Source organism: Camelus ferus, chromosome 13 (genome assembly GCF_009834535.1).
Source record: "Camelus ferus isolate YT-003-E chromosome 13, BCGSAC_Cfer_1.0, whole genome shotgun sequence".
Taxonomy (NCBI): domain Eukaryota; kingdom Metazoa; phylum Chordata; class Mammalia; order Artiodactyla; family Camelidae; genus Camelus; species Camelus ferus.
The window spans coordinates 12,916,365-13,195,811 of record NC_045708.1 but is presented as its reverse complement, the minus strand read 5'-3'; the positions used below and the strand labels follow the sequence as shown (position 1 = coordinate 13,195,811).

Below are 279,447 nucleotides of genomic sequence, written 5' to 3'. Positions count from 1 at the left end.
TCGGAGCCTCACCAGCTTACGGCGGGGAAGCCGTCCCCTCCTTATCCCAGCATCCTTACAAGGGCTCGTCTCCGATCTTTTTCTGGATAGGTTTTGACTACACTGTAAGTTCCTGGAGACAGGGACTTTGTTATTTTCACCGTTCAGCATCAGAAACAGTGCTTGTCACCTAGGAGACGCTCAAATAATTATTGAATGACTAATTGAATGGGCACAGAATTCTGGAGAGTGAAGTGACGTGGTCATTCGTTTGCTGTTTACCTTGTGAGCTGGACCCCCACCAGCGGAAGGTGGAACTGGGGAAGCGCGTTTTATGAGGAAAGTGTCAGGATCAGTTAGGAGTTTGAAGGAACTGTCACGTGGAGAGCCCTTTGTCATGGGATGATAGTACACAAGATAAGTAGGAAGCCAATTAGCAGTGACCAGGGCAGGAAATCCTAGGGAAATAACAGATACATGAAGAAGTGCAAATCAGGGTGTTGTGAGCTGTGCCTCGTTTGCACCCTTCTGCGTCCCGTTGTTGTGGACATCACACTCGCATTGTGATAATTTCCTCTCTTGTGGATGGTTGCTTGAGCATCAGGACTAGGTTTCATTCACTGAGCCTGGTCCAGGGCCTGGCCAGTGGTTGGCACTCAAGGCATGGTTATTGAGTTGAAACCGAGTTGTAGGCCTGCAGGGGGCTACTGAAGGGTGGGGCAGGTGGGACCCAGTGGGTACATCTGCACTTACACTAGGAGACAGTGCACAGGCCACCTAGGAGAAATCTTAGAGGCCATCTGGCCCAAATCCCAGGCCATGAGGTTAAGTGAGCAGACTAAATCACAGACATCCAGTGACAGTGCAGACTTCGGACTCTGAGCACCCGAATCCCAGTTCCTGTCCTTGCTTGCTCTTGTTTGTATTTTTTTCTACTACCTTTAAAAAATATTTAGTGAAGTGAAATGATGACAATGAAGCGGAATAGAGAACTCAGAAATAAACCCATGCATATATGGTCAGTTTATTTACGAGAGAGGAGCCAAGAATATACAATGGGGAAAGGATAGTCTCTTCAAGAAATGGTGTTGGGAAAATTGGACAGTCACATGCAAGAGAATGAAACTGGACCACTGTCTTACACAGTACACAAAAATCAATTCAAAAAAATTTAGGTAATGGGGGAGGGTCTAGCTCAGTGGTGGAGCCCATGCTTAGCATGCATGAGGTCCTGGGTTCAATCCCCAGTGCCTCCATTAAAATAAATAAGTAAATAAACCACCTCCCCCTGTGATATCACAGATAAAAAGTGAAAAATATGAAAATAAAATAATCCATAAAAAATTTAGGTATCTGGTAACTATAAAGGAACACATGTGTAAGCTTAAGCATCATGATACCATGACTATCCTTGAACCCACTGTTCTGTGCACAACCTAGACGAATATCGACTTTGATCTTCTGCTGATGGCTTCTTCCCTTATAACTACTCTTCTCACTTCTCTGAATTTTGTATTTATCATTCTCTTGTCTTGGCTAATAAGAAAGCCTTGCCATATTAGTTTGAAATACACACACACACACACACACACACACACACAAAATAATAAAGTTCAGTATTGCTTTTTTTTCCTCAAAGCTTTTCTTTAATTGACTTTTAAAAAATTGCAGTATAGTTAATTTACAGTGTTAGTTTCAGGTGTCCAGCAGCATTGCTTGTTTTTGCACTTCCCAGAAGGGGCAGCATCCTGGGAGGTCCCCTGGGACTTGCTTCCCCACCCGAGCCCCGCCATCGTTCTGTTTCTGCGGTCACTCATGTTGTTGCATGTAGCTGTAGATCATCCATGTTTTCTTCATTCTCTTGTGCTATTTCCTGTCTGGACCCTTCAGGACTTGGGATGACTCCCAAGTGAAGGGCTCCAGCTAACTCTAATTTTAACTTTTTATGAGCCATCATTAAGCTTTCCCATGTTGCTTGGCTTATAGGAAACTTTAAATCCTTTAAATTTAATGATAGTTAGACATCTTTAGCTCTAGAAATCTGTAATGAATATTTCCTATTAAGATTATTGGGATTAATACAAAACATGAGTGAGACCATTTTTGTAGTAGTATTTTAGTGCTTTCCACTAAATACAGTCAGAGGACGGTCCAGAAGGAAGCCTTATGTTACCAGCACACCCGGGGGGTGGGTGGTGGTAAGGCTGTGATCAGCATATTGGGGTTGAGGGTATGTGAATAGGCGCCACAGAACAGTTAAACAATGCCTTTTCATGTTGACTCTCCGGTCAAGTTACGACTTTACTTTTCCTGGCTAATACAGTACTCAATTTCTGCTTAATCTCTTCTGAACATCCCGCTATGTTCTGGATTAAAGATTCAGTGTAGCTAGGCTTCAATCTAAAATTTTTTTTCAAGTTCTCAGGAATATTGTTACTATCCAGTTGAAACTGTTTCCAAAGACCAGAAGTTTTTAATGTTATGGGTAGTCTGTGATTTAGAATTGTATATAAAATGTTTCTGTGCACATGCAGTTTTCTGGGACCTTACATTTATCTGTCTGGGAGTATGCAGTCCCTAAAACAGTTCTTTTAAACAAGGGTTTCTCAAACTTGACTCTACTGACATTTTGGGCCACGTTATTGGGGTCTGTCCTGTGCATTGTAGGGTTTTTAGAAGCATCCCTGCCCCCTCCCCAGTAGATACCAGTAGCTCCCCGCCCGCACAGTGATGACAACCAAAAATATCTCCATACGTTCCACATGTCTCCTGGGGGTTTGTGGGGAGGGCACAGTCAATCCCAGTTGAGAAATGCTAATACACACCATTTTTTTTTAATAGACTTGATTTTTTGAGAACAGTTTTAGATTCATAGCAAAATTGAGCAGAAGCTATGGAGATTTCCCATCTCCTCCCTGCCTGCCTCCGTGAACACGCGTAGCCTCTCCCACTGTCAGCTTCCGCCAGGAGAGCTGTAGTTGGTGAACCTACACTGCCACGTCATAACCACTCAAAATTCATAGCCTCCATTAGGGCTCATGTTCTGTGGGTTTGGACAAACTGAAAATGACACGTACCCACCACGATAGTATTATCCGGGATAGGTCTCTGCCTGTGCTCATCTGCTCCCCTCTAGCCCCCAGCAACCGCTGAGTTTTTTTTTTTTAACATTATCTCTGTAGTCTTGTCTCTTCCGGAACGTCATGCAGCTGGAGTCATATAGTTGGTAGCCTTTCTAGATGGGCTTCTTTCATCAGGTCTTTTCATGATTTGGTAACATTCCATTGTCTGGATGTACCACAGTTTCTTTATCCACTCGCCTACTGAAGGACATCTGCCTGCTTCCAAGTTTTGTCAAAAATTAAAGCTGACATAAACATCTGTGGGCAGGTTTTTGTGTAGACACTAGTTTTCAGCTTCTTTGGGGAAATACCAAGGAGCATGACTGCCCGATTGTGTGTTAAGAACACGTTTAGTTTTGTAAGAAACCGCCAAACTGTTTTTGAAAGTGATGGTACCATTTTGCCTGTCCACCATCAAGGAATCAGTTACTGTTGCTTCATATGCTTTTCAGCTTTTTGTGTTAACAAAATTCTGGATTTCAGCCAATTCTAGTAGATGTGTAATGATATCTCATTTGCATTTGCATTTCTCGGTGACGTGATGTTGAGCATCTTTTCATATGCTTATTTGCCACTGTATCTCTTCATTGGTGAGATGTCTGTTAAGGTCTTTGGCCCATTAATTTACACCTTTTAACTAATTTAACTTGAATCATTTAGGGTTTTCTATTCCTGCACGGCCAAGGGCGTACATAGCTATTTTATGGAGTTTGAACACCTAGCTCCAGTTGAGGGCAACAGGAAAAGACTTTAAGGTTGGGTTGAGTCAGGCAAGTGTTATAAAATATTTATATTTTTAAATTTTTTAAATTAAATCACATTTTTGCACACATACACAAAAAATACTCCCATTCAAACCCATACCACTATTTTTAAACATTTCACAGCTATTAGCTAAATCATCCCAACAACCCCGTGAAGTAGGTATTAATCCCTATTTTATGGACTGTCAACCTTAAAAATAAAACAGCCAGTTATTTTACTGGCAAAATGGGTTTATTCAGGAATAGCAGAGAATTGCAGTTCAGGAAAAGAATAGCAAAAACTATACACAAGTCCAGCAAACAAAGGAGAGGAACATTATAGAAAAAAGCGGGCACAGAGAGGGGTGCTTTGAAGGAACGTCCGTTGGAGGAAACTGAGAGTTCAGGGTGATGGTGGCTTCCCACTAGCTGGGGTTGTTCCTGAGCAAGGAGAACTCTTATTTCCTCCTCTGGGGTGTAGAGACCCCTTCCTGCTGGGAATGCAAGGTACCTCTTTCCCTATTGGAGTGTGTTGACTGGTAGTGCAAGAGAGCTCCCCCTTCTGCCTCTGTTTCTATTTTCAATGGGGTTTCCTTTATTCCGTTTCATGGGATAAATAAGCAGAGATTCCTTGAAGTTAAGAAATTTGCCCAGGGTCATAAGTTACTGAATGCCAGAAGAGGCTGTTGGCTATAAGTCCCTCTAGTGTCAAATCAGTTTATTTGTGTTCCTGACCCTAGAAGTGGTGTCAAAATGTCTTACCCTGGCAGCTGGCTAGACCCACATCACCGTGGCCTTGGCTGGCATAGAAGACATGGCCCAAGCAGGGAATACCTGGTTGCTGGAGTGTTTCACTAAGCAAAGCAAGTGCTGTAAGTTCCCTGGAGAGAGAGAGAGAGAGAGAGAGAGAGAGAGAGAGAGAGGGGGGGGGGGGGGGGAGAGGGGGGGGGGGGGGGAGGGGGAGGGGGAGAGAGAGAGAGAGTGTGTGTGTGTGTGTGTGTTTCTCTGCAGGTTATAGCCAGTTTGTTGTATGTCTCAGAATAAATTGTCACTGATAACCATATTGAGCAGGGGATAAGGTTTTTTTGTTTTTGTTTTTTTCTTTTTTGAAAACAACCTGCCGTGCATGCCATATCAATTACCTGGAAGTGAAATTGCCTCCAGTTAATTTAATGTGTTATGTCTTTGGTGTGGATAAAGTGGGTCCTTGTCCCGCAGCCTGTCTGTGGTTCATTTGCCTGGAAGTGCTAATGGGGCCATAATCAAAGGTTTTATACATATATAAATATAATTTTTTCCCCCAAAGGTTATATTTAATTACCACCAAATGTTGTGTTGCCAGGAAGACCTTGTGTAGTCTATGAAGATTCTTTAGATTGTTGGTTTAGGGGTTTTAAAAATCCCGAGATAGGCCTGAGCAGAGCGGATTCAGGATACAAATCAGAGAGTGCGTCGGGTTGGTTGTGTCGGGGACTCCGTCTGCCTTACTTGCCCATCTTGGGGTCGCGTGTGATGTCCTCACCATTTCACCGGGCCTCCTTTCTCACCTTGTTTCTGGTCATTCCTCCTGTGGCCTCTCCTGTGCTGTAGCCCACTGTGCACGATTAATACTTTGTTCTCTACCAGTCTTGCCCCCAGTCAGATCCTCCCTCCCTCCCTTCATTATTTATTACGTATTTGTGGTGACTGGCACATGGTGGCTCTCTGCAAATATTTGCAGCATGAATATGAAATGGAGGGCTTATTGTGAAGCACTCGTGCACAGCTCAGGGAGGGTGCTCAGGGAACACCGGCTGTCTGGATCCTCCCAGACCTACCCCCAGTTTATGCACGTGTAGTTCACGTGGCCAGCGAGAGCGGGCGCTTGGCTGTAGGTGGTACAGGTCTTGGTCTGTTTTGCAAGGGCCTGGCACCCAGGAAGGTGTACCCAGCCTCAGCTGAACGATTGAAGAAGTGTAAACATCTGCGCGCATCTTGCCACTTGTTTTTCCCCTGGCGTGGAGCTCATCCAGCATATTTCCTGATGTTCACGTCCAGGTTCCAGCAAAGGACAGTGCCTAACCTGTGACGCGAGCCAGCTCACTGCAGAACCAGTTGGGAGTTAATACGTCTGATGGTCTGTCTCATTGGGGAGGGAAAGTTGATGGGGCTTTGAGATGTGGGTAAAGCAAGGCAGCTTTCCCAGCTCTCCAGCCCACCTCCCACTTGCTTAACTAACTTTTGGATGTTTCCACTTGAGACAGACACTGCTACCAGAGAGGGACTGGTGCATCTCCCTCCAGGAGATGTGGGGGAGGGGCCCCCGCAGGCCTGTCTGGTCTCAAGATGCCCCAGCAAGCTGCAACTGCGAGGATGTTTTTGAAAAGGGTTTTTGTTTTGTTTTGTTTTTCGTGTTTCTGGTGCACAGTGACTCAGACGCTCCTGTCTCTCCCTTGACAGAGTGACCAGCAGCTGGACTGTGCCTTGGACTTGATGAGGCGCCTGCCTCCACAGCAAATCGAGAAAAACCTCAGCGACCTGATCGACCTGGTAAGTGCCTGTTTGTGTGGTTTCTTGTGGGGCTGGGGCTTGGTTGCCTTTGTGTCCCCTCTTCCCTGCAGAATTCAGAGCACGCAAGAAACCTTCTCTCTCTCCAGCCAGGCACCCTCCTGGGTTACGAGATTCCTCCAGACAGAGGTGAGGTTCCCATGGTTGCCGTTCTTTCAGTGCCATCTGTGTTGTTAATAAAACCCAACACAGGCACTCTGATTACAACCTGTCCTCTTGCCCCCGATGCCTTGCTTTCACTTGCTTGGAGCTTACCTTTAGGAACAGGGAAGAAGAGGCCACACACATCCAGCAGGCTTCTAGCAGGGCCCGGTACCAGGTTCTGCTAGTCTCTGCCACGGTGGATGTTTCTCCAGCTGAAGCAGTACAAATGCTTTATGGCTTCACTTCTAGCTTGAAATGGAATAAAACCCAAAAATTGGCTTAAAAAAAAAGAGCTCATCACATGTAATTTTTAAATCTTTACTTGTGTATTCATATATGTGGAATGATTGGTCTCAAAATGATGCCAAAGATTAACTTGCCCCATAATGTTATTTGAAAATGTTCACAGTATTCGAAAACACCTATAAAGCTATGGGAAATAATGAAAAGAAGTAAAATAAAATCAGTCCTCAAGAGCCAACTGAGTTACTAGGTCATTTGGCCAGTGGGTTCCAACTCCGGGTCAGAACCTGAGCCCTCCGAGATTGTCCCCTATTCTTTTCATTGTGTCCCCTGCCTTCTTGGGTGTAACCATTAGTTGCCAACCATTGCTATCAGTTAGATTTCATTTAAAATGGTGACTTGAGAACTTGTTCTTATGCCGTAGTGATATATTTAGTTCCATCGTGTGAATTCAGAACAGTTTTACTAGGGAAAAAACGTTACTGCAGGAGACTTGCATCATTCACAGATAAAACTCTTCACAGAGGTCTGGAAGGTCCATTGTGCAACTATTTGTATTTACAGGGACACAAACTCCCAGCGAGAGGCAGCTGTGTGAACAGTCAAACCTGTGGGCGGAGTTGGGGCTTGCTATCTTTTCTGTGTAATAATTTAGAAGCGAGGAGGAGATTTCTCGAGGTAAATAGTGCTGATGAGAAAGCCAGCTGCAGGTGCTTGTGATGGAAGTGAGGAAGTGGTGGATGGAAACTGACAGGTCCTGGCTAGACAGATCTCCATTTTAGACGAGTGTTAAAGAACAGAAGGTTGAATTGTGATGCAAGTGAACCCACTATATGCTCAGAATTGGGGTCACACACCCAGAGCCCGGGGTTGGGGGTGGGAGGTGGAATAGATCCCTAAAACGGCCTTGGTGTAAAGAAGGGGTCTGGCGGGTGGACCCTTTGTTGCAGGCGCTTCTTGTCCTGTGGGAGTATGAGCATCTGTGGCTTATTTTCAGGTTTTTCTGGGGGTGCCATACACTTGGAGTTTTATGTGGAAGAGCCTAAGTGTTAAACATTGGCTCAGACATTGGATGAGCGTATGAAATGTGAGTCAAAGAAATGATCTTTACTGGGAAATGATGAAATGTTAAGTTGGATAGGTAGGAGGTGTCCTTGAAAGTTAGCAGGGAGGGCATGCACGTGATGTGAAATTGTCACCATCTGCCCACTTAGGAACTTTTGTGTGCAGTGCCGCGTGCTGAGCAGTTTACCTGCATGGCCTTATTTACTGCCCATCAGTCCTTCGGGGTAGCACTGCAGGGTGCAGCCTGGGAGGTGCTGTGTGCCTTCTTTTTCTGGGTCGGAGAGTTTTGATTGATCGTGTGCGGGTTGGGTGGGGTGCATGGGAGGAGGGGGCTGAAGCCGAGGGTGGGGTCCGGCCCCGCACTGGGTCAGCTGCAGAGACTGCTGCTTTCCCGCTTGGCCCAACGGCGTGCTCGGCTGCGTTTCTGCTTAGTTCACCGATGTAGTTATTACTGTGATTTAGAAATAGACCAAACATAGAAGTAAGAAGCGATGAGCACATTTTTCTCAGCGGAGTCTTCTTGGTGTTCAACAGGCTGTCTTGTTCTTATGGCAGTGGAAGTGTTTTTCCGCAGCTGGGCAGTTTCTCTGTGGCTCCCTCGTCACTCTGTATGTCAGATGCGCAGGCAGCTGCACTGGTGGGAGCCTGGACAGCCAGTTCCCTCGCTGCACGAGCTGGTTTTACTTGGGCTCAGCAGGGAAACCACAGCGTTGATGGTGATGGGAGGCGCATCAGGAGCCTTCTTTCGCCCCAGGTGAGAGAGGCAGCCTGGGGGCTTAGTGTGCTGGTGGGAACTTAGGCCCAGGTTGGACACACCACACTCTGTCCCTGATAGGCGACGTGTGGTGTGCGGCAGCCCAGAGATTACTGCCAGAACGCGCTACTCTCCCACTTTTAACTCTGTCTTCTGTGGAATGTGGCTGGAGGAGGGGAGGGAGGCAGACGTAGGTTGTGGGGTCGGCAGCTAACACTCGCTGAACACCTGCTATATTCCCGGGGCTGAGCTGGATGCTGCCGTTTGTGTTATCATTTCATCTAATTTTCACAATACCCCTCAAATGTCCGTATCACCACTTCACCTTTTTTTAGGTGATGTAGACTCTGAGGAAGAAGCAGGGCAGTGCTGTGGCGAACTAGGTGGCACAGGAATCCTGACTGCTCCTCCTGGGATAGCTGCTGGGAGCCTTCGGGTCGAATCACTCACACTCAGAGCAGCAGATTAAATATGGTGCATCTTCCTCATGTGTCTGTCTTACCTGTCTGGGGAAGAAGTGTTAAATAATTTGATTCATTATTAATCTAAAATATTAAGGCATAGATGTATTATGGAAAATTATTTAAAGTTCACATAATTAAAAAAAAGTAAAGTAGAGACATGAAAGACATTCCCTTCTTAGAGCTGGGCCACTTAGGATGTGCAATTTGCTTTTGTCCGCTGCTTCATGGGGAGGCTGGACCCCTGCCGGGTGGTATGGGGACCAACCTTGGGCCCCTGTCTCCCTGCTGAGCCTGAGCAAGATGCCATGGTGGATTCCCATCAACCGGGAATGGACTGGGGATTTGGTATTCTCATTAATTTTTTAATTTGAACTATGATGAGTGTCAAAATGGAAATGGAGCATAACTTTTCAACGAATTAGGATCTGGTAAGGCATGCCTCATTAAAACTATATTGACATGCTTCAAAAGCCACCTTCTGATTAATGGTCTTGCTTGCTTCAAGGTCCTTGCTATGCACTGCAGTGTGTGTGGGGCATTTGGGCTGGTTTGTGCTGGATCCAGTGACCAGTCCTGAAAATTACTTCTCTGAATGTTTTTCTTTCATCACTACTATTTTTCTTCTGTTTTCCTTGGAAATGACAGGGTGTTTTTTTGTTCTTTTTGTTGTTGTTTTTTAACTGGATTTGCTGCAAAATTCTTCTGTTCTTTTAAGAGTTGGTCCCTGTTGAGTGTATCGCTGTGACTCTGAAGTTCACTTGTTGTTTTGTTTTCTTCCCAAAGTGGTAATTGTAGAAAACCTGCCCTGTTGTGGGCCCATTGAGAAGCAGTGCGTCTGGGCCTTTGTTTCGTGGAATCTGGGATCAGTCAGATGTTTTCAGAGCAGCTCATGCTCTGGCCCGGTGTGCATTGCAGGCATTCCTCCTGGGCTCACCTGCCTCAAATAATGACGGGGAGGCAGTTGTTTTCAAGAAAAGTCTCCAAGTGTAAGACTGACAAGAATGTTAGGATTTGCCAGCGTTCCCTGTGAAGGGAATGGCCTCGCTTAGATGTCGGAGCCAGAGAGCTGTGGGGGGATTGATCCAGTCCACCAGTGGTCCAATTTCAGAGTAGAATTAAAGAGAAATGTGGCGTATGTTTGGCAGCTTGGCCAGGGCAGCCCGATTTATCATGCCAGATTGGTTTTCTTTTCTTTTCTTTTTTTTTTTTTTTTTCCTTTCCACCAGCAGAGCTTTTGCTGCCTTGGGATTATGATGTGTACTCTGATTGGTGGGAACTGACCTTCCTTTGCAGATGACCAAAACATCGTTTTATCACATATTAATCCCATTGTACCAGAATGAAGCCAGCCGAAGTCCGTTGTTAAGCTGTTTCAGAAATACCCACAAGTCCATGTGGGCAGGAATCATATGATGCTAAGATGCTCCCTTGGCTTCCTAAACTTTGACCTTCTATGGCTTTACTCTGCACACTGGCAGCGCTAGCCGAAACTTCTCGGCTGGGGTGTATTTTGAGCCCTGAGCTGAGGAAGGAGTTTGTTTCTGCAAATTGGCACCCAGCAGGCCATCGTCCTTTGCCTTTTTAAGAGCAAACCAAAAATAGCCCTAAGTCTGTTTAACCGGGCAGAAAAGTCTTTGCTTGCAAACGTTGGTTGCTTCAGGTTTTAATTCCTTTTCCCGCCTTTGCTTGTAGTCACCCGAAGGCCCAGCCCTTGGGTCTTCCCAGACTTTGCTCAGGCAAGGGGGAAGACTTCAGAGCTGGGAAAGCACCTTGGCCATTCTGCCAGGCCTGTGGGTTAGCGGTGGAAGAGCCGTCCTGATGCTTGGACCAGGGAGTGGAGAACTTGATCGGTTTTCATCTCAGCACATTTCTTTTTAGCAGCCAGAATTGCCCTCCAGAAATAGAAAGGGCCAGCCTCAGCAGTACCTATACTTTGAGCAGTTCACAGAAGTTGTCCACCTGTAGGTAGTGTGAAGTCTGCAGGGAGATTCCTGCTTGGCAGCTGGAGGGCACGGGGTGAACCAGCGAGCAGAGACCTTCAGCTTGTGTTGCCAACACCCCGCTCCATGAAGCAGCCAGGAAGTCAAGCTCGCACACCTTTGTGATTGAAATTAAGGCTAATGTTACTATTTAACAGTCATTAATGTTACTGATTATCTGATTTCTGCAAAGCATTGCCATTTTTCAGTCCCTGATAGTTGAATCTGTGAGATCTGGAAGTGCTTTTCCCGGGGAGAGCTGTGTGGAAGAGAGCATAGAGCTCAGTTCTGTCCGCAGGGGATGAGGATGTGCTGGGCGGGGGGCCCGGGAGGCCACACATGATCAGGTTCATCTGTGTTGGAGAGTAACCAGATTTAAAACAGTCTCATACCAGCATATTTCCTCCTTTATTTCAAAGACAGCATTTAAAATGTCTTCATGCTAAAGAGGTCTTAGCCTAGGCGAAAAGCCGGTGCACTCAGCCAGCATTTACTGAGCGCCTCCTGTGAACCAGACCCTGCGCTCAGCCCTGGGAAGAAACACAACCTTTACTCCTTGGCTTTTCTTCCACAGGGGAAAAAAAAATACAGGGAGCCTAGAGCTGGATCCGTGATAAGAATGACCTTGGCTGGATTGTCTCGGCCCTTTGGTCTTGACCAGCTAATCAGCTCTGCCAACGGCTATCTAGAATCGCGGGACTGAGCTATTCTTTCTCCAAGTATTTAACGTCTCTGAGCACCACACCCCATCCTGGGCGCTGGGGCTGCTCGATGAAAGGCCTCGCTCCACAGAGCTGACGTCACTGGGGAGCTCAGGCGCGGTTTTCTGGAAGGGGGAGGGCTCAGCCATGCCCGCTCTGCACGCGGCATACCTGTCACGGGTCACAGCAGGCCCGGCTCTTTTCCTTCGCTTTGCCTGAAGGTGGTACAGGCTCTTCAGCAAGCTGCACCCTCTCTTCTGACTGGTTGCTGGCCACCTTGCACCTGGCCTCGTAACTGCTTCTCAGATCCTTTCCCGAAGTATTTCTGACAAAGTATTCCTGCAGAGAGCACATACATATCTTTGGAGTTTTGAGGGCAAAGCCGAAAGTGGCTGCCTCTAGCAGAGAATTTTGTGTGTTGTCTTTTTTAAAAAGTGCATTCCAAACCATAACATGCCCACATGCAAGACATTGTAACATAAAAAGAATGCTTTCTCCACCAAGGCCTTGAGTCAAGTTGCTGCTCCAGGAAGTGGCACCCCTCCCCACATCCAGGGACATGGCTTTGCTGTGTGCGTGTGCTGGTGCTCTGGAACCTTGGTTGGAGATGCTCAGCTGGGCTTTGTGACTGGGTCTCCCCTCAGCACTTAGTCTCCCTGCTGTCGGGCCCCCAGGAGCCCAGGGGAAGGGGGTGCCCCCCCGTGGCGCACGGGGCTGGGGCCAGGGTTCTGTAGCCCTGCCAGGCGAGGAGGGGCCTGTGCTGGCCCCTATTCGTTCCCTGGTACCTGGGCAGGTTCTCTGTGGGTTTCTGTTGGGCGTAGGGGCGCTTGGCTTCCACTCGCGTGTTTGCGGTGGGGTCTCCAGGAAGTTTTCTCTCCAGGGCCGGATGTTGTCTCTGGAGCGGGGGTAGAGGAATGGCCCGGATGATTGGTAATTGTGCAGGGACCCTGCACAGCCTCTGTCGTGCTGATGTTTCTGAGCTTATTCTGAGCTTTCCTGCAGGCGATTCTGTGCTGCAGTTCCCCCTTTACAAGGGGAGAAGGCATTCCCGCCAGGGGCCTGCAGCAGTATGTTAATGAACTCCATTCCTTGAAAAGTTGTGGTGAGCCTTTTCATGCATGCATTTTGCTCTTTGAATGGACTTCAGCTGTCTGACTAAAGCAGGGCAGAGTGAGAAAGCGGACTCTGGACCCGAGGTGCCGGACTGGCCCTCTGTTCCCCACCCAGGGGGCCTCTTCAGAGGGAGGTGCCCTCTCAGGACCCCAGCCTGTGGCTGAGGCAAGGACCTTGCCACCCAATGGTGATTTATGTCAAGGTGGCAGCTAGGCAGCCCTTCTAAACTAGGATGAAATGGCATCATTTGCTTAGAAAGAGAATGTGGGGCTTCCCTGGGGCCCCTCACCTAACCTGCCCCCACCCCATAGCTATGGCCAGAAGTTATTTGAAATTCTGATGAGTTCTGTTATATGCAGATTAATAGACCCTCATTTGATCTCATTAAGAATGAGACTGCACATGCAGTCCAGACAGTTAAACCTGAAACCAAACGAGCAAAGGAGAAAAGTACAGGGTTATTTGCTTCCTTTTGTGTGCTTGTTCCTTGGGGAGTGAAGCAGACTTTGCTCCAGGAGACTGTAACGATATGTCCGCTGGTCCTGACCATTCCAGAACAGTCAGGGTAAATTACCCACTATGGCTTCAGGCTTGATATTCTCCAAAGCTAAGTGGTTTGAAAGCTGTCTCCCATCCCCTTTAATGTCAGCCACCCTGTAGTATGCTTTTGTTATTTTCCATAGGAGATTATGAAGTTCAAAACAGAAATTATTTTTTGTTTGGTCTCAGATTTAGAATTTGACTCCGCCTCTTTTCATTCTCCATAAAGTCTTTTTCAGTGAATGACATAGGAAAAGAAATAGCTTTAATGAACAGCCATCAAATGTCAGAAGCACTAGTATGTATGTGCCTCATCATTAATACATCTCATCCATTACTTCGTTTACCTTCATAGCCGCTCTGTAAAGTAAGTGGGAGGACCCCCTTTTATAGATGGACCTGAGGATGTCCCAGAGCCATGTGAGGCCCCTACCTGATACGTGACCAAGGGAAGAGTCAGACCCAGCTTTGGGTCCAGCATATTGTCCATGGAATTACTACTGTCTTTAAAAATGAAAACATTACAGTATGTCACTTCCCATATGTCCTGCTAAGGTCAAACCATCTTCAAAGGTGAAGCTGCAAAGGAAATTTGTGATGAGGGCAGGGTGGTCACCATGGAACTTTGAAGTACCTCAGGAAAAAAGGCTTTTAAAATTTCTCTTCCTGCCTCACCTTGTATGAAGCTCCTTCAGAGTTTAATGAGCAAAGAAACTGCTGCCTGATTCTGCCTGGCCTGGCTGATGGGAGCAGTGGGCTCATTGGAGCAGCTGTGCAGGGGTGAAAGCTTCTTCAGCAGACTCCCCTCGCCCCCCAATCCCCCAAACCCCCAGCGTGCGTGCTCACACACACACACACACACACACACACACACACACACACGACATTGTGTGTTGGGGGTGGGGTGCTCCTTAAAAAAAAAGTCCTGCCCAATCACAAGTAGTATTAGTATTTTACTATTTCTTCTTTCAGTTAATAAAGCAAACCTAAAAATTTTAGGAAAAGCAGGTTCTTACACTGCAGGAAATAAAAGGACAGGTCAGTAAATTGACTGCTTTTAAATCAAATGTACTCAAGTCGGCACGGCATAAACCAGTTACACATGTAAGATGCCAGGGGATGGGAGGGCAAGATCCCGTTTGTAACAGTAGAACAATGTGCCACCTGGGAATACGCTTCCCACGAGGCGGGAGGAGCGCTGCGGGGCCCGCGGGGGCAGGTGCCGACGGAGCCGGACAGCTCAGAAACAGGCCCAGTGACGTGGGAGCTACGAGTGACAGTCATTGTTCCCTGTGACGGAGGAATTGATTCCTCAGTAAAATTGCTGAAACAGCTAATCATTTAGAAGCAAAACAAGCTAAATGTCCATTGCAGGGCGCGTACTCATACTCCCGTGGGCTCGTATTAATAGAACGTGAAGGACCCAGAGGGAGAACATCAGAACATCAGTAAGGTGCAGATTAACATGATTAAAAGGCTGAGAACAAACTGAAAAATATTTGTAGCTTCTGGCAAAGAGTGTATGTCTTTAAATCTCCAGAAAACACCTTCTGAGGTTGTCGCCATCGTTGTCCTCACTGGGCCAAAGCAGCGGCAGGGCCTTCGGCAGCTTGTCCAGGGTCACCAGGTAGCAGTGGGGGAGCCAACCTGTGAACCCGGGCAGTGTGATTCCAGGGCCCTCCACCACCATGTGCTGGAGCAGAGCTAGGTGCACAGACAAGTGATGCACGGACGAGGCAGTGCAGATGCCCAGCACACAAACCTTTCCGTCCTTCCTAGTCCGAGCTGTGCAAAATGAAACAAGATGACTGGCTGGGAAAGCCTCCTTCACTGATGACCCCTCCTTCTGCTCAATGAATGGGTGATATTTCTGGATGCAACCTATACTTCTCCTGACTTTCACGAAATTGGTCACCTCACCTTGGTTTTGAGTCTCGTCAGGAACAAAGACAGCAGCAGTTGGGGAAACATGGCGCACTCTATTTACCCTCCAGGAGTTTCCTCATGCCGATTGTCATAATAAAGGTTCTGAGAAGTCCTGCAGTTAAAAAAAAAAGAGAGAGAGGAAACAACCCCATTTTCCTTTAACCCAGCGTTTCTCTAACTCACTTTTATGCAATCTACTGTGGAAAACATTGGTTTCCAGAAAAGGTTCATAACCTATGCATCAGATGGCCTGGATTTTTAGATTCTTTTGGGCAGTGGCACTGAGTGTGATGTTTTGAATTTTCATTAACTGTTTGATAAAAATGGCATAGAAAGAAACATAGCTTTTCTTGCTGTCTTTTTCAAATAGAGAACTAGCTCCTTCAATGGGGGGGGGAAAGCATCACATTCATTGAGCAAGTCTTACCGGAAGTCAGGAAGCCTGGGTTGTGACTTCTTCTAGTGCCGCCAGCCCGCTCTGTGAGCAGCAGGTCCCTCTGGGTCTTCGGCTCCTCCTCTTTGAGGTGAGGGCCAGATGGGCTCAGTCTCAGAATCCGAGTTCTGTTGCTGGAACCAAAGGAGCATCTCCATGGATACCCTTATGTTGATGTCACTACTTTCAGGGTCCCCTTTTGCTGGCAGAAGAGGCATCGTTTTCCCTCAGGTCTGTGATCACATAACCTGCCCCGAATGGTGACTAGGGGGAGAGAGGCGAGCAGGTGGACCTCTGGCGGATTTCCCCTGGTCAGGCCCCGTCACCTTGGCTGCTCACTTGAGTGGGCAGAGTGAGGCTGACTGGCCTTGAGTCCCACCTTGGTCACTGTCCAGCGTTGAGACCTCAGGCAGGTTACCTCACTTCCCCGAGTTTCCTCCCATAGACCAGATTCGGATAAGAAACGTGCATTCCCGGGGTGGCTGTGGGTATTTGGGAAGGCATATAAAGTGCTAACGTGCGCACATAAGACACGTGCTTTAAAATGCTGACTGATGCTTTTATTAGCATCCCTGGCTTCTGCCTGCCTGGAGGCTGTGCCCTGACATCCCCAGCAGCCTCCCTGACTCTGTTTCCCCAGGCGGACACAGCCCCAGCCTTGACTTCCGGGGTTTGGAAGGGGACAGTGTAACCCAGCACAGAGTTGTAAGGTCTTGGTTTATTTAACCTGAAAGGGAGGAGATTTTAGATTGTCATGAAAACCATCCCCCCACCTTCCCGAACTCTCAAGTTGGAATCCCTGAACAGAAAGCCGGAAACAGAAAGCCACTGCCCTCAACCCCATAGTGAGTGGAGGAGGCCAGAGCCAGACTGTGGCTGTCTGGTTCCATGGCTAGGGACAACATTTGTCACTCCACAGAGCTAAGGGTGATCTAACAGCACGCTCCTCCCTCTGCTCTGGTCGGGGGTGGGCTCCCTGGATGGTGGGTCTTTTTCACTCCCCTTGCTGATTGCTTTGGCAGTCACCCTTCCCCTTGCTTCAGTCCCCTGGGTGCATAACTGCTCCCAGTTGTCAGATTATCATTCAGAGTTCTTTGGAAGCCCTGGGACAGGAACGCTAAACAAAGTAGTTGGATGGTCTGATAAGACTTTAAGGTTGATTTCAGTGTCCAAGGACGAGCCAGCTGACGTTGTAGCCTCCCAGGTCATTTGACCTCATGGCCTTCCCTCAGCCATCCAGGGGTGTGCCACATGGGTACTTACCTCTATATCATCCAGGACGGGCCACCTGTGAGCTTGGAGCCCTTGGGATCCTTTCTGTTCTCCAGGGTCCTGCTTTCTTGTGCCTTCCCTTGCATTCAGTTTCCACTTGCACCTTCTCAGGACAGCTCATCTCCTGTCCCCATCTTGAACCCACATCCCTAATCTTTCTTCTCCTCCCCCACACTGCCAGTGTCACCCCCAGGCACCCCTTTCTCCAGCTTGAGAACCCCGGGTCCACGCCTGAGAGTCTTTCACAGTCAGCCAGCAGTGGTCCTCTAGTCCCTGGCTTTTCCCCTCTTGGGCCTCTCCTGAATCTGTTTCTTGTGGTGGGGAGGCTGTTTTAGCATCTCACCTGCTGCTACCTGTTCCTACCACTGATGCACATGCCACCAGCCAAGGAGGGAAAGTTCGCGGTGGGCTTGAAGTAGAGTGCCTGGTTATTTTGCACATTGCTTGGAAACAGATTGGTTATTTAATGGTTCCCTTCTCGTGACTGCCTCCTCCCCCCTTATTTGTGAGGTTAAGGCAGTGTATTTTAGTATACTTGGAGGCCAGAGTTCTGTAAAATTCTTAGTTATGTATTTTTGGGGCTAACTCTTAGTGTGAGATTGGATGGCCGAAATGTGTGCTTAGGAGCAGTGGGGTATAATACAGCTGAGCCCCTGCAGTCTGAAGGCCCAGCCACACTTCACTTTCATCTTCCACACATCTTAGCTGTGTATCCTCTGAGCCTCGACTTCCCCATCGAGGAGACGGGCACTGACCTTGAGAACCAGAGATCGTGTTTGTAAAGCTTCCGCATGGTACCTGGCTTAGAGTGGCTGTACCGGGTTCTGAGATCACATGGAACTTGCACCAGTGTGATGTGGTCATTGTGCAAACGAATAGAAACCCTGCTGGTCTCCTGGCTTTAAGTGATAACTGTCAGATACAAGAGACTATTCTAGACGCTTTACATGTTTAGTACAAGGTTAGTCTTCTATGTCCACCATTTTACAGATGAAGAAACTGAGAGATGAGTTGGTCAGAGCCTCTCAGCGGATTAGTAGCAGCGTCAGGGTCAGGGTTCCCCCAGGCCCATGTGACTCAGATGCCTGTTCCTCTCCCGCCATGCTATCTGTGCCCCCAGCTTCTCCAGGAACAGCTTTCTCCTTGTCACTGCAGGTCACCAGCGGGCGGCTGACTCTGAATGCAGACATGGTCACAGTAATTAGCACCAGGGAGAAGCTATTCAGTCTTCATAGAGTGTAGCTTTCTCCTTCCCACATTGGAAGGGCATCTTTTTGGCCTTCCATGGCCTAAGCCGAAATGCTGATGGAGTCAGAAGTGGCTGTAGTATGATCACGTGGTCCCCGCGTCCAGGCTGCCACCACTGAGCGCATTGTGTCTGTTCTTCTTTGTGGGGAGATGGGAGGTCGGGGAGGGGAACCTGGCAGCACACCCAGAGGCTTCCCATTGCTTGCATAAAGGAGTCAGAGCTTTAGAAAGGTGCAGGGGTGAGGAATGATTCCGCCCTCCCCCTTCTTTGGGTCAGGGGCCCTCATCAGGCCGGACACTTTTTATTCATTAGTTGGGCAGTTTGCGGTTGCCCCTTTGCCACATCTGTTGCTGCCTTCCTGGGCCTGTCGCGCTCACAATTAAGGTTCATTAGAGACCCTGTCAATCACAAGATGCACAGAACTTGCCTGCGAGAGGCCTTCCAAAGGGGCTGTCCAGCCCTGTGGCTCTCTTCACATGTGATTACCGACCAGATTCTAGATATTTGGCGCGCAAGAGAAGTGGTATGAACAGCGCTTGTGAAACTCCAGACTTTCAGGTCCTAGTGGGCCTGTTACCTTTTATGTAATTGAAACCTTCAAGCTAAGACCAGAATTGACGTTACAGATGGTGGTGGTAGGAGTTATGTCAGATGGAGGCTTTGGAATAAGTATCTGACAGCTGGCTACTCAGGAGAGATTTCGAAGCCAAATACAGAAGAGATTTAATTATCGTTAATCTCCCTTGCCCCTCTTTCTGGAATGTACAGGCATGCTTAATTACTATTGACTGGAAGCTAAAATAACACTCTTGGTTCAGAACAAAACCCTTTAGGAGATCTGCCCCGGGCTGGAAATGATTACCCTTTACCGGCGTGGATTTCTCTGTTTCTGACTGTTTGCTGAATAAAGTTGGGAGCAGAGATGTGCGTTGGGCACTTTAAACAAAGCTGCTTGCTTACCACTTCTTCCCCAGCCTTTTCCTCCCTGTTTCACTGAGCTTCCTGCTTCCAAACACTGCATGTTCCGGGGAGCCGCATCTCCAAGGAGTGTCCCCCAGCAGGAGTTGGCCCAGAGCCCTTCCTGTTCATCGTGTGCTGTCATTGTGTGCACCCCAAGGGCCCTCAGGCCTCGAAGCACCTGTAGGGTCCGTGTGGACAGATCCTGCGTGGTGCCTGACCACATCGTTGATGCTAAATAAACATTGGTTAATGGTCCAGTCAACCCACCCCTCCCCAAACTCTGAGAGGGAAGGCGGCATATTATACATTCTAAGCCGTGTAATCTGAGGCAGAGGGATGAACGGAGATGCCTCGTGAAGCTGAGATGTAGCTCAGGAGACCTCAGCCCCTCGTCCTAGGGCTGGTGGCCCTGGCAGGTGGCCGTCTGCGGGAAAGCAGTAAAGCATTGCCGGTCTCTAAGGCCACTGGAGTCTGAGTTAGCGGCACCTGGGTGTGCCCTGAATGTCCAGATGACCTTAAGTAGGCTGCTGAAATTCTCTGTGCCTCAGTTTCCTCATTTGCATGAGGAGGAGAATGATGAGTTTACCTCATTCACAAAGAGGCCAGTTGTAAGGACCACGTAATGTGGGTCAGGGGCTTGAGGGGCAGCATTGGGTGCAGGTAGGCCCAGTGTCAGAGCTAAGTGCTGTGATGACAGAAAAGAAGGTGCTGGCCAGCTCTCCTCAGGGGCCTTATGACAGCACGTGGTCTGTGCAGGACAAGTTCAGCGACAGAGCAGCTTGAACTCTTGGCCTTCCCCGTTACACCTCAGCTGTCCTTTTGAGGAGGCGTGTGCTCCCTGTCAGAAGTGGCCGGGTTACCCATTTGGCGGGTGTGGTGGGGGGGTGCTTGATTAGACTCTGGGAGATGGTGCTATCTCTCCGCCAGGTGGGGCAGCGAGGCCGCTCAGAGCTTCTCACACTAGCAGGAGGGCCGTGGCCTCTGGCACTTTACCTTTCAGGCTTGACGGTGAAGGCGTTAATAAGTGGGACATGGGACAGCTGGGAGTGCGGGAGAGAGGCAGGCCCCCCGTGGCACTGGGTGCAGCTCAGGCTGTTGGAGGCCAGTGGAGACGTGGTTCCATATGCCCGAAGTGGTCTCTTTTAAAGAGTGCTGCCCACCCCCATCCAGCCTGTCGGGTGAAGGTGTGTTTATCCTCATTCTAGAGCAGTTCACTGAACGTTTTGCTGCTTCCCCACCCTGGGTCACTGGATGGCTCCACCAGCCTCTGGCCCCCCCGTCTGTGGTCCCCCACCCGCCGCATCTCCCTCCCTGCAGCCGGAGTAACCTTTCCACATGCAGTGCTGATCGCGACCCTCCACTGCCCCTTGTGATTCCACGCTGTCATCAGAATGGGGCCCAGACAACAGCCTGGGTTTGGGAGCTTTTGATCTGGCCCTGTCCACCCTGCCTGCCTCCCCTAGAACCCCTCTCTCCGAGTCATACTGACCTGCTGTGGGGTCTCCCTGAGGCCCCGAGCCCTGTCCTGTTGTGCATGCCATGCCGTCCGCTTTAGGGGGCCTACATGTCTGCACCATCCCCACTTTGCTTCTCCATCAGACCTCTGCTCGGGCCTCTCTCCCCAGCCCTCTCCCACTGCATCACCCCAGCCATGGCACTTCCCTTCACTCTCGGGTGAAATTGCTTGATGATATGACTCTCACTGCCCACCAAGCCCTCTGAGGGCAGGAGTGTTTTCTGTTTTGTATCCCCAGTGCGTGGCAGGTCATGGACATCCAGGGAAGGCTTGCTCAGGCCCCTGCTGAGTGAAAGATTTGTGTCTTTAATGAGCTCATAGTCGTTGGGGAGACAGACGCCCAGGTGGATATACTACAAGGATTCCGATGGAGAGGACCACAGAGTTCTGTGGGAGCACCACCAAAGGGGCACCAGACCCACCCTTCGTGGGTGGTCTCAGGGGAACCTTGGAGTAGCTGAAGCCTGACACATGCCTCACAGAGTGAGAGGAAGGGAGCCAGCCAGGCAGAGAGGGAGCAGGGGCAGTGTGTCCCCATCCCGATTACAGCTTGGGGACCGATGCTTGGTGAGCTTTGAGCACTGGCTCAGGCCTCGTGGGTCCCTTGCACAAAAGCAGGTGATGGCACACACTCCAGTTTCGCTGAGGATCAGCTGCTGACTGCTACTCTGATTTCTAGGTGGATAAGGGCGGGGACAGAGATCAGTTGACTATCTGCAAGTTTAAGATTAGAGCTGCAAAATGTGCCTTTTTACTATATTATTCCACCTGCCCATCAGTCTCTAGGAAAGCCCACATCAGCCCTTTCCTGGGAAGCAGTGACCTTGCCAGCTCTGCCGAGACCACATGCTTGATGGAACTGCCAGTGCCACCTACCTTCATCTTGTCCGATCTCATGGACACCCTGAATCCTATCAGTCAGGTGCTCCGCCAAGTCAGGGCGCCTCCTTCTCTGTTTTGCTTGGTAACAGCTGCTGCCCCTGAGGGAACCTGAAGTAAACTCTTGACTTTCCATTTTTCCTGAACTCTTAGATTTTGGTGGAGGTAAGGGTTGCAGGGTCTGTGCCTTTGTTCCTGATCCTTGCTACCCTTGTAACTTAAGATTTGGTAACTCTTCTCATAACTGCTGGGGGCACAGGGTATTCTCCAGAGTAGAGTTAAATACCTATGCTCCAGTGTTGACTGTCACCATGTCCCAAAAAGAAGAGGAACAGCATGGCTGTTTGGGGGAAAACCATTGCTTATGCTCCCACCCCGGGGAGTCCAAGCATTCCCGGTGGATGGAGCAGAGGTAACCATTTTTCTGTTTTATTATAGATCATCTGCCCATGTGCAGGGTCTTTTAGTCCATTGGAAATACTTGTGAGAGTGCTGTATAATACATGCAAGTGGAAAGTGTGGTCCCTCGGTCTGAGGGGGTGTTTAGTTTTTCCCTTGAATTGTATTTCTGTCTTAAAACCCCCTGACAGAGAGCTTTCCTGCATGGTGTTGGTGGGAAGCACCGTTAGGAATGAGAAAATCTACCCTGTCTTCTCCCAGGCCCAGTGGTCCTCTTCTCTAGCTTTGAGGGATCACCAGGACCACTGAAAGGTGGCCAGGGATGGGACCACGCCCCTCCATGAGAGTGTCAAGCAAATTCGAACTTGCTGATTACCCCATTGCTTTCCACATTCTTTCCATTCCTGAGACCACGGGGAGATTTGCCGATGCTCCACAGGCTTTGCAAATCTTTCCCCAATTAAAGGGCCTCCCAGCTGCGTGCATAGCTCTTCTGCCTCAAATCTCTGCCCTTTTGTGTTTGTGTTTAAAATTCCATCTTTCCAAAATGTTTGCCACTCAGCAAGTCTCCTTGAAAGCTCCTACTTTTGGTGGGAGGGGGGAGGTTTCTTCTTTTTGGCTTTTATTCTGCCTTTGTACAGGAAATTTAAGTCTCTGTGGAATTACATGCGCAAATGTTCTTTGGGTTTTGTTGTTGTTAACCGTGTGTGTGTGTGTGTGTGTGTGTGTGTCTGTCTGTCTGTCTGTCTGTCTGTCTCTCACTGTGGCCTTGGAGATGGCTATGCATGCTCCTTGTGTCTGTGCTGTTGGAGCTTCCAAGTGGATGACAGACTAGAGTGTCATGTTGATTTCACTCTGGGCAGAATGAACAAATGAGCTTGGTCCTCCAGCGCATCTGTATGAGGGGAGCAGTACTGCGATGTCAGGGAAGTACTCTGGAAGGAATCAGGGAGGATCAGGGTATGTCAGCAGGAGGCACAGCTCTCCCTTGATGAAGAAAGTGCCTGGTTCTTGTCAGCCGGAGCAGGAAGCATAATTCATTGGAAATGCACAAAGACCCGTTCCTTGGCCTTGCCTTAATATAATCCTCTAGGAGGAGGTCTGTCTAGGTCCTGCTTTTCAGAAACTGTATGGCATTCTGTCGCTGGGGGGCTCGGAAGTGTTTTATGAAATGTTTCGAGAGTTTCCGTGAAGAGGTCTGAGGAGTATCTCTCTAAGTTAGGTCCTGCCCTCTGGCTGGTGAGAGATGTGAGACATGCAGGTGAGTTGGAGAGAGAGTCCACCTCCCCAGGACCAGAAGAGGCAGGAAGCATTTCCTTTCCGAGGGCTGTCAGGAAGCCCAGTGCGGGCCGGCGGGCACTGGCCCTGGAGGACGAGTGCCCAGGTCATCCCCCTGACCAAGTCTGCTTTGGGAGATAGATTTAAAACCCTTGAGAAGAGTGTGGCACACTCAGCCTGCTTCCCCCGACCTTTGAAGTCATCCAGGAACTGGGCAGGTGTGGAGCAGCTGCGTGGCCTGTGGGGTCAGGGTTGAGGCCGCCCGGCAGGAGCCTGTGTTTTCTGATGAGTATCCATTACCAACCCCTTTAAGAGCGGGTGCTGCGCTAACTCCAGCGACTCAAGTCTCTGATCAGCAAAGCGAACGGTAACATTGATAAAGATCTCTGCCATGGGGAGGAGGAGAAACTGGGCTTCCCTTTAGTGAACAGAACAGGGGCAGGGGCTCCTGGGGGAAGGACCTCACTCCTGGAAGAGAGAAGAGGGGGTTATTTGGGTTCTACAAATAGAGAAATTTCCTAAGAATTTTACACTGGGACTCGATCAGGGGAGAAGCCCACGCAGTCACAAGCCTTTCCCGTCTTCCCTGCATCATTTGTGCGTGCGCACCTCAGAGGCAGACCCGGGGATCTCACAGCTCCTTGCTCAGGTGTTTTAGGAGGAACGTCACACACTTTTGCTGAGCTTGTGAAGCCGTATCGTGGGTGGTTGTAGAGATAGTAAGTAGATAGACTAAGTCTTGCACTGTGAAACTTTGTAGGATCTTTAAACTGCAATGAACCATATTGGTCATCCAGTCTAGTGGTTTTCAGACATTTTTAAGATCAGTGGAGCCCTCTTTTCAAACTAAATCTTACATAAAACTTGAATGAAACAAGACAGAGGTGGGCCAGACTTGCTCTCTTACTCTCACCATCCTGAGCCCCCACGTCTACACCAACACTCCAACAAGTACCTCTTCTCTGCCTTGGAGGACCGTAAAACCCATCTTGTTCGGGTGGAGATGAGGAGACTGAGGACCAGGGCAGCTGCCGCTCGTCCGGTGATCTAGCCCTACTTCACTGTGGACCCATGTCTGGCTTCCAGCCTGGTGACGCACCCCTCCCGTGTGCTGCATCAGTTTATTCTGATGTGGGAAAGCTCTGGGTTGTAAGGATCAGTAGCCAGATAGACGTAACTGCGTGAGGAGAAAGATAACACTGCCCCTGGTTCCTGATGCCCGGGGTCATGTTTTACTAACCAAAACTTAGGTCACGTAATGTAGTCTTATTTGCTGGAAACCCCAGTTAATTTTTTTGTATTTGCATTGAACTTATAGTTCCCTGGATCTGCCTGTGCTCTCTGCCTGCAGTAGCCTCTCAATTCACTTTTTTTTTTAAACAACAGCTTTCTGGAGATGTAATTCATATACCGTAAAATTCACCCTTTTAAGATGTACAGTGTTTTTTTTTTTTTTTTAGCATCTTCGCAGGGTGATGTGGCCATCAGTGTTCAGAGTTCCACAGTGCACTCCCACACCTCAGTCCTGCTGGCTTCTTTGTGACCGATTCTGCCACACTTGCTTCAATTTTTATAACTGAGCTCGGGTGTTAGCTCCTCAAGACAACTTCCCTGGCCTCCCCTGCCCCTTCTCACCTCCGGAGATGCTCTGGGTGACCCTCCTCATTTCCATAGCACCCAGTACTTCCATGTCCATAGCACAGAGCATGCTGGGACTCCACTTGTGCCCCTCCCTCTCCTCTTAGACTTCGAGCTCCTTGAGGGTACGGACACTGTATTTAACCCCTCATACGCTTAGGTGGATTTTAACTGGAGGATTTGAATTTTACTTCCTAATGAGCCACAGTGGAGAAACAGAGGAGCTCTTGATCCTGGAAGACACAGCAAACGAAGGGGACACATTCGTTGCTCCTAAATAGGGCTGACTGCTTCTCCAGAATGAAGAATTACAGATTTTTCTTAGTCTGTGCATGGTCATTTTCTCTGGGTGACTCAGTGAAATTAAAACAAAACCTTGATGAGACACTCATCCAATGGAAGGAATCCAGTGTGAAACATTGAGGCCAGCCAAGATGATTTTTGTACTAAGGGAGGAAAAAAAGCCACCGACTTGTTCTGGGTATGCCTCACGTAACGTGGCACATCCGTGTTGGCCCCTCCACCCTTAAAGACAGACAGACACAGCACAAACAATTCCACTCGAACCAGCAGTATCACTGGAATCTTGGTAGACCGTTGGACTGTCGGAATTTAGAAGTTTGTGGTCTTGAGAGTTTGGAGCGAGTATGTGGTGGAAAGAGCCAGGGCTCTGGCATGTGACTCAGTGGTTGTGTAGCTCTGAGCCTCTGCTTCTGTTTCATGGGGTCGTTGGCCTCCTGGGTGGCTCGCAGGAGCCCTGGGTGAGGTGGACCCAGCGTGGCATCAGCCCGCTTATCGTTAAGGCCTCAGCAGGCCGTGCTCCACCTACTCGTCCTGACCCTGCACATCTTCCTCACCTTGGAACCTGGGGAAACCTTTTTGTGCTTCAGGGTGTTTGGTGGGGTTTCAAATTAGAAATACTTCCTGAGCTGTCCCCTGGCTTTTATTCCTTGTTCCGCCACAGCTTGTCCCTTTACCGCTCAGCCAAACACCCATAATTTCCCTGGAGTGTCCCCTCCAGTGTGACACGGAAGAACACCAGTCCCAAGGACCCTCCCAGGCCAGCGGCACTGGCATTACCCTGGCTGGTGGCCGCTTCTTGTTCAGGTGGCACGTGCCCTCGTCAGAGAGTCCCTGCCAGAATCTTCCTTCACATGCTCCATGGTGTAGCCCATCCATGACTCTAAGGGAGGTTTAAACGTGGCGGTTTTATACACACGTTTTATAGATCCTGAGGCCAGGCCTGTGCTCCCAGTGATGAGGAAACGGACTGAGTTTTCTGTTCCCTTGGGATTAGACCTTCCTGCTTCCCTGGTCTGTAGGAGAGAAGCTCACACGGACCTCATCATGCGAAGCCTGCTTTTGCTTCCCTCTGCCGCCGTTCAGTTGAGGATTCTTACGGCTGAAGTATTTTTGTTCCTGGGTTACCTGCCAAGCAACATGCTAGAGGTGGCACCGGCTGGCTGGTTGAGGGCTCTGACTCTGGGGTGGGATTAATGGGTTTCCTTGAATTCTGGCTCTGCCACCTTCTAACTTTGTGACCTTAGCTAAGTTACTTAACCTACCTGTGCCTCAGTGTCCTCATCTGTAAATAATCATACCTTGGCATAAGTTAGGATAACAGTAGTACTACTGCTTGGTACCGGGTTGCCGTGATGATAAAGTGAGGATGTGTGTTCCATGCTTAGGAGAGAGTCTGCTGGCAAAACGGGCATGTCACATTGTGAAAATTCAGGAAGTTGTCCAATTGTGATACATACATTATACTTCAATGAAATGTTTAGACAAAACAAATTAAAAAAAAAAAGAAGAGTGTCTCGTGCATAGCAAGCACTTACAAACATGTTTGCTGTCATTAGAACCATCACTTTTATAATACTAAAATAGAGAGTGAAGACCCTCTGTTCTGCCCATGAAATTACACTGTCTTTACAAAAAGACCGCTTTATATACAATTTGTTCTTATATATTTATACCTGGTCCTTTTCCCAAAAAAATTTGAGGTGGTTTATGAGACTGCAGTATTGCTTTAACCACATAGACTGAGAAAGCAGGACCGCAGGCCATCTAGGAAGAGATCTCAGCTCTCTGTCCACGGTTGCCTTCCTCGCACGGGGAAGGCTGTAGGACCAGCTTCAGGGAGGTGCCTGCGTGGAGCGTGAGGAGCAAGGCCAGCCCAACTGGCCCTAGCAGGATGGTGGTCCACAGCCCAAAGAGGGTGCAGGAGCTTGAATCTCCACCCGACCTGGGAAGCCCTGGGTCACCGGGACGCAGAGCCCCTGGTCATCGCACTCCCGCCCAGCTGGCCCCCAGTCGGTCTCTGGGGCACTGAAGAACGTCAGGGGAGCTTCCACTGAGGGAGATGTGGGCTTCAGAAGATTAGAACTCAGCCTGAGTGGCCCTCCTTTTCCACAATCCACCATGACCTCACCGACATTTAGGAAGCCCTGCCAGCATTAGGCTAGGTCCGAGGCAGTCCAGACATCTCATCCCTGCCCTAAGGAAGGACACCCGTCCTGAGTCTGTGAGGCCCGGGACTGAGTCTTGTACAGTGTGCAGGAGCATAGCCTGGGGGCTCATGAATGAGGGTTATTGCCTCTGCTAAGGAAGCCTTGGGAATACGTAGAAGAGGGCCTTGAAGGATAACTGGGGGTCTCTGGGTAGCCCTGGGAGAAGGACAGACAATCCTGGTGGGGAGCCTGTCCAGGGTGTTGGGTGGAGAGGCAGATGAGGGCCTCGTGGGAGCCGTGGGAGTGCGGTGGGAGGCTGGGACTGAGGCTGGGTTGGTGAGCCTTCCTGTCTGCTGCTCTCCAGGCCGAGGAAATTATCTGCCCAATGTGCGGCAACTCCTGATTTTGCAGCTAGGTGGCCATGTGCAGCTCTCGGGACCCAGTGCAGGTAACTTAGACCCAGTGAGTTCTCTGCCTCCGGCTTCTTGAAGGTGCTTGTGTGTTGTGCCCTGTCCCTCGGGGACCAGTCCTGAATGAAGAGGAGCGGGTAACTTAGAAAGACCCTGGCTTCTCTCTGCAGACATTCGTGATGAGTTCGCTCCTGGCCAGGGAATGGTTAATTTAATTAGACTCCAAGTGCCTGGTTTGTCCCCTTCTGGGAAGCGTAAGGTTACACGTGGACAACAGGGGCCTTGTGTGTGCCCCTGGATGACTCACATACAGTGATTTTAATTTCTCCTTTCAATTTGTCTTCTCTTTGTTCTGCCCCTTCCTGACCCTTCCTTTAGAAAACCTTTCTGGCCTCTTATTCCAGGCCGTGAGCTTCCAGAGGGCAAAGCTTTGGAGTGTGAATGGCCAAAACCCAGCCCAGGACGTGTGCTTTGTTTCTTACTTATCTCTGGGGTGGTTTGGGGCTCCTGCCCGAGAAAAGGAAGGGAGAAGGAGGGCTTATTGTTTCTTGAGAAAGCTTTTTGTTGTCAGTGGTACCTGAAAAATTGATTTCTAAGAAAAATAAAATGTGTCGATTAGAAACGATTTCCTAACCTTGGCCCTGCTGGCAGCTTCATGTGTGTTAGCCCCTCAGTGCCGTGACCCCAGCCGACAGCATGTGCCTTTCATGAGCGAGTCCTCGTCTGCTGGCTCTGGTGCCCAGACCCGCGTCCTGGATCTGAAGGGCACGGTTCGCTCATGTTTTGATGTTCCTAAAGTGGAGAGATTGCTTCTTATACTTGACATGTACATTTAATGATGAGCTCCTTAAAAGCAAATCTTAAAATTTACAGTCCTCAAGTACAGTCTGTACTTGTACTTAAGGAATATTGTTCTTAGAGTGGAATGATAGCTTAATTAGAAGAGAGGCAGATCTGAAACGGGAGGAGGGCTGGCACCCCTGGGTTCAGGCTGTGCTGGGTGGTGGCGTGGGGTCCTTGCTTGCAGTGCAGGAGTAGGGGAGTACAGACCTAGAGTCCCTCCAGTTCTCTTCCCTTCTTAACCCCCTCTCCTCAGAGCCCAGCTGGAGGAGGGGGGTGGGAGCGAGAGCCCCTCCCCTTGTCGGCCTGGTGGGGCCTGTGCTTTGGAATTGCTGGGTCAGAGCCTGGAACTTAGATTCCAGTTCTGCTCCACGCCTCGTGGACTGAATGAGCAGCTTCCCTGCACTTGGGTTTCCTTGTCCACACGGTAGGGAGGGAGGGTCATCGCCAAGGAGCCCTGCCTCCAGGGAGGCGCTCGATAACATTTGGATCCTGAAGTGACATGCCTTGAGGCCTCCCAGGAGTGAGCAGGTGTTCCTGGAGGTGAGTGGGGCCCTGCGCTCCCCCTCCGCTCACTCAGGTCAACCATCCGAGTCAAATTTACTGGCTTGGAGGTTCCCCAGTGCGAGCACTCAGAGAGGCGTTAGATCAGTTCACATGGAGACTGTGCTTCCAGAGCCCAAAGCATTTCTGGTGGCAACAAACTGAGGTCCTTGTGACAAAGCTGCCACCAGGCTGTTGTGGGGAGGACTTGTATTTCCTCTGCCCTGAGCAGCGGGGTGGGGCTGGGGTCTCTCATCTCCTGTAGGCTCTGGAGGCTGCCCGGGCCCACTTCCATGGATTGGTCCTTGAGTCCTGGACACCTGGGAGGCTGGGGATGAGGCGGGAGGGATGCTTTAAAAGTTTTTATGAGAAGCAATGTGCCAGGGCTTGCCATCACATTCAGAGTGACCCACTGTGCCACCTAGCTAAGGTCCCACTCCAACCTCCACTGGCCCCTGTCCACCTCTCCAGGCCCACCTGGTCCCACTCTAGCCCACAGATGCTTCTCTCCCTTACACTCACCTGGGGGCCTCCTGCTGCAGAGCCTTCGTGTGGGCTCTTCCCTCACAGTCCAGTGTCTCTCCTCCTTCCCCACATGTCATCTCTGCCCGCCCACCCCAGACCACTGAATCCCTTCAGTCCCCCATTCCATCTCCGTCAGGGTTGCTTCACAGCCCTGGCCACTCTCGGGGTGGCTCCCTGCGCCCTGTCTGTTTCCAGTGGCTGGAACATACTATCTTGTCTGCCACTGAATCCGTGGCGCCTAGCACGTGTCTGGCGTGGGCATTCGGTATCTATTGAGGCAGGTGGTGTAGCCCCCAGTTCTGAGATTTAGGAAGGTTACACTCAGCCAGGAAGTGGCAGACCAAGGATTTGAACTTGTGTTTGACTTTGAGGTTGGTGTTTTCCAAAACACACTGTAGGTTATGTTTTTGACACTAGCGTGTGTGTCAGTAAAATACTCTCCCTGTTTTCTTTTTTATTCTTATTAGGGAAAAAGGGGGAAAGTCTGGGGCCTTGGGAAAAAGAAAAGGAATGGATTGTAAGCAGAGACCTCTGCTGGCCACCGGGAGGGAGCTCTGGTATCCTGATGCTTGCTGTCTGCGGGGAGGGGTGCCGGCCAGGACTCTGCCCAGCCACGATTTCAGCAACATTACTCATCTGTGTGTGCAACCCAGTGAACGGGGTCTGTTTTCGATTCTTCTCTCTCAGCCAGCGGGCAGATCAAAAGGCGGAATGTGTTCACTTGGCCATTTTTTTAAGAACCGAGATACAAGGGCGCACTTCTTAAAGACGAGGGCACCGTGGATGAGATTATCCATGGAGTTGAACTGGTCTGGCTTTTGTGCTTTTTTTTAAGGGTTCATCTCAAGTTTCTTTTTCTGGTTGAACAATTTTTTTCAACATTAATAACTAATGGAGAAGGGGAAGAGGCAAAGTAGAACCATATGGCAGCCCAAACACAAACCTCACTTGTGGCCGGAAACTTCTGATTTGTATCTCTTTTCATGTGATCAGCTGTTGGGTCAGATAGTAGAAAAGTATTCAGTTTTGGGCAATAGCGAGAGTGGATGTATTTTTTTTTTAACCCAGATTTACTATATCTCACATGTCTTTTCTTAGACATTGCCTAGTAGCTGAGTGACTTGGGGCCAGTTACTTCTCTAAGGCCCTGTTTCCCCTTCTTTAAAATAGGGATGGTCTCCGTGTCTGTATGCCTGGAGGCCGGAAGGAGACGGTGGAGGTGGAGTTTACAGGACAGCACCTGGTGCGCCGGCTGCTGCTCGTCATCCTCCTCCTCTTTAGGCACTTAGTGAGCTGCCACCTGAGGCTCATGGCGTGGTAGCTTCCCTCCTGCCTTCTACCTTCTGGGTTTTTTCCCTCCCCCGGCCCTAGTTCATTTTATTCCCCTTTTGTCCCATCTTTCCTGTGGCCCTGTGGGCACCCGTGAGCCAGATGGGGGTACCGTGGCGAAGAGCATGGTGGTTTAAGGGATGTGGCCACAGAGGAGGTCGTGGCAGTGAGAGACGATGGAGCCCTGAACTTCACCACCAGAACGACGGTGGGAACACTGTGTTGGCCAGTGCGGCGTTGTTTATTATTCCAAGTCACTTAGAATTAGGTTTAAATCCCCCCAACAGCTTGGATCGGTCTGACACCTTTTGGTGTTATCTGAACTTTCCTTACGAAGGCTGTTAAGCAGTTCAGATGGGCAGTTTGGACAGAAACCACCCGGCCCTTGGGCGGGCGGCACCAACCGCGTGTTCTCGCCGGCGTTGGCCGAGCCAGTGACGCTCGCACCCTGAAGTGAACTCCCGGCCTTGTTTGGACCTGTCCTTTCATTTAAATTGCTGTGCAGACTCATGATCCATGAGAGTTAATGTGATTCCTTCCACTGTTCTGAGCACTTGACACGGCTGGGAGGTGGGGGTAGGGTTGGAATGAGTGTAGGGAGAGAGTCATTAACTAATTGACTAGATTGCAGAGATAAACTGCCTTTATTCTGGGTCTATACTGTGACCTCAGATCACAGGATTAATACCCACTTCCACGAAAGCCAGCAAACATGCTGGAGCACCACCACAGTGCGTGTGCTGCTGGGCTGAGGCCAGAGGACCTGCCTCTGTCGGCAGAGTCAGCGCTCGATAAAGAATGTTAAGTATCGAGGAAGAAGTAAAATGAGGGCCAATGGCAGTGTTAGGACAGCCATCCCCAAAGCATTTGGGGTTCAGGTGACATGAGTGTTCCTGCAGGAATTCCAGAGAAGTTGGAGTTTGGGCTGGACCCTGAAGGATGGTAGGATTTAAAGAGTATGAGGGTAGGTTGCCAGATTTAGCAAAAAAATATATGTCCTGTGTAACATTGGAGACACACTTCTAGCAAAGTCATATTCATTATGTATCTGAAATAAAAATTTAACTGGCCGATGCATTATTTTACTCAGCAACCCTAAGTGGGGAGGATTGTTGAGTGGAAGAATGCATGTGCAAACCCACACGTCCCAGAAGCAGCGTGTGGGGCAGTGTGGCGGTTTGAGAGGGTTTAGGCAGAAGTGGTGGGCGGGGTGGGGTGGGGGTACGACGAAACGGGTGGCGCCAGATCATGAGCACCGCACCCTCAGGTGGCTGCTCTGGCGCAGGTCTGCGGGCACACCATGTAGTCCTCACTTCTCCTTCCCCATGACGACAGCACGATCATTCCCACAGAGCATGTTATCGTTGATCAAAGACACAGGACTGATGGAGGTAAGTGGAATACGAAGATGTGGCCCCACTTGAGAGTTTATCCAAAAAGTGAAAATGGCACGTGCTTGGGTGAAGAATCATCCGCCACGTCACGTGCCAGGTGCTTTTCATGGTAGGCGGGGCACTCCTCGTTCAGGAGCTCTCTGTGTTTTTCTGTGCGTGGCCATAGTTTGGGGAGTTACAGTTTAGAATTGTGTTTGCCTGAGGTTGGTTAGTACCTGGCCGTAGATTTAGAGAAGTCCAGGCACAGATCTTCAAGGGCAGCTGCTTCTGGGCGCTCAGGTGCTATCACCGTGGCACTGCTGTGCTCAGAGGCTCAGTGCCTGCTGCAGCCCAGGACCCTCCCCCCAACCCAGCTTCCCTGGCAGAAAGAAGGTGGGCCACATATCCCCCCAGTTCACCCAGAGAGAACTTTTCCCTGCATAGGCCCTCTCATCGGTAATGGTGATGGTGATGGCAGAGTGGAGCTCAGCCTGGCTCAAGCTTTATGGAATGAGGGGCCTGTGACCAGAACAGTAGGAGAGGAGGTTGGGCGGGCAGGCAGGCGACAGGGGTGGCTGTTGATGACAGCTTGTACCACCCATCGACCCTTTGCACTGTTGCCCTCATCTGCTTTGTCTGCTTTGAAAGACATGAGTTACAAAGTGGGAGGAGTAGAGTCCCTCCTGGTCCTTTATGCTGACCTTGAAAATAACCCTGATCCACTTGGACAGGCAGGGAGGGCTGGATCCCAGTTTCTAGAAAAGTGGCTGCCACATTTTTTGATTTCACAGGCCAGAAATATTTAAGACAGAAGAGGAGTAAGTCATTGGGTTATGAACCTTTTAAACAAAAGCAAAACTTACCATTTCATAAAATTACAGGCATCTTAACACTGGAGGAAAAAAAAGGCATTCTCAAAGGACGAATACGTTCAAACATATGAAGGACTTAATGTCATTTCAATTACAGTCTTTCTTTACCTGGCTTATTTTCCCTGAAGCAGTAAGACTCTTACCACAGCCCAGCAGCAGTCTGTCTCTGATGGAGCTCACCGACTGTTTGACAGACGAACCACCTCAGGCCAAGCCCATGCCCATGTGGCTAGTGAACAGTCGAGCAGGGACCCGAGCCCAGGTCTCAGTCCCCAGTCCAGCTTTAGGGTTGTGCCCCTGGAGGTCACGTAGTAACACAGCTGCCAGGACTTTCACTAAAACTCCAGCTCTCTGGTGCTCTTCCACCACATCACGGTTCATATTTGGGGTTGCCTGGTTGGAACCACGGTGAAATGGTCATTAGTGTCCATCAAAGTTTAGTTCTTGACTACAAACTTTCGATGAAGATTCTTGCTGCACACCAGTTTGTTAATTTAAAGATAAAGCTGATTGGCATTTGGGAGGCTCCCTATTGTGAAACCGCTCCCTCCCTAATGTGCCAACCACCTGCTGTATCAGGCACTGCCCTGGGTACAGAGTACAGCCACCAAGAGGACTGAAGTCCTTGCCCTGGTCCAATCTGTGTTCCAGTGAGAGAGACAGAAAAGAAACCAATACAAAAATTTCAGTTAGGATAACTGCTGGGAAGAAATTACTGAAATGCTTTTGATCCATGGATTAACCTCTTGGTTAGGAGTGAAGTCAAGCCCGTTTTTTACCAAATCCCATTATCCTGTAAGCCTTCCTATGCGGGGGCTTAGTTCCAGCAACACACTAGTGGGAAAGGGGCCACATGGCCGGCTCCGGACAGAACTGGGATTAAGAAGAACTGGACTCTCAGTGGTCCATTTGCAGCCAGTGCCTGAGGCTGTACAGTGGATTCGGGTGCCATCTAGGCTGGAGCTGCTGCCTGAGAATGACAAGGCGCAGACGGTGTACCGGGAATAGGAGCATCGGCGTGTCGGTTGCTATCATGCACACGTCCTGAGTGCACCAGCTCATGGACTCCCCACCTGGCTTGGTTTCATTATCCCCACTTTACAGGTGTGGATGTGAGTCTTGACAGAGAAGTAAAGGGACTTGCCCTTCCAGAAGGCCAGTAAGTAGTGGAATGAGGAAGTCTAACTTCAGAGCCTGTTGGCTTGGTCTTTTCTATAATCCAGGATAAATTAGGCCAATAGTGTCAGGGCCTCTACAAGTTTGAATGAGGTTCTAGGCAAAAGTCAGGGCCCAACAGGTAAGCCAAGGTAGCAGTCCAACAGAATGGAGATGCCAAGGAAGGGCTGTAACGTGACAGGCAGGCATATCACCCAGGGCCATTCACTTGGCCAATGACAGGAGAGCAAGACTACTTCAAATCCCAGCTGCCTTCGGTGGAAGCTGTTAAAATCTTCCCTGCGCTGGTCTGGACTTTTTTCCAGGTGAAGGGGTCTGTGGCTGTCCATAGCTGAGCAGGGGTGGGGGTGGGAGGGTGGGGTCTGTGCCACCAGTGTGTGCCTTTGGCGTGCACAGTCTTCTTAGCTGTCTACCAAACTGGAGTTCCGGCGGTTCGAGGGGCAGATTTCTGTCTCTACTGCTTGCCTCTTGTGAGGACCGTGGGTAACTTAGTGGCTCTGGGTTTCAGTTCTGTAATCTGTAAAGTGGGGACAATACGTAACTACTTCATGAGATGCGTGTGAGCTTTAAGTAGACAATGTGCCCATACAAAGGGCCTAGCATAGTGCATGAGCCACAGCAGCCCCTTGGAAATGGGAGGGGGTGATACTCTCATCACCAAAACTAATTGTAAATAGCCCCATTTTTATTTGTATGGTTTTTTTTTTGTTTGTCTGAGGAGGTGGGTACACAGGTGATTGTTGCATCAAGAAGGAGGAATTCTGAAATAAGCACCTTGTGGGGTTAATGGTGTGTGCATTTCTGGGGGGCTGGTGCTGCTCCCTGTATGAGAAACTGATCGTGTCCATGAGGCCAGCATTTATGTGAGCCACAAGGCAGGGGAACCATCTTACAGTTGTGTCAGACAGTGCCTTCCAGGCTGAGTTCTGAAGCCTCATGGTCGGCAGAGATGACTCGAGAAAGCCCACGGAGGCTGGGTAGTGTCTGAGGTGGCGGTGCTCCCCAGCCATGTCCTCCTGCTGGCGGTGTGGGCCTTCTGGAGGCACAGACACTGCTGTAGCTGTCAGCCCCTCTGCGGAGCTGCCCTTCTGGGTGTCTCTGCCACATGACTTAACTTTTCCATTTGGAAGGGTTATTGGTGCAGTTGGCAGCCACTTGTCTGGTAAACGATATGGTGGGGCCTTCGTAAACCCAGGCCCATGAAACGAATAAGTCAGCACATTGAAAATATAGCATGGAAGTGACTCAAGCCTGAAAGAATCCATTCCTGAGAGCACTGCCATCCCTTCCTGGAATATTTTGGTGGAAATTGATGTTTGAGTTGGGAGCAGGAGGCCAGGGGCCTAGTTACTAGCAGGGCTGTGTGTCAGATTCAGCAGCGTTTGCCCGGGGATTCAGCCCTGCCTGCCGCACCCCCCGGGCCGCCGCCTCAGCCAGGGGCTCAGGGTCAACCTGAGAACTGGAGCTCGGCGCTGGGGGTGCTGGGAGCGCTGGGGGCGCTACCTTTGCAGCAGGTAGGGCAGACTCCACAAGGCGACCTGGTAGTGCTCGGCCGGGGGCCTGGAAAGCGCTGGAAACCACCCAGCACAGGAGCCTGTGCGAGTCCTCCCGCTCGGGTGGGTTATTCTTCCCCGGTTCTTTGGGTTCCTGTGTATTTCAGATGTTTACCTTCTCAGGACTTCAGCTTGTACTTTGCCCACCAGAGACCAACACCAAGCACATATGTACTTAAATGTGCTAGACCACCCCGGCAGCCAGGTAATTAAAGCTGCGCGCAGTTTGGAAGGAAGGCTGTATTGGAAATCACGCTCCCCTGTAATTTAAGAACAAGTTTCTTTACAGAGGGACACAGTTGGTGTCAGAAACATGTGGAAAAGAAAGGAACAAGCCCATAATCCTGGCAGGGTACCAAGGGCCAGATGTTCAATACGCTGACCATGGTGTGGCTCCAGTTGCCGTTGGCCGACCTGGGTTTGATGTGTTATTTTAACCCCTGTTCTGCCTTTTCCTCTCTTTCTGCCAGGTCCCCAGTCTATGTGAGGATCTCCTGTCTTCTGTTGACCAGCCACTGAAAATCGCCAGAGACAAGGTGGTGGGAAAGGATTATCTTTTGTGTGACTACAACAGAGATGGGGACTCCTATAGGTGAGCTCCTGCCCCAGGCACACCGTACCTCAGGCCACTCAGTACCTCTGCCAGCAGCCCAAGGACCACTGAGCTTTGACAGCCTATAAGCCCTTTTTCTGTTTGTCCTTCTGCTCGTCCTTCCTCCCTCCCTCATACCCCTTCCATCCTGTCGACCAGCAGATGTTTATGGAGTGCCTCCAGTGAACCAAAGTCCTTGCCCTGGTGGAGCTTACAGTCTAATGGGAGGAGGATGTTGTTCAAAACCAGTGAGCTGCTTCGTTACAATTGCATCAAGTCCTGCAAAGGGGAGGGTACAGGGTGCACACCTGGTGGGATCCGAGCACAGGGAGGGCCTGCGTGGTTGAGGGCATGCGGATGGAGCTGTCAGACACACCGCCCCTCCCTTTCTCTTTCCATCAACACCAGGGCTGTGAATACCTGAGCTGACATTTGTCCCTGCCCTGGGGCATCACTGGTCTAGAGCAGACATGACTCATGCAGCCGGGGCTAGGCTTATTCAGCTAGGAAAGGCTGAGGTTAACTCCAGGAAGACCTCCCGAAGGAGAGGATGTCAGAGTTAGGTCTCTGAGGGTGTCTAGGAGTTCTTCCTATTAAAAAAGATTGGGAATCCCTTAACCAGTCTAGTATTCCTGTGGTCGTTGGCTGTAGTTGGTGCCTTGGAGATGGAGGAAGAGCACAGTCTACTTCAGGTTTATGTAGAGGCCACAGAACCTGGGCAGAGTCTTACAGCTTCAGCCTCATTCTCTTTGTGGGGAGGGGGTGGGCCTGAGAAAGGAAAGCAGGAAAACATAGCTGGAGTCAGCACTGCCCCCTGTAGCAGACGGGAACTTTGACAAATTGCTTATTGTCTCTGATCTTTAGTTTCCTCATGTATGAAATGGAAATGATAGTATTCGTTCTTTCAACAGAATGCTAATTACACATCTCTGTGAGCAGGTGCTCGGTGTGGCAGGCACTGTTCTAAGTCACTCTGCGGTGCCGCTTGTATCCAAGTCAAGGACCCTGGCAGTTAGCAAGTGCATAAACAGTGTGGATGGTAAAGAATGGATGAAGAAATAACAAAGGACCAGGGGAGGGAGCGGTGGGATGCAGAGACAGGGAAGGCTCTGACGCTGGTGGCCAAGTTTGAAATGAAATTTGAGGATAAAGAAGTTCAGTCCCCACACTCATCCAGGAGGACAGTGTTCCGGCGTTAACGGCCCTGGGTGAGGATGAGCTGGTCAGAGTCAGCCCGGCAGGGAGGCCTTCCAGGCCAGGATGAGGGTAATAGGACTTAGTACAGGGCACTTGGGTTAAAAGAAATAGCATGTGTGAAGTGCTGAACAGTGTAGAACTTGGAGTGAGTTACAAAGATTCAATTAATAGTGACTTTTTAAAAGAGACAAGACAACTGTTTTATAATCACGTCCCTTTCCTAGCTTCAGATGGTTATTAGGGAAAGAATAGATTTTGGCCTGATCCAGACTGGAGACTAGAGTGGAATTGGGGAGAAGTAGTCAAATGTGAGGTAAGTTTTAAAAGTGAAGCATTCAAGTTTTAAAAGTGCAGCACTGTCTGCAGGTGGACAGGGTGTGGAAGGATGAGCTGCTGAAGGTGGGGTCGGTGTGTATTGAGGTGAGGCAGACTCTGGGAGGGGCTGGTGTGGGGACAGCTGAAACTGCCCATTGGATGGAAGTGGAGATGTCGGGTAAGGAGGCTGTGGGTGGTCTGAGTTCAGGGGCTCCGGGTGGAGCTGCAGCTGCAGGTGTGCGTGTCCCAGCACAGCGGCACTGAGAGTGCCCTGCGGTAGATGAGGCTTGGCCTTGGAGGGCTGGCCGCTGTCCCGCTTGTGCGCGTAGGGCCAGGCCTAGCCCTCACTGGGAGAGGGTGCTAAGGGGGCCGACAGGCCAGGGAGCCCATGGCCAAAGGACAAGCAGCCTCACCAGGCACCAGGTTCATAGGAGGCTTCCTGGAAGAGGTGGTCCTGGAGCTGAGTCTTGTTTGGTGTCGTCATGTTTCCTTTTTCCACCTGGAAACCAGGGCTTGCTGTGTGAGGCAGCTGCTCCTCAGCAGCTAGTGGAAGGGCTGGGATCATTTCCAGTCAGCGCCAAGGCCAGGCCTTCCCAGAGGTGTGGTGCCTGCAGCCCCTCCAGGGCGCCCCGCTGGCTCCCACTGCGTTCCTGGGGCTCCTAGAGGGGCCTGGGGGACTTCAGCCGGAGAGGAGCCCAGAGTGTCAGGCACAGGGCTTTCCTTTTTTCTCTTCTTGGTATAAAACTTCAAGGTCTTCTGATTTTCTCCACACATTTCTGTCCTAACTGTGTTTGATCGTTTGCTTAAATAAGATCCTTATGGTGTGATTGTTTGCCAGCAGCACTGTTTGAAACCTGTTAGCTGAAACAAAAAGCATTCTCTGAGGGAAATGAAAGGCCTGACTTTTGAAATCTAAGCGTTCCTGTCCATCTGTCTTTTTTCAAATGGCCTCCATTTAAGCTCTTAAATGTGTTCTGAGTGCCCCTTCCACTCAGAATATTCTGGGTAATGTTATGATTTTTCCCCCAGCTACAATTACCCTGGCTCCAGGGCTAACGGCTTGAAATGCTGTCGTCTGTGAGCCAGGAGCAATGTGAGTTACAGGCTTCTCGAAAATTCCAGGCCCCCAGTTGTCGAGAGAGATGGGCTCTTCGTGTCGAATCAGGTCGCCTTTAAATGGAAGCCAGTTGGGGTGGGTCACCCGGGCCCCCAGGACAGCACTGGCCGTGCAGCTGTGGAAACGCAGGTCTGACCTCTGAGTGTCTGAGGGGAGTCTAGGGGCCGCAGGGGAGGTGGGGAGTTGAGATCCTCATGCTTGGATTCCTTTCCACTCCCCTTGTGAGTGGAGGTAGCAGGCCTAGTTTACAAATAAATGGTGCTGGTGGTGACAGCATTCTGCAGCTCCATCCCTGTCTCTGGGTCTGCTGAGAGGTCTTTGCTAATTTGTTTGTTTGTTATGCTTAGGTGTCCCTCTGCAGAAAGTTGCTCCGTCTCTGTCGGTTTGGGGGGCCCCAGCAGAGTTGCTCTGCACCCTTTCTTCCCCACCCCACGCCATGAGGCTTCACTCAGTGCCCACAAGCTCGGTGCCGGGCGCTGCAGCGCGAGGGCCGGGGCGGGGGGCGGGGATGTGACAGCTGCAAGAATCAACATCTGTGTGGGGGTGAGGGGGTGGCGGGGGTGGTTACTTCTGCTTTGTGTTGGGGGTTGCAGGCGGGTGTGCAGTAATCCATCCATTTTTCTATTTTTTTAAAATTCTAATGAGCATGTGGTTGAGTGCCGGGCACTATTCCAGGTGCTGAGCAAACAGCGGAGAGCAAGACAGACAAGACTCTTGCCCTCTTGGAACTTAGGTTCTAAAGTTGGTTGTCTAAATCAGTTCAAATTAAATAAAATTAAAAATCCAGATCCTCAGTCACACAAGTCCTCAGGAGCCGCATGAAGCTGGTGGACAGCGCAGAGACAGAACATTTGTTTTGAAAAGTTCTGTCAGGCAGCCCAGTTTTGAGAGATGAGAACAATGAGAACACACAGGTCAGCCCTGCTCAAGGAAGGAGAGGCCTCTGGAGTGAGGGCTAGCCCGGTGTTGGCTTCACACCTGCCCTGCAAGCCAGGTGGGGTCCTGCTTGTCCCACGACTCTCCTGTGGCCTGTGTATGGTCTGATGTGACCACAGGAGCTGGCTGCTGGCCACGGGGCAGCAGGGAGCGTTTCCCCTCATGGTTGCAAAGTCTCTACCAACACTGTGGTGAGTGGGGTCGGGGAACAGTTGGCTTGAAGAGAAGGGTTTCCAGGCACCTTCTGCTTTGAGGTGGCCAGGGCAGCTGCTGCCTGGAGACCCTTTAGGGACACCAAGCACAGTGACTCTTCCCCTACTTACCTTTGTGGACCAGTAGCCGAGAGAGCCAGGACCCCTGCCTGAGGGCGACTCAGAGAAGACGCCCAGCCTCCTTGACTTGATTTGCTGATGTAGGTGCCAAGCATCCAAGAAGGATGTTTGTGCACAAAATTGGTTAAAACTGGGGTCCAGGAGATGGTGATACCTTTTTCTTCCTTACCATCAATCCCAAATCAGAAGGTTCTTTCAAGTCCTCAGTGAAGTGAAGTGCTGTTGTCAGGAAGGGAACCCAGGAAAGGTAGTGGGGTTTCCTACGGTGGACACTTCGAGGTGTTTGTGCCTGAAAGTCTGAACTCCCACATTGCCCTCTCCTGTTCTTTCCTCTCTCGCCTTTTTAATTCTTTCTCTGAACTCCACCTGTAGGAATTAATGAGTAGGTATTTCCCTTATAGCCCCCTTTCCAGTACTCTGTGATTAAATGCTTTCCTGATGTGCCAGAATACATTTTTAAAAAATGCAGCAAGTTCTTGGGCTGGAAAAAGTGAGGCTGGTTCTCATTACTTAGCAGCTTGTGTGTGTGCACCGTCCCCGGAGGCTGGAGAGCTGTCCTCTGTTCACGGGAGAACTCAGGCTTTCTTACGTGTGATCAGCCTTTCCCCGTGGGGCTAGCTCTCTCACCTGCTTCCATAACTGACAGCTCTCTTCTTAATCCTTAATTGTGTGTGAAGGTGTTTGAGGAGTAAAAGTTTCTCCAGAGCTGCCAGCAGGTCAGGGAGGAGAGAGGGCGTCTGTTGATCAATACAACGGTAAAACAAAAGGAAATTGGGAAAAGGGTGAGAAGTCACATTTGTTGAACACTTACTGTGTGCCAGTCTCTGGTCTAGACACTTGATGTACTTTTCTTCTTTGCTCCTCAGAACAGCCCTTTGGGTAGCAAATAGTAGCCTCAGTTTGCACATGAAGAAAGGGAGGTGCAGAGAAGTCAAGACACCTGTCAGAAATCCGCAGCTGGTGGGAGGTGGAACCCGGGGCTCATACCCAGGTCTGGTGGAGTCTGAGTGAGCCCTTGCTCTGCAGACCTCAAGAAAGCTGTGTTTGTGGCCGGGGCCTGGAAGGATCTTTGCTGTGGATGGTGGCTTTTCCTCTGCAGTTTCAGAAGCTGGGGCTTGGACCTGCAGCTCACCAGCCATACCTCCCTGGAACGATTCACGTGGTCTCCTTTTTCTCCCCTCCAGGTCACCATGGAGTAACAAGTATGACCCTCCTTTGGAAGATGGGGCCATGCCTTCTGCTCGACTGAGAAAGCTGGAGGTGGAAGCCAACAATGCCTTTGACCAGTATCGAGACCTGTGAGTCACACGCGCCCTCTGCCCTGCTGCTCTCACCTTGTCCATACGTAAATCACAGATGGGACCACGACCAGGCCAGGCAGTCTCCCGCGGACCTGCCCCCTGGCTTGCCTAACTTGTAAAAGTTCTGAGCACCCACAGCAGGGTACTGGGCGCTAGCATGGTCATCAGGTCTTTCGCAGGTGGCTGGGTGCTAAGGTGTTGCCCTTCCCGGGCGACACTCTGGATCCTGCTGCTTCATCGTCACAGCAGTGCTGCTGGGGCTGAACGCCTTGCGCAGAACTCAGTGCCGGGCATTTCATGTACGTTGTCTCCACTCCTCACAAACTTGGTCGTCACTTTAGTCCCCATTTTTCAGACAAAGAAATGAAAGCTCATGAAGGTTAAGGTATTTCTGTCCAAGGCAGGCGGCCGAGCGAGGAATCAAACCCAGCTGTGTCCGTCCCCCAAGGCCCCTCTGGTTTTCTGCTGTAGGGCACGTCCTAACTCTTCTCACCTGGGGCTCAAGACCCTGCTTCCGGACCCGTCGCTGGGCAGGAGGAGTCGAGGTCCTTAAACAGTGGGGCTTGGGCTGCCCCTCTCCAAGCTCACATTTTGCTGACTGCTGAGTTTGTTGGGGGGCCTCAGCCCCGGCTTTGGAAAGTGCTTTCGCTGGTCTCCTTAGATTCCTCCCCTTTCTGCTGCACCATCACAAAGGGTGGCCACCTCATCAGCCTTGCAGGGAAAGGCTCCAGAGAAGCCTCATCCTCTGAAGCACTGTTCTCTTAGTGGAATCACATTGTTAAGTTCTACACTGAAAACTCAGCACAACTGTAACGTATGCGATGCTACCTTAGTACAAGTTCAATCATTCGGGGGAGGGCTTGGCAGACACTTCTGTAAAGGACCAGAGAGTAAACATTTTAGGCTTTGCAGGCCACGTAAGTCTCTCTCACGTTCTCTTTGTTCTTTCATGTGTATATATATCATCCTTTAAAAATATAAAACCAGTTCTTGAGCTGTTGTCCCAAAGCAGGTGTTGTTCCACTTCGAACAGGAACTGCAGGTCTCCGTCGTGCCGACGGTTGGAGTGGTCGTTGAGTTCTCAGTAGATTTGATATAGCACATTCAATAAAGAATTTCCTTTCGAAGCTGGTTCTGGAGGAAAAGGGACACCTCTCAGTCTGACACACAAACAAACAACCCCATGACACTTAAGCAAAAACACAGCTCTGAGGAAGCCCCAAACATTTGAGTCTCCCCTGAATGCATCAGCTGTGTGAATCCGCTTTATCTTCAGTATCTATCACGTGCCAGTATTTTACAGACATTATCTTTAATCCTTTCAAGAACCTCTGGGCCAGTATTTTACAGACATTATCTTTAATCCTTTCAAGAACCTCTGGGGGAGATGATTTTCCCTTCTTTACAGATGAGGAAACAGGTTCTGAGAGGCTAAATGACTCACCACAGGACATAAGGGTGAAGATCTAGGATTTGAGCCCATATTTTCCTGAAGTTTCCACAAATTCTTGATGTTCACAGTTGGAATAAATTTTAGTGTTTAAAGAGTTCTTCCATCTAGAACTTCACCCTGCTGCAGAATAGCTCCTCTTCCAGGGATGCTGAGAAGCTGTCTCGTTGCTGTTGTCTCTGATCTGTTACTCAGCCATTTGGCAAGAAGCCAATCCCGCTACTAAATAAGAATTCCTAAATGGAATCAGTTTCATGTGATAGTGATAATATTGATGCTAAAATAGCAGTGAGGATGACAGCCGTTAACAGCCAGTGCCTGCGAGCACAGCATTAACTGCCTCGTGCTCTTACCCCATTTCATCCTCACGTCAGCCTGTGCCAGAGGATTATCCCCTTGTTATAAGTGAGTCAACAGATTCAGAGATGTGAGGTCACTTGCCCAGGGTCACACAGCCAGAAATGTATTTTACATAAAATCATCCTTTTCACTCCAGCGTCCAAAATTTATTCACTTACTGGACCAGCATTTTGAGTGTTTGCCACGAGCCAGGTGCTCACCAAGTGCTAGGGCTCCAGCCTTGAATCCAGCCGACCAGGTCCCTGCTGTGTCTGCTGTGGGAAGACAAATGAGTGCAAACAGGTCGGTGTTTTGGAGGGTGACGGGACAGGGAGTGACTGGGGACTTTAAGTGCAGGGGTGGGGGATGCCTCTCGGGGAGCTGACACCGGAGCTGGTCTGATGCTGGGTGGGGAAGGAGCAGTCTGGGCAGAAGGCGGCTTGTGCCAGTGGCTCTAGGCCAGGGCAGCTCTTGGATTCTCCAGGGATCAGGACGAGACTAGTTCTAATTTCCTATAGGTTTAAACCTTTGGGTTGTGATTTCCTGAATGAAGTGATGGAGACATGTTGCCTTGTGCTGCCATTTGGGACCAGACCTGGGGATGAGTCCAGTGTCGCCTTTGCTCCTTCCTTCCTTCCTTCCTTCCTTCTCCTGTCTCGCTGGTTCTCACGTATAATGACACGTGGTCCGTCTTAGGTGTGTGCCCCGATCCTTACAGTGACTGTGGGTAAGTGGGAGTTTCCTCATTAAACACATGTTGAAAGCGGTGCTCGGAGAAGTTCTCAAGCAGGTTAACCTGCTAGAAAACAGCGGGAGCTGGGGCTGGTACCCTGGGTCGAACTCTGCACTGCCTCCTGAGAAGGCTCCCTGGCCTGGGCAGATGTCCACTTTGAAGGTGGCTTTGAAGCCTTAATGACCTGTGTTTCTTTGTGCCTGGGCCTGGGCCTACACAGGTGAGCTGACCTGCGGGGAGGTTGGGAGGTGGTGACAGGACAGCTTCCTGCTCCCAGTGGGGTTCTAACTGGACAAGCCAGACCCTAAGGCTCTGGGACAGTCTGTAGAGTGGAGTCCCAGCCAGGGGTTGCCGTTCCGTCCCCAGCAGCATCAGTGTGCTCTTCACAGGGGGAGGAGAGGGTGCAAGGCCTCTGGTGGCACCCACAGAGACGGGCAGGAGGCCCTTCATTCCCCCGTATGTGAGGGACGCAGGGGGGGCTCAGTTCTCCCCGTGTGACAGCAGCCACAGGCCACCAAGGGATGGCAGTTGGAGCTGTCACTGGGCAGCCAATCTTCAGTTTCAAAGCACCCAGTGTTATCAGAGTTCTGAGGACACTCCACTGAGGCCGTAAGTGAGGAGCATTTTCCCAGCTGGACCACACACGATGAGGCAGCTCGTTTCTGGCCTACTGATTATGAATCAAGTCTCCTTTTTCTTCCTCCCTCCCTCCCCTGTCTTGGTCCCTCGCTCACCTCTGGAAGTTCCCGTTGTCACAGTGCCCCGAGAGTTGTTGGCGGCCATGTCAGTGACGTTGGTAGGGCCCAGAGCCTGAACTCGTCTCCCCGTGATTCCGGAGCAGAGGGAGGTCAGCCAGGGGCTCAGAGGCCCTGTCTCTGCCTTGAGCAGCACCGGCCAGTGGTTACTCCAGGTTTTCTAGGGACCAGATTGTTCCACGGGATGAAGGGGCAGTTACCCTTCATCCCGCCCCTTCCCAGTAGAGACCTGTTCCCGTAGGCAGAAAGGCTCTTTGGCTGTCACCCCAGTGAAGGAAGCCACAGGGCTCCTCTGTGGATTCTGCCACCTGCCTTCTTTTCACATCAACAGATGGGCTCAGGCAAAGATCACTCTGAGGGGAGGCTTCACCCCTGATGTGGCCTCATGTCTGCTGGCTCTTGTCTGAGCTGCTGCCCAAAGGGCCGGGAAGATGGCCTGCATCCTGGGCCTGCCGAGAGGTGCTCGGAGCCTCGGCCAGACCACTATGCCAGAGAAGGGGAGTGACTGCTTCCCCGGGGAGGACAGACTCTCTGGGGCGCCCTGCTTCAAAGTGGGGCTTGGCCTGCGCCCCCAGGGATTGAGGACCGTGATGAGCAGGCCCATCCCCAGTGCTATCCCTGACTTTAATCCCTGATGCCCAGGTGTGTCTGAATTCCGGATTCTGATGGAGTGCAGAGTTAGATCTGGGTGTAGCTTGTGTTCTGGCCTTAAGACCAGTGACTCCCTCAAATGTCTGAAAGCTGCCTGACTCCAGCCATCGGGCTTAGAATCCCCTTGTGTTGTAGTGAGCACTGTGCTGTAAGGAGCCTTCGGGGACTTCATGTTCCAAGACTGTGAGCAGGAAGGACTCTCGCTCTGTACCAGAAAGACCGCACCAAACTCAGCTCACACACAGATTTGTCTTCATCTTCTGAATGGTTGGAGATTTGACAAAAGAAAAATAGAAAACAGAGACAGGAGGTGCCCCTTCCTGCCACTGCCCTCTCCAGCACCCTCATTGGCTCATATCTTAAGGCTAAACCTGGGGGTGTTTTTTGTTGTATGCCTGTGTGCACAGGAGTGAATACAGCTTCCTGGTTCCCCTTCCTCCTGGGCTGGTCATGGGCCCATCGGCTGTGTTCTTACTCCTGGTGTTCTTAAAAAGATGAGTGGAGACTTCAGTGAGCACGTGGAGACTGATCCAGGCCAGGCGGCCTAGAGCCACCCTACGCCCTGCAGAGAGGCTGTGCTTGCTGCCCCCAGAGGCCTCTCTCTGCCACGAGAGATAAAAGCTGCTTCCCCAGCATCCTGAGGGAAAGCCTTGGCTTCTGTCCTCTGGCTCTGGGCTTTGATCCCTGGGTCTGTGAAGGTTTTGACTTTGTAGGAAATTAGAATAAATTATCAGCACATGGAGTTAGTATGGTCAGAGTGAGGGAGCTGGGCCGGGAATGGATTGACTAGCAGGCCCTCCAGCTTGCGACTCCGATGGGGATGTACCGTCCCCCGCCCCTCCTGTGCATGGCATTTCTCCATCATGGCTTCAAAGTGCCAGCAGTTGGGGGCATGACTCCTTCCCCAAGGTGGGCAAGAGGTGAGTAGGGGCCCAGGGAGGTGAGTTGCATGTCTTCCTTTGAAGCCCACCGGTTCCTTGTTTCCCCCGCTCCTCCCAGCTCCCTGCCACGTTCTCACCCTCCCACCCTCCAGGCCCTCCCACATTTATGGATTTCCTTCTTTGCCATCCCCAGAGCAGTGGAAAGGGATCATGGCGGCGAGTTTTCCCCAAGAGAATAACTATTAAGCAACTGTTGATAGCACAACTCAGACAACCCCGATTTTAGAATAAGATAGTCTGCTGAAAAGGCTTCGGAGATGACAGGCACGTCTTGCTGGCGTGCTGGGGCTGCGGGGGGTCATGATCTACTTGTCTTGAACACCATCACTTCCCTTCCTCAAGCTCTCCCACCCTGGTCGTCAACATCTCTCCCAAACCCCAGGGTGGTTTTCTAACTAATTCATGGGCCTGGCTCAGTTAGCCCCTGGGGAGTAGGGAGAAGTAACAGAAGGGGCCAGCTCTTGGGTGGCTGGCTCACAGGATCACCTCTTTCTCGGCAGAGTTGTCTTGACCTTTCAGGCCTAAGCCTAGGGTAGCTCATCAGTCACAAAACTTCATCACTTGTCGTAAGCATGCATCTTTCTTGGGAGAGACTTAGCAGCGGGGCCTTCGACATAGGGTAGGCACTTACAGCTGCCAGAGAAACATCTTATTTGCAGTGTGAGCCGCCAGTTGGCTGCCATGAGCTCCACGATCGGTGCTTTTGAGTTTTCAGGTTCCCAAAGAAGATGGGAAACCCTCCCCACTCTGGCTTTCACCCCGGCTCTCGCCATTGCCTCTGTCCGCCCGGGTTCTGCTGAGACCAGATGTTCTAACCGAAGGGGCTGGCACTGCTCTCTTTCAGAGATGATTACTCCCATCTGTGCTAGACATCTTGCCCCATGCTCTGCGATCCTTGGCTTTTGGCTTGCAGCAGATAATAACCTTCAAACATGCGGTTGCAATTTATTGGCTTTATAAGTTAATTTTAGTGGGTGTGCAATTGATTGAAATCAAAGCTTAATGAAGGCCAGAGTCTGGGGGGTGGAGGAGTGGGGTGGGAAGGCATTTTGTGTTCTTCCTTGCTTTGGGTCTGAGATAATCTTCAAAAGCTTTAATTAGGTTTTCTAATCAGTCCTCCTTGTCTGGAAGAAGTTTACAGAGAGAAACAAGGCTAGTGTCCCTGTGGCAGTCCCAGAGCCCATGCGCCTCTCCAGCAGCGGCCAGGGTGCTTGGCAGATGGCCTTCCTCCGGCTCCCTGCCTCCTCTCCCCGCTCTGGGGCCACCTTGCAGTTGGGGGTGTTTCCGCTCCTTCCTTCCGTTCTCTGTGCCTGTCAGATGAAATTTGAGCAACTGTGGCCCAGCCAGAGCAGGACATCCATATTCCTGTGTGGAAAAAGTTTGTTGCCTTGGTTTCCTTGATTTTTGAAACTCCGTGTTCCCAGCTGCCTTCTCAGACCTTGGATCCTGGGCTCCTAGGGACTACCCCTTCCTCAGATGTGAGCATCGGGCCTGGGGAGTTTTAGTGTTCTGGTGCTGGTGGGAATAGCAGATGGCAACGGGAGTTTTTCTGCTGAAGTAGAAGTAGCAGAAGTCTGGGAAGCAGGTACCTGATGGTGGGTGGAGCCACTAAGATGGGAGGCACAGACACCTCCCAGCGGGAGTCTCTGACCCCAGCAGAGTGGGGAGGAGCGGGGCTTTCGGAGAGACTTGGTTTTGATTCTCTGTTCTGTCATTACTCACAGACTATGAGCAAGTCGGTTGACTTTTCTGAGCCTCTGTCTCCTTGTTTATTGGCAGGGCACCACTTGCCCATCCAAGGGGCTGAGGGGGCAGTTGGTGAGGTCTGTTCCTGAGGCTCACCTTGCACCATGCTGTTCATTCGACCTTCATGCATAACCGAATTCTGCTTTTGCAGCAGTCACCTGTGTGGATGTCTTATGTTCGGAGCATTTATGCTCGCAGCCATGGGGTGGCTCTGGTGCGTAAGTGGGGAGACAGCAGGCTGTGTGACGTCACCAGCCACGATAGGAGGCATCGGGTTCTGGTCGGGGCTCTGCCACCAGACTACAGGGAGACCTTGAGTAAGTCTGTTCCAGAAGTGGAGTGAAGCTGTTCCCACCTGTGGTGATGGGAGAGAGGACTTACTTATGATCCACCCACCAATACTTCCTGAGACCCGGCTGTGCTCTGAGCACTGGGGGCGTTGTGGGGGTGGGTCAGGCGGGGCCCCTGCCCTCATGGGGCTTAATGGGGTGATGAGGTGCAAACATATGAGCAAAAGACTTCCACAACGTGACAAGTGCTATGAAGGACCAAAAGCCAGGCACTAGGGTAGGGAAGAGTGTCGGCAGTGGTGGCTGGGGGAGGGACCGTGGGTTGTCTGTGGTGGGCTTGCCCCTGCTTGGAAGAGCATTATCTGAGCGGACCTGGGACCGCTGTCCTTGCAGGGTTGTTCCTTGGGCATCTGGGAACTGAGATTTTGGCCATTTCCTTCCATTCCCTGATTAGGAATGGTCACAATGTGTAAGCTGTTCATGCAAACGCTATGGTTTATGCTGAACTCCACCCTCCCTTCTGGAGTCTGGAACCCTGCTGTGTGCAAGGTAGAGGGTGCTCACCAGTGCGGTCCCTGGGCACCAGGCCTCCAAGGAGCTTCTGTGGAGACAGCACCTTACATGCACTCACGGCGCATTGGTGGTGGAATTAGGCCTCGTGTGACTCCACTGGGAGGGCTCTTGGAAGTTCACGCCTGGTTCCCTGGGCTGCTTCTGCCTTGTCTCCTTTCACTGAAATTGTGAAACTGCGGGTGGTCTTGGGGAGCCGGGCTGGGCCGTGTACCCTGGCGGGGAGGGGCAGTGGAGGTGGCCCTCTGAGCTGTGTGGCTGTTGAGTGAAGGCTGAGCAGGACGTGGGCGGTGGGGAGCGGCGCACAGGCCCTTGTCAGGCATGGACTTGGTGCGTCGGGAGGGGTCTGAAGGGTCCCAGGGGACACAGGAACCTCTGACACACATCCTAAGGAGCTCCTCCGTGAGCCATTTGGAGGCTAGATCGGAGGGGCCGGGAGTGAAAGACCCTGACTGGACTTCTCTTAGTCTGGCTTGTTCCTAAGTACTTCCCTCTGCTGTGGCTGAGCGGGACTTGTTTGAGGTTACCCAGTGTGTCCACCACCACAAACAGCCAGACCAAGTTACCTCTGGTTTCTGGAGTCGGAACCCCACTGGGAAGTGGGTGGAAGCGCTGAGCGGGGCGCGTGGGAGGTAACAGAATTGTTTAGGAGAGTTCGGGAGCAGGCGAAACCTGGACCGTCGGGTCCGGCTCATCTGCCCCCACTGCCTGCCCCTTCAGGTGGGTCTGGGTGGCTCGCGGTGCCCTTGCCCAGAGGTGGAGGGCCTCTTCCACATCCAAGGGTCTCCTGCAGGATCCTGCCCCAGGCACCACTTGCTACACATCCTGTGCTCTGGGGACAGCAGGGCAAAGGCCGGGAAGTCGTGTCTGGCGTCCAGCTTGTCGGCAGTGTAATTAGTGTTTGGGTTTCCACATGTATTACTTGTATCTTCAGCCATGCGTACAGAGGGCCTCTGAGACCCTTCCCTGTCTGCCGTGGGCCTCCAGCTGCCACAGTCTTGGGCTGGCGTGAGAGTGCTGGGAGCAGTTGATGGAGAGACCCCGGGTCACCTCAGCTGCGCTGTTTTGATTAAGTGGGAGGCGCGTCGAGAGAAGCCCGGTCCATTGTCCGGGAAGTTGGATTGAGTTTCTTCCTCCTCAACCCGAGCTGTAAGTTTCAGCTCTTCCACGAGCCCTGCTCTGAAGCAGGGGTGTCTGCTGCAGTTTCTAGAGCCCGTAAAGAGGGGGTCCAGACAAGCTGCCTGTTGCCCCCCAGCCTGGAGGGCAGTGATGGGAGCATCCATGTGGGTCTCCTCTGCCTGGCATCCTAAGCTTGCACCCAGGGTTCGGTTGTTCTGGCGTGCACTGTCTGTGTCTCATCTGCTGGAAGAAAGTTAAATGGAAAATATGAGTGTGCGGAAAACAAGTTCATTTACAAACAGGATCTCCTGAGTCAGCATCAGGGACTCTGGTTCCTCCAGAATTCTTGGGTTTCTGTCCCCACATGGCACACAGTCACACTTGGGGTTGTGTGATTCCACGTGTCGGGGTGAAGGGAGGACCAGCTCCCTCCGGTAGTGGAGCTCCCTCGTCCTGCCAGGCACCCTGTGCTCCTGGGATGCTGCTGGGTGGAAGTATCAAGGATGGGTGGTCTTAAAAAGGTCCAGCCAGCAGGCCCCTGCTGCTTCCTTGAGGTGGAGGACCCTCCTTTCCAGAATTCCCGATATAAGGTGCCTGGTGTTTGCCTCAGACTCCTGGCCACTCAGTGCACCCCTTCCTTCCTTCCCAGACATTCTCCTCCACCTAGAGGCGGCATTGTGTACAGTGGTGTGGTGGTGGTGGTGGTGGGGTGTGTGCGTGTGTGTGTGTGTGTGTGTGTGTGTGTGAGAGAGAACTTACCTAAATTTAACCCCACAGGCTGAACCAGGGCCCCCTGAGGCCTAGCCTACCCACCTGCATTCCCTGTGGTACCCCCAACCACAGCTGGGGGTCTCAAGATGGCAGGCAGCCTGGAATGGGAACAGGACATGGCTCTGGGGCAGCCAGCACCCCATTTCTCACCTTTGTAACTTGGGTGCATTCCTTTCTCTCTCTGGGTTTGCACCTTCTTAACTGTAAAATAACATAGCAAATCCTCGATACAAACTGGGTTCTCAAAAATGGCAGCTCTTGGACGATGGTGATGACTTTGAAACTCCAGAAGACCTTGACCATCCACGTTGTCCTGAGGTGGTCTAAGCAGGGTTGCAGCATTTCCGTGGGTAGTCAGAGAGGCAGAGGATGCTTCAGAGGTGCGAGGTGAGGACGGTTAGGTCTAATCCCAAGCTAGCTTGGCAGCCCCTGCAGCAGCACCATTGTTTCCAGAGAGGCCTTCATTATTTCTCTTGAAGTAAAAAAACAAAAACCTTGTAAAGAGAAGCTGTAAAGTGCAGCCGCCGTCCAGATGTGCACTTCTAAGTGCAACTGGCATTAAAGTCACACATGCCTAAGCCGATTGGTGTGTTTGCTCTGGAATTGTTGCACCTGTGTGTGCTGGATGGCATTTCTGCAGAATACCTGTCCCATGGCTGTGGGCAGACTCTGGGACGTATTCCGAAAACCATGGTGGAAACAGCTGTTCCCAACACACAGATGGGGGTGATGTGGGCATCAGTGTCAGATCTGGGCATGGCCAGCCCACAGCGAGGCCTTGCTCTCATTCTCCGTTTTGCCCAGAGCCCACTCTCACCCCCAGGGCTGAGGGTATGGGACCGCGCTCACAGAGCACGCAGGACCTTGTTCTGTGGGCAACTGAGAACACGGCAAAGTCAGGAGAAGGGAGATCTCCCCTTCTCAGCCCAGAGACGGCCTTATGATGCCACCTCGCAGCCACTGGTGGCTGTGCGCTTGCTCCGTGCCGGGCTCCGCCATTTCCTCTACTCTTCCTGGAGCCTCCCCGCAGTGGTTTTACAGATGCGGCTTGAAGGGGAGGCTGGTACACCAGTGTGGGGAGGAGAACCCACATTTTCCAAGCCCTCGTGATTTGGGCTGTCAGCCTGCCTTCTGTAGCTCCCATGGGCTTCCCAGAAGCTGTCCCCAAGGGGCAGCACCCACGTCCTGTCGGACGGGATACACTTAGCTTCTTGATGGCCAGCCTGGAGCCTACAAAAAGAGAATGTTGGTCTGCACCGCAAACAGGGAGGCCAGGTTTTAGATGCTCCTCCAAGCCAATTGGAGAGTTTTCCTTTTTCCTGGGGTGGAGTTGAATTGTTCCCACTTGTGGGTGCCAGGTGCCTTTTAATGTTTGAAGGATGTTAAGGATGATCAGAAAAACAAACTACTGGTAGCTGGGGATTTTATTTTCTTTTTCAGGCTGGGAGGAAACAAAAAGAGATTGGGGACAGAACCTCAGCTGAAAGTAGAATGGCTCTGCGTCTGGGTTTTATCCTCCCGTCTTTGCCTTAAAATCAGCCGTAAGCACGGGAGCTTCTGTTTGAACGAGCACCCACGTGATCTCCTCCTTACTGTTGTGACCGAGCGCCAGCCGGTCACAGTGAAGAGTGTCCCTCGTGACCGTTTATTCCAGGTCTTGCTTCTCTTTAATGAGACCACGTATGTCACAGAGGGACACAGAGTAGGGGAGTGAGATCTCACAGACTCCTACGGCTCTCATCCTCTCCCAGGTCCAGTGTTCCTAGCTTGGCAGTGGATAGTGGAGGGATCATTTGTTTTAATTGCACTGACATTTAAAGATTTTTCAGTCTGAACCCTGCATTTGGCATTTCAGCGAAGCCCACTTCCTGTGTTCCCTTGTCTCTCCCGCCTCCCCAACCGGCTCCTTCTCTTTGGGCAGAATCAAGACTGGGCGTTCCCACTTTCGCACTGTCCCGCGGTTTGACAGGAGTGTCCAGACCATAGCTGTCCTTCCAAGCTGACCATCAGTCTCCCCAGAGTCTTTCCTGCAGCCGACACTGATCTTTCTGGAAAGTCTTGGAATTGGCTCAGAGAACTGGTGCACACAGCTTGGAGCTTGGCTGGATCCTTATTTGGATTGCACCGACTTTGATGTATATTCCCATATACACCGTATATTCCCTTGGAGGTAAAGACCTCCAAGGAAGGGTGGTTTGGCTAGGGCACGGATGGCAATAGATTCAGAATCCCAAAAGATAGGTTGAAATGGTACAGCCATGTCTGTGAGACTTAAACATAACAGATTTGAGTGGAAAGTAGTATTCTCAGGTCCAGTATACCAAGTTCCCAAAAGTATAGGATGTGGGAGACAATTTCATGACAACACATAAGAAGAAATATTTTGTCTGAGATGACTGCGAGCTCGGTGCGTGTCAGTATGAGTGAGGTGTGGTTTGCACCCCTGGATGGAGAAGTGGCCTCGGCTCCCAGGGACATGCTCGGCTGCGCTGCTCAGGGGTTGACGTGCAGTCGGTGCATTGACTTCTGCTCTCATTCGCTTGAGGAGGAGCATAACCAAGGTACGGGACCTTAAAATCATGTCTTAGGTAGATTAATTGTAAGGACAGAAATGCCGGACAAGAGTTCGTAAACCATCTTTACATATTTAAAAAGACTATGTAAAATAGATAAGCAACGAGGATTTACTGTGTAACATATAACACAGGGAACTATATCAGTATGGTGTGATAATCTATAAAGGAAAATAATCTGAAAAATATATATGTAACTGAATCATTTTGCTGTACACCTGAAACTAACACAATATTGTAACTCAACCATACTTCAATTTAAAAAAAAAAAAGACCACATGAGGAAGGGGCATTATGTTCTAGTTTTAGGTGATTCCAGAAGGCAGTAGGTAGAAGTTTTCTCTCGGGCCCAAAGAGAACTATTTGAATTGGTCAAAGTGGAGATGTTTACCTTGGGAATGTAGTGAGTTCCCTGTCACTGGAGGTCTGTAAGCAGAACTTTGATCAGCATGATTAAAAGGTTAGGAATCTGCACTGTGGTGCTCAGAGTCTACCCCATACCAGCCCTCGTGCAGGCACCAAATCCAGGAGTGTCAGGGCTGGGAGGGAGCCTGCTGAACCTCGGGTACAGCTCTTACATCTCACAAATGAGAAAACCACTCTGGTGCCAAAGAAATATTCCTTGTCTTTCTCTTTGCTTTATTTAACGACACTGACTGCTGAAGCTCTCACGCTTGCAGCATCTAGGGCCCTTGCTTTGTGATATCTCCCCCACTGCCCTGACTTGTCTGCATCTGGGGCCCCTCGTCTGTACCCCAGTATTGCAGGTGTCATTGCACTGCCAGAGATCGCGTCTGCTCCAGTCTCCTGGCCAGTCCTGGGAAGGCAGCTCAGCCCACTTAATGGCTATAGGACCACGTCTAAGTGACCGTCACTGAGCCTGCTCCCAGCAGATCTGTGCTGGCTGTGGTTCTTGGGGGTCATGGCGTGTGACTCATTTTAACCTGTCAGGGCCTCTGTCTTAGAACCACAAGTCTAGCTACTCTCCCAGGAGGCGACTTGACAGGAAGGAGTGAGGGCCAACCTCAAGCCACATCCAGTCCCACCTTCCCTGTTAACATTTGCAGCCCAGCATCGGCCACGCCTGGTTACAGCCCCGATCTCTGAAACAAAGTTTCCATCCTGGTCCACACAAGCCTCAACCTCAGACACTCCATAAAGCTTTGGGAGCAGAAACAGGTTTTTTTCTTTCTTTTGTGAAGTCAGTCATTTTGAATGTGAAGTTCTGTGTTCCCCTATTTTCTCCTCCTCCCCAGAAGTCCTTCGGGGGGAGAGTGACAGACGTAGAGTCTGTATGTGTGACTCTGACGTTGGTCAGGTGAGGGGTGCTTTTCAGGGGGAGACGATGGAGGTCTCTGAGGAGAGGGGAGTCCTTGACACCACGGGCTTTTTGTCGATCCCAGCTCAGCGATCTGCCTGAGGTAGGGCCGCTCCCCCAGACCCTTGATCGTCATTGGCTATGCAGGTGCATAGCCAGCCCCACCCGAGGGGCTTGCTGAGGCTCTGGGCTCGTCCAGTGCAGGCATGGCCCCTGGCGAGCCCGTCTTTTGAAATTTACGAAACCTGGGCCTGCCAGGTGTCGTTGACATACTGTTTTCCAAATGGTGGGACTTACAGAGCCAGCCTGAGTGGCCCCTCCTCCTTGGTCCCAGCTCTGTTTGTCTTAGAAAATGTCCATCTCTGCTGGGAAGGTCTCGAAAGCCACCAGGACTGTGGAGCCGATGGCGCTTGTCTGAAGGGGCTCACTCTTGGGCAGACCCCAGCTCAGCGTTTTCCTCCAGTTGTTCCCAGGTTGGTCTGTTGTTTCCCCTACTCCTGGCATTCCTGGCGTTCTCAAAGGCCCCACTCCTTCCCAGTTCAAGACTTTCCAAGGTGGCTTCTCTGCAGTGTCCCCTGGTTTTCCCTGTGGCTCACAGGTTACTCACTCTTCACCACATATATGAATTTCAGCCCTGCACTTCTTGAAGTACCGAGGCCTAAGAAAAAGCCTAGGGGTTTCATCTTTGGGTGTCCATGTTTTAAAGCTGTCCCCTGAGCTGCCCACTTGACCAGAGACCCCTGGGCCTTCCCTCCTGAGCCCTGCCCAGCTGGGCTGTGGCAGTGGTCCTGGGACCATCTTCCCTCCCTCCCTGATGAAGCTGGGGCAGAGTGTGGATGGGGCTGGTTAGACCCTTGGGCAGCCTGCTCCCAGCTCTGGGCCACTCTTGAGCCTTCGTTCACGTCCCAGGAGCGAGTCGCCGGCAATGGCATGGCCACCTTATTGAAATACCATGTTAGCATTTAAACAATATTAATACTATTTGACTCATTAAATATACAAAGGCCAGTTAAAGTGCTTCCATGTGTGTGCTGTTAGTTCTGGCGGGCAACTCCTCAGATGGCTTTATGTGGTTTCAGACAACATTTTAGCACATTCTTAAAATACCCACAAAAGCCTTTATGTAAAAGCTCATAAATGTGAACCACATAAAAATTATTTTTTTTCCTGTTTCATGTCATTATGATCAAAGTACAGTAGGTAAGAATAAATTTTCAAAAACTTGTTGAGGTCCCTCTTTAATTAATGCTTCACGCGCAGAACCGAGCCATAAACCAGGGGACGGTGCTGTCCGTGTGCCCTGCAGCCCCCTCGCCACCGGCCAGGCACGTGGCCGAGGCTGGAGATTCTGGGCAATCTGGGTCGGCCCTTTCTGTTCACTCCCTCCTCTGCTCCCTTTGTCTTGGGACATCAGGTTGAGACTTGCAGCCGCTCAAGTCCCCGGAGATCCCTTTAGGGAAATGGAATGCGAGGCCACTCTTGAATTGTGGCGTCAGGGCCGTTTCGGCACGTCTGCCTCGCCTCGCCTCGCCTCGCCTCGCCTCGCCGCCCCACTGCAAGTGGGCGCGCAGTGTGCAGATGGGCCGCGTCACCTCTGGTGCTGCTGCTCTCATTTTTTTATTGAGTCAAATCGCCTGTAAATGAGGATGCTACCCGGTGGAGTACAATCCCCACTATTGAAAACAATTATGGAGATCACGTGTCCCCGTGGAAAGGTGCTCGCCGTTTCATACCAAGTGCAGAAAAGCCGAACCCAGCGCAGTCCCGCTGCTGTGCTTAACAGTTACATAAAAAGTGAGCATCTGGACAGAGACTGGAAGGGAATTTGGAAAAATCAGATTTATGGGATGAGTTGATTTATGGAGTTATGGGCTAAATTTTAAGTTTCCTTTTTTTAAAAAAAATAATGTTCTTGTAATAAAAATTTTAATATGGGGGGGGAAAGAGTAGTAACCCACACGGAGGCCAGAATCGAACTTGCATTTTTACCTTCTCTGTCTCCAACATTTTGTAACTTTGGACCCTGGTCAGTGTGGCGCACGGGGGAAGCTGAGGATGCTGGGGAGAAGCTGCCCAGAGTGGGAGCCAGGCCACAGGGTGGGACGTTGGAGGAGAAACAGCCAGTTTGCCTTATAAAACGATAATGCTGTTGTTTTACTTTTCTGCAATAAAAGAGAAATCCAAAGGAACGGACTGAGGGGGCTCAAGCACAGGCCACCTGGTGCTTTTGAACTGGTCACCGGGTGGTGTCGACAAGGGCTGTTGAGCCACCAAGCTCTCTGCTGGTTCCCTTCCAGGGCAGCCTGACCTGCTAACCCCTGAGTCCCGTATCACAGGGTGGTGAGCCTTTGACAAGAACCACACTCTGGTTTGGGAGGCGCTTGAGGACTGCAGGCTGTGAGGGGCGGAAGGATGGACATGCCTGCGGGGCTCCACGCCTTCACTCCAGGATCACCAGCGGAAGAGAGGAATGATCGGCCCATCCTCTTGGCCAACACAAGAAAAGCCACATTTTAAAAAGTTGTTGTTTTTTCCCTTTTGATGTGGGGTTGCTCTCCCTGCAAGCAGACTAGAAAGGAAAACTGTGTGTTGGAAACCAGCCCTCTGTCAGCAACAGGACGGGGATGGGCAGGTCTGCCTGGGCTGCTCTTTCGCGGCAGCGCCACTGTGTATGCCTCCTGCTGAGTCGTGAGCTGAGGGGTCGCCAAGGGCCAGGAGAGCAAGCAGAAGGGTTCCCAGAGCCCATGCTGCCCTCTCCCCTGAGTCTCCGGGTGACCGATGCGTCTCCACATGTCTCAGGAGTGCGCCAGGACCGCCCATGTGTGTCCGGCTCCCTACAGGGCTGGGCTGGATCAGGATGGCCCTCTGGGAGGAGATGGGGCCTCAGGCTCTGAACCAAGACACTTACCTGCTTGGGGTTTGGAGAGAGATTTAGGGCAAGAGAAAGAGTCTCCCTGAGCGGGGGTCCTTGAGTGCCCTGCGTTGGCAGTCTCTGGAGGTCACCTGGGGTGGCACCGGGCTCTGGGCCCCCACAGGTGTGTCTCTTCATCCTCTCGGGCTTTCTCTCTCACAGTTCTGCCCCGTGCTGTGCCGGAGCCAGGGTCCTCCCCACCCTCAACCTTTTCACAGACATTCAGCCCCCGGGCTGGCACCTCATCCATCCTCCAGGCCTCAGCTGCCTTCCAGGCCCACTTGCCAGGGGAGGCAGAGCTGTGAATTGCATTTGCCGGCTTTGTCACAGTGGCTAGTGTGGGAGGGAGGAGTGGGCACAGTCTCCCTGAGGAGTCCTGATGGGGAGGGGGCAAGGGTAGCCAGGGTGTGGACCGTCGGGCACCCAGGGGTCCCCGCAATGCATTCGAGCAGGAGGATGAGCAGTCACGGTGCCCTGTGGCTCACAAAGCAGGCACTACTTCCTCGATCTGATCACCTCTTCTTACCCCTTGGTGTATCCATGTACTGACCTTTGTACAGAAACTTACTAGTTTGAAAGAGTTTCAGATTTACAGCAAAATTATCCAAAAAAGATTACAAAGAATTCCTCTATACCCTTCACATACATTCTGTAAATATTAACATTTGCCATGTGTATTTTTTTTATTATATAACAGCTTGATTGAGATGTAATTCACATATGTTTATTTTTAGTTCTTCTTTTGTTATTAAAATTAAGAATAATCTTTGATCAGGTATCTACTGCCCTGCTTTGCTTTTGTCTCTCAAGAGTCCTATAAAGTAGATAGTATCCTTGTTTTATGAAGAAGCCAAGGCCCAGTTCACACAGCTGGTACCTGTGATACGCAGCTGTTGGGCAGATAAACGTGTCCGCAGAGCTAGTAACTGGGGGTTCGGGGATGGGGCCCGTGCCGGCCTGAGTCCCAAGGCCGCCAGCTCCCACCCTCCTTGAGGGTCCCGGAGGTGCCTGCCGCACCAGGGATGTGGGGTTTATTGGGGTCAGAGAAGCCACCGACTTTCTGGTAAAGAATGTGCTAGCCACCAGAGATGAGGTCTTTCCGAGTTTTGGTTGGTCATCGGCAGAATGTGAGATGTGCAGGTCAGCTTGGTGGTCTGTCCGCCTTTGCTTTCTGAGCTCCTCGGGCCTGTGCCCACGGCCGCTCGCTGCCTTGGTGCTCTTGAATTTGGGGTCCTCACCTGATTTCCTTTGCTCCTCTGCCCTTTTCTTGCACTTGATCTGAATGAGGAATTTTTCCGTGTGGCTTCAGACCTGAGGAGGAGGCTCCATCCCAAGCTTAGCCCTTCATCTCTGGCCACAGTGTTGCTCCAAGTTGCTCTGATAGGCCATCAGGAGCCGTGGAGTGTTCTGGGTCAGAGCGCATGGATGTCTGCTCTCCGTGGGAGCAGTCTGGAGCGCTGGGGCTCTGTTTATCCCTCTTTATCTCTTCTGTAAAGTAGCCATCCCAAAAGATAGGCATATCGAACAGTAATGCCTGTGGGGTGTCTCTGTCACACACTTAGCTGGATCCTTTGTTCGGAAGGAATACGAAGCCCAGAGAGGTTTAGTTCTCTTGCCAGAGACCACCATGCTAGAGTAAGTGGCAGCTCAAACTCGTATTATCTTTAGGACTCCTAAGCCTGTGTTCTTTCTGTGCCCCACCCCACCCACCCCACAAAAGGATGCTGTATGCCCTCCCCTGACCAACAGATGATCAGGACAAATGCAAGGATCAACCCTGGAACCACTGTAGGGAGGGTCCTTAATCCCAGACAGACATTTGGATGAATCTTTGTCAAGTGACAACCCCTGGGACCTGGGCTGATGGCCTGTAATTTGACGGGCTTAACATCTAATGGGCACATGGGCCTGTTTCCTGCAGGTATTTTGAAGGCGGCGTCTCATCTGTCTACCTCTGGGATCTGGATCATGGTTTTGCTGGAGTCATCCTCATAAAGAAGGCTGGAGATGGATCAAAGAAGATCAAAGGCTGCTGGGATTCCATCCACGTGGTGGAAGTGCAGGTACCGCTCCCCAGCGGCTGGCGGCCCCGGACCTCCAAGTGCAGATCCCCCCCCCCACCAGTGGTGCAGCCCTGTTCTCTAGCCGGTGCTTCTTGATGGGGGATACTGTGATGTATAAACCCCTGCTTATTCCTTAAAGTGCCTCCAGCCGTTTGGATAAAGATAAGTCAGGATTGCAGTAGTCATTGATCCTAAAGAACTTGGATACACATGACTGCAGATTCACTCCCTTTAAAACCCAGTGAGATTTTTAAGAAGGGTCGTGTGATGGAAATGTCTAGGAAGGGACATGTTAGAGCCACCTGAATTCAGGGGCCACTTGGGGCTCTCCTCAGCTCCAGGTTGTGCCCCAGGTTCTGATCTCTGTCTCGTCCTCCAGGAGAAATCCAGCGGTCGCACCGCCCATTACAAGCTGACCTCCACGGTGATGCTGTGGCTGCAAACCAACAAGTCTGGCTCTGGCACAATGAACCTCGGAGGCAGCCTTACCAGACAGGTAGAGTGGTCGGGGCCCACGGGAGCCGGCCTCAGAGCTGGCTGTGTGCTGGGATGAGTGAGCAGCTGCCCCCACAGAGAGGCCCTGGGACAGCCGCTGGGCCTGACATGGTCTCCCCACAGGCCTGTCGGTGATTCCCAGATTCAGTCACAGGAAGTTTCATCTCAGGTCAGGGTATTTACATTAAAACGCTACTGTGGTGGCGAGGACATACTGCTGGTAACACTTTAGAATGAATGAATTTCTCAGTTGTGACTTAGTTCATGTATTAGGGCTCTTGGTTGCAAGTGACAGGTAAAACTCTGACTTAAGCAAAAATGGAAACGAGTCAGCCCACAGAATTGTGATGTTCAGACTTTCATTCAGCACGGCTGGGACAGAGACACAGTGATGCCAGCAGGACTGTGAATCTCCCTGTGGGGGCTCCTGGGAGAAGAGCTTCTCTCTCAGCAGGTCTGCCCTAACCCCAGAAACGTCTCACTGCCAGATCGGGTTACCTGTCCGTCACAGGATCATCTCCTGAGGCTAGGAGGGTGAAATAGTGGCTAGACCTGGGTCATGTGACCGCCGAGGTGGAGTAGCTGGAACAAGGGTATTGATTTCCTAGAGTAAAACCAGGCAGCTTTTCACAGTAGAGGGCGGGGTGGATGTGGGCCAGTGGCAGGCACTGGACACTGGTGGAGAGGTGCTTTCTGCAGAGAGGACTGACGGACATGATCTTGTAGGTGGAGGTGGGCAGTATGAGAAGTGACCACAGAGCCAGAGGGTCAGCCTAGATGCTTGGCAACAGGCTGCTGGGAAGTAGTAGCCAGGGTCCCAGAAAGGAGAGAAAAGGCTGGAATAAAAGCTGAAGGGATTCAGAAGAGGGAGTGCCTACTTCAAGCACCTGAGCAAGTTTACCGGCCTCCCCACACACGTACCCGGTGGTGACTGGTAACCGACATGCACCTGCTCTCTGCTCAGTTCCGGCCCCCACGCAGCAGCACCCCAAGGATGCAGCCAAATGATGCTCACCAGCATCCTTCAGTTTGCGCCCTAGCCGGGCACTTCTCAAAACTCAGAATATTTTTTCACCTCATAAAGAAAAAAATGAGTACATGTGGTCAGAGCAGTCCAAAGGCTGATTGAGTCAAAGGGTCTTTACATTGGAAGAGTTCAGAGGTCACTTCCCATCCTGACAGGACACCTATGCCTCCCTAATAGGATAGGACCAGGGAGCTCGCTGCCTTGGGAGACAGCCCATTCCTTTCACATCAGCCTCCATGAAAAATTGCATCCGTCCGAGAACCTGTCCTCCAGAGGGGGCCCCAGGCTGCTCGGCTGGCGCCTCACCAGCGTGCATTCGACTACTTGGCTGCCCAGTCCCTACCCAGCCTTCCCCTTTGGGAACCATAAGTTTGTTTTCTGTATCTGTGAGTCTTTTTCTATTTTGTAAATAAGTTCATTTGTGTCGTTTTTTTAGATTCCGCATATAAGTGATACATGATATTTGTCTTTTCTCTGTCTGACTTAATATGATAATCTCTGGGTCTATCCGTGTTGTTGCAAATGGCATTATTTCAGTCGTTTTTTATGGCTGAGTAGTATTCCATTATGAGTTGATCATTTTTAAAGTGAGGTTTTACATGTGTCCTCACACCCTGGTTTTTGTCCATTCTGCTTGTGACAGTTGAATCTCAGTTTTGGTCATCAAGGTATTAGTTGTCCCTTCTGGCTTTGTTCCTTGCACATTGACTAAGATGACTCTATGTCTTCATATTAGGTCAAGGCCAAGTTCAGAGCCCTCCAACCTGGCTTTACTAAAGACTGCCTTAGAGGGAGGCGCCAGCCTGATAACCATCTTTCTGGGGTACTCGTGATTACGGTGGGCTTGTTTAGCTCTAACCAGGGCTTCAAGTTTCCAGACAGATGCCGTTTGAACTGAACCGCTCCCTGCCGTTAAGTAGGAGCAGGTGACTGCAGACCTGGCCGTGGTTTCTTTCTCACCCTTAGGCCCCAGTGCGTCTCCGTACCTCAGGCTCCTTTTATGTGGTAAGGAGCAGTGCTTTGCTGTTTCTCATCTCTGTAGTTGTGAGCAGCCCGGCCAGGCGGATGGGCTCTGAGACCCTCCTGTACAGCTGGAGGGCACCGTCCTGCTCACAGCCTAGTCCGTGAGGGACCAGCGTAGCGCCACCAAGGAGCTTGTCAGAAATGCAGGAATCTTGGGCCTTACCTACCCGGGGCTACCAAACCAGAACCTAAATTTCACAAAATTCTCCAGGTAGTTTACATGCACATTAAAATTTGATGAGCGCTATTCTTTCGGGTTCTACCCCCAGTTCCACCTTGCCACCAACAGGTGGTTCTGGAGACACAGCAGAGTGTCATACAATTCAGTTACAGTTCTGACACTCTCTGCCTGGAGATCCCACAGGTTAAGGGCTCAGTCCCACAACACTGCCTGCCCTCCCCCCTCACACACACCTTCAGATGCTGCAAATCCAGGTTGTCACCCGGGCTTCTGACCTACTGGCTACAAATCAGAGGTTCCCACAACCCCCTCCCTGGGTTCCATTAATTTGCTAGAGCTGCTCACAGAACTCAGGAAACCTGTTTACTCACTAAGTTGCAGGTTTATTATAAGATATTAAAGAGTATGAATCAATAGCCAGTTGAAGACATACACAGGACAAGGTCTCCAACAAGGGGGACTGTCCTCATGGAGCTTGAGGGCCGGCGTGGTGGCACCTGGGAGCGTTTTGTTTCCCTGACCTGGAAGCTCTCTGAACCCCATCCTTTGTGGGATTTTATGGAGACTTCATTACATAGGCACGACTGATTAACTCACTGGCCATTGGTGATTGATTCCACCTCTAGCCCTTCTCTCCTGCATGGAAACCAGGGGTGGAACTAAAAGTTCCATCCCTCTTTTCATGGTTGGTTCCCTGGCAAGCAGCCCCATTGTTAGGTGCTTTCCAAAAGTCATCTCATTAACATAAACCCAGTTGTGGTGGAAAGGGGCTTGTTACGAGTGACAAGCCACCATTTCACCTTTGTGACGTGACTGATTCAGGAGACCGAACGTAACAAGAGATGCTCCCGCTACTCTTATCTCTCAGGAAACTCCAAGGGTTTGGGAGCCGTGAGCCAGGAATCGCAGATGAAGACCAGAAATACATAAGAAACATACTTTGGTTGTCTGAGTAACCAGATGCACCTTATAGATCAGCTGTCACAGCTACTGTGTACCTTCCTCTTGCCTGTCTTCTGCTTAGGTATCCTGAGCACCCATCTCCCAGGTGTCCCTTCAGGTGTGGCAGAGGTGAGCTGGGAGCTTGGGCTGGAAGGTGCTGCCTCCCCTGGAGCAGGCTTGTCCTGACTTCCGCTTCACACATCTAAGCAGGTTTAAGACCTTGTTTAAGGGTCCACGTTTAGGACTCTTCACAGACCAGTCCCAAGGGAAGGCCTTAACTGTGCCAGGATGGGGCGGGCCTGGTGTAACAGGAAGAAGTCCAGACAAGTTAACACTTGGCCTCAGAGAAGGCGGTGTTGGCGGCAGCACAGCGTCCTTGAGAGCGTCCTCGGGGTGGGGGGCTCCTTCTGCAGAGTTGGCCATTCCTTTCTCCTTCTCCGGCTGCCTGACTTTATGAGGATTCCTTTTAACATAAAATGTTTTTTTCAGTCAGATAATAATTATACTTTTAAAAAACATTGTTGTTGTTTTTTTTAAATAAGGCAGAAAGGATACATTTAGTTACTCTTTTAAGTACATTTGTATCCCAGTCACAGAAGCATGTTCATGTGCTTGATCAGTTGTCGTGCCAGGCAGGTGCCTGGGCCGTGTGTCGGGGCCTCCACCACCTCTGCCGTGTCGCAGGGGCCTGCGGCCGCAAGGGATCGCAGGACTCCTTCTCTGGCCTCTGGACAGGGCTGTCCCTATGCCATCCCAGATCCAAGGCTGATGCTCACTGGGCAGAGCCTGTCCTTCTGCATGGAAATGGGCCCTTGTCTTCCAGGAACCGCTGACTGGGGAGGGGCAGCCAGCTCTCCCACAGCCTCCCCCCTGCCCGCCACCTGAGGAATGGTGGAAAATCCTAAATCTGTATCCGGAGACTGTTTCCTCCATCACTTACCGCTCTGAACTGTTTATAATTCTTCCTGGTTTACAGTGACCTGGACAAATATTTAATCCTCAGCCTTCCTAATAGTTTAAATCAGAGCTGTCAGCCCACGGCCAGGCTCTGGTTCCGGCTTGCCATGAGCGGTGCCTGCTGCCAAGCCAAACGCGGGCCTGATGAGTGGCTGTCCTCAGCGCACCGGGCCGGGCCTTGGGCCTGTTTGGATTGCCTGTGCTCTTGGGCTTTAATGAGGAAATTCATGCTCTGTCATCATCCTAACGGCCGGTCACATAACTCATCTGAGGTACATTAAAGCTGGGGCTGGTTTCCAATGTAAGTAACTGTAAAAGGAGGGGCTGGGAAGCAATGAGGGTGACAAATCTAAGTTAATGATGCGTAGCTTCTGCGCAAACAGGGGAAATGAGAGTTGCGGGTTGAGCTCTGTGTCCCAGATGAGCCTTGGGAAAATGTCTGTGGTTGTCTTGGATGGGAGGCGAAGGGGTTCCAGGAAAGTTGAGCAAATCAGTGATAAAGAGCAAACACATGTGGTTGTGAGGACCGCCTCCTTTGATTGGGTTGTGAACAAGATGGAGCTGTCACTCGCGTTTAACAGGTCAGTAAGCTGTTCAGTAGCTTGCCCATGGCGACTTATCTAACTAACAGGCAGAGCCAGGATTTGAACCCACATTTGTCTGCCTAGAGAAAAAGAAAGCTACGTTCTACCACACTGCAGTCTTTGGTCTTAATCTGTCGCCTGTGCCTGGCGTTCAGCAGATGCTCATAAACATTTACACAGAATTGCACTGAGCAGTCAGCGGGGTGTAGACAGGGACAGGTGCCCAGGGACATTCCTTGGGCAGCCCCTCCTCCTCCAGCAGCCAGTGTGGGTGGCTGCAGTGGACCAGTGGCCCCAGAAACAGGCACGACGAGTCGGGCCAGAGCCGTGGAATCCTGTGGAGAGGGACTTCCTGGCGCATGCTCAGCAGTACCACCCTTTGGTACCCACTTGCAGGAAACAAGTCAACCACATGAGACGTGTTACCACCGGAGGTAGTGAGAAGGGTTTTAAGACTTTTGGGCAGTCACGTGATCTGATCAGATCTAGTCTTCAGAAGATGGTTCTGCCGACTGGCCTGGAGGACAGGTTGGCAGGAGGCTGTTAGAGTCATCCAGGAGAGGGGTGACCAGGGGTGGATGAGGCAACCCCGGGAGGTCTGGAGGGTCAAGCCTATGGCCAGGTGTCAGTGTTGGAGCTGGTGCCAGCCTCAAGGTAGGAAATAACAAAGAAGGGCAGAGGCCAGAGGAGTAGAGGAGGGACAGGTCGGAGATATCTTGGGGTGGAGTGGCCACAGCTTGAGGTGACCACCAGCATGTGAGGCTGCGGGTCAGAGGTGTCTTCCTCACTCCATTAAGCAGTACTTGCAGTGACCCAGGCCCCCTTGCAGTCCCATGCTCACTCTCGCACATGCACTCCCACTGCACGTATGCTGGGATGGAAGGAACCATCTCACTGGGTCCACAGGGCCAGCTGCCGACCCTGCAGATGTTCCAGGCAGCAGGCTGATGGCTCCCAGCCCTCCAGAGCCTGTCCAGCTCACACAGGCCACCATGCAGCAGCACCAGTCTGGGTCGCCCTTCCCTGGCGTGGCCCCCAGGGTTACCCCAGTTACGTGTTTCCCATGCCCGTCTTAAAAGGGCTGGGGCTCGGGGGCAGTTCCCTGCAGGGGTCCCTTCCCCGGGCTCTGCCCCATCCCCTACTTTCGTGGTGCAGACAGTTGCAGGGCATGCGAGTGCCTGGGTGGGGAGCTGCCCCCACAGACTTTCTTCACACTGTTGGTAAATTTACTTGAGCCATTTTGTGGACCCCAGCTGTGGAGACACCCCAGCGGACTCAGACCAAGGCGCCCTCACCTCATCTCCTCACTCTGGTCTTTTGTTCTCTGCCACCACCAAAAGATGTCCTTTAGGAAAATGAAGCAGATAAGCATTTGGCAAATCCCCGCAGCTGTGGGGCTGGGGGAGGAAAGGTGAGAGGACGCTCATCCTGGCCCCTCGTAGCATTTTTGAGGGGAGGAGGGCGGAAGGTACCCTTTGGCAGATAGCCACCTGGGCCCTGGTGAGAAGGCTGTGGAACAAGTGAAAAATGTTGCAAGCCAAGTACCAACATGTTGAGAAGGAAGTTGCACTGAGAGGTCACTTCTGTGTGACAGCTGGAGGTGTGGGAAAGAGGCAAGACCGCAGATCTCTGGAAAGAGATCCAAGGTTTCCGATCTGGGGCCGGGCCCTGCAGATGTTCATTGGATATTTTTTTTCAGACCCTAAATATTTAGAAACGAAGGTGGAATGTTTTGTGGAGTGGGGAGTTGAGGCCGCTCACTCGCAAGCCGCAAGCCGAGCTCTCTCCCTGCTGAGCAGCGGGCGCCGGCTCGGAGCTTCAAGTGGTGGAACTCCAGCAGGGGCACCTGCTCGCGGTCCTGGCAGGGAAGTCCTCTGACTCGCGCTTGGCAGTTAGGCGAGGCGGTATGATTTAGCAGGGGAAAGAGGCCTGGGGCCTTCCTTCCAGATGTGGGGAACAGAGGGGCCCGGGCCAGACTCGGTGTGGTTTGGGGAGTGCTTTCTCGCTGGGGGCGGGGGGACGCAGCCGCAGCCGCAGCCTGCTCCCCTGTGCCCTGAGGTTGCCTGGGTTCAGAAGTCGAGATGCTTCAGCAGCGTGGCTTCTGTAGGGATGGTTTGGTTTGCAAGTCCGGTGACCTTATGTGGAGTGACCCAGTGTCTGATTGAGAAGGAAAGCTGGCGAGACTGCCTCCCTGTGACCATCCCCCACTAGGAAGGTTGGGCAGGAGAGGAACGGAGCAGGGATCTGAGGGAGGGAGGCGGGTGAGACAGGGGTGAACACTGCTCGGAATTTCCAAGCCTGGATTGTGGTTTGTCCTTGATTTTTCCGGTAAAGAACGGGGATAAAGTTGAGCAAGGGGAGAAGTCTCATGGAAGAAAACAGGTTTTGGAATTGTCCAGACCTTGTTTCAGATCCTAGCCTAGTCTCTTTCCAGCACTGTGACCTGGACAGACCACTTCCGTTCTCTGAAATTCAGCATTTTCACCATAGAGTTAATAATGCCTATTTGGAAGGATTGTTGTGGAGTAGAAATAAAAAACCATTTTGACGCATGATGTATGCTCAGTAAATGATAGCTGTCCCTGCTCCGACCACATATCATGCAGGCAGAGACTTTTCCATCTTCTAGAATTTATACAGTTTTAGGCTCGATTAAAATTTTCCTAAGCTGGGCAAACTGAACCTTCCTTGAGAGGCTGTCTGACCACTGTCTTCTGGCTTGACAGCATGTCAAGTCCTGGCCTACAGCCCAGCTCTTACCCAGAGTGACCACGAGGCTGCTGCTGGCTTCTGCGCGAGAGCCAGGACCGGAAGAGTACTGGGAATGGGGCTGCTGTTCAGCCAGGCGCCGTTCTGGGCATTGTGAGTGTATTAGCTCATTGAGTGCGAGGTGCAGGCAAGGAAATGGGGGCCCAGGCAGCCCAGGGTCTCACCCCTGGGCTCCAGAGCAGGAGCCGTGAGCAGGGGCTGGCTTCCTGCAGGGCCCCGCCCTCCAGGCTGTGCTCACTGGAAAATGCTGCACGGCCGGAAGATACTCTGCTTCCCTTTTGAGGGAAAAGGCCTGCTTTCTAAACACTTACCTGTGTCCTTGGCATCTCCAGGCTACAGAGAGGAGCAGAGGTGCTTGATGGGGACACGTGGGCTGGGCTCTGACTTCAGACTCGGTTGGAACCACCTCGTGGAACATCTGTGCGACCACAGCACATAAAAATGTTTTCCTCTGGCAGCCACTTTTATAAGGATGTAATAATATCTGCATTGCAAAAATAGTTCTATTTTTGGCAGGTCAGCATTGCCAGCAAGCTGCCCCTGACCAGGTGTGGAGGGAGTTGACTGGGGTGCAGGAAAGGGGGCCGCGGAAACATGTCGGTGTGCCAGGCCTCTGCCCCCACCCCAGCACCTCTTCTTCCTTCCTTTCCTCCTCCCCCCCACCCCCTGGGCCCTGGTGGGCCTTGGCCTTGGCCTTGGGCTCAGAACCCCTGCCACCAGCTCTGCAGTCCCTTGTGTCCTCCCGGGGGTTCGGCCTTCTCACCCACCCCAGCCCCGCTGCCCAGAACTGTTTTACCTTTGAGCACGCAGCACATCCAGCTCTTCCCTTTGTTGGAAGGCAGCTCTTGATTCTGAAGCGGAGACGATACCCCAGAGGTCAGATTGCTGATGTGACTTGACTTACCCTGGTGGCCCTGAGCCCTTTGCCATCAGTCTTGGCCTCACTTTGGGAGGTTGCTGCTCTTTTAAAAATGGAGCCCTCATTGAGCTCAAAGCCTCATTACTTCCCTGGGGTTGCCAGGCCTCTGCGGTCTGCATGGAGCTGGGGATGGGGAGAGACCCATTTGTGGGAGGACATACAGTTCATTTGGGCTAGACACCCAGGTCTCTCCCAGAAGAGCAGCTCTGAGACACCCTCAGGCCAGGCACAGGAGCCTCTTCCCCGTGGTTTGGGGGAAGAATACGTAGTCCAAAGACGCCTTTGAAAAATGGGTAGATAGGTCAGGCACTGTCCCTCCCAGGGAGCGCCCCTAGCCCCGGTTCAGCACGCCTGGGTCTCGTGGCAGCAGGGATTTGCTCAGGGCCCAGGGCAGTCCCACAGACACCGTGGCTCTGCCCAGGCTGGGGCACCAGTCAGACCTGAAATGGTGAGGAGTGGTTTCACTTTGAAGTTTGCTGCACTCTCGCCTCTGCTGTTTTGTGGGGACCCTTGGAATCTCTGAGGATTGAGACCCCCAGGATCCCTGGACCTGGGATGGCTCAGGGCCTGGTGTTAGGGGCAGAGCAGCTGAATGCTAGCATCTCTCTCCCTGTCTTCCTTTTGGCCAGTCCTCAGAAAAACAGACTTGCCAGAACCAGGCGTCTTCATTCTCAGAGATAGTCCCTTGACTTTGCAAGGGCCTCGTGAGGCCTTAGGTTCCAGGCTGTCACTCTACTTCAGGTCCCCCTTGTGGCTTCTTGACAAATGGCCACCACATTTCTCCTCAGACACCTCCAGGGCCCTGGGGCTCATTGCTCTCTGAACAGACGGCTGTCACAGACAGCTCTGTCCCCCTCAGCAGTGACGTGGGTCTGCTCCCCCTGCCAGACAGCAGTCCTACAGAGCACAGCCGGGATCTCCTGAGTCTTTCCCTTCCAGCCTGAAACACCTGCCTTCTTTGCTATTTCTTGGGGCCAGGGTGTTCAGATGTTTAAGCAGAAGAACCCCAACTTGTCCCTGGCTCTCTGAAGCCACACTGAACCCAGCCCTGCAGTCCTGTGGCTGGGCTGGGACGGAACAGCGAAGCCTCACCCGGCAGCTTCGTCAAGTGCTGGGGGAGGGAACGTGCCCCTGATCTGGGCACCAGTAATAGCTTCATTGTGGTCCCTAAAGCTGTGAGAACACTGCCCTAGCAGCCACATCACATTCTTACCGAGCTTAAAATCGTCTAAAACCACGAGCCTCTTCTTGGGACTTGTTCCCCATTTTCCCCCTAGAGAGGTTAACGTTTGAGCCGAGGTACCCGGTGTGCGTGTGCCCAGGTGAGCGCACTCAGAACGTGGAGGCAGGAGGAACAGAGGCATCAGAGTCTGATGGTGCTGTCATCTGGGCAGAGCGGTTGACATCTTTAAGCTTCAGTTTCTTTAGATTTAAAGTAGTTATGAAGACTAAACGGAGTGGGGGACTGCCACCTGGGAAGCACTGTGCCCTTAGCTGACTCGTGTCTCCGGGTCCCGCAGTGACCCTCCTGACTGTCTCAACCCTTGATGCTGTTGATAGGGTCCTGTGAACCCTCTCAGCTGTGTCCAGGGCAGGTGGGCCCAGGGCCAGGTAGAGAATCCTGCAGGACGCCCTGGAGGCCACCCTGGGAACACGAGCGGGCATCGTCCAGCTGCGATCCTCAGCCATGGCCACGGGGTCTTAGGTGGGAACCTGCTGGTCATGTGATCTTATGAGAGGCCCCCTGATCCCCCAGGCCAGCATCCCCATCACAAAAGGAAATAAGAGATTCTCGTAGCAGAACGTGTTGGTAGCGAGCCCATGTTGGCTCTTGGAGATAATCTGATTTGAAAATGTGCCAACTGGTGGTTTCTTAACAGTCCCATCAAAAATTGTTGTCTGGATCAATGTCAAACGTGTTTAATTTCCAACCCTGATCTTCCTTCTGTTATGAAAGTAGAGTCAGCCTCTGCCCTCCTCCAGCGTTCCAGCACCTCCAAAGTGCGCTGTAACTTTTCAAGGCTGTCTGTGTCACACAATAGGGTTTGTCTGACTCTGGAAGCTTAATCACTTGAGTGACCTGGTGCTGTCCTGCCATCTGCTTGTGCCTCTGTCTCCCCATTAACCGGGTCTGATCTACCTTTCCTGGCCGGAAGATTGTTCTCGCTGATGGATCAGGGAAGTGAAAATAGGTGAGGAGCAGCAGAGGCCTGCATCCTCGGAGCCCACCACGCACCTGCCCTGTTCTTCCGGCTCTGACGGCAGTTAACCTCCCACCTTTGCTCTGCTTTCTTCACTAGTCTGAATTCACTTTGAGCTCTCGCCTTCCTGATCCAGGTCTGATCTTTTCATCCTGTTCCTTGATTACCTATTTCAGCTTCCGTGTTTTGTTTCAATAACTGGTGGTGGGAGCGACGGCGCCACTCAGTTTAGTTACAGCATTTGTTCACGTAGCTCCTCCGTTAGGGGTTTATAAACTCGTGAGGGAAGTAAGCCATAAACATGGGGGGAGTGGGAGAGATCTCGACATCATGACTGGCTGCTCATGTCTGGAGTCAGCGCTGTCTCCCCTCCCTGCCTCCTCCTCTTTCGGTTCTCAGAGTACTGATCACTGGGCCAGAACTGACTCTGCCTCAGACTCGAATCGCTGGGTCTCACCTCCTCTGTCCTAACCAGTGGCCTGGATTGAGATTCTGTTGTTCAAGTTCCCCACTGTCACTCAGCCAGCCTCGCAGTCTCACAGTAGCAAGAATGCAGCCTCTGAAGTAAGGACGGCTTTGACCCGGGTTCTGCCATTGCTACCTGCGTGACCTTGGGTGGGTCGCCCCATCTCTCTGAGCCTCCTGTCTGACAGCAGGGTTGTTGGTCCCTGCCTCTGTAGCTGCCGGTACAGGAGCACTGGAGGCACGTTGGAGGCTCACCTGTGACATCAAGCCCCAAACCTGGGGTGGGACAGCCTAAGCCTGGCAAGGGTGGGTGGTCACCTGTCCCCTCCCTGCTGTGGGCTTGTGGGGGTGGGGAGGGGGGTTGTGCGCCACCAAGGACAGAGGTAAGAGACTCTCCCCTGGAAATGGGGATTCCACGTGGCCACAGGCTGGACTGTTTGTGACCTAAAACACGAGTCATTTGGTTCCCCCACTGGAAAAGAGGCCACGTGCCCCCACTGCTGGCCCTAGGCCTGCCAGCACGAGTCACAGGCCTGTGCCATTGCCCGGCTCTCTCTGACTCAGAGGAACGTTTCTGTCTCTTGCAGATGGAGAAAGATGAAACCGTGAGCGACTGCTCCCCGCACATAGCCAACATCGGGCGCCTGGTAGAGGTGAGCAGGCCTCCCGGGCTCTCTGGGCTCCGAGTCACTCCCACAGTGTGGGACCTTTCTCCCTGAAGCCTGTTTGCGGGCTGGCTGGCTTCCCTGCTTTCTTCCACCCTGCAGCAGCCAGCAGCACGTTTCTCATTTTTGACCCCAGCCTCGTGTTTTCTGAGGCTTCTGACCTGGGTGCAAGCAGGGCTCAGCTCCAAAGGCACCCCCTTTGCCGCCCCCCCAACACATGCTCTCAGAAGACTCAGCTCCCGGAGCGGGAGGGGTTTGGCACAGCAGTGGAGCGCATGCTTAGCAGGCATGAGGTCCTGGGTTCAATCCCCAGTGCCTCTATTAAATAAATAAATCAATACCCCTAATTAGCCTCCTCCCCAAAACAAACAAAAAAATAACTAAAAAAAAAAAAAAAAAAAAAAAAGACTCCTCTTGGAAAGTCCTGAGCCCCATTCCGCTGGGTGCAGGTGGAGACCTGAGCTCAAAAAAGCTTGAAAAGCAGATGTGGGGATGCCAGTAGGCTCTGCCGTAGCCTTCCCCTCACCCCACCTGAAGGAGGGGCTGCCCTCCAGCTTCACAGAATTGTCCACAGTCAGTGAGGGGCTGAGGGGTGGTGGTTTGGGTTAGCCCGGCTCCCAGCCACGGTCAGCGTTGGCCACCAGCACCTGGGTTGGCTTCCTCGGTGCCCAGGGCTGGAGAACAGGTGTCAGAGCTCAAGTTAGAGGCCCCCTCGCCGGCTTTGGCGCAGGCTTGTGTCCCCCCCTCTGTGGTCACAGCGGGCACTGCAGGGTGCGGGGAGGGAGGCGGGAGGGTGTGGGCCTCGGGACTCCTAACTGTTGCCAGCAGTCTGACTGACCTCCCTTCCCAGGACATGGAAAATAAAATCAGAAGTACGCTGAATGAGATCTACTTTGGAAAAACAAAGGACATCGTCAATGGGCTGAGGTAATGCACCCCAAAGCACAGGTTTTGGAACCAGAAAGATGTGGAATGGGTCACTGCTTAATAGCGCTATGGCCTTGGGTCTCAGTTTCCTTGTCTGTAAAACAGAGCTAAAGTGCCCACCCTATAGGGCCGTTACTGCAGACTTTGAAAGGTAAGGCCCTACGCACACAGTTTGCACTCAGCATAGAGGCTGGTTCCTACCACCTTTTTTATTTCCCGGGGCATGTTCACCCAACAGTATTGGTGCCCTCATCCCAGCAGTTGCCTCCTCTCAGTCCCCCAGCCTTTTGAGTCCCACCTACAGAATCTGCCCAGCCCTTTTGGCTCTGAGGCCCGAAGTTGCCGCTAGACCAGACCCTCCAGGTGCCTGGGGGAGGCATGCCAGCAGCCTCCTGGTTGGCTGCGTTTTGCGGCAGCAGGGTGTATCCCACAGAGAGAGTTCCCCAGGCCGCTGTTTTCTGGAGAGGCGCTGGCCGCTGCTGCCCCTCCCCACCTGTCTTGTGCCCTCAGTTCTGGCCCAGGTGAAGGCTGAGGGTGTCAGGGGCTCACTGGGTCCTCAGGGTTGTGGTGGGCAGAGCCGGTGGCCAGAGCCCCTCCAGGGACGTCAGAGGCTGCTGTGGAGTGAACCCCAGGCCTGGAGTCAGGAGGCTGGCATCTCCTGCAGGCTCTGTCCCCCTGAGCTGTGTGGCTCCTCCCCATGTCCCTCTGCCCGTCAGGGAGTGGGGCTCCTGAGGGGAGTGGGTGAGATGGAATCTGTCTGCAGCCCCACATCCTGCGTGAGTCCAGGGGTTCACGCTCTGCCCTTGGCTTCCAGCCCTCTAGCCCCACTCTGTGGGCAGCTCTCTCCTTTTGGGCCAAAAAGAGAGGCAGAAAGCAGCTCCAGGGGCTGCCCTGGCTTGTGAATTTGGTCAGGAGACAGATTTTTAGCCTCCCACTCATACAATTGGAAGAGTGGGGTCCCTCATCAGCTTCCTGATTTCCACCCTGCCTGTGGGGCACTTGGTCTGGCCCCTGGTGGGTGTGAGCCCCTCCCCTCCCCTCCCTGCAACGTTACTCTCCTCTGCCTGTTGAGCCTGGGGCCTCATAAGTCATCTCTGTCCGGAGCTTCTTAGCCTGGGACCCCTGCACCATCGACGCCAGACGCACCCACCCACCTGCACGGTCCTTGAGGCTCTAAGACTAGAGGGAGCTGCACAGAGCCCGCGGTGGGTGGTTTGAGCCCTTGAAAACCGTGACCACCGCTCAGGAGAGCTCCAGGGCCACGACCTCCACACTGCCACCCCCAAGCGGCTGTGGCCTTGGTGACACGCCCCTCTTCTGCCTGTGTATCCCCTGTACTTCCTCCCAACTGCTGCCCCACCCTGTGCTCCTGGGCCCGCGTCCTCCCCTCCTGCTGCACTCACTCTGCACACTCTCTGTAGATCTGTTGACGTTATCCCCGACAACCCCAAGTTTCAGCAGCTGCAGAGGGAGCTTTCCCAAGTGCTGACGCAGCGCCAGATCCACATCCAGCCTGATAATTAAGCCGCTCCAGGTACCCTGCCTGCGAGGCGTGCGCGCCCGCCCACTAAACAGGACTCACCAACCCGCCGACACCGCCCGACCACTTACACCCCACTAACCCTGTGTCTCCCGGCTGCCAGCAGCCACGTTAACGTGTAGATTCGCCCCACGTAACATGGACCCGTATCACGCGTGTGTGTGTGTGCGCGCTTTGCACTCTGGGCTGGGGCGGTGTGAGGCAGGTGGGCGGTTTGGGCTTCTGCTCCTGAAGAAGCCCAGTCCAGGGGATGCCTTTGCCTCCCCATCAAAGCCGCTCGTCTGCCTGCTCTGATGGCCCTGCCTTCTGCTCCGCCCGCGGCTTTGGGGCAGCCTCTGAATCTGCTGTAGACGGGGCCTTGCCAGCTCTTCCACCAAGGACCCCAGAAGCCAAATAAGCCCCCTTCTCAGTGGGAGAGGGTCTGTTAGGGGCCAAGGACCCCGCAGACCCGTTGCCTCTGGAGCTGCTGGGACCAGCATAACCCTCCGCCCCAATGAGCTGCAGCTGTCCTCTTAGATGCCTGACGCTGCCGGAAAGGAGAGCAGTCTTGCTTGTTGACAGTGGCTGAGAACCGTGACTTGAGCTTGTGACAAATGCAGATGTGTGAAAGCAGCCAGCATCCCGGAGCGGAGGAGGCAAACTGGTTTTTACAGAAGGGGTTTGGGAACCGGGCCGGGCAATGCTGCGGAGCCCAGGGTTGGGGGCTTTCCCCAGGCCCCAGGGGCTGGACTCAGAGGCCCCGACCTGGAAGAGGCTCCGTGGAGTTTTGGGGGCCGTGGGTAGAGGGGCACTTATGTAACCAGGCGGGGTGCTCTTCTGCGTCCTGGGATTTCAGCACAGTCTGGTCAGCATGTGCCAACCTCAGGCCCCAGGCATCTGTCAGCCTCTGGCCTCGTTCTGGGACAGTCACACTCCCATCACAGCACTGAGAAACCCCTTCTGTAAGGTGTTCCACGTGGTGCAGTTTTCTCCCCAGCCCCTCAGCTTTTAGGGTGGGTCTAGAATCTTTTGGATCCCTTGCCTGGGCCAGTCCCATGTCCACCCACTGGAGGCTTTCTGACAGAGACCCTGCCCCCGCCCCTCCCCCCCAGCAGTGGGCAGCCCGGCACCTGCTGTCCAGAACGGGTCCTCCCTCCCGCTGCCTGGCAGTGACTTCCCCGAGCTCTGTCCCCTCAACAAGTGTCCTGCTCCTCATACCTCCAGCTGTTCCAAGCCTAACGTCCGTCCCTTACCTGGTTCTAACTCTGGACATTTCTCCTTTGGGAAGAAAGGGGGCCCCGCTAGCCTGGTGTGCTCCTTCCCAGAAGAGCGACACCCCTACGGGCCAGAGCTGTGTGGGCTGCCTCTCTGCCCACTGCGTCCTCCCGCTGGGCATGGTAACCTCCCATGGGGAGCTTTCCAGTGGTGGTCTTCTGGTGGTTGGAGCCTGAGGGCCACCGGGGCTGGGGTCTGACCCTTCCTTCGGCCTCCACAGAGCAGGGCAGATCCTCAGAAATGTGGATTTCAGCAGTCTCAGCCAAAAACGTCTGCATTTCTCCTGGGAGTTTTTCACTTGCACACAGGCTCTTTCTTGTCTCTGCCACCTCTTTGCCGTTTCCAGGGTCCTTCCCATGATGTTTCTAGGACTCAGCAGCCAGAATTCCCCTTGGGATTCTTCCGTTTCTCCCAGGTCCTGCTTCATTGTACTTCACTCACAGTCGGCAAAGGGGGCTGCTTTTTGGTCCTTCCTTCCTGCTCTTTTTCTCGGTCAGTGCGTATCAAGCGTGATTTCGAAGGAGCAGACTGTCCACTGCATTCCTGAGAGGCAGCCTCCCAATCTTTCTTTCCACTGCTTTGAAACTCTTGGAAAATTTATGAATAGGTTAATATGTTCTTGGTTAACCCACACATTGGGTACTTCAACCAAGTTATCATTCAGATAATTGCCGAGGCATCTCTCTGAGCCTCAGTTTCCTCATCTGTAGATTGGGAATGATGCTCAGACCCCTCCAGGATGCTTGTGAGAGTTAAATGTGTGTGTGAAGCACTTTGTAAATTGTACAGCCTTTACAAAGCTTAGTTGTGCACTTTGTCGAACCCGACGTAAGTGAACATTTCCCCTCAGATCCAGGATTGGATGGCAGCGACCCCGGGCCCTAACCCCAGCCCTGTGCTGCCTCTTGAAGTTGCGGCTGAGGGATTTCCTTGGCCAAGATGGTGCCTCACAGCAGAAGCATGAACGTGCTTGCCATCCAGGTGCCATTCAGGCCATGAACACAGTGGGCTCAGATGTCCAAGGGGCTGAGGACCAGCATTGCACCCGCCTGCACTTGGGGGAGCAGCGAGTCCCCTGCTGGGCAGGGGAGAGGTCAAGGGGAAGGTTTGTGGTGGGGTCCTTGTGGCCCAGAGTCCTTACCTCTCGGCCCCCGGCCTGAGTCCACCGCTGGTCTGAAGCCCAGAAGGTCTTTGCTGCGTCCTGCTTGGAAGCCACTTCTGGTCCAGGCTGATGTTAGGACCTGTGCCCAGAGGAGTGGGCTAGGGTTCTGGTGGCCAGGTCACCCCAGCCTGGTGCAGAGGTGGCCTCCCCTGTGGTGCCCGGTGAGGTGCTGAGGGCCCGGCCTCGGGCTCCAGGCCCCTCCATGTCCTGTCGGCCGAGCTCCTGGAGCAGGTGGGGGCTGCATGGTGGCCCTCAGCCCCTCGCTGCCGCCCTCTTCTGTTGTACCTGCTGATGACAATTCTTCTCCTCCCTGGCAGGTCTGTGCAGACTTTTGCAGACAAATCAAAACAAGAAGCTCTTAAGAACGACCTGGTGGAGGCTTTGAAGAGAAAGCAGCAGTGTTAAGCCTCTGCCTCCCACTAACCGGACACGCCGTGCGCTCGTTAGATTCCTTTCTTAGAAACTCGTTTTCTGCTCCCTGCCCTCGTCCCCTCCCTCCCGACAGGCCACGTAACAACTTGCATCACCACCGCACAGCGCCATCTCTCCCTGAGAATAAACCCGATAAACACCCTTCTTGTCTCTGAGGCCTACTTCCCACCACATTTTGCTATCAAAACTCTCGATATTTCCATAGAGACCGTGTTTTTTTGTTTGCCCCGGCCCCCTGTCTCCCCACCACCCCTTGTTTATAGGCATAAAATACACTGTCTGTCTGCCTTCCTTCCCTCCCACCTTTTTGTTACATTGGTGTAAAAAATGTAAAACAAAAAAATTTTATGAAATAACTGTGGTGTGTGAAAGATAGAAGAAAAACTGGAAATCTGATTCCACGTGTGTTTGGGAGTTGCTTGGGGTTGGGGTTGGGAGGGACAGGGGACAGCTCTGGGAGGAAGGAGAGGTGGCCCTCAACGTCGTCCCGCCAGCCTGGCCCCTGTCCTGCGGAGACCACACGGTGGGGGCGCGGGGCGCGGGGACCTGCGGACCGTCCTGCTCTTCTGGCCAGGTGCTTTTCTGTCAATTTTTATGGAATGCAAAAGGATTTTTTGTTTTATTTTGTTTTTTGTAAAGCTTAAAAAAATCTACATCTTATACTTGAGCTTCCATACTTAAAAAAAAAAAAAAAGGAAAAAAAAGAACAAAAAAAATAAATAAAAAGAAACTGGGACGCAGTTAGCCCTGGCCTCGTGTTCTTTATCACTGCCTCACTTCCCAAGCTTGTGTGGGCTCGGCAGGGTGTTGAGCAGAGGAAGTGGGGGCCTGCATGGTGACTGAGGAGGACGGAAGGGGCCCTTGCAGGATGCCCCTACTCTGAAGAGCTGGGGCCACTTGAATTCGCTTCAGGGTTGATGAGGTGGGGGCTGCTCCCGGGCCCCTTGTGTCTTCTCGGCAAACACCTGCTGTGCGCAGGCAGGTCCCCGTGTGTCCAGAGACTTTTGCACGGCCCTCGGGGATGGAAGGAAACGCCTGGGACCCCACAGATCTGCCGTCCTGGTTTCTGGGCTGATACCAGGGTGTCTGGCCGGGCATCTGGGCCCACACCTTGGCTAAGCCCCTCTGGGTTGAGGTCCCTGGATCCCTGTCTCCTTGGTCCCAGCTTCTGTCTGCTTGATCTGATGAGAAAGTTTGCAGATGGGGCATGTCTCTGTTGAGTGTGAAGTACCCCAGATGTAGACAGGGAAACAGAGAGGTCCCTGTGCTCAGTGCCTTCCAGCACCAGGTGAAGGAGATGCGGCTGCTGGGCAGGGGAAGGCTGGAGCCCATCCTCACCCCCACCCGGGGATCCTGGGCAGGGGGCCCAGAGCCCGTGTCCACATGTGTGCAATGGAAGTGACATCCTCATGGGATTGCAGTGGGACAGGGCCTGGCATGAACACGAGGCCCTTTTTATGATGTAGTCAATCATGTGACCAGAAGTAACGCCCGAAAGCCGAAGTGACTGACACTTGCGAGCCTGGTCTTACTCTTCCTTCTAGAATCTTGCACGGGAGCCATCGCTGCTCATTTTCTGGTGCGAAGTCAGGCGGTGAGACGCGGGATAGTGGGCTCTGAGACCAGGTTTCCTCTGAGGGGCAGCCGGAAGCAAGTGGCAGAAGTGTGTGTAGCCTGGCACCCCCTGCTGGTCCTTCTTCTGCTCCCACTAAGGCGAGCATCTTGGGGACCAGCAGGCCCGAACGCCCCTAAGACAGGATAGCAGGCTGAGGAAATCGCACGAAGGAGCCCTGGAGGGTTGACTGGCCCTAGATTGAGGGCTCCTTGAGGGACAGTATTTCAAGCTTTCACTTCACTCATTCGTTTGCCAAACATTTATTGAGCACCTACTGTGTACTGGGGACACAGTGGTGAACAAGATGTCTACTGCCTGGAGGGGGTGGGGAAGTATTTACTAACCACAGTCTTTACTGAGCCCTTGCCTGTGCTGGGTGCAGAGCTACAGGTGGGTGGCTGTCGCCTCAGGGTTGTCACAGGCTGGGGGACTGATACACAGTTATCAGTTGAGTCGAGTTGGTCCACAGCGAAAGGCAATGCTAACACTAACCCATCAGTTAGCGCTTGGTCATATGGCACCTGCTGTTTCCCAGGGCCCCACCCTTCTGCTCTTGAGGAAAAAGCCAAGTGTCTCCAGAGGTGGGTGAAGACGGGCAAGTGGGGCTTTGCCCCTTCCTCAGCTGCCGGGACTGAAGGCCATGTCCAAACCATGGTTTCGAAAGATCCCAAGTTCCGTAAGTAACCAAGGGGACCCTCGGTGGGAGGGCCGGAGCCCAGGCGCTAAGGATGGGGCTGTGGGCCATTCCTTCTTTGTAGGAGATGCCACCTGCCTGCCCCTTGACCCTGCCCCAGGATCTGGGGAGCCCCAGGCATTTCCACAGATGGCATCTCAATAATAGCTAAAATGTAAGCCACCAAGGCAGAGATCTTTGGAAGTGACTGGGCCAGTCTCCTGCTCCGCGTCAGTGTCCTGCAGGAGAAACGCTCCTGGACCAGTTACCAGGGCAACTGGTAAGTGCAGGGCCACTTTGGGGCCAAGTCTGGGCCTGAAACCAAAGTGCAGAACTTGGCTGGGCCCACGCTACAGTGTCTTGTCCCTTCAGGCCATGCCTAGAGGCGAGGCCCCAACCACCCCTTCCCTGCAGCCAGCAGGAGAAAGGCACCCACCCACCTGGGACCCTTCACCTCAGGGACCCACCAGCTGGCGAGCGTGGCCCAGTCAGGCCAGTGGAACCTGCTGATCCGTCAGGCACCTCTGCTCTTTGGGAGGAACCAGGGGAGGATCTCGGTACCGAGGGACACACTGATGAGCCTTTACCCAGCACAGCGAGCCCACAAGGCTACTTTGTTCAGCCACAGAGACGGCCTCCATCAGACAGGGCCTCCGTGGGGCATAGGCCATGCTTCCCCCATCAGACTGGGTGCTTCCCAAGGAGGAAGGATCCACAGCTCTCAGCAGACTGGGTGGTGCCCGTGAACAAGAGCGATCACCCCACAGACTGGGCATTCCCCAGAAGGATTATGTCTCCCCCACCAGATGAGGGATCCCCCGGGCCGGGGCTGTGATACCTCATTCTTCCCCACCCAGCTCCAGCTCAGGCCCGCACTTGGATTCATGCTGCCAGGCCGAGCCCCCAGGTCTTCAGGCTGGGCGGGCACTGAGCCAGGTCATAGCCCCGGGTGGAGCCAGAATCTGGTTCTGAACCAGGCCCGGGCCGGAGCCAGCACGAACCTGGGCCCCCAGGGTACCATCCACTGGGACAAGGCCAGAGGCTCGTGGGAGGGGCTGCTCAGGACAGCGGGAAGGGAGCCTGGGCTGTCCCCAAAGGCAAGGGTGAGGCTAGATGGCACCCGGCCTGAAGTCCAGGACTGCAGCCAAGGGTGGAGGCAGGGAGGAGACTTGGAGGGCCCCTGAGCCCTGCCAGCCCTGCCACGGCCCTGTAGTTGAGGGACCCGATGTGCATCCAACATCTGCCACTCCTAGCTGGGGGGCTTTGGGCAAGTGGCCTAATTCCTCAGAGTCTGATTTCCCACCTGTATAATGGCCACAATGACTGTGCCTACCGCAGAGGGGATAGTGAGGACCGAATGAGGGCACAGCCCAGCCCTGCACACAGCAAGTGCTCAATAAATGTCAGCTGCATGCCAGGTGACACACAGGGCTCTGCAGGCCTGGGTCTCCCCACACCCCAATTCCTTCCTCCTCCTCCTCCAACTAAACCCTGTCACCTGCTGTGAGCGCTGGCCCCGCCCCCACCACCTTGTCCTCACATCAGCCCCACCTTGGAAGCAGCCCTGACTCCCATCTCCGGGCCTTGGCACACCCTTCCCTTTCCCAGATGCCCTTCCCTCTCCCTCAAGATTGGGCTCCAGGAGCCCTCCTCCATGAAGCCTTCCCTGGTTGAGTGCTCATTCCTACAGCACTTTGTACCTTCTGGTCAGAGTCCTTCCCATGAGAGCCCTGAAACCGTCTCCCCATCCCAGATGCCCAGCATATTGTGGTCCAGGGTGGGTGGACAGACGGGCTGAGTTTGGTAAATATTTGTGACATCAAACTGGGCCATGGCGCCCCCTTGTGGCAGAGGCTGCAGCCCTGTGGCCAGGCTCCCTTCTCTGGGGCTGGTAGAGAAGATTCTAAAGGAGGTTCACGCTGAGGCTCAGCCTTCACCCGCACCCGGCACCACCCACCCTGATGGCTCGTGGGACCCGTTGGGCCTGGGGCGGGGTGTGTGGGGGCAGGAGCAGGTCAGCACGGAGGGGAGCTGGCCCTCCTGTCCTGGCCACCCACGGGGTTGTGGCCAAGAAGAAAATGAACTCCAGAGAGGGTCTAGGAGACAAACTGAGGTCAGGGCACAGGAGCTAGAGCTTGGGGCTAAGCCCAACCCTCCTCTCCAGCCTTCCCACCTGCAACACTCTCATTGGTTACCCTCTGCTCCTTCTACCATGTTACCTCCTCCAGGAAGGCCTCCCTGGTCTCTAGGGAGAGCTGGTTGTCCCTCTCCTCCAACTAAAAACTATCAAAGCTAACCTTCATTGAGCTCTTACTGCATGCCAGACTTTGGGGCTATCCTCCGTAATGACACCATTTTATTTAATCCTCAGAAGAACGTATGAAGCAGCAACACTGTTAACCCATTGCACAGATGAGTAACAGAGGCACAGAAAAGCTAAGATGCAGAACCAAGATCGGAACCTTAACTGTTCTGCTTCATGCTGAGCACCGTGGTGCAGGGACCCTGTTGGAGTGTCATTCTCGCTGCTGTGTCTCCACTACCAGGTGTGGAGCCTGTCACAGAGAAGAAGGTTGAAGAAACCAGAGGCCCGAGAGGCCAGGCAGAGGCAGCCAGCCAACCCAGCCCCTTCCTGCTTGGCTCCCCCACACCCTGGACCTGTAGGTAGGACCCCTTCCCCATCCAACACTGTTCCCAGAGCAGCCCGGACCCCGCCGGCACCTCAGGGAAGGAACGAGAACAGGCTGCGCTGGGAGTACCGTTTACTAGGACAGTCCTGGCCGCACCAGGAGGAGCGGGACCCTCCCCGGGGCTGAGCGGGCAGAGTGAGGTAGGTGAGCCAAGGGGCAGCCGTTCTGTCCCCCTAGAGGCGAGGTTTTGGCGGCAGCCCCTGCGTTAGGCTCCCAGGGACAGATGCTCAGACCCTGAGAGGTGAGTCCCCAGAGAGGGTCGTCCTGCTCCAGGAAGAGGCAATCAGTCAGGGCTTCTCGAAGAGGCAGCTCCAAGCTTTCGGAGGTGTTGCAGGGAGGGGTTGGGCTGGACTTCTAGGCCCCCCGGCTTCCTCCACAGCTCAGTCCAAGGGCACCATCACTGCCCAGACTTCTCCCTTCCTGAGTGTGGCATCTGGAGGTCCCTGTCATCCTGGGCTGGGCCTGGGTCCTGGTCAGCTGGGGAGGAGTGACTGGCGCTCTGAGGAGGTGGCCGCGTCCCGGTACAGCAGGAACTGTATGGAGATCTGGACAGGTTGATGTCAAGGCCGAACAGAGCAGACTGGGTCAGACCTGCCCCTGCGTGGCCTGTGGCTCCATCCGAAGCTACTTCCCCCCTCCCTTCCTCTGTCCCCAACTCTGCCAGGTTGGGAGGGTCAGCCACGGCCTCCCAGCTGCTGCTCTTGCTGCCTCCCGACCCCTCGACCCCAGACGAACCCCATTCATCCACCAAGTCCAGCACTGGGGTCTTCCTCCCTCGGGCATCCTCCCCTGACCCCGGCCCCAGGATCTTGCCTTCCTTCCACCCTACAGTGTCCCAGTGGTTTCACTAAGTGGCGCTAGAACTCGACTTTTCTTTATCTCTCCTTGCACCCAACAGGGAGTCAGCAAATGTCGAACTATAGCCATGTTTACTTTCTCCTGAAGGAGATCCAAATATTGCCCTGCTCAGCCACCCAGCCAACATTTACTGAGCACTCACTGTGTGCTGGGTTGGGCGCTGAGTGTTTCCTGAGACTTTATCTTATGTAGTTGCCCCATTATCTTGGTGAGACAGTGGGACAAAGATATGGAAGCACAGAGAGGCTAACGGTTGGCCCTGTGTCACACAGCTAGGACGCAGGAGAGCCAGGATCTGAGCTCAAGTTTTTCTGTCTCTAACTCGTGTGTCTTCACGTTCCAGCTTTCCTTCCTCTGGCCTCCATGGGCTGATTTATGCCCTGTTCTCTAGGGCCTTTGCACAAGCTGTGTCTGGAACATCCCTCCCTTGCTTTGCCTGACTAACTTCTTTTCCTTCAGGGTACAATTTAAATGGCATGTGTAGGGGGAAGGGTATAGCTCAGTGGTAGAGTGCACGCTTAGCATGCATGAGGTACTGGGTTCAATTTCTGGTAACCCCATTAAAAATAAATTAAAAAAATAAAAAACCCTAATTACCACGCTCCCCAAAAAAGAGTAAATAAATAAATGGCATCCGCAGTGGCCTCTGCTGAGCCTCTAAACCAGGACAGCCCCCGGCTCACATACACTTGCAGTTTTTCTCTGCGGCAGTTGGTGGATCCCAGTGAAGTAATTATGATTATGTGTGTCCGCTCAGCCTCCCCACTGAGCTGTGAGCTTCCAAAGGCAAGGGTCATTCTGTTGTTGCTCACTACTTGCTCTGGTGCCTAGCGGGGTGCCCTGCACACGGGAGGTTTGACTCTTGATGGGTGGATGGAAGGATGGCCGGATGCTGAAGCTGTGTGCAGGCAGAGGCTGCCGCAACCATGCTGGCCCCGCCAGCCCTCACGCCATGAAGGATACGATGGTGTCGAGCAGCAGGACGCCCAGGCTGCCCACGAGCCAGGGCAGGTGGTGCAGCAGGTAGCTGCCCTCGCTCTGGCCCACCTCGGGGTTCTTTAGCAGCACGCTCAGCCCGTACAGCGTGTTCCCCAGCATCACCAGGGCGAACAGCGAGTAGGAGATCCCCTGGGTCGACTTCCGAAGGAACTAGAGAGGGTGGGGGTTAGAGACCTCACACGGGGCTCTCGGCTCTCTGGACTGTAACTGTCCACATGTCCATCTGCCCTGTCACACTGCACATGCTCTGAGCCAATTTCACAGTGTGACCGGTGTCTACCATGGGCCAGGCGCCCAGACCAGCCCCTTCCAGGGCCTGACTCCTCATCCCCACTCCAACACCCTCTCCAGGGCCCCCTGCCCTATCCCGCCCAGGTAGGTAGGAGACCATGGCTGCACCACCCTGCCGGCCCCGAGGTGCTCTCTCCCTGCCCCACGCCCATCCCTGACCCCCCACCTTCACCTCTACTCTCAGCCCCTCGCTCTCACCTGACCTCCTACCTCCTTGGGACACATATGTCACATGTATCCCTGGATGGCAGGCATCCCATTTCCAGAGGCAGAAACTGAGGCTTGGAGAACCGGATTAAGCTGCGCAAGCCAACAGTGGTGTGGACAAGACCTTCCGCGCCCACGTGCTACTCCTTAACCCAGGGGCCCGAGCGGCCAGCCCACCGCCCCTGCCCACGGCTCACGTTGGTGCGGATCTGAGGCAGCCGGGAGAACAGGTACAGCACGCTGGAGATGGAGCCGATGACAAAGCCGATGACCTCTTGCTTCGTGAAGGGCTGAGAGGGCAGAACAGGATGCTCAGTGCCCAGGAGGGGCCGGGGTGCAGGGTGAGAGCCCCGAGCTCCCTCCTAGAGGGCAGTTCCCTCGCTCCCGTGGCTGTATGGGGGAGGGCCTTCAGGACAAGCCGGACCCGCAACCCCACTCTACCACCGCGTACCCACACCTCACCTTATTGCCCGGTTCCACGGACAGGAGCGTCCGTCCCCGGAAGACCTCCCTCGGGGCAGCCACAGAGTTGGTGCTGCTCAGCAGTGGGGTGGCACAAGCCACCCCCAAGATGAACAAGAGCACAGAATTGATGGGGGCAGACCCTGTACACATGGCAGGAGGGAAGCTGAGGTTAGGCACCCAAGTGGCAGCAGACAGACTGGGCTTTGAGTCCTCAGTGGCTGTGTGACTTTGGGCAAGTGACCTAATGTCTCTGAGCTTTTATTCCTCATCTGTAAAATGGGTATAACTACAGTACCCATCTTCCAGAGTTGTAAAGGTGAACTGATGAGGGCAGTGGGAGCAGGAGGGTGGTTATCAGGCATGGAAATGCTAATGAAGACAGCCCCAACCCCATGTGCTGGGGTTTACTGTGCAGCCCTGGCTCTGACCCCTTCTGAAATCTGAAGGGCAGAGATGGCCTGTGTGCCTTGTCCTTGTTTCCCCAGCACAGAGGAGCAGCTGCAGCGTGTTCGGTGACTGAGAACCTCAGTGAAGGGCACCCTGTGGTCCCGCCCGGATCTGCTCATCGCCCTCTATCTCGGCTGATCAGCCGATCAGGGCTCAGGCTTTCAGATAAGGCCTTTCTGAGGTTTGGGTTATCACCAGCAATGGGAAACCTGCTTCCTCTCAAGCTCCCAGGCCTCCTGGCTGCCCCAAAGTGCCTGAACACAGAAGGACCAATGTACTCACACGGAGAGGGGCGTTTCTTGAACTTGTAATGGAAGTACAGGGACAGCATCAGCAGGTCGGCCAGGACGTAATACAAGGCTGTGTAGGTCTGCAAGAGACGCGGGGGCGCAGGGCGCTGGCGGCAGGCCCAGGCTGCTGGGACCGCGGCCCAGCACCGGGGCCCCCACCCCAGCCCAGTGACCCTGAGCAAGCGGCTTCACCTCTGGAAGCTTCTGTTTCCATGTCTGGAAAGGAGGGGGTCATAATTCCTCCCTGGCAGAACCAGACATTGGAGGCCAGGGCCTGGAGGGGCACCAGCCCAAGCAGATGGAGGAAACAGTGGTGGGCATTATGGGTGGGTCAAAATAGGGCTCAGAGGGTAAGGGGTGGCTCATGTCTCGCTGGATACAGGGGCAATTAAGGCTCTGCACTCCCGCCTGGGGACACAACAGGTTCCTGACTCTGCCTCCCAGCCCCACCCGGCTGCAGAGCGACCGCACCCGGGCCTCCCACAGGAGAACGTTCCTCCTCCAGGACCCCACATCCCAAAAGCTGAGTCAAGACCTTAGCACCTCCAAGGTCCAAGACCCCAGTGACCCTTTGGATTGACATGCTCATTCTGCAGGTGGGGAAACTGAGGCCCACAGAAGGGCAGTGGGCAGCCCAATGTCACACAGAGGCAGAGGGCTCTCTCCACAGTGTGGGGCCCTTGCAGGATGGAAGGACACCCCTGCCATGGCAGTTCTTGGCCGCCCACCCCACCCGGGGATCGGCCCACCTGCAGGGGCAGCTGGTCAGCCAGGAAGGAGCCAATGAGATTGCAGGAGTCTCCACCGATCCAGCCCAGGAGGAACCACAGGGACAGGGCCTGGTCCATGTTGCCCGTCTTGCAGGCCTTGATATACTGGCTGTGGCAGAGGAGGGAGGTGCATGCTCAGAGGCCGAGGGCTGTGACACCGCGTGGAGGGTAAATGTGGGAATAGCCCTGGACGAGAGGACTGCGGGGCAGGGGCTGCACAGAGGTCACCTGGAACCAACCCTTCCTGCACGCAGGATTCTCATGAGCCTTTCTTTGCCCTTAGGGGGTTTTTACTGGGGAATCCCTTCCAACCCGGCACCTTGATGGGACGTGCATCTTTCCAGAGAGATCCATAGAGTGACACAGATTCTCACCCAGAGCACCCAGGGGCTCTCGGTGGGGCCCTGAGGTTTTTATAGGGTCCCAACGTCTTGTCTCAGGCCCTGAGAACCATTTCACAGGGACCCTGGATTCTCTCTTCTGTGGAGGGGCTGATGGGTTTGACAGAAGGATGGTGACAGTGATATGGCCTGGGCTCTGCCTTATCTCCAGGGATGGCTGATGATCAGATGGGCCAGACTACAGCCTGTTATAGGCAAGGGGCACCAGAGAAGGGCGGGGCTGTGCCTCCTGGAGCTCACGTTACAGAAGCCATGCGGTCAAGTCCCTTTCCTTCCAATCCCCTCTTTGGGGACTGAAAAGTCATGGAATCAGGATTCACATCCAGACTCTGAGGCTCCAGTCCTGCTCTGAGCTGCTCCACAACTTCCGTTTGCTGCTGATAATTCTTTTTAATCATTTGCATGTATTTAAATCAGTAAAAGGTAACTAAATAGCACCGCAGCCCACCCATCACCCAAGACAGAAACTAGGAAAGCTGGACAGGTCTCTGGTCTTCCCACAGCCATCATTTCTCCTCTGTCGCCTACCGAGCCCCACCCCTACCCACCTCCAGGCCTCTCCAGTTCCTACCCAAGCCTGTTCCCTTCGTTTCTGTCTACGTTCTCAAGGATCTAAAACCCCAATCTTGCCCAAATCTGTCAGAGCCCTCCACTGCTCTTCAATAAGGACCGACATCCTCCCGAGCACGTCCTGATAAGGCCCCCCGTCCCTCTGCACGTCCCTCCACCAGGATTGCTTTCCCTTCCTCCAAACTCTTCATGGGCAGATGGCCTGCCCACTCTCTCCTCTACATCCTTCAGGAAATGTCAGTTCCTCCTCAGGGCCTTCCCTGATGGGCACTCTTCCAGCATCTGCCAGTTCCTCCTGGACTCAAGCTTCCTGAGCCCTGCACAGGCCTGGCATGGAGAAGGCCCTTCAGGTTGAACTTGTGGCCCTTAGGAAAGCCTCCTCTAATAAACTGTGACTTGATGTGTCTCCATAAATCACAGGGAAGTGATTCTGTCACACTCAGGGAAGGCCAAGTCCTAATGAGAAGCACAAAGGTGGGTGGGGCTCTCTCCCAGGCAGCTGACCCACCTCCCCAGTTAATCAGCCAGGCCCAGGCAGGGCCAAGATTACACCAGGTGGAAAGGGGAAGCCTCAGCCAGCTCTTCATAGTTCTGGGGAAGCTCTCACCTGAGGACAGGGAGTTGCCCTGCCTCGGCCTCCACCAGTCACCTAGGCCAGTCCAGTTTGCCTCCTAAGGGCCACCTATGCCAACCCCATCATTGCTTGCTGGATACCTTACACAGCCTCCAAGGCAGCCTCCCTGCCTCCAGCCTCTGTCCTTGTGCCTCCAGTCCTCCTACCCTATGGCTCCCAGGTTATCTTTAGTGGGTGGCAGAATGGAAGCTCTGCAGAGGCAAGGATGGCGTCGGTTCTGCTTACTTCCGTCACATCTTGTATGGCAACTGGGACAAGCTGAGGTGGTAAAAATGTCCAGCCCTCAACACATGCTAGGACAAGTCAATGGGATAAGGACAGGCTTTTAACATATGGTACTGGGACAACTGGGAACTGCATGCTAAAGAATGAGGTTGGATCCCTACTTCACACTGTATACAAAATATAACCCAAGCTAGATCAAAGCTCTAAATGTAAGAGGTAATTTGTGATACTGTGATTATACAGTAAGACATGTATATGTTTGGTCTTCCCCATTCCCTGCAGAGAGCGCCTAAAGCCGGTGGAATGTCCTAAGGGTGGAAGGAAAGGAAGGTGTCTTCTGTAATGCTGATGAGGTGACTTCTGGAAAGCCCTCTTAGGTCTCCTGAGAATCGGGAGTGGTTGCCATGGGAACCAACCACGTGATCAGAGGTATCATACCTGTGTATGAAGCCTCCAGAAAAATCGTTTCTCAGAATTCTGTGAGCCGTTCTAGCAAACTAATTGAAGCTAAGGAGGGGTCGTGGGAACCTCTAAATCTATAGCCAGAGGCCAGAAGCACAGGTGACAACCTGGACTTGTGACTGACGTCTGAAGTGGGGAAGGAGGGAGCGGTCTTGTAGGATGGGGCCCTAAACCTGTGGGATCTGATGCTGTCTTCAGTCGGATCGTGTAAGAATTGAGCTGATTGCTTGGTATTGTGGGAAAAAACACACATCACAATTGGTGTCAGAATTGGATAAGTCTACACAAAACTCTTAGAAGAAAAGATAAAGGTGATTCTTTGTTAGCCAGATTAAGCTATTACTTCTTAATACAACATACATACAACATCGAAAGCACAAACAACAACAACAACAAAAAAGATAAACTGGACACCATTAAATTTTTGAATTTTTGTGCTTCAAATGACACCTTCAAGAAACTGAAAAGACAACCCACAAGATGGGAGAAAATACTTGCAAATCATGTATCAGATGAGGGTGTTGTATCTAGTACAGGGGAAGGGCATAGCTCAGAGGCAGAGTGCGTGTTTAGCATGCATGAGGTCCTGGGTTCAATCCCCAGTACCTCCGTTAAAAAAAATTCTACTTTTATGTGGAATCTAAAAAAAAATGAGACAAATGAACTTATTTACAAAACAGAAACAATCTCACAGACATAGAAAACAGACTTGTAGTTCCCAGGAGGGAAAGGCGGGGGTGGAGGGATAAACTGGGAGTTCAGGATTTGCAGATACTAACTACTCTATGTAAAATAGATAAACTGCAAGACCCTATTGTAGAGCATAGAGAACTGTATTCAATACCTTGCGATAGCCTATAATGAAAAAAAATATCTATGGTGTATGAAAAGAAATATATATATTTGTATAACTGAATCACTATGCTGTACACCAGAAATTAACACAACATTGTAAACCGACTATACTTCAATTTAAAAAAAAAAGAAAAGAAAAATGGGTGAAGAATCTGAATAGACCTTTTTCCAAAGAAAATATAAGTTGGCCAACAAGCACACGAAGAACCACTTAATACCACCAGCCATCGGGGAAACACTAACCAGAACTACAATGAGAGAGCACTTCATACCCTGTGGGACGACTAGAATGAAAAAGACAGGAAATAGCAGGTGTTGATGGCGATTCAGAGAAACTGGAACCGCCATACACTGCTGAGAGGAATATACAATGGTGAAAATGTTTTGGAAAACAGTCTGGCAGTTCCTCAGAAGATTAAACATACAGTTACCATGTGACCTGGAAATTCTACTCCTTAGATCTACATCCAAGAGGAGTAAACACATGTTCCCACAAATACTTGTACAGAGCAGCCTTAATCATAAGGGCCAAAAGGTTGAAACCACCCCGATGTCCAGCAGTGGATGAATGAATAAACAAAATGTGGTACACACATACCATGGACTAGTATCAAACATAAAAAGGAATGAAGTACAGACACACACGCGCTACACACAACGTGGGTGAACCGGGGAGATGTTATGTTCAGGGCAAGAAGCCAGTCACAGAAGGCCACGTGCTGTCTGATCCAGTTATATGAAATGCCCAGAATAGGCAAATCTACAGACAGAAAGTAGATTGGTGGCAGGGGTTGGGAGATTTAGAGGGAAATGAGGAATGACTCATTTCTCTCTGGGTTTCTTTTTTGGGTGAAGAAAATGCTCTAAAACTGATTGTGGCGATGGCTTCACAACTCTGGATATACTAAAACCGTGGACTTGGACGCTGAAATGGCTGATTCTATTGTGTATGAACTCTCTCTCAATTAAACCATTATCTTTCTCCCTCAGGATAGAGAGCACAAAATCTAACAGTGGAGCGTGTCCTTATGTTACAAGGCCCCTGATGACCTCTTTGACCTCACCTCTCCCTGGCCCCTAACTCTCACACCCTCTGCCCAGCCATGGGACTGAGCATACAGTGTGTTAACGGCCGTCCTTATAGCACCAACCTTGTGAGGTAGCGAACAATATTCCCATTTTACAGATGAGGACACTGAGGTGCAGAGCAGTCAAGGGACTCATGGTGTGTCCTCAGTCCCTAATCACAGCAGTGGCCACGCTGTTTTGTAATCACTGCCTGTCCGCCACTAGACTATCACAGGACAGAGGCCTTGTTTGCTGCATCCCAGCCCACCCCTTCCTCTGCCTTTTCTCTTACTAGCTGTGCAATCCAGAGCAAGTCACTTAATCTCTTTGGGTTTCCATTTTCTTGTAAAGTAGGGATGGAGACTGTATCTATTTCACAGGGTGGTTATGAGGATTAAACAGGGTACAAACATGTCAAGTGCTTAGAAATGAGCTAGGACACAGCGGGCACTCAGTGAACAGTAGCAGGTGTTAGTACTATTATCTCTGTGTCCCCAAGGCCCAGCACAAGGCAGGGCCTAGAGTGGGGCCCTAGTGTAGGGCCCTTCGGAGGGGCTGAAAGTCAGTGAGTGGGGGTGGAGGGGGGAGCACACTTGGCCTTGAGTCTGGAGAGGCCCGAGGGCAGCCAGGCAACACCAACTCTGCTCAGCCCCTCACTGCCCCAGCCGTGCAACCCAGCCTGGTCCCACCACCCTGATGTTACTCACGGGAAGGTGGATGCAGCGAAGCAGAGAATGGAGATCAAGCCCAGGCCCACACTGGCCTCGTCCCAGCCGTCCTGGGCACACTCGCCAAACACGTCCCATATCCACTGGCGGGAGCCGTTGGGGCAGTTGGAGAAGTTGCCGGAGCCCAGTTTCTTCCAGACCATAGTTGCAGAGGAAGGGAGGGAGGGAGAGAGGGTACCGGTGTGCCGAGGCAGGCGAGGGCTCTACAGGGAAAAAGAGGGGGCCTTCAGTTTGGGGAGATCCAGGTCCCAGTCCTGGTCCGGCCAACCTAAGCCCATCTCAGCCTTACCACCTGGCACCGGCCGAGCCCCTGAGCCAGACAGAGGACACAATCAACCTCAAGCACTAAGGTCAAAGCAACCACGCGTGTGGGGAGCGCTGGCTCTGTGGTCAGGGACAAGAGCATTCAAATCCCAGCTCGACGTGCTAACAGTGTGACTTCGGGCAAGAGACTCAGCCTCACTGTGCCTCAGTTTCCTCATCTGCAAGATGGGGACGACAACAGTGCCTCCTCCACATAGTTGTGAGGATTAAATGAGTTCATAAATATGGTGTAGAGAACTGAGCCCTCAGACAATGTCACCTCTGTTATAACTCTTGAATGTCTATAACTCTGAATTCTTCTTGTAAATTACACTGTGAGGGTCTGCTGAGACCAGGCCCATTAATTACATTATCTCATTTAAAGTACAGTTGTCCCAGATGAATGAGTAAAGAAGATGTAGTGTACACACACACACACACACACACACACACACACAATGGAATACTACTCAGCCATAAAAGGATGAAGTTTTGCCATTTGCAGCAACATGAATGGACTCAGAGGGCATTACAGTAAGTGAAATAAGTCAGACAGAGAAAGAAACACTGTATGCTATCACTTACATGTGGAATCCAAAAAATTACAACAAACTAGCAATTATAACAAAAAAGAAGCAGACTCACAGACAATGAGAACAAACTAGAGGTTACCAGTAGGGCGAGAGAAGGGAGGAGGGGCAAAATGGGGGGGGGGGACTAAGAGGCACAAACTATTAGGTATAAAATAAGCTACAGGGATATATTGTACAACACGGGAATATAGCAAAGTATTTTATAATAACTGTAAACGGAGTATAACCTTAAAATATAAAGTACAGTTGTCCCCCAACATTGGTCAGATGAGGCAAATAGAGAAGGACCAGGGAGCCCCCGGGTTGCACAGGTGGTGGGACTGAAGTTTGGCGTGTTTGAGCTGTATTCTCTCAGCATCTCTTGTGTGTGGGATGCCTGCCAGCAAGGCATCCAGAGCCACCTCCCCATTCTCACCACTGACAGAGCTAGGAACTGGCTGCTTGCAGGGGCAGGCAGGGAAGTCCCCTCCTGGTGTCTGGGCACCCTGAACAGTGACTAGAGCAGTCACTGCCCACGTGACACTCCCAGAGGAGGAAGAGAAAGTGGGGCTGTGGAGAATCATCACAGCCCTGAGCTCTTGAGCAGCTCTGTGCTAAGCACCTCACAGGCCCTTCTGCATTTTTGCCACACATCAACTCTATGAAGTGGGGGCTGCTGATACAGCCATGGGGACCCAGGAAAGTGACTTGCCAGGACCATCCAGGCAGGAAGTGGTAGGGCCAAGAGTCAAAGCCAGGACTGGGATCCAAACCCCTGCTCATAGCCACCATGCCATGCTGCCCCCAGCACTTCTGTCCCTGGGCGCGGTGGAACCCTCCCGTGGTCTGGCGCAGCAGCCCAGCGACTCGTGCAGCCAGAAGGCAGGCTTCCCCTTTTCACTGAGCTCAGAAGGGCTTTCCTTATCCAGGGTGAGGCTCTCTCCAGCCACCTCCAGTTCCTGAGTGTGTCAAAAGACCCAGGATTCTCATAAAGCAACGTCCTATTACTGAAAGCTAGAGACTGAATGTTATGTCCCACCCCCACCGCCCGCCTCCAAATTCCTATGTTGAAATAACGTGCAATGTGATGGGATTTTGAGCTGGGGCCTTTGGGGAGTAGTTAGGTCACGAGGGCAAAGCCCTCATGAATGGGATTAGCGCCCTTATAAACAGACCTCAGAGAGACCCCTCGCCCCTTCTGCCAGGTGAGGACACAGAGAGAAGACAGCCACCTATGATCTTGGAAGTGGATCCTCACTAACAGCAAATCTCCCAGCACCCTGATCTTGGACTTCCCAGCCTCCAGAACTGGGAGAAATTAATGTTTGTTTCTAAGCCACTCAGACTACGGTACAGTGATCTGAATGGGCAAAGACATCTCGGCCAGACCTTTGGAACTGCTGAGGTCACAGCAATCTGGGGGTATCGGAAGGGAAAGGAAGCGAGTCAGCTTCTTTTCTCAGGAAGCTCGAGGCTCTCAGCCCTAGTGTGACTCGCCAGGGAGCCCAGAGCTGGACGCAAGGGTATCCGAGGTCACCACCTGCCCAGTTCACGGCAGTACCTCCAGGGCCCCACAAGTGTGGCTGAAAGCCTCTTCCTGTCCCTTGGTGACCCACCTTGACCTTCGGCACAGCTGATGCCTGAGCCGTTTACCTGATGTCCTGCCACCAGCACCTGCAAGGCCACCCAAGGTTAGCATCCAGTCCAGGTAGGCGCTGTGCCTCTGCAGTGCCAAAAGGCATGGCAAATCAAGTCCTTTGCCACCCTCGTAACTTCTCTGTGAGGGGAACACTGTCCTCATTTTACAGATAAGGTTGAGTGGCCTTGCGCAAGTAACCGTCTGAGTCTGTCTATAAAATGAGGATAATGACACTTACTCCTCGGGGTTGCTGTACAGATGAAATGCACATAAATCTCTTAGCCGGGTGTCTGATGTAACGGTAGTGACTGTTTTGAGAAGGAGAGTCCAGTACCTCAACTACCCTGAGGCCATTCTCACTCCCTCTTTTCACCCCGATTAGGGAAGAAATAAGGTGGACACATGCCCAATGAGGGGGAAGGGGGTTGAGGGATGTACCTTGGCTCACAGGGCCCAGGGCACTGGGTAGGTGGTCCCCTGTCCATGCCCAGAGCCCCTTGTACAGCTCCGGGCTCAGGACACTCTGAGACACACCTGCACCCCGAACAGAAGGGGCTTTCCTCTGAGGGCCACTGTGCATGGAGCCTGTCACCTGTAGATTCTGGCTTCTGAGAATGGGCCCACCTCCTGGTCCAATAGCATCGAGTAAATGGATGTCCGGGGTTGCAACAAAGGTTGATCAGCTCTGTACGTCTGACAAGGACCACAGCAGGGGGGCCTTGGACTCAGTGAGGGCACATGTTTGAAATTCAGGATCAGTGAGTCTGGGCTGGGGCTCAGGGACCTCGGGTTGAAGAAGCTCCCCCAGGGGATGCTGGTGCATGTGGCCAGACTTTAAGAAAGGCAGCGCTGGGAAAGGCATCTCCTGCCACAGGCAAGCTCCTCTTCCAGATCCCAAGCTGAGTCAGGGAGAGGCTTCCCACTGAAGCTGCTCAAGTGGCCACCCTTATCTATCAGATAAGTCCAAATTCCTTGAGACAGGGCCCCAGGGTACTCCAAGAACTGACCTCCCTACCTCCTCTCCAGTTCCTCCCTCTGAATCTTCAGACAGTCATCCTCAGGCCTGCAGACTTCTGTATATGCCATCTCTTCCCCTAGGCGTGTTCTCTCCCCGCCGGAGGGCGTGGTAAAGATACTAAGACCCTGTTTTCCACTGCCTTCTCAAAGAGGGGGTCTTGCAGGAGCTGACTGGACAACACTTGTCATCTCTTCCCCCACCCTGGTCCGTATGCCCGAAGAACGCTCATCACTCTCTTCAGCGACCTTCACATCTAAGCCCACTCCACTCCCTTCAGCCTAGTTGTAAACTTTTTCTTGGGGCCTAGACACACCAGCTGCACAGTAAAGGTTAAGAAAATTAGTGAAAGACAGACAGAGAGATGGGGCAGGGAGGGGAGGGAAAAAGGAAGGAAAGAAGGAAGAAAAGAAAGAAAGGAGAGAGAGAAAGTCCGAAAGGAAAGAAGGAAGACCTAATTGGGAGCTTGGACGGCCTAGGGATGAGGAGAAAGTACCCTGGAACTGACCTGTCTGATGCCTACTAGTATAGAACTCTTGGGCAAGTGATTGAGCCTCAGAGTTCCAATCTGTAAAATGGAGGGGGGGGCGTAATGCAAGTATCCACCCCCTAGGATAATGGCAGAGTTAAATGAGATAATCCAGGCCAAGTGATTAGAATGGTGCCTGGCACAGGTGAAACACTCAGCAGTAATAGTCAGGGATGGCTATTATTCTGTTCTGGCTGTAGCTCTCCCCCCTCCCCTACAGGGACCCTGGCAAACAGCAGGCTTCAGTACGCGTTGAATAGACAAGACTGCGCCAGTCCTCACACTTCCAAGCGCAGACTCCCCACTTACACACTTGGAAGCCTGTCCTAGGCGTGTGGTGGGAGGGGACAATCTAGGCTCCCTGCAGACCTGGGGAGTACCTGAGGGGAGGAGCGTCCCGGCTTGGGGCGGCGGTCCTCCAGCTCCTTGGTCTCAACGCCCTCTGAGTGACTCAGCCCAGCACGGGCCGCCTGTTTGGTGGGGATAATGACAGGGCAGCCGCTGGGATTAGTGCTCATTTGCCGCGAGGCCCCCCTCCCCTGGCCTGCCCTGGGGAAAACAAAGCCGTCAGAAGTGAAGGGGCCTGTCGGCCAAGACCAGGAGCTGAAAAGGAAATCCAGACCCCAACCTTTGGCCAGGCCGATCCAAGAGGCCATGCTGGTCACCCCTGAGGAGGGGGACGTGGGCCCCCAAGGCCTCCCCAATCCCAGCCCACAGCCTCGCTCCAGGATCTCATGCCCCAAAGTGGGGACAGGAGCCCCAGGATGGTCCAGGGGCTGGGGGAGAGGGTAGGAAAGATGTAGTAGGGAAGGTCTAGGGTCCCGACTCGCAGCCCCCAGCCTCATATTCGGCTCACCACCTCAAGATCCGCCGCACCGCCCGGCTTCTGAGTTCTGTCCCTCGGGTCTGAGTCAGCTGACCCGAAGCCCCGCTCCGCCCCGCCCCGGAGCCACGCGGCTCCGCCTCTTGCGCCGCTCACTTGACGGACGGCCCCTGGAGGCGTGGCGAACGAGCGTGCGTGGAGGGGCGCCGCATTACTTTGTCCTCATTCCCTCACCGCCTCCGGGGCTCCACCCCCGTGGCGGGTGGGCGGGGCCCGAGGCTCCCCACTACGCAGGCGCCGACTTCATGCTCCGGACCTTGTCTCGCGCAGTGGTCCGCGCAGCCATTCGCTGCGCGCGTATCCCCCAGCCTCCCGAGGCTCGCGCCGCCGCCGCTATGTCCCGACCGCCGCGGGCCTCCTCGGGTTCTCCGGCCCGGCCCGCCACCGTGCTGGGCACCATGGAGATGGGGCGCCGCATGGACGCGCCCACCAGCGCCGCAGCCGTGCGATCCTTCCTGGAACGCGGCCATACTGAGCTGGACACGGCCTTCATGTACAGCGACGGCCAGTCCGAGAGCATCCTGGGTGGCCTGGGGCTCGGTCTCGGCGGCGGCGACTGCAGAGGTAACTCCTGGCGCCCGCGTCCTGGCCCCCAGGCCTACCCCTGCACGGTGCAGCCAGACAGTCCCACGGGACGCTGACCTGACCCCAGCCGTGCACCAGCCTCGGTCAGGACAGACAGCTTAGTCCTTTTCCCGGGGCTTTGACCTCCCCTTGGTCACCCCGCAACTCTGATTCCCTCTGCTCCTCAAGCCCCAAGCACATCTTACCCTGGTCAGCTCAACAGTGCTTTGTCCTGACCACTTTCCCCTCCACTTCCTCCCCTGGGGTTTACAACTCGGTAACCCCCAAATGTTACCCTGAGCCAGATCTAGTACTTCGTTTCTACTCCCATTGCTTTTTTAGTGCACCGCTGCCGCCCTGGCCTCCAGAGCTATGCCGTACCCTGTTCCAACCCTGCCAGGTGCCCATAACCGGTTCCCAGGCGTTCTTCCTACGCCCTTCTGCCTATTGTCCTCACTGCTCTTGAGCTCCCCCAGCGCCTTTTTCTCATCCTTGTCTTTCGTCAGTCCCTAGACTTTACTCTGTTCAGTTGGCAGTATCCCTGACTTTCTTAGGGAAAGCTGTAGCCTTATCATTGTCTGGTCTGAGGGAACAGGGGTGGTAGAGTGAGGAGGAAGGTGTAAGGGCTAGGTAATGCCTTTCTGTCCATTCCTGTAGTGCTAGGCTTTTCATTGGCTGTAGAAGGGAAAGCGATGCTATCCTGTCCCCAGGGAGCTCAGAGTCTAGTGGGGAAGATGGAAGCAAGTGATTGCAGGGGAGCCCAGAAGAGGAAGCACTTTTAGGGGGAAGAGGGCATGACCGGAACAGGGAGAGGCACTAGGGAAGGCTCAGAGAACACTGGAGCTGGGCCTTAAGGGACCAATAGTGGTTTGCTGTGCAGAGAATGAGAGGAAGGGGCATGAGAGGCTGAGGGCATAGCTGCGCCAAGATGGGGCTTGGAAATGCAAAGTGCCCAGTGTGTGGAAGGATGGCCAGGAGGCAGGTGTGGCTTCAGTAGAGGATGTGTGTGGGTGTAGGGATGGTCCCTCATCAGCCTGATGCCACTGGAAGTGCCTGGCACAGAATGGGACCCAACAAGTGTCAGCTGTTACTATTACTACCACACTCTGATTCCTTTTTTCCATCCTGAGGCTCTTCCTTCCCAGGTGTGGGCCGCTTGTGTGCGGTCCCCTCTAGGTCCTCGTTAGATTCAGAGCCTGGTGGATCTGGAGGAACAGACTGGAAATGTGCATCTCAGACCCACACTTTCTAGTTCACCTGGCTGCCTCTCGTTGCTAGTGAAGATTTTGTTTCTGAGTTTTTTCCCCTCCAGCCCTTCCCTGCTTCCTTCTTTGAGGCCTGGCACTCACTGGGTCAAAGTCCTCAGGCCGGACCCGAGGGAAAGTTCACACCAAGAATGCAGGGGGAATTGAGAAGTGTAAGGAATGGAGAAAATCTGGACTTGTTCTCTAATATCCAAGTGGTCTGATGACTCCCTCCCTTGTGAACTACTGAGTTGCCTTTGCCAAGTATGGAAAGTACAGAATCCAGAGAGCCAGAGTTCTTCATAGCACTTCCAAGCTGCTTGCAGCACAGAACACTGTCTCGTTCTCATGGGGAGTGTCTCTACAGTGGATGTGAAGACGTGCATGCTCCCGGGAGTCTGGAAGGGGAGGGGGAAACCGTAATTGCCCTCTGCTCATTTTACCTTCTACCTCTCTCTCAAATTGATCTGCCAAGGGCTAGGCTTGGCAGCTGGCTCTCTCTCCTGAGTTCTTGCACCAGCCTCTTTACTTGTCCCCCTGTCTGCAGGCCTGTCCCCTTGACTTCTCTCTCTGTACCACAGCCAGAGTGAGACAGTTGACCAGTTCAGTCATAAAATCTTTGAATGATGGTATTTGAGAAAACCCTTTGGGATTTAGGTCTGTGCCCCGTTCTCTTGTCTCGTGTCCCGTTGCTCCCTGCCTGGAGTTTGTACTTTTAGAACTCAGAATTGCAGATGACCCTTCACATACTGTGCTTTCTTGTCTCTGTGACTCTGCCCGAGTTCCCACCCTTCCTTGTTGGCTGTAACTCTTTTTGGAGACTCAGCTCCGGGGTCAGGAAGCCCTCCCTGGAATTCCCAGGTTGACCACACACCTGTCCTCTGGGTTCTACCCCACTTACATATTGTACCGTCACTGTCTAGGCTTTGAGCTCCTTGAAGGCAGAGATCGAGGGTTTTTAGTTCATCTCTGTGTACTTGGCCCCTAGTACAAGACTTTGCACAGCCAGCAGTTGCGACTAATAATACAACAGCAGTGAACACTGAGAACTCACACGTGAGAACTTGTTTGATCCTCACGATCTCCCTATGAGGACAGTTCCATTGTTACCATCCCCATTTTACAGATTAGAGAATTGAACCTCAGAGAACTGAAGTAACTAAGCCTGGGTCACTTGGCTAGTAAGTGGTTGTAATAAGTTTCTTAACCTTTATGTTCTTCCTGCAAAGTGAAAATCGCTACCAAGGCCAATCCCTGGGAAGGGAGGTCCCTGAAGCCTGACAGTCTCCGGTCCCAGCTGGAGACATCACTGAAGCGGCTGCAGTGCCCCCAGGTCGACCTCTTCTATCTACATGCACCTGACCATGACACCCCTGTGGAAGAGACACTGCGGGCCTGCCACCAGCTGCACCAGGAGGTGAGGGTGGACCCCTGCTCCTCTCTTTGACCTATCATTACCCAGGAGAGTAGAGGCTCCAGGGCTGTCCCAGAGCAGAGCTGGGGAGAGACCCGACTCCCAGCATCCCCAGCCCAGTCTCCCCTTCCTAGCGTCCCAGGCTGTGATGGGTTCTGACCTTGGCCTCTCCCCTGCAGGGCAAGTTTGTGGAGCTTGGCCTCTCCAACTATGCCGCCTGGGAGGTGGCTGAGATCTGTACCCTGTGCAGGAGCAACGGCTGGATCCTGCCCACCGTGTACCAGGTGAGGCCAGGGCTGCAGAGGCCTCTGTCCCCAGGGTGCCTGTTGATCTTGGGTCCTCCCAGCCCCTCCGACTGTCCCCGTGCCCTCTCCATAGCAGCCGCTCCCTTGCTTACAGCTGCGGATGGCTCCCGGGTGCCCTTAGCCCTGCCACCAGGCACCTGCTCTCTGCTCTGGCTCCCCTTCCTGCCTGCTGTGTGCTTCCATCCCTTCCTGTTTCTCCCTGTGCACGTCAGCCTGGAACACTCTCCCACCTTCTCCCTGCAGACTGCCCAGGTCTCACTTAGAGGCCTCTGCCTCTGAAAGCCTTTCCTGACAGCCCAGTGGGGCCTCCAGTCTCCAGAGCTTGTCTTCATATATTGAGCGAGTATTTGTGAACATCCTTAATGATTTCAGAGCCCACCTCTCTGTGATCACCTGTCTTCTGTCTGTTTTTAACGCAACTCTAACATCTCTTGGAAGCAGAGACCTTACTAGATCCACTTGTGTTTGGGAACTCAGTGTCCAGCCCACAGTTGGTGCCTACAGGTATTTACGGAAGGACATACCCCGTTCAGTGTCCCTTCGTAGGGGCCAGCACCATCTCCTCATCCCCTTCCACCACTAGTGATTTTGGAAATTATTGCTGAAGTCATGGACAGGTTTTGACTGAAGGTTTTTAAAGAAAGCTGAGGTCCCCTGACCTGTGCACCCTCTCCAGCTGGCCCCTTCTGCCTGCAGGGCATGTACAACGCCACCACCCGGCAGGTGGAAACGGAGCTCTTCCCCTGCCTCAGGCATTTTGGACTGAGGTTCTACGCCTACAACCCTTTGGCTGGTACGGGACAGACTTGGGACCTGGGAAGCAGGGAGGGGTTTGACAAGAAGCTGGGCTGGGTCCTCCATCCCTCCTGGGTACCCCGCTGGCCCCACTTCGGTCCAGAGCAGCCTCCAGGAGCAGTGCGGGCAGGGGATCTGATGACAGCCTTCCCGCAGGGGGCCTGCTGACCGGCAAGTACAAGTACGAGGACAAGGACAGGAAACAGCCTGTGGGCCGCTTCTTTGGGAACAGCTGGGCTGAGGTCTACAGGAATCGGTGAGCTGCGGATGGGCCACGTCAAGGTGGGGGGTGGGGAGGGGGGTCCCCTCTATCTGAAATGGAGAAGTTCTAGGCTGCTTTCCTGGGGGCTCCAGGCCTTCCTTTGCTGCCTGGACCTACATCTCGATTCCTGGAGGTATTACAAAACGCCCCATAGGGTTTCTTGTTTTCTTGTGATCTCCGTGACAAATCCCTGGACCATATGCCGGGTCTTCCAAGTCATAGCTCTTCCCTGAGAAATGCTCACCACCTGCCAAGAGGGAAGGAGAGGGCCTTGGATGGAGGCTTAGGAAGCCTGGGGCCGAATTGTGCCTCTTTACTAGTTGCTTGTTTCTCTAGGTCAAGTGAGGACAGGCTTTGGGGTCTCAGGAGTAAAGATACTGTTGTGGTCTCTGGTGAGGGAGCCAGCATCCTGAGTGGCTCTGCTGCCCAGTAATGCAGGAGACCCACAGCCCTTCCATGCTGCGGGGTAGGGCTGGGCACAGCTGCCCTGCTTGGCTCTTGGACTATGGCCCCCAGTGTGACTCCATGGTATTGACCTGTGTCACCACACTACACCTGCCCAGGTTCTGGAAGGAGCACCACTTCGAGGCCATCGGCCTGGTGGAGAAGGCCCTGGGGGCTGCATATGGGCCCAGCGCCCCCAGCATGACGTCGGCCGCCCTCCGGTGGATGTACCACCACTCCCAGCTGCAGGTAACCCAGCCATCCCCAGAGGCTCTGCTTCTGCCCTTTTAGGGGAGCCGGAGTTACCTTAAGGTGATTTCTAAATAGTTTTTACCTCTGAGATGTCTTCCTGTTGTTCTTAGTAGCTGTCCAAGTGCCAGCCCTGTAAAGAGGGCTTTACAAACATGGATTGAGTGATCATGTTGGCCTGATGAAGTGTGATTATTCCAGTTTTACTGATGGGAAAACTGGGGTTCACACAGCTGTGAAAGGGGTAGAAATGTATCACAGATTTGACTGCAGCCCACTCGTCTGGTGGGAGCTGGAGCTCCCCTCTCTGGTGCCCCGCGTCTTCCTGGCTAAGATGTTTCTCCAGCTTCAGCCTTACACAGTTGCATAGTGTCTGGCACATAGATAAAGTAGGTTTTCAATAAATGGGAGCTAAGAACTTTCCATAATTTCTCATTCCCATAACCACGCTGAGAATTGAGAAGCAGATTGACTCCCAGGGGGTTTAAATAGTGGAACCAAGCTTACCCAGCTGCTAGCGGCAGAACTGGGCTCTGAATTTAGGTCTGTCTGATGATGAGCCGTGTAACAGCAGGAGGAAAGACAGGGTTTGGAGTCACAGTTACCACTGTTGAAGGTACCTAAAGTTCTTTCCAGAACTGTGTAGGGTGTAAATAAAAATCAGATCCCAAGGCTTGGCTGGGGTGGGGCTGGAGGGGGAGTGTAACTGGGGTCACCATGCTGCAGAAGAGCGTTGACATCTGGCCGTCTGCCCCTGCAGGGAGCCCCAGGGGACGCGGTCATCCTGGGCATGTCCAGCCTGGAGCAGCTGGAGCAGAACTTGGCGGCCACTGAGGAGGGGTCCCTGGAGCCAGCCGTCGTGCAGGCCTTTGATCAAGCCTGGCACCTGGTTGCCCACGAATGTCCCAACTACTTCCGCTAGGCCTCGCCCTGACTTGGGGTGGCAGGCGGCACACACCTCTCTCTCTCTCACCTGGCCAGCTTTGACCTTTAACTGCGTTATGTATCCAGTTCTTCTCACAGTCCCTGTTCACAGATCGTTTATTTCCTCTGTTGTTAATACTCCCAGTGGCCTCCGTCATGTGACGGGGCTGCCGTCTACTCGGGCATTTCCTGTCTGAATAGAGCCCCTTGACCTGGCTGAAGCCCAGGCCCACAGCAAACCTGGTGAACGTTTCCTCTATAGCCCGCGGCCTGTGTCCTGTCCTTCCCGTGGGCTTGGTGAGAAGCAGGCAGGAGTAGGGGTTAACCTTCAAAGGGCAGGGGCAGCGGGATGGTCTCCCCAGCCTCCTGCCCTGAATCCAGGTTGACCCCTCAGCAGCAGGGCTGGAGGTGGCCCTCACGCTTCTTCCCACGAGAGACAAGAGAGCTCACACCCAGAGGCAGATTGCCTCTCACTTAGAATCACCTCATTCAACACTTCGAAATGGAATTATTTGGGTAAAAACCTACCGCTAGGGTCACCATCCAGCAGAATAAAACCTCTCAGGACGCCGTGGGACATTTTAACATTCACTCCGTTTCAGCAGTGGCTTTTTACTCTTGTCTTAGCAAATCCCAGTTTCCAGCCAGGAGCACGAGGGCTAGAGGACGGGAGAAGCCCTGGCCCTGGTGGTTCCTCTCGTGTCCCCAGAGCTATGTGGCCCCGGTGCTCACACAGGAGCCAGGGTGGAAGCTGGCTCAAGGTGAACAAAGGGAACCTTGGGAATCCAAACAAAAGTCCAAACCCAAAGGCTTTTTAAGAAAAGTCTCTTTTGCAGGGAGACACCCTGCTGACAAAGTTTTATTATTTACAGAGAAACAGTCTGTCCCTGTCACCTCTCTCATCTTCACCCACAGCCAAATAAACAGCTGCTCCTACAGGGGGTGGCGGCAGTCCCATGTGGTCCAGCCAAGAGGAGACATGAACAGGCCCTCAGTCCCAAGGACCCATCAGCTGTCATCGTCCTCCTCTGATTCATCTTCCGACTCAGGCGCGCTCTCTGGCAAGTCATCGCCCATCTGCTGGAACCTTCCAGACTGCGCATCCCACATGTATTCGATGGTCACCTTGAATTCGGCCATTTCATACCCGAAAAGCTTCTGCAAGAGACAAAGGAAATCAAAGGTCAGGAGGAACAAGTGTGGTCAGAAGTGTCTGTGGCCCCTCCTGCCTCGGCCTGGAGATGGCTGGAAGGGGTCACACTCACCAGGACGCGGGCCTGCTCCGGGGTCAGCACATCACCCTCCCTGCACACCTCGTAGTCGGACAGCAAGGTCACTACACCTGCAGAGGAGGGCAGGGGTTAATCAGCAAGCGTTCAGCTGCCTGGGAGTTTCAGGGCAGGGGACAGTGACCCCTACATAGTCCCTTAGCCGCCGTATTCTGGCTGTAAGTCACTGTCCGCTTTCACCCCAGCTCTGAGGGGGGCGCTCAGCCCCACTTTCACATGAGAAAATGGAGGCTGGTAGTAATAACCTGCTCAGCCAGAACGGGGGAGGTGGGGGCAACGGCAGGCTTGGAAGCCTGCAACCTTGGCTGCTAAGCTGTGACCTTTCAGCTCTAGGGATGTCCCCGTACCTTTCTTGAGGGCAGTGGGCAGGCCCAGCTGCCTCAGCTGCGGCTCCATGGAGTGGGGGAACTGCTCCAGGGGCCCCGGGTCCAGGCTCACGGTGAAAGTTGCTTTGTTCCCCGCTCGAGCGTAGTCCATTTCCGTGTATTTTGTGAACCACCTCGGGGGAAAGGGAAGTGGCAGGAGGGGTGGTTTGTGAGGGGCCCGCCCACGTGCCTGGAGTCAGGCTCTGCCCTGGGCCTCGCCCCCACCACCCCCATACTTCTCAGCTCAGCCTGGAGAGAAGTGAAGCACTGGAAAGAATAAAGACTCGGTAACAGGGTTCCAGGGACCAGTTCTTAGCTGATGTACAAAGCCCGGGATTATTCCTTCCCTGGAGACCTCCCCAACCTTTCCCTTCCCACCACTCCCCCAAACACTTACTCGTTTACTTCCTCCTTAGTGCGATTGGTGAAAAGGAGACCAACTTCACCCCTCAACTTCTTGCTGACCTACAAAACCACAGTGAGGTCGGTTCAGTCACATTAGAGCAGTGGTTCTCCACTGGGGACAACACTGCAGCCCCACCCCCCACATCTGGCAACATCTGGAGACATTTTTGGTTGTCACAGCTGGAGATGGCGGCACTACTCTCTGGGCCTGGAGGTTAAAGCAGAACAGAGCTTTACGCCAGGCCTTGCTCTCTCCAACCCCAGGCCAGCCTGACGGCCAGAGTATGTGTCGTGAGAGCAGCAGAAGGCAGCCTGGCCTTGGCCCCTCCCAGGGTGGCCTGGAGACTCACCTGATGCAGATTGTCTTTGTACTCGTCAGATGGGCTTCGACCCAAGGCTACCATCATCACTTTGTTTTTGCCGAAGAACATCCTACAGAGAAAAAGAAAGATTCATGAAGGAAGTGCCTTGCCCTGTCCTCCCTTTAGTTAAGGGCAAAGCAGCTCCAGTCTCCAGAGCCTGAGCCTAGGCCTAGGCCATTTTGTAGCAGAAGGTATGGCCGGAGGCTCCCATTTTTCCACGCAGCCCTGCCCCCTCTGTCCCCGGCCCAGGGTCCCTTTTGTTATCTTCCTGCACATTCTCTGACATTCACTGTATTTTGTCTCAGCCACTCTGAGTGTTAGGTGATCATGCCCCCCCGGCCCACACCCCCATCTGGATGTATGGAAGAGGCCCATTTAATGGTATGAACCAGAGCAGGTGAAATGTTCCTTAAGGGACCACACCCCAGGGTTAACGGAGTTCCTTCTCCTGGAGGAATCCCTGAGCAACACCCAAGTCCCGCCTCTGGAGGAGCTCAATGCCAAGACCAGCTTTAACAGTTAACAAGCACCTGTTGCTGGAAGTGTGGCATTTTGTTCTTATTAAGGCGCCATCTGTGACCCTGGTACCCAAGGCCGTTAGCTGCCCCTGTGCTTTGAGAGCAGTCCGGCCCCTTCGGTGTGAGGGCAGCCCCCCCCTCGGCCGCTCACTCACCGGCTGTGCTTCCAGGCGCTGCGGATTTCCTTCAGCTTGCTGTTCCTCATATTGGCCACAGAGAAAATGAAGAGGTACTTGTACATGTCCACACATTTCCGAAGCTGCGGGACAATTCATGGGGCTCTGGAGTCCAAGGGGCAGCAGGGGTTGGGCAAGACTATGGCCTCAGACAGGAAGAGTCTGCTCTCGATCTCTTACAACCATGGAAGTTTAGAGCCCGAGGCCTCACACTTCCACTACTGAAGCCAGGATACTCAGTACAAGGGCTGCCCTGATACCAAGCAGGGAAAGCTGAGCCCAGGCCAGCAACCCACCATCCTCCCAGGCTTCCGACTTACTGCGGCCAACAGTGGAACCAGCCGCTTTGCTTTGTCTAGTAGCTCTTGACAACCTAGAAATTTAGCTACACTAGGATGGCTCCTGCTACATGGAAACATAGAAAGCCTTACTATTTACTCATAAGAGGACACAGCTTATTGGCTCTGTGGTGCCCACGTTGCTGGCTGCAGCCACGATGAGCTGGAAGCAGCATCTCTGAGCAGTAGACTCCGCTCTCACCCAGCCCGCAGCACTAAGGCAGTGCAGTCAGAGGGCTGGTGCATATACCCACATTTGGTGACTCCCTGGCTTTCTGGCATGGGGCAAGTTAACCCATCTCTGTAAACTTCAGTTACCCAACTGCCACAGTCACGTCGCATCTCCCTCCCACGGATGTTGTGAGGAAGGAGTGGAAAGGCACGTATGAAACAGCACTGCAGGGCAGAGCAAGAGCTCAATCAAGGCTGCAAAGCATCACTACGGGAGCTTTTATTGGTGCTGCTGCTGGAGGAAGAAGGGCTGGATCAGCAGCTTGATTTCTTTCTTAAAGCAGCATGTTTCCCTGACAAGCAGCCCTACACCCACCTTTGTAAACCAGACACAAGTTCTGGAAAAATAGAAAGAACAAGCTCTTACCTCTTCTATCAAGTTCTGTTTCAGTTCCAAGCCTTTCTTGGCAGTTTTGGTTAGGGAGACTAATACAGAGAAGAAAAAGGGGACGGTGAGACAAATGGGGACGCCCTGGAGACTCGTTTTCTTCTCCCCTTTAGCAGCCCAGCTGGACCAAGCCAGTCTGAGGAAAGGCGGCAAGGCTTTCGCGGCCACTACTTCTGGTACACAAGGCTACTACCAGTGTCCCCAGAGAACCTACTCTCCAGTGTTCCGGAGCCTGAAGATCCCTTGATCTTTCCTGTTACTTAGACAAACCAGGTGTTCCTTAGCCCCTCTGAGGCTAACCTAAAGATCCCTCCTGAGGTTTGGGGGCAGGGCTGGTACTGCCTCTGCTTTCAGTGGCGGACCTCGCCTGCTAGCCATGGTGCATAGAGATCATCTCTGGCTGGCCTGTGCTGTGGAAGGACGAGTCTGGGGACAGTAGCTCCTTTGCCACATCTTGTCTTGCAGTTTGGACCCATGGATGCAACAATGCCTCTTTGGGGAGGGACAAGCATCTCTAACAGCTGGGGCCCAATCTGCCCCTGACTCAGAAGGTTTGGCATTTGCCAGATTTGACCAGGGCTCTCTCCACAGCATCCGATTATTCCACAAACACTTAAGAGAACAGCAAATGAAAAGCCCTGGGTCCTAGGAGGGGGCCACCTCTTGCACTCACAGTCCCTCTTCATGAAGCACACATGTAGAAAGGTAATCATACCAGTAGGGGCAAGTGCAGCACTGGGCCAAGCCAGCACCTTGCTCTCTTGGATTATTGCTGGTCTGGCTGCTTCTGCACCTGTCCACTGACCCTGCCTTCTCCACTCTATTCCCAAAAAGGTAACTAAGGTGATCTTTTAAAAGTAAAGTTGAACCCCATCAATCCCTCTGCTCACCTGGGTTTTTGAAAGGTAATTCCTTGCAAAAACCTTTCAAGCCCTGCACACCCTGCCCAATTCCCACTCTGCTTTTTGCTTGCTCTGTTCAGCTACACTGGCCTCTTATCCCAAAATATGTTAAACATGCTCCCGTTCCAGGGCCTATGTACTTTTTGGTGCTCCCTCTCTTCAGACCACCACTCTCCCAGGTAACTCCAGGTTTCTGCTCATTTGCCTCCTCATCAGAGAGGCCTTCTCTGTCCTCACTATACAAAAGGATACCACCATCTCTTTCACTTTTACTCCAGGGGACTCATTACTATCTGACTTTATTTATTCGATTTTTGGTATTGCAGGGGAGAATACACTTCTGACGATTAAAATGTTAAGCTCGATGAGGGCTCCACGCCTTCCTTGTTGTAACTATCGTGTCCTCCAACCCCTGGAGAGTGCCAGACCCCTAAATATTCGTTCAGCGAATAAACTAGAAAGCTAGGGTGAGAGACGCACCACGGTAGTCGGGAGGTGCCTACGAACTGCCAACCAAGAAAAGAGCCAGTCATACGAAGACCGGAGCACAAGCACGCCAGGCAGAAGCAACTTCAAGTACACAGGACCAGACTCGGGAATAAGCCTGTGCTGAAGGAAAGGGGGCTAGGGTGGCGGGAGCGCGAAGACCTAAGAGACCGGCTGAGGTAGGAAAGGTGGGCCACGGCGAGATAGGGCACAGCCTGGGTGTTCAGAGGCTGTTCCCCGGTCAGTCGGCCTTGGAAAAGCTCTCCAGGCCGGCCAAAACAGTCTCCGCTCCTTGACTCCACCAGGCTCCAGCCTCCTCCGGTGCTTCCGGTGCTCCTGCCGCCCCCAAGCCCCCGTCTATCCCAGCTCACAGCGTAGCGAGCCCGCGGAGGTCCTGGCGTCTTACTCAGTGCCCCCGAACCCTCAACAACAGCTGACAGACAGCCGACGAACTCCCCCAACCCGGGTCCAAACGCCCCTTTCGCCCACCTTTCTTGTCGCGCTTGGATTTGGGCATCTCGCTGCAGACACGTGCGGCGGAAGGCGGTGTTGCCTATTAGGACCCCAGCAGCGCGGGGGCCTCTGGGACGGCCCTCGGGGGCTGCCCTCGCGCGTGCCTGACCCAATCGGCTCTGCGGCCAGCCTCTCCCGGCCCGGCCGCCGTCTGCGCTCTTCCCCTAATCTCCGGGGCGACTTCCCGCGAGGGCTGGGGACTCCGAGTTCTGAGCGGCCAATCGAGGGCTCCGCGCACGGTCCCAACTCTATGGTTCCGCGGAGGCGGAGCCTGCGGCCCGGTGCATGCCGGGCCAGCGGTGGGCGGGGCCAGGGCGCCCATCATGGCGGCGGCAGCGTCCCGATTCTGGCTCTGGGCTGCCCTGCTTATCCCTGCGGCCGCAGTCTACGAAGACCAAGTGGGCAAGTTTGATTGGTGCGTACGGGGGGCTCTATTCCTGAAATATTTTCTCAGTACCTGCCTTCTATCTAAAAGGAGGCGTGGATTACCATGCAGCAGGGCCGGCTACATAACTTGCAGGGCCCACTGCAAAATGAAATGTAGGACCCCTTGTTCAACATCTAAGTGTTTTAAGGTGGCGATGGTAGAGCGTTAAACAGAGAGTTGGGGGCCCTTCTGAGCCAGTCCCTGTGCGACTGTACAGGTCGCAAGCCCGTGAAGCAGGCTCTGCCATCCAGGCATGCTTGGTCACTTTTCTCTCCCATCAGGCCCCATTTCTATGACAGTCGGGTTTCTGATCTAGTGGGTGTCAGATTTCTACAGCCTTCAGTGAAATCTGATTCCTCCTCGAATTGGTGTCTCTTGGGCATGAAAACAGGGACTTGAGTTTTAAAAGTGCTAAACCGAGTCCTCTTTCCCCTTCCTTCCAGCCCAACTCTGCCTTAGGCTCAGAACTGGGCTGCCCAAGACTCATATAGCTAGGAGGTGCTATTCATACATTCGTTTACTCACTGACTCACTGCCTCACTCACTTTCATTGGTTCACTCAGTCAGTCACTCACTCACCCCCCAGCCCACCCACCCATCCACCCACCCCTTCCTTAAGGCCATGGAGTTGGCTGGCCTCTGTTTGAACGTCAATTTACCACTTAAGGGGTGTGCGATCTTGGGAAAATGACTTAGCCACTCCATGCCTCCGTTTCTTTATCTGTAAAATGGGCTTACTAATAGACTATTACCTCCTACAGTACTTGTAAGGATGAATAAGATAATTCCTTTAAATTACTTAGCGCAAGGGCTGGCTCACTGAGTGCCATCAGTATGTTACCAATTATTACTCAGGGAACACTTTAGTCTTCAGATCCCTGCTCTTCTATGAAGTCTTTTCTGAATCAGATAAATTGATTCACATATTAGTGAGTGCCTGTTGTGGACAGCGGTCGTTCTAGGTGCTGTGGATACAGAGACGGGAAGGAGCTCAGTCTAGGGAGACCAATATATAAGTATGTGATATAAGACAGTGTGACAAATGCAACATGTCACATTTTTAATGATGAGAGCAAATGCTCACAATATCATGTATACAGTTGACTCTTGAACAACGCAGGAGTTGGGGGTACTGACCCTCCCTGCAGTTGAAAATCAAATATAACTTATAGGCAGCCCTCTGAATCTGCGGTTTTACCTCCTCAGAGTCAACCAACAGCAGATTGTGTCCTCCTGTATCATTTACTGTAGAAAACAGCCAGTGTAAAAGTGGACCTGCACAGTTTAGATCTGTGATGTTCAAGGGTTGACTGTATTCATTACTCATGTACAGCATAGATGGTATGATTCCAATTTAGCAGAATATTAGGTACATGCAATTTATAAATTGAAATATAAACAGAAGGAAGTACACCAAAATGTTAAAAAGTTTGTGGTGGTGGTATTTTAGGCATTTTTTGTTTCCTTTTTTATACCTTTATGTATTTTTCTTGTTTTCTACAATAAGTAGGCATTACTTTTATAGTCTAGATGACTTAGCCACTCCATGCCTCTGTTTCTTTATCTGTAAAACGGATTTACAATAGACCATTACCTCCTACAGTATTTGTAAGGATGAAAAAAATAATTCCTTTGAATTACTTAGCACAAGGGCTGGCTCACTGAGTGCCATCAGTATGTTAGCAATTATTACTCAGGGAGCAGTTTAGCTTTCAGAGCCCAGCTCTTCTGTGAAGTCTTTTCTGTTTCAGATCAATTGATTCACATGTTTGTGAGTGCCTATTGTAGATCAGTGGTCATTCTAGGTGCTGTGGATACAGAGATGGAAAGGAGCTCAGTCTAGTGGGGCCGTTATATAAGTATGTGATATAAAGACGGTGTGACGAATGCAACATGTCACATTTTTAATGAGGAGGGCAGATGCTAACAATATCATATGTACAGTTGATTCTTGAACAACGCAGGAGTTGGGGGTACTGACCCTCCTCGCAGTTGCATGGGATTTAGACTCAGAAGGTCTTAGTTTTGCATTCTAGTCCCAACAGTAATTAGTTGACTTTAATGGACTTTGGTTTACTCACCTGTAAAATGAGAGTAATAATATTTGTCCTGTGTACTTCATGAAGTGTTCAGTGAGTACACTGAGGTTAAAATATGAAAGTACGGATGGGAACTGGCAAATGTCATATAAACCTGTCTCTCTATACTGTATAGTTTCTTCTTAAAAAAATTAAACCAAACAACATTGTAACAAGAGCAATGAGTGTAAGTGCCACATGTTTAATTTGCTAGAGATCGCAGTTCTTTAACAGCAATGTGCGAAGACCTTCTGTGTACTTGGTAGTGTGCCACGGGAAGCTAACTGTATTCCATTTATGCCCAAATAAGAGTGTTGAAAGTGATGGGGTGTATTCTGAGGAAAGTGAGTAATGAGTTAAATGGATCCTGAACATAGTATGGGCTAGAATACTAGGCTGTGGAGAACAAAGGCCTGACCCCGTCTAGTGGGTTTTATAAGAATATTTGCATAGTTTTTCTTCAAAGATAGGTGAAAATAGAAGGAAACACTGGATTGTGTGTTCATCAACAACAGGGTTTGTGTCTCTTATCCCATGTGTAGTATGAGTGTCTGGTCCCACTATTAATGGATACAGAGAGGACTGCAATTTTGTTCTAGTAGGATTTAAGCCAGGTGCTCCTCTGGGTGTTCCTTGAGATAAATACGTGCTTGCATTTAGAAGGGAGACTTGTATTTCATCTATCAGGGTGTATTCTCTCTTCTTCCCTTTGCTTCTGAAGACATTGCATAGAAATACTGCTTTTGGTCAGATCTCTTCATCAGCAAACATTTCTGATACCCACACGATGGTGATAACCTCATGTGCAATTGTCTTTTTCCAAAACATTTTGTGCAGGGATGGTTTTGGCCCCTTAGATTTCCCTGTACTCTTTTTTTTTTTCAGGAGACAGCAGTATGTTGGGAAGCTCAAGTTTGCCTCCTTGGAATTTTCCCCAGGATCCAAGAAGTTAGTTGTGGCCACAGAGAAAAATGTGATTGCAGCATTGAATTCTCGGACCGGGGAGCTCTGTAAGTGAACTGGGTAGACTGGTTAGCTTGGGATGACAAGGCTGCCCATACTGAATCCAGGATGGCCTGTGGCTTGTTAAATCAGCCTGGCTGATTCCCAGGTTAGGGACAGATGGGCCAAAATTCTGATCGTTTGTGTTTTTCAGTCTTGTCATCTTTGAATATTTAATATATTCCTATAACTGGCTTTTGAGTTTATTTTTTCAGCCTGAGTTTTGAGTGTTCTTAAATAAGATATTGCTGCAAAAAACACATTACTCTGTTTTGCACTGAAGTTTTGGATCTGCTCAACTCCTTTAAATTACTTATACTGCTTTTATGAATGTTTTTAGGCACTAAAATCATGGAAGTATAATTTACAGTCACTACTTTTCTTGTGAATCATATGGATTTTGTTAATTTTGTCATTGTCCATTTACATGTTTGTTGGGGTGGTTGTGGGGATGGGAGGTGCGGAGACCTGAGATTGGGACAGTGGTGGCTGCCCTCAACCCCACCTCCCCTCCTTATGCATTGTGAGTAAGTGGATCACTGCCAGCTAGCTCTGACCCTTCCCTGCCTCAAAGTAAAATCAGACACTTCTGTGCAAATGAAGCCCTGTTCGATTCTCTCCTACCCGACTTCTTGGATGCCTCGCTCGGGTCCATAGTAACATCTGACTCTCCTGTCTCCCAGTGTGGCGCCATGTGGACAAGGGCACGGCAGAAGGGGCTGTGGATGCCATGCTGCTCTACGGACAGGGTAGGTTGGGTTCTGCTTCGTCTCTGTCATGGCGTCAGCTCCTTCTCCTCATCCTTTGGGCCCTTTCTTTGTAAGGGGTGTGGTAGGCAGTGGGGTAGGGGTGTTCCCAACAGGACAAGACAGTGCAAATAGTTTCCATTTGCTCTCGTACATCAGAGGTGAGGCCACTGCTCACAGGCCCTAGGAGGCTTCACACGGAGCATCAGTTTGGGAGATGACCTCATGTGGTGTTTTCTCTTTCAGATGCAATCACTGTGTCCAATGGAGGCCGGATCATGCGCTCCTGGGAGACTAACATCGGGGGCCTGAACTGGGAGGTTACCTTGGACAGTGGCAGGTAGAGGGGAAGAAGCTGAGTTTCATCTTGGCTGGGTTAAATAAAGGCTTTGCTGGAACACAGATCTACATGGACAGCGACTCTGGGCTTTTTGGCTTTTTTCTCAGGGGGAAAAAACCACTGAAGAGCCAAAGAGCATCAAACACCCAGTTTTTGGTGTTCTTGAGGTTATGAGACACATGTGCTTACTCAGCCAGCATTTACTGAGCACCTGTTAGACGCAGAGCTCTGTGCTGGGCACCGTGTTCCTTCTGGTACTTGACTGCTCTTCCTAATCTTACCATGATGTGAGAGCTTTGCAGTGTTCTAGATGTGAGGATGTAATATAAAACTCCCAGTGTTTTAATTTTATGTTTAGGTAACAGTTCGAGCTACTGTGACATCTTTGCTAAAGTTGTTATAGGGTCATTTGCGTTAGCTTAGACATCTTTGATAGTAATTCACTGAGTAAATACTTTGGGAGCCCCAGGCAGTGGGAACACACTGATGAGTGTGAGATAGTTTCAGTCATCAAGGAACGTGTCCTTTGGTGCATGTAGCCCAATAGTGACAGAACTGTCTGACGGCTGCCATGTAGAGGGTTGGCCTGGTTGCTATGAAGTCCCAGGAGAAGGAGGGAACAACCCTCCTTAGGAGGAGATTGGGGGTGGTTTCAAGGAAACAGTACAGCCAAGTGGTTGAAAGTACAGTCTCAAGTCAGCCAGGGAAAAGCAGAGCCAAGATTAGGATCCAGATGTTTTTGACCCCAAAGCCAAGCTACGGTGATCGTGTCTGGGGTTGCCTCCTCCAGCCTGAGGCTCAGGAGGCCTTGGGCAGTGCTCACCCTGTGCCTCTGCTCAGTTTCCAGGCTCTGGGGCTGGTGGGGCTGCAGGAGTCAGTGAGGTACATCGCGGTCCTGAAGAAGACCACTCTTGCCCTCCATCACCTCTCCAGTGGGCACCTAAAGTGGGTGGAGCATCTCCCAGAAAGGTAAGGCTGCCTTCCCACCAGGTGATGACTGCCTCATCCTGCTCTCTTTGATGAGGGCATCCAGCTTTGTCCTTGAGGGCTGAAGCGTTTGCTTTGACTCAAGCTTCCCTTATATTTGCATCACGTATAGCCTGTTGGGCTCACTAGATCTAGGCCTGGACTGCCAGGCCATGACTGCCTCTGGAGTTTCCTTTGTAGTGAAGAGAAAACTCTCCATCTGGGCATAAGAGCCTGCCAAGCAAGGAGAGTCACTCACTCACTCATGGTCAAGGTCTTTTGGGCTTTTTGACTTCTAGTTCAAGTCAGACTGAGCCTTTCACTTATACTAACATTAGAACAACTCAAGGATAGCTCAGAGTAGGAGCTGAGTGAGGTGTGAGTTGGTTTCCAGATGTTCTGGTGGTGGGATGCACTGGAGCTGGGAAGGAACAGGAGGGAGGGAGGAAAGGATCTACTTAGACCGCCTGTGGCCATTTTCAGAGTTTAAAACAGGGACCCAAAACTCAAATTCCTATGGGGCCAAGTGCATAGCATCCATGAGCAACAGGCCCAGTGGGGAATTGTTGGGAGCTGCAATGTGCCTAGCCTACCGGGAGGGGGCAGCCTTACTCAGCTGATTGGTGCCCTATAGGAATGTAGGTAGGCCTAGTGTTACCACAGCTCACTTTTTAAGAAAAGCTAGAATTCTTATTTTTATCATGTAAAATTTCAGTTCTAAATGTTGACAACCAGTTAAAGTTCAAAACAAAACAAAACCAAAAAAACTGTAAGCCAAACAAAACTTATTTGGGACTGCTAGTTTGTGACATCTGGCTGAGGACCTGGCCACCTGGTTTTGGAAGACCCCTGAGGATGGTCCCGTCCTATGGCTAGAGCTGTTGCCCCCTGCTCTTTCTCCCCTCTCTCAGTGACAGCATCCATTACCAGATGATGTATTCCTACGGCTCTGGGGTAGTGTGGGCCCTTGGCGTTGTTCCCTTCAGCCACGTGAATATTGTCAAGTTTAATGTGGAAGATGGGGAGATTGTTCAGCAGGTATGGTCTGGCTCGAGGAGCCTCATGAATTGTGCAGGGGAATGGTAGAGCCCTTCTTTGCCCTGGGGACCAGGGAACTCATCTGGGCAGGTTCAAAAGCCAGTCATCGTCCCTGATTCTGGGCACTTGGAGGCTGCCTTCTCCTCATCAAGCATTTACTTAAAGTTCTCACATTTGCACAGGGTGTTCTCCTGGGTTGGCTAAAAAATTGCAAAGATCTATTCATTACCTGCAAGTATCTTACAGGATAATACTGCAAGATGATAATGCGAAACCATATATGACAGATAGAGTAGAGAAATCTGAAGTGTCAGGTATTAAAAGCGATCTGGGGTATTTTTCAAATGACAAAAAGACAATCCTGATTTTCTCCAGCTTTGGCTCTCGGGAGGCTGGGAGGGTTGGGAAGGTCTCTGTGGGAACCAACTGGGAAGAACCTTTGAGCTTAGGTCCCCCAGTGGGATCTGGTGGTGACGTTGCTGATGAGCTGAGAGGGAAATGAAAGTATCCCCGTGCGCCTCCTGTTCTGATGTCTTTCCTGTAGGTCCGGGTGTCGACTCCCTGGCTGCAGAGTCTCAGCGGAGCCTGCGGTGTGGTGGACGAGGCTGTCCTGGTGTGCCCTGACCCGAGCTCACGGGCCCTCCAGACCTTGGCCCTGGAGACGGAATGGGAGTTGAGGCAGATCCCACTGCAGGTGAGAGGCCAGGGCTGTTTCCCCCAGCGCCCGGCATTGCCTTTGCTGCTCAGAAAAGTCTTTGTCCTGGGGTCACTGCTTCCTCCCTGAGCCTTGGCAGCCACTGAGAGGTCAGGCTTCTGACCGAACGGCTGTAAGGGGAAGTGGGCAACTCTCCTCTTGGGAAAGCCTTAATGGGAGCTTCTGGAGCCACGCGCCACGGCCTGGTTACTTTCACTGGCAGAGTGGGGCAGCGGAGGCCAGCCTGGGGTGGATCGGTGATTTGTCCACTTCTAGCCCTCATCCTCTTTCTTCTCATTTCCCAGTCTCTTGATCTAGAATTTGCAAATGGATTCCAACCCCGGGTCCTGCCCACGCAGCCCAATCCAGTGGATCCTTCTCGGGCCCAGTTCTTCCTGCAGCTGTCCCCAAGCCACTGTGCGCTGCTGCATTACCACCACGGGGTCCTGAGTCTGCTCAAAAACTTCCCACAGGTAACTACACGCAGCACAGTTTGCTAGGATTCAGGAGGAGCTAGCCAAGACGTGGATGCTAGAAGTCCCTGCCTTTGGACCTATAGGTGTTTTCTTAAGAAATATCTTTCCATAAGTGGTTTGACAGGGGTTAGCCTTAGAGCAGAAATGGATTTTTTTCTTTCTGAGAGTTACAAAGGATTTTTAGAGTAAGACTGATGCCTTTCTGAGTCCACAGGAGAGTATGTTAACTAGAGCTTCCCTATGGATTCTAAGAGCAGCATGGGGCGTAGGATTGACCTGTGCCTGTGTTGGAGGTAGGGGAGAGGCTTCTTTTCAGCTGCGGATGCTCTCAGATGCATTGGCCATATTGGGAGCATTTTCAACTCCAAGGCCAAGAGTCCTCCCTGTCGAGGTGACCCTCTCTAAGGCTGCTGGCTAAGACAGGTCCCACAAGGCACTGACACCTTGCTTTATCCCCAGACTGCCCTAGTGAGCTTTGCCACCACGGGAGAGAAGACGGTGGCTGCAGTCATGACCTGTCGGAATGAGGCGGTGAGTACTGGGGGTGACGGCACTTGGGCTTTTCTTTCCGTACCTTTGCCAGGAGCCCTGAGAACCAAAAGTCTGGGCATGTTCACCTGGTCATTTGGAACCCAGGGAGCAGGAGGCTGTTGAGAAGTAAGTTCTCACCGCATCTGTTAGAGCTTTCTGCAACCACCTTCTTGTCCCCACCAACCTCACTTTCACGTGGGACCCTTCAGGGCTGCCTGGGCTTTGTGGGCAGGAATGAGAAGTGGGACTTGCCTTCTCCTAAGGGCTGGGGAGACACAGAAGTGAAAGCTTCATTTTGGTGGCTGGGAAGCGACCCTTTGGCTGACCTTTCTCCTTCTGTCCTCTTTTCCTTGGCAGAAGCCTAGCAGTTCTGAAGATGGGTCAATGGGGAGCTTTTCAGAGAAGTCTGGTCCACAGGTAGGGTGTGGCATTGCAAGGTGTGCCAGACATAGAGACGCGGGAGGCCATCCAGAGATGCTGGCAGGGCAGCCAAGGCTCTAGCAGGTCTCCCAGAGTTCCCAGCCTCAAATGGGCTGTTCTGAGTTCTGTACATTAAACCGTGTTTCTCTTGATTTTTCATAGTTGGGAGATTAGAAAGTAGAATCTCTAGAATGTGTTCTTAACTACTTTCTCCTCTGGGCCTCAGTTTCCCCGTTTCTTTTGGATCCCGGCTGAGGGAGCTGAATGGTAATCTGTGAACTGCACTGAAGCAGAGCGTGGGATCCTGGCCAGAGGCATCTGTTTCTGCCGTGGCTTTTGTTGCTTGAGGTTTTCCCCAGGGGGCTGTGACTTCCCTGCTGACAGTCTTACCAGCTCTTTGGGAAGGCTCTGCTACCCTGTACTGGCTTCTGGAACAAATGCGTAGTGGTTGTAGTCTTATTTATTTACTCAGGCACCTTATTTCTGCCTTGGGGTTTAGCTTTTCTTTAGCATGTATTTCCTCTCCTGGCCTGGGGGCTTCTCTAGGGTATTTGTCACCAGTTCTTGAACTTCCTTTGGGGGACTTTGCTTTGGGGGATCCCTCTCTCTGACCCATGCTGTCTGTGCCCCTAGGACTCGCTGGCTTGCTTCAACCAGACCTACACCATTAACCTCTACTTAGTGGAGACGGGGCGGCGGCTGCTCGACACCACGATCACCTTTAGCCTGGAACAGAACGGCACTCGGCCAGAGCGGGTGAGTTGGGCCTTGGGCTTCAGGCTCAGTCGTTGGGGCCAGCTCGCAGCCATGGGTCCCGGAGGAGGATCACAGTTCTTCCTGAGCCACTGGCTTGTCCTAAGTCCCCGTGACTAATGCTGCAAGCAGGTACCATTTATGCTGCATCATCAGTGCGCCAGGCTCTGTGCTAAGCTTTTTACTTACGCGCTGATTGATTTAACCCTGTCGGTGGTCTTGTGGTTATCACTACCCTCGTTTTACCAACGAGGAAACCGTGCCTGGTGGGATTCAGGACCCTGTCCAGTGTCACCTGCGTGTTCAGTGGTGGTCCTCAGCCTCTCTGAGCGGTGGCTTCTTCGTCTCTGCAACGTCAAGTTGGGTCCTGGCCTCCTGCTTGTGTGGTGGGTGTGACTGGTGCATGAGGAGTGGCGTGGTAGCTGAGCAGTACTCCTGTCCCTCCGTGGGGAGGGTGTGAGCTAGAGCCCAGAGCTGTTGTGGTGTCGGCTCCTGAGAGTGCACAGTGCCTACTTGGGGTCCAGGTAGAAGCTGAATTGTGCGCACGTCAAATGATGTCATGATCTGGACCGCAAACAGCTCCTCGTGCTTTGAATCTTGGGGTCTGGTGATCTGAGAGGTATTTGGATTCTCGCCGACTGCAGTGGTCACGGCCGTTTGGTTTATAGCTGTACATCCAGGTCTTCTTGAAGAAGGATGACTCAGTGGGCTACCGGGCCTTGGTCCAGACGGAGGATCATCTGCTACTTTTCCTGCAGCAGCTGGGTGAGTGGACCTCCTCCAACCCATCTTTTCTGAGGCCTGCCCATGAGTCCATTCTAGTGTTTATTTGGGGCTGTGAATAGGCTTTTGGGAAAGATTCAAGTGGAGTGAATCCTGAATGTTTTTTTCAGAGCCATTTGTCACCTTTTGAATAATTCCTTAGCATTCCAGGGTGGGATATAGAACTTTCCTCGCCTATCCTGTTGATTCCAGCCCCATGCTCTGCTCTTTCTTTTTGTCACAAGAGCTGCAGTGGTCCCTGAGCCACCAAGAAGAGTCTTTTTGGGCGATGAGAGCCTGGCTTTCATAACCATGGTTTCTACAGCAGGGAAGGTGGTGTTGTGGAGCCGTGAGGAGTCCCTGGCGGAGGTGGTGTGCCTCGAGATGGTGGACCTCCCCCTGACTGGGGCACAGGCTGAGCTGGAGGGCGAGTTTGGCAAGAAGGCAGGTAGGAACCCAGGAGGCTGGGAAGCAGAGTCGCTGGCGGGATGCTCTGGGAACAGGCTTGGTAGTTGGACAGGAGATGCTGTCTCCCGGTGGCCCTGGCTTCCGGGCACAGCCATTTGGCCAGTCTGTTCTGAACTAGCTGTGTGACCAGTTTTCCAGTGTGTTTGTGGCCATGTGGTTTATGTAACCATTCTTTTCTCCAAAAGGAGTGACCTGTGATTCCCTCTAGGGAAAGATCCTGATGAAAAAGAATCTTAACTTAGTATAGTCATAGCTACCTTTGTTTGAGTACCTAAAATTTGTCAGGCACCACGTCAGGCAGTGGATAACCGTTGTTCCCAAGGCAATAGTCACACCTTTCTAAGGAGACGTGATGGGGTTGATCTGTTGCTGTGGTAATAGGCCAGTGCCCTCTGAAACGGCCACGTCCCAACCCAGCACCCCAATGAACGTAGTTCACTCTACTCTGATTCAGTCCTGCCCCGCTTCTCCTGTCCGTCCATTCATCTAGCTGTCCAGGTGATGTCTGTTGAGGGCCTGCTCTGGGCCAGGCACCCTGCTAGGCATTGCAGATCTTCTTAAGCCGAGCATTAATTTGACTTTACTATTTATTTCCGCTGCCTGGATCCAGCCATTCAAGGTAAAGCCTGCTTCCTGCTGCCTTGTTGCTCGTTGCCTGCCCACTTGGCTAGCTTTTGGTTAACTATTTGTTTTTCCTGACTTGCACCGACGAGATCTGTACCGAGTGTGTGCGTTTGTGTATGTGTGTGTGTGTACACGCAGGTCTGTGTGGACTGCTGTGCCTGCGACTTGCCTGTTTGCCTCTTGCTTCTCTCCCTTGGCCTGAGGTTGATAAAAATAGGATCAGCAAAGGCACTCCTCCTTTTCTGTGAGCGCTTACCATGTACGCCGCCCTGTGGGAAACCCTGTATGTACATCACGTGGTCTAATCTTGGGAACCACCCTACAGTCTACATGCCATTTTACAGATAAGGAGCCAGAGGCTAAAAGGTCACCCAGCCCATAAGGAGTGGAGCTGGGAATTTCATCCAGGTCTGCCAGACTCCAGAGGCTGTGCTGTTTCCTGTACTACCTTGCATTGGTGACCAGTTTACTAGATGGAGGAGATTTGAGGGGGGTAGCCTCGTGGGTGGAGTAAGGGGGAAAGTGAAAGATAGCCCTGGGAACGGGTTGTAGGCAGGTCTGTTGGGTGCAGGTGAAACAGTTGACCAAGTACGACTGAAGCTGCAGGAAATGGCAGTGCCTGTTAATGATACACGATACATGATACACGTCCGTTTGCCCCCGCTGCACCCTTCCCTCTTCTGGTTCTGTCACGGTCCCCAGAAGCCTTCCTCTGGCCATTCTGGATGCGGGGTTGTTGGGGGGACCTTCACAGCACGGCTGCATCCTGCATGGCTGCCCCCTGACCTCTTAGTCTCCTATTCCAAGACTCCAGGCAGGTGAAGTACCGAGAGCCAGGTAAGGGGGTTTTGGAAGGTCCTGCATGGCTGTATCTGAGCGTGAGACTGTTGGCATCAGACACGGACTGCACCCCGGCTTGTGGCCTGGGTGTGGATGACTTGGGCACTCCGGAGGAGAGGGAGAGAGCCCCCCCCCCCCGCCTTAGGATAACACCAGGTCCGCGGAGGAGTGCGCCTCAGCTGCGTTACCTTTTCCTTGACACCAGACGGCTTGCTGGGCATGTTCCTGAAACGCCTCTCGTCCCAGCTCATCCTGCTGCAGGCATGGACTTCCCACCTCTGGAAAATGTTTTATGATGCTCGGAAGCCCCGAAGCCAGATTAAGAATGAGATCAACATTGACACCCTGGCCAGAGACGAATTCAACCTCCAGAAGATGATGGTGATGGTGACGGCCTCAGGCAAGGTGAGGAGGGCGTGAGCTGAGCCTGCTGAGGTTCTGGAAGCAGGAAATGAAAAACTGGCAGGGGAGAGCGCCGGTTCTCATTTTCAAGGAGGGACCTGGTTCTTTGGTTGGTCTCTAGTCTCAAGCCCGTTGTTTGCCTTGCAGCTCTTTGGCATTGAGAGCAGTTCCGGCACCATCCTGTGGAAACAGTATCTCCCCAGCGTCAAGCCAGACTCCTCCTTTAAACTGATGGTCCAGAGGACCACTGCCCATTTCCCCCACCCGCCACAGTGCACCCTCCTGGTAAAGGACAAGGTGAGGCCGCCCCTCTCCCCTGAGCCAAAGTGAACGTGGTTTTTTGGTGTTCTGTACCTTAAGTATCCTCAAGGCCTTTGGAAGTCTGGGTTAAAGGCAGGGAGTCGGGTTAGAGCTCTGTTTCTTCCAGTTTTTTGGCCTGCGGGGAGGACCCCTCTGGGACCTGTGTGGAAGTGACCATAGGGTAGGTGGATGTCACCAGGTCCCTAGTAAGCCAGCTCTGCTTCTTCCCAGACACAGGCAGCCGTCAGTACCTTAATGGCTGTTTGCTCTTCTCCAGATGGTGAAGAGCAGGACACAGAGCGGCTTGTATCTCTGCCTGCCAGGAGCAGATGGCTTTTTGTGGATTCCTTCTACCCTCATCAGAAAGGGGGCTTGGTAGTGGTTCTCTGGAATGGCCGCCCTGGGGCTGCGGAGCTGGTCCTCGGCCTTGTGCTTGTCTCTCAGCACACCCCGTTCTTGGTTGGCTTTGGAGCTAGAGGCAGTTTACCTTTTACCCCTTTTGACACTTTCATCTTTAGCCAAGACTTTATTTTCTATGAGGAGGGCAAAGATTTGGGAATCTGTCAGAGCTGAGCTAAGTCCCAGCTTTCCAGGTTTATTTACCCTTTGGATTTGCATTCTTTTCCTGTCGGGGGAGCCTGACCGTTTGCCCATTTCAGGAGACGGGAATGAGTTCTCTGTATGTCTTCAACCCCATTTTTGGGAAGTGGAGTCAGGTGGCCCCTCCGGTGCTGAAGCGCCCCATCCTACAATCTCTGCTTCTCCCCATCATGGACCAAGACTACGCCAAGGTGCTGCTGTTGATAGATGATGAGTACAAGGTACGGCGTCTTCAGGGTGGCTGCACCGCGTCCCAGGGGAGTCGGGTGTGGGGCAGGTAGTCAGACAGCTCCTGCTGGACCCGAGACGGGGGCCATCTGGTCAGCACGCATTTGAGCTCGAAGGGCTAAGTGACTGTATTACTCTTCCTGCACTTGTGAAAACTCAAGAGTCTAAACTAAATTTAAGCCCTAATTGAGTTTAGTAGACTCTAATTCTTTAAATAGTTGCTGTTTTATTCTTAAGGCACTCTTTGATGGGAAATAGCAGTGAGTCCTGAGAAACTGTGCTTAGAGATTCCTTTTCCCTTAACTCTTTTTCTTGGGCTGTCTGGGGTTTTTAAGGTCACAGCTTTCCCAGCCACTCGGAATGTCTTGCGACAGCTCCATGAACTTGCCCCCTCCATTTTCTTCTATTTGGTGGATGCGGAACAGGGACGGCTGTGTGGATATCGACTTCGAAAGGTAGGGGAGGACATCCTGGCAGAGCCTGCTGCGATGGGGTGTAGGTGTTTCCTGGTTATTCGGCCAAGAGGTGAACTATACTATTCATCCTATTTTTTTTAATGTGTTTTTATTTATTTATTATTTTAATGGTGGTACCAGGGATTGAACCCAGGACCTTGTGTGAGCTCTACCACTGAGCTATACCTTCCTCCCATTCATCCTGTTGTGAACTTAGATGAGCACGTTCCTGATGTCTGATTCAGAGTCAGTCATTCTCATGTTTTTGAGCAGCTATTCCATGGCAGGCACGTTCTAGCTGCTGTGGAAGGTGTGGTGCGTGACAGACAGTCTGCCCCTGTGTGCAGCTTTCATTCCACGTTCCTTTTCTATAGCAGAGAAGGGACGTTTTTCCCACTCTTCGGAGGGTGGGAGGTGGGAATGGTGATTGAACAACAGTACTTTCTATAAGTAGATGACATTGTTGACCCACTCTGGATGGAACGTATACTTTGAGTTTTGGATTTTCTGGCAGCCAGGGAACTTGAACTTGGCCCCATGTTGGGCCTCAGTCACATGCTCCTGATCCTGCAGCTTGGTGCTGATAGATATGATGACTTGGCCGATGTGGACGTTGGCCACTGTGCCCTGGTGCTTTCCAGAGGTGCCCTGCGTAGCTGTCTGGAGCCTAGACTGGGAACAGCATGATGTCAGATACGAGTGTCCGCTGGAAAGGACTGTCTCCCAGGTCCCAGGTTCCTTCGTGCAGCCCAGAGGAGCAGCAGTTGCATCCACAGCCCAGGAGGCTGCTGTTTGTAGCCATTGCACACCAGACTTTCCTGTCTGCCTTACTCAAACTGAGAGTTCCAAAACTTCTTTCCAAACTAGATCCTATTGCTGTTTTTCTGGGAGCTCTGATCCCTGTTCCTTCCAGCACAGAGGCCCCAGTCGAGCTGCAGGCCGCATCCAGCTACAGGGTTCTCAGGTCTAAGTGTGTCCTCCTGATGATCAGTGCTGGCTCTGTTGCCCCGTCCTAGGATCTCACCACTGAGCTGAGCTGGGAGCTGACCATTCCCCCAGAGGTACAGCGCATCGTCGAGGTGAAGGGCAAGCGCAGCAGCGAGCACGTTCACTCTCAGGGCCGTGTGATGGGGGACCGCAGCGTGCTCTACAAGGTACGGCTGGGGGGTCTGGCGTAGAGCAAAGAGCGAGGGGTTGAATTCTGGCTCTGGGATTTGGTAGTTGCGGGACCTTGACAAGTCATTTAACCCCTTTGAACCCTTATTTATTGTCTGTGAGATGGACATGATATGCTCTCCTAGGATTGTTATGATGATCACATGAGACACGCGTGCTCAGCATAGTACCAGGCCTACAGGCAGTACTTGATCGATGTTAGCTGTTGTTACTACCAATCGTGGTAGTACTGATGGAACTTCCGGGGGTTAATTAAACCTTTGTTGACCCATTAGAGACACCATTTCTGTGATCCAACACCCTGGTTAGTGGTAAAGGCAGGGAGATGGGGAGGTGACCAGTCAGCTGCAAGACTGTCCTATGAGGGAACATGGTCGTTGTCATAATGAACATTAATTACACCCCCTGGCAGAGCAGAGCCTGAGTTGGAGGAGGAGGTGTAACAGAACAGAGTAACAGGACTGAGGACCCCAGTGGGGAGGCTGCTTCACTAAGTATGGGGTAGCGCTGGAGAGCGCAGGCCTCCGGTTGGACGGTCCAGGTTCAGGCTGGCTGTGCATTGTGGGAAACGTGCTTCGGCTTCCTGACTTCCGTTTTCACCAGTAGGATGGGGATGACAGCTCCTACGGCACAGGGTGGTTTTGCAGATGAATGATTAACACGTGACGTGACTAGGACAGTGCCTGCCACGTCGTTAACATCGTTAGGTTAGTGCCATCACTTGAAATCTTTGAGAGGTGCCTTTCATGGGGCTACAGTCAGTTTTACTTATTCAGCATAATTCAGAATTTCTCAGAATAATGTAAAGTCTAAAGTACATTTTGATTTGTACTAGAAAAAATATATTCAACATGTAATTTTATTTTTATGAGATAACATTTACTGGAATTCTCGTATTTTCATATGTTGAAAAGAATATTAGTTACGAATGGGGATTTCTGGGTTCATTTTTTGTTTGTTTGTTTTTTGGAGGGGATAATTAGGTTTACTTATTTTTAATGGTGGTACTGGGGCTTGAACCCAGGACCTCGTGCATGCTAAGCACACCCTCTAGCACTGAGCTGTACCCTTCTCCTGAATTAATATTTGTTATGAAGAGTTTTTTTAGCTTAGGTTTTGTTGTTGTTGTTAGCTTTTTTTTGGTGAGGGGAGGTCAGTTTTAGATTTACAGAAAAGCTGCAAAGGTAGGACTTACACTTCCGAATACCCCTTACCTGGATTCCCCTAGGAGACTGGTGCATCCGTCTAAATTAAGAAACCAACATTGGTACAAGACTTAACTAAATGCAGACTTTTTTGGGTTTCATCGGTTTTTCCATTAGTGTCCTTTTCTGTCCCAGGATCCAATCCAGGACCCCACATGGCGTTTAGTTGTCAAATGTCTTTAGTTTCCTCTGCTCTTTGACAGTTTTCTATCTGTTTTTGTGTTTTATGACCTTGATAGTTTTTTGAAGAGTACTGTCAGGTGTTTTGTAGAATGTTGCTCACTTGCGGTTCGTCTGATGTTTTTCTCATGGTTAGAGTTGTTACAGGGTTTTTGGAAGGGATACCACAGAGATAGAGCAGCAGACTGATTTCTTTCTTTCTTTGGAGTGCCAGCTGGATGCCACGTGCTCACATCAGTGAACAAAATAGACAAAATTTCTTGTCATTATGGGGCTGTACTTGGGAGACGCTAATAAAGAAAATAAACAGGTAAATGACGTAGCATATCAGAGAATGACCAGTTCTATAGAAAACAGCCGAGAAGCGAGAGAGGGTGTGCTGGCATTGGGAGCGGATACAATTTAAAATAGGGTGGATAAGGAGGGTTTCACTGTGAAAGTGACAGTAAAATTTGAAGGAGTGAGGAAGTGATATCTTAGGACATCTGGGGGAAGAGCCTTCCAGACAGAAGAGCCAGAGCGTTCCTGGTGTGTTCCACCAACAGCAAGGAGGCCAGTGAGACTAGAGCAGAGTGAGTGAGGAGGGTCTGGGCTGCTGAGGGTCAGAGAGGTGACGGGTCCAGATCACAGGCCAGCACTCTGGCTTTATTCCGAGTGAGATGAAGAGCCGCTGGGAGGTTCTGAGCAGAGAAGTGACATAAATGACTGAGGTTTGCAGGCTGTCTTCTGGGAGGCCTGCTGCACTGAGACTAGAGGGCGGAGGATGGGAGCCGGCAGGCAGTTAGGCTACTGTGATAATCCAGGTGAGATGATGGCGGCTTAAACTGGATTGGTTAGGGTGGTGAGACAGGATCAAATTCTGGATACCTTTGAAGGTAGAGCCAAGAGAATGTGCTCATGGACAGGGTGTCTGTGTTTGTGTTAGAGAGAAAGGAGTCAAGGATGACTCAGAGGTCCCAGCTCTAAGACTCTTGACATGGGGGAGGCCCAGAGGGGAGCAGGTTTTAGGCAGGGATCGAACAGGAGTTCAGTTTGGGGCTTGTCAAGTTTGAGATGAGACATCTAAGAAGAGATACCAAGATGGAGGTCTATTAATCAAGTCTGGAGTTCAGGGAGAGGTCTGGCTGTGGAAACTTGGGCATTACCAGCACCAGAAGACGGTGTGAAAGCCACGAGTTTTGCTGAGATCATCATGAGGGTGAGTGTAGGTAGAAACGTCCAAGAGACCAGGTAGATGAGGAGGGGACCCACAGCTGGGGCTCAGGAGGAGTGGCCAGTGGCACAGAAGGAAAACCAGGGTGCGGGTGTTCTGGACACTGGGCGGAGAAAGTGTCTTGAGAAGGGAGTGATCACTGTGTCCCCTGGCACTACTATGTCAGGTAAGATGAGAACTGGGACTCAACCGTTGGTTTAGTGAGAGGAGGCACCGGTGGAGAGAAGTGGCGTTGCTGGAGCAGCGTCCTCCGGTCAGTGAGTGGGCCGACCTGGGCTGTGTCCTGAGTTATCATTTGCTTCTCTGTGCCTTGTGCTTAACCACTTAAAGACATTGCATCTGTGAAATGTGGATAATAACAGCTATTTGCAAGGATGTTAACGGGATTCAATGAGATGATACAGGCAAAGTCCCTGGCATGGCCCCCAGCACCTGGCAGACACTGAACGATGCAGTGATGACCAGCTCGAAATGGGAAGCCCTCCCAACCCGAAAACCCGATTCCTCCACCAGCAGAGAGCTCCGGGCCTGCCTCACAGCGGGGCGGCGCTCGCAATGTGCCACCGTGGTTCTGAAGGAGCTTTTCTCTCCATCTCCCCAGAGCCTCAACCCCAACCTGCTGGCTGTGGTGACAGAGAGCACAGACGTTCACCACGAACGCACCTTCATCGGCATCTTCCTCGTGGATGGCGTCACCGGGCGCATCATCCACTCCTCCGTGCAGAGGAAGGCCAAGGGCCCAGTCCACATCGTGCACTCAGAGAACTGGGTGGTGGTAAGGCGGGCGCATGCACTCGGGTAATGCCGGGGGCCTGGCATGGCTTAGTTGTGTGCGGCTGGTCTTCCTGCAGCTTAGACCCTTCCCTTACTTCTTGTTCCAGAAACCAGTTGCTGCTTTGTGTTTTCATAGAATTCAAAACCCCTGGCTGGCAGCAGAGGGTGCCTACATTTGATCCCACTTCCTGCATTTCTTGACTTTACAACCGTGAACTAGTTATTTAACTCTCTGTGTTTCCTCATATATGAGACAGGGGTAACCACAGTCACCTCTAGTCGGGTTTAAGACAATGCCTGACACATAGTAAGCACTCAAATGTTAGCTATTCTTACTCTGACTTCTAAAGAATCTTGAGAAGTCTTTTGTCTTGTGGTGAACTTGGATAGTCTAGGTACAGCTACCCTGAAAGTTAGAAACTTGGTAGCGAGGAAGAAAACTAGGGTTCTGGGAGGTTTGTTCCTTCCTGGATATGGAGCTGTTGGAAAGGTGCCTTTGCCTGTGATCCCCGCTTCCCAGCTGAACCAGCAGCTGAGCCCCAAGCTGCCTCCTCCTCTCTCTGCAGTACCAGTACTGGAACACCAAGGCCCGGCGCAACGAGTTGACGGCACTGGAGCTGTACGAGGGCACTGAGCAGTACAATGCCACGGCCTTCAGCTCCCTGGACCGCCCCCAGCTGCCCCAGGTCCTCCAGCAGTCCTACATCTTCCCCTCCTCCATCAGTGCCATGGAAGCCACCATCACCGAGCGGGGCATCACCAGCCGACACCTGCTCAGTGAGTGACCAGGGGAGGGCCCCTGGGTGACCGGGCTCCCTTTGGCAGCCACACTGAAGGACAGAGCCGGGCATTACTGAGGAGGGCTTTATTTCAGCAGGAAAGGTCCCTGGTCTGGCTTTGCCGTCCGTAAAAGAGATAAGATGTCTCTCCTAGTCCTCATGTCTGATGAACCACTTTCCCATCTCTGTTCTGTTTTCACCCGGCTTAGAAAGTTGAGCCCTGACATCATCCCTCATAGACAGCCTGTGCTGATGGGCTGCAGAGGCTGGCAAGGTGTAGGGTCTCAGCTTTATGCAGTTCAAGTTCAGGACTCAGTGATCATCTGAGAAGCGATTTTACCGAAGATGTTTAGGACTCTCAGCTTTGACAGGCACTTGGGATTACTGTTTTATTCTCAGATATGAAGAGGACAGCCCTCTTGGTAGTTCCCCAAGTTTGATCCCCACCTTTCCTGAAACCAGCCGGGTCTCAGGTTGCCTGGTCCTCCCACGCCCCTGCAGCAGGCACACACTTGTGTTTGGCTAACAGCCAGGAGGCTCGCTTAGCTGGGGCTGGTATTACTGAGGAAAGGAGAGGAATGAAGAGACCCAAGTGGCTTTCCATGCCCTTCTCTTTCATCTTTATATATTTCTGGATTCTGGAACTTTGTTTTGTGATGTTTCAGGGTGATACATGATGAAACTAGTATCTTCAAACATGGGAACCTTCATTCAGACCCATGTGTATTGGATTATTGTTTTGGGCCATTTAAGGGAGTCTCATTGACCCATTTTTCAATTTGAATCTCTGTTTAAGTTTTTGTGATAAGGACATTTTTGTCAATAGCCCTAATCTGGGGTTGGGTCAGTGTGAACACTCACTTTTGTTGACCTGTTTCTGTGTAGTTGGGCTGCCTTCCGGAGCAATTCTTTCCCTTCCTAAGGCCCTGCTGGATCCCCGCCGCCCTGAGATCCCAACAGAACAAAGCAGGTGAGCCCTGTGGGTAGCGCTGAAGGCTGTGACCTTCAGGAACCTAACCTGTTGATTCTGTTTGGTCCTTGGTCTGCTGTGTGCTGTCCTACTGTGCTAGGGATACGGTAGTGAACACATCTGCCCCCACTGCACTCTGGCGGAGGGAGATGAGATGGACAATAAAGAAGATAAACAAGTGAAATTATTCTGTGTTAGGTGCTTGTCAATGCTAAGGAGAAAGAACTAAAAAGGGATGGGGCTGTGAAGGGTTGTGGGGGTATGAGGGGTGAAATTTGAGAGGGTGGCCTGGGAAAGCCTCTTTGAAAAGGTGGATTTTGAGTTAAGGACTTGGAGGAGGTAAGCAACTGGCCTTGTGGATATCTGAGGGAGAACATTCCAGGCGGAGGGAACTGCCATTGCAAATGCCCTGAGATGATGTCTGGTGAGTTTGAGGGGGAGCTGGAGGCCCTGCAGCTGGAGCAACCAATGGAGGGGACACTGGGAAATGAGGAGAGGGAGGTAGTGGGGGCTGGGTCATGTGGGGAAGCCTGTAGCTTGTCACTGACAGCATTAAGTTTTGTGTTTCCATCCATCATCTCTGTGTATCTCCTTGCTTGCATCCCGAATTCTCTTCCCTTAGGGGTGTGAGGAACTGTGGGCCAGGCAAGGAGATGGTAGATGTGTCTTTGCACGTAGGGGAAGGAGGAATTTGGTTTGGAGAGAGGGGGGAGGTTAAAGCTGGGGAAACAAGTGGTTGACAGTAGTGTTTTCAGAGCAGTGTGGACTGCGGCACTTTGGAGTGAAGAGCAGGACTTGGCCTCATGGCTCAGTGTTTTGGTTTTAAATGTTTCTGACTTTCTTCCTCTAGTGTGAAATACTGGTTGCCTGTTTTCTTTTTTTTTTTTTTTAAAGATTCAGAACAAGTTGGAATCCAGATCTTTCTTGCTTTCCAGAAAGCTTTCTTTCTTGCAGCCCTTCCTAATAATCAGCTGCTGAATGTTTAACTCCCTGACACAAGTCGGCCTTGGAGGAAGATCTGAGGCTAGATACGAGGCCTGGAAAGCTCCCAGGGCTCAGCGCTGCCGGGAGCTCCCCTTACAGCGCTTCTGATGTTTTGCAGAGAGGAGAACCTGATCCCGTATTCCCCAGACGTGCAGGTCCACGCCGAGCGGTTTATCAACTATAACCAGACGGTGTCTCGGATGCGAGGCATCTACACAGCTCCCTCGGGCCTGGAGTCCACCTGTTTGGTGAGTGGAGCCCACAGCCACCCTGTGCGACAGCTGCTCTGTTTCACCCTTGGGTGAACACCTCACTTGTTTGAGCTCAGGAGTCTGTTTCCTTTCTTACCAGGGTCTGAGGTTGTGGCAGATCACTGGCTCCCTTTGGCTCCCTTTCTTACATATTTCTCATTCCTTCTGCCTTCCAGGTTGTGGCCTATGGTTTGGACATTTACCAAACTCGAGTCTACCCATCCAAACAGTTCGACGTCCTGAAGGATGACTATGACTACGTGTTAATCAGCAGCGTCCTCTTTGGCCTGGTTTTTGCCACCATGATCACAAAGAGGCTGGCACAGGTGAAACTCCTGAATCGTGCCTGGCGGTAAAGACCCAAGACCCACTGCCAGGGAGCAGAGAGCCCGGGGAGCGAGGGTCAGCTCAGAAGCTCCAGCTGCAGTTTGACAGGTTTGGGGAGGATGGGTGTCGGGCGCTCATCTCAGCTAAGAGTGGTGGGGAAGAAGATGGACTCTCAAGGAGACTCCTTTTGGGATACGTCTGATGCGGAGTCATCGGTGGTGGATGGAAGCAGAACTTACCCTCTCAGCCGAGATCTCAAACCATCTCGATGGACTTTCCCCTGGAGTTCAAAAGCCATTGCCCTGTTTCCTTTCTGTGCCCATCCATGAATGTTGTTTTATAAGACACAGAACAGATTTTTCTCTTTTGTGAGGCCTGTTCAAATTAATTTTGGTTTGCCTGTTTCCCAGGTTTATCTAGAAATTCTTCTGTTTCCCTGCTCCTTGCTTCAGAGTCAGAAGGAAACCCTTATTGACAGCTCCACCTTACAGGTGCATTTGCTGTTTTACACTGGGGAGAAAGAAGACCCATCCTTAGCTGAAGTTAGGTTGAAGACTGAGCCAGCCTCTCATGGCTTCTCTCTAAAGTAACTGTGGGTCAAGGAATGTACAAATGGTGACAAAACTTCTTTAAACTAAGCCGCTAATTTCATGCTCTCATTTCACATCAGTGGGCTGCCCAGTCATCAATTCAGTTTATCAAAAGCCAAGTGCATAATAGTGTCTTGGTTTATTGGTCGTTGTCTCTGCTTTTCGCCTAAGTTGTGTCCGAGCTGAGGCATTTTTACTACTACTGAATTGTCTGAACCTTGAAGAGATTTAAAGGGAGGAAGGCAAATCTGCCCATTTCACAGTCTCTCATAATCTCTCATTTCACCCACGGGCCAGTCTAGCCACCTACCCCAGTTAGAGAAAGTTGTCCTTGTTTAAGAACCTCATTATTTATTTTCAGTTATAAATTAATGTGTGGGTTACTGTATTTCTCTTAAAATGAGCAGATTTGAAGTCTTACTGATCTTTAAAAAAAGGAGGGAGGGAAAGGCTGGGGGAGGAAACTGGTGTCTTGTGGATATAGCATTGCTGATTGGGCTGTTGTCTCTGCTGCAAGTTAAAGATGTCCTAAAAGCCTTCCCTTGTTCATGGATCTGGGGGATGATGGAGTTTTTCTTTACTGTGAAGAATGAGAGCCCCGTCAGAGAGGTACGTTTAAGGGTCTGAATAAAGCAAGTGACGAATAACACTGTTTTAAGTCCTCTTTTGTGGCTTTGGAACATCACACTGAGGCTACTTCTGCATTAGAGGCGACAAAGCTGTGCAGAAGTGGGGTGTAGGTAGTAGTTTAATTGGGAAACATGCCAATTTAATTCTGTAAGAGTTGTGTTATTTAAAAAACAAAGCTTTTTCTTTTTGTGGTGATATGCTAATGGTAGAGAAGGAAGAGAAATGAAAATAACTTTACTTTAGGATAAGATTGTGAAATTAATTTTAATGAATGAACATCTGAGTATCTGCAGAAGAAACAGGCATCTATTCATCCTGACTCAAGGCATATTTTGTTTAAAAGTGACCTGGGAGACAGGAATAAGTACAAGTTACAAAAGATCTGCCCTAATTTCGAGAAAGCCTGGCTGGAATTCTGACTGTCCTATATAAATACGTGCAAGCTGCAGCACTAGTGGTTGCCTTGCTGCCTGCTCTGCTTACACAGCCCAAAAAATCTGCTAGATTCTAGTTTCCATTTACCCATGTCTGTGCTAGAATCTGAAAGAACACGCTATGGGAGGGAAGTTATCTGCCCTTTCACAAAATTCCCTGTTTCGGCTTTAATTATTACTCTTTTCAAAGAAGGCGGTTAAAATAGCTAATGCTATCGATACAGTCAAATCGAAGCCTTCTTAGTTCTCAACCTTTCTTTATCTTAAAGCAGCACTGGGTTCTGACCGGCTATGCTCCTCCACCTATGGCTTTTGAAACTGTTTCTTCCCAATTCTCTGATGTGTTTTGTCTTCCTCTTTTTCTGTGCATAGCCCCAGAGCCATCTGGCCCCCTGCCTTCCATCTTCCTTAATTAGGTTTTTTTGGAGCCTCCTGCAGTGTCTCATTTAAGAAAGCAAATTCTCCAGTATTTTTTCATCATTTTAAAAAGTAGTATGGTCAACATACGAGATCTTTTGGTGTAAAGTTTTGTCACTAAATAGTATTTATTGCTTCTCATTCCCTGTTGGGAATAATGTAAAATGGTTTGTGGCTTTTGTTATAATTTCTCCTTAGCCTTTGACTCTGGACAGGAGTCAGTTACTGGGGAACGTGCATGAATTAAATACAGAATTGCAGTTAGAACATTCAGGTCAGTAAGACCCTTTTAAAATTCTGATAGGTAATTTTTGGGGGAAGGGGGTTTAAAAAGTAATGTATTATGCTCTACTTACCCTCTTAAGATTATAACTTACTGATTTAACACCATTTTTGGAAGAGGTTGATACCTGCTCCCTTTTCCCCATCCCCAGCAAAGAAAGGTGTGCAGTTAATACAATTTTATTGTCATAAACTAGGGGTGGCTCTAACACACAACTGACCCAGCAGTTTAACTACAAAAACAAGTTACAGAGTTAAACATTTCTGAAACCCAAATAATTTTTGTTAGCATTCCTCCAATTCCTTATTTTGCTTAGAGTCTACAATTTTAAGTTGCAAGTTGAATCATTTTGCCTTTCTCTATGGAGTAGACTTCTGGGCCTTGACCACCCTTTTGTCTGCACTGGAGCAGATGTAAGACTTCTTGAAGGCATTCCTTTGGCCTTCTGTTCAGCCATGAATCCCCGTCAGGTTCCCTCATGTTAAGGAGAGGATATTGCTGCGCTCCCCAGCTTTAATGAGGGTTAAACTGTAGAGCTCTGTGCTTAGCTAGCAGCATAGAACAGCTGTGCTCCAGGAAGTTGAATGCTGATTTCATTGGTCAGTTTCTCACCATTGCAAAAAGCTCTTCGGACAGCTTACACAAATGCAAATGATGTACGATAAAATAAAATGAATTGACACAACATTGTAAATGGACTATACTTCAATAAAAAAATGAAAATTAACTGGGTGAAACAGCAGTTATAAGAATAAACATAACTCAGAAGGAGACTGGTTGAGACATTTGTGGCGGACACCTCCATATGTATATATATATATTTTAACTTTTTTTTTTATTGAGTTATAGTCATTTTACAATGTTGTGTCAAATTCCAGTGTAGAGCAATTTTTCAGTTATACATGAACATACATTCATTGTCACATTCTCTTTCACTCTGAGCCACCGCAAGGTTCTGTATATATTTCCCTGTGCTACACAGTACAATCTTGTTTATCTATTCTACATTTTGAAATCCCAGTCTGTCCCTTCCCACCCCCTGTCCCCCTGGCAACCACAAGTTTATATTCTATGTCTATGAGTCTGTTTCTGTTTTGTATTTATGCTTCTTTCTTTTTTTTTTTTTAGATTCCACATATGGTATTTTTCTTTCTCTTTCTGGCTTACTTCACTTAGAATGACATATTCCAGGAAAATCCATGTTGCTGCAAATGGCGTTACATTGTTAGTTTTAATGGCTGAATAGTATTCCATTGTATAAACATACCACATCTTCTTTATCCGGTCATCTGTTGATGGACATTTAGGCTGTTTCCATGTCTTGGCTATTGTAAATAGTGCTGCTATGAACATTGGGATGCAGGTGTCATTTTGAAGTAGGGTTCCTTCTGAGTACATGCCCAGGAGTGGGATTCCTGGGTCATATGGTAAGTCTATTCCTAGTCTTTTGAGGAATCTCCATACTGTTTTCCAGAGTGGCTGCACCAAACTGCATTCCCACCAGCAGTGTAGGAGGGCTCCCTTTTCTCCACAGCCTCTCCAGCATTTGTCATTTGTGGACTTTTGAATGATGGCCATTCTGACTGGTGTGAGGTGATACCTCATTGTGTATGCGTGCGTGTGTGTGTGTGTGTGTGTGTATAAAATCCATCTTTTCTTCAGGCTACTCTCAAATCAATCCCTAGATTAAGCCAGACCAGCAGAGAACTGAGCATCTAGATTGAATTTGGGGCTGGGTGGGGGGGAGGCAGTATTTTGTCATAGCCTATCCTCAGGAATGGATTTTAGAACTTGGTTCCGCATTTATTCTAGAGATGTTGTTAAGGACATTTTAAAATATATTATGTAGAGGACCAATGAGAAACTTCCCTCAGGTCTCAGTATCAGGAATAGTTGTGTCGGTCTTAAGTCACTTAAAATCTCTTTTCCCTTGATTTTAAATAGAACATACACACTAATGGGATCATGCTGTTTAATTCTGCTACTTCAACTAATGCATTTTAAACATCATGTATTCATAAAGATTCCCTAAATCCTTTCCAGAACAAAGTATGATATAAAAAAATACTCAATTCCTAACATATGTGTTAAAGACTTTAATGCAGGTCATTTAACCCCTGAGTGTGTTTCATCATTTGTGTGAGGGGACAGATTACATGGTATATAAGGTGTCTTTCAGCTCAGAAATTTCAGATTTGTAATTTCACTGCCTTTAGAAATTGCTTTCTTTGGTAAGAACTTATTACATAAACTACAATCTTTACCCCAAGACTTATTTACGGATCTCTGTTCATTAAAAAGTTTTGTTTTAAAGTCGTGAATCTGTTCCTTCTCTGTGTTCTTTACTTGGAATGCTTTCATCCCTTCTCAGTATCTGGCTTGTCTGAAATCTAAACTCCATAAACCCTTCCCTGTTGCTTTTGGCTACCCAGGACCTCTGAGTTTCCTGGCAACTAACCACACAATTTCCTGAATGATGTATCCTGGTATTTTATTATTTCAGTCATTCTGTGTCTCCTAGGGATTGTTAAACTTTTCTGAATTCCCCACTGTCTTAAGCATGAAGCTACTACTTGACAAACAGTTCCCTGAATGGTTATGCCTTCTTCATAGAAGCCTTAGGACCTTTGTCCCTAGTGCCTCACATTTCTACAGTGCCTTTGAAGACTTAGTAAGGAATTCTTATACTGATTGAAATGCCAGGAGAGTCCTATCCACCTTTTCCTGGTGTGCCCTGGAGCACGAGCTCTGACAAACTGCACTTTACTACTTAAAACAAATGCTCGTAAGATCAATATAGGAAATGAGCTTTGTGGTACCATAATTTCCATTTTAAAAATGAAAGGTATCTTTTTGGTGTTATACGTCCTTTTATAAACATAAGAAGAATTTGTTTCAAATTCAGACCATATAAAATGCAGTATTGTGGGGAAAAAAGTCAATACTTTCGGATTACAAATGACTGTATCATACCACCAAATTGAATTAGGCTTCTTTCTATTCACTTATATTCTTGGTATTCAAAAAAAAAAAAAAAAAAAAAACTGTTCACTGAGAATTACCAAAAAGGAGCTGTTCTCCATTTGTAGTATTCAGTGTTGCATTAGAAGTTTCCACAGAATATGCACTGACCGCTGGTTCTTATAACTTTTAAAATCTCAAGAACAGATTGACTTGACTTCTGCTGGCCCCCCTGGGAGCTAATAGTGATGGTTTATTCATCCAATCGTTTCTAAACACACAGTATCTCCTAGGATTTATTTCAAGCAACTCTCTATCAGATGGAATCTTTTTGAAATAAAGACACCAATATCTCTTGCTTTTGAGTACTGTTTCTGCAGTGACATTCACCTCTTCTTGTTGTTTGCTTTTGGAGGGATAATTTATAACCACTAAAGTGACACATCCTAAGCATACATAGCTCAATGAATACCGTGTGTGTATTCATGGAACCATGAGTTGTGTCAAGATACAGAACTCTCCCAGCTCCCAGCAGGTCTCATGCCTCCTCCTACGCTGCATTCCCACATTGCTTTTGTTTGCTTGTTTTTATTTTTTTAAAAACATCTTTTGCGGGGGAAGTAGTTAGGTTTACTTATTTTATTTATTTTTAGAGGAGGTACTGGGAATTGAACTCAGGACCTTGTGTATGCTAAGCATGCGCTCTACCACTTGAGCTATACCGCCCCCCACCCCTGTTTGCTTGTTTTTAATTGAAGCATAGTTGATTTACAATATTGTGTTAGTTTCAGGTGTACAGCAAAGTGATTCGGTTGTATTATGTATGTATAGATCTATATAATTTTTCCAATTCTTTTCCATTATAGTTTATTATAAGATATTGAATACAGTTTCTTGTGCTATACAGTAAATCCTTGTTGTTTATCTATTTTATAAGCCACATTGATCTTTAAACTATACCATTCAGCTATGGCTGCTTAATTTTTTTCCTTTCATTGCATTTCCTGTGACATGACTATGTATTTCTCTTTTATCTCTTTTATAATTTATTTAGTGCCTTGCCCAGCCACTTGGGATTAGAAGGGATTACTATTCTTCAGTTTCTATCTTATTTTCTGGACCAAAGTACTAGAAGCTGACGTTTTATCTGGAAGTCTTTTTGTATACTATTTATCCTGTTCCTTTCTTTTGTTATCTAAATTTAGAATGTACATGCCATTCCAAATTTTTACAGCAATACAAGAACAAATTTCCAATACTGAATGTGGTATTTATAAAGAAAGATCTTTACCTACAGTGCTTTCTCCAAATCTACAAACCAGAAATAGTAAAAGTATTTTTAAAAATATGTTCAGGAGCAGGTGCAAATGTCCCTGTGGTAGTCTGTATTTGCCTTTTTATTCTCTTCCAGCTGCAGCAGCAGGAGGAGGAAGGGAGTAGGATCATTTACTCTTTTATTATTTCCTGAAACCTCTCCAAGAGAACCTTTGCAGAATAATTTTGTCCTTTGGGTAAAATAAAATTAATGTCCCAAGAGCCACTACAAAAATGCCTTGTCTCCAGCCTCTCCTTAGGGCTCTGTTCTCTGTCTTGCAGTGGTACCATATTTACTGTGTTCCAGAAAGGTTATTTTTTTATGCCTTTCATTTTTCTTATTTTTATGTTTAAGAAATCTGTTGTTAATTATTATTGACCCTGATATACGGAAGACATTAAAGGAAAATCCCTACGGTTATTAATGAAGCCACGTTTTCCTCCAAGATCGGCCTTGACTTGGCTGCATTTTATTTCTAATGTAAAGTAGGTCTTTTCTTACTAAAAGTCCAGATTGATCACCAGGTACCAATTTATTTTTCAGCGTTATACCGGGAACAAAAGGCGCTCCTCCAAACCTTGGGGGAGAATCTCAGGGCCTCGAGCTTGACGTTGTTCATCAAGCCCTCAAACACAAGAAGGCCCTCAAGGCACGCATACCTTTCCCAGAGTCAAAGTGCTTTTCTCTCTTAGATCTAAAGCCCAGATCATTTTGTCGTTAAAAATCTAGACATTATACCCTGTAGATAAAAGGTTACATTCTTTGTTAGTAGAAGAGCGGGGGAAATGGAACGTTACACAGCAAATCGCAAAGAGCGATGCAAACGCGAGCTGGTAACATTACTCATGAGGGTAACCAAAACATAAAAGGGATTTGAGCGTGAAGAAAGTAAGGACCAGTGATTACAGTAACAGCGAGAGGTGGTGTGAGAAGCAGAAAGAGCTTTGTAAACTGAAGCGCTTTAGTATTAACTATGGGGACGCATCAGAGAGGGGAAGAAGCGGGTGAGAATGATTAGGCTTCGACCTCCTCTTCTCATCCTTAGCTGTCTCGGGCCGGGACCATGGTATTCACCGATGCATGGTCTACTTCGCTGCCTTGGTCTTGTCAACTGAAACTAAGTTCCCAACTCACCTTTCCCCGGTGCCTGGAAGCCCTAGAACTCCCAACTTCGGGAACGACTTCCAGCGCGCAGGCGCGGAACTTCACGCTGCCGCCCTCACCAGAAGCGCTGCGTCCCGCGCAGGCGCAGCCCCTCGGATCCACCCCCAACGCCGCGCCACGCTCCCCCTGCGAGAGCAGAGGGAGGCCGTCCTCTCGCGCCGCGTGTTTTGGCTGGCGACCGCGTCGCGCAGTCTGACGCGCCGATTGCGTCACTTCCGCCCCCTCCCGGGAGGCGGTGCTGGGCCGGTGGCAAACCCCCGGAGGGAGCCGCAGTAGTACGACGGAAGATGGCGACGAGCGGCGGCGAAGAGGCGGCGGCTGCGGCGCCGGCGCCCGGGGTCCCGGCAACGGGGTCAGACACGACCCCGGGCTGGGAGGTGGCTGTGCGGCCCCTGCTATCCGCGTCCTATTCCGCCTTCGAGATGAAGGAGTTGCCGCAGCTGGTGGCCTCAGTCATCGAGAGGTACCGGGCGGCGGCCCCGACCGGGCGGGCGCCGGGAGGGGGAGGGGAGGTCGTGCCAGAGGGTCTGGACCCGCTTTCAGGCTGCCTTCTGCCGCTCTGGAACCCTGGTCCCAGCCACGGCTTCGGGATTCCCCGGCCCTGGGAGACGAAGGCTTGTCTGGCGTTCCTTCCGCCAACCTGGGTAAATCCCCTGTGCCTCAGTTTCCCTCCCGAGCAAAACTTTTGAGGACGCTCTCTCGGGAGGGCGTGGCTGGGCCGGTTTGGGAATGATTTTGAGGTGCATCGCGCTCTTAGAGGAATGTCGCTGGGGCTGCCCCTGTGTTAAGGTCAAAGCACCGATGAGTTTGCATTTCTCGCCCGCATTTACCCCTCTAGCTTGGGCCAGAGCGGAGCACGGGGTTTAAATTCTACCACATAATTTAATAACGGTCTCCGCGGTGCTGTAATCACTGGGGGCACGTGCTAGTCTGTGACTGAAGCCACTGGTTACCATTGATGACTTTTTCAGGTTGCACGTATGGTATATTGCTACTGTAACGGTCTTTGATTAAAAACATTTCAGTGTGTTAGTCTGGGAGATCATTTCCCCACTGAAACAGTGTACTTGGGCTGTCTCCCTCTCAATAAAGTATCTTCAGACTCTTATCAACGAGACTGTTTATTTTTTTGTTGCTACATGGTTTTATCTTTTTATACAGAGATTCTTAGATTGTGAGAATTGTGTTCTTAGAGGCCATGATACCAGAGCCCCTGCCTTTTCCTATCTTACCTTGCGCAGAGCAGTCTTTTATTAGTTTAGTGGTAGACATGCCTTCGATCTCACTTTCATTTTTCTAGCCAAACCTTACTTCAGCAACTGTCTGAAATTGCTAACTGGGTTATTTTAGCTTCATGCCAACAAGAGTGCATCTTCATGTTATCCAGAAGGTTAGAAATTGCTGTTTATTACTCAAGGGAGACCCGTAGTTTGAAAAGTTTGTTTATTATGGTGTTTATTGTTAGGTTTGTGATGCTTTGGATGTGGTTTTAAAAAATAATTATAATAAAATAATTGTTGGGTTTGGTAACTTCACAGTTAACTTTACAGATGGATTTTTCTATCTAATCTTTTAGCCAAGAATTTTCTGGAGATGTAAACAAATATCAAAGATACTGCTCTCAAATTATGTAGCCTCTTTTTAACTGTTTTAAACATTTGGATTAGTGGCACTTTTCCTGAAATACACTCATCACACTACTTACAATGGATCGCATTCCACTCTTTTTAGAACGTTTGCTTTTATATTTCCATGGACATGAGCTGTGTAGGTTTTAAAGTCATTTGTTAACACTGTCCCAAACATCTGACATTATGGGCCTATGCCTTTTAATTAAAAAAATTTTTTTTAACTTATTTATTTATTTTATTTTAATGGAGATACTGGGGATTGAACCCAGGACCTCGTGCATGTTAAGTATGTGTTCTACCACTAAGCTAACCCTCCCCACTGGCCCATACCTTTTAAACTATAATACTTAACCAACTCCCTCCAACCTGTGGAAAGAGCCAAAACCAAGTACATCAAAGTATGTTTAAATTTTGCCAGTAAGTGATAGGGGCCTCTTTTACACCCTGTATAGCTAAGATAATCAAGGGTTGCCTTTGCTTGTAGACACTAGTAAGAACTCATTTCATGGTTTAGAAAAGAAGTACAAACTGATGGCTGTTTAGTAACATACTTTTTCTTTTTCTTTTATGTTATAAAATTGAGGTACAGTTGATTTACAATGTTGTGTTAGTTTCAGGTGATTCAGTTACATATATATTCAGTTTTTTTTTCCATTATAGGATATTTTAAGATATTGAATGTAGGTCCCTGTGCTATACAGTAGGTCCTTGTTGTTTATCAGTTTTATATGTAGTAGTGTGTATCTTTTAATCCTAAACTCCTAATTTATCTCTCCCTCTCTTTCCCCTTTGGTAACCATAAATTTGTTTTCTGTGTCAGTGAGTCTGTTTCTCACTGTTTTGTAAATAAGTGTATTTTTATCTTATTTTTTTTAAGGTTCTGCATGTAAGTTATATTGTATAATGTTTATCTTTCTCTGTCTGACTTACTTCACTTAGTATGATCATCTCTAGATCCATCCAGTGCACTTTTATTGGAAGGCAAGATCCTTGAAGTCTGTGTTGTGGTTTTTGCGGCTTAGTCAGCTTTGGAATCCTGTTACATGTCCTCTTCAGGCTCTCTGATAGCAGTATGATCTTATTAAGGTTGCACTTATTGTCTGAGAGATCACTTTCCCCCAGAAACCATATTCCCTTCCTCTCTTTCTCTTCCCTCCGCTCTCCCTCCCTCAATAACATATCTTCACACTCTTACTCATGGGACTGTTTATGGTTTGCTGTGACATGGTTCTGTAATTTCCAGAAGACATTTCCAGAAGAAATACCTGGCTTACAAGATTTTTACAGTTAAAACAGCTAAACATGTCAAGTGTTCAGTTTGGTGTAGAGCAGAAGTTGGAACACTTTTTCTGTAAAGGGTGAGAGAGTAAGTATTTGCGGGCTGTACAGGGTCGTGTGCATGCATCAGCTCAGCCCTTGTAGGGGGAAGCAGCCACATACGCTACTAAATGAATGGGCGTGGCTGTGTTCCAGAATTCTTTTTACGGGCACTGAAATGTGAGTTTACATGTTACAAAATATACTTCTTTTTCTTTTTTTTTTTAGCCATAAAAACAAATGTAACAACCATCCTTAAATATGGGCGGTACGAAGATAGATGACTGGCTAGATTTGACCTGCAGTCTGTAGTTTGCCAGCCCCTGGTTTGGAGTGCAGAAATCCATACCCTACTACCAGTATTCTGTTTCTCAGAAATTTTATTTGCCTTTCAAAAAAAAAATGAAATAAGGGTGGCAGAATTGTGGAATTATTTCTTGAACATTAAGTTATGGCCACTGAGTACAGGACCAGGTTAGAGCCAGCACTACGCAGATGCTATAGTTCACTTCGTTTTGTAGTTAATAAAGGTTTAGGTGCCTAGGCTGTTACTTTAACTCTGTGATGGCTGCTCCCATCTCCTGTGGTTCCTGTGTTTCTTTCTGTTGTTATGCTTCTAAGGTTTTTCTTCCTTGCCTCCAGGGACCTATTTTTCTGTTGCAGTCTGCTACCCTCTGCTTCCCTTTTTCATGCCCTGGCTTCATCATGCCAACTCTTACTCCCTATCCAGTGGCCTGCTCGTCCATTGAATTCCTCCCTTTTTGACTTTAGGAGACTATGCCACGTGCCCTCCTCTCTCAGTACTCCACCATTCTAGTCTACTTTCTGTCTGTTTTTTCATACTTTTACACTTGAAATTGACCTTTGGGTTTGAATAAAAGGTAGATAATTCCTAAATCCAGACCCTGTTTGTTAAGTTTGACTTTATAACCAAATTGAAACAAAGGAGGGATAGATTAACATGGGTAAACTGGGAAGCGTACTCTCAAAAGTGTCATTAGATTTTTAAGAGAAGAAGATATCTCAGTTTACTTAAAGGTAACTTCATTTCTACTACCTGTTGCTAGCATGTCTTTTAGTAGTAAAGACTGGAAATCTTTTAAACACCATTATTTTTCTAGACCAGAAATGAAGCTCGAATTAGCTTAATGGAGCACATGCCGTATGTGAGCTTAATTAGTATAATTGCTGAATGTAGCCTTATATACCATCCAATATAGAATTCCTTTTTTAACTGTGCAACATATGTTGGTGAATGTGGTTGTCACTGAACAATTTGACTGAGTCTTTGTAGATTTAAAAAAAAAAAAAGTGTGTTTCCCAAGCCAGTCCTTCCCAGTCTGTCCTGGCTTTCTTAATGATAAGCCTCCTTGAGTCTCTGCCTCCCAGCTGTTTGATAAAATTAGGCCTGAGAGACCTGCTTGGGAAGACAGAAGCTGTTGCAACTTCCCCATTAAAAATCGAGTCATTTCCTAAAAACCTTGAAAGGGAAAGAGGGATGTACCAATGCCATGACTGGTTGAGTTTTTTTGCTGTAGGACGTAAGTCTGTGATTGACCTACAGGGAAAAAAAACAAAAACAAAAAAAAACCCAGCCACCAAATGATGAGTGTAGTTGTGAGATTGGGTAATGTTTCCATGTCTTAGTGTCACATTCCACACAGGTTTGTCAAGACTGTGAGGGATGTATGTGAAAACTCTCAGTTCTTTAGTTAACGTGTATTAAATACCCTGTGACACAGCAGATGTTCAATAAGTATGTATTTTTCAAATGAATATAATGTATTCATTATGCTTACAGGTTTCATGATTGCAAGTGTCTTGAAACAAGCATGATGGATTCTGTACTCGGGAGTTTATGATTCTGATAAGGGGAAAGGGCTTTGTGGAGTTTCCACAGTTTACAGAAAAGATATGAGTAGTATGTTATCTAAGAGGGAGAAGGGAAGTGAATCCTTCATCTTTTATTTTGCCCTCTCAGATTTCTGCCTCTTCCTAAAAAGCCTAGATATTTCTAGACCCTTGCCAGTTCTTTTTCAGTTACATGTCAAATTGGATTTCTCTGACCTGGCTGCTTAGCTGTTGTTGCCCTTTCTGCTCTGCCTTGCGTTTATTTTGTATGGACTGTGAACGCTTCAGATTCCTTGTCTTTTCAGCAGTGTTTCAGGCTCTGTGATCCTTTTGTTGCAGAGTTTGTTAGGATAAGCAGTTATTTGAGGAAAATAGCTTGACTGCCCAGGGGTGAGATTTTTTTTTTTCCTTTAAGTCTCCTTATTTTTCTTCCTCTGTGTTGTATTTGCCGTCAGCTTCTTCATTCTTCCTCTTTTTACCTAACATCTTGCCCTTTGTTCCCTTGTTCCATTTCTTTGCATCCTCTGGTGTCTTGGTGTCTGTCATGTTCTTGGGGAACGAGGGTGGTGTAAGGAAGCAAGGTAGCACACCTTCATCAGGTTACTCATACACACACTTGTTTCTTTAGAATCAAGAGATAGGACATTGTCCTTTGAGCCACATGTCCACCTGTCTACTCTCTCCTACACATCTTTTTAAAACTAATTTCCCCAGGTTTATCCTTTGTTGCCGTAAGCAGATGGTAAGTGGAGCTCAAGACTGCTCCATTTTTTTCTATTACCAATCTGTATCTTTCCCCAAAAGGCGTTCTCCTTGTTTCTTGGTTGGAATAAGGTGGTTAATGTATTTCTAGGATAGGAAGTAGAGTTTGTTAAATCACAGTGTGGCAACATTGAACCAGGCAATTAAATGAGTTTAGTCCTATATTTTACAAATATTTTGTTATCTGGATGGGAATAAGTTCATCTTTTGGATGGGCAGTTTTTCTCTTAGTTTTGGTAAACCTGTTCAGCTGAAAAACATGGGAGTAAGCAGCTCTAAAGTTTTGAAGTAAAGCAGAGAAGGTGAATATGTAGTAAAAATCTATCAAATTACAGAGTAGGGAAACTTTAGAGCAATGAATACTAAAGTGTAAGGGTGGGAATGAAGGAACAACCATGCATACGAGATAGAAGCGGTGGGGCAGGGAGTTCTCTGCTGAATGGATGTGACCCTTACCAATGTGGTGGCCCCCGGAAACTTTGAGTACTGCTTGCTCTGTAAGGGTTTTTATTTCCTTCTTCTTGTCCATTTGACAAATAGGGAGAAATGATAATTGGTGGACAGGAATGTCCTTGCACATAAATAAATAAATAAATAAATACGAAGGTGCTGCCTAAATATTTTTTTTCTTGTTGAGGGAGTTATTCCAAGATAAGGAACTGATCTTTGATAAATACCTGTTTATCCTTGATAAATCCCCAAATAGCAGAGAGTTGGCAATGCCAGGCTTTTAAGTGCTGCTGTTTGAGGTGATTCAGCACTTAAGATTGGCACCTTCCAAATGTTGAACTTGTGTTTTTTGGCTCCTGTGTTGATTTGGCAAGTGGACAGAGTCCTGACTGTTTACATTTCCCTTCCTTGGGTGATAGTTCTTGGTGGAGAATTAACTTACTGAGGAAACCATTTAGCTACATTGCTCTCCTCTTTCCATTTAATAAGGTACATTTTAGTGTTTTCTTTGCCTTCTCGTTTCTTGGATTGCTGACTAGCATCTGACTTAATAGAATAATATAAATGTATCCAGCTTTTAAACCTAGTTGGGCTCCAGATTTTCACTGAAGAGGACATTTCCTTAGCTAAGGATAAGGGATGTGGTTAAAAATCATTTTGCTATGGTCTAGTTGTATCCTGTGGGAGTTGGGAAAGAAATGGAGAACTCTGGTACCTAAATTTTGGGTTCTAGACCCATCAGATGATCTCTTCCCTTGAGTTGTTGATTTTTCTAATGTTGTTGCATTATGAACTGGCCTTCTTTGGTTTTCAGAATGGGTTGCTATAGTCTGTGTTCCGCTAACAGTGTTTTGAATGCTCTGCTCTACCTGCTTTTGGCCAGCACGTGGCATAATTAGCTTTTGGTCTTTGCCAATCTGTAATATAGGACAGAGTGGTATCCTGTTGTTTTTTTAACTTGACATTAATTCTAAGTGAGTTTGGTTCTCTTGTTTGTTAACCATTGCCACTTAACTAAGCCTGATACCTTGATCAAGGCACTTACTTTTCATTCTCTAAGCTTCACTTTCTCAGCTTGAATTTAGGGGTGATAGCAGTGCCTACCAAGCAGGATTGCTGCAGGGGTTAAGTAAGGTAATGCCTATTAAGAGGTAGGGTATCTGGCATATAGTAAGCACTAAGTGAATGTTGGCTGAATTATTTTCTTTGCAGTGAATCAGAAATCCTGCACCATGAGAAGCAGTACGAGCCATTCTACTCATCTTTCGTTGCACTTTCCACGCACTATATTACAACAGTTTGTAGCCTTAGTAAGTATTCCTCTCTTGTTACTCGCTTATAAGGGCTTGTGAATGGGGGTATTGTGTATCCTCTTGTTAGGGTGTCTGAACAAGTTGTTAATGAAGTCTGTTTCAGGTTCATCCAAGAGTGGAGACAACTGTCTATCTGATAAGGAGCTTGACGTTCCTTTACCTAGGCCAAGCAGAAAGGATTTAAAAACTGTTTGATTTGGACATCTATTTCATAACCCATTAAGTTAACCTTGCCTTTTAAATCGAAAGCATTTTATTGCCTTCACACACGTGACTACTACTGTGCTAATTTCAGGGAGTGGGAGTTGGGGGATTAGGTGGATACTGACCTGGGGTTAGCAGCCACTACCCAAGGCTCTATTCTTGATTTGGTTTTGGTGAGAAATTAAATTTTTCTTTCGTGTTCTCTGCTATGTGAAGGAATTTCAACTTCAGTTCCCCATCTTTTAAACTTTTCTGTCCCCAAAGTGACCAAGCCCTTACTTTCCACTATTTCTGAAATTTTGCATTTTCACTTTTTAAAAAACATCCTAACTCATAGTTCTGAAGAATTCTAATTATTTGTTTACTTAAATAGTTTGCTAAGCAAGTGAAGTGAAAGGAAGTTACAGGGTTGCTGAGTAATCTTTCAGTGTCCAGTGCTGTTTGTCATAGTCATTGACTGCTTGTGTAGAATCACTTAGCTTGGGGAAACTTTGAGTAGGAAGCCTGTTGCAAAAAGGGAAAGGAGAGGTTGTATACTCTAGTGGTTAAGAAGAGCATGAACTTCAGAGTCAGGCTTCCTGGATTTGACTCTATAGATATGTGACTTTGGGCAAGTCATTTAAACCCCTCTGTGGTTTAATTTCCTTATCCTTTAAAAAAAGGGAGAGGAATGGGTAACAGTAATACTTACCTCATAGAATTGATTTAAGGGTTAAGGGGGTTAATATATTTGAAGTGCTTGGTACTCACTGTGATGTACTTCATATTATAATTATCTTTAAGTTGATCTATGAGCAATTGATGGCTATCAATGCCAAGATGCCTTTAGTTGCCTGTTGGGCTGTTGGTTCTGGATAATTATTATCATAGAATGCTATTGGGAATGTTGGTCTTACGGGGCTCAGTACTGGTTTTTTTTTTTTTTGACTTGTGGACTGTGAGGCTGAAGTGAGTTTAGCAGTGTGGGGTTAAGTAAAGCTTATTACTTTCTCAGTTCCCCGGAACCAGCTTCAGTCGGTGGCAGCAGCCTGTAAAGTCCTGATTGAGTTTTCTCTCTTACGTCTGGAGAATCCAGATGAGGCTTGTGCTGTGTCCCAGGTAAGTGTGATGGGCCCCTTTCTGGCCCTTACTTTAAGGTCGGCCTTGTGACTGGCTAGTGGAATGATGGAGAAGGGATGCCATAGGGCAGGGGTTGGTAAACTTTTTCTGTAATAGGCCAGATAGTAAATGATTTGCTGACCGTCCAGCCCCTGTTGCAGCTAGTCTCTGCCTTTTAAACTCTGCTTTGTAGTGTGAAAGCAGCTGCAGACAATACATAAATGGACGAGCATAGCTGTGGTCTAGTCAACTTCATTTACAAAACCAGGCAGTGGGCTGAACTGGGGTGATGGTTTGCCAACCTCTGGTACAGAGGGCTGCAGAGGCCTTTTCAAGGATTGCAGTTATATGCCTGTGGGGGCCAGGCAAGTAACATAAAATGAGTCAATGGTAGCTGAGGCAGGTGCATGACTTAGCTATAAAGGGGCCAGTCACTACTTGGCTCTAGCTGATTGTTGCCACTCAGGAGACTCGAAGTGAGTCTACCTTGTGAATTATTGAGAGAGACAGGAAGTCTGGATTTGTGTGTTAAACCTTCTGTGTTTTAAAAGGTTGGCCATAACTTCAGATTAAGACAACAACAACAAAAAGAACACAGTGAGACCATTAGGACAAATTTGTAAGCAGTATGGTCTGAGGACCAACAGCTTGCGGTCTCTGCTTTAGTGTTTTTTTCCTGATTTGCAGTTCCTGAGTATCAGAAGAGTAGGCTCTTCTAAAAGACTTATTTGAATTTGTTTTCTTTTCAGAAACACTTGATTCTCCTCATCAAGGGCCTTTGCACTGGCTGTAGCCGACTGGACAGAACTGAAATTATCACGTTTACAGCAATGATGAAATCGGCCAAGCTGCCACAGACAGTGAAGACGCTCTCAGATGGTGAGAGTGCCCACTTCCCTGGCCAGCTTTTTCCTTTTTTGCCGTGTAGGGGCACTCCCCTCATCTCTTCTCTTGCTTTTGTTTTTTGTAGTGGAAGATCAGAAAGAGCTGGCCTCACCAGTAAGCCCAGAGCTGAGGCAGAAGGAGGTCCAGATGAATTTTGTGAACCAGCTGACATCAGTTTTCAACCCTAGGACTGTAGCATCATCGCCCGTAGGTCCACAGGCTCCAGTGAGTTACTTCAGCCAAATGGCCTCATCCTGTGGAGTTTAAGATGATGATACTAGGAAAAAATAGCTAACATTTTATATTTAAAATATAAAATGATAAACATGCCTGTGGTAAGAAAAAAGTTGAATACAAACCCAAAATCTGTAACACTCACCCAGTGTCTTCTGTCTAGTCATTAATATTTTGATGATCATTCTTCTATCATTTCTCAATTGCAAATAGGCAGATATACAGAGCATGTGCTCTTGCCTGTTAAAGACATCACTTTATACTAGTTACAGAATATACATATTTTAAAACTATGTATTTTCCCCTCCTCTTGGGAAAATAACTTGTCCTCCCCAACATTAGGGAGGAATTCCACCCTCATTAACTGGGGAGTCTGAAGAGTATCCATGGAGCTGCTGCTGAGTTTGGACCGTTGGTTTGGTTCTGAGCTTGAGGGCATCATTCAAGAGATGATAGTATCTTGGTTGGCCTTTCACATCCTTTGTTTCTCTTCAGGCGGAAGGAGAAAGTGATGAGCAGTCATCCACAGATCAGGCCTCTGCTATCAAAACCAAGAATGTGTTCATAGCTCAGAATGTGGCTAGTCTTCAGGAGCTTGGTGAGACTCTTAATTGTTGTCAGAAGGCTGGTTTCTCTGCTTTGAAAAACCACTTGAGTGGAAAAGAATCAAGCAGCAGACAGAAACCTGTTTGTAAGGTTGAGCCTTTTCATTAATTCAGGTGGCTCCGAGAAGCTACTGCGCGTGTGTTTGAACCTGCCGTATTTCCTCCGCTACATCAATCGGTTTCAAGATGCAGTGTTAGCCAATTCCTTCTTCATCATGCCTGCAACAGTAGCAGATGCCACTGCTGTTCGTAATGGGTAAGGTGCTCCAGGGTGCATATGATTTATATTTTGATGCTGCTCTCAAAAAGAGAGAAGCTAGTTCATTTCTCTGGCATGCTGACTTTCTTTAGCTGTTAGATTATAGAAGCAAGTCATTCAGAGAGACACTTTTGTTAATCTTCTCTTCTGTTGTGTTCCAGTTTTCATTCACTGGTGATCGATGTAACCATGGCATTGGATACCCTTTCTCTACCTGTGCTGGAACCTCTCAATCCTTCTCGTCTGCAGGATGTGACAGTCCTCAGCCTAAGCTGTTTGTATGCAGGTGCGAAATTATTCACATCTGATCTCACTTTCTCAGTCAAGCAGGATTATACTTTCCAGAAACCATGAGGTCCTTCTGAGTACTCTCTCCCCCTTTACTTAGTCCCTTCCCCCAAGGATCATCTTATATCTCATAGAGGTGAAATGAGGTCTCAGTAGGAATCTTGTAAATTGCCTTATTGTTCAACTGCTGGCATATGTGCATATTTGAGTTTCATAGTATGTGCACGTAGTGTCTACTGTGTAAAAAGCAAAATGCCAAGTGCTCTTGGGATATTGAGATAAGCAGTATGTAATCCCTGCCCTCAAGGAGCCTGTATCTGAGCATTCTAGAATGAGAGGACTGTATTGTATAATGTAAGACAGAAGGTGATAAGGCAGTAAGGGAAGTGTAGAATATGATGGGCACACAAAGAAGGGAGAGGTTGAGTCTTGCTGTGGGAGTAGGTTTGAGGAGGGCTTCATGGAACAGGTGGTATCTGTTTATATTGATAAATACAAAGTCTTTTCTTCCTGCTCCCTCAAAATCCCCTCTCTTCCTGTTAATTATGCTGCCATGGAAGTGGGGCCTGACAGCTGGTGTTTACTCTCTTTTAAGTTATTGTTACAATGACTTTTTAACCCAATTACTGATCCTTAGTTTTAAATGCTATAGTCCTGGTATGTCTTGGGAGGTATAACTATTTCCGCTGTTTACTGGGTTTTGTGAGTAGGGATTTGAACAGTCTTGGAAACCGGAACTTTGGAGCACAAAGAAATTGATGAAGTTAATCATTTCTTTGAATAGCTTTATTTTAAACATCTCTGTGCAAATAGGAATATAAAGATAAAGGCACTTTCAATCGGAGAAGGCAGTAGTCACTAAGGAGTTCTGTTGATGTGTCTTGGAGGGTAGATAGCATTTCAGCTTGGCTATCCCTAGGCAGAGGCAAAAGCAGGACCTAAAAAACTCTAGAATTAAAGAATGCTAGAGTTTGGGGGAACATACTGTGTGTGTGTGTGTGTGTGTGTGTGTGAGAGAGAGAGAGAGAGAGAGAGAGGTTAGTGGGTGTTGTATACCTGGAAAGGAAGGAGGACCCAGCTGCACAGGGCTTGGCAGTCTTAAGTCATTTGGACCATATCCTGTAGCCATAGAGACCATTAAAGACTCTGAAGTGTGATATGATCTGAGAGATACTTTAGGAAGCACATTCAAGCTGTAATATGCAGGGTATTGGTGTGGGGGAATTTGGGAGGCTGGACGACCTGTTAGGAGAAGTTTACAGCCACTCAGGCAAGACATGTGAGGGGCCAGAGCTAGAGCGGCTACAGTGGGAAGGGAGAGCCCAGGACACGTGTGGCAGTGCGTGCTCTCCAAGCCTATTTCTCACATTTATTTCCTAGCTCTCTGTCTTTGATTTTTGAAGTTTTAGATTTGGGATTTATTAATTTCAATTTTCACAGAATTTCTTGAATATCACAAGGCTCTCAGTGTACATAATTGACAAGGATTAAAGATTACTTAAAAATTCTTAGTTGTTCAAAGAGCCCATGCTTGGTTTGTTGTTAAAATCTGATCATTTGTGGGATTTGATTTAAAGAAAGGGATTTAGCTTTGATGTCGCTGAGAAATCCTAATTGGGGGATTTTTTTCCCATCATCTTAAAAATCTTAGTACATATTTTAAAATTAATAGATTCCATTTTTAAAGAAGTTTCAGGTTTACAGGAAAATTAAGCAGATGGTACAGAGTTCCCATATGTTCTCTTCCCTGCACATAGTTTTCCTTATTAACGTATTGCATTAATATGACACGTTTGTTGTAATTGATGAACCGATATTGATAGCATTATTACTAACTGATGTCCATAGTTTACATTAGGGCTCCTTATTTGTGTTGTACAGCTCTGTGGGTTTTGACAAACGCACAGTATCACGTAACCATCACTGTGTCAGACACAATATTTTCACTGCCCCTGAAATCCGCAGTGTTCCACATAGTAATCCCTCTCTCCTACCCCCAACCCTAACCCCTGGAAACCACTGATCTTTTACTGTGTCCGTAGTTACCTTTCCCAGAATGTGACTAGTTAGAATCAACTATAAAGTTTGTAGCCTTTTCAGACTGGCTTCTTTTGCTTGGAGACGGGGTTTCAGGATGCCTTGCAGGTATCAAAATCCGTGAATGCTCGAGTCCGTTATGTAAAATGGTGTAGTACAGTCGGCCCTCAGCATCTGCAGGTTCTGCATCCACAGATTTCACCAGTTGGATCAAATCTCCAGATGTGGAGCATGCAGATGTGCAGGGCCAACTGTATACATTTAAGGCTCCTCTGTGTCCTTTTGTGGCTTAGAAGCTCATCTCTTTATTGTTGAATGATAGTCCTTGTATGGATATACTACAATTTGTTTACTGATTCACCTATCAAAGGACATCTTGATTGCTTCCATTTGTTGGCAATTACGAATAAAGCTACAATACTTGTGTGCAGATTTTTGTGTGGATGGAAGTTTTCAGCTCATTTGGGTAAATACCTAGGAGTGTGATGGCTGGATCATATGGTAACACTATATTTTGTCTTGCCCTTATGGAGTTTACTTTCAGTAATCAAATCCTCAAATTGCTTGTGGGTGGGTTGTGTTTTTGTGTTTCAGCTTCTTGGAATGTGTGCATCTTTTTTTTTTCAGGTGTGAGTGTGGCAACTTGCATGGCCATCCTTCATGTGGGTAGTGCCCAGCAAGTGCGGACAGGGTCCACGAGCTCCAAAGAAGAAGACTATGAGAGTGATGCAGCTACGATTGTCCAGAAATGTGTAAGCTACGGCTCTGGGGATGCGGGAGCCTTGGTTATTCGGATGAGGGAATGTGGCCAGTTCCATTTTCTTCCTTGTTAGAGGGAAGGACGTGGAGTGTTCCACATACCCCATACCCTTAGGCAGTAGGTCTCAGAGGTAGGCATTTAGTTTGTTTTTTGGCAGATTGGTTGGCTGCAGAAAGTGCTACAGTTTTGTGGTGGCAATAGACTTTGTGAAAAATGAATCATTAAATCAACAAATACATTTGAGGGCTTACTTTGTGTCAGTGTACTTTTAATGGAGGCATACGATAGTTTCAGTTGGTGATAAGTGGGTAGGATGAACGGATGTGATAGGAAGGGCTCTGATGCGGTCCTGGGTGTGCTGCTTTAGACTGGGTGGGGAGCATCTCTGACAAGGTGGCATGTGAGCTGAATGGAGAGAGAGCGTCATGTGAAGATGAAGGGAAGTCGTATCATTGGAAGTGGCTTCGAGGATACTTAACTCTTCAGGTTAAATTGATTTGGATAGGATTTAGCATTTGTAATGAACTATATCAGCTTGCTCAGATTTTTGTGTGTGTTTGATTTTGGACAGCTTGAAATCTATGACATGATTGGACAAGCAATTAGCAGTTCCCGCCGGGCTGGTGGTGAGGTAAGAAGCTGATCTCTGCTGTGTTCCCGTCTCACATACATATAGTCTCCCTTTGTTTGTTTTTAAATGAATGTACTGTGGATTGAATCGAGGACCTCATGCATGCTAGGCATGTGTTGTACCACTGTGCTCTACTCACACCCCTCCCCAGTTTTAATTAGTTATTTCTTTTAATGGAGGTACTGGGGATTGAACCTAGGACCTCATGCATGCTAGACGTGCATTCTGCCAATGAGCTATACCTTCCCCTGATCAGTCTCTAAGATGTGTAGCCTTTAAAATCTGTTTATGTTTATTTCTTGTGCCTTTTTCAACAGCACTATCAGAACTTCCAATTGCTGGGTGCCTGGTGTTTGTTAAATAGCCTTTTCCTCATATTGAACCTCAGTCCTACTGCCTTGGCTGATAAGGGGAAAGAGAAAGATCCGCTGGCCGCACTTCGAGTGAGAGACATCCTTTCTCGTACAAAAGAGGGAGTGGGCTCTCCGAAACTGGGGCCTGGAAAAGGGTATGTGTCTGCTTGATTGCTGCTCATGTTGTGTTTTCCTGCCATTTTATATTGATGGGAGCTCCTTTCATCTCTATGTCAGTTGAAGAATTTGCCTCTAGCTAGTTGAATTTAACAACTAAGATGATGGTCATAGTTTACTATCTCTACGTCATAGCTGTGTGATGTGGGGTAAATCACTCATTGTCTGTGATCTTGTTTCCTTCTCTCTGAGAGGAAGAAAATATCTGTGTAATATGTATTTTAGGACTTCTGTGAGGTTCACATCAGAAAAAATGCTTCTATTTTGTGGAATAGGCTCATTTGACTTGGAGTTGGTTATTCACTTGGGTGTTTAACCTGTAAAGTGAGGATTCTGACAGGTCCTCCTGGCTTACTTCCTGAAACATTCACTACTGTTTCGATGAAGTATGGACAAAAAGCCTTGCTTGCCAGGAAGGAAGTGAGAAAGATGACTTCTGTGTTGTTCAAAGTTTTATTTTCTAGGCCCAGTCATTTCTGGATTTTATTTTACTTTTTTTAGTCCCTACCATGTGCTGCTAGGCTCTGTGCAGGCCTTGAGGGCACAGCACTAATCAAAGCAGTCCCCTCACCTTTATGGAGTTTATTTTCTAGCTAGAGCAATAGTGAACAAATACATTAGTAAATTCATAATAGATTATCGTTTATGAGTGTTGTGAAGGAAAATAAGCCAAACAAGGGGTTAGAGAGTGGCGAGGGCTGTTATTTTAGTTAGCATGGTCAGGAAAGGGCTCTGAAGACGAGATACAGAGAACACACATGAAGTGACAGTGAGCTGTGCGGATATTTGGGGTAGATTTGTTTAGGTTTTGAGGTGGAAGTTTGATTGGCATTTTTAAGAATCAGCAAGGTCACTGTGGCTAGAGTAGAGAAATCAAGGAGGGAGAGGGGTCAAAAATTAGGTCAGAGAGGTGGCCAGGGCCCAGATCACCTAGAGCCAACTGTAATCAGTAGCTGTTACAGGGTTTTCAAGAGGCGAGTGATAATAATCTGATTTATTAGTGATGTGAGAACCCAGCTGCTGTGTGGAGAATGGACTGCAAGGTTGTAAGACAAGAGGGAGAGAGAACAGTTAGGAAGCTAATGAATTACTAGAAATAGATGAAGGGGACTTGGAATAGGGTTGGTGGTGGTAAAGGCAGGGAGAAGAGGTCAAATCAGAATATGTTTTGAAGGTATAGCTGACAGGATTTGCTGATGGCTTGGAGGTTGAGCGTGAAAAACGCATCAGAATTTTTTGGTGTGAGCACCTGGGTTGTGTAATTTACTGGGATAGGAAACAGCAGTTTAGGAGTAGATTGGGTGGCAGGAAGGGGAAGAAATAAAGAATTTAATCTGGGCCATGCTGAGTTTGAGATGACTGTCAAATCTCTATACGTTGAGTACGCAGTTGGGTATGTGAGTCTGGAGTTCAAAGAGGAAGTCAAATTCTGGACCTTACTCAGCAGATTATTCAGTACCTTCTCTGTCCCAGACTCTGTGTTAGTTCTGGAATGCTTTAATGAATAATAAAGATAGATAACATTCCAGAAACATAAGACATTGATATTCATGCAAATATATGTCAAATTGTATCTAGAGAGTATTACAATAGGGGCGTTTGATCTGGTTAGAGTAATCAAGGCAGGCTTTCCTGAGGAAGTGTTAACTGAACTGAAATCTGAAATAGGCGTTGGGATGGTAGGCAGTAGACAGTAGGCAAAATAAGGAGGTAAGCACGTTCCAGAGAGAACAGTGGTTTGTGAATTTTGAGTGTCTGTCTTCACACTCTGGCATTGCAGAGGGAAATGGGAGAATGCCAAAGGCTATGTCCTTAGGAGTAGTAGTGACATTTTAAAAATGGCTGTAGTTTCTTGAGATTTAAAAGGAATAGATGTACAATTGTGTAGGTTACAAACCATAAGAAAGGCAAAAAATCATCTGAAATTCTACCACCCAAATTGGTAAACATTCTTCCAGACATTTTTCTGTGCACATATGTTAAACAAATATGTTTACAAAAATAGGACCACTGTTACAAAATATTGTAGGCATCTTTACAGTGGCACGATAGTAGATTTGATTTTTAATGTTAAAAATGTTTTTAATGACTGACAGTATTCCACCATGTAAATACACCATAGTTAACTAATTTATTGAACACTTATTTAGGTTACTCCAGATTTCTTGTTTTGATAAACTGTGCTTTGATGAACCTTCTAAAATATAAGTCCTTGTGAACTTGTTCAGTTATCCCCTTAGGGTAAATTTCTAGAAGTATAATTGTTAGGATAAAGGGCACACATTTAAAAACTTGAAATGTTTTGCTAAACTGCTCTGATGTGGATTCCTACCAGTAGTGTGTGCAGGTGCCCATTTCCCCAGGGCCTTTTTGACAGTGGGTATCACTAGTCTTCATGCTTGCTCATCTTGGAGGAGAAAGATGTTTCTGTATTGCTGTTTGTATTTTGTTGATTACTAGTGTGACTGGTCATTTCCACACTGTCTGTATCCTTTGCCTCAGTTTTCTCTTTGGTCTTTGTCCTTTTTTCTTATTGATTTACATGAGTTTGTTGTATGTTAGATTTACTAACCCTTTGTCATGTGGTCATTTGGAAAGAGAAAGTTTTACTCAGATTTAATGTAAACCTTTGTTTTTATTCTCTTTGGTTTGTGCCCAGATATTTTGTAGAAGTCGCTAATTTTTAACCTTTTTCATCTGAAAAGAATGACTTTTAAAAAGTTCAACAAACATTTGTTGGTTTCTTCACATAACCAATAGCTTTGAATTGACAGTTTAAATTCCAAAATTCCATGGATTTAGAAGAGTTCCTTCTAGTCCTGGAGTTCTTAACCTGAAGCCTGTGAATCCTTAAGCATTCTGTAGATGGGCTTCAGGGATATTGTGAGCTTCTGAAATTATATGCAGATTTTGTGTGTTTTTGTGATCGCCACCCCCCACCCCCTGGAAAGGTTCATAGATTCTGAAATGGGTCTAGGACCCTAAAATGGCAAGATCCATGGTTTCCGAGATTGTAATTTGTTGTGAGTTATCTTAAGGTTTATGTTTTCCTTTTCCTTTGTGTAGGCATCAGGGGTTTGGGGTGCTCTCAGTAATACTGGCAAACCATGCTGTCAAGCTGTTAACATCTCTCTTTCAAGACCTGCAAGTGGAGGCTCTGCACAAGGTAAGGGATTGTACTCAGGGAGTCAGCACATTGACTGCTGGCTCCATTTCTGGACAAGCCAGCTTGAGCCATCAGATCAGGTTGTTATTTCCTGCTGAGCTGTTAACATTAATTCTCTTTTGATGTCATTACCTTCAGGGTTGGGAGGCAGATGGTCCGCCTGCAGTCCTGAGCATTATGGCTCAGAGCACCTCCATACAGAGGATTCAGCGGCTGATTGACTCTGTCCCACTGACGAACCTGCTGTTGACATTACTCTCAACTTCCTACAGAAAGGTGGGTGGGATCATGCCATTGATAATTTGGAAGATCTTTTTTCTTTTTTTCAAAATTGAAGTCTAGTTTCAGGTGTACAACAAAGTGGTTCAGTTAAATATATATGTGTATATAGGTAAATACATGTGGGAGATCTTATATAACTTTGTCAAAATGAGTAAGACTGTTCACTGTGATCTTTATAAACTCAATATTTGTGGTCAAGGATTTGAAAACGAGAAAAGCTCTGAAATGATTCCAGACATTTGAATTAGTTATTCATTATCAGCATTGTGATACATGCAGCTACTTGGTGATTTGTGACAGTTGGCATGCTGAGGTAGAAACATAGAGGACACTGGAAGCATTCCTTTTTCAGTTCTTGTCCAGTTTGCTGGTTTTGGAGTGCTTTTGTAAGATAAAACTATGAGAGTCCTGAAGCGAGCTGTTAGGAGAGGTACTTCTTGGATTTAGAAAAAAGAAGAGGACACAGAGAAAACTTTTTATGTGGTAAATGGGAGGAAATGGGATGGCTCCATTCTTGTGATCATCAGTTACAGAAACCTTGCTGTTTTCCTAGGCATGTGTCCTGCAGCGTCAGAGGAAGGGCTCCATGAGCAGCGATGCCAGCGCCTCTACTGACTCAAACACCTACTACGAGGATGATTTCAGCAGCACGGAGGAGGACAGCAGCCAAGGTAGACGCCTCTCCTCTCTCTCCCAGAGGACAAGCTGCAGTATGTAGCAGGACGTTTCCCAGGAGATTCTTTTAGCTTTCTAGTCTCCGTGTTCTTTCGCCTGCCCAGCGTGCATCGTGACTTTACGTGCACTTAACGATGACAGGTTTTTCAAGAGTAAATGGAGCTGTTGAAGATTGCCCAGAAGCAAAGCCCAGATTGCTTTTCATTTCTTTCCCTCCCAAATCAAAATACATCTCAGTTGTTGCTGTTTCTTTTTGTGCTGACCCATTTTGAGAACGCTGCTCTGACTTCTCAGCGAAGGTTTGGCTGTTGTCTTAGATTTGTGGCTTGGGGAAGTATAGAGAAAGAAACACCAGGTTCTGTTGTGGTGACACTAACATTCCTTCCTGCCTTGATTTGGAGAGAGATTGAGAGATTGAATAAGATAAATATCTCAGATTCTTTATAATCAGGTATGTGGGAGCAAGGTCTGATATTGCAAAAGGTACAGTTCTTACCTTGGGGCTTATAATTGGTAGGCAGGTAAAAATTTGCTCCTGAAAATGTTTGGCTTGTTGCCAGTAAAATACTGTGCAGTGGTTTCTCTTCCTTCATTGGGCTCTTTTTTTAAAAAAAATACCAGTTTTATTGAAGTATAATTTACATACAATAAAATACTTCCATTTTACGTATATATTTAGGTGCATTTGACAGGTTTATGCAACTGTGTAACTACTAGTATAATCTAGATACCTGATGTTCTTTTTGACTCGGGCACTTTTACAAAGCAGATGTACTAAAAAAATTTTTTAACGTGTAATTTTTGTTACTTTTCTCTTTCTCTGTTCAGATGATGACAGTGAGCCTATTCTGGGGCAATGGTTTGAAGAGACCATCTCCCCCAGTAAAGAGAAAGTGGCACCTCCGCCTCCTCCCCCACCCCCTCCGCTGGAAAGCTCACCTCGAGTTAAGAGCCCGAGTAAGCAGGCCCCTGGTGAGAAAGGCAACATTCTGGCTAGCCGCAAAGATCCTGAGTTGGTAAGAAGTGGATTTCGGATGTTAAGGAATGGGGAGAAGGGATGTGAGAAGCAGATCATTTGAACAAAAACATTTTGTACATTGGATAGCTAATGTTTAAAGGTATTTTTACTTAGGACTTAAGTGTATTGATTATGTTTGATAAAACACCTCTTGTACTCCTGGTGGTGGTTTTTCTGATTGAGCCTTTGGAGTTGGATGAAAGTGAGGCTGAGTCCTGCTTCTGTGACTCACTGGCTTTACGGCTTTGGGCGAGAATCTGAATTTCTCCAAGCCTCAGTTTTGTCTCCTGTTGGATGGGAGTGATTGTACCTCCTCTGAGAGTGTTGTGGAGAAGTGAAGAGCCCTTAGCTTAGGTCTGGTACGTCATAAATGATGGCGGACTCTTCATTCAGCCAGCACTTACTGACGTGCTGTGTGTCAGCCGCTCCTCAGGAGCTGTATCAGTAAGCAAGCCGGGCAGAGTCTTTGCTCTCATACAGCTTAGTCTAGTCACGTACGTGGATGTAAAACATTCACACAATAATTTAATTTTAATAGAGAAGTAAAGACCTGGAAATTCCAAATGTGTGTAATGATAATTTGGCTTCAGAATTGAATATATCAGTAATATCTGAGAGCTAGACAAATACAGGACCTTAGAGGAGTGAAAGAAATGAGTCTGTCTATTTGGAAGTCCTCTTGGAAGACTTCCTGTTTGGAAGTTTGTCCAGTATTTCTTGAAGTCTGTTGTATTATTAAATAGCATGCCATCTTCTATAACTGGTAGAATCACATGGGAGAGACTATCATAATTAAACTTAGTTCCACTGTAGCTGATTTAAAATCTAATTCTTTAATTCATTGTGTTTATTACATGAGACCTATGGGTGTGTTTTGCTTTTCTATTTGTATTTAGGATTTGTGGGAGCTCTGGGCTTGTGACCCTGATACGAGCTTTTTTGTCTTCTGTTTAGTTCTTAGGTCTGGCTTCCAACATTTTGAACTTCATCACCTCTTCCATGCTGAACTCTCGAAACAATTTTATCCGAAACTATCTGAGTGTATCTCTTTCAGAGCACCATATGGCCACCCTGGCCAGTATCATTAAGGAGGTGGACAAAGATGGACTGAAGGGTCAGTAGACAGGAAACCCGCCTGGCGGATTTTTCCTGGTGGAGTTTGGCTGTTGCAAGGTGGTGCGACGTGTCAAGCAGATGCTCAATAATTGGTTCTCCCACTTGTCTTCAAGGTTCATCAGATGAAGAGTTTGCTGCTGCTCTCTATCACTTCAACCACTCTCTGGTGACTTCTGACCTTCAGTCCCCTAACCTGCAGGTTTGTGTGCACTGTGACTGCTTCGGCCAGGAGCTCTCTCCGTCTGCACTCAGTAGGTTGCAGTCATTTCTGCTGCTGAGGAACAGTGTGTCATGGAATCCCCTCACTGGCAAGAGTGTTGAGAGATTTTCTTATAAATCCCTCTGCCTTACTTAGCACCATTTCAAGGAAAAGAAAATGTGTCCTTTATCCCTGAGTCACCTAGTAAGCTTTAAAGAAAAGGAAAAACTACAAGAACAACCACAGACGACTATCCTATTAGAAAAGTAAACAAATAAGAAGGCGTTTTATTAAAAAATATATATATATATTTATATATATAAATGGCCAACAAAGATAGGAAATGTTCAACGTCAGTAATCTAAGAAATATAAAGTAAAATGCGTGGTTTAAAAGAATCAGTCAAATTACAGGAGAGAGGTGCTCTCACATACACTCTTACTTGCTAACCCACCACCATAATAAAGTCTATGATTTTGATTGTGGACTTCTAAACGTTGTGGCTTTCTTCCTCACTGAAGTAGCTGATACTTTGAATCCTAAATCTTAAATTCCTCGTTTCATTAGTTTCATGTATGTATTTGTTTTTGCATTTAAGGAATACTTCAAATTTTAAAATTTGTTTTTAGTAATGACTTCATGCTCTATGCAATTTTTTCAGCTTTTTTTCACTTAATATTATTTAGTACTTTATTGCCATAATTCATCTACATTGTTACATATTTCTGTAGTTTCTGTTTCCATTTCTGTATGATATTCTGTTGTGTTTGTGACTCTATCAGTTTATTCGTCTGCCCTCTCCCAGTGATGGTCATTTGGGTGTCAAGTTTTATTGCTATTCCGGGTGTTGCTGTGATCTTTCTTATACATGTCCCCTGTTACAAGTGAGTCTCTTGGGAATATATATGTAGGCGTAGAATTGACAGGCTTTAGAGTATGTGACCTTAAGCAGATAATGCCAAACTGCTCTCCAAAGTAGTTGCACCAGGTTTTACTTCCACCAGTAGTGTGTCAGGGATATGTGGATCCACGTTCTCTCTCAACATTTAACAGTGTCATATTTTGATAATAACTTTTTTAACATGGTCAGAGTTAGTGGTTCTCATCTTTTGCGTACATAAAGATTCCTGGGGAATTTGTTAAAAATGAAGATTTCTAGTTACTGTGACCACCCCCTGCCCCAGCCCTCAGTAGAATTTAATTTGGTAGCTCTCCAGTAATTTGCCCTAAGAGTGTTTTGAAAATTTTCTTGTCACTCTTAAGATTGTTTCAGTGGATGCTCAGAATCAAAACACAGTTCAAGAGCTTACACTTGCCCCCAAAGGGACAAAAATTCAGCAAACTATTTTAAGAGGTTAAAATTGATTCACATAACCCCACGCTATTTGAGAAATTCTTAAGATTTTTTTTGTTGTTTAAAAGATAATTATAAAATTTTTTATACTTACCTAAAGTAGAAAGTTGTTAACCAGTCTAAGGTGAAGAGAAGGAAGTGCTTCAGTAAGTATACTGCCTGCAGCACCTTCTCAGACTACAGGCTCACAGTGTCCTGCCAGTCATCAGCTCCTTGCCCAGATCTGAGTTTATCGAGGGAAGTTCCAAAGTTCATAGATTTGGCCCTTTCTTGTCTAAGCTTGTCCAAGTGATGGGGAAGAATATTTTCCTCTGGAGAATAGGATTCTTAAGAGTCCTGTAATGATGTTGCCCTCTTAGCATTTTCAAAATAAGTTACAGACCTTGTGTGGACATGCAACCTGGCTGTCCGTAACTACTGATTTTATTCAGAAGATATCCTCAAATCTCTTTTTTCATTCTGTTTCCAAACTTGGAATTTTAAATTCTTCCCCCATGTTTCACTGCTATGGTGGCAGAAAGTAAAAGGATGGTCTGTGTAACCTCTCTGCTATCGAGTTCCCCTACCTTGGGTATTGTTTCTTTGGAGTAATATACAGAGCTGCGCTACCCAAGGTGCCTGACTTACAGTGTCTTCTAAGGGAGGTTAATAAAATCTGTTTTTTAACAATTATTATTTAATATTGTGTGTTTAACATTGCATATAAAACTATAATAACTTAATAATACTATTACTCTGGTGATCTAGGTTCATTCATAAGTATTCATTGATACTTACTATGTGCCAGGTACTGTTATAGGGACTGAAGAAATAAAGATGACTTAAATTAGTGAGGGATCATGAGAAAGGGGGGAGACGTGGTATGGGTAAAGGACCTATTGTACAGATCATGGGAAATTATTTGAATGGGGTGAAGGTCAAGGAGAGGAGGGAATCTAAGTTACTGCCTAGATTTAAAATCCTTAAAACTCAAATGAAACTAGAAGGCTCCTGTTGTCTTTAATAGAAATAGGGAAGTCAGGGAGGAGAGCTGGGTTGCAGGTAGAAGGAGTGATACTGAGTACTCAGTGGCTCATTCTTCTACCCTGAAGTCACTTCAGAGGTGGTGTTTACTCATGGGTCATCTATTTCACATTTACTCAGAATGATCCTTTGGGTTCTTTGGGTACCTGAGGCACAATTTGCCATTTTTCTCTGTTTTTAAAAACAAACAAGTCAGTGTGATGACTCAGTCCCTTTAGTAGGCCAGCCTTGGGGTCACTGTGTGGTCTAGAAAACTGTATAGCCGAGTGTGAGGCTCTCCTTGAAGGAAGGAGTGAGCTGAAGGCGATTAGCAGAGGCATCATCTATGTGATTGTTGTTTCCTTTGTCAGACTGTTGAATTTTACAGCCCTTTCAATCAAATGAGGAAAACAATTTGTATGTTACCAGTGTTTTTAGTTTAAATAAATAGTCACCATTACTACTACTGAAAAAAACCATTTTAAATATGAAGTTTTGAGGTTCTAGTCGGATGAAAATGTTTAGAAAATAGTTGGAAATGGGAGCCTGAAATTCAGGAGTTAAAAATTAAGATTGATAATATGCTTTGGGAGTTCTCCATTAAGAAGCAGTTGTTGAAGTGATGAGAAACAATTAGATGGATCAGGGATAGCGAGAGAGAGGAAGGCTGAGGCTGAAACCTCAGGAATGCCAGCGTGAAGGAGGAATGGAGAAAAGGTACTCGGAGGTTGGCGAGGAGTGGGCCAGGCCAGGATTTTGCTGTGCTGTGGCTCAGTTTTACTACTTAGAAAGTCAGTTCTTCTTAGAGCTAGTAAAAGTCTGAGTGGTAGCCATAACTAGGTTCCTGAGGAATGTTAGCTCGTTTCTTATGGCTCTGAGGCCTAAAAAACTGAGGCACATAAAACTGACACAAAGCAAAAGCTCACTTAAAAAGTGTTGTATAAATAACATGATAAGGAATATACATTAAGTATCATCTTTCCACCAAATTCATGATTTTAATTTTTCCATGTTTCCTTATAGTCCCTGTCCATATAGTGGCATAGTGTTATGGTTATCACCAGAACATTGATACATCCTTTTTCTGCTTTTTCAGATTTTACTATTGTGTGTATGTATATATAGAATGTGTTTTTATGTTTACCTTGCTGTTCATAGTTGCCAACATTATGGCTGCATGTCCTTTGATTTGATTTTTTCTGATTTTTTTATTATTACAATAGTGCTACAGCTAGTACTTTTGATATAGCTCAGGCTTTTTTTTTTTTTTTTTTAAATTGTTTCCTTGGGTTTAGGGATTGGGAAGTCAGCTGTGTTGAACATAGTAGTTAAGAATGTAGGTTTTAGAGAGAAACCTGGCTTTCTCACTTGGTAATCTTGTGGCTTTGGTCCTCTTCTTAAACCACTCTGAGCTGTTTCCCTCCTCAGTGAAATGGACCACACCCCGCGTGACGTGACAGCTCTGAGGTTTAGTGTGACAGTGAATGTACAGCACTTAGCCTATGGTAACTCCCCAGCACATGGAGCTATCCTTGATATCTGTGACATTTTGAATATTTTCAAGAAATAGGGTCCTCTGGGCTGTTTTATAAGGATATAATTTAATTTGGCAGACTTCAGAATTTATCCTATGTCCTGAGGTAACTGTGATTTGTGTTTTCTGAAGCCAAATGAGGAAGCTGGCTTTTGTCTGGTTTTCCACTGGCATCCTGCTCACTGTGTGTGTGTGTGTTTGAGAAGGTAAGTTGCAGCTTAGATAACGGGGCTGAAAGGAAAGCTCCTTTGAAGGACAGGCCACAACTGGAGGCAGAGACAACCCTGATTGATTCTAGATGCCTTGACATCTTAGAGGCACAATTTCTCTGTTAATACTATTAATACAAGTTGTTAGACATGTAAGTTGTTGGATCTCCCCCTTTGGATTGTTATTTGTGGGATGTAACTGATTGTGAAAGAAAAATTGTTAGCTCTTATACTTAGTGAAGAAGTTTATTTTGAAAGGCACAGTATCTGTTTGGAAATTTGTCCTGATTCTGCTGTCTCCATGCACGTCTCCTTTTTTTGGGACCCCATTTCTGACACTGATTAGCTGTAGCTGTTTATGGGGATAGATTAATAATTTTTCCTTTATGTTTTTCTCATGTGTTGAATGAAATGATCTTTTTCCAGACTGCTTCTAAATCAGAATTTCTGTCTCCTCCTTTCTTTGAAGTACTCCTCTGGGTGTTAAAAAGTAACGGAGTGCACTAGTAACTTTTTGGCCTCATTCCTTGCCTTTTTCCCTAATGGTCTCTTGTGTTATCTTTCACGTTAGAACACACTGTTGCAGCAGCTGGGAGTTGCTCCTTTTTCCGAGGGCCCTTGGCCCCTGTACATTCACCCTCAGAGCCTCTCTGTGCTTTCGCGCCTCTTGCTCATCTGGCAACACAAAGCTGGTGCTCAAGGTGACCCGGACGTCCCTGAATGCCTTAAAGTTTGGGACAGGTAAGATAACTTCAGTGGAAGCCCTGTGGAGAAGGTATTTACTTCTTAAAAATTGTTTGACTTATTTGTAGTTAATCTGTGGCTCTGAGATGGTGCTCTGATGATAGTGTTTAAAGTGGCAAGGATGGAGGAGTGTGTTTCTGATGGGATTTGCAGGGGAGTTGTGCTGTTTAGAAAAACAGAAGTACATCAACTATGGTCAGGAAACAGAATCTTTCTTTAGCACATGGGGGATTTGGTTGCAATTATGAGACAGAACCTGAATCCTGAATGTAACCAATTTTATCCTGACCTGTTTTTTTTTTCCTGAGAGGGAATAGGAAAGCCAACTCTGTCCTTCATTATTTTGCTTTCAACATGAAACCACTTAGAGTGACTTGCAGTCTTTTTTGGACAACTTTTAAAGAATTTTTTTACTTGGGGGAAGCTCAGATTAATCATCTAAATCCTCTTTAGATGGACCTATATTTGCCATTTTTGTTTACATGGTTAGGACTCTTCAAAGCAGTTTGTTTTTGTAAAAGGCTTTGTTTTTCTCTTCCTCACTCCGTGATCAAATAGCTCTAATACTGGATTTGAGATATTATAAACCCCCTTGAATGCTAAAGACTCACTCTGTTTTTCCTGGTGGAATCTTGCAAAAAGGCTGGGAGGTGGGAGAGGAGGTGGTGTGTGAAACCCTTATTAAAACACAAATCTCTTTCCTAATAGCCAAGGGCAGTGGAAATAGTTGGCTACATCCATTCCTTTCTTACATGAACACTTTTCTCACAAGTTCTCTGAATAGTATAATTTCTTTTTTATTGCTTTTTATTGCATTGAGATATTTTCGACTATTACCATGCAGTGATTTTTAACCTGTAGTATAAACTTTCAAAACGAGAATTAAACTGTAGAATCAAATTGTGGGGAAAAAGTAATTAAATTGTTTCTACCTGCCCAGATTTAATTTTAAAAAGCCACCTGTTGGGGAGCTTGCAGCTCTTTTCATTGTCAGAAATGGCAGGGTGGGGGTTAACACTGCTATGGCCACAGTCAACATTGCTGAAGGCTTCTTAAAAATGTTTTTACGGCTGCATCTGGCTTTTTGTAGCCAAGATTGAGTTTTTATCTTCTTGATATATGTGGCGTCTTGTCTTACTTAATTTGTTATCTTAATGTCTGGGTCTGAGAAGTTTAATTCTTCCAGCACCGTGCCTTGTAATTCTTGGGGGATGTTCTGACTTTTCCCCACTTTTTCTCTGTGGTAGGTTTTTGTCGACAATGAAGCAGAATGCCCTGCAAGGGGTGGTGCCCAATGAGACAGAAGATTTGAACGTAGAACACCTGCAGCTGCTCCTTCTCATTTTCCACAACTTCAGTGAGAAAGGCCGGCGGGACATATTGACCCTTTTTGTGCAGATCATCCAGGAATTAAGCGCCAACACGGATGCCCAGATGCGCTCTGTGCCTCTCATCCTGGCTCGCCTCCTTTTGATCTTTGATTATCTGCTTCATCAGTACTCAAAAGCCCCTGTGTATCTGTTTGAGCAGGTACAGAACAACACATTCTTTTTTGCAAAAGTTGTTATTGAGAGCGTTATTGTTACTAGGTTTCCATGATCCAAACTAAAATGACCTGCTCACTTTAGGTTTTAGGTGTTCACTGTGGTACGTTTGAGTAGCCTTAGGAAGACCACTGGGACTTAGAGTGTCTGTGCACCCACACTTAATGTTTAGCCAGAAGCAATAAATGTAAATTACTTGATTTGATGCGCTTGTTAAAATTGGATCACAGACTCTGTTCACAGGTGTCCTTCTTTGAACTACCCCATTTTACCTGTGTCTAGCACAGTGCCCTGAGTGTTGGGCCTCAGTTAGTATTTGCTAGTGGTTGAATGATGGTCGAGCAGTAAATTTTATGGATTATTAAATTCCTTTGTGGCAGGAATCCGAAATGAGGATGGGAGGGCCGTTTAAAGATTATGACACTCAGTGTTTCTTAAAACGTTTCATTGAGCACTGTTCCCTTTATGTTCTAGCAAAAAGATGCTTCCCAAAAGGTCACAGAAAAATCTAAAATTTTATTTTGATTTGTAAGGTTCCCAAACTTTGATATCCCAATCTAGTATCATGCTTGTAGTGAGAAGCAGAATGATGACTGTGTATCTTTCTTAATTTGAGTATTTGTGTTTTAAAAGGTGCAGCATAACTTGCTTAGTCCTCCTTTTGGGTGGGCAAGCGGATCTCAGGACAGCGGCAGCCGCCGGGCGACCGCGCCTCTCTATCATGGGTTCAAAGAAGTGGAAGAGAACTGGTCTAAGCATTTTTCATCAGGTCAGAAAGAAGACTGTCAGTAAGAAACTGACTTACTGATTCTCATTGGAGAGGTTGAACTTGGAGCTTAGGGCCTCCTCAGGGATCTTTGATCACCGGTTTAGTCTCCTCCCTGTGGATGGCGGATACCTATGGACTCAAAACACTTGTGGAAACAGAGCTTCCCATATCCCACATTAATTTAAAAACAGAAAGCATTGAGACACGAGAATTAGGAATCCTAGTTTCTGGCCATAGAGAGCAGTGTGTGTGTTCCTGCCACTCCGAGTGATTGAATTTAATTTTCCCTAGGCACGTGGTTCTAACCCACGGGCTCATTTCTTTGGGTCACAGTGATGTACTCTTGAGAAAATAGTGGGAGCCATGACGTTCCCTCTAGCGTTTGTCACACAGCAGTTGTTCATACTTTTGACAAAGTGCTTCTTGTGTTTATTTTAGTGTGTGTTTGCTTTCATCCCGAGGATTATTAGATGTAAAGTGTTTGGTGAAAATTTTCATCAAGCCCTAGTACAAATTTATTATCTTTGGGATTTCTTTGTGGTTACTCCCTTTGATATAGGGGAAACAGAGTTTAAGTTTAAGGCAGTCTAGTGATACAATTTTGTTGATTAACTTGATGATTGTAGAGCGCCTTAGTTATCTCATAGAGCAGAGGTTTTTAACTGGGGATGATTGTGGTCTGCACCCCCAGAGGGGACGTGGAATCATGTCTGGAGACATACTTGGTTGTCACAACTTGGAGGGTACCACTGGCAGTGGTTGGACTGAAGTCAGGGCAGTGCTACACATCCTGTGCTGCATAGGACAGCTTCCCGCAGCAGAGTATTATCCAGCCCCAAGTGTCAGTGTATAGTGCCAAGGTGGGAACCCCTGGTCCGGTGTGCTTTCTTAGTTTTTACATTTAATACTTGTTAAACAGAGTTGAGAATGAAACCATTCTTTTAATAAGCACATTGTTTTTCAGATGCAGTCCCACAACCCAGATTCTACTGTGTCCTGTCCCCAGAAGCCTCAGAGGATGATTTGAACCGACTCGATTCTGTGGTACCAGGAATTTAGAATTCCCATTTTACGTCTGTCAGGGGCAAACAGGGAAAGGGAATGACTTACTTTTTGTAATGAGGGAATTTGGTCTTTATTAGAATTTGAGCTTATTCTGAAAGGAATTGAAATTTTTTTTTTTTTTTAGTGGAGGTACTAGGGATTGAGCCCAGGACCTCATGCATGCTAAGCACACACTCTGCCACTGAGCTGTACCCTCCCTCCAGGAAAATATTATTTTGAGATACATTTGCTGGGCTCCACTTTGGCTGTAGGGGACATCCCTCCTGGTAGTTGACACGTCTGACACATATTCTTGAAGACCATGTCTGTTAGCATTTTCGCTTGCAACTTTTCTTGTTTGTATCTCATGCAACTATTTTAATGGACGAAATAGTTGCCTCATTCTAAAGCCTGCATTTGTCTGCTCACAAGAACCTGTAAACTAAGTGAGGTCCCTGAGTGGGTAGGAATCTTGCTGCAGTGAGAGATTAACAACTATAATGGGAACGAGCTGTTTTGTCAATCCTGAGGTGAAGTGGTAGTGTATAGATAGTCGGAAAAAATATTAAAAAAAAAAATGATTATCTTTCTTTTTTGATATTAGGCATGTGATGTTCTTTTCTCCAAGCTTGTCAAGTATGATGAGCTCTACACAGCACTGACATCCCTGCTTGCAGCTGGGTCCCAGCTTGATACAGTCAGGAGAAAGGAAAACAAGAATGTAACAGCCCTGGTAAGACCATGGAAGCACGGGCTAATTATGGAGAGTTGAGATGTGTTTAATTACTGGGGAGCAGTCTGCCAGAAATTTCCTCCTGGGATCCAGTCAGTTTTGAGTATCTGTTTGCAAAACTGACGTGATACTTCATTATTTCCACCTAGTTTGGGTGGTTATGTTCACCTTGGAGATAATTTATTATTTTTGCAATTTTTGTTAACATTGAGAGAAATGTTTGTTAACATCTAGAGTTAATGGGCCACCTAAGTCCTATATCTCCGGTGAATACTGGCTGATGAGTGATACTGAAAGCCTCACACTTGAACTTTTTCTGTGGTCCCAGGAATGTGCCTTGTAGAAGCCATAGCAGCAATTAAGGCCACAGAAAGGTAATTGTGGGCCTGCCAAGGAGAATGTTGTACTCTCTTTTGGTTACTTGGTAAATTATTGGAAGCCAGAGTTGTCTGAGAATAGCTTTCTTGGCCTGTGAAATGTGCAGAATATGGAGCAGATTATTTATATGTGTGTTTTACCATTTTCTGCTTTAGGTATATTCTGTCGAAAGACCAGGCAAAACAGACTTGAGAGCCAAATCTCAGTTGAAAATCAGGACTCCACCCAGTTCTGTTAGGGAGACCTTGAGGCAATACCAAAGCTTCTACCTCTGTGACTGCTCTTTTTGCTTCTTCCAGGAGGCCTGTGCCCTTCAATATTACTTCTTGATACTGTGGAGGATCCTAGGGATTTTGCCACCATCAAAGACTTACATGAACCAGCTGGCCATGAACTCGCCAGAGATGAGTGAATGTGACATCCTACACACTCTGCGGTGGTCTTCCCGCCTCCGGATCAGCTCCTACGTCAACTGGATAAAGGTACTACAGTGTAACTAACACAAAGCTTGCTGCTGAGGGGTATTCAAAGCCAACATGCTCTAATTCTGGGAACTTTAAAATTTAAGGCTAATGAAAGCTTTGGATCCTGTCTGTATTGATCTCTTGAACATTTTTTTCTTGCTATAAATAGGACCACCTTATCAAACAGGGAATGAAGGCTGAACATGCTGGTTCTCTCCTAGAACTGGCATCCAGCAAGTGCAGCTCAGTGAAATATGATGTGGAAATTGTAGAGGAATACTTTGCTCGACAGGTATGTTAGTTTTGGATCCGTGGTAGAACTTGGCTTCTCCCATAGCTTTTTGCCACAACTAATTATTATCTTGGGTATTTTTGAAGATCTCGTCATTCTGTAACATCGACTGTACCACCATCTTGCAACTCCATGAAATTCCTAGCCTGCAGTCCATCTACACACTCGATGCTGCGATCTCGAAGGTCCAGGTCTCTTTGGATGAGCATTTCTCCAAGATGGCTGCCGAGACCGATCCTCATAAGTCATCTGAGATCACCAAGAACCTGCTCCCAGCCACGCTGCAGCTCATTGACACCTACGCGTCGTTCACTAGGTGTGACGGGCTGCCTGCCCAGAGATGTCGGAAATCGGGAATTTTGGTGCTTAGGTGGTTTACTTTCTTTAGGCGCCTGAAAATTCCTTGGATTGAACTTGGTAGTTTGAGTACTGTTCACTCTGTAGATCCTCAGAATTTTACTTTTTTTCCTTTTTATCAGTTTAGAGGTTTTTAGGGTTTTTTTCTTTTCTTTCTTGGCATAATGTTTTCTTGTCTAATATGAAGGGGTGCCTGATAAAGGAATTTTCAAATAGTTAGGAAGAGTCAAGAGAAAGTTAATTTATATAAATATCTAAGTATCTTCTATCAATTTTTTTGTAGGATACAGAGAAAGATAATGTAATTTTTCCAAACACTGTCATTTCTGTTATTCACTAAGATGAAGCTCTTTAAATTTCACGGTATGTAGGTAGAGAAAAAAATTTCTTAATAAATTAGAGTCTTTGAAACTCAGCCCTTTCTACAATAAACATTGCAAATTTCACACTCTGTAGATGTGCTTAGCATAAGTACTTTAAAATTCATTTTCAGTGTATAAAAATTAGGAATTTATACACAAGTGAAGATTTTTGGCTTTTCTTACATTGGAAGAACTGGCAAAACTGGGCCTGTCTTCCTTCCTTCCCTAACAAACCACAGCTAAGGACTGGCTTCCTCTTGGTCGGTCTCACTGGGCCTTTTAAGCTCATTTACTTTATCTGGTCCCTGTAGAATTTCACTGTTCCGTTCCTGTTCTGTGGGGCGTTGATGCTGAAAGGGACTTGGATTGTTGTAAAACTTAACTAATGTCTTTGAGTGTGAATGCCTTGCAAGACAGGACTATTACTTAAGGCAAAATTTTGGAATAAATGTGAGCAGTAAACATGAATAGCAAATATGAGTGCTTGCTATGTGCCAAGTACTTTTTCTTTTTTCTTTTCTTTTTTTTTTTTTTGCCAAGTCCTCTTCTCTGTGCTACTGGTACAGCACTAGCAGAGCTGAGCACGTGACTGCCTGTGAGAGTGCTGGGCTCTAATCTGGCCTGTGAGGCTGACGCTTTCTAAACTGAGCTGTTAATACACGTTCCTGGGCAAATAAACTTGAAAAAATGCTTTTTGAAAAAAAAAAGTATATGTAATATTTCTCAGAGTCTTTAATAAATACGTTGTCTTTCTTTTGAGGCCTGGGGGAATCAGGCAGTTATAGTAGTCACTGTTCCCCAAGCTCATTTGCTCTGGAATTGCGCTTTATGAGCATTTCAGAGGATAGGATATTCTTTGGGAAACAGTTACCCATTGGATTTCTTAGGAGACCCAAAAGGGGCAGGCACTGTCAGCTAGTTAAAAATCAGGAAACTGAGATACCCATTTTTCGATTGGTCTGGGGTTAGTTTTTCCTAACCAAAATAGGGGTAGATTCCTTCAGCTTGCACATAGCCGCCCTTTTTTTTTTTTTTTTTTTTTTTTCAGAACCTATTTGCTACAAAACTTTAATGAAGAGGGATCCACTGAAAAACCTTCCCAGGAGAAATTACATGGCTTTGCTGCTGTTTTGGCTATTGGCTCTAGCAGGTGCAAGGCAAACACACTGGGTAAGTGAATGTGCTTTTGAATAAGACTGTTAACACTAATATGACTAGTAATACTGTTTCTCTCCCTTTCTGCCTGTCTACCAGCCCTACCATTTTATTGAAATCTTTCTGTGTGTCAAGCATTGACATAGGTTTATCTGTTTTGATCTTTACAATAACCCTGTGAAGTGAGTTTTATTATCCCCATTTTACTAAACTAAGGCTTAGAGAAGTTATTTGCCCAAAATCCTACATCTTGCAAGTGATGGAGCTGGGATCCAAACCAAGATCAGTTGGTTCTAGAGCGTTAGACTGTTCATCTGTTAGCACAGATCTTTGTTCTTCTTTTCATTTGTAGAGATTAGGAAGACTAGCAAGCTACTGCTTCGTGCTTGGGAAAACCTCTTCCTTGTGTTAGGAATGATCTGGTAGAAAATTAGAATTAGGTTAGAATTTAGGTTGGGCAGGATTGGAGTTAAGAGTAATAACTACCCTTTAAAATTTACAGCCATTGATATATTCCTGAATTTCAAGCTTTAAGTACCCTTTTAATATTCAGATATTTTCACTTTTAAAAATTTAATTTCATTACTCCATTAAATAGTGTTCTTAATGTGCATTAATGAGCTCTGCCCTCCAGATTTGTGGTAAGGAGAAAAGATATCAAAGGGATACCTGCTCATAGACGGTCCAGCACATGTTGAATAGTGAGTGACTTATAGTGACCTGCCCTCACTTTGCATCTTTTTTTCAGTAGTCTTCTTTACTTGCAAGATTAGAAAGTGAATATGACGGGAAATGAAAACCTTACAATTGAGATTGTTAGCTGTTAAGCACTTAGCTAGTTCTTGGACGTAGTGCTGCTGTTGAAATAATCCATCTAAGCTGTTTTAGTGATTTTGACTGCCTGGGCTGTGGTGTTTCTCTTTGCATTTGAGCTTGGCTTTTAAATTGTAGTGTGTCATTCTTCCTCTCTTGTGATGATTCCTTGTCTTTTTTGTCACCTCCAGGTCCAACCCTGGTTCAGAATTTACCATCATCGGTACAGGCTGTGTGTGAGTCCTGGAACAACATCAACACCAATGAGTTTCCCAACATTGGATCCTGGGTAAGTGTCTGTTGCAGAAGCAGAAATTCGGAGCGCTCGCCCTTTTGTGTTCTGTTCCTATTCTTCAGGCTTAAACCAGCTGCCAAGAGATCTTAGTACACTGCAATGGTGTTTGTTGTGGCTGAATCCGTAATCAAGGACTTGAGCCACCCAAATGGTGCTCATATGGTTATTTCGTTAAGAATAAGAAATCTGCTACTGGGTTACAGGACAACCACGTTATCACATTGGACCCTTGAACAGTGCAGGTTTGAGCAGCGTGAGTCCACTTATACATGATTTTTTCACTCAGTGTGGACTGCAGTGCTAAATGATCTGTGGTTGTTTGAGCTGCACATACAGAGGGCCAGCTGTAAAGTTACACATGGATTTTCAACTGTGTGGACAGTCAGCACCCCTAACCCACATAGTATTTAAGAGTCAACTATAGTTTGAGCCTCCGTTTCATTATCTGTTAAATAATGGGATGTGAAGATTAAGCATGTGAAATGTAAAGTGCCTTGCACATTGTCTGGCACATAAATTCTCAGTAAATATTAACTGTTTCCTTTTCCTTTTTAGGTTATATGTCAAGAACCTACTCTTTTTGTCATAATTTTATGGGGTAGCTTTTAAGTTCTCTAGGCTTTTAGAAGGCTGTTGAGTTGTCTTGTCAGTTTCCTTGATCTTTCTGTGTGCTCTACTCAGATTACCTCTATTAACAGATTATTCCATTATTACAGTTCTTTGGAACAGCCAAGTGTTATAATCTTGTTATCCCTGCTTTGTAATCGTGACCTCTGTTTACATTACCCAGAGCTACAGAGAGAGGATAATTAAGATATTTGTAATGGGGACCCAGATGCATTGTGAAATCCAGATCCTTCTCAATTATTAGAGGCAAACAAACATAGTTTTAATGCCAAGTATAATATATTCTAATTATTTGAAAAGTAGTATTGGGTATCTTCGCACTTTGTACTAACTAAATTTTAGCTTAACTCTATCTTTTAAAATTTTAACGCAGCTTTGTTCCAATTAAAATTTGTTAACTGCTTTCTTCACTCCACCCCGCTTTCTATCCCAGGATGAATAAGAGTGTATACTGGGTAGAGCCATCGTCTGTAAACCTCAGTGGGGTCTTAGTTTGTGCCATCATGGTTTATTTTTTCCCATGTAAGAATTTTGTCCTGGGAGATAGATGATTTCTCCATTTATGTCTGTTTTGCCTTGTTTCAGCGTAATGCCTTTGCCAACGACACCATCCCTTCTGAGAGTTACATCAGTGCTGTGCAGGCCGCTCACCTGGGGACTCTTTGTGGCCAGAGCCTGCCCCTGGCGGCCTCCCTGAAGCACACACTCCTGTCGCTGGTCAGGCTGACTGGAGATCTGATTGTGTGAGTACCTGCTGTGTTGCCCTGAGTACTCTCCGTTCCTGTGCTCTGTTAGAGCTAAAGGAAGACAGTGAGGGATTTATAACTGCATAATAATGCTCTTCTTGCATGCCTCTATAGCAGAGAGCCTGTTGCTTTACAGTATGAGTGTTTACCTAGAAGGATTTTTAACTTAGATGTGAAAGGCAGCAGAGAGCCTCCCCCCTTTCCTGTGTAGTGTTTTCCAGAAAAAGCATGCTGGCTTCAAGTCATATTGTGATTTGGAGGTGCATTGGGTTTGAGTTCCAAGGTGATAAGGAGTATTTGAAGTCAGGCTTTTCCAGATTCATCGCAGAAGCTAGATGCTGCCATCGTGGGGACTAGGGCAGGGCCATGGAGGGACTGTTTTATCTTTCTGTGCATAGATCACAGGTGAAGTCCTGTATCTCGTTACCTTAAAAATGATCCAGATTCCTGGCAATTCTTCTAGAAAAGCTGTCTGGGAACTTGCTAGCTTCAGTTTCAGTTAATTTTTTTCTCTGAATACCACAGAATCCATTTTATATGACTAATTTAACATTTTAATAAATGGGTTTTTCATATGGAAATAATTTTTGCGTCTGATAAAACAGTGAAAAAAGAAGACTTCATGAAGTTGTGAGATTACACCTATGTGAAAAACAACTATCAAATGAAAAAGACTGGAATAAAAGCCCTTCTCAATGAATGACTGGATTGCCTGATCCTCCCCTTGCAGCTTTTTGGGAGGAATGTATTAACTAACTTGGTTCCTTTTTTTTTTTTTTTGGCTGAAGTTGGTCCGATGAGATGAACCCGCCACAGGTAATTCGGACCCTGCTCCCCCTTCTTCTGGAGTCGAGCACTGAAAGTGTTGCTGAGATCAGTAGCAACTCCCTGGAGCGCATCCTGGGCCCTGCAGAGTCTGATGAGTTCTTGGCCCGCGTTTACGAGAAGCTCATCACTGGTTGTTACAACATTCTGGCTAATCATGCAGATCCCAATAGGTGAGCCTGAGTGAAGAGAAGAATCGGGTTCCTGTGACCTCCTGCTACCACTGATGAAATGTGCCAACACTAGCTTCCTTATGTTGTTCATTAATACCTTATGATTGTGCCTTTTAACAGAAAGTTCTGTGCTTTTGCATTTTGTGTTCTTGTGGACACGCATGAAAGGTTATTTGGAATCCTCTTTTGTGATGAATTCTTAGGAATAAACACTGTACTAGATGCAACGACGTGTACAAAGGAGCTTAATAAAATTTCCAGTATTTTTGTAACCATGCTTCTGAGATGGGTGTTCTGTGGAGTTAGGTGGTCTCATAACATTGTTTGACTTTGATAGTGTAGGCCGTGTTGATGTAGGCGAGGCACAATGAACAGCTGATTTAAGTTTCATTTTATCCCACTGAGAGCTGTGCAAATAAAGGGTCCACGTATTGGAATTTCCTGCCTTTTTGTTGTGGAGGAATCCAGGTTTTCATCAGGGGCTCCTTTTCTTTCCCTCTTCCTTTCCCCACCGCGCTTCTCTTTTGACTCCCCTTCCCTTTCCAATCTGTCCCTCCCTCCCTTCCTCTTTCTAACAGTTTGAAATAACAGTAGTGTTCCTTTGGACTCTTAGCCATTGACTAATCAGTTATCTCAGATTTTAGGAATTTTTTTTTTGTTTTATTACAGTTTAATTCATCAAATATTTATTGAGCACCTACCGCATGCCAGGGTTTATGCTAAGCTTTGACAAAACAAAAGTGAATATTGCCCTCAAGGTGTAGCCGTAAATAGACTTTGGATTTTTGAAGATCAGTTTTAGGAGGACATTGAAATAGCTGTTGTTTCTGGTAGTTAATTTTTCTTTTGGATTTTCAGTGGACTGGATGAATCCATCTTAGAGGAATGTCTCCAGTATTTGGAAAAACAACTGGAAAGCAGCCAGGCTCGTAAAGCTATGGAGGAATTTTTCTCTGACAGGTGGGCTGTATTTTGTTTTTCTCTGTGAATATTTTTTGAATGCCTCCTGAAAGCGGGGACCTATCTTTGTTGGCTCCCTCTTTCTCAGGGAATCCTGAAAGCCTGCTCGGGTGTTTGTACCTTGGGGAGAACTGCGGTTAACTGCTGACCCCTTGAGGTGATCAGTGGAGGAGGCTGATTTCCTGAACACCTAGCATTGTTGACTCACAAATGACCAGTTCCCCTAGAGGAGAGGAGATTGTGAAGAAATAGAATGGATGCCTTTTATGTGAGACTTAATGTGATTCTTCCATTTGTCCCCCTCCTGCCTTTCAGTGGAGAACTTGTGCAGATCATGATGGCAACAGCCAATGAGAACCTCTCTGCTAAATTCTGTAACCGAGTTTTGAAATTCTTCACCAAACTCTTCCAGCTGAGTGAGTGACAGCTTTTAGTAATCTTCTTAAGGGAACTTTGATGTCCGGCTAATAACTGTGCCTATCTTCTGCCCGAGTATAACCACAGCATGAAAATGCTAACAAGTGGAGAGAATTCCTCAGAGAAAGTTTGGAAGGAAGTCGAAAACTTGCTTGAAGCCTTCCCCCCTTTCCTAGCTCACAATTTGCGCCTTCCTTTTCCCCCCGCTGCCCTCCTCCGCTGACGATCGCCTCTTGGTCTGTCCCTAGCTGAGAAGAGCCCTAACCCGAGCCTTCTGCATCTCTGTGGCTCTCTGGCTCAGCTGGCTTGTGTGGAGCCTGTGCGTCTCCAGGCCTGGCTCACCCGCATGACTGCATCGCCCCCCAAAGATTCTGACCAGCTAGACGTGATCCAGGAGAACAGGCAGCTGCTGCAGTTACTGACTACGTACATTGTCCGGGAAAACAGGTAGAGCAACTGCCTTTATTTCATGTGTTCTAACAACCTCAGAAATAAGGACAGAGCATTTGCAGCCATCTTTCCTTCAGGCATCAGCTGTTAACATTTTCAGTGATTCCATAGCTCCTTCTTGATAGACTCAAGGAATCTAGTCGATCTCCTTGATTTTTCCCCAGGAAAAACTTTTGTAGTGACTTGGCCTGTCAGTTGTAACATGGGTGAATGCTTTGTGCTCTGGTAGCCGAAGTCCACAACTGGGCTTAGTATGTATAGCCATGCGTTTAATGTTTAATTTTAAACTTCTCATAATTAGTCTTAAAATTTAGAAGTATACAGTCAGATTCCTGCTGATTACTTACCAATTTGCTGTTTCTTCTCTACCAGCCAAGTTGGGGAAGGTGTGTGCGCTGTGCTTTTGGGTACCCTGATCCCCATGGCAACAGAGATGCTGGCCAACGGTGATGGGACTGGTTTCCCTGAACTCATGGTTGTGATGGCTACCCTGGCCAGCGCAGGTCAAGGTGCTGGCCATCTTCAGCTTCATAATGCTGCTGTGGACTGGCTGAGTAGATGGTAAGATGATGAAATTGGAGGAATCCATCTGTAGGTTGGTTCATTTTAACACTGCTCTTAGAAAAAAGAGGGATGATTAATTGTAGGCTATTTCCTTTGTAGTTCAAAGTGAGTATAAAAGGAACCTGAATCTCTGCCTTTTTATTGGGGATCGAGGGAGTAGCCAATACCTGTTCACTTTAGACTTAATCTTCATTATTTTATTAGTAGGGTTTCCTGTTCACTATTCCTAGGAGAAGTCTTAGGGAAAGTGTATCAACTAGTGTCACTGATAGGAACAGAGGCCCCCAAACCTCCGATTACTTATTTCCAAGAATGCCTTTGGTTCACAGGGGCTACAAATTGATGTAAGATATTTGAAGAAATTCCTTTCTTTGGTTCCTTAGATGATTTGTGTCCTCTACCCCCTCCTTTTTTTTTTCCTTTGGGACAGCAAGAAATACCTGTCACAGAAGAATGTGGTTGAAAAGCTGAATGCCAATGTAATGCATGGAAAGGTAAGAAAAGTGAGGAGTGACAGCAGTCAGGGAGTGATGATTTTTTTCTTCGTGGCCAGGTGGAATTCTCTTTCCTGTTGGTTTCTGTCCCTGGGAAGCCTACAGAGGATGAGGCCTATAATCTCAGAGACCTAGAAGTGTAATTGCTAACTGCATGCCCTTGGGCCTCTTCTCTGTGGCAAGAAGTGATAGGAAGGAAATATTCTGGTAAACAAGCATCCAACAGAATCCTTCTTAAAACAATGAATTACTGCTATTTTTGGATATTGGTATACTCTGGAAAATTGTCCCCTGCTCCTGCGTTGGAACTGCTCTGAGTGTTATTATTGAGGTTACAGTCTACCTCCTCAGCTCTAGTCCAGATGCTAGAATTGTTACTTTACCTAAAGGTTCCGTCAGTGTGCTGAGAAAAAGAGTTAACAGTGGCAGAACTCTTGCATTCAGGCCTTTTCTCCCCTGACCCAACTCATGAACCTGACCTAGTGGCTAAGAGCAGGTAATAACTGGCCTCTGACTCCCCACAACTCCATTCATCTCTCCCTCCCTTCTTGCTAATCTTTATCCTTTGCACGCTGAGCTGTCAAGAGTGCATAGTGAAGGAACTTAGAAGTCTGAGGCTTTGATGCCAGACTTTTGAGTTTTTTTAGGAAAGCACAAACTATCTGCAATGATTTGCTGGAAAAATTTCCCCTTGCTCTCTGAAACTGTTCCTGCTCAACTGTGTTAGTTAAAAAAACTCAGTAATTTAAATGTCTTTCACTAATGGTTTAAAAAAAAAACTATTGGCAGGGAAAAAAAAGCCAATGAGAGCTTGTTCATACTTTTAATATAGTCTTTTTTCCTTGCTTATTGAGGTATAATTGACACAGAACATTAGTTTCAGGTGTACAACATAAAGATTTGATATTTGTATATACTGCAGAATGACTACAGTAAGTCTAGTTAATACCGTCACCGTACCGTTAAAACTGTTTTTTCTTGTGATGAGGACTTTCAAGACTTGCTCTCTTAGCAACTCTCAAATATACAGTACAATATTATTAACTATAGTCAGCATGTTTGACATTACATCCCCATGACTTACTTATTTTATAACTGGAAATTTATACCTTTTGATCCCTTTACCCATTTTGCCCACTCCCCGCCCCCTGCCTCTGGCATCACCAGTTCTGTTTTCTCTATCAGTGTAGTTTTTTCTTGAATGATTTTTGTCTCCATTTTAACTTTACTGTCCTGATTTCAGTAGTAGATTTTTAAAGAGTTATCTTTGTGCTTAAGGAGAAATGAATCACATTAGATCAGTACAGTGTATCGACCAACTGCATGTATCTTAATGCTGAGAGCTGAGGAGGTAGATAATGAAAGCATGCTGTTTTTCTTCTCTGCTTTTATACCATTGCTTGATCTTAAACTTTATTGGAAAAAGCTTGAGAAAACACAGCTTCCGTAATAATCAAATATGGAAAACTGAAGTTTCCTTGGTGTGGTCTTCTCTTGTAGCATGTGGTAGTCCTCGAGTGCACATGCCATATTATGTCTTACTTGGCTGATGTCACCAATGCCCTGAGCCAGAGTAATGGTCAAGGCCCAAGTCACCTCTCGGTGGACGGGGAAGAGCGGGCCATCGAGGTGGACTCAGACTGGGTGGAGGAGTTGGCAGTGGAAGAGGAAGACTCCCAGGCGGAGGATTCAGTAAGTAAAGTAACCTCCAAGGTCATGGCTGACTGGCACTTGGAGAGCTCATGCTCACAAGCCTTTGGTCCTGTTTTCTAGCCCCTGTGAGCTCCCGAGCTTTTCCAGTCCTTGTTGCTTACTAACAGCTTGCATGACTGATGCCAGGCTGATTTTCCAGGCCTGCCGAGCAAGCTGCATGGATCTCATCTCTTAGGGGAAGGACCCTTTAGTAAGCACAGCCCTTCTTCCATGTAGAGTCACTTGTCCTGCAATTCGTCCGTTTTTACATCCAGAGTGGAGTGTCAGAGATGAGTTCTTCATGGGCATGGTGTAGATCTTGTAGAGAAAACTCAAGATTTATTTTTTTCTTGGCCACAAAACCTTAAAGTCTCACCTGAAATTGCAGCACATTTATAGCCTGCACGCTATTTTCAATTGGAGTAGGTTTCTGCTGGTCATTTATGAGTCAGTGATTTTCTTTCCGTAGTGTGTTTTTTTGTGGGTGCCTGTGTGGAAAGATATATTTCTGATTTAAAAGGTTTATTATCTTTGAAGGATGAAGATTCTCTTTGCAATAAGCTCTGCACTTTTACCATCACTCAGAAAGAATTCATGAACCAGCACTGGTAAGAGTAGTTTTTCATTTTAGGAGATGGTGTGCTGGGCCTTGATTGTTGGGACTTCTGGGCTCATTGTCTGGTTCTTACTCTTCCTAGGTACCACTGTCACACCTGCAAAATGGTTGATGGGGTGGGTGTGTGCACAGTATGTGCCAAGGTGTGCCACAAAGATCACGAGATTTCCTATGCCAAGTATGGGTCCTTCTTTTGTGACTGTGGAGCCAAGGAAGACGGCAGCTGTTTGGTGAGACATTGCAACATTCTCTCGGCTATAAAGGATTACTTGTTAGTGACACAGGAATGCTTAAGCCAGACTGAGGAATTCTCATGTCACCTTCATGGTGGCCTGGGTCCAGGAGTACATTTTGGTTCTATCACTGATCAGCTGTACAATCATGGCTTAAGCACTTTACTTAGAATATTAGAACTTGTAGCTTCCTTAGAGATCTTGCAGTTTTTTCTAAGACTCCCCAGAATTTCAGATGTTACAATTAAGACCTATTGCTGTGCGTGGGTGAAATATGAGATATTAGGTAAATACCATGAAGATCAGCATTCAGGCTTTTGGATATCCTTTAAGTGGTTAGCCAATTTCTCCTCCAGGATGCTAGGCAGTATTTCATCTGTTCTTGTGGCAAGAACTTCGAGCCTCTGACATTTTCTGTCCCTAGGCTCTGGTGAAGCGAACTCCCAGCAGTGGCATGAGCTCCACCATGAAGGAGTCGGCATTTCAGAGTGAACCCAGGGTCTCAGAGAGTCTCGTGCGCCACACCAGCGCCTCCCCGGCTGACAAGGCCAAAGTCACCATCAGCGACGGGAAGGTTGCCGATGAAGAGAAGCCCAAGAAGAGCAGCCTGTGCCGCACAGTAGAGGGCTGCCGGGAGGAGCTGCAGAACCAGGTGGGCTCTGGGGACGCCCAGCCCAGCAGGCAGGTGCAGAACCTGGCTGGTTGGTTCACAGGCAGACGGTGCACAAGGCTCTCCTTGCAACTCTGCTAGTGGGACGTGGGGTTGTTTTCTTGTCTCTCTGTGTGCTGATTGCCGCAGTGTGAATATGAATACTGTGTGTTGTCAGTCACTACCTATTTTGGGGAGTTTGTGGGAGGGTAAATTTTAGTTGTGTGGTACTCTAGGGCACCCTTTCTTAGTTCCTCATCTGAAGCACAAAATACAGAAAATGACTTGAGTGATTATTTTCTCAGTTTTCCCAAGAATGGCACATACCTGGAAGCATTCTAGATGAACTGGAGTGAAGTTAGCTAATGGCACGTGGTGGGAGTGTCTGAGCGGTAGGATAGCTGCTAGCTCCATGGGGGCCCTGGTTTAGAAAGGTTGCTCTAGAGATGGTGGCACAGGAGAATGCTGACTGGAATCCAGTCCAGTGTTATGGGGAGAGTGAGGTGAGGGCTGCAATATGCAATTGAGGTGAGGAAAGTGGATTTTAGATTCTGAAGGTAGTTACTGGCAAGATTATGATGATGAGTATGACCCAGTATTTTCTTGTCTTTTTTTTTTTTCACTTGTGTATTTGGATTTTTCTCAGGCCAATTTCTCCTTCGCTCCTCTCGTGTTAGACATGCTCAATTTCCTCATGGATGCCATTCAGACCAACTTTCAGCAGGCTTCAGCTGTGGGGAGCAGCAGCCGGGCTCAGCAAGCCCTCCGTGAGCTGCATACAGTGGATAAGGTGGTTGAGATGACAGACCAGCTGATGGTGAGTGGGTCAGGGCCATGGAGTTAGGTGGGGATAGGAACCAGCGAATTTACTGAGATGCCGAAGTATGCTGAGGAATAGCCTTAGAACATTAACCCTTGGCCGTCCAGAACTAAGAACTTAAGATGCCATGACGTCCTGTATGAAAACCAGCATATGAGGTGTGTCTTCGAGAGAAGGGAATCGCAGAGGTCATTTCGACCAAGCCAGCGAGTAGGCCTCCCTTTCAGTTCATGTAAATATGCGAACCCCCTGGTTGTGAGCAACAACATTTGGGAGCAGTTATAATAGTTAGAAATTCCTCCTGTGTATAAAATAGAAAACTTCCTTATTATATCTTCTCTGAGGTTCATCTTGCTTGCAAAAATAATGCTTGCCCTTTCTGGCTTTTAGCCCTTTAGGTAGTTTTCCTTTAGTTCTTCCTATGGCATGGGTTGTAAGTTGTAAGCCGTTGTTCACTTTAACACCTGCTGCTCAGCACTTAGTACAGGACTCCAGTGTACTCTGCCTGGCCCCTTTAGCAGACAGTAAAGTGCCAGCACTTGCTGAAGGGAAGTGTAAGAATGAATGAGGTGCGTGAATAGATCTCACAAGGTGACGGCTTTAAAGATGAAGCTAAAAAAATATTGGAATGTTGTTGATGATACATAAAGTTGCTAACTTTAAATTTTCCCAGGTTAGATCAGTGGGGAAAAAAACCCCACTATCATCACTATCATTTTATTTTTAAAAAGGGCATTTTAACATTTTTTAAAAGTCAGTCCTTTGTATTAATTAAATTTAGTTTTATAGAACCATTCGCTCCATTGTTCTTGGATTGACAATAACTCGATGCATTTACCTAACTGTCCATTGATTAGTGATTGGAATCCATTGCTTTTTCTTTTTTCAAACTGAAGTACAGTCAGTTACAATGTGTCAATTTCTGGTGTGCAGCACAGTGTCCCAGTCATGCATATACATATGTATGTTTGTTTTCATATTTTTTTCATTAAAGGTTATACAAGATATTGAACATAGTTCCCTGTGCTATACAGAAGAACCTTTATTTAAAAACCAGTTTTTATATATAGTGGCCAACACTTGTAAATCTCAAACTCCCAAATTTATCCCTTCCCAGCCCCTTCTCTTGGTAACCATACGATTGTTTACTAAGTCTGCAAGTCTGTTTTTGTTTTGTAGATGAGTTAATAGTTTCCTTGTTTTTTTTTTATTATTAATTTAAAAATTTGTTTTTAGATTCTGCATATGAGTGATATCATATGGTATTTTTCTCTCTCTTTCTGACCTGGCTTACTTCACTTAGAATGATGATCTCAAGATCCATCCATGTTGCAGCAAATGGCATTATTTTATTCTTTTTTATGGCAGAGTGGAATCCATTGCTTTTGAATGACAAAATTGTGCAGTATTTCAGTCACATGAATAGTGTGTGTATGAGTCCACTTGATCTTTTTTGCCGTATTACTGCCTATTCTCTCCGCTTCCCTCTTTGCCAGGTTCCCACCTTAGGCTCCCAGGAAGGTGCCTTTGAGAATGTTCGGATGAATTACAGCGGAGACCAGGGCCAGACTATTCGACAGCTAATCAGCGCCCACGTGCTCAGGAGGGTGGCTATGTGTGTGCTCTCCTCCCCTCATGGGCGCCGCCAGCATTTGGCTGTCAGCCATGAGAAAGGAAAGGTGGGTCCTTCAGTTCCTTCCCGCTCAGTTGAGGTCGTGTTTATTTTAGGTGCTGAGCAAAGCAGATAGTTGATTACATTCAGATTGGCCTGTTGGGTTCCAGGAAAAATTTAGGGACAGATTATACAAGCTTTTCTACTGGAACCCTGAGCTACTTTATGAGACTTAGAACCAGTATGACTAGAAAACAAAGACTGGTTTCTAATTAGTACATTCCCACTCTGTCCTTTGAGCCTCTAGGCTAAGGTGACAACAGGCACTTACCTAGGACAGTGTGGTTCTCAGTCCTCCTGAGTCTGGTCACTCTGGAGGACACAGACTGGAAGGGAAACATCTTCACAGGAAGACTCCATGGGTCTTGTTCAGTTCTCCCCTGCCCTCCCAGCCCTCCAGGGTCACAGGGCAGTGTATGGGGTTCTGTAGAACCGCTAGAAGTCAGAAGAGAGTATCTTAACTCACCCTTTTCTGTGTTCTGGCTTCTTCATCACCAAGAAAGTTGTTTTAACCTTAAGTGAAAAACAAATGAGAGGTGGAAGTAGCTCTAAAATACTTTAAAAAACCTTTTCATAGAAAATGAGAAAGGACAGTAGCGTATGAGAATTGTTTAAACATTTTATGAACTGATTATACGAAGAGAAGTTAGTTTCATTACTTACTTCTTTTGTCGTCTCTGGAAGGAAGAAATGAAAGGCATTCCATGGCTTTTAGCCTGGAAGTACAGAGGCTGATACTGGCCTTGGATTTTCCTAAGAGACTTACCCACAGAAAAAGCCCGTGAATCAGTATCTCTAACGAAGGAGCTTTTGTTAATGCTCTGTGTTCTCTGAGAGGACTAGGGTTAAGAGTAAGCTGATAATTATTCCTTTTCAGATCACTGTTCTGCAGCTCTCGGCACTCCTGAAACAAGCAGATTCTAGCAAAAGAAAGTTGACTCTGACCCGCCTGGCTTCTGCCCCGGTCCCCTTCACTGTACTGAGCCTCACTGGGAATCCATGCAAGGAGGACTACCTTGCTGTTTGTGGGCTGAAGGTAACGATCCAGGTCCAGGTTTGGTTACCTTGAGCTGTAGACCCCCGTCACCTTCTCTCCCCTGTTCTCAGCATCCTTTTCTCTTGCTCATTGTTGAGATTAGAACTTAGAAGCCATTGGGAATGCAAAAGAAATCTTTCTCTGGATTTCTTTCAGATCTTCCAGATTCCTCTGGTATCGGTTATAATCTCTGTGTTCTTGAAACCTGAATATGTTACTAGACAGCCTGCATACTATCTGAAGGCAGGGAATATTAGGGAAAGAAGGGAAACATTAGAACTCTGAAATGAATTAGCCTACTTTCCAGATCACCTTTTAACCATTCTCTTCCTTAAACCGTGTCCAGGACTGCCACGTGCTGACCTTCAGTAGCTCAGGCTCTGTTTCGGATCACTTGGTTTTGCACCCCCAGTTGGCAACAGGGAACTTCATCATCAAAGCAGTGTGGTTACCTGGTTCACAGACCGAGTTAGCGATTGTCACTGCAGACTTTGTCAAGGTACAGTTAGAGTTCTCTGAGGATGTGGTCCCCGGAATGGTTTTGCTTTTAAATCCAGAATGTCTGATCTCCATTGTGTGCTAACTTTCTTTAGAAGTTATGAGTGAGAAATCCTGACATTTTGTTGCCTTTTGTTATGTTGCTGAGCAGGCGCTTTCCGTGTGTAAATAATACAATAATATGAAATTGATTCTGGCTCAACCCCTGCTGTATCAAGTGCACAGCTGTTACTGCACAGCTGGTACTGGACTTGTTTTAAATTTGTTGATGTATGTCTCTCCCCTGTTCATTCCTTAAGGGAGAGCAGAGAGATGCTTTACGTATGCTCAGTGCCTAGCACTTACAGGTGCTTCCTGAGTGGAGAATGAGTGCTCATTCCTCACCGATTGCAGCTCTTTGGGTTCACCGGGATAATCTGGGCATGGGGCTGAAATAGATCTCCATGCTTAATCTTTCTTCTTTCCATCCTGCAGATTTATGACCTGTCTGTTGATGCCTTGAGTCCAACCTTCTACTTTCTCCTGCCTAGCTCAAAGATAAGAGATGTTACCTTCCTCTTCAATGAAGAGGGAAAGAACATCATTGTTATAATGTCTTCGGCTGGGTACATCTATACTCAGCTCATGGAAGAGGCCAGCAGTGCCCAGCAGGGACCCTTCTATGTCACTAATGTGCTGGAAATCAACCACGAGGACCTGAAGGTTAGAGCAGATGGTGCTGCTTCCTCTGAGTCCAGGTTTAATTAGCTTAGCGAATCTTCTCTCTCTCTCTTTTTTCTTTCTTCTAACTTTTTACTTAATAGCAAAAACTCTAAGCCTTTAGGACTAAACTTGAAGTTCCTTTATTCTCACTGTATTTTTAAGATTTATCACAGGGATCTTATTCTTAAGAGAATAAGAGCCCATAATCGTGGTTTAAAGTGAATGAGCAGCAGAAGCGCAAGGCAGTGCCCAAGGCAACATGAGAAGTTAATGCCGATGTTGTGTCTTTGTCGTGACAGGACAGCAACAGCCAGGTGGCGGGTGGTGGTGTGTCCGTCTACTACTCCCACGTGTTGCAGATGCTCTTCTTCAGCTACTGTCAAGGCAGATCGTTTGCAGCCACCATCAGTAGGACAACTCTGGAGGTGTTGCAGCTCTTCCCCATCAACATCAAAAGGTGGGAATGAGCACTTGATGTTGAACTTCCACAGTGCTCATGTTCAACGGGCAAGCTTCACCTCCTCCCAAGGACTCACCCTTCCCTGCTTGGTGTCTTTAAATCAAGCAGCGTCCAGTGTTGGCAGGTTGGGCAGTCTGCATGGTTTCTCCCCCACCATGGAGACCCCAAGCTGTAAGAGGTAGTTTGGAGGGTCACTGTCACTCAGAAAGAAAAGCTGTAGTCAGGGTAGCAAACATGATTTTAATTTGATTACTGAGATTTGAGAAATGAATGTAATTTTCTCCTAGACACTCACCCTGCTGCCAAGGTCCCCTTTAAGTTTCCCTCCTGGGGGATTTATCAGTAAATAGAACATGGTGTCAGTGGAGGGGGCGTGGTTGGAGTTTGGGGAGGTGGAAGCTGCCATTAGGTCTCTAGATGATGGAGGTGTGTGAGGTAGTGTGTGTTTTATTTAAAGAGGAGGCAGAAAAGGTTTAGGGTCTCTTCCCCTCTTTCTTACCTGCCATTGGAAAAGCCATTATAATACTTTCTCTCTGCCTCTATTTTGTGAGTTACCTGGTTTGGAATGAGATAAAATGGATACCATTCATATATAACTTGATGTGCTTAGGGATTCTTTAATAGGACAGTGGGTCATCAGCCTTTGGCAACTCCGTGACCCTATACAGATGACAGCCTCTATGCACTTAGGGCCACCTGTTCCCCACATGGTGCAAGTCAGTGGTGGAGATCCTAAACCAGGGCTCCTGCTGGGGGCACACACTGGGGTGTATGAGAATATATACGTGGCTCAAAATGAAACTGAGACTTGTGGATAATTGAGTCTCTCGGTAGGTACATTGTTCTGAGAGTACAGTAGTTACTGAGGATGGCCGTTAGATTAAGAAAAGAACTATTAGGTGGTGATTGACACAAAACTGGGGCCACTCTTGTTGCCTGCAGTTCCAATGGCGGCAGTAAGACGTCTCCTGCCCTTTGCCAGTGGTCTGAGGTGATGAACCACCCTGGCCTGGTGTGTTGTGTCCAGCAGACTACAGGCGTGCCGCTGGTGGTTATGGTGAAACCGGACACTTTTCTCATCCAGGAGATTAAGACTCTTCCTGCTAAGGCGAAGGTCAGTGCCATATTCTCCCATCACTTGAAATGACTGAACCTGCTTTGTTTTATGTTTGTATGTCATGTCACTTTACCAGCTCTTTCATTGGAGGCCTATAGAGGAATTTTCTTCTCGATGCCTTTTCTTTGCCACCTTTCGGCACCCCCTCAATTGACCGTGAAACCAGGTTGCTTCTCTGCCTCTTCCTGTAGGTTCTGATCTATGTTGTGGGAACTAGCACTCTTCTTTGTCCTCTCCTCTCAGATCCAGGACATGGTCGCCATCAGGCACACGGCCTGCAACGAACAGCAGCGGACGACGATGATCTTGCTGTGCGAGGACGGCAGCCTGCGCATTTACATGGCCAACGTGGAGAACACCTCCTACTGGCTGCAGCCGGCCCTGCAGCCCAGCAGCGTCATCAGCATAATGAAGCCTGTTCGAAAGCGCAAAACGGCTACCATCAGTAAGGCCCCTCCTCCGCAGACTGGTAGGGGAAGGGGAACAGAAGGCTTCTTGACGGTGACTCAGCCTAGGCTGCAGTAGATATTCATGAAGAAACGTTTTGTAAAGGTAGAGATACATGCTAGCTAGTTTCTCAGAAGCAGAGTCAGCTTCCTGAGGCCACCAATGTTCTGTGTGACTTGTAGAGACACGTTATACAAATGGCGAGCACCTGTTGGCTCTCCACTTTAGGTCAGTGGTTCCTAGGTGCCCAGGAATGGATTCTCTCTTCGACCTGGTTTGAGATATTTTTTCCTAGGTTTAGGGAAAATGGCTTGCCTGATGTGAAGTGTAGGATGGAGATTACTGAGGAGTAGATGCTATCGGTTGGTTAACTTCTCAGTAGTGAAGAACCCATCATGGTGTCTGAGCTGGGAGTCTTGCTCCTGGCTCTTTAGGGTGTAAAAGCTTGAATTTAGGAGTAAGTGACTGGCTAAGCAAAGACCACTTCAGGGGTCATCACATTACCTGAAACTTGTTCTAGAGTCTACGTCTGAGAAAATTGTACAGCTCAGCCTCCTCAGTTTTGTTTTGTTTTGGGGGGAAGGTAATTAGGTTTATTTACTTATTTAATGGAGATGCTGGGGATTGAACCCAGGACCTTATGCTTGCTGAGCACTGCACTCTGTCATTGAGCTATGCCCTCCCTCCTCATCTTCCTTTAAAGAAGTAGTTTTTATTGTTTATTTTAAATAAACCAGCTATGATAGAGCCTATCATTATTAACTGTACCCAATACTGACACCGGATTTCTTTGCCCCGCTAGGTCGTGTTGTGGTTGGGGATGATGACTGTTGAACAGCTAACCGCATGTAGGCATCGTACTGATGCAAACACTATAATCGCGAGTTTGCTTAGAAAGGTCAGGGCGTGCGCATGTGAGCTCAGGCTGGGAGGGGTCTTCATCTGTGGAGTGGGCACAGAGGTGGTAGAGACCTCAGTGACCAATGCTCTCTGGCAATCTGGTGCTGTTCTTCACAGCAACCCGCACGTCTAGCCAGGTGACCTTCCCCATTGACTTCTTTGAACACAACCAGCAGCTGACAGATGTGGAGTTTGGTGGTAATGACCTCCTGCAAGTCTACAACGCACAGCAGATAAAGCACCGGCTGAATTCCACTGGCATGTATGTGGCCAACACCAAGGTGAGGACTGACTGCACTGGGCTACCTAGTCCCTGGGTAGAAGGACTCATGAACAGTATGGTTTGAGGACATACCTTCTCTTAGAAGGCAAGACTCATAGTCACTAACCCTTGATTCTAGTTTAATGGTCCCTAGAATAAATGAATATTCTCACTCCCATGCAGAAGGGCTCTTATTCCAATGTTACCAGCAGGGTTACTGTGGATAGGACAGTAGGAGGTGGTTAATGCTGGGGAGAAAGAAGCCTGCAGTTGAAGGGTCTACTCCCTGCCTCTGTTTTCCCATCCTGGGAAGAAAGGAAGTCATTGCTGGAGAGTTAAAAGGTTAAGGGTCCTGTGTAGGATCGCACGTCATGTCACTGTCATAGAAAGGATTGAAAGTTTGTCCTTAAGAATTTGTATTCATTTTCTGACGTATGTTTCTCCTCCCTCCAGCCTGGTGGCTTCACCATTGAGATTAGTAACAACAACAGTACTATGGTGATGACAGGCATGCGGATCCAGATTGGGACCCAGGCCATTGAACGGGCCCCATCGTACATTGAGATCTTCGGCAGAACTATGCAGCTTAACCTGAGTCGCTCACGCTGGTTTGACTTCCCCTTCACCAGAGAAGAAGCTCTGCAGGCTGACAAGAAGCTGAACCTCTTCAGTGAGTCCCCAGCCCCTGACACAGACCATATCCTTCTCATTAGACTGCTGACCCGGGGGCAGGGCAGGGGGCACTTCGCTGTGGCTCTCCAGTGTTCTGGGAGCCCTCTGCTGATCTCTCTGTGATCTCTGCCATCACGAAACTTGGAGCTTCATTTGCGATATAAAGGCAACAAGGTGACAGCAAAGGGATACTTGAGAATGGCGGGGAGTGAAGATAGGGTAAAACTCTGCTTCAGGGTTCACTTCTGTAGGGCGGGGTAGCCTTGCTGATGGAGCTGCCTGCAGGTTTGGGCAGAGGCAGCAAGATTAGCACGTGAAATCGCAAGGCTTTCTTAAGGCACAGATGAGGGTCTCACAGGGCACACATCGCCGAGAGATGTTAGCAGTGCCTTTAAACCTTCAGAGTCCAAAGCCCTGAGCCTTTCATAAGGCTGGCAACTTTCCTTACCCTTTACTGGCCACCTGTTGGATACTTTTTCTCCCAGAATGGTTGAAACAGCTGCTGTTAGTATGAATGATGATGGTCTGTACTTTGAACAAAGGGAGTGGTTAGAGATCCCGGGGTGGGGGGAGCTGCAGTACCCTGGTAGCACCAGAGGATCCCTACAGTGGCATCTGCGGACTCTTCTTCTGAGCAGGAGACTTCATAACCTTTTGGTTTCTGCATGTATTCAGCACCTATACACAGTTATATTGCTGCTGAAGCCTCAGGAGACCAGGTTCTTCTGTGCCTGTAAAGTCAGTGTGACTTGGTACTTTGTCTAGGCTAGTGTGGTCTTTGCTTTGGAGGCGGTGGTGTTAGCCCTTCAGGGAATGTGCATCCTGAAGTCTTCTCTTGCTTACTGCAGTTGGGGCCTCGGTGGATCCAGCAGGTGTCACTATGATTGATGCTGTAAAAATTTATGGCAAGACTAAGGAGCAGTTTGGCTGGCCCGATGAGCCCCCGGAAGAATTCCCTTCTGCCTCCGTCAGCAACATCTGTCCTTCAAACCTGAACCAGAGCAATGGCACTGGAGACGGTGACTCAGCTGCCCCTGCCACCACGAGTGGAACTGTCCTGGAGAGGTACTGGCACCGGTGGGGCTGGCTTCAGTTCTCGTCATTTCCCACTCTCCCTGCGGAACCAATGTCTTGAGAAAGTGAACCTCTCATAAGTGTCTCATAGGTTTAGCCTATGATTTTCAAGTTTTCATACAACCCGCCAACACTCACTGTCTCCTTAATGCGCAGACAGAGCCTGGAGGCTTGCTCAGAGCTGTCTGACTGCCTAGTCTTTCCCTGGGGGCTTCCGTCCCTTCCCTTCTCTTAATGCTCAGGTACCCTTTGGAGTAGCCAGAGGCTGCTGACCAGAAGATGCTTAAGCCAGTGTTATAGGTTAGGATCCAGTCTTGCTGAAATTATAGGGGGAAAATCTTCCCTTCGTCCTGATTCCATCATCTTCTCATCTTTCTCTGTAACAGCTACCTAACGTGGTAATAACACTGCTGGCACAGAGTTCAGAGCCTCCTGAGGCTCCCCCCAGTGGCCTTCTTAAGCATTGCGCTTGGCTTCTTTGTGCAAGGGAGCTGCTGGTTTGCCATGGTAGATGCAGTAACTCATGATGTAAGATGTTCAGTTCTTACATTGTAAGTTGTAAGAATAGCCTGGCTTGGAATCACTGTCTCCCACCAGCAGCTTCCCCTCTTCCCTTTTCTCTCTTTCTTTTTCTTCCCCTACCCTATTCTTATGTTGTTTGCTTAAGATGTGTTTCCAGGTTTCTCTGAGCTTCACATTTTTTTCCTTTTTTTTTTCCTTTGCTTCTCCCCCAAGTTCTGAAACTGAGTCCCTAACCAAGCTGGACCGGTTAGTATGCCCTCTTTCTTTTCTCTGCACGAGCGAGTGTGTGTCAGGGAGCCGTGTAACCGATGGCGTGGCTTTGCGTTGATTCTGCGTCTGTGGAAATGTCCTCTGCTTCTTTCTGTTCTGGTCATTGCATGGCTGCAGAGCTGTCCCGTGTCAAAGTGGAGAATGTGAAGGGTTCTACGTGCGCGCTTGGTGTTGGCCGCTTCAGACTTTGGCTTCCTCTTCCTTACCCCGTCCCTCTTTGCTCCCTCCGTACTGTGGATGAGAAACGGGGGTGGGGGTGCCAGGACAATGGAGAAGTTCTACTGTCTGAAAAGCTACCTGAGAGCTTGTTCTGTCTGCCTTGGTTTTAGACCCCAGGTCCCCCTTCCCCAGCTCTTCAGTGCCTTCCTCTGCCCCTTGACCTTTTTCTCTCCAGCTACCTTCTCCATGCTTTTCCCTTTCTGTTCAGAGCTTTAGCCCCCAGGGTGTTGGTCTTTTTTCTGTGCCGCATTAAACCCACAGGAGTGAGCCCTGGGGAGCATGTCACTTGATACCCTTCACCAGTTGGGTTTCCTATCCTTCCCTTAGAGAAAATTGCCCGGTTTTCTAAAGGTGCTTTATAGTACCTTTGAATGTTGCCAATTGGCATGCACCTGAAAATACAGTTTGTCCTCTTCCCCGTTCTTAGGGCCTCATAGGAAGTGCCTTTGTGCATTTTCTTGGAAGTGTAAGTAAAATCTAACCTTAGCTTCCCCAGTATAAGAAGATGGCTTTAACCTTTCCCTTTGTGTATCCCCTTTGCCTACTGATCTCTGGGCACCTGAGATTTGGGTCCCATTGCATCGAGACTGTTAAACCCGTCTCAGTGATCCCTGCCACAGGCAGCAGGAGGAAGCACGTTTATCCTCTTTGAGGAAGACAAGCCCTGTCTTTGAGTTATGGATTATGAACATGGCCTCAGGTTGATCTCCAAGCAGGAGCCAGTTTTCTTCTGGCCTGTAACACAAGGAAACGATATGCATGGTGCCTGTGGCAGGTCTTATTGTGCTTTGATTTTGTATTTGGCATTCATTAGCTGTCCTCAAGGTCCTCACGACTATAGCTTGTGCAGGGCTAAAGCACCAGGCGGAGAGAAGCGTTGTTGATGTACTCAAGCCAGCTTTTCTGTCTCCCTAGGCTGGTTGTGAGTTCTTTAGAAGCCCTGGAAAGCTGCTTTGCTGTTGGGCCAATCATCGAGAAGGCAAGTTTCTTTTTTAAAGCACATGGGTGCTTTCTAAAGAGGCAGGAAGTCAGTGCAGTCATCAGAGGCCCTAAAGCCTTGCAGCTAAAGAATGTTTATAACATAATGGTGATTTGCAAAGATGACACAGAGAAGTCTTCAGCTTCTGTCCTACTTTTTGGGGACCTACCATGAGAGTGCTTCGTAGAACAGGATGAGTGCTGATAAAAGAACACTGTTCTGGGAGTCATGAGCTTAGACTCAATTTCTGTAGCTATGTTTTGGGAGGATTGTAATTCTGAAATTCCTTGTTTTGCTCCTTGCAGTCCATGGAGCATCACCTAATCCTGGTGGCTGAGAAAGGAGGAAGAGGGAGGGCAGAGTATAGATAGTTCATTCTGCATGGATTTGGTGGGGTTAGTGACAACCCTGCTGTCTTCTGCATCAGGAGAGAAACAAGAATGCAGCTCAGGAGCTGGCCACTTTGCTGCTGTCCCTGCCAGCCCCTGCCAGTGTCCAGCAGCAGTCCAAGAGCCTTCTGGCCAGCCTGCACACCAGCCGCTCAGCCTATCACAGTCACAAGGTAATCAGGGATGCCTTCTATGGAAATGGAAGTTGTGATACTGGCAGGGAATCAAGTAAGTTGGCTTTTTGGATGTAAAGCAAGGACATAGCAAAGTATGATTGGGAAAGGATACCATAGAGATTAGACCCACACAGTCTTAAGTTTCTCCTGAGAAATGAATGAATATCACTCAAACTGAGAACAAGCCAATAGTGCACCATTGGTTTGCGTTCATTTTTTTTCTGTCACTTTAATAGGATCAGCAAGAGTTAAGGAAGGGAGGGGAGGGACATTTGAGTGTGGGTGGTTTCTCACTGGAAGAGGGATTAGGGAAGTCACTCAGGAGATCAGATCTGCTGGTGTCTTCACTCCTCCAGCTGTGGACCACCCTAAACAAGGTGGACTTGCTTCTGAGGTATTTGTTGAGTGGTTGTTGGAGAGACTGAGGAAATCTGGGGAGAGAGGGTCTTAGCTATAAAAGTAAGTAGCAACTGAAGGCAGTAAGTTAGACCAGTTTCTATAAATGGAAAATATGACAGACTGTTCAGATCCATGAGGAAGAAGCCACTAGCCCAGATGCGTTGGTTAACTTTTGTGCCTTCAACCCAGAGAGCTGAGAAATGTGAGTTTAACCTGCTGAACCTCTCAGAGAAAGGCAATTGTGGAAACATGTCTTTGGTGTGAACCTGCAAAGAAATGACTTCGGTAGGAAAGAGATCTGGGTTGTTGCAGTTCTGGAGAATTGGGTGGCTTCCAATTTTCCTATCATACTTTGATACTGATTTCATGGTTTTTGATTCTTTTCTTTTCTTTTTTTTTTAGTACCTTTAATGTTTTATGTATTAAGGAGTTTAACTGCACTGGGCTGCTTTGAAGTTTTGTTGCAGGTAGTCGGTGGTACTTAACCTGCTTCCCTGAGAGGAGGCAGCTGTCCTGATGACTTGCCAGTGCTCCTCTCCACTTTGCTTTAGTGCCCAGCCCTTGCTTTTGGTTCATCCTCTGTGATTCTTTTGTTGTAGGATCAGGCCTTGCTGAGCAAAGCTGTGCAGTGTCTCAACACATCCAGCAAAGAAGGCAAGGATTTGGACCCTGAGGTCTTCCAGAGGCTGGTGATCACAGCTCGCTCCATTGCCATCATGCGCCCTAACAACCTTGTCCATTTTACGGAGTCAAAGCTGCCCCAGATGGAAACAGGTGAACTTGGCCTATATGGCCGTGGTCCTGAAATCTGCTTAATGTACCTTCTTTACCCTCTCATCTTCTTCTTGTTCACACTGGCCTCGGACTGACTTCAGACTCTTAAGACAGGGATTTTACTCTCTTGTCTTTGTACCTTGTAGGGATTTTGACATTAGGATTGTACTATTCTATGTAAATACTCTTTCCATGCTTACCCCTTGGATTATTCTTGATTTTATTTAGTGCTCTGGACGTCAGCTATAATCTGTCTCTGAAATTACTACCTCTTAAAATCCTCAGGGTAAAGTTAAGCTTGCGTCCTGGTTGCTTTAAAGTAATAGGGTCATATTTTTTGCTTTCAAGCTGTTCTTTCGCCAATATTTTATTAATATGTGTAGTGGCCTTTTGCAGTGCTCGGTTCTGTTTTCTTCTCTCTCCTCATGTTGGCTGGGTACCAAACTGGCTTTCATCAAATAGAGTTTATTGATGCCTTTTACATTTCTCTTGTTTACATGCTCCCACGTGCTGTCATCATCCTGTTCCTCCTCTGGTACTATGATCCAGGAATCATTTCAGGAAATCCCAGATGTTCCCCTAGCTTTTAGAAGTTGAACTGTTGGACCTGAGATCTCTGAATCTGCTGTAAAGATCCTGAATGCTCCCCACTTCTACTTAATTCTAACATACAATGTTTTCTGTGATATTCCTTTCCCAGACTGTTTTTTTCCTAGATGTGCCTGCTGGAGTCTAGGGATAGTTGGCATATTGATTGGGGCCCCACTTGAAACTCCCTCCCCAGGCAAGCTTCCTTGACCTGAGTTAACCTTAAAACAAATTAAATTCCATCTTAGATTTACCATCGTTAATAATTTTTTTTTCTCCTGCTTAGAAGGAGCGGATGAGGGGAGAGAACCTCAGAAGCAGCTGGAAGGAGATTGCTGTAGTTTCATTACCCAGCTGGTGAACCACTTCTGGAAACTCCATGCATCCAAACCCAAGAATGCCTTCTTGGCACCTGCCTGCCTGCCAGGTATCATGTTAAAAGGGTGCTCGAATCTTGATAGATAGTGAGGCCTGATGTGAATTCTTTCTTTGATCAGATTGAACTCTTGATCTTAGCCCTCATCATCCATCTCTTCCAGAACGAACAGCTAGGAAATAGAAGTCTGTGAGATGGATGCATTGTTCTTGATACAGGAACTTAGCAGTGCAGCAGAGAAGTGGGATTTTGTTCTCTCTCTTCATGTTGGGTTGAATATTTCACATAAAGGCATGTGTATATATGTGCATGTGCTTACTGGTGTTTATAATTATTTTTAAAAGTCTTTGAAAGCTTGATTCAAAACCAGTTGAAAAGGCAGAAGTTAGGCATCATCTATGAGAATTATTTTATTTCTCAGCCAGTACTTCCTTTGGTATTTAACTTCTCATGCTATCCAAGGTTTAGGTGGAAGAGTAAGGATCTGAATAGCTATCTAGGAAAATAGAAGGACCCCTGGTGCTCGTTTGTGTTTGGAGGTTGCTGGGGCGGTAAACCCGAAAGGCACGTGGAGGCCGTCTTCATCATCACCTGCCGTCTGGGGATAGTAGGGAACATTTAGAATCTGCTCCCCTCTTCACACTTCTCTGTCCTGTCTTGTGATGTCCATGAAGAGTAGACACTTTTTTCTGTGATGCAGGATATTTGGAAAGGCTTTTGAGGACAGTTTGGGAGATTCAGGAGACTATTAACAAATCACAAATAATGCTGACGACCTATATCTGCATGTGTGTTTTTGTGTGTGCTTGTCATTTTTGTGTTAGCTTGGCCTTTATGTGGGCATAAGGATTTTTGTTTTTATCTTGGACTCTCAAGTAGTTAGTAGTTTTTCATCATATTTTTTTCCCCTTTAGGCCTAACTCATATTGAAGCTACCGTCAATGCTCTGGTGGACATTATCCATGGCTACTGCACCTGTGAGCTGGACTGTATTAATACAGCATCCAAGATCTACATGCAGATGCTGTTGTGTCCTGTACGTACCGTTACAACCCCATATAACCCTGGGAATGTCTGGAAAATTTTTTTTTGTACGTTTGCCAACTACTGAAATAAAACAGTTTTAAAGGACGGTAATGGGAATTAAGGATTGTGGATGTTAAAAAAAGCTTTAAGATCTTACTTATTTCATGGAAAAGAAAGGTTTGGAAAGGGATGTACTTGGTCTGTCTTGTTCAGGTCAGGAAATGGGGTTAACTGCTGGCCTTGGTCAGCAGGGTTGCAGGTGAGAGTAGTGACTGTAAGTGACTGTTCAAGAAAGGAAAGTGTTTTCTAGACAGTTTCATGAGTAACATAAAACCTAAGAAGAAGAATGATGGTTTCCCTTTCAACCTCAGGATCCTGCTGTGAGCTTCTCGTGTAAACAAGCTCTAATTCGAGTCCTAAGGCCCAGGAATAAGCGGAGACACGTGACATTGCCCTCCTCCCCTCGAAGCAACACTCCAATGGGTAATGCGAGGTCTGGGTTTAGGCTTGTGTGTGTGGGGTGGTGTCGGGGGGAGGACGTTAGTGTTAGGGTTTGCTTCTCGTGTTGACCAAGGTCCTGGAGACTTGTTTTACTCTACTTTATTCCACACAGAATTTAAGGTGGTATATAAAAATGCATATAGTAACTAGAATACAAATAAAATCAAAACCAGGGAGAAATACAGCTACAATAGTAGAATCAAGCCAAGGATACAAAGAAATCTACATCACAAAGTCCTACATGGTGGTTAAGGGAAGCTCTTATATTTGGCCGAAGGCTTCCTAAGAGCCATAGCAAAACTAAAATAAGAACAGTTCAAAAATCATAGTGACTATAAAGAAAAAAAATACCACTTTTCAGGAAATGAAAAATTTCCTGGCCTGAAAGCCTTTACATTAAGGCTCCATTTTGTTGCCTGAGGGGTAGTATCCTCAGTGGACTTACCTACAGTAAGATCAACAGCGAATTTCGTAAGAGACTTCCCTCGTGATACACTTGGACACAAGTCAAGGACATAACATTTAACATTTTAGTCAAAGCAGTTCTATGAAGTGCCTAAATACTGCGTTAGTATATTATGTAACTCTGGTTACTTGGTTTGGCTCAGAAGTAAATTTCCAATGAAAGTCACGTGCATAGTTTTCAATTTTCTGTTAGCCATACTATAAGGAGTAAAAAGAAATATGTGAAATTAACTTACTAATAATTAACTTAATCCAGTATTTCAAAAAATATTTCAGAATGTAGTCAACATGAAAAATTATTTGTAAAATGTTTTGCATTCTTTAAAAATATTTTTTGTTCTGTCCTTAAAATCGAGTGGGTACTATATGCTAACATCACACATCTGTTTGGACCAGTGACATTGTAACTAGCAGCGGTGGCTACTGTATGGTACAGTGCAGGTCTAGAGGAGTGCATGTAACTTTGAGACCTTCAGACCTTCTTCCTCGAGTATCATTCATCTTATGTAAGCTTTTGATGAGTCAAGCAACAGTTTGTTTCTCTTTTCTCTGGGGAGAAGCCAGAGTCCAGACAGTTTGTTTTCAATTAAAGCCATATCCACATGCTTTTCTCAGCTCATCAAGTGGAAGGCGAGCCCTCCATCCTCTTCTGATGATTAGGGGTCTCACCTGGACTTGTCCCTTTTTAGAAGGCCTCTCCCCTTCACACACAAGCTGGTCTGGGCAGACCTGTAGTGCTGTCCTCAGCTTCCATTCGATGGTTTTACATTTCAATTCTGATTCTTCTCATAGTGATTGTGTAGTGTGAAAATCTCACTGCCCCAGTTGTTTTGGGAAAGAAACAGTAAAATAACACTTCAAGCTGCCAGTACAGATAACAGATAAACATCTCAATTGTATTGTTTTCCCTGTCTTGCCCAAGGTCTCCTGAGGGTTGGTGGGAGCTCATAGGGCCTACTGGTCTTCAGTTTCTCTGCCTTATGGAAATCCCTTTGGAATCCACGTTTTTGTTTTTTGTTTGTTTTTTCCTGTATCAGCTGGAAAAGTCTTTTCCTAAGGGTGATGGGGGCAGGCTGTCACTGCCAACACCACCTTCCCAGATCCAGTTAGGTCCAGGAAGCAAGAGAGCAGGGCCAGGCATAGCTCCTTGGAGCTCACCTCTGCAGTACAGGGTGCTAGCTGGTAGCTTGTCTTAGTTTTTGTTTGCCGTGTGGCTTATCTTATCCCATGCCAGGGGAGTAGAGAGCAAGCACCTTCAGGTGACTGGGGTTTCTTTGACTCAGGAGACAAGGATGATGATGACGATGATGATGCAGATGAGAAAATGCAGTCATCAGGGATCCCGAATGGTGGTCACATCCGTCAGGAAAGCCAGGAACAGAGTGAGGTGGACCATGGAGATTTTGAGATGGTGGTGAGTCTCTGGCAGCAGGAGAGGGGAGGAGGAGCCTTAGGACTCTTCTCCAACTCTTATTCAGTGGACTTCCAAAAGCTGCCATTTACCATGGGACACTGACAGAGCTTTCTCTCTGCAGTCTGAGTCGATGGTCCTGGAGACAGCTGAAAATGTCAACAATGGCAACCCCTCTCCCCTGGAGGCCCTGCTGGCAGGCGCAGAGGGCTTCCCCCCCATGCTGGACATCCCGCCTGATGCAGATGACGAGACCATGGTTGAACTAGCCATTGCCCTGAGCCTGCAGCAGGACCAGCAAGGTAGAAGGCAACGCCAGGAACACAGCGGCCCGTTGGCCGTGCACAGGAAAGAGGGTTTGGCAGTTACTGATACCCAGCTGACTTAGCTTGTCCCCAGATTTGGGGAGAGGTTGATCTGGGTGAGAGCTGTTCAGAGATACAGGTGGAGAGTGAGAGGGATTGTGTTGGGGTTTTTAGTGGGAGAGCCAACCGCATAGTTTCTGTGTTAGTTTGGTCTTTTGGATTATTTCCTCCCAAATCTGTTAGATTCCTCCAGCCTGTGTCCTGCCTGAGCTGAAGGAAGCCTTCCACCATCTCTGTAACTGAACTTGGTGGGTGGACAGCAATGGCTGTGGAATAACTTCCTCTAGGGCAGAGGGGATCACACGCTGGTGAGTTTAGACCCCGGAGGGCAGCAGGCGGCCAACGCAGCGTTGTGGACGGGGTCTGGAGGGGATGCTGTGCTCACTCTCCACTTGTTTCCCAGGCAGCAGCAGCAGTGCCCTGGGCCTGCAGAGCCTGGGGCTGTCCGGCCAGGCACCCAGCTCTTCCTCTCTGGACGCAGGAACCCTCTCTGACACCACAGCATCAGGTAACTGTCCACAGCAAGGAGCGCGGCTCAGGGCCCCAGGACCCTCAGGCCTCGTTTCCAATGCTGTGAGAGTGTAATGGGCAGCTGCTTTGACAGGCCATTCTGGACTTCCTGCTTCTGCCTTTGCTTTGGAGATTCGGGTGTGGAAGGCATAGCGATGCAGCTTGACAAAGGCGCTCATGGCTCCGCTTCCCTACACTTTGCATGCTGCCTGGCTTCAGCTGATTCCCCAAGGAAAGGCCGAGAGAGCGGCTTGCAGGTTGATCAGCTTCAGGTCTTAAATCACAGCTTCTAGGGTTCTTCATCAGAGTTCTAACATTTCAGACAATATTAAAAAGGAGACAAGAAGTAGAGCTCACACCTTTTAACTTTTTTTCTTTCTTTCATCTGCAAATAAAAGTGAAGCTGCCGGAAGCTGAGTTACGCTTCATGTCAGTGTGGGTAACCATCAGGGATCTGAGCTTGGGAGGTAGGGTTTTTATGAACAATTCAAATGCATAGGAAATCTTTAGACCTCATTTTGTCTTTACTTTCCATCTCTTTCTTAATCTGATAAGAAAAAAAAGTTATCCCCTGAATAGTCCATTGGTCCAAATACAGGAGGGCAGAACACCTGAACAGTCTGCTGGAAAATCAACCCCTGAGTGACTTAAGGGTTGATTTAGAGTTTTCAGACTGATGCTTTTTCCCTATATTTGTTTTTCTTTTTTTTTTTTTTTTTTTTCTTTCTTTCTTGTTTTGGGCATTTTATCCTGGGTAGATAGAAAGGGAGAAATTGGCTGTCCCCTCTCACCTGCTGCCATGGCTTGTTGCTTTTCTTAGATCTGTTTAGTTGCTGTCATTTCAGGCTTGGAGGTCGCCCTTGTGCTGTGCCAGTTGTGTTCCTCCTGTGCTCTGTGGCTGTCTTGGCTTTCCTCCCCCGTGTATCTCATCCAGCATTTTCCTCCTGTCTCAGCTCAGCCCTGATCCTGGATGCTGTGGCTGTCTCTGGGGAATTTCCTTGCTTCATTATTAGCATCTGATGAGGATGATTAGGAAGTATGAAATTTCCCAATGAGCTCCCCTCTAGACCACCTGATTAAAAAAAACCAAACAGGGTTGATTCAAGAGCTCATGCTAAGTGATTTCCTAGCATAAGCATAAATTGATTACAAAACACATCTCATTAAAATTCAGAGTTTATGCTTTTGAATGGTAATGGCTAGTTTCCGATCTCAGCAGGTGTCAGTAACACCTAGACTATGGTGACCGGGAAGCATTTTAGCTAGAAAACTGAGCGTCCATGTCACAGATTCTCCTTGAATCTCTGCACTATTTTACTTGCACTGTAATGTAACAGCGAAGGAAATGCCCAGTGAACTGGGTTTTCACTTCTGTCTAAGTACTGTTTGCAATGCACCGTGTATAGTGTTTGTTCCTGTTAGTGATTAACCAGCGAAGCGGATTTTTCCCTTTTTTCTTTGACGACAGGATACATAAACTGCATTGTGTCCTCTGCACTATGTGGTTTGATGCTTTCGCCCCAAGGAGGGGTTTTTACCTGTAACAGCTCTCGTTACTCTCCCAGCTCCAGCCTCGGACGATGAGGGCAGCACAGCAGCGACTGACGGCTCCACCCTTCGGACTTCTCCTGCTGACCACGGTGGGAGCGTGGGCTCGGAGAGCGGGGGAAGTGCAGTGGACTCAGTGGCTGGCGAGCACAGTGGTAATGTGGCTGGGGGTCTTGATCTCCTTGGGTGGAGGGTGGGGACAAAATAGGACTCCCTGTCTGGGTCCTGGGATTGGTTCCAGCTGAGGGAAGTTTAATTATCTGCTAGTAAAGGAAAGAAATGACATGCACAATCCCAGATCACGATTAATCTAAAACAGTTTTGGTATGACTTTTAAATGAGTCAACCTGTGGTTTTTGCTCCTTCTGTTGGGGGAGGAGATTTGGGGCAGTCCTTTTGTTAATGATCTGATGTGTTAATGAAGCAGGCCAGATATGTTAGCAGATGAAGGGTGGGGCTGTGGAATGAGGAAGGATGACAGCACCATTTGGGTTTGGTCTTATAAATCCATCTCTGCTTAGAAGTTGGATGTGAAAAGTTTTTTTGTAGCGGAGATAAAGAGTAGCTGATAATTCCTAACTTCCCAAGTCATTATATGTTTCCTCTGGAATATGAGATGGAAATTTATCAGCAGCTGAGATTAAGATTATTCTTGTGGATGGATCTTGTATTCTAGAGGATGAATGACCACCCAGAGAGTCATTTAGTGCTGTGGGGCCAGTATCACGAATTCAGTCCTTCTTGAGCTTCACATAGAAGAAAAGTTTCTAAAGCTACCAGTTATCATCTAACTATTGCTGACTTCAGAATGCATTGGATTGGACCATGCTTTGGGAGTTGATTTGCACTTTTTAAACTGTTTCTCTTTAGTATCTGGCCGGAGCAGTGCTTATGGTGATGCCACAGCAGAGGGGCATCCGGCTGGACCAGGAAGTGTCAGCTCAAGCACTGGCGCCATCAGCACCACCACCGGACATCAGGAAGGAGATGGCTCCGAGGGAGAAGGAGAAGGGGAAGGAGAAGGAGATGTCCACGCTAGCAACAGGTCAGGACCTGGCCATTTGCAGTCAAGAGGCTTTCCTGTGGGAGGTTTCAGGAATAGGATGGTGGATCAGTTGAGGAGGTAGAGTGTGTCATAACAGTATATTTCTTTTGAAATGCAAAGGTAATAAACTCAGGAAACAGTTTAAAAATCTTGGGAAGTGTTCTAGGTCTGTCTTCTTGGTCCTAATTAGAATTTCATCAGAACAATTGTAGAGATAATAGGAAGCGGTTTTTCTCTTAAGGCCCTTCTCTATATCCCTTAGTACCTGTAAAGTTATTGTCATAAGAACATGTATCCTCCTTACGCCCATCTTTCTGATGTTTCATCATCACCCATAAACTCATTTTGTAGCATTCTCTTTATAAATGGCACTGTTCTAGGCTCAACAGTGATAGTTACTAACTAAATACTATAAGTAACTCCTTGTTCAGTATGTTGATCAGGTAACAGAGAAGTAAGACAGGAAATGCATGTTTATGTCTAGAAATATCAGTGGTGGGGCATTTGGCAGATGGAAAATAATTCATAAAATCCTAATCCATCCCCCTTAAGAAATTTTGGTGGTATTTGGTACTGGATTGGTGTGGTGAATGTATTCTTAACCAAGAGGTCACTGGAGAAATAGAAAAAACCCAAAGGATATACTTGTGATAGAATGTTTGTTAAATTCATTGAGGCCCACAGTTACCACATTAGTACAGAAATCAGTATTTTGAACTGAATGATTTCTATCAGAAAAATAGTTCACTGAAGCAGTCGGGTATCAGTCATTTTGAGAGGGCGTCAGAGAGTGTCTCCTGTGTTCCTTGTATCCTGCTGCTTCTGCTCAAGCTTGTGCAGTATCTCTGGTGAAGATGACCTCTGGCTCAGTTAACTGATGATATTTTGATGGGGTTTGTTTTTCAACTGTTTAACTTATAAAGGCATTTTCTACTTAATCTTTTTTTTCCCTCTTACTGTGATTTCTAGATTAATTCAGTGTGTTCAGATAATGTGATCTTTGTGATTTCTGGTTCTCTGAAATTTACTTTTAAAAATAATTTTAACCCAGTCTACATTTGCTTTGTTGTTGTTGTTGTTGTTGAAGTACCATCAGTTACAATGTGTCAGTTTCTGATGTACAGCACAATGTCCCAGCCATGCACGTACGTACATGTATTCGTTTTCATATTCTTTTTCATTAAAGGTTATTACAAGATACTGAACATAGTTCCCTGTGCTATTACATTTGCTTTTTAATTGGAACAGTTAAGTTTATTTACAGTGAATGTTAACTACTGATATATTTGAATTTATACCTGCAGTTTATTCTGTGCTTCTTATTTGTTCTGCCTGTTTCTGTGTTTGTTATTATCTTCTTTGTAGCCGTCTTTTGGGTTGATTTGGTATTTTTTCATTCCTTACCTCCCCCCCTCCCTGCAGCTTTGCAAGTTTGAAGGTTGTTCGCTCTGTTTCCAGTCTTTTAGTAGTTACACTAGTCATTTTAACATGCATATTTAACTTACCCAAAACTAAAGTTAACTAAGAGCTGTAGCTTCTTCCTGAAAACATGAGTACCTTAGACGGCTTTGTTCATTCTTATGAATTTAAACGATTATATTTGTGTGTCTTAATGAAAAAAAGCCTTTTTAAAGCTTTCAGGATACTATTGCTGTTTTATGGAGTTTATGTGGTCATTGTTTGTTTAGATTTGCTCACATGTTTACTACTTTCTATGCCCATCGTTTCTTTGGCATCTCAGACCTTCCATCTAGGGTCATTTTCTTCTTTAAGTCTGTCTGTTAGATTTTCCTTCAGGGGAGGTCCCCTGTGGAAATGTTTTTAGTTTGCTTACATTTTGTGGATTTATTTTATTTTTGATGGGCATACAATTTTGTGTTGACATTTTTTCCCTCCCCAAACTGAGAATGGTATCCACTGTTACTGCCAATGTGATGTCACCTGCTGTTACAGCTATTGCTTCTTTGAAAACAGTGTCTTTACTACTGCTTTTAAGATCTTTATTTTGTCATTGTGTTTTTTGTAGTTTTGCTTGGATAGGTTTAGTATTAAACCAAAAGGGGAAAAAAATGTATAAACTAATTGTATTTCAGCAGCTAATTCTTTTTTTCCTTCTTTTCTCTCAGTGTCAAGATTTGAACCAGCTGATTTTTCTTGTAGGCTCCCAATATGGGAGGAAGTGATATCCTTCTGTTTACTTCTAAACTCAAGGTGTAGCCTTCTGTGATTCTTTCATGAGGCTCTCATAGAAGGCTCTCCCCACTTGGGGCAGATTCTGGATGTTTTTGCCTATTCCAGATGCCTTGTGAGGTCCTAGCAACCAGTTGCTCAAGCTGCCTTCAGAGCATCATGGCCTCAAGTTTTCAGATGCCTTAAAAATCAGTCTCAGGGCTTTGCTTACCCCTCTGGATTTCTATCTTGACTCATTCTCTGAGTGACTTCTTGATAATTTCTCTAATAATTTCTTAATTGCTAGTGAGCTCATTATTGCTTTTATTTTGACCCCTGCATTCAATAATCTTTCTAAATTCACTCAAATTCTAATTAAAGATTTTGATAATTAGATTACTTCTAATTATGGGTTTGATAATTAGATTAATTCTGATTACAGGTTCTGCATGAGCAATCTTGTCTAGTGCAAAAAAAATATAATTTTTTTCTCTCCAGTCTTTAGGCCTTTTAATTGCCTTTTCTTGCCTTATTTCATTGGCTAGGACAGGAGTGGTGATGGTGGAAATCTTATCGCATTCTCAGATACCAGGGAAGAGGTTCAGTATTTTACCATTAAGTATGTTACCTAGAGGATTTTCTATAGATATTCTTTATCAAGTTAAGTTTTGTTCCTGGTTTGCTGGGAGATGGTTTATCTAGAATTGGTTTCTGAAGCTTTCTAGTTGCTTTTGTTACACTTAATTGTTAATGTCTTTATCTTTTGTTCTGTTCAAGGTTGTAAATTACATTAATTGGTTTTTCCATTATTAAACCAACATTCTGGGGTCACTTGATCATGATGTCTTACCCTTTTTATCACTGGATTTGATTTGCTAATATTTTATTTAGACTTGTAATTTTTCTTCTTTGAAATGTCTTTATCATGTATCAGTATTCATGTTATTCTGGCATCAGAGTAAGCGAGGACATGTTTGTGGATGTATTTTTGATGTCTAGAAGAGTTTGGGTAAGATTGGTATTATTTCATCTATGAATTCTTGAAAAAGTGAAGTCATCTGGGTCTGGGCTTTCTTTAAGGGAAGATATTGAATTATAGCTTTATTCTTTAAATGACAGAATTATTTCTATTTCTTTGTGTGTCAATTTTGGTATGTTGTGATTTTCAAGGAATTTGATAATTTTATTTAAGTTGTCAACTTTATTGGCATAAAGTTGTTTATAATATATTTTATCATACTTTTAATGTTTTTAGGATCTGTAGTGATACACCTCTTTTCATTTCTAGTATTGGTAACTTAAATTTTTTTTTTTTTTCTAAAAATCAGTCTGGCCAGGAGTTATCAATATTACTTGCAAAGAAACAACTTTGGCTTTGCATTTTCTCTGTTGTATGCCTGCTCTCTGTTTCACTTCCACTCTATTATTTCCTTCCTCTCCTTACCAGCTATTTTGTTTTAGTACTTTATTTTTTGGGAGCTTAATTTTCTGTGTTTTGGTTTTTTTTAGCTTCATAAGATAGAAGTTTAAATTAATGATTTTTAAGTATTTATTTTTAGATACATATTTGAAGTTACGTGTTTTTCTCTAAAATTCTCTGTAAACTTTGCTTTGGCTGTAGCCCACATATTTTGATATGTTGTATTTTCATTGCTATCCAGTTCAAAATGTTTTCTAAATTCTGTTGTAATTTAGTTTTTGGCTCATGGGATATTTAGAAATATGTTGCTAAATTTCCAGACATTTGAGTATTTTCTAATTATTTTTCTGTTGTTGATTTATAGTGTAATTTACTGTAGTTGGGGAACATAGTATGTGAATTTCAACCCTTTGAAATTTCTTGAGACTCATTATTACTTCTAAAATAATGTTAATATCTTTTTAGAATTTTCAGTTGTTTTTCGGTGGAGGGTCAATTTAGGTAATGTGGTCTTGTTGGTAGTGGAATTCTCTAAAGTTGTGTAAGTTTGCTTTATTTTTCAGTAATTAAATAATTGTTAAGTGACTTATTGTTTTAAATAATATAATAATTGAATTGGTTTTAACTTTAAGCCACAAGAGGAGGGAATTGTGATTTTTGGTACACTGTTTTTTTTGTTGTTGTTGCTTTTCGTTTTTGTTGTTAAGTTTCAAGAGTACTACTATCTTAAAAGTTTGAAAAGTCAGTAATCTGGTATGATCTTGATCCCGGTCAAGACTCCTCGTTTTGTTGACTGTTTCCTTTGTGTGTATAGTCACACATACATTCTCCAAATCTGAGCAATTTTAGTCCATCTCAAAACTTGTTATGTTTTATCCTAAAAGTATTGAGCTGCTGCTGTCATCTCATCCTTCATCACTTGTACACCTCTGTTCTTGGGCATTTTTTATTCATTTGTAGTCCCTACACAGCTGTCCTAATTATTCAAAGATGCATGCGTGGGCTTTTATATGTTACTATATTCTGAAGGTTGTTTAGCTCATTCCTTTGAGTTCTTTTTAGAATGATTATCATTAATTATTCAAGACTATTTTCATTCAAGATTTATTATTTTGAAAATATTCTGGATACCTGCTAGGGTACTTAATACATGAAAATTACACTTTAAAATATATGTATAACTTATCCCAGCCAAATGACATTCTAGAAAAGGCACAGCTACAGAAACAATAAAAAGATCATGATTTCCAGGGGCTTGGGGAGAGGGAGGGAGGGAGGGAGGAATGAATAGATGGAGCACAAGGGATTTTTAGGGCAATGAAATTATTCTGTGTGATACTATTAGTGGTGGCTACATGTCATTATGCATTTGTCAAAACCCATATTATGTACAACATCAAGAGTGAACCCTAATGTAAACTGTGGACTTTAGTTGATAATAATGTGCCCATGTTGGTTCATCGATTGTACCAAATATGCCACACTGATGAGGGATATTGAGGGTAGGGGAGTATATATGTGTGGGTGGGAAGAGCTTTGTGCAAACTCTCTGTATTTTCTACTCAATTCTGCTGTGAACTTGAAACTGCTCTAAAAAAATAAAGTCTATTAATTAAAAAAAAATATATATATATATAAAAATTGTGGTTTCTTATAGTCTGTAAAGTAAAATGAAGCAAAAACAGTTTATTAATTATGAGAGTGAATCCATTAATTGATTCAGCATATGTACTGTTAATCTGTGTAAGATTGTGTTAGGTGAGACTGCCAACCAACTTGTCGACAACACCCTAATTAATTTTCATATTCTTCTTCTTGAATTAGCATATGCACTAGAGATCCAGAGGGACACATTTACTTTGGGAACCCAGCTGTATATCTGCAGGTGAAGAAGGCTAGGTAGTGGCCAGCTGCATATATGGGAGAACTCACGGTTCTAGTATTGATATTGAAGTTGAATTCTGCAGGTAAAGCAGTGACTGGCCTTCCTAAGGGCTTGGGAAGCAAGAAAAAGAAAGATCTGGGTCACTGTGCAACTGGATAATGTAAAATGTTTAGGTAGAAGTCCAGAAAACAATGCGTGGAGGCAGAATAGGACCATGTGTCAGAAAAAGTCATCAGGCTTACTGTTGACGGTTTGGTGTTAATGCTGAGAACCACTAGGACCGGATTGCTTGAGAGAGATTTTGACTTTCCTGTAGTAAGTTTCAGTACCATCTGTTGTATTTTGGAATAGTTTTGTTCTCCTTTAACAGGGGGAGATTTTTCCTTCTTTGTTGCTGGTATACTGAAGATATTTCTTAACATTTTTTAATGCTAGGATTCTTCCTAAGCAGTAGGCTCCTTGTTTACCCTGGTGGCAGGAGGAAAGAACTATATTCAGCTGGCTAGTGTTTGTGTGCTGGCTCATGTTTCATGTATTTTTCTTCACCTTTTAGGCTGCACATGGTTCGTCTGATGCTGTTGGAGAGACTACTGCAAACCTTGCCCCAGTTACGAAATGTTGGAGGTGTCCGGGCCATCCCATACATGCAGGTATCCCTCAGTTCACTTGGGTCTGTCACATCATAGTTGGACCATCCTTAAGCATGCTCACAGTTCTCTCCAGAGGCTTGGTATTGTTTGGCATTAGGTCATAAAATAATGCAATGTAATTTTGAATTGCAAGTTATAGCCCTTCATTTTAGAGATGAGAAGGCTGAGAATCAGAGAATTAAATTAAAAATGTCTGTAGTTATCCAGCAGTTATTGACAGAGCCAGGAGCAAAAGTCTGCTCCAGAGATTCTTAGTATATAGTAGCTCTAGTATTAGTGATAAGGCATGGTCTGATAGCTATTCCTGGCAAAATTGTTCTTTAATTCTTAGCACAGCACACTGCCACGTCTTAAGCCACTTTGGTTGGATATACTGTTAGTCAGTTAGTTAGTTAGTTTTGCAGAACATTTTCTGTGATGCCAAGGGTGGCATATACCACAATTTGACTCTTCTGACTCTGGACACTTCAACTTTGGGTACCTCAAGACTTAGAACCTTTTCATGGGTTATAGTTATGATTGACAGGAAAGTCAGGAAAATTAGAATTTCTTCTGAAACACCTTGTGTTTAGAGTTGTTATTCTTTAGGGAATTGGCTTCCATGTTTTGTCTCTCTGTTGACTTCCAGGTAATTCTGATGCTTACTACAGATCTGGATGGAGAAGATGAAAAAGACAAGGGGGCCCTGGACAACCTGCTCTCCCAGCTAATTGCTGAACTGGGCATGGATAAAAAGGTGAAATTTGAGCATCATACTATGTGAGAAGCAGGGATTAGCTGAGATGAGTCTTCACTTTTTCATTCCTCTCTTAGAGGAACTCCATTCAGCTTCAGGAAGGGATCAGCCACTGAGGGCTCCAGTTCTGTCGATTCATCAGAAAGCCTTTTTAGGGCATACTTTGGCCCGGTCATGCTTTTGGATCTTTTTGGCTGTAAATGAGGAACAAAATCAAGTCCCTGCCCTCATTGACTTTTTGTAACTCCACAAGCTAAAAACAATGAATTGTTTGTGTCTTAGTATGGCCTTCTAGGTGTACAGATCATGGGGTACAGACCACAGGTCCATTGGAGCTTGTTTTGTCTCTGATTCCACATGAGGAACGTTTAGCATTGATAGGCGTAAGGGAATCTTGTTGAGAGGATGCCTCAAGGTTAAAGTAAGTGTGGCCTTCTGGGTTCCGCCCCTTCTGCAGGACGTCTCCAAGAAGAACGAGCGCAGTGCCCTGAATGAGGTCCACCTGGTAGTGATGAGGCTCCTGAGTGTCTTCATGTCCAGGACCAAATCCGGGTCCAAGTCTTCCATATGTGAGGTATTTTACTTTGGGCTAGTGGGTGTGGGGAAAGGAAAGAGAATTGTCTGGTTGGTGCTGGGGCAAAGGGCAGAGGCTGTTAGAGTAAGTCCATTGTTGCTCGGGAGGAGTAAGATTCTAAGCTGTCACCTCTTCAGGAGCCAGAGCCTCCACCTTTTTCAGAATCCCTTCCAAGCTCTGATCTTTTCCAACAAACCCGCCAATGGAGGGGTTAAAGGGTTTGGAAATTCCATTATTGAAAAGCAGGAGACTGTTCTGCAAGGCGCAGAGTGACTAAGAGGATTCTCCTGCTGTACGTTGCTATAAGGTATGGTAATAAAGCAGAGAGAAAGCAGCGTGTGCGTGGTGGAAAGGAGATTAACACAAAGCAGAGAAGGTAGAAATGGAGGCTGAACTGCATCTAATCTTAATGAGCTTATGCGCTGTGGGGTTTGCTGGGATTTGCAAGGCTCTTCTAATGGTTTTATTTACAGTAGCTTTTCTCCTACTTTTTTATTCATGTGATCACTTACCCCATCTCCTTTGGAGGCTGGTTCTATGGGAAGAGCCCCTACTAGGAGGGTGGGGTTGCTAAGAAGTGCCTATAGTGGAAAGTTTTCTCTCTTCTTGAAATAAATGGGCTGCTTTTCAAGTTGCCCAAGGAAAAAGAAAACCTGCCCCTCCAGGTGGAAAGGTTATCTAATCCTTGCCTTCTTGGCCTCTGGCCCATATGTGCAGGGAGATTAGAGTTGAGAACTGGCATTTCTTTGTTTTCTCTTAACCATGCTGTTGTTCAAAAGAGTTGGAGAAATTTTTGAGCTAGCCGGGAAACGTGTAACTCAAGAGACTGACTCACTTCATGATAGCTAACTCTAAGGCTGTTGTGAGCGTGTTTCCTATCCCCAGCACCCGGCTGGATTTCACAGTTTTGTAGGCCATTCTTAGCGTCTCCGTTTTTTCCCCAGTCATCTTCCCTCATCTCCAGTGCCACGGCGGCAGCCCTGCTGAGCTCTGGGGCTGTGGACTACTGCCTGCACGTGCTCAAGTCCCTGCTGGAGTACTGGAAGAGCCAACAGAATGAGGAGGAGCCCATGGCGACCAGCCAGTTGCTAAAACCACATACTACTTCATCCCCACCCGACATGAGCCCGTTCTTCCTCCGCCAGTATGTGAAGGTGAGGGCCTTCCCCGGGCACAGTGACCACTCTGTCCCTCATCCAGAGCACTGTCCTCCTCACTCTCAGTAGCGCTGAAGGAGCCGAGTTATGTCACACACTCCCCTTGCTGTCACAAGAGGCCCTTAAACACGCTAGTTTAAAAGATGGTCTTTCTGGTCAGGTGAATCTGGAAACAAGTCCTGGGAACAGGTGTTCCCCCTTAGCAGCCCTGAAGCTTGGGCAAGTTCTAGCTAACCTTGGTAAGCTTCAGTCTGTACACCTGGAAAGTGAGGATACACATCGTATCTGCTTTATAGAGTTGTGAGCATTAAATGACGTGATGTTTGTAACACACAGTGCCTAGAACGTACCCTTGCTCAGTAAATGTTACTATCGCCATTTCTGTCCCATTTGAGCCCATACAGTAGAACACGATGGGCTGGACTAGCTGTGCGTCTTGTTGCACACTCAACTGCTGTGAATAGTATGGGAATATAATGTGAATCTATTCACATCCTCTCTCTCTTTTTATACGCTTTTGGTGATTTTCTCTAACTTTTAGGCCAAAAAGTTCTTTGCGGATTCACCTATGTACTTAACTCTACTTCATCACCTACAGCACCCCTGCATGCAGCCCTGCTTACCTGTGCGTTTCCCCCACTGTGAATGTTGCCTTTGTGCATGCTGTCCTGAAATTCTGAAATTCTCTCCTCTCCTTCTGCATCCCTTCCTTCCCCCATCTAGTTAATTCCTAGTCCTTCCTCAACACCCAGCTCAAGCATTAGATCCTTCCCCAACACGTATTTCCTTGCCATCAAGTCTGATAAAGAGAGCCTTTCCCTGGGTCCCAGTGTGCACCCTGTGCACACTGGTGGAGTCTTCCCCTCCAAACTATCAGTCAAGACCTTATTTTAATCCTCTTAGCACCCCAGTGCTTGCTTGCATAGAACTGATAAGTAACTGGTGATTGAGTTATGAGACATATGCCCCCAAACTCTTGCAAACTCTCCCTGGGGACCACACAGCTTGCAGGATGGCTGTTGTTTGTTGTCTTCACATCTCTCCGTACCCCTGCCTCTCTGTGTGGGCCCAGGATCTCGACTGAGCTTGGTGATGCTGACCCCCTTATATATATAAATATTTGCTGTCTTGGAAAGCTTTGGTTCTAGGGGAATGAAATACATCTCTCATAGAAAGTCCTTCCCTACTACTGTTTTTTCAGTTTGTTCTTGTTCTAACTAATTTTTATGTAAGCAGAGTGAAATCAATCCAGTGTCAAAAACCAGAGTGAAATGCTGGAACTTTAAGAGCAGTGAGATCTGTGTCCACTGTGACCTTGGCATGAAATTGCCCCCAGGAGCCTGGGGCCTTCCTGGGTTTGTAAACTAAGCTGTCAGTCAGTCATGGTTCCAGCTTTGAAAGGCGCCTTTTACCATCTCCAACAAAGGATATACCTTATGAACAGTAAAACAGCCTTTTTCCTAATTGTGGTCACGGAAAATTGTCAATCACAGATTCTTACACAAGTGTTCTTCTCCCAGGGCCATGCTGCTGATGTGTTTGAGGCCTACACTCAGCTTCTAACAGAGATGGTCCTGAGGCTGCCATACCAAATCAAAAAGATCGCTGACACTAATTCTCGAATCCCGCCTCCTGTCTTTGATCATTCGTGGTTTTACTTTCTCTCAGAGGTAAGTGAAGGTCCCAGGCAGTGTGCCAGTCGAGGAGAGGACACATGGCTGGGACTGCCTTTGTGGCCCCATTGTGTCCTCACCCTCATGCAGTATTTCCCCTTGCAGAGTCCCTCCCACTATTTAGGCCTTGCACCTCCAGAGTGTGCTAATGGTGAGACTGTGGGAGATGTGTATCAAAGCAAGCCATCCACTTTAGGTTCTAATTCTGTACATTTAACTTCCCCCACATGTGGTGATCATGGGCAGGTTTAATTGTTTGGATTCTGGAAAACAGAACATATACTAGTTAAATATAACTGAGAGATCTTAACATACAGAATTGGTTAAATAGTCATTGAAGAACCAAAAAGATAAAAAGGGAGCAACTGAGGTAACAGAGATAGTAACTGAAGAAGCAGCTGCCAGCAGCCCTTCGTATGGAGAGGAGAGGCCTGGTGGATCTGAGGAGGGCGTGCTGCTGCTGATCCCTGAGGAGCTCTGGAGGGATGTGATGTGGCTGATTCTGGAAGTACAGAAGGAAGCTGATGACTGGGACCACCTGAACTTGGTTTGCCCTTGACTACTAAAGGAACGCTGGAGGCTGCTGGGGTGAAGGGCTGGTGCTGGGACAGCAGGCGAACAGGAGGGAGCAAGTCCCTTCTTTGCCTCCTGCCTCTGGTGTCCCTCTAGGGCTCCCTATTGGCAGAACCTAAGAGGGGACCAGCTGGCAAAGAAGCAGTGCAGTTAGCACATAGCTGTGAAGTGGACATCACAGAGCCCGGGGTGGTAGGGTGGTGGGTTTGGAGCCGAGAGAAAACAGCTTAAGAACTTGCCCAGCAAGCGTGAGACTAACTCTAGGAAGAATGATGTTAGCAAACCCCAAGTGACCATTTCAGGTGGTGTGAAGTACAACAACCCAGCTTCTTCCCCACCGCTTTTACCCACAAGAGAGGTTCTGAATGTTTTTTCCCTTGCGGTTTCACTCTGGAGTGGAGACCAGCTTCCCTGTAGACTCCTAAGCACTCCATGAGGTGGAGCAGGAATAGTGCTCTTTTTCTCTTTTTGATGTTCTTATTTCTATGCTTTTTTTTCTCCTGGTCTCTGTAAGGAATATTGAAGTTCACCAGAGGTTGACTTGACTGCAAGGAAGTAGCTTGGTTTGTGTTTCTAACCGGTTTTTAGTAACAGTCTGTGAAAACCCAGGGAGCTGTGGCCAGTACCAGTGCAGTTCCAGAGTCACTGACTCTGTGTTGTTCCTCCCCTCCAGTACCTGATGATCCAGCAAACTCCGTTTGTGCGCCGCCAAGTCCGCAAACTTCTGCTTTTCATCTGTGGGTCAAAGGAGAAATACCGCCAGCTGCGGGATTTGCACACGCTGGACTCCCACGTGCGTGGGATCAAGAAGCTGCTGGAGGAGCAGGGGATATTCCTCCGGGCAAGCGTGGTCACAGCCAGCTCAGGCTCCGCCTTGCAGTATGACACGCTCATCAGCCTGGTACGGCCTGTGCGGGAGGGCGGGAGGGCGGGAGGGCCGGGAGAAGGCATGTGATGAGGCTCAGCCAAGTAGGTGATAGGATGGAGCAGCACACACAGGGCTTTTCAACAATATGTAGAGGACGTCATGGCCAGGGTGGTGGTCAGGGTAGATCCATGGCACACGTCTGGGTGCTGTACCGTGTGCAGTTGGCCTCAGGGTCTGCGATTCCCCCCACCATGCCCACCTCTACCTGGCAGGGCTTCCGCCATTGTGAGGAGGGGTGGCTTGGGCTTCTTACCAGTGTCATTTGCTCATGTCGTAGACAGGAGCAGCCTGAGATGTGTGCGCCTCTCATCCTTGTCCCTGAAAACTAAAGAAATGGTGTATTTCCAACCGCCTAAGATAAATTGTTTGACTTTGGGGAGTAAATGGAATATATTGCACAGGAACATCCAGAAAGAACATCTTCAGTATTAAAGACTCCATATCTAATGCTCTTACTATTGTGCTTTTTGCAAGAAAAAAATAAGCTGGGTTGTAGTGTCTTAGGGCACAGCCTGCCTTTGCTGCTGCATTATCAGGTGGTCTGAAGGATCCTTTGCGTGGTGGGCTGTTGGACGTAAGAGGCTCAGTAAGAGCTGCAGTGTGTGGGCCTTCGTCCCATGTTCACGAGGGCACTGAGTCAACCTTGCACAGGGGGCAGGCATTTGCAATCCAGAGCTGAGGTGATGACCTCTCAAGGCAGCGGGCGTGGGCCGCTCGGCAGGGCGACTCATTTCTGGTGATCGGTTTCCATTTCAGATGGAGCACCTGAAAGCCTGTGCAGAGATCGCTGCCCAGCGAACCATCAACTGGCAGAAGTTCTGCATCAAGGACGACTGTAAGCAGTGCCTCTCCTTTTGGTTGCTGTTATTCCTTCATTCCTTCAAGAACCATTCGTCGAGGCCCACTATGCACCAAGCACTAAGCTGGGTGCTAGAGCTGTAGCTGTGAGCAAGGCAGACAGAACTCTGCCCAGCAAAGAAGACAAGTGAAAACGTAAAAGGCTGATAAGGGTCCATAGACAAAATTTGGGGTGCTAGGGGAGCACAGGTAGGAGTATCTGACTTCCAGACTGTGGTGGTAAACTGAAGAGGAGAATCATCTCCAGAGAACTGGGGGCTGAAAGCCAGTCTCTGTGTAGTTGTTGCAGAATGGCCAGGTATTTCCACAGAGGGTGTGAATTCTTCTCGGTAGCATCCAGCAGAGAACGTGGACAAGGATGGTGGTGGGAATAAGGCAGCCCTGGCCGTGTGGAGAAGCTGCGCCGTTCTTGTGTGTGAGTCTCGTAGTTGTCTTGGGGCTGACCCACTGTCTCCTCTGCCTGCAGCCGTCCTGTACTTCCTCCTCCAAGTCAGCTTCCTGGTGGACGAGGGGGTGTCTCCGGTGCTGCTGCAGCTGCTCTCCTGCGCTCTGTGTGGCAGCAAGGTGCTTGCTGCTCTGGCGGCTTCCGCGGGGTCCTCCAGTGCTTCGTCCTCCTCGGCCCCTGTGGCCACCAGTTCTGGACAAGCCACAACACAGTCGAAGTCATCCACAAAGAAGAGCAAGAAAGAAGAAAAGGAAAAGGAGAAAGAGGGTAAGAGTCACCCTTTTGTCTTGGTGTCCAGGGTGATGTGTGTTCTGAGCTCTCTGGGAACACATAGTTCATTCTCTTCTTCTGAAAGGTTTTTCATCCAGATTTACAGGGATCTAAAACTCAAATGCCCTCTAGTGTCTACTTTTGGTGTCATTTTCAGTGATGTTGAAGGTGACACCTTAAAACAGTGTGACTTCCCATACTAAGTGGCTGTAATGGTAAAGGTCAGAGTGCCCTGGACATTTTTTAGTAGGCCAGGTTTCCTTTTCTGTGAAATAACCCTTGCTTCCTGGGGAGGTTGTCAGTGTTAAATGAAACTTTGCTAATAAATATACTTTGTAAACTGGTGAATGCACTACATATGGAAGCTGTAGTCAGCTTTAGCTGACTCCTTGCCATCAGAAAGGCAAAAAAGCTTTTCTCCTTCCCTGCTTTTCATAGTCCTTGGAGGCCTGAGACAGGTGATCAGTGGTGGAGAGCAGTGGAGGGTGGTTCACATTCTTGCAGTTAATTATTTAGATGCCTCTGTGCAGGTTTGTAGTAATGTTGCCTTTTTTTAATAAAGAACTTTATTTTTTAAAACAGTTCTTTTTGTTTGTTTTGTTTTGTTTTGAGGTAATTAGGTTTATTTATTTACTTATTTTATTGGAAGTCCTGGGGATTGAAGCCAGGACCTCAAGCACTACACTCTACCACTGCGCTACACCCTCCTCTCTTGGGTAGCAGACTTTTGAAAGGAAGTTCTTTCTCCAATGTAACTATGTTTGCTCGGTGTAGACTTATGTAGGCACTTTATCTTGTGCTTTTTTGGTAGCATTATTATATTTAGGGCTGACCTTCTGTCTCCTAGTCAACAACTGAAAGTTGTTTTCAGGTGACAGTCATTTCAGTGAAACTTTTAGACATGAACAGAATCCCCTCCCTCTCCACCCGAGCACTGGCTGTGGGACCCTAGGCCACTTCTGCCTACTCTTCAGCCCTCAGTCCTGCTCTGATCTTGCAGGTGAGAGCTCAGGCAGCCAGGAGGACCAACTGTGCACAGCTCTGGTGAACCAACTGAACAAGTTTGCAGATAAGGAAACCTTGGTCCAGTTTCTGCGTTGCTTCCTCTTAGAGTCCAATTCTTCCTCAGTGCGCTGGCAAGCCCACTGCCTGACACTGCATATCTACAGGTAGGGTCAGGGGCTTAGTTTTAGCAGACTGCCTGGGTCTGGGGCCAGAGTGGGTGATGTAGTTCTGTCCTGGTTTTATGTTACATACTCAGGGTCACAGTATCAATGTTTACAGCAATCTGAATCTTCTTGACTATTGCAGATTTCTTCATCGAGTTAACTTTTTTTTTAGCTATTAAACTGATATCATAAGCAAGAGATGATCTGTTTTCCACTAAGAAGGCTGTGTTTAGAAGTTTGTAAAGTGACCAGGCTTGACCCTTCAGGCTAACAAAGCTCAGTTTCTGCCACTGAGTAATGTTGGATGGTGGGAATAGACCACCTCCTGAAGACAGGAAAGGATTGTGCTACATCTGTTAGGGTTGATTGTGAAAAGAGCAATAGCGCCCTTCAAACTTAACCCCTGGTAATGGGAAAATAGATACAGGTTCAAAACAGTATCTGGGCCTTGTTGATAAATGAAGGAACCTCAGGGTTTTCTGCTGCTTATAATGTGACCTGTCATTTATCTGCAGAAACTCTAGCAAATCTCAACAGGAGCTCCTGCTAGATCTGATGTGGTCCATATGGCCAGAACTCCCTGCCTACGGTCGTAAGGCTGCCCAGTTTGTGGACCTACTAGGATATTTCTCCTTGAAAACCCCACAAACAGAGAAGAAGGTAACAGATGATTGGTCAGAGAGGTTAACTTGCCGCGTTTAATCCTTCTCTTGAGTTAAGAACATTATGACCAACCCACATAGCGGGTACATGTATGAAATCTCTTTTAAATATGTATTAAGCATTCCTAGTATATATGTACCACCTAGATATTATACACCAGCAAATAAATACAGTCTGAATTTGGCTTAGCCAATAAACAGAAGTAGATAGAGTGGGGAAGAAAATGCAACTCAGTAAAGTTACTTGGGAAAGAATGTGCTCCTCTGGTTTTCCTGGCAGTCCTGACCACAAATCTAGAGGTGTTTCTGCAATTCGAGAACCATTTCATGGCTTCTCCACAATAATAAAGTATATCTTCCTCCACAAGAGTGTAAACAGATGGACTGTCCCTAAGATTATAGAAGCTTCTGAAGCAGATAGAATCCTTTATAAACAATTAGGCATTAGGCCCAGCTTTTTATGATTCTGAGTGAGAACTGGTACTTCTAGGGCCGTACCAGCTAGAAAGCAGAGGAGAAGAGTCTTTTCCAGGAAGACTTTCCCTTGGGCTTTAACTGTGGTCCTGTATTGACTTCTGTTTTCAGTTGAAAGAATATTCACAGAAGGCTGTTGAGATTCTGCGGACTCAAAACCATATTCTTACCAACCATCCCAACTCCAACATTTACAAGTGAGCTTTGTTCTGCTTTCTTCCTATTTGAAGCTCAGTCAACAGTCTGAGTTGCTATTTCCATGCTGATGGGCTCTTACATATGACTCAGTGCGCTCCTGTCTAGTCAGTCTTTGAATGCCTCCCTCGTAGCTGGGGCCTTGTGTGTAGAAGGTGCTCAGAATGCAATTGTTGAGTTAGGGTTTGTTAAGCAGTAATTTAAGAAAGTCTCTGGTTTCAAGGGTCCAAGTCTAAATCACACAAGCCAAGTTTACAGAAAATAACTGCATTAAAGAAAAACTCTGAGAATGTTTATTGAACTGTCAGTTTGTCATTTCTCTGGTTTATTAGTGACTGTTCTTCCCCTCCCCCCCCAAACTTTATTGAGGAGTAATTTATACACAACAGAATTTACCTATTTCAAATATGCAATTCAGTGATTTTTAGTAAGTTTAATTGTGACTATTCTCTGAGTCAAATTTTAACATAACTTTTTAGGATTCCCCTGACCTCACGACAGTCCAGAGATAGGAACATCTATCAGTTGACATTTTCTTCCTGTGACTTGTAAACCCTGCTGGGATTTCTCCCGTTTCCTTGTTCTAACTAGGGTGGGGCTTGCCTTGGGGAGTATTGAGCCCTGGTTTTCTATTTCGTGGCTTCTTTGTGAAGCTCTGTGCCTTCTGTAATGAAAATCTCCTTATGCTGAGACTGTTTTCCTCCTCAGCACCTTGTCTGGCTTAGTGGAATTTGATGGCTATTACCTGGAGAGTGACCCCTGCCTGGTGTGTAATAATCCAGAAGTGCCGTTTTGTGTAAGTGTCATCTTTAATGTGGACGATCTTGGGACTTACAGGGCCAGGGGGTTTCTTGTTTCCAGTTTGTTACTGCACAGGTGTTCCTCTTCTGATAGCTGGTCACCAGTGGTATGAAGCCATGCCTGCCATCCTACTGCAAACAGAAACTTCATCCATGGGTGAAGAGTGGGTTCTACTGATGAGTTTTGAAGAGAGCAGGATGAGCCACTGACCTTGAACTAACACAGTGTTTTCCGTGTACTTTTGTATCTAGTACATCAAGCTGTCTTCCATTAAAGTGGACACGCGGTACACCACCACCCAGCAGGTTGTGAAGCTCATTGGCAGCCACACCATCAGCAAAGTGACGGTGAAAATCGGGGACCTGAAACGGACCAAGATGGTGCGGACTGTCAACCTCTATTACAACAACCGAACTGTGCAGGCCATCGTGGAGCTGAAAAACAAGTACGGGCTTCGTGGGAGTGGGCTGGGCAGCAGGCTCAGGAGGGGCGTGGGCGGGGGCAGCAGGCTCGAGAGGCTTAACACGGCTGTCGGCTCTGGTGGCTGGGGTCTGGTGCTGCGCTGCTTTGGTCCTGGCTGAGGGTCTGAAGTAAATGCCAGTTCTTGAGGATGCTGATGAAGATCACCTTGAAGTTGTGTCCTGTAGCGCCCTTGGGGGTCTCAGCTCTCACAGCCTGCCCGTGTTAACTGGAGCAGTCCTAGTTTCTATAAAACATTCCGTGTGGGAGGTAGGCGGTGTCGTCTTGGATTAAGACGCTGTTCTCTTGCTCGCAGAGCAGGTGATATTTCTCAAAAACCTTCTCTAGAGCAGAGTCCTCCCACTTCTGCATGGTGCCTTCCCTCTGTACATGTAGATGCTGGATCTTTCTCGCTCATGTGTTCCACTGTTTGAATGGAGGCCTGTCGTTTATGGGCCAGAGAGGAGACCAGCATGGGTTGTAGCGTTGACTCTTACAGAGACTGAGCTCTTGGTGTTGAAGACTCAGGCATTGCTGTTGGGCAGAGAACACAGACAGATGTTACTTGACCGTTAAGACCTCCAGTGAGAGCGCTGTTCTCTGCGTTTAATAGGAGTGTTGGTGGAATTCTGAGAGGAGGCACAAAGCCAGCATGTACGATGTGAGCAGACGGCCGCCTCAGGCTCTGCTTAAAGGAAGTTTTCTGTTTGTGCTTCGAAAAAGCAGAGTTAACACTGGTGACCTGCAAGCAGAAGCTGCTCATGGGGACGACCCGGTCCCTCTGGAGAAGGTGGATTTGTGTAGAGTCAGCACAGCTGCCGGGAAAGCCCTCAGACTCTGAAATGAGACTGTGGGTTCACATCCCAGTTCGACTCCCTGTCTCTCTGACCTTGGAGAATTTACGTAGCCTCAGTTTCCTTAACTATAAAATGGAGAGAAGTCCATTTTCAGGGTGTTATTTTGAGGATTAAATGTGTTAGTATGTGTGAAGTGCTGAGAACAGAGCCTGGCATATATTAAGTGCTCATCTAAAACTTTAGTTCTAATTGTATTAATGTAGTTACCTCTAAAGTATCACTACATGCCTTTTCTCTTCCTGACTCTACTTGGCACTTGGTCCGGATCCTGGTACGTCCCTCTGCCTCTAAAGCAACCTGAGCTTTATCCTTCTAAGGTAGTTGTCGTGTTGGGAGCTTAAGGCAGTCATTGTCATGGTACCTCTTTGGATTATAGGTTTTATTGTGGCATATTTTTGGAGTAATGTGTTCCCTTGATATGCATTCCCTTGCTATTTTTCTGGAATCCCAAAAATTTTCGTATAACATCTTAAAGCACCTGTATATCCTTTTTTTTTTTTAATAGAGAAAGGGTAGAGGAAAAAAAGAATTTTAATTAGGTTACTTTTGTTTGCCAGATTTCCATTTCTTAGAATAACTATTGCCTTAGAAGAATAGATAGGTAGGGACAGTCCTCTCTTCGTCTCATCAGACCAGTGTTGCTGAGAGTAACACGAGAGGCTCTCAGGCCCTCAGCCCCTCTGTCTGACACTGTCTCTCCTAGGCCGGCTCGCTGGCACAAAGCCAAGAAGGTTCAGCTGACCCCTGGGCAGACGGAGGTGAAAATTGACCTGCCTTTGCCCATTGTGGCCTCCAACCTGATGATTGAGTTTGCAGACTTCTATGAAAACTACCAGGCCTCCACGGAGACCCTGCAGTGCCCACGCTGTAGTGCTTCTGTCCCTGCCAGCCCAGGGGTCTGCGGCAACTGTGGGGAGAACGTCTACCAGTGTCACAAGTGCAGGTGAGTGAGTGGTTGTCGCCCGGGCCACGTACATCCCTTACATTTGTCTGTGAGTCTCACTGTGGGCAATTTCAGTGTCTGGTGCCCTGTCAGTAATTAGAGGATTATGGGTATGTAGAATGTTAAGTTCAAGGGTGGAGAGAGTGGGGAGGGAGGAAGGGGAAGGATGGGAGGGGGGGGTGTGTGTGTGCATGCATGCTGGTGCCCATCCTGTGGTGAGTGGTGGGGGGGGGTCCCTAAGTTTAGTTCTGGGTCCCCCGTTCTTGTTACCTAGTTGCCTCAGTCATCCTCACCTGTTTGCTGCTGTCCCTCCAGTTGTCCCTGCAGTAGTTTCCAGAGTACGGATGGGGCACAGTCAGTCCCCTCTCTCCACCAAACCTCTGCTGTCCCCCTGACCCAAACACTGGTTTTTCAGATCCATCAACTATGATGAAAAGGATCCCTTCCTGTGCAACGCCTGCGGCTTCTGTAAATATGCTCGCTTCGACTTCATGCTCTATGCCAAGCCTTGCTGTGCAGTGGATCCCATTGAGAATGAGGAGGACCGGAAGAAGGTGAGGCCACGTCTGTCCTAGACTCAGGACGGTGGCTTTGATCTGAGCTGTGGGCTCAACTGGTATGGGGAGCGTGCTTTTCCTTCTAGCTCAAGCCTTCCTCAACTCAGCACTGTTTTCAAGGCTTGGCTTTTGTGTGGCAATGAATAAGGCATATAGGAACACAGGCTTTGTAGAGGATCTTGGAGACGTGTTGGTAATGAAGCTAGAATATCTATCTCATAGGGCAAATAACCTTAGATTTGGGAAGGCAGATAGAAGTTGGGTTGCTTGCCCTGCATTTATTCCACAGCCTGCTTCAAATTGCAGCTTCTAGCCTTCCCCAGTGTTAACTTGTCCAGGGGCTAGTTCTCAGCCAGCACGATGTGGTGGGTCTGGATGTCAGAGGTCACTGAAAAGGGGGAACTGTTGGGATGGTCACCAGAAGCAGCCTGGGAAAGAAAAAGAACATCTGGCTTTGGAGTCAGAAGGACAGAAGTTCCAGTTCCACCTGTGCTTTTTAATACTGTGCAACCTGGCAAAAGTGACTTCTCTTAGCGTTGCTTGTTTATATGTGTATTGTAGATATTGTATGTTATTACAAAAACAAACAAACAGACATACCCACCCACAGGATTTCTGTGAAGAATAGCAACAGTGTGAAACAGTACCTGACGTATAGGCAGTGCTCAGTGATGGCTGGCTGTTCAGGTGACTCAGAGGAGAAGCCTTCATGCACTCCCTGTCTCTTCCTGGCTAGGCGGTTTCCAGCATCAACACGCTTCTGGACAAAGCCGATCGAGTGTATCATCAGCTGATGGGACATCGCCCACAGCTGGAGAGCCTGCTCTGCAAAGTGAACGAGGCAGCGCCTGAAAAGCCTCAGGTAACCCCCAGCTGGAGGGGCATCTGGAGACAGTTCTGGATCCCAATCAGAAGACCGGCCCCTAGGTGAGACTGGCTCGAGGTGGAAGGCTGACAGCTTGCCTCTTGGGTTGCAGGATGACTCGGGAACGGCTGGGGGCATCAGCTCCACCTCAGCGAATGTGAATCGTTACATCCTGCAGTTGGCGCAGGAGTACTGTGGAGACTGCAAGAACTCTTTCGATGAACTCTCCAAAATCATCCAGGTAGAGGAACGCGAGCAGCTGGAGAGAGGGTTTTGTCATGTGGTATCGATAGTGTTGTCAGAGCAGTTCTGTTGTTCTCATCCAGCAGTTCAGCTCTTGGGGTGCCCTCACCTAGTCCAGCCAAAAAGGCAGAGCCCGAGTGGCTCCACACACAGCTTCTCCCTGACTGCAGTTTCAGGTGCTTGGCAGAGAGCTGAGTTCATTCCAGAAAACCAAGAATAATGGAGATTATTCAAATTATTATAGATCTGTTTTTCTTGACCATTCACAACCAATCTTTTAGGAGAGGGGTTAACTGGTTTTAAAAAAAATTCGGTGCCAAGATTCTGTTCCCTCTTTCTCTGCTATACGTGTTTAGGCGAGGAAGGTAGGGCACAACTCCCGGCAGCCCATGTGGGTCATACCGTGGATGGGCTGTAACAAGCCTCATCCGCATGGGGTGGAAGGCTGGCCGTGGACAAGAGCAGCCAGCGTCCTTGCCCCGGCTTGCTGGAGTGCCATCTTTCCTACCTGTGCGTCATTTCGGACTTTGTTGTTTACGAGACAGTGTTACGTGGGAGTTTAAGGGCATGTGCCTGTGATCAGAGGCTGAGTTCTAACTCTGCCATTTACTCTGGTCCAGCGAACCCCTCTAGGCTTATTTCCAACTGTGTAAAACGGGGATGAGGTATCTAACTGGTAGGATTATCGAGAAGGTTAAATTAGATAATGCGTGTAAAGTGTTTGCTCAAACCAAAGCTAATTTCCAGTTAACGTCCTCTTTCTCCTTATTTTAATTGTTAATTTCTCTCCTCTTTGTCTTTTTATTCTGCTTAGAAAGTTTTTGCTTCACGCAAAGAGTTGTTGGAATATGACCTGCAGCAGAGGGAAGCGGCCACTAAATCATCCCGGACCTCCGTGCAGCCCACCTTTACCGCCAGCCAGTACCGCGCCTTATCCGTTCTCGGCTGTGGCCACACATCCTCCACCAAGTGCTACGGCTGCGCCTCGGCCGTCACCGAACACTGCATCACGCTGCTCCGGGCCCTGGCCACCAATCCCGCCCTCAGGCACATCCTTGTCTCCCAGGGCCTCATCCGGGAGCTTTTTGACTATAATCTTCGCAGAGGCTCTGCGGCCATGCGGGAGGAGGTCCGCCAGCTCATGTGCCTCCTGACTCGGTCAGAGCCCACACCCTGGTTACGGGGCTGGTCGTTGCTGCTCATGCTGGCGTTGGGAGCAGCGGCAGTGCTGGGAGCGCTGCAGGCTGCGAGGGGTTGTGCTCGCTGCCAAGTGGGTTGGCTCGCTCATAAGAGAGGGTAACGTGGGAGATATGCCGGTTATAGACGAGCGAACTTGGGGAACATTTGGAGCCCAGGTTTCCTTGTGGGTAGTATATTTGGCTTGCACTTTGTTGGTTCCGGTGAGGTTTCCTGAGGAAACAGTTTCTGAGTTCTGGTGGCGGGGGGGTGACTGGGCACTTGGACTCAAGACTCCCACAAAAGAAGAGACAGTTGGAGCAGGGGGCCTAGTGAGTAAGAGCTTGGACTGGATCTGAAAGACCCAGTATCTGATACCTTGTACTGTGTGCCTTGGACAAATTACTTAACTTCTCTGAGCCTAAGGTTTCCTTATCTGAAAAATACTGATAATAGCAAATGTCTTAAAGGCTTGTGGAGAGGATGGAGTAAAGTAAGTCCCATAAGTAATAACTCACATTTGTGGAGGACTTCTCATGTGCCGACACAGCACCCAGAGCTGGATGTGGGTTATTTACTGAGTATGTGGCATAAGTTCTGGAACATGTTAGGTGGTTGGTGAATATTACTTGCTGTATTATTCACTCACTTAACAAATATTTATTGAGCACCTGCTGAATGCCAGGCACTGTTCTAGACTCTGAGGATACAGTGGTAGATGAAACAAAGTCCCTGCACTCACGTAACCTATGTTCTAGAGAGGAGAATGGCAGGAAACAGATAATTACACAGTCCAGTGTCAGGAGATGAGATGAAGTGACCCTCATAGAGGTCAGGGTGGCTGTGTAGGATATGGTGGTCAAGGACGACCCCTGAGAGGATGATCCTTGAGCAGAGGCCTGCGTGAGGTCAGGGGTCAAGTGCAGATACTGAAGGTGTAAGCTGCATGCAGCGGAAATCTCAAGCAGCAGGCCCAGAGGCGAGGCTGTGCCAGACACATTGAGGGGCTGTGGCCAGATGGAGGCCTGTGTCGTCAGAGTGAAGGACATGAGTGCGAGAACAAAGGGGAGGGGAATTAGTGAAAGGTCACCAGGGGCCAGATCCTGTAGGGTCTTGTAGGCCACTGTAAGGACTTTGTATTTTATTCAAAACATGTCAGGAAGCAAGAAAGCGGTATGACACAATTTATGTTTTTTATTAGTATTAATATACGTATTATTACAAAGTGGCATGGATGGACAATGTGGATTCCTTGTGGGAAATGAAGTGGGGGCAGTTGGGGAAAGTGAGGAAAGAGTTGTGACCAAGACTGAGCATAGACAGCTAGATTCTGGAGATGATGACCCATTGGACAGTGTCTGCAGCCTGGGACGTGGACCCGGGAGAAAAGCTCCCATATGTCGCTGCTGCTCTGCCCTCAGTCAGTCTCCTCCTGGGAAGGGCGGCAGTCACATCCCTTTTTATTACACAGCAGGGTTTTGTGGGCCTAATGTGTAGTCTTGTCCCTTGTCCCTGGGAAGGCCAGATAGCCCTCGACATTGATTTCCTTTTCTCTGGGCTCCTTCAAGCAAAGGAGGAACACAGCCAACAGTGAGTAACGGGACTCCTTTCTCTGCTTCTCCAGAGACAATCCAGAAGCCACCCAGCAAATGAATGACCTGATCATTGGCAAAGTCTCCACAGCCTTGAAGGGCCACTGGGCCAATCCTGATCTGGTGAGCAGGCCAGCCGTCCCCTCTGACTCCTTCCTCACTCCCCTTCTTCCCCCTCGGCTTCCTCCCCGCCAGTCTGCTCGTGACGACTGTGGAGGGGAGGGGCGGCACATTGGCAGAGCTTGCGTCCCCGAATGATTTTCCCAGGTCAGGGCCAACCTCAGAGAGAAAGGAGAGATGGGTGATCGGCCGTGTGGAGGGTCTCCATCTCTCCCTTCTCTCTGGTGGTCCACCTGCGACCAGACACTTTAGTTCTTAGTCCCTGGATCAGAGCTGGACATGAGCCCTAGTCCTGGGACTGACCCTCCAGACCCTCCTCTACTCACATTTCTTCCCCTTGGCCTTCTAGGCAAGTAGCCTTCAGTATGAAATGCTGTTGCTCACGGACTCTATCTCGAAGGAGGACAGCTGCTGGGAACTTCGCTTACGCTGTGGTGAGTTTAGGGGAACATCTGGTTAGCAGCTTTTCAGAGAAAGAGAGGAGGCTCCTGGGTGCAGTCTTAAGCACAGAGTGGGAGAGGGCAGGGGAAGCTACACTTGGACAGGCTGGCTGTCTAGTGGTCGACTCTGCCTTTCTTTCCTGTCCCTAGCGCTCAGCCTCTTCCTTATGGCTGTGAACATCAAGACTCCCGTGGTTGTTGAGAACATTACCCTCATGTGCCTGCGGATCTTGCAGAAGCTGATTAAACCACCTGCTCCAACTAGCAAGAAGAACAAGGTACTGGGCCAAGCGGGACGGCAGGGCAGCAGCCCCCTCAGGCCCCGGCCAGCGCCTGTCCTGCCTCATCAAGGTCTCTGCCCACCCTGATCTCCCCTGATCTGGCGGGGGCGCCAGTGCTTCCCTTGTGACAGGTCAGCGGCGACCAGTTGAGGTTTTTGAGAAGGAAGTTTTCTTGGAGGAAAGTCAAGAGTAAAGACGAAAAAAATACATAGAGCAAAGTACCCCACACATCCACTGAAGGCGAGCGCAAAGCGCTTAGCCATGGAGGGCTGCCTCTTTCTTCAGTAGCGTCAGGTGACTGTCAGCTCCCAGGGGCTCGGTGCTCTTTCCTACCCCTGTGCCTTTGCACGTGGAATTTTGTGCAGTGGTGAAGGCCCTGGGCTCTGGGGCAGATTTCTTGGTTTCAAATCCCAGCTCTTGCATACACTGGCATTGTGACTTGGGCAAGGTACTTAGATTTCTCAGTTACCCCATCTATAAAATGGGAATACAGTTTTCCCCTTGTAGTGCTGGAAAGAATAGATGATTTAATGCAGATTGAGCGCTGAGAGCAGTGTCTGGCCCAGGTTAGTCCTCAGTAAATGTTAGCTGTGGCTATGTGGCGTCGTCTCTGCTAGAATGCTCCCCTTCACTTTGTTAGCTGCTCTTCGGATGCCCCATTCCTCTGCTAGGCTGGCTGTGAGCTCTTGGAATCCAGGGACAGTTTCGCTAATTGTTTTGTTTGTTTTTGTTTTTGTTTTTTGGACCAGTGCATATCATGGTATCTAGCATATAATAGCCACTCGGTAAATCATTGTTAAGTGAGTAAATAAAGCCATTGTTAATCCTAAAATAATGATAGTCCAGCCACAGATTGACTTGCTTGTACCAGTTTGTAGACTACGCGGGCCGTAGTCCCTTCCCTTGGCCGTGCCTGAGGCTGTCTGCCTCCTATCCACCTCTGTAGTCCTTGGGCCATTCTGATTCCTGCTTCTCCCTGATGGAATCCCTTGGTGAGAAACGGAGTCTTCACTGCAGGATTCTGTGTGGTAAGCATGAGGGAGGAAGCGGGACGGTGAGCAGTGTACTCCCTTTCCTGGTCTGCCTGGACAGTCCTCAGAAAAAGACACGACTGAGGGATCCTCCTTCCTTCTCTTTGGTGAAAATTTATTTTCCCTCAGAGCTCATTCCCAGCAAATAAAAATTGGTTCTTGATTGCAAAGAGGAACCGCTTCCCCGCGTAACTGTCATTTTTTAAACAGTGTGAGGTGAAAGATTTCCCCAGGGTTCTTACCCTCTAAGCACCGAAGCCCAGTGCCTGTATTCACATTTTGCTTAGTTTTAGCCTAGATTGAGCAGCGGTTCTCAAAGTTCAGCTCACAGATCCCTAGGTGTTCCCAAGACGATCAGGGAATCTGTGAGGTCAACGTTATTTTCATAATTTTCCCAAGATTTTTGGCACTCTTGTGGCCTTTGTGCTGAGTGCAGAATCAGTGCGGTAGGGCTGCTGGTGCTGAGCGTGAAGAGGTGGGGGCGCCCTGCTGGGCTCGGGGCCGTGCTCTTCACTGCCGGCAGTTTCATTCAGGAGCATCCTTGATCATGCATTACAAATTAATTTTAGTAAATCTTGGCGCTTGAGTACCAGTCTTCTTAACATTCAGTGTGACAGTGTGGGAGGTACGCATACAGTCAGTCTTCTGTGGCATGCTGAGGTGCAGTGGGCATCCTGGGGAAAAGCACTTGTGTGACTGGGGTGCAGGGTGGACCAGCTGCTTATTTCGTGGAACCTCATTTGTGCTCATAGAACGACTGATGGGTGAATTGTGGTTATTCAGAATTGGGTACTTGGCAGACATTTTCTTGAAAAGTGAATGAAGTGAACCTGTCACTTAAAGAGGAATTGACGTAACTCAGTGAACCAGTGTTATGCAAATGACCAGGGCAGGTTACCGAATCATGCATCAGTAGAGGATGAATTTTAGCGGAATGGAATATGAAAGATTTATTGATTGATTTCAGATTCCACATTCCCGCCAACCTTTAAGAACCTATACTTTGTTGAATTTTTGATTTACTATCAAAAATCAAAATTTATTAAAAAACCTATTAAAATACTCTCTTTTCCAACTGTGTATCTGTGTGAGGCTGGATATTTTTTGTATTCCGCAGCTAAAACAATGTATCACAGCAGTTTGAACTCAGAAGCAGGTATAAGGATCCAGCTGTCTTATTAAGGCAGTCATTAAGTGATTTAAAAAATATAAAACATTTTGTGCCACTCCTTTCTCTAGATTATTTTTGTTTTGGAAAATATAAAAAAAGTCATTTAGGTTGACAGGTATGGATTCGTTCTTAAATGAATTAGTAATATTCTAAGAATTACTGAACTTTAATTTTTAATATGATAAATATCAATGGAAAAAAACCACACATACAAGAGCTCTTTGGAAGCCTCAGTAATTTTTAAGAGTATAGTGATGTCCCGTGGCTGAAAAGTTTGAGAACCACTGGTTTGGAGTGCTGTCTGGGGCTCTGCTGTGAGGCTAATTCTGATTAGTAATAGCTCTTTAAATTCTGGAGACTGCTCAGTGACCCCTTGAAGATTTATTTTGGGGAACTACAAATCAGCCTTGGGATAGGAATTACTGTGTGTGGCTATAGGACTGTCTGTAGGAAGCCAGTTACATCTTATCCTGCACTGTCAAAATCAGTGACCGTGAGCTCAGCATGCAGGTGCTGCTGCTAAACTGGATCAAAATGCTTAAACAGGAACACATACGGGGCATGAAAGTTGTGCATGTTGATCCTTCTGACCTTCTGGCCTTTGTGTACGTCCCCTTGGGGTACCAGTGCCATTGTGTTGGGGCTGGGGCTCCGGTGTGCCCTGGTGCTCTCTCACCTCGGTCCGCTTTCCTCCTGCAGGATGTTCCGGTCGAGGCCCTCACCACAGTGAAGCCGTACTGCAACGAGATCCATGCCCAGGCACAACTCTGGCTCAAGAGAGACCCCAAAGCCTCCTACGAAGCCTGGAAGAAGTGTCTTCCCATCAGAGGTGTGTCTCTCTCTTCAGGACTTGGAAATCAGCCATTCCTACCCCTGTCCTGACAGCCCCACCGCCCCCCTCTTCTCCCCCTTTCGCTTTTCCTTACCTTTCCCTGCACCCCTTTGCCTGCTAGGGATTGAGGGTAACGGGAAGTCCCCCAGCAAGTCAGAGCTCCGCCATCTCTATCTGACCGAGAAGTACGTGTGGAGGTGGAAGCAGTTTCTGAGTCGTCGGGGGAAGAGGACATCCCCCTTGGATCTCAAACTCGGCCATAACAACTGGCTGCGGCAAGTGAGTGGCCGTCTCCCGCACCCCTCGCCCTACTGTGCTGGCCCCAGATACTGAGCAGAGTGTTTCTGCTCCTCCCTGCCTGTCAGCTCCGCCTGCTCTTCTTTCTCTTTGCTGTTCTTGCTTCCTCTCAGATAGGAAGTAGGTAGAGGATCTTGGTTGCAGGCGCTGGCATAGTGGACTGGCCGAAACAGAGCTCTTCTCCACCCCTTCATCAGGCTCCTACTCTCTCCTCTCCTCCCGGAGCACTTAACTCAGTGCCTCAGTTCACCGTTCCACTTTTCATGTCTTCTGCTGTCCATTCCCTCTTTCCAACTAATGCTTTGAAAGATTAGAGTAACTATATTTTAGAGAATCCATTTGTCCATTAGCGTGTAACATAAATACTTAGTTTATATTAAATGTAAGTATTTAGCATGTAGATGTCTCCAGAATAGAATTATAGAAAATACCTGCTTGTCTTTTTTCCTAGTTTGGTCATCTTGGGTATGTTCTCCAAACTACTTGATGGAGAAAATCTCCATGAGGAAGGTGGCTCTTAAGCAGCCTCTTTCCCAGTCTGCAGTGGTCAGACCTTGTGTTAGCTGGTCATTCTTACCTTTAACCTTTTCCTGGAGAGGTGCTCCGAGGACTCCTTCTGGATGGGTGGCCCCCTGCTGGAGGCCTGGCAAGACAAGACAGGCCATCCCCTGAGCCAGGGCTTCTCTCTATACCCTGCAGGTGCTCTTCACTCCAGCAACGCAGGCTGCACGGCAGGCAGCCTGTACCATCGTGGAGGCTCTAGCCACCATTCCCAGCCGCAAGCAGCAGGTCCTCGACCTCCTCACCAGGTACCATTTTAGGGCGGGATGGGCAGCGTGGCTGGACTTCTTCTAGAGCCCCTCCTGCTTTCCCATAGATCCATAGATCAGAGCAGTGGGAGGCACACCTGTGCTCTACCATCTCATTCCTTGTAGAAGACCACAGGAGCAAAAAGTATCAAAAAGCTCAATTAAAAAAAAGTTTTAGAAGTGGTAGTGGTAGTAGTAGTAGTAACAGAGCAGCAGAACCAGCGGCTGGTGTGAGATCTTGTGAGCTGATAAATGAGTGGCATGCATTACTCTTTTAATCCTTACTTGGGCTTGAAGTGGTTAATTAATTTGTCCACTAGAAGATCAGAGTTGAATCCAGTCTAATTCCACAGCCCACGTTATTAGCCATTAAACGCTGTGGGAACTTGCCTTGTGAGTGGCTCAGTCAAAACTGCAGTCTCGCAGCCCAGATAGCCACCATTCGTATTTTGCTGTTTATTCCAAATGTGTGTAGTTTGTGGCATCACATTGCCTGTTGTGTGCTCTTGAGCTCTTCCCAAGTGTGGGGAGTTCCCGAGTGGGGAGTTGGGGTTTTCTCAGGTCCCTGAAGGACAGCAGAGACAGGAAAGGTGGCAGAGCACGGAGGATCTGTTAGGATTGTTGGAGGTATCTGAGCTCTCAGTGCCCTGTCTCTCCGTGGCAGTTACCTGGATGAGTTGAGCATCGCTGGCGAGTGTGCCGCCGAGTACCTGGCTCTCTACCAGAAGCTCATCACTTCAGCTCACTGGAAAGTCTACCTGGCAGCTCGAGGCGTCCTGCCCTATGTGGGCAACCTCATCACCAAGGTAGCCCAGCCCAGGAGAGCCCCTCTCCCTGGCTCTGTTTTCATTGTCCTCTTTCTCTCCGTAAACCTTGCAGTGGTCTTCTATGCTGAGAAGAAATATTTGTTGAAAATGCAGGCATACCTCACTTTATTGCATTTCACCGATATTGCATAATTTTGGTAAATTGAAAGTCTGTGGCAACCCTGTGTCCAGTGAGACTATTGCTGCCATTTTTCTAACAACATTATTTTAAAATTAAGGTATATGTGTTGGTTTTTTAGACATAATGCTGTTGCACACTTACCAGACTACAGTAGAGTGTAGATATAACTTTTATGTGTGCTGAGAAACCAAGAAATTGGTGTGACTCACTTTATTACAATAATTGCCTTAGTGCAGTGGTCTGGAACCAAACCTGCATTATCTCCGAGGTATGCCTGTAGTGTTTTTATGACTTTATTGTATTTATCATAAAGATGTAGCAATCTGTTTAGGGGCATTTAGGCTGTTCCCCCTTTTTAAGCAGTCCCTTAACATCATTGCCACTGTCCTTGGCTTCTTGAGAAGGAGTTCTGCAAAGGTGTAGCCTGAGGGATCATTAGAATAAAATGACAGTGACTATGGAGTGTCTTTGGTTTGTGCTACAAGCTGCCGGACCAGCGGTGGAGTTGACCAGTGTTGTGGGCAGTGCTGTCACACTCACTGTGCTTGTTATCATCCTGTGTAGGAAATAGCCCGCTTGCTGGCCCTGGAGGAGGCCACCCTGAGCACTGATCTGCAGCAGGGCTATGCCCTCAAGAGTCTCACAGGTAGAGAGAGCCCCTTCCTTTAGGGCACCCTGGGTATAATTTGGGAACCGACCCTTAGTTCCTGGGTGCTGAGGTTGACTGTCGTCCCTCCCTGTTGACCATAGTGCATTTTAAGTTCTGCATTTTTCTCCTCATTGATGGGTTTACATTTTTGAACGCCTCTCGGCTATTGCTTAGTTCACGGCGTTGAGCACCTGCTCCATGCTAAGCACCAAGGTAGCTTTTCCCTGCCTTTGAGTTGCTCATAATCTTTTGAAGACATGGACCTTCTTTGCTTATATTTTCAATTGAGCTCTTGCAGTAACTTCTTCCTGTCCCCACAGGCCTTCTTTCCTCCTTTGTCGAGGTGGAATCCATCAAAAGGCACTTTAAAAGTCGCTTGGTGGGTACCGTGCTGAATGGATACCTGTGCTTGCGGAAGCTGGTGGTGCAGAGGACCAAGCTGATCGATGAGACCCAGGACATGCTGCTGGAGATGCTGGAGGACATGACCACAGGTAGCAGCGCCCGGGCCTGCAGCCCAGGACCCCATTGTCCCCTCTGGCTCCACCTAAGTGCACTAGTCAGATTTCCCCAAGTTCCTCGGAGCCAGAGCAGGGGCCGCAGACATCTTTCCTTGAATGTGAGGAGGAGAAGAAATTTCTCTCAAGACTGTTGGTTCTTGGGGTTGTGGAATTCCAGAGCTGGGCTCAGTCAGTTTGGGCTTTTCATTTTGAGCTCATAGTTAATGCAGGAAGAGGTCAAGAGTTCTCAAATTGGTGTCTTTTGTTGGTTCTGGAAGATTCTCAGCCGTGATCTCCCCAGTTGCTTTTGCTCCTGTCTCCCTTGTGTTTGTGGAGCTCCACTCTCACTCTGCCGTCTGGGTCTCTTCACCTCCTTTTCATAGTGTTCATCTCGTTGTATCTTTATGCTGATTTTAGATAATTTCTTCTGTTCTGTGCCATGTCATTCAGTTCATTCATTTTTGCTTCACTCTGTGTTATCTGTTTAGTACACTGATTGAATCCTCACAGTTCTACATAGATTTTATAGTCTTTAGTTTTGTTTTTACTGACATTCACTGTCCCTTTTATACTCTTTTCAGCCTAGCAAACATGTTTCTGTGTCTGGTAACTCTAAAGTTTGAAATGTTTATTGTTCGAATTGTGTTTTGGTTATTCTGGCTCTTGCTTATGGTGCCTTAAAGCTTTTTGCATTTTGTGATTTTTTTTTTTTTTGACTGCAGGCTTGTGTTTGGTGTGTTTATCTGTGGAAATTCTTCAGGACCTGAATCAAAGATGGGTTTTTCCAGAGAAAATTTGTAATTGCTTCTGTGAGGCATCTCAGGGCACTGCTATCCCAGAGCCACCTTCAACAAAGTTCTGAACTTAGATTTTTCAGACCTCCTAGGTAGTTTAAGCCTCAAACCCCTGTGAGGGCAGCTTGCTATGAGTTCTCAGGTGTTTTCCCTCTTTGCTCAGTGCCGCAGTTTAAGGGAAGACAATTTCCTTTCATTGACTTGCTTGTGGGGAAAGGGAGTTATTTTTAGTTGACCGCTACACCAAGGATGTAGCTCTTCGGGGTACCAGATTTACATCTGTATATGTGGGGTGTGGGGGCTTCTGCCAGACTCTCCACCTTGGTGGATTTGAGGCTTTGTATCCAGCTCTCAAATCTGGGTGTGTTAGGGAAACCAGAGTTCATGGCAAAAATCAGCCTCAGTGTTTTGCTAACCTTCCTGGGTTCCTGATTTTTCTTAGTTTTTGGCTTATAGTCTTTGTTCATGTGGCAGTTCAGTGATACCTTTTTATTTAGTATTTTAAGTTATTTTTAAATGGAGAAGTGGAAAGTAGGTCAGGGAACACAGTCTACCGTGTTGCCTGCCACACATGGAGGTCCTCCTGGTGCCATTTTCAGCTCCCGTGCTGAGCTGGTTTGTGACCTTGTCAACTGGGCCCTTTTCAAGAGTATATTACTTTTTTGTATGACTTTAAGTTATTTCTTTGGCTTATAGAGGGCAACCTACCTAATCTTGTAGGATGAAGCTGAAAACTATAACTTCCTTTTGACTTGAGTGCAATGCAGTTAGGATCATTATTTGGCATTTTTGAGTTCCTATTTTGGGCGAGAGGATACAAGGTTATAACTCCAAGAGGGAGCAAGACATGTACACAGCTGCCCGATGCTCTTTGTTGACTTGGTTATTAAGGCTTTCAAATGGAATGTGATCTGAGTATAAAAACCAATCACTTTCAAGTTTCTGATTGAAATATTGATATTGCCACATAGGGCATTTAAAGACTTACTAGGCAGAGAGAATCTGTCAGTGACGGAACTTCACTTAAAGTCTCATCTTCATTTCTGTGTGAGAAGCTCTTTCCTAACTGACTTGGCCACATTGATTCCTGGCAGGTACAGAGTCGGAAACCAAGGCCTTCATGGCCGTGTGCATTGAGACAGCCAAGCGCTACAATCTGGATGACTACCGGACTCCTGTCTTCATCTTTGAGCGGCTCTGCAGCATCATTTATCCCGTAAGCAGTGGTGCTTCCCATGGTTCTAAGGGTGTCGGCGTGAGCCATTTTGCAGGAAGACTTTTGGTGACTCCTTATAGTCATGGGCAATCTTACCAGCTGTGGGGCCATTTAGTCAGTGTTTTAGGAAGCTCCACTGATGTAAAACAGACCAGCCTCACACTTTTCCTGTTCCTGATGATGGGAAATCTAAAGACCTTCCTTAGTCTTATTTCCTAGATTCAAGGTCAAGCCAGTCCTTTTTTTTTTTTTTTTTAATCCAATATGCTATGAAAGAAGCTGTGTTGAGTTAGAGCATAAGGAAATTTTGACTCCCTTCCTCCCTTCCCCGCCCACATTTTGTGCATACATGTGTATTTGTTTCCCTAGCCTGAACTGTATGTGGAAGCATGTTATCCAGAGATCCCGTTATTGAGGAAGGATGAAAAACACCAGTGTCCTCAGTTAATGATGAGACTGAGAGATCGTCAGGGTTGAGCTTGCCTGAATATTATGCAATATAGAGAAGACCCTTTTCCTGACTTGAGAGTCACCAGCGGCAGAGTCATCTGGCCCCAGATGGGTTAGCGTCGCATGAGACGAGCAGGAGGGGGAAAGCTCCCTCTGCCCTCACTTTAGCAATACAGCTTTCATGAGTTACTCCTTATCTGCTTAATTTGTTAGGCTTTCTCTTCTAACCACCTTGAGTTTCAGAGAAGATGCTTGATATGTAAGGCTGTGTGAATTATATTTGGACTTTTGAAACCACCTCTGGGCTTCCTGTCCTTTATATCTGTCAATGTGTAAGGGGCTGGATGAGTTTGGTGTGCTTCCCTCAGAGTGTCCATGGACAAGGTGGTGTGGCCTAAATCTAAGAGGCCTCTGCCATCCCTTCTGATGCTTCCTTCTCTCTGTCCTTTAGGAGGAGAATGAAGTCACTGAGTTCTTTGTGACCCTGGAGAAGGATCCCCAACAAGAAGACTTCTTACAGGGCAGGATGCCTGGGAACCCATATAGCAGCAATGAGCCAGGCATTGGGCCGCTCATGAGGGATATAAAGAACAAGATTTGCCAGGACTGTGACTTGGTGGCTCTCCTGGAGGATGATAGTGGGATGGAGGTAACAAGCATAGGACGCCGCTGTCGTGATTAAGCACATGGGCTGGAATCAAATCCAGGTTCCTCTCCCTTAGTAGCTGATTAACCTTGGACATCTGTAAATGGGGGCTGGTGATTCCCACCTACCCACCTCACCTGGCGTTCAGGGTAATTGCCTGTAGTAGGCTCTGCCAGTGTCAGGCATGTGGTAAGCGAATGGTTGGTGGCTGTTGCTTGTCATGGCATAGGCTTTTACTCTTGTTGCTCGGGCAGAAGCTTCCCTGTGATTCCAGGTTAATTAAGCTCCCTAAAGACTGGCACTTTAGCCCCTGTGCGGATTTCTGGCCCTGGGTCTGGGGTCTTCTGGCAGACAGCACTAGGTCTGGAGTTATCCTGTACATGGTGAAAAGCATGTTGGGTAAAATAGAGAAAAGTGCTTGTGCTGGTGCGCAGCCTGAAGTGGGCTCAGGCTAGGAGAAGGTTCTCTGCAGGGGTTTTTGACCTCGAGTCCATGGTTTGGGTTAAGGCTGTTGTAACCCCTGAAATTGTGCACAGAATTCTGTGTGTTGTGCACACACGTGCGCTTTTTAGAGAAGGAGAGATGGTAGGCCCCAGATGCACACACATTGCGCCATAAAGTGCCCTTTGATCTTAGAATGTACTTGCCTTACAGTTGTTTGGAATAACAGCCTCGTCTTCTTTTCTGTTCAGCTCCTAGTGAACAATAAAATCATCAGTTTGGACCTTCCTGTGGCTGAGGTTTACAAGAAGGTCTGGTGTACCACGAACGAGGTATGTGCTTATTTTCTTGGGTGTGGTTTTACTTTTTCTGACTTACACAGACTTGTGCTAGGAATGTTGTTAATCGTCCTTTGCCCAGCTTGTAGCAGCATTTAAGGAACTTTCCTTCCCTGTTGGTGTTTAGAGAAAACCAGTCCCCTGTCCTCCTTATGAGGCATCTGCCTGGTGCCAACAGAAGGGCTTTGGGGAGGCCAAGAGTCTCTGGCTGTGTGCATCCAGGCTGGGCAGAGTCTGAGGAAGCTGTGATGGGGATGGCTTGCTGTCTTGTACCCTTTACGTACGGCGTCTCTTAACTGAGGTTAATCCTCAGCTTTTCTGGGCTTGCTCACTTTTCAGAGCATTTTCTGGTGCTGTGTCAAGCAGCATAGTTTCTATTTTACTGGTTGGGCAGTTGAGACTCAAAGGGCAGTAGTTCTTGCGGAAGGAAAAGGGAAATGAAGGAAGGGAGGTACTCTGGTCCTTTTGGATACTTCAGCTGTTTGTCCACTCAGGGAAGTCTTAGATACTCCACTCTCCCCTCCCTACTCTTCTCTTAATCCCTCTCTTTTGTTCCTTCCTTTCCTGTCTTCCAGTCTCCCTTTGTTTCTTTCTCTCCTTCCCTTTCTTTCCATCTCTTTTCTCTACTAGGGGGATTTTTAGTAAATGAATCAACAAATGTTAAGTAATTGAATTATAGTGAACTAGTGTACCAGTGGAACACAGCAAACTTTTTTATATTTAGTCTCAAATATTTTTGTAGAGTTTAAGAAACTAAATTGGTAGTGTACTATTAGTACATTTTGGCCTTTAATTTGTTACATATTTTTGTTTCTCTCCTTTCTCTTCTACTGTGCTGGGAATCCTGGTCAGTGTTTACTGTTGGTCTGCTGCCAGTTGGGTGGATATAGCACCATTGGTAGTGGGACATGCAGAGGTCTGCTCCATCCACTGCATCTTAGTCACTGACATTCTGGCATCAAAACAAAACGATACAGATTTAATCCTCAATGCACATAAAAAATTAAGACCAAGCTTCTGTGGACAGCCTTGTAAATGGTGGCATGGAACCCAAAGAATACACATGGGTGTCTCCTCTTTTGAACATGAAACAGGGTAGAATTTGGGGATCGTTTGTTTTCACATGAATGTGCTTAATCCACCAAAGGGTTCTTCTGGCAAAGTCCAGTGTTTATGGCAGCTTTTTCCTTGGGCCTTCATCAACTTCCCTTCTTACTTTACTCCCTGTTTCCCTGATAAACAGTCCATCTCTTCAGCTACTGGTAAGAGCCTGTTTTCTCTGTCTCTGTCTCCTTCTGTCCATGGTCTATGGCTGTTCCCTCTCTTAGTTCCCTCTGGGCTTCCACAGCTGGAAACGCTCTGGAACTGGCCTGACAGGTTCCCTCCCTTCAGAGTCTCCTCTCCTAAAGCTGAGCGTGGCTTAGAGACAGGCAGGCGGAATTAGTGTGATGCCTGTTCTCTCACTTAATTTCATCTAATGCGACTTCAAGCCCCCGTTTCTTGCCTCCAGAATGAGGATAATGCTCTCTGTGCTAGAATGCCTAGCTCGGTATCCGGTATAGAATGAAGTCTCATTTCCAGTTTAGGAAAGTAGCTGTAATCTTCTAATTTACGAGACTTAATGCTGATCTTTCTATGAGGTTGTAGGTTTTAGCTTGAGGAAACGTGGATGAATCCTCTCCTTGCTATATGATTATATGAAGAACTCAGGATCTCCATAGGCAAAGCTTGGTATATTCTGAGTTTTTTTTGCTTTTGATTCCTGAGACTGGAATCAGAGCTCTTTGATCAAATTGACTTCCCTCGTCCTAATTCTTTAAGGAGGGTCCCTATTGATTAGAGAGATTTTCTACTCCTGAAGGAGGCTTGGAAATGGAACTGGTCTTATATCTGGGTAACTTTGAAAAAGCTGCTTAGCCTCAAATAAAGGAATAATGTAAAGTGCTTAATTAGGGCTTAGCACAAACAGTAAATAATAGTTACAGTTATTACATAGTTTTAAAGAAATTAAATGAGATAGTGTCTATAAAATGCTTCATACAATTCCTGGCCTGTAATAGACCCTAAATAAAATTAGCTTCCTTTCCCTGAAGTGAATTATAGTGCATTTGGATTCTAGATTTTGTGGTTAAGACCCTGTAGAGAAGTAGAAACTGTCCAGATTGCTGAAGCATTAAGCAAGACCAGGTGTTGAGTCCTTTTGCATTTTCTGGGCTTGTTCACATTTCTCCCCAACCTTCTCTGCTTAGGGAGAGCCCATGAGGATTGTTTATCGAATGCGGGGGCTGCTGGGTGATGCTACCGAGGAGTTTATTGAGTCCCTGGACTCCACCACAGGTATGGCCCTGTTCACAGACACTGCTGCACGTTGGATTTGAGGTTTGGGACCAGTGAGCAATTCACATCCTGGGACTTGGGGGTATTCTGGGCTAATACTCTCTGGTAACTCTGTTCAGAATTGAGGGGTGTTGGAGGGTGGGTATAGCTGAGTGGTAGAGCATATGCTTAGCATGCATGAGATCCTGAGCTCAATCCCCAGTACCTCCATTAAACAAATAAATAAGTAAAATAAGAAAGTTAAAAAAAAATTATAAAAAACAGGATTGAGGGGAGAGTGCTTCTCTGGGGAAAAACAGTTATCTAGGACCTCATTCAGATACCTCTGGGGTTGGAGGGAGACTGCAATTAGCCAACAAACTTGAGTTCAAATATGTTTATTTAGTTTTTTTTTCCCATTGGTAGTTATAATACTTATATTTTCACATTTGAGTGTGTGATTCTAATTGACTTGATTCTTTAAAAACTACAAAAGCTGGTAATTTAATATCTGTTACTGACCCCTTTTATTGACTGCCTTCTCTATTGGAGGTATGGAAAAGAGGAGTAGCTGTCAGCCTGGAAGAGGGCTGTGCTTTTTTCCTGTCTTCACCTTCCCCTCCATTTCTGCTTGGCTTCCCTTTTCCCCCAGATGAAGAAGAGGATGAGGAAGAAGTGTATAAGATGGCTGGTGTGATGGCCCAGTGTGGGGGCCTGGAATGCATGCTCAACAGACTGGCAGGGATCAAAGATTTCAAGCAGGGACGCCACCTTCTAACAGTGAGTTGGAGGCTGCAAGGTGGGACCAGCCCTTCTGCTTTGGGAGAAGCCCCTGTGGAAGGCAGCTGGTGGCTACTGTGCTGTTTAACCCTAGAGGGCAGCACGGCGCCGCGGACCAGGGCCAGCCAGTGAAGGAGCTGGCAGCTTCCTTGGCTCTTGACTCTCAGACTCCATCTCCAGCTGCCTTCTTCCCGGCCCCCTGCCTAACCTCCCAAAAAACAGTGTGATGGCAGCCTTCTGCTGTATTCCTTTAGTCATACTTGGAACCGAGGTTTAATTGTCTTTCCCCCCAAAATGTGCTTGTGTCAATTATTATTATTGCTTTTTAAATAGATTTTATAAGTAACTCATTTCTTATAGGATTTTATTTGAGTGTTCATCCAACTATCTCTCTAGGAAAGAGTAGAGGCTTCCAAAGGCACCACAAATACTACACTGTTATCTTCACCTTCAGGGTATGTGAGAGCATACACTGTGCCTATGTTTTAAATGATCTACATGGTTCTGAGCTCCCACAGGCCATGAGCTTTGGGTAGTTCTGTTTACTATTAACATTATGTTTACTGTTAGTTATATTAGAGTCCGAGTTAGTACTGGAATCTCCCCCAAGACAACAGAGCATCACCTGTTCCATTAGGATTTGGTGTCACTGCCATAGCTTTGGAGGTGGTAGCGATGTACCCAGACCGTGGCAGCTACCACTGGAGAACATTGCTGTTTACAATACCAGTCTACTAGGAGATCCCAGCCACCTTATCATGACCCTTAGGGAACCTTCTCCTGCTGTCCTCTGTATTTTAGGATAGTGTCCGCTTACTGTACATGACCTTCCCGGACATTTCTTTCCTGCTTGTCCCCACATCGTCACTCTCAGGTGGTCTCATGGGTTTTGACTGGCTTTTCTTGTCAGGTGCTGCTGAAATTGTTCAGTTACTGCGTGAAGGTGAAAGTCAACCGGCAGCAGCTGGTCAAGCTGGAAATGAACACTCTGAACGTCATGCTGGGGACTCTTAACTTGGTAAAGAGCATGGGCTGTCAAAGACAAAGAACGCGCCCTCAGATGAAATGGATTTGTGGCCTTTTCAGGCCCTTCATCTGTCTAACTGATGGGCTCAGAGGCTTGAATTATTCACGCTGTCCCTTATCCTCCTGCTGGCTCACCCCATGCTGCTGCCATGACACCCACATCATGTTTCTTTCCTGAATTCAGATCAGAGGCAAAAGGACCTTAGTCCCTACAACAGTCCAGACCGCACACAAATGGACAGTTAGTGCCATTCGCCTCAGGGCAACCAGAAAGAAATCTGAAACATCACGTTTTCACTGTCCTCAAAAGCCCACACACTTCACCCCTACCCTTCCACCCCACCCTCCATGCACGTACGCTGTCTCTGGAAAATAAGGCATGAAAAACATCTTTGAGGAGCAGATCCCATCAGCAATGAATGGTTGTGGTCATACCCCTGGAGTGACTGGGTCTCCCTCTCTGCAGGCCCTCGTTGCTGAGCAAGAAAGCAAGGACAGTGGTGGAGCAGCTGTGGCCGAGCAGGTGCTTAGCATCATGGAGATCATTCTGGATGAGTCCAACGCCGAGCCTCTGAGTGAGGACAAGGTGAGTGCATCTGCAGACTCTGCCTCACTGCCAGCCACTGGCGTGTTTGTGTCCAGCTGTGTCAACCGAGATCTGCTGAACCTGCTCAGCTCATAGGAATGGCAAGGCTCAACTAATGGTGACATCATTGCATTGAAGCCTGAGATCCGGATTCAGAGGCAACAAAGTTGCCAAGGAGATTGTTTCACTCAGAAGCTGCTCCTTAATGAAGTCCTGGCTGTCCCAGCTGATAGACAGAGGCTTAGTGTACAGCCCCTCATTTCACAGTGGAGGGAACTCCAAGTCTAGAGAAATGAACTGAGCCATTTGTTGTCATATATCTGGTTACTGCGTAGTTGGAGGCCTAGAACCCACACTGCCAACTCCCAGTTCAATTTCTCTCTGCTTAACACTGCTGTGCATTCCTTCATTCTTACTGATGTTAAGGCTAGAGATACCACCAAATGAATCTCAGGCAGCCAACATTCTCTTGGGGGAGCAGGAGATTGTGTTGGTATATTTTGACCACCTGGTATTATTAACAGAGCCACCATGGAGACTCAGAAAGTAATTTACGAGATGGCCTTCACACTGTTGATTGTTCCCCAGGAAGTGCTGAGACACTTTTCCTAGGGATGACTCTGATGGAAGTGGATGACCTTTAGGGGTCTGGTATTGGCTATATATAGCTAAAGCCCCGACCTTATTAATGGGGCTTCCAACTCCCTCCTTATTGCAGGGCAACCTCCTCCTGACGGGTGACAAGGATCAACTCGTGATGCTCCTGGACCAGATCAATAGCACCTTTGTTCGCTCCAACCCTAGCGTGCTCCAGGGCTTGCTTCGCATCATCCCATACCTTTCCTTTGGAGAGGTGGAGAAAATGCAGATCTTGGTGGAGCGGTTCAAACCTTACTGCAGTTTTGATAAGTATGTTGCTTAGACTCCAGACAGCTGAATGAGAATCCCCAGAAAAACCCTGAACTAGTTCTGCGAGAATAAGGAGGAATCACCTGAGTTTCTACTAGATATTTGTCTGCCAGCCTGGCCTTTAAGGGACTCGGTCTAAACTGGGGAGTCAATAATTAAAATACACTGTGTTAAAGTAGCAGTTGGCAAGGCAGAGAAGGTGAAGTGGTTGGTGACATGGGAGGGGGTATGACAAGATGGAGGAGAATGCGAGAGAACGTTGGGAGCTTGGGGGATGTGGCAGGCAAGAGGGAGAGTGGCAGGAGCCAGGTCAGAAGGGTCTCTGTGTTATGCTCAGGAGCTTGGACTTGAACCTAGAGTTCAGGTCTAATCATTGAAGTCAAGTCACTGAGGATTGTTAACCAAGAGAATAACATGATCAGCTTTTATGGTCGTCTTTGCTCTTTCCTCCTAGGTACGATGAGGACCACAGTGGCGATGATAAAGTCTTCCTGGACTGCTTCTGTAAAATAGCAGCCGGCATCAAGAACAACAGCAATGGGCATCAGCTGAAGGATCTGATTCTCCAGAAGGGAATCACCCAGAGTGCACTTGACTACATGAAGAAGCACATTCCCAGTGCCAAGAAGTAAGGAGCCCCTCTGGCAGGCGCTGCTGCCTCCCCTCTTCCTGGTGCCTTTTCTCCTTCATCACCTTGGCATCCTTTTGCCTTCCTTGGGGTCTCCCTCCCCTCCTGGAAACTAGCGAGGTGACCACGCAGCCACTGCAGAGTCCTTTGGGGCTACGGGCAAGGATGGCAGCTTAGCTTGTTGGTTTCTGTTTAGAGTACTCGTTTCTATCTGGTTTCTCAGCTGAGGCGCGTGGTCCTTTGTGATTCTTTATGGTGTGCTTGAAGGGTCACGTCTAAACAAGCCAGAACCCACAGCCAGTTCCTAGGGGGCCTTTGCTTCTCTGGCCTGCTGATAACACCTTTGTTTTGCAGTTTGGATGCTGACATCTGGAAAAAGTTTTTGTCTCGTCCAGCCCTGCCATTTATCTTGAGGCTTCTTCGGGGGCTGGCCATCCAGCACCCTGCCACCCAGGTGAGTAACCGGCATGCACACAGACCTTCTTCCTGAGCAGGACACGTGCACACTCTTCTCATCTCCTGCGACAGCTGCCTTGATTAGCCTTGAAACATGACTGCCCTAACATAGGACTCCTAGAGTAGAAGGGACTCTCTGAAGCATCTGGTTCATCTCTGTTTGTGGAGAGGATTGAGATCCACTTGTGATTTCCTCATTCATCTCATCCTTATGTGGGGCTTCATTATCTCACGGCTCAGCTGAGCAGCAGTTGCGAGGGTGTGGCTGGCCAGAGCATTAAAACAGTTTTGATTTTTTTGGCCACAGTCCCTGGGACACTTGTAATGCCATCACTGCCATTTTCTGCTCTGCCTCCGGCAGCCGAAAACTTGGTGGGTTCTCAGGGAGGCCCACCTGTCCACTGCGCCGCCTGTCCCTTATAGTCACTGGGCTGGGGTACTGGTCACCTTCACAAACCCTAACTGGCCCAGACAGGTGGCCAGACTGGATTTGTTTTTTTAACTAAACTTTTTATTTTGAGATAATTTTAGATTCACAAGCAGTCATTAAGAGGTAACACAGAGAAATCCTTGGCACCCATTACTAAGTCTCTCTCCCTGGGAACATCTTGCAGAACTGTAGTAAATTATCACAGCCAGGGTACTGACGTCGATGCAGTCGAATTCAGGACAGTTTCATCACCACAGGGACCCCTCTTGTTGCCCTTTTATAGCCACGTCCACCTCCCCCAACCTGGCAGCCACCTCTCCATCTCTGTAATTTTGTCATGTTAAGAATGTGATAGACTAAATGGAATCATACAGCACGTAACCTTTGGGGACTGGCTTTTTCACTTGGTGTAAGTTTTTTGTGGTGCGTCCTGTTTGGTGTGCATATCAGTAGTTTGTTCTGTCTTACTGCTGGGCTGTGTCCCCGTTGGGGTTGCACCACTGCCTGTTTAACCATCACCCATTAAAGGGCTTCTGGGTTGTTGCTAGTTTGAGGCTGTTACGAATAAAGCTGCTGTGAATGTGCGTGTACAGGTTTTTGTGTGAATAAGTTCTCACTTTTCTGGGACAAATGCCCAAGGCTGCAGTTGCTGACTTGTGTGGTAGTGCATTGGTTTGCTTTACAAGGAACTGCCAGACTGTCCTCTGTCTGGAGTGGCTGCACCTCTCTGCGTTCCCACTAGCATGCGTGAGCAATCCGCGTAGTCTGCGTCCTCCACAGCATTTGGCGGTGTCACTATGTTTTATTTTAGCCTTGCTGATAGATGTGGAGTGACGTCTCGTGGTTTTCATTTGCATTTCTCTACAGGCTAACAACGCTGCACACCTTTTAATGTGCTTCATCTGTCTGTCTGCTGTGAAATCTGTCCATATTTTTTGCCCATTTTCTAATAGTATTTTTTTTTTAAGGTTGAGTTTTCAGAGTCCTCAGGACTGCATTTTTTTTCTGTTTAGAGCAGCCTACCTTGAATATAGTTGCGCGTTCTCACTTGGTAATCTGTTCTGAGAACTCATTCCAACAACGTGGCTAACTGATCACAGTAAAGATTCTTTCATATGTCTTGCTCCGATAACTATTGTTCTCAACTTTTGTTCAATTCAGTGGAGACAGTCATAATTAATACCTCTTTGTGGAGATAATTCTTCCTACGTAAGAGTTTTTTCACTTATTTTTCCCCCAGCTTGGAACATCTTTATTTTGAATGTGGGTAAATCAAGGGACAGAACAGTGATTTGGCAACACAGAGCTGAGAATTCAGGTCAGGGGATTCCAGGCTTATTCTTAGCTACTAAATTGAATTACTTAAAAAATAAGGCTTAATCTCTGACCATTCGCTTCTCTTTCAACACGTATTTATGTAGTGCCTGGCGTGCGCCTGTGCTGGGTTAGGCTGAGGCAGTGTTGGTGAACAAGACAGTCACAGTCTGTGCCTTCTGGGAGCTTCCTGTCTGGTGGAGGATAGAGTTAAATACGTAGTGATAGCTGAGCAGGGGTAAGTGCAGTGTGGAAGGGGGCAGAGGAAGGAGGATTTCTAATGAGGGGAGTATGGCACCTGCAAAGGCTCAGAGGCAGGAGAGCTTAAAGCACTCCAGGAATCGGAAGGCAGTTGCATTGAAGGTGAGGCATGGCAAGAGCTGTCGCTGGAGACATGAGCTTCGGTCCAGATCACATTCTCCAAGGAGAGGAGTGTGGTTTTCTCCTGAGGATAGTGCCCCTGGCCATATTTTAGAAGATGAATCAGAAGGAGGTGAGATGAGAGGTCGAAAGAACAGTTGGCAGGCTTTTACAATAGTCTTGGTGAGAGGCCATGGCAGCGGGACTCTGGTTAGGGCAGTGGACAGTGAATGGATTCGACAGAGTTCTGGGAGGTGGAATAAATGGGATTTGGAGATGGGTTGCATGAGGGGGAGTGAAGAGCTGGATGAATGGAGAACTCTCCTCAGTGCCTGGATTAAGTGACAGGGGAGTGGTGGTGTCATCAGAAGAGATGGAGAGCCTAGGAGGGTTGGGATGAGGTGGAGGAGAGTCCGCTCTGTTAGACTATTTTTGTAACTAGAACGTAAGCTTCAGGAGGGCAGGAGCTTTGTTTCCCCAACACCTGAAACACTGCTTCACACACATGTGTGTGCATACATGCACAGCAAACACCCGGAGTGTTGAGTGTAGGGTTCCTGTGGAACATTGAGTAAGCAGTTGAACTATGAGCGTTGAGGACCGTGAGATGTCAGCTAACCTGAAGTTTTGCTGAGGTACAAATTTGAAGCATACCTGCTGTGAAAAGAGATTTACGAGCTAGTGAGTGACCTGGGTGCTGAGCTCTCACATTGCAAGTTGGCTTTGTTGTTTTGATTTATTGTCAAGTATGAATTGTCAACTCACTAGTGATGGGGTGGTGTGGATTTCTCAGTGAGCTTGCGTGGAGAGCTTTTTCAGACTCTACACTTGCCTTCAGTGTTGTGATGTTTTCCCATCCCCGTCAGTAGTGTGGTGCTGTAGTGTGGTACCAACATTTTTAAGCATAGGGTTTTTTTTGGTTTACTTTTTACTTTTTTTTTTTTTTTCTCTCATCCCCACTTCCCCATGTAGTTGTACCTCTGGAATCCCTAAGTTGAGAAAACTCCTGTGCTCCTGGGTTTGGTGACCCCATATGAAGAACTTAGCACAGCCCTGGGAATGCCAAGGGCCTACTGTGCCCAGTGTGGTCATGAGTTCACCACTGAGGCCTCGTCAGCTGCTGCTTCTCCAGGGAATCTTACCTGAGCTCCTTGCACTTGGACTGTGCTGAGGGCTTTGCATATGTTACCTGAGTCAGTCATCACAGCAGCCTTGACACTGCCCCCCTCTTACAGAGAGGGATGTTGAGGCTGGAGAGCATGGTGACCAGTCTGGTCAGTGGCAGAGCCTCAACCTCTTCCATTTGTCCAAATCTCTTGAAATGTAAAATCAAAGGATCTGATTGAAACCAAGTAGATGACATGAGATTGTGCACATTCTGTTAATTTTTTTAAACCTTTAAGCCCCTGAGAAGAACACTTGGCTACATAATTGGAGGCCTTCATCTCTCTGGTCCCTTCTTGGCAGGTTCTGATTGGAACTGACTCCATCACAAACCTGCATAAACTGGAGCAGGTGTCCAGCGATGAGGGCATTGGGACCCTGGCAGAGAACCTGCTGGAGGCGCTGCGGGAACACCCTGACGTGAACAAGAAGATTGACGCGGCCCGCAGGGAGACACGGGCTGAGAAGAAGCGCATGGCCATGGCCATGAGGCAGAAGGCTTTGGGCACGCTGGGCATGACGGTACGGCCGCGTGGTCGTGCCTGCCCTGGTGATGAGGTGTCAGTGGCACAGTGTGGACAGAGTCGGGTGGGGATAGGTGAAGGCGAAGGCTGGACGGTGGGGGAGGAGGACGGGGCGGTAGGGAAGGAGGTGTGCTGGGCACTGTGCTAGAGGCTGCACCTTGTCTGACTTTCCCAGCAACCCTTAGAGATGGGACTGTCCTTGTTCTGCTCTACAGATGAGACTTGGAGGTTAAATGACTTAACAAGTTCACGAAAACGGGAAAAATGGTGATAACCGTTGTTTATCAAGGATTTACCATATGCCAGCCACTGTGCTTAGGCACCTTACTTGTAAGATTTTATTTAAGCCCTCAAGTGGTTCTGTGAGGTTGGTATTATACCCATTTTCTAGATGAACTAATTGAGGCCGAGAGGTGATGTAAACAGGCCAGGGCACGTAACTAACAGGTGGTTGACAGGCATTTGAACCGGGTCTGTTCAATGTGAAGGGCTCTGTGCTCTTTTCACTGGCCCACCGTGGAGGAAGCAGTAGCCTTTTCCAGACTAACACACTTTTGAGTGTCAGCAGTTTTAAAACTCCCATGGGAACAGTAAGTGACTCATACTGCAACAGCCCTTGGCAGCTGAGACTTGGTACTGCTGGCACAAAGAAAGGGGACTGTTTCGGTGGCAAGTGGCGGCGTGCCAGGGTTCCAGCTGGATGGTTTCCTCTGCTTCAGTGGTTCCTGTAGGAAGAGATGGCAGGAGAATCTGGGTCTTTACCCTCATTAGAAGCCAGCTGAAGAGCTTTCCTTTAAGTCCTTTAGTGTATGTGGACGGTCGGCCCTGTGTCTGCGAGTCCCCAAGCTGTGGTGGGAGGGTGGGTGGATCACCGCCTGACCTGCCGCCTGGTTCCCCCTACAGACGAATGAAAAGGGCCAGGTTGTGACCAAGACGGCGCTCCTGAAGCAGATGGAGGAGCTGATTGAGGAGCCGGGCCTCACGTGCTGCATCTGCAGGGAGGGGTACAAGTTCCAGGTACGGCTGCTGGCCCTGCAGGCAGTCGTGAGGGCCTGGGCTTGTGGGCGCAGCCTGGCCCCCTGTCCCGGTGGCCTCCCTCTCCTGTTCTTAGGCTAGAGTCAAGGCTCATGTCTTAGGGCCAGCTGTCCTCTTTAAAGGCAGGAAGAGAAACTGATTTGAACATTAGTCAGATCATTGTCTTCATCAACACTGTCACCATCAACAACCACTCATTGGGTTCCTTCTGTACGCTGGGCCCTGTGCCCGGAGCCTTTGTGTAAACTGGCTAATTTTATCTTTAAAACTGTAAAAAGCCCTAATTTATGGATGAGAAAACAAAATTCACATAGCAGAGCCCGAGTTCTAGCCCAGGCTGTCTGACTCCCGACCTGAGACTTCAAAAGACACCACGCAGCTGCCATTGCAGATAGCTGGGGGAGATCAGGACCCCGGCTTTCTAGGCTTCACCAAACTAGATTTACATCTGAAAGGAGCAGAACAGCAAGGAACCAGTTTGCTCCACTAAAGGCCGTTTTAAAAGGCATCCTCTTCCTCTCCAGCTTAAATTTATGCTTAGCACCCAAGTCCCTTGAAGGGCAAGTACCCTGGGCCACAAGCCCTGCGAGTCCTGCTGCGACACAGGCTCCTTGGAGCCTTTTGGTAAGTTTTGAAAAGCAGGTGACTTACCAAGAAGGCACTTTATTCTTCGTTTTCAGATACATGAAGTAAAAACAAAAGGGCAGTTCAGGCTTACATTTCTGCCCTTCTATCTGCGCAGCATCCTTTATTTTGGTTGCTCCCCACCCGTATTTCCCTGGGGCTGTGCCCAGCCAAGTGCTTAACCAAGAGACTGAGGGGCTCACTGTCACCCCCTCTCCCGAACACATCCCCTCCTCAGAAGGCAGGCACTGGGGTCTCCTCTGCTCTCCTGCACCCCTTCCCGCACCCGCCTTTGAGTTTCTCACCTCTCCTCCTGCCCATGTTGTCTTTGCAGCCCACCAAGGTCCTGGGCATTTACACCTTCACCAAGCGGGTAGCGTTGGAGGAGATGGAGAACAAGCCCCGGAAGCAGCAGGGCTACAGCACCGTGTCCCACTTCAACATCGTGCACTACGACTGCCACCTGGCTGCTGTCAGGTAGGCCTGGCTCTTGCGGAGTGGCTCCTTCACCATGCCTCTCCTCAGTGTGCATAAGCTCTAGACCTGGGTCACTGCGGGGAGTGGGCAGCTTGCTCAGGGCCGGGACGGGGAGTGGGTGGGACCACAGCCCCGAGGTTTCAGTTCTCTTCCTTAGTCTCTGGGAAGTAGGCTGTCCTCCCTTCAACGATGGCAAGAGCCATTCCTGCCATTTGACCAGGAAAGTACACTTGGCTTTTTGCCCAGGGCTGCTAAGAGCAGTCTTGCTGACCTGAAGCAGTGAGGCCGGTGCTGACCATGTCGCAGTACAATGGCTGGTTCTCTCTGTGGTCGGGCACATGAGCTTACTTCCTTGATGTTAACAAGCCCTTCTCTACCTCACTCAGCCAGCTGCCTGGTTGCCAAATTAATTCCAGCAGTCACTTGTCCCTGCTCTCCTCCCAATCTAGGCTGGCTCGGGGCCGGGAAGAGTGGGAGAGTGCCGCCCTTCAGAACGCCAACACTAAGTGCAACGGGCTCCTTCCGGTCTGGGGGCCCCACGTCCCTGAGTCAGCTTTTGCCACCTGCCTGGCAAGGTGAGTGTGGAGCGTTTTGCGTGATGGAAAGAGGATTCTCAGGAGATGGGGGAAGATCAGCTGTCAGTCCAGCCGCCAGGGGCACCATGTCCTGTCAGCTTCAACAGGAACCCACGTGTTTCTCTGCTTGCTGACAGGGGAGCTGTCCAAACGGAGGGGCTCTGCTGGGAGAAACCAGCGGTCTCAGCCTCGCGTCTGGCGCAGCGCGTGCACTCTCCAGCGATCTGCCGCCTTTCCTCCGCTGCTGTTCTAGGACACGAAACACAGGGCCCCTGACTTGGTCCTCGAGGCCAAAGTTTCCCAGAGTTTACTTTTATTTCTCTGAGGTTTAAATAATGAAAATAGCCTAATGGCATGGGGTGTATCTTTCAGAGCCTCCCTGGACCTAAAATCCAGAGTAGAGTAGCTAAACCTTCTTTGAGGTCCTCATCTCTTGCAGATGCCTTGTGGAGTGGTGCCCTACCCCAAGTCCTATTTTAAAGCTCAGGGATGGAAAGGTACTTACCATAGACCAGGTACTTGGCAGTGATAATGATGAAAGTAATGTTGGGCAGTGTATTGAAATGCTTACCATGTGTTATTATTACACACGTTCTATAGATGAAGAAATTGAGGCACAGAATTAATCAGAGACAGAGCCCAGATAGATGATAACGTATATTGACATAGAAAAAAACTTCTATTTGGAGGTTGAGGCGATCAGGAAGATCACCCTGTCAGTCAGAATCAGTACGTCCTACATTGCTTCTTCCAAAATGTACTTCCAGATGTGGTCACAGTATGTCCTATGACATTGGTCCATCAAGAGATGGGCTCTGCAAAACCGCACGTTCTCATCAAAGCTTGGAGAGCATCGCCTTCCATCACAGTGGAAATGAAAGTGGCCCCTGCGCTTGTCTTCCAGCCCAGCTCTTGTCCTTGACTCTCTTTCGTTCTCCGTCCGTATCTGTGTAACCTTCACAGCCAGCGGCCCGATGAGGGGCTCTGCCTTCCCAACAGGGAACTTGATTCCATCTCACTGTCTGTTGTGCTTCTCCCCAGGCACAACACTTACCTCCAGGAGTGCACGGGCCAGCGGGAGCCCACGTACCAGCTCAACATCCACGACATCAAGCTGCTCTTCCTGCGCTTCGCCATGGAGCAGTCGTTCAGCGCGGACACCGGTGGGGGCGGCCGGGAGAGCAACATCCACCTGATCCCGTACATCGTTCACACTGTGCTTTACGTGCTGAACACGTCAGTATCCCGCGTCTCGGGGCCGCCCGGGCTGACCGACCCTGTGTTCCCCTGCCCAGCGAGCTCTCCCAGCTTTCCCACATCTGCTATAGTTAGTTCCAGAACTAACGTCTGGCCCAAGGCAGCCTATACTGAAGTCGGAATGTTCATCTGCGCCTTTTTAGAGTCACACGGGATAAAGCAGGAGGGTGGCTTTTCCAAAACTGTCTCAGCTCCTGCCAGAGGCATCCAAGGGCTGCATCCTTGGACTGACCTTCAGCCCAGAGTGGAACAGGAAGTGGAAGAGGCCAGATCATCAAAGCTTCTGCTTCAGTGTAGCCTCTACTTGCAAGACTCTGTTCCCTTGGATGGGGGAGGCTGTGGGTCCGGGCTGCACACAGTCACTGTCAAGGGCACACAGGTTGTTACAGCTCGTTTCATAGCTAGAGGATGTGGCAGAAGCAAACACCTATTATTTCAGAAATGGAAACTGGACTTGATCCCCCTGTTTCCTCTCCAGTGAGTAATGCTTCTGGCAACTGTCAGGGGAGAGGGGTTGTTGAAGATTATTTGGGAAAGTCAACTGAGAAGGAAGGTAGCCTGGGAAAAAACCCAGATTTATGTCTTTATCTGTATGTACGTGGTGAATCAGGTTGATACATGAAGGTGTTATTTTATTTTATTTTATTTTTTTGTTTGTTTGTTTTTTTTGTTTTGAAGGTGTAATTTTAAAGAAATGCTAAGTGGGTAGAGAATAGTCTTTCATTCCACCCTAGATTTAATATACTTTAGCTCTTAGATTTAATTTAAACGGTCTCATCCTTTTCGGCCCCATCTTCCGCAGGAGTCTTACACACCTGTTGGGCAGAGTATTGACAGGTTGTTGAGAGGCTGCATACAGTCCACCCAAGGCAGCTGCAGTTCAGTTTAGGCAACAGAACAATCTGTCTCTTGTCCTTTCTGGTCTTCCATCAAAGTTATTTTCTCCTTCCCTCCCATTTCCTTATGAGATAAAAGGCTGACCTGGAGACCACAGGCTTCATTGTTAAAAAGAGGCACTGGCGGGTCTCCATCAGTCATTACATCATCTGCTCAAATGTTCAGGCTGTCAGAAGAAGCACCTGCATCGTTGACAATACAAACATTCCCATTATCCAAACTGCTTCAGGCCTGAGCAGTGCTAATTGCCAGTGTCCGTGGGGTCTTTGACAGAGCCCTTGGCTCTTCTTGGCAGCAGTGAGGTAGAGTGGACTTTTCCGTTCTCTGGGGAGAAATGCAGACCGAGGGAGGCAGCATGATTTGCCCAGCAGAACAGAGCTGGTGGCTTCAGGTGTTACTGTGTTTCTCAAATGCCAGACACTTGTAACCCGTGCTCACGTCCCTTAGTTGGGGGAGGATGGTGGGGGGGCTGTGTCCTGGTCATCTTGGTCAGCTAGAGGCTGAGGCAGAAGCTGCCCAGAGAGGCACCGTTTCCCCGCCGCAGCCTGCTTCCCTCGTCCTTTCATGCTGGCGTGGGCTTGGTCACGGGGGGCAGGTTGAGCAGGGATTGCTGCCTTTGGTGGAACGTTTGTGTACGGAGGCAGGTGTGTCACATCATGAGCCAGAGCAGAGCTGAGCAGGTCCTGTGATGGTAAAAATCTTCCGATTCTGGACACTCCACTGGAGTACAGTCATCTGCTGCATCCATGTCCTCTCTTCATGGAGCAGAAGGGAGCGTGGTGTACTTGTGTCACCGCTCCGGCTCTCCCACAGGCCTCTGTCTGGCAGTGCCATCTGCAGACCTGGTAACTGTGCTGCAGGAGTGGCTGCTGCTGCTGTGTTTTTGTTTATTTTCCCCCACAGAATTAGGATAAGGCATCAAACACTCAGAGCCTGAGAGCACCAGCCAGGTCCTAAGGAAAGAGTGTTGTAGCCAAACATTTATGGTAAGGAAGTGACCTCTCAGTGCCGCTCCAGTGGCTGGTGAAGGCTTCGTTGTGCAGGGAAGGTGGGGAGCCCGTGTTGGGTAGGCTTTGGAGCCTGACTGCCTGGATCCAAGTCCAGTTCCTTCCTGCCGCGTGTGTGACTTTGGGCAAAATGTTCACTTTCTCTGTGCTGTGGTTTCCCTTTCTATAACATTGGGATAGTACCGGTCTCATCAGGTCCTTGTGAGGATTTAACGAGACAACGAGAAAGTGCTCAGAACGTGCCTGGAGTTCAAGTTGTTGGTCATGATTGTTACTGCAGTTCAGGCGGGAGCGGGAGCCAGCAGCGGTGCTCTCCTGGAAGGAAGGGTTCTGATGAGGGAGAGAGAGACACACATGAGAGAGCGAACCCAGAGAGAGTGCCCAGGGCAGCGCCGGGTGCGATGCCACGTGGACGGTTAGCCGCACTGAGACTGCGCAGAGTCGGGGAGGGTGCGGGCTGTGGGCTCAGGCAGACTCTGGGTCACTGACTAGCTTACTGACTTTGGGCACATCACTTCACTTCTCAGGCCTTTAGCTACTGTGGTAAAAAGGTGTCGCTGTCACCTTCCAGAGTTGTCAGGACACTTGGATGGTGGAGTGCTCGTGAATGTGCCCGACACACGCACAGTGCAGTTGGAATTGGGTCAGGGCTGGGCTGGGGAAGGGAGAAGACGGGGACGATGCCACCAAGGCCACCTTGGGAGGGAAGGAGCCTTGCTTGGAGAGGAGGTGGGAGGGGTAGTGGAGGATGGGTGGGGGTGTTCAGGGAGCCAGGCGGTCAAGAAACTTGAAAGAGGACAGGAAATTGAGCAAACCCTTTCCCTGCCGGGCTGCTGCCCTGGTTTCATGGTGCCCCTTTTGTTCCAGAACCCGAGCAACTTCCCGAGAGGAGAAGAACTTCCAGGCCTTTCTGGAGCAGCCCAAGGAGAAGTGGGTGGAGAGTGCCTTTGAAGTGGACGGGCCCCACTACTTCACAGTCCTGGCCCTCCACATCCTGCCCCCTGAGAAGTGGAGAGCCACACGCGTGGAAATCCTGCGGAGGCTGCTGGTGACCTCTCAGGCCCGGGCAGTGGCTCCAGGGGGAGCCACCAGGTCAGTTCCCGCTTCGGGAAGTACCTGCTTCAGGAAGCCGTCTCCTGAGCCGTCTGTCCAGACTCTGTGACCCACTGTGTGTGGAAGCCACCCCGCAGTGTGCGTATGCTGAGGAGGGCACGCTCGTTTGACTCAGTAATTGACCCTGGCCCTTCTCGGTCTGTCATGTCAAGAGTCTGGATGGCTGGATGGCTGGCGGGCGCCTGCCACCTCTGGGCCTGGTGTTCGGCCACTGTAAGTGTGGAGCCAGGCTTGCCTCTGGAAAATTCCTCGGAGAGGAAGCCAGCCAGGCACAGGGGGGCTACCGAGGAGAAGAGTTGGGGCCCGCAGGAGGCTGAGGCAGGTGGCCAGGGCTTCCCATCATGCTGATCTGGGCCTGAACTAGCAAAGCTTCGTAAGGCTGCGGTTGGGGATTTTTTTTTTTTTTTTTTTTTCTGATCATGAAAAGCTCATCCTGTCCCTTCTTGGTCATATTCCTATCCTGTCTGCCCCACGTGCTGGGAGCCTTTTTTCTTCCTCTGCTTTTCGTGTAGACCCTCCCTAAGAAGGAAGGCATTTTGGGAGGAAAGTAGTCAGTGTTTTCATGACTCTGTGCTATGATTTGGGTCAGAAGGGAGGTGTCTGTGAGAGAAAAGAATGGCAAACAGGAAGCCCTCTGTGACGACTGCACAGTGGCCGCCTGCCGAGTGGACTCGGTGCCCCTACTCTAGCCCGTGGAGCCCCGCGCGGCCTTCCCTGGGCTGCAGAGTCGGGCGTGGTCTGTCCGCTTGCGTCTGCCTCTCGAGGGAAAGCTGCTTCACTTCAGGAAGGTCTGTCCTCCTGCTGTGCCTGCTGTCACCAGGATCCGAGGGGACATTTCCAGTGAGGGAGCAGAGGAGGAGCTTCGGGTCTCCTGAGAACGACAGAGGAGGTGGAGACAGCAGTGGGCCTGAATTTGCACACCTGCCGTCTACCTCCTCAGCTAGTCACTAGTCACAGTCACCTCATGCCCCAGGGGGACCAGGTTGGAGCTCTCCTGCTGAATCCGGCCCGTGCCGGCCTTTGTGTAGTCAGAGGGCGCCAGTCTTGTTAGAGTCCGACCTGATCTCTGCCCCTGTTCCCAGCATAGCACTTTCCACTGTTTCCCAAGAGTCTGAAGTGTTAATAGTTAACTAGCTGCTGGAAATCAAACGTTAGATCTGGGCGATGCTGAGTTTTTAAGCCAGGCTCGGCCTGCGTCCATAGCACAGAAAGTGGCTGTTTACTGGGCACAGGCTCTCGGTGACAGGTGTGAAATCTGAACCCACAGGAGCTTTCAATTAGGAAACTACAATTCATCATTGTCCCAGGCAGTTAAGGAAAAGCCTATTTGGTCGCAGCTTAATTAGGAGTCCAGGGTAAACTGCACTCATGAGTCGCCATTTTCTCTGTGGCAGTTTAGTCACCTTACTAATTGGCCTTAAATAATTAAGTTGGGCAGGGCTGCTCGAGATTCCTGCTCCCAAAGCAGAAGAGCCTCGAGAAGGACCCGACCTGGCGTGGTGTGGGCGGTGTAAACAGGGAGCTCCAGAAGCAGGCTGGCAGAGTGCTGGGGCACCTCCGAGGAGGGGCCGTGGCTTGAGGGACCTTTAGAGGGTGACGTCCTGGTGATTGGAGCCGTGTCACTGGCAGCAGGCTTCATTCTAAGTCCATTATAAGGTGGGAGGCAGCAGCAGCTACACAAAAATCTGGGAATTTATTTGCCCAAGAGAAATTGTTCTCTTGTGCAGGTTTTACAAAAAGATTCCTCTGCCAAGGACCATCAAGTATTTAAGCCTGGGACTTTCCTAGGTGCCTGTCAGAGCCCTTCTGTGCCCTTGTCTGCCAGAGCTGCACAGAAACAGATTATTGTCCTCGCCCCCAGGCCCACCTCGCGGCAGTGGTGGGAGGGGAGAGGGTGGGCGCTTTGGAGATACTGGGGTGGAAGGGGAGGGTACAGGATTTTAGCAAACAGAACTGTCAGATTTTTTTTATTATTTGACTCTACTTTTGTTGGTGACTTAAAAATGTAGGTGTGGGTGGCCTGCCCCGTGCTAGGTCGTGCCTTTACTTGAGGCCCAGAGAGTGTAGTTTTAGCTTCTAGATGAGTAACATCTGTCCTTGTTTTATGATTCTAACATACATGAACACATGTGCATGCGCACACACATGCATTTGAATACCAAGTTCTGGTCCCTTCAGTTACGGCTCTGTTTCAAGCCAAAGAATCTCCATGATAAGAGTTTATCTAGCCTTTACTTATTACAGATAGGAAGGCAGTTTGCAGACAAAGCCTTTCCTAGGTCTTGAGCTTTAGAAACCAAATCTGAGCACTGTGTGGCGGGACGTCTGGTCTTTCTCTGTATCTCGCAGTGGCTCTGCCTGGAGTAATCATTCCTCAGACCAGGAGCGTCTGCCGAGAAGCAGTGGACGTCGCACAGGCAGCCCCCCGTATTCCAGGGGCCTGGCTGGTCTCTGACTCTGAACTGAGTCATTGGTCTAAGTAGTGACGATACTGGTTAGAGACGAAGGGGTGTGGTGCGCAGCTCTGGGATTAGCTCGGGATTTAGGAGGTGTCGGGGTGGCTGCAGCTCCCATCCGAGACATCACTGTTGCTCAACACCAGCTTTCCACCAGCTTGCTGTTTTTTAACACAGCACGTGGTTGGCAAGTAACTGTGTGGCTGCTTTACGTCTGCTGGCTGTAAAAATTCTCCTGGTGGAAATGTAAAGAATGAAGTAGAACCTTGTTTTCTACTTCATGTATTAGATCCCATTGAGTCCAAGAGTGTGTGTGGGGGCTAAACACAGGGAGACGGGACTCCTCGGCGTCTCTTTACGGTGGCGGCCTTTTGGTTGCCATGTTGCAACTTCTGTCTCCCTCTTTCGCATTTAGCCTGATTTGGCAGAGAGTCAGTGCTAAAGATGACTCTTCTGTGGGACTTTCTGTGGTAAATAAACCACTGGGTCCCAGGGCTTCTGAAGCTCTTGCCCGCGGTTGCTGTCTTCTGAGAAGAGAGACGAGTGGCTGGAGCGGAGTGATGCTTAGTTACTGTGACTCTTTTGCTGCTCCCAGAATGCTTTGCTCTGTCCTCGGGGGTCTCCCCCCGGGGTCTTCATGGACGTGGGCTCTCATCTTCTTTTCCAGGCTGACAGACAAGGCAGTGAAGGACTACTCTGCTTATCGCTCCTCCCTTCTCTTTTGGGCCCTCGTCGATCTCATTTATAACATGTTTAAGGTAAGGAAGCCGCGGGGAGCGTGGCCGGTTTCAGCAAGGGAGGAAACGCCTGTGCTGGTGGCTCTGACCCTGCCTGCGTGGCCTCCCGAGAAGCCAGCTGCTCCCACCGGGGGAGGGTTCCTCTCCAGCTCAGACCCCTGTGTCTGGGACCGCATTTGTAGCCGCGACTGCTCCTGTGACCTGGTCTCAGGCTGCCGCAGACCCTCTTCTGCAGGCGGATCTCCCCTCCAAGTCACCCTTTGTTTGCTCTCAGTCCCTCTGTTTGGATGAATTCTGTTGCCCTGGGTGAGTGTGACTTGTTCTAGCACAGCTTATGGGGACACTTCTCTCTACTTTGAGAGAATCAGAGGGTTTGGGGGTGGTTCCTTTCATAGTCTGAATGAAATAGCTCAATTAAAGTGACTTAGCAGTCCTTTTTCTTGGAGAAATCTAGATGTGGAAGATGTGGGGAGGGAAGAACACAGTCATCTGTCGAGGCTTGTATGTTCACCTGACACGTGCTTAATACAGGGGCTGTGAGAGGACTGAGGTGAAATTTTGTTGTTCCTGGAAGCAGAACACATCCTTCAGGGAAAGCTTTGATGTGTATGGGAGGGCTCTCATCTTCCCTGACTGGCTTGAGGCGCAGTGACCCAGCCCGGGCCTGTCTCCTGTTGGTTCTTGTAGAAGGTGCCTACCAGCAACACGGAGGGAGGCTGGTCCTGCTCTCTAGCGGAATACATCCGCCACAACGACATGCCCATCCACGAAGCAGCCGACAAGGCCCTGAAGGCCTTCCAGGAGGAGTTCATGCCAGTGGAGACCTTCTCGGAGTTCCTCGACGCTGCCGGTCAGTGTCAAGGCTTTACCTTCCCAGATCTTCTGCAGCAGAGCCCGTGCCTGCCCGAGTGGGGCTGGCGGTTGCTTTCATCTTCACATGCAGGAAAAAACAGGCGGGAGCCAGCCTGTGGGCTGCCACCGAGAGCTCTGGGAGAGAGGGGTACAGGCCAGGTGGCTGGTAACAGGACAGCAGCCACACGTGTGACGGGGCTCACATCCCCCAGGCCTGTGCTGCGCGTGGTGCACACGTCTTCCCAGTCTGCAGGGCAGCCCTGTATGAGGTGGAGCCATGGTTAACCCCATTTTACAGATGGGGTAAGTGTGGCTTTGAAGACTAAACAAGTTCCCAGCAGGACATAGCTGGAGGATCTCTGAGCCTCTTCTTAGATTCCTGGCTTTTTATGACAATGCAGAGAATTAACATGGAGCTTACCTGTCTTCCTCCTGCTTCCTGGGGACTGAGACGCCTTATGGCAAAGTTGCCCCCGGGGGAGATATGGGAGGATTTCAACTCTGATTCTTAAGATAAATAGTAAATACCAAAAGAGAGCAAAGAGCACCTCTGCTGGTGGGAATAGGGCAGCACTTTGAACTGCTATCGGATGGGGCATCCTCATCCCCCAGCTAGTAAAAGGGAAGTTCATTGTTCTCTCCTGTGTACAGGTTCTTTATACAACAAATTTGTCATCCTAATTGCAGACACATTAAAATTTGTTTGGATTTTATCACCAAGTGTCAGGTGACAGCAGGGGGAGGTGACTTGGGCTGATGCTGGGAAAGCCCGCCCAGGATTAGAAACCCGGTGCCTCTCAGGTTGTGGGCACTGCTGCAGTCCAGCCCCCCATCACTCCCAGAGCCAAAGCAGAGGGAACCACAGCTGCCCGACTCTTTTGTGAACTTGTTTCCTTTTCCCTGATGTTCATTGTGGGAGTTTCGTGAAGTGCAAAGAGCAGGACAGAGTCTCCCCAGATCCCACTGTCAGGAGAAGACCTCCACTAACTGTGCCCTCAGACATCTGGAGTGATGCTCAGTGTGAATTCCTCTCCTTCCCGCTCGGCACCAGCGGGCGGAGTCTCCCCAGGAGCTCTAGGGCTGCCTTCCAGCCTGGCCGTTCATTGCCACGGCTGCAGCGGGAGCTGTGCCGGATGGGCTTTGCTGGTCTGGTGCATCCCCCGTTACCCGGTGGTCAGGTGTCAGTACACTCACCCCAGTTTCTTTGTCAGCTTCACTGGATGCTCCCATGGGCATCTCTCCAGCCTAGACATTGCACCGTGGCTGTACTCCTTGCTTCCTCTAGGAAGTGACCCTGACTGAGAGAGGTAGCCTGTGTGCTTGTGTCCTTAGTGCCCAGCTCCGGGCCTGTCACCCAGGGGTCTGGCGAATGTCTGCAGAAGCTGTCAATACGAGCGCCAAAGTCCGAGTAAGAGGAGGAGGAGGAACGAAAGTAAGAGGGACGAAAGGAGTTCAGCTCGGTTCTGTGCTTGGCTTCAGCCTCGGGGAAGGTGGCAGCACCCGCCTGGAGCGAGGGAGAGTGAGGAGTGAGGGCTGGCCAGGCAGGGAGGGGAGCCGCAGGTGTTTACAGCAGCATGGCTTTATTGCTTTGTCCCAACTGGTAGAGAATTTCAGAACATCAGACACACCCTGTTCCAAGGCAAGGGCGAAAACACCGTCCAAAACCAACAAGAGGTGATGGGAGCCACTCTGTCGCCACTAGCACAGGTGCTGGGAGACAGCTTCGGTCTGAGTGCTGCCGGGCCTTGGGCTGACAGCCCCACTCTGGTCGGATGTGAGCCCTGCTCGGTGAGGGGGCGGGGCCGCGGGCCCTGCTGCTAATGGATGCCTTCTGCACCCTGGGCACTTGGACGTGACGGGCCTCATTTAATCCCCAGGGTGACGTGACAGGCCCTCATCACTGTCCCCGTTTGATGGTGGAAGAAACGGAGCCCCTGAACTCTGGCAGCTTTCTCAAGGCCCTGGACTCAAAGGGCTGGCTAGAGGCTCCGATGAGCCAGGGTCCTGCTACCCCTCCCCGTTCTCCCAGCCCCTGAGGGCAGTGGGGTTCACCTTTCTTTGGCCCCAGGTCCCTCTAAGAGTACGCTGAAGGCAGTGGACACCTTGCAGGGCCGCCCTCCGTTTCATACGCAGTTCCAGTGGACTTGCAGGCCCCCTGCATGGTACACGGACCCGAGCTTAGCACCCCCACTGTAGGGAGGTGGTGAGGCCGCCTCTGCCACTTCAGTGCCTTTAAACAGAGCAGCGTCTCATTACCGCACGGGAGTGTTGCTGGGTGACTGGCTCCCCAGCCATCGCTCATCCCACTGAGCGGCTGCGTCGGAGCTTGTTGGAGCGCAGTGTGGACGCGGCAGCTGTGACTCAGTAGGGCTGGGGGCCGTGCGTGCCCGCTGCTAACCGGCCTCTGCCTGTTTTCCAGGTCTCTTATCAGAAATCACTGACCCAGAGAGCTTCCTGAAAGACCTGTTGAACTCAGTCCCCTGACCACCACGTGGAAACTGCGGTCGCCGAAGATGAAAGCTAGCTTGCCTTCCGTCCCTCCGTGCTCCTCCCTCCTGTGCGCTGATTTCCCCGCGGGATGCTGCATCCTTACCCTCCCTCCTCCCCCCTCAGTTTCTCTTGGAATGGCTTGGGGGTTTTAGGCTTCCTGTTTTACCTCCTGTGTGTGGTGCACTAGCTGTGAAGTTGTCTGTGACCCAAGCCATCGAAGGACCTGTACATACCGAGGAGCCATGATTTGTCCTGGCCGAGTTAATACTTGAGTGTGCACATCTTGAGAAATAAAGGAATGACTTAATACACATTGAAAACGAAGGTGTTGCCTGTGCTTACACCCCACCTTAGTGACACTGGCCAAACTTTTCCTTCACTGCACAGCCCTTTCCGGCGTCGGCAGGTTAGGCTGTGTCAGAGTTGCTGTCTCTTGCTGGCACCAGATGGAGCCTGTCTGCTGTCTGCGAGCAAGTTGGGGCACCGTGTTTGATGGCTGTGATCTTTCCTAAAACAAACACTATGGCTTCTCAATTTTTTGGCCTTAAGAGCTGGAGCCCAGAGACAGGTGGAACCAATGGTTTCTTGGTCCTCGGCTGAAGACAGGCCCAGCGCAGCCGAGCACTAGTCTCCGTGCAGCAAAGGCAGCCGGCCTTCCCCTGCCTGCTTCGAGTCGGCAGTGCTGTGAGGACTGCTCTCCAGGGTGGCCGTTAGGAGAAGGCCTGGGGCAGACTTCCTGAGCACATTCCCTGCCAGGCGCGCGCGCGCGCGTGTGTGTGTGTATGTGTATGTCTGTGTCTGTCTTCGTGTGTGTGTGTCTGTGTGTGTGTGTGATTATTTCTGGGCTTTCTAACAGCCCTGCAAGAAAGGGCCTATGAACCTGTGTCACTTGGTCATGGCCACCCAGCGAGTAGCTGTTAGAGCTGAGGTTCGTGCCTCCGAAGCCGTGTCCTGAACCTCTGGCAACTGCCTCTGGGGCCTTGAGACCTGCCTCCTCACATCCGTGGGCAGCAGCCCTCTCAGCGAGGCAGCAAGACTCCTAAGAGCCCCTGTGCAGATTTTAGGGCCAGGTGAGCCCGGCGTGGCCTCGTGGAAGGAGGAGCCTGCTGATGGCCGGCTCCTTTTGTTCCTCATGGACTTTCCTGAGTGACAGCTTCCTTATCTTGATGTCCAGTTCATGTCACTCAGGCCAGACCACTTGGAACAGAAACTGCCTCTGGGTCCCTTTTGAAGACTTCTAGAGCCAGGACTTCATGTCCCTTCCCCAGAGCCCCTGGCTGGGCAGCCACAAGCAGGCGTGAGTGTCGTGCTTGGGGCTTAGCCAGAGACACAGGTGATTTGCAGGAGCCCAGCTGGAGGCCTGGCGGACAAGAACGCGGTGTGCGCGCGGCCCGGCTGCATGGTGGTGTCGGCGGGCCGTGGGGGTCCTCGAGGGACTGAGTGGCTCTAAGGCGGGGAGGGAGCAGCATCGTCTAGGCGGCGTCAGGCACCCACTCCTTTGTTCAAACCCAGCTCCCCTGCCCTTTGTGTCCCCTGTAGAAAGGGTACATGGCTATCTACTGGGAAGGACGGTGGCGAGGCTTACGTGAGATGACCCGCCTGCCGTGTAAGAAGGAAATGGCTGCTCTGCTACCATGAGTTCATTTTCAGTCTGCAAGATTTTGCTTTTTTTTTTTCCCAACAAAGCTGCATGTCTCAGGAGGGTCCAAATATGTCTAGCTTTGACGTGTCCCTTAGTCTCAGGGACACTTGCTTCTCACACTTGCACAGCAAGTCCATTCCCTCTCACGTGTCCATCACCTCCTGCTCTCTGGACGTCTCCCCAGAGACATTCCAGGTCCACGGGAGTATGTGTCATTGCTATTATATAATGTCCTAGCAGGGAATAAATTGGAGCAGCTTCGTCTGGGACAGCAAAGCCAGAAGGGAGAGTGGGGGAGGTGCAGGGTGAACAGGCGGGGCTGTCGCTGCACACCAGGCGTCGGGCACCGCCGGAGCCTGAGCTGTGTTCACGGCAGCGCCTTGGGGCATCAGGAGCATTGACTTGGCACCTTCGGAAGGTTAACCTTGGCCTGGTTTCCTGGGCCTGCAGGGCTGGGGTCTCCAAAGCTCATTACAAGGTGTTCATTTTTTTCTCTGCTTTTCATTTTTTGATTTCTTACGAAGTCCTTAGAGAATTTTGGCTCCAGCCCAAATGCATCAAGCCTCTTGCTTTCACGGTCACAGCTTTTCCTGGTGTCTACACAGGGTGCTTCCCAGTGACTGCCACAGTCCCAGACAGATTGCTGACACGGTGGCCGCACGGGTCTGTGACATGCGTAGGCCCCTGGGTGGTGCCCTAGGTAGATCTTGGGCAGGACTGGAAACTGGTCTAGGGACAGAACTCAGCCTCCCCGGGCCCACGTCCCATGACGCACTAGAGGGCATCAGGCAGAAAACCAGGCGCTTCGCCCATCCTGAGCCAGTTTCTGGGCTAATTGCTTCTTGGGGACTTGTCTTTCCCAACAGGCAACCCCAGCTGGGGAATCCAGACAATTCCAGGCTGGTCACACCTAGTGATGGCTGCAGCTTGAGGCCCTGAAGTCTGCGGTCAGCAACAAAGCCAGGGAAGGGCTGTCACTGCCTTCCTTCTAGAACGAATGGCTGAGGCCTCAGGGTCCCTGAGGCAGGTTTGTGGCTTTTCTGGCCCCCAGCTTTCTGAGGTCAGTGCTCTGTTAGGGACTAAACAGGGGACAGGTGCTGACCCCGCCCCAATCATGTTTGCTGAGACACCAGGGGCTCTTTGCATTGAGTTCTCGCATCCCCTCTACGGGTCAGGCGCTGGTTCTCCCACCTTGCAGATGAGGAGGTGGCCCCAGAGGAAGTGGCCCGCCTGCTGGGAGTCAGGCACTGACAGGTGTGGGACCCCGAGGTCGTCTGCACCCCATTTGCACCTGTTCCAGTCTTGGGTGTCTATTTGGCACCAGGTGCCGTGCTGGGTGCTGGGGGCCCCGCGATGGGCCAGTGGACTGACCTGTGGAGCTTAGAGCCGGGGATGGGCGGTGGGCAGTACACCAGCATGGACGGGGCAGGAGAGACAATGGGGTGTGGGGCGCAGGGTGATGGGGTCGGGCACCTCCACCTCTGACCCACCCACTGAGATTCGCCCACTTAGTTGTAATGGACATCCTGCTGGTCACTCAGCAAACCCCAGCAGGCACCTCACCTGCGTTTGGCTCCTGGGTAGTTACTGCTGCTTTGGCCAGGGGGGCTCTGGGGGACCGGGGACCTGCCAGAAAGGGAGACTCACTCTGCTTTCTGGCTTCAAGGTGGAGCCTGGCTCTGGCCTCTCCCATCACCTCTCACCCTCGTCCTGGGAGCTTCTCAGGCCTCCCTACCTCCTCTGGCCTTGCAGTCAGAGCTCACATTTAAAAATGCCCTTGGACAGTGCCGCCTCTTCACACTCCTTCCAGCCACACATTCACCTCTAGAATGGAGTCCAACCCGTCTCGGGGCTGCCAGCCTCCTCGCCCAGCCCTGGTCCTCCCCTCCGCTCTCCCTCAGCACCTCAGTCATTCCTGGCTACCATTCCATGCAGCAGGCAGCACCCCCTTTTCCAGACAAGTAAACTGAGTTTGAGGAGGTTGATAACCTGCCTAGTTTCATGAAGCTGAGAAGGGTGGGGTCGAGATTAGAACCCAGACCTGGTTGGCCCCCAACTCCCGGGTCAGGGAGAAGGTTGTGGCTTGGGGAGAGCTGGCTGCACTTCATGCTGGAGCGGGTGGCTGGGAGGAGGGTGCAGGTGTAAAGGGTGACTTCGGGGTGTGGCTCAGCTCGCTCCCTTCAGTCCTCTGGCCTGGACACCTCCACTGCGGCCTGTGCCCAAGGATGCAGCTCGGAAGGGCGCGACTCCCAAAGTGAATGAGCCCATTGCGTGAGGGCTGAGCTTGCCGTGAGGTTCTCCACCAGAGGGGGTGCCGCGTGGACCAGCCAGGGCCCAGCTCTGCTCCAGGCCTCGGGCAAGTTTCCTCGCGGTCTGGAGCGTGAGGACTGAGTGAGCGAATGCAGGTAAAGGTCCCGGCCCGCACAGGCGCCATAGCCCGAGGTCACTGTCAGTGTATCACCGCTGGGAGGGTGGCAGGAAGTCGGGTGAGGAGCCCTGGAGTCACCTCCCAGCGGCAGGCGCACACGCGGCCGTGCACGCGCTGTCCGCACTTGCCGGGCCGTTTGCTTTGGTGATTCGTGCTTGCTCCCGTGATTATTTCTGTCTCTGGGCTCCACGCTTCCTGCCCGGGGCTACTCCCTTTCCTGCTCATCCTTGTCTGCTGCCTGATCTCGGAGCCTGGCCCAGGCTCGTGTGCTGCCAGCTCGCCCCCTTTGGCTCCCTGACGAGCCTGGAGCAGCCGGGCAGGGCATGTGCTGGGGCAGATGAGTGGGTCCGCAGCCTCCAGAGCATGGGGGCCCAGCCAGGGCGAGGAGGCTGCCCCGAAGTCCCCAGCCTCGTGTGTTAGGACTGGCATCCTCCCGCCTCCCCCCTGTGCATCTTTGCGGACTCTGGAGCGTGAAGGTGGTGCTCTGGCCCCCTCACTCTAGGGCTGGGACGGTGGGGCACAGGAGGAAGGACTTGCCTGAGGCCCCTGGCCCACGGGCCAACAGGGACACGCTTCTTCACACACTGGGGGTGACGAACGACTTCCACATCCCGGCTGACACTGATGAGGGCAAAAGGAGAGAAGTGGTGGCTCTGGCCAAGGGGGCACTCTCTTCTGGAAGAGAAGGTGGCAGGTGGAGTGTGGAGCAGCGAGCACACACCCAGCGTCCCTGCCAGCTCAGCCCCGCACGCTGGGCGCTCCCCCCGGATGCAGGTCTCGGCCACTGCCCACGTGCGCCCATGAGCTTCGGCGTCGAGAGCAGGCCCCGTCCTTCTGCCTGAGGGAGGGGTGACCGGGCCTCTCGGGAGCAGGAGAGGTGGGTTGCTGGGACATCCTGGGCAGGAAAACAGGTGTTGGGGAGGTGACTAGGGCCACCACTGCTAGGGGATGTTGGATGGGGCCGGGGGCACCAGGACAGGACCAGAATTCGCCCCAGGTTTATAGGGGAATCAGTGAGTGGACCCAGAACTCCTGTCCAGGGGATGTGCCACCCCCGGGGCAGGTGCTCTGGGTGTGGGCAAGGCTGAAGGACACGGGGGTCTCGGCTGCTTTCTCTCTGGGCTGTCTCTCAGGTCCCTTTGCCATCTTTGCCCCATGACCTTGTTAACCCATCTGCTCCAACTGTACCCCCTCTCCCACCACCTGCTCAGTCTCCACAGGGGCCCTGCTGGACCCCTGCCAGGCTGCTCACAGATATAGATATTTGGGGACCCCACAACATTTACTGAGCACCTGCTCCGGGCCGAGCCCTGGGCCAGGCATGATCTCTAGTCCTTGGTTACTCTTGTTCTTCCTGTTTCACAGATGAGGGACCAGAGTCTCAGAGAGGCAAACTCACTTGCCCAAGGGCGCACAGCCTGTAAGTGGGATGTTGCCGCCATCCAGCTGGCCTGAGCCTCACTCATTCACCTGGTCCTGCTTGCAGTATGAGCTGGGCACGGATTTGGTTGGATCAGCCGAGCTCCCAGCAGGGGGCTACAGCTTTGGGAGCCAGGGCGTGGCCAGGTGCCCGCAGGTGGGCAGAGCAAGCACCACCAAAGGTTCTCCAGCCACACTCTGGGAACCATGCGCAAGGTTGGGACAGATGAGATCTGAGGCCCTGGGAACCAGCCACAGGCTGGATGACAGGGCAGATCCGTGGGCCCCAGTGCCCTAATGCCAGGGCAGGTAGGAGGTGACTTTTGTTTAGTGGGGCCTGAGTGCTGGGCTTGGAACTGTAAGTGGCTGTTTGAGCCTCACAGCCACCCCCTGAAGCCGGCACTAGTATCACCCCCATTTCCCAGGTGAGGAGACTGAGGCCTCCCTGTCAGAAGTGGCAGAGCCTGGATTTGAGTCTAAGTCCACCAAAGGCCACAGTCCACAGCCATCATCTTTGCAACCACGTCTCTGCACCCATCCCAGCTGGACACTCTCTGGAAAACATCTGGACGTGAGGGACCAAGACTGTGGAAGGCAAAGAGAAAAGCTCCTTAGTGTCCCAGAGGTTGACCAGGCTGCACGGGCAGATCAGCCCGAGGAGGGATTCCAGGCATGAGGCCAGTCTGCACAGCCTGAGAGTGAGGACAGTTTCTACGGTTTTAAAGCGTCAGAAGAAAAGCATAGAACATGCGACAGAGATTGTACGTGGCCCCTAAACCTAAAGTATTTCTACCGGATTTTTGTAGAAATTGTGTTGCCGAGTGAGTCCTGGTTCAGACATGGGATCTGCTGTGGGTTACAGAAGAGATGCAGACAGAGGGCCACCCCCATCAGCCACTCGAAGTCCCTAAAATTCTTGGAACCGCTGTTACGCCGCTGTGTGCAGCTTCATGGTGAAACCCTGCAGGCTGTCACCCCAGCTTGTCTGCAGTGCCAGCTGCAGAAGACAGTTCCCAGGTCCCCAGGTTCCGGCCTGGGGCAGAGGTGAAAGAAATGCTGTGACCAGCGCTGAGGATGCTGGTGTCACCGTGGGACGTGGAGTAGCCAAGAAGCTGGTGGCTGTGAGTGTCAGAGAAAGCCAGCCTGAGCGGTTAAGGGGACCTACTGTCTACCCAACAGCAAACCCAGAGGGGCACCCAGGAGTGGCTGATCCAGGGTCTCAGAGCGAACACACCTGCAGGCTTGTCTGTTGGCTCTGCTCCCAGGATGCTGTCCTGCAAGTCCCACATGGCTGCTGTCCCCAGGGGTCCTGGCATCAATCCCACCGGGCCTGACCATGTCCAAGGGAAGATGGGGCCTGCTGATTCCTGCCTCCGCCTCTCAGGAAACCTCTCCCGGAAGCCCCAAGAGGTGTTCCCCCTCAGGTCTCATGGGCTGAAGCTGGGTCCTCACCCATCTCTGTGCCAGTCCCCGTCAGGAGACATGGGATGGCCCGGCGTGGCTCAGACAAAAGGCCCCCCCCCACCAGGGGCTGGACAGGACAAGCACATGAGTGCCCCTGGGGCTCCCCGAGCAAGGGGCAGGGGCAGAGGTGCTGTGCAGGGGGCAGCGACATTGCCCTAGTCCATCCCCGGGCTTCCCAGCCGCCCTCACTCCCTTTGTCTGGTCCACACGGGCCACTTCATCCAGACACTGGGCGTGTCTGTGCCCCGCGGCCACTGCCACCCCCGCCGGCCCTCAAGTAGATCCCATGTTGATCCTGTTTCTTTGCATCCCTGGCTCTGGTTTCAAAGTCTGGGCAGGCTGCAGGGAGGCTGAGAAAGCCAGGGTCTGGACGGCCTTCGGGGGCAGTGAAGGAGGGGCCCCAAGATGTGCAGGTGGGATTAGATGAATCAGAGGCCAAATGTGAGAACAGCGGTTCACCTCAGCAGACGCCCGTTTTACCCCAGGTGGCGGCCTGGGGGTCAGGGGTCAGGGAGGGTGAGCTTCAGGGAAGCTTTGGCGGCTGTCCACCTGGCTTCTCGTCCCAACCCCGCCGCTCACCACCTCCTTGGGCAAATTGCTTGCTTGCTCTGGGCCTCAGTTTACTCATCCATAAAAAGGGGATAATCATCCCGATGCAGAATTAAACAAGTTGATGACCGCTAAGCCCTTGGCACAGTGCTGTCACTGACCACCGCACAACCGCTACCAGGAGCCGCCCAGAGCCTGGCACCGGGCAGCGTTAGCAGACGTCCACCAAGCCCTCCCTGCTCGCAAGCTCAGGGCTGAGCCTGGGACGAGGGGAGGGGACTGAGTCCCGGACGCTCAGGTACAGGACAGCCGGGATCTTAAGGGAGGGCGAAACCACCTCCGGTTAGGGATGGTGTGCAGTCGTCAGGGGAGGACTTCTCAGAGGAGGTGGCATTTGAGATAGGGGTTCCCAAGTGGAGGGAGTAGACTCTCCAGAGGGGCCGGGACTGTGGGGGAGGGTGTCTGGAGGAAGGCCAGCTCCTGAGGGCCTGGGCATGTCTTGAAGCCAGCGTAGGCACTGCCCTGGGAAAGGCCTGTTGCCAGATGTGCGGGCGGTGGGGGCTGGGACGGGTGGCAGGTGCAGGGCGTGGCTGGCATGGCTGGGAGGTGGGGGAGGAGCAGGACAGGGGAAGGGTGGCCTGGCCGCAGTGGATGGGACTTCTGTGTGACCCAGGGCACATCCCAGGGTCCGTCTCTAACTTGAGAGGATCGGATGAGACTAGACTGTCTCCTGGTGCTCTTGGAAGCCCCCAGAGGCTTCGCCCTCCTTCTTCAAGGACCACCGGAGGAGCTGGACAATGCTGCAGATTCCTGGGCCCACCCCAGCCCTGCCCCCAACATGACAGGGGTGCACGTGAGAACTGTCTGAGGGGGCGTCCCGCTCCATCCGAGTGAGCCTGTCTCTGTCCGGTCCCCCAGTGAGCATGCACTTCTGTGCTACCCCCCAGACCGATCCCCCTTCCCGCCTGCCCCTCAACACTCTGGCTCCAGCTCCAGCTCCAGCCCCCTTCATCTGTCCACCCCCTCTGCCTGCTCTCCTGCAGCCTTATTCGGCCTGATCCCTGTTTCACAGGTGGGAAAACTGAGGCCCGGGTGGGGGATGACAGAGGAACCTTGCAGGGCAGGGCTCAGTGAGTGGTTTCCAGAGATTTCTGATGCCTTTTTCCTTCCTGGTCTTTTTATCCTAGAAGCTCTCTATGCCCACCCTTTCCCCATAGCAATGGCGTTTTGAAGAGCCCAGACCAGTGTCTGGTGGAATGTTCCACCGTGGGATTGGTCTGCTTCGCTGAAGTATCATTTGACTAGTTCCTCTACCTGCGCCTGTCCTGTAACTGGAAGTCAGGTCTAAGGGCTTGATTAGGGTCTCGTTCATTAAAACCTCCCAGTAAGGGCAGGTGAGGCTGGGGACTTGTCAACCCCTCACGTTTGAGCACCCCACTGCTTGTGACGCCGTCTGTCTGACTGATGGCCCCTCAAAACCTTCACTCCCTCGTTTGCCTGATGCCCTCTGACACCTTCTCTGTGCCAGGCCGGGGGGGAGGACAGAGACAGTTATTGGCCATTTCCCTCTTGGTGTCTGCCCTGAAGGAACGCGGGTCGGCCCCGAGCCAAGGAGCGGACGGGAGGATGGAGACCCCGAAGAAGGGGGCATGAGCCAGTAGGACGGGGCGGCTGAACCACAGGGAAGAGTGGGGCCAGGGCGGCTTCCTGGAGGGAATGCCTGGGCTGAGTGCTGAAAACCATAAGACAGACTACGGGGGTGGGGATGGCAGGGGTGGCAGGAGAGGGCTGTTCCCGGCAGGACAGCAGAGGGGAGGGTGTGAGGGCTGCTGAGCTGAGCTGCCAGGTGAGCCACCTTCCGGGGTGGGAACCGCTCCTCCGCTGCCTCCCTCCGCCCCTCCATCCTGTCTCCACTGTGACATCTCTATCTGGAGCGCCTGCCAACCCTGCCGTCGTAAAACATGCTCAGAGAAGCCCTCCTCCTCCTGCCCCTCCTTCCACTCCCAGCTCAGCCCCTCCTCCACCTCGTCCTCCAGGCAGCCTCCCTGGCAAAACCTGAGTGTTTCCAGGCTCCCAGCCTTTTGGCAGATGCGGACTTGGGCCCAGAAATGGCCTCTTGGGTGTGCAGACAGGACTAGAAGTGCGGGCGGGCTGCGAGCTGTGACACGAGCATCTGACACCTCCCGCCCTGCCTTCCTCCGGACTCAGGGGGCAGCCCTGCCCCGCCACCAGGACAGGCTGCCCCTTCACTCTCCGCAGAGCTGGTCCCCTGGCCAGAAGGTGGTGATATCATCTCTTCTTGGGCAAGCTCTGTCTGCCAAGGCAGGGCGCCCACCGGCTAGAGGCTGGCATGTGTCTGGGCACCTGAGCCCAGGTAGACCGGCGGGGGACAGGGAGGCCGCCACACAGCCAGGATCCTCAGGGCCCTGCCTCTTGGGATTTTCCCAGCCAGCCCTGGGGCCAGCCATGGGTCCTTCCCTGAGGGCCTGGGGCTTAGTCTCTATGAGGCAGGAATTCTCCTCATCTGTGATGCTGCATCCAACATAGAGTTAAGGGCAGCTGAGTTGCAGGAGATGGAGGAAGCAGAGAATTTGCTATGTGCTTTTTCCTAGGTACCAGGATGGGGCAGGGGAATGGGGCAGGTGTCCGCCGTAAAGGCAGTGCGTCTGCCTGGCCTGTGAGGAGACAGCTGCACCCACACTGGCCTCTGTTCCCTCAACAAGCCAAGCCCTTTCCAACCCCAGGGCTTTGCTCGTGAAAAACACTCTTTCCTCAGATTCTCATAGACTCCCTTCAGGGCACTTGGTTCCATGCCCCTCCTCCAAGGGGCCTTTCTGGGCGTCTGTCCAATATTGGCCCCATTGCTCTCTGTCCTGTTGCCCATTTAATTCGTATCACCTGTCATGCTCTGAGGTTGCTATACGTATCCACTTGGTTGTGTGTTAACAGCTGACCCCCCCACTGGTCATCTCTTGGTCACAGCCCTCTCTGGCGTGGATAAAACCATCTCTATACGCGTCAGACCCCTGGTGCCTGGGATCCCCAAGGGTAGGAGTGCGGTCCTGTTCTCCCTGCACCCCTGGCATTGAACTAGGGAGACCGGAGGGCACTGTCACCAGTCACCTTGCAGTTAGTTTGCCCCTTTAAGGACAAACACCTCAGGGAAACTGAGGCAGCTCTCAACTCACTTCTTTTGTTTTTCTCAGCACTCACAAGTTTATGTATAGGTTTGATAAAGATTCTTCTGTGTTTTCTAAATACACAGGCAAAATAGCTCTGGATGGTTACACTTATACTAGGTAGGTAAATTGCAGTAAAAAATTGGTCTTTGTATAAGACCCACTCCTGTCCCCAGGCCCACCGGCCGAGCCTGGGCATCCTCCTACCTGCTCACTGGTCGCAGGACCAGGTGTTTGCTGTGGCCGAGTTCGCCCCGGGCCTGGCTGGGGCCCTGTGCGCAGTGGGGCTACACAGGCCAGGCGCTGAGTGAGCCTCGCAGGAAAGAGGAGGGAAGGAAGCCAGCAGCGGCTGTGCTGGGGGAGCCGAGGCTCCTCTGGGCCAGCGGTTTTCACACCTTATTATTTTCCAGCCAAACCCTCAATGGGAGCCCGCATCCCCCAACCATCTGCCTCCACCCCATGGATGAAAAGAAGCCCAAGGTCCGGCTCTGGAGATGTTCTCAGTGGGGGCTGGAGTCCCACCTGCCTGGCATGCCTGCCCCTCCCCCCACGGAGGCCGCAGCTCCATCGAGAATAGACTGGGGACCGCTGACCAGAAACCATGGTCTCATCTTACAGACGGGGAAGCTGAGGCCTGACAGGGGAGTGACGGGCCCCAGGCAGCATCGTGAGCTGGGGCCAGCCGGCCAGGTCACCCAGAAACCCTTCCAGCTCCGGGGAGGCTCACCTTGCCTTGGTGACGTGTGCCCCCTGCCCGGCAGCAGAAGGCATTTGGCCCCTTCTGCTGGCCCCTCCCTTACCAGGACCACAGAGGGCTCCGATGGCCCCTTGGCTGGCTGTGACTTTCTCCTCCACCCTGGGGGAGCGGGTGAGCCCTCAGAATGCACTGGGGGGGGTGAGGGGGTCCCATCAGTTTTCTGGGGTGGGCGGAGGCCTTGAAGCCCCCAGCAGCCCCACCCAGTGGGCATTCATACTTGCCTCAGCAGGGATCACGTAGCCGGGCCTCAGGTCCCTTTCTGTGGAACTGGGGGACGAAGGCTGTTCCCACCATGGGGAGTGGAGTCCCTGGCAGGCCAGGGAAGAAGTTCTGTGCTGAGCTCAGCTTGGGACTGACGCACGCAGGTGCCTCTCCCAGAGCCCAGCGGAGTCACCGGGATGCAGGAGCCTGGCCTCCCTGGGGCTCCCATGAGGCAGCCCGGCGGCTCAGGGCCCCGGTCACGTGCGGGCTGATGAGTGTGCCGCCTGCCCGCTGGGCTGCCCCACCTGCGACAGGCTGAGCGGAGCCACGAGTGCCAGTGGGGTTGCCGCCCTCACACGGCCTGGGCCCTGGGCCTGCTGACACCGGGTTTTTGTCCTGTGCCGGGGCTGGGCCCTCCCACGGGATGCACTGGGATAATGAGGTAGAAGGTCTAACCCCGCACAACACAGACCACCCCTTTGTTTGCTGGTCCCAGGGGCCAGGCTTCAGGGAAGAGAGGGTGTAAATCCAAACTGCACCGTTGTTGGCTCCGCCACCACCTGGGATGACTGCCTCAGCCTGGGAGCTCTGACGGGCCAGGGACAGAACTGCCCAGCTCTACCATTTGTGACTGGAGCCACACACCTAGGGGTCCTCAGGAAGGACTCAGGGGTGAGGTGAGCCCTCCTAAGCCAAGCCGTCCCTGGAAGAGAGAAGTAGGGGTGGGGGTACCGGAGGGGGAGGTGCAAAGGATCAGACCAGGTTAGCTGGTCCTGAGTGTGATTCCAGCTCTGACACCCGCTGGCTGTCAGATTCAGGCTTTGGTCAAGTCTCTTCCCCTGTCTGAGCCTCAGCTTCACTGCCTGTAACATGGGTTTAGTGATCCTTACCTTGTAGGGCTGTTATGAAGACTCAGCAAATTTGCTAAGGGCCTTGTAAACTGTAAGATGTTGAAAAAACAGTGAGCTGTTTTTATTATTGGCCACAGGCAAGCAGATCATTCCTAATTCCAGAGTTTACCTCTAGGGAGGACCGAGGGCCCTGCTGAAGCCACAAGCCCGCAGGAGCAAAGAGGCAGGTGTCCAGCCCCACAGAAGGACTACAGGTGGGGTTGCTGCCTTCCCTCCCCGGGAGAACCAGTCCTGGCTGAGGCTGAGAACGTCCTCAATTCCCTTGGACCGGGAAAATTCACTTGGGACGTAAATTGTGCTCCCTCTCGGCACTGTTTAGAGAACACAGTGTTCAAGAGCTCAGGGTCTGCATCGGACAGACCTGGTTTGAATCTGGGCTTTGCCACTTACTGACTGGTAAGGAGAGTGTCCACAGGGGTAACAGTGGCCCAGAGGACGGTCAGAGCCTGAGCAAGGGACAAGGCCACCCCACGGAAGGGTGACCTGGTGCGGGTATCAGAGCCCAAATGCCACAAAGCGCATCCCTGTGTGTGTGTAGGGGGGGTGGTGGCAGTAGTGAGTTACATATAAAGGTATTCATCAATTTGGTAAAAACGTATGGATAAAGGAAGTCCAGCTTTTCACATCAGAGAAGGGAGTTATAGATACGGTGCTGGACTGGAATTTGAGGTGTCAGTGTGGATGCATGGCTTCCAATATAATAGAGATACAGAAATAAATATAGATCTAAGTGCGTGTATTATGTGTTTACCATATAGTGTGTGTGTACATATATATATCTGTGTACATGTGTGTGTGTGTAAATAAATACATTTCCTGCCCCTGCCCCCTACTCTGTCTACTGAGAGGGCCTGGGATAGCAGCTCCCTAAAAGCAATGAGCACATTCAGCACCCAGATGTTGGCTTCTACATACCACACTCAACCAGGGGAACCAGGGTTCCCTAGAGACCTGGCTGATTCTAGGGCCGAGGCAGGGAAAGTACAAGATGAAGCTGGAATGTCTTGTTGTGCCAGAAATTAAGGAAATACTCAAAGAATAGCGGAGACGTGCCAGAATGTCCCAGGAACCACCTGAAGGGGCAACCACTGGCCAATATGAGCATTAACGTAAACAATGGATTCCAAATTGTTGACGACAGTAAGAATCCATGAGTCCATCCTGCTATAAATAAGTAAGTGAATAAATTGGCAGTTTGGTGACGAATGGGCTAGTTACCTAGTCTCAAAGTAGCTCCTCACAAAGTAACTTCTCGGTGACAAAGGGAGAAAGAGTCCTTGCCTGTGGAGACATCTGGCAGACACCACCTTCATCAGGTGACCCCAGATGACATAATGGAACAGATGCAAAGCCAAGTCAGTGCCGCCTGGGAGAGTCCTGCCACAAACGAAGCCAGCCAAACCCGAATTCTACAAGGTAACTGACCCGAAATCTTCAAAAGTGTCAAGGCTGTGAAAGGAAGGATGAGGAGCTGGCCCAGAACGAGAAGATCTGACAACTGAGGACTGTAAACTGTGTGCTTTTGCTGTAAAGGGCATTGCCCGGCCAGGCCAGTTGGCGCAGGAACACGGGGCCTGGGGAGCGGAAGGTAGCAGTGTTTCAGTGCTACCTTCCTGATTTGATGGTTTTGCTGTGGTTGTGTAGGGAAATGTCCTTGTTTGTAGAAAGTAAAGAATTTGAGGTGCTGGGACATCAGGTCAGCAGCTTAGTCTCCAAAGGAACCAGAAAAAAGTTCTCAGCGTACAATATTTTCTACAAGTTTGAAATTGTCTCAGAGCTTAAAAACTATTAGTATAAAAGTGAGTAAAACAAAAACAAGAAAAGAACTCTAAAAATGAGAACATCTGCGTAGAGCACTTAGACAAATCCTGACATAGCATGTGCTCATCTAACGTCCATAATTATGCTGATGACTGTCCAGCGTCTGGCATCTCCTGGTCTTGTCTTCTTTCTGCCCATCCCTGTCACTTCCCTCCTGGCTGAAAAGCCACCTCCTCCAGAAAGTCCACCATGCATATGTCACTTACAATTGCTGGTAGCACAGGAAGTATGGGAGAGGGTTGGACTGGATGACATCCCATCCCCAAGCTCCCATCCTGCCCTGACTTGCAGCATGCTCTGATCTGAGTGTCTGCTCCTCTCTTCGGAACAGGTGTCTTCCCAGAAACCACTGGCCCAAGATCAGGGCTGTTGTCACTCCTGTCCCAGAATCACGGCGAATCTGGTTCATTGAGTCCATTCCCCTGCCTCTTGGCAGGGCAGCTCTTAAACTGGCTTGGTGAAAGGGGACCTTAACTTCCTTCACCATTTCCAGGGAACGGGGTTTCAAAAGCACACACATCACACAATCCTTGCAGGCTGGGCTGCCTTGCTTGCTCACGTACCCACTCTGTCACACGGTAGTTCATCAGCTGTGCATCCCTGGCCGGACGTGCAGAGCGCTTGCTTTGCGCCAGGCACTGAGCCAGGTGCTGTATCCAGCCTCACTCATCTCATGCTCGCGTGGTGTGAGGTCGCCGTTACAGTCCCACGTCCCTCTCCCAGATGAGGGCACTGAGGCGCTGAGAGGCTGAGCCCCTTCTCAGCTGTGCTTTCTCCCCGGAGAGTCAGCTGTCAGGCTGTGGGCCGGCAGCTCTACCCACATCTGCTCGTCTCATCCTCACGGCCCCCTGTGACGTCCAAATGACTCTATTTTTCAGGGAGCCTGAAGCTTACACAGTTTAGTGGGGATGCTAAGAAAAAGAAGATAAACATATCTTGCTTTTGCAAATCACACAACACACAGGAGCAAATGAACCCATCACTAGGGCCCCTCCCAGGGCCTTGGGGGAGTCTTGAGGCTTAAGCTCCCTCGGCTTCCGGGTCAACAGCCTGTGCTCAGAGAGGTGGGGTGACTTTTCCTGGGTCCCTCAGCTCATGAGGAAGGTTTGACCTGAGTTCCCAGGAAATCTTCCCTCTCTTTGTCCTCTCCCCCGGGTCACTTTCTGAATCTTGCCACATTCTCCAGGTGAGCTGGGCCAGGTGAGGCAGGGCTCCGTCTGGCTTTGGGGTGGGGCAGTTTGAAACCCCAGGCTGAGACTGGCCTTCAGAATCACCTTGGGAGCTTGTCAAGAATACATGTTCCTGGGCCCTCAGTCCCCCAGACACAGCTTTAATGGGCCTGGGGCGGGGACTGGGAAGCTGTATTTTCAATAGGTCCCCAGATGAGGCTGATTTAATCACCCCATTTGGGGACACACTGCTCCTGGGACCACCCACCCCCACCCCTGTCACCTCCGTGCCTGGCTCCCTGCCAGGCTGGGCCTGGCCCTGTGGCTGAGGTCTGTGTTAACACACCGTGGGCTGAGCGGGCCTCATTCCTCAGGTATGCAATTAGCAACCCCAAGAACAATACTCTGTTTTAATCATTACAGCTCCAAGCCCGCATGGTAATTTGCTGCTTCTTTCACTGCTGTAACAAGCTCTGGCTTGGGAACAGGGGGCGGAGCTCTGTCCTTTGGTCCCAGCCTTTCTAAACACCAGCACGGGAGCTGTGGGAGAGCAGGAAAGATACCTACACTGTCTGGGACAATCCAGGAAGCCTTCCTGGGAGAGGGGGCTGTGGGCTGTCCACCGGCAGGACCCAGAAAGGAGCTAGAATTTGGCTCAGTGCTGGGGATGTTGTGGTAGACACAGAGTGGACCCCATTGAAGCCCTTAATGGGGTTCACAGTCTGTTAGAGACAAGAAGGTAGGGAAGCAATTGGATTCGGAGGGGGGCAAATGCGGTCGTGGTCAAAAGGTGCCCCAGTTCAGCTGCGGTGGGGGCAGGGGGCAGAGCCGACTCCCTGGGAGGGGAGGATGTCTCCACTGAGCCGTGAAGGGTGAGTAGGGGTGGGACAGGTGAAGGGGGTGGGATGGGATGGGTGGACAAGTTTTCTGATCAGAAGGAACAGTATATGCAAAGACCAATGAGGCTGGAGATGCAAACGGGGCCCCCTCAGCCCAGCTGAGGGGTTGGACCCCATCTGAAGAGTGCCGTCTGGCAGGTTATTTTTTTTTTTCCCAAAGGCGGCCGTAACACTATCTCCCAACTCGTTTACTTTCTTTCAACATGACCTTGACATTCCTCTCATCTAGTGCTGGGGTCTACATCCCCTTGCCTTGAACCCAGGCAGAATTTTCTGTGTATGACACTCTGTGACCTCCAAAGTTAGGTCATAAAAATGCTTTTCCATCTTACTCTCTCGGGATGTTCATTCTTTGAACCCAGCTGTCATGCTGTGAGGAAGCCCAAACTAGTCCATGCAGAGAGACCATGTGCAGGAGGCCAGCCAGCAGCCCTGCTGACATCTCGCTGACAGCCAGCTTCAGCAGCCAGGCCTCGGAGCAGACGTTCCTCAGACGACTCCAGCCCCGCCCACACAGCCACCCCAGCCTTCAGTTTCTCCCATGAGGCCCCAAATATCACAGAGCAGAGTCAAGCCATCCCCAGTGGGCCCTGTCTGCCCTTGACCCACCGACTCTGAGCATAATAAAGGGGTGGTTTTATGCCACCAAGTTTTGTTACCTGGCACTAGTAACTGGTGCAGATGGTGAGCTGCCAAAGGAGGCGACTTGGTGGAGGGAAGCTTTGGAAAGTTCACCAGGTCTGCAGTGTGGAGAGGGGGTTGGGAGGGCGGAGCCTGGAGACAGGTCTGTTAGTGAAATAAACGAAATTTGAAACCTCGGCACCGAGACCACGTTTGCACAACCTCCAGCAGTGTGAGAACCCCGGCCACACTGTGCTGAGTGATACTCAGCCTCTGCCTACCCACTCAGGCCTCACCAGGCTGCCCTTTCCTTTATCCCTCAGCTCTGAGGGTCACCATGTTCTTTCTGGGGTCCAGTTGACATCTGCATCCCTGAAGCATCCTTGTGCTGGCACTGTTTGGTCCTCAGAACTCCCACGCAATCCTTCTCTCCCACCTGGTCCTTTGAGGATTGGGCAATGGTGACCCTACCATCTATTCTCCTGTTGAATCAGCAGCTCTGGTTGTGTCAATTGCTCCTCACATGGTTTTGAGCTGCAGACCTGGGTTCTAGTGGAGGATCTGCCAGGCCCAGCTGAGTGGCTTGGGCTCACCTCCCTGAGCCTCAGACTTCTCTTCGAGGATGGGAGTAACAATAGCACCCACCTCCTATCACTGCAGTGAGGGTGACAGGAGTTACTAAGGCATTTGGTGCAGGACAGGGGCTCAGTCAACGTCAGCTCATACGGTCCGGCTGTAACCCTCGTCTTGCTGCCTCTCGTGGCTGCTGTGAAAAGCAATTGAGCCAAAGGGCAGGAAAAAGCTTTACATACTGTGAATCGCCAGGATGGGGGTGGGGGGACATGGCTGTCACTCTTCCATTATTCTTTTGAAACAACTTAACATTGACCTAACCTGCTCCTGGGGAGCAAGCAGGGACTCAGGGGGTGAGGGCCATCTTTCAGGGGACACTGGGATGGCATGGTCCTCTGGAGTCAAACGTGGCTCTGTTCATGGCTGTCATCCTCCCTCCCCCAGCCTGGCTCCCGGCGGAGTCCCCCCAAGTGGTGGAGGCTCTGACTGTGCCATCCCCACGCCCACCAGCTCCTCATCAGTGTGAGGTCACAGTCAGTGGCAAGGGTTTTCTGAAAGGGCTGAGGTGCCGAAGGGCTGAGGCAATGGGGTTCACAAATTCCTAGTCTTTCCTCGGTACACCAAGCCCCTGGGGCTGCCACCTCCCCTTGTCCAGGTCTCCCTGGACACTACCTGGACAGTTCAACCAGCCGGATCGTGTGCCAGGAGCTGTGCTGGGCTCATGTTGACTCAGG

At 49.1% G+C, this 279,447-nt stretch overlaps 6 protein-coding genes, 4 long non-coding RNA genes and 1 pseudogene across 34 annotated transcripts in view; 5 read left to right on the top strand and 6 right to left on the bottom strand.

Moving 5' to 3' along the window:
- CAPZB (capping actin protein of muscle Z-line subunit beta) overlaps nt 1-78,322 on the top strand; it is a 130,859-nt gene extending 52,537 nt beyond the window's left edge. The window contains exons 2-10 of one of the 4 annotated variants that reach the window (XM_014562229.2): nt 6,284-6,373; nt 36,486-36,607; nt 41,689-41,802; nt 59,894-60,035; nt 60,415-60,531; nt 72,186-72,251; nt 73,114-73,190; nt 74,612-74,724; nt 77,464-78,322. In XM_014562229.2, the coding sequence (XP_014417715.1) occupies nt 6,284-6,373; nt 36,486-36,607; nt 41,689-41,802; nt 59,894-60,035; nt 60,415-60,531; nt 72,186-72,251; nt 73,114-73,190; nt 74,612-74,714 (831 nt within the window). In that variant the 3' untranslated portion in view covers nt 74,715-74,724; nt 77,464-78,322. The remainder of the gene's footprint in view (nt 1-6,283; nt 6,374-36,485; nt 36,608-41,688; nt 41,803-59,893; nt 60,036-60,414; nt 60,532-72,185; nt 72,252-73,113; nt 73,191-74,611; nt 74,725-77,463) is intronic. The other 3 variants (XM_032495318.1, XM_032495319.1, XM_006188275.2) reach the window with 3 other exon arrangements.
- On the top strand, nt 11,222-31,644 carry LOC116668275. Its single transcript, XR_004325374.1, has 3 exons — nt 11,222-11,301; nt 27,258-27,260; nt 31,634-31,644. It is a non-coding gene; the product is annotated as an uncharacterized LOC116668275 (long non-coding RNA).
- On the bottom strand, nt 29,739-45,568 carry LOC116668277. Its single transcript, XR_004325377.1, has 3 exons — nt 45,348-45,568; nt 42,738-42,742; nt 29,739-29,750 (listed from the first exon to the last, which is right to left on the bottom strand). It is a non-coding gene; the product is annotated as an uncharacterized LOC116668277 (long non-coding RNA).
- Nucleotides 78,323-82,611: 4,289 nt separating the features above from the next.
- Nucleotides 82,612-101,144, bottom strand: SLC66A1 (solute carrier family 66 member 1). Of its 10 annotated transcripts, none has more exons than XM_032495326.1 (10): nt 101,132-101,144; nt 96,744-96,799; nt 96,265-96,354; nt 91,806-92,029; nt 86,863-86,988; nt 86,106-86,220; nt 85,374-85,516; nt 85,109-85,201; nt 84,378-84,563; nt 82,612-83,101 (listed from the first exon to the last, which is right to left on the bottom strand). In XM_032495326.1, the coding sequence occupies exons 4-10, from the start codon at nt 91,902-91,904 to the stop codon at nt 83,030-83,032; spliced, it is 834 nt and encodes a 277-aa protein (XP_032351217.1). In that variant the 5' UTR covers nt 91,905-92,029; nt 96,265-96,354; nt 96,744-96,799; nt 101,132-101,144; the 3' UTR covers nt 82,612-83,029. The 10 variants fall into 10 exon arrangements, with proteins under 10 accessions (XP_032351217.1, XP_032351220.1, XP_032351211.1 ...); XM_032495329.1 differs by having other exon boundaries at nt 86,106-86,193; XM_032495320.1 differs by having other exon boundaries at nt 86,863-86,992; nt 101,132-101,138.
- AKR7A2 (aldo-keto reductase family 7 member A2) lies at nt 96,985-103,559 on the top strand. Its single transcript, XM_032495317.1, has 7 exons — nt 96,985-97,331; nt 99,805-99,992; nt 100,169-100,273; nt 100,991-101,087; nt 101,246-101,345; nt 101,915-102,044; nt 102,805-103,559. Exons 1-7 carry the CDS (start codon nt 97,013-97,015, stop codon nt 102,964-102,966), a joined length of 1,101 nt encoding a protein of 366 aa, XP_032351208.1. The 5' UTR covers nt 96,985-97,012; the 3' UTR covers nt 102,967-103,559.
- A 220-nt stretch (nt 103,560-103,779) lies between these two features.
- MRTO4 (MRT4 homolog, ribosome maturation factor) lies at nt 103,780-109,090 on the bottom strand. Its single transcript, XM_006188273.3, has 8 exons — nt 108,918-109,090; nt 107,020-107,078; nt 106,063-106,166; nt 105,378-105,459; nt 105,020-105,087; nt 104,605-104,756; nt 104,234-104,310; nt 103,780-104,126 (listed from the first exon to the last, which is right to left on the bottom strand). The coding sequence occupies exons 1-8, from the start codon at nt 108,943-108,945 to the stop codon at nt 103,977-103,979; spliced, it is 720 nt and encodes a 239-aa protein (XP_006188335.1). The 5' UTR covers nt 108,946-109,090; the 3' UTR covers nt 103,780-103,976.
- Nucleotides 109,091-109,206: 116 nt separating this feature from the next.
- On the top strand, nt 109,207-132,544 carry EMC1 (ER membrane protein complex subunit 1). 5 transcript variants are annotated; one of them, XM_014562250.2, is made up of 24 exons: nt 109,207-109,356; nt 112,332-112,456; nt 113,132-113,197; nt 113,441-113,534; nt 114,375-114,503; nt 115,412-115,538; nt 116,083-116,232; nt 116,538-116,705; nt 117,168-117,239; nt 117,597-117,656; nt 118,293-118,415; nt 119,081-119,177; nt 119,503-119,622; nt 120,253-120,261; nt 121,312-121,511; nt 121,656-121,805; nt 122,468-122,629; nt 122,972-123,091; nt 124,108-124,245; nt 127,467-127,640; nt 128,206-128,416; nt 129,304-129,388; nt 130,491-130,620; nt 130,800-132,544. In XM_014562250.2, the coding sequence occupies exons 1-24, from the start codon at nt 109,265-109,267 to the stop codon at nt 130,977-130,979; spliced, it is 2,982 nt and encodes a 993-aa protein (XP_014417736.1). In that variant the 5' UTR covers nt 109,207-109,264; the 3' UTR covers nt 130,980-132,544. The 5 variants fall into 5 exon arrangements, with proteins under 5 accessions (XP_014417736.1, XP_014417735.1, XP_032351207.1 ...); XM_014562249.2 differs by having other exon boundaries at nt 119,500-119,622; XM_032495316.1 differs by lacking the exon at nt 117,597-117,656 and having other exon boundaries at nt 119,500-119,622.
- On the bottom strand, nt 123,806-123,919 carry LOC116668393 (annotated as a pseudogene).
- On the bottom strand, nt 125,244-141,192 carry LOC116668276. 2 transcript variants are annotated; one of them, XR_004325375.1, is made up of 3 exons: nt 141,173-141,192; nt 140,598-140,694; nt 125,244-125,255 (listed from the first exon to the last, which is right to left on the bottom strand). It is a non-coding gene; the product is annotated as an uncharacterized LOC116668276 (long non-coding RNA). The 2 variants fall into 2 exon arrangements; XR_004325376.1 differs by lacking the exon at nt 125,244-125,255 and adding an exon at nt 136,879-136,898.
- Nucleotides 138,994-261,400, top strand: UBR4 (ubiquitin protein ligase E3 component n-recognin 4). Of its 8 annotated transcripts, none has more exons than XM_032495312.1 (108): nt 138,994-139,207; nt 145,968-146,065; nt 147,267-147,370; nt 148,120-148,249; nt 148,341-148,462; nt 148,985-149,087; nt 149,209-149,350; nt 149,515-149,639; nt 152,306-152,430; nt 153,010-153,069; nt 153,387-153,577; nt 156,666-156,765; nt 156,904-157,041; nt 157,601-157,718; nt 158,551-158,738; nt 159,695-159,854; nt 159,970-160,055; nt 164,726-164,895; nt 166,146-166,428; nt 167,076-167,211; nt 168,176-168,255; nt 168,860-168,988; nt 169,666-169,848; nt 170,000-170,122; nt 170,209-170,438; nt 171,890-172,011; nt 173,001-173,098; nt 174,317-174,474; nt 175,266-175,475; nt 176,334-176,435; nt 176,751-176,851; nt 177,101-177,299; nt 177,675-177,863; nt 178,297-178,360; nt 179,861-180,052; nt 180,590-180,660; nt 180,751-180,898; nt 181,326-181,553; nt 182,197-182,367; nt 183,867-184,049; nt 184,920-185,078; nt 185,425-185,577; nt 186,051-186,278; nt 186,578-186,735; nt 187,681-187,852; nt 188,099-188,300; nt 189,320-189,483; nt 189,918-190,134; nt 190,985-191,201; nt 191,946-191,978; nt 193,137-193,200; nt 193,628-193,762; nt 194,764-194,938; nt 195,639-195,722; nt 195,813-195,953; nt 196,817-196,938; nt 197,300-197,411; nt 199,178-199,308; nt 199,430-199,607; nt 200,074-200,178; nt 201,746-201,883; nt 202,599-202,773; nt 208,801-208,897; nt 209,526-209,633; nt 210,091-210,207; nt 211,152-211,361; nt 212,885-213,034; nt 214,284-214,511; nt 215,295-215,373; nt 215,863-216,108; nt 217,112-217,280; nt 217,796-217,940; nt 218,528-218,613; nt 219,320-219,407; nt 219,664-219,857; nt 221,432-221,671; nt 222,087-222,225; nt 222,965-223,090; nt 223,206-223,334; nt 224,151-224,494; nt 226,137-226,227; nt 226,574-226,658; nt 226,815-226,942; nt 229,847-229,976; nt 230,101-230,258; nt 230,976-231,085; nt 231,750-231,891; nt 232,598-232,679; nt 233,003-233,176; nt 235,071-235,192; nt 236,094-236,291; nt 236,981-237,061; nt 239,317-239,404; nt 240,036-240,163; nt 241,074-241,181; nt 241,656-241,775; nt 242,494-242,684; nt 243,139-243,312; nt 243,667-243,766; nt 247,340-247,558; nt 248,464-248,577; nt 249,554-249,696; nt 250,146-250,271; nt 251,313-251,507; nt 254,300-254,524; nt 257,669-257,759; nt 258,426-258,588; nt 261,010-261,400. In XM_032495312.1, the coding sequence occupies exons 1-108, from the start codon at nt 139,032-139,034 to the stop codon at nt 261,072-261,074; spliced, it is 15,645 nt and encodes a 5,214-aa protein (XP_032351203.1). In that variant the 5' UTR covers nt 138,994-139,031; the 3' UTR covers nt 261,075-261,400. The 8 variants fall into 8 exon arrangements, with proteins under 8 accessions (XP_032351203.1, XP_032351201.1, XP_032351202.1 ...); XM_032495310.1 differs by having other exon boundaries at nt 148,341-148,480; nt 199,181-199,308; XM_032495311.1 differs by having other exon boundaries at nt 148,341-148,480; nt 201,752-201,883.
- LOC116668274 lies at nt 151,378-164,691 on the bottom strand. Its single transcript, XR_004325373.1, has 3 exons — nt 163,767-164,691; nt 161,087-161,091; nt 151,378-151,388 (listed from the first exon to the last, which is right to left on the bottom strand). It is a non-coding gene; the product is annotated as an uncharacterized LOC116668274 (long non-coding RNA).
- Nucleotides 261,401-279,447: the final 18,047 nt, after the last annotated feature.

Excerpts from the sequence above, each read along its gene's own strand:
- SLC66A1 (XM_032495320.1), bottom strand. The coding sequence starts at position 91,969 with ATGGTCTGGAAGAAACTGGGCTCCGGCAACTTCTCCAACTGCCCCAAC. Across the intron at positions 86,993-91,805 it reads TTCGCTGCATCCACCTTCCC|CCAGTATATCAAGGCCTGCA; the intron begins GTGAGTAACATC and ends CCTCTGCCACAG. Across the intron at positions 86,221-86,862 it reads CTGACCAGCTGCCCCTGCAG|CGCCCTGCGCCCCCGCGTCT; the intron begins GTGGGCCGATCC and ends GCCTGCCGCCAG.
- AKR7A2 (XM_032495317.1), top strand. The coding sequence starts at position 97,013 with ATGCTCCGGACCTTGTCTCGCGCAGTGGTCCGCGCAGCCATTCGCTGC. Across the intron at positions 99,993-100,168 it reads GCCACCAGCTGCACCAGGAG|GGCAAGTTTGTGGAGCTTGG; the intron begins GTGAGGGTGGAC and ends TCTCCCCTGCAG. Across the intron at positions 102,045-102,804 it reads ACCACCACTCCCAGCTGCAG|GGAGCCCCAGGGGACGCGGT; the intron begins GTAACCCAGCCA and ends CTGCCCCTGCAG.
- MRTO4 (XM_006188273.3), bottom strand. The coding sequence starts at position 108,945 with ATGCCCAAATCCAAGCGCGACAAGAAAG. Across the intron at positions 106,167-107,019 it reads AACAGAACTTGATAGAAGAG|CTTCGGAAATGTGTGGACAT; the intron begins GTAAGAGCTTGT and ends ATTGTCCCGCAG. Across the intron at positions 104,311-104,604 it reads GCCCACTGCCCTCAAGAAAG|GTGTAGTGACCTTGCTGTCC; the intron begins GTACGGGGACAT and ends CCTCCTCTGCAG.
- EMC1 (XM_014562249.2), top strand. The coding sequence starts at position 109,265 with ATGGCGGCGGCAGCGTCCCGATTCTGGCTCTGGGCTGCCCTGCTTATC. Across the intron at positions 117,657-118,292 it reads CAGAGAAGTCTGGTCCACAG|GACTCGCTGGCTTGCTTCAA; the intron begins GTAGGGTGTGGC and ends CTGTGCCCCTAG. Across the intron at positions 121,806-122,467 it reads CCCTCCTGGTAAAGGACAAG|GAGACGGGAATGAGTTCTCT; the intron begins GTGAGGCCGCCC and ends TGCCCATTTCAG.
- UBR4 (XM_032495309.1), top strand. The coding sequence starts at position 139,032 with ATGGCGACGAGCGGCGGCGAAGAGGCGGCGGCTGCGGCGCCGGCGCCC. Across the intron at positions 196,939-197,299 it reads TGCAGATGCTGTTGTGTCCT|GATCCTGCTGTGAGCTTCTC; the intron begins GTACGTACCGTT and ends TTTCAACCTCAG. Across the intron at positions 240,164-241,073 it reads AGGGACGCCACCTTCTAACA|GTGCTGCTGAAATTGTTCAG; the intron begins GTGAGTTGGAGG and ends TTTTCTTGTCAG.